The sequence below is a fragment of the Pezoporus flaviventris genome, unplaced genomic scaffold (assembly GCF_033815535.1).
Source record: "Pezoporus flaviventris isolate CSIRO_AGI_PZ_B2104156 unplaced genomic scaffold, CSIRO_AGI_Pfla_v1 ptg000023l, whole genome shotgun sequence".
Lineage (NCBI taxonomy): Eukaryota > Metazoa > Chordata > Aves > Psittaciformes > Psittacidae > Pezoporus > Pezoporus flaviventris.
The window spans coordinates 17,514,351-17,799,375 of NW_026892571.1; the positions used below are offsets into that span (position 1 = coordinate 17,514,351).

At 46.9% G+C, this 285,025-nt stretch overlaps 6 protein-coding genes and 6 long non-coding RNA genes across 23 annotated transcripts; 7 read left to right on the top strand and 5 right to left on the bottom strand.

Annotated features, from left to right (window-relative positions):
• Nucleotides 1-16,840: 16,840 nt before the first annotated feature.
• On the bottom strand, nucleotides 16,841-19,123 carry LOC133271175 (uncharacterized). The gene is made up of 2 exons (XR_009744024.1): nucleotides 18,752-19,123; nucleotides 16,841-17,377 (listed from the first exon to the last, which is right to left on the bottom strand). It is a non-coding gene; the product is annotated as an uncharacterized LOC133271175 (long non-coding RNA).
• A 10,914-nt stretch (nucleotides 19,124-30,037) lies between these two features.
• On the bottom strand, nucleotides 30,038-38,164 carry UBE2B (ubiquitin conjugating enzyme E2 B). Its single transcript, XM_061457063.1, has 6 exons — nucleotides 38,004-38,164; nucleotides 34,778-34,858; nucleotides 34,028-34,053; nucleotides 32,936-33,025; nucleotides 31,405-31,493; nucleotides 30,038-30,604 (listed from the first exon to the last, which is right to left on the bottom strand). The coding sequence occupies exons 1-6, from the start codon at nucleotides 38,045-38,047 to the stop codon at nucleotides 30,476-30,478; spliced, it is 459 nt and encodes a 152-aa protein (XP_061313047.1). The 5' UTR covers nucleotides 38,048-38,164; the 3' UTR covers nucleotides 30,038-30,475.
• Nucleotides 38,165-39,992: 1,828 nt separating this feature from the next.
• On the top strand, nucleotides 39,993-102,760 carry LOC133271191 (uncharacterized). The gene is made up of 2 exons (XR_009744034.1): nucleotides 39,993-40,160; nucleotides 100,438-102,760. It is a non-coding gene; the product is annotated as an uncharacterized LOC133271191 (long non-coding RNA).
• On the bottom strand, nucleotides 45,802-59,316 carry LOC133271177 (uncharacterized). Of its 4 annotated transcripts, none has more exons than XR_009744026.1 (4): nucleotides 52,227-59,316; nucleotides 50,712-50,872; nucleotides 49,271-49,398; nucleotides 45,802-47,179 (listed from the first exon to the last, which is right to left on the bottom strand). It is a non-coding gene; the product is annotated as an uncharacterized LOC133271177 (long non-coding RNA). The 4 variants fall into 4 exon arrangements; XR_009744027.1 differs by lacking the exon at nucleotides 45,802-47,179 and adding an exon at nucleotides 47,469-47,614; XR_009744028.1 differs by lacking the exon at nucleotides 45,802-47,179 and having other exon boundaries at nucleotides 48,940-49,398; nucleotides 52,227-52,314; nucleotides 52,524-59,316.
• Nucleotides 60,331-76,701, top strand: PPP2CA (protein phosphatase 2 catalytic subunit alpha). Its single transcript, XM_061457093.1, has 7 exons — nucleotides 60,331-60,663; nucleotides 72,356-72,565; nucleotides 73,051-73,224; nucleotides 73,415-73,504; nucleotides 73,878-74,039; nucleotides 74,612-74,730; nucleotides 75,938-76,701. The coding sequence occupies exons 1-7, from the start codon at nucleotides 60,562-60,564 to the stop codon at nucleotides 76,008-76,010; spliced, it is 930 nt and encodes a 309-aa protein (XP_061313077.1). The 5' UTR covers nucleotides 60,331-60,561; the 3' UTR covers nucleotides 76,011-76,701.
• On the bottom strand, nucleotides 72,428-76,006 carry LOC133271190 (uncharacterized). The gene is made up of 2 exons (XR_009744033.1): nucleotides 75,888-76,006; nucleotides 72,428-73,575 (listed from the first exon to the last, which is right to left on the bottom strand). It is a non-coding gene; the product is annotated as an uncharacterized LOC133271190 (long non-coding RNA).
• Nucleotides 85,648-94,629, top strand: SKP1 (S-phase kinase associated protein 1). Its single transcript, XM_061457094.1, has 6 exons — nucleotides 85,648-85,698; nucleotides 88,078-88,174; nucleotides 90,626-90,699; nucleotides 91,819-91,962; nucleotides 92,491-92,631; nucleotides 93,356-94,629. Exons 2-6 carry the CDS (start codon nucleotides 88,078-88,080, stop codon nucleotides 93,389-93,391), a joined length of 492 nt encoding a protein of 163 aa, XP_061313078.1. The 5' UTR covers nucleotides 85,648-85,698; the 3' UTR covers nucleotides 93,392-94,629.
• On the bottom strand, nucleotides 98,657-160,116 carry TCF7 (transcription factor 7). Of its 7 annotated transcripts, none has more exons than XM_061457085.1 (12): nucleotides 159,577-160,116; nucleotides 159,412-159,478; nucleotides 158,959-159,065; nucleotides 113,134-113,266; nucleotides 110,373-110,463; nucleotides 107,076-107,162; nucleotides 105,167-105,277; nucleotides 104,393-104,555; nucleotides 104,070-104,177; nucleotides 102,854-102,902; nucleotides 101,828-101,900; nucleotides 98,657-98,951 (listed from the first exon to the last, which is right to left on the bottom strand). In XM_061457085.1, the coding sequence occupies exons 1-12, from the start codon at nucleotides 159,775-159,777 to the stop codon at nucleotides 98,669-98,671; spliced, it is 1,473 nt and encodes a 490-aa protein (XP_061313069.1). In that variant the 5' UTR covers nucleotides 159,778-160,116; the 3' UTR covers nucleotides 98,657-98,668. The 7 variants fall into 7 exon arrangements, with proteins under 7 accessions (XP_061313069.1, XP_061313070.1, XP_061313073.1 ...); XM_061457090.1 differs by having other exon boundaries at nucleotides 98,809-98,974; XM_061457088.1 differs by lacking the exon at nucleotides 98,657-98,951 and adding an exon at nucleotides 101,246-101,270.
• Nucleotides 159,684-197,856, top strand: LOC133271188 (uncharacterized). Of its 3 annotated transcripts, none has more exons than XR_009744031.1 (6): nucleotides 159,684-159,821; nucleotides 162,684-162,826; nucleotides 167,731-167,853; nucleotides 170,158-170,235; nucleotides 176,718-176,843; nucleotides 178,458-178,880. It is a non-coding gene; the product is annotated as an uncharacterized LOC133271188 (long non-coding RNA). The 3 variants fall into 3 exon arrangements; XR_009744029.1 differs by having other exon boundaries at nucleotides 176,721-176,843; XR_009744030.1 differs by lacking the exons at nucleotides 176,718-176,843; nucleotides 178,458-178,880 and adding an exon at nucleotides 197,735-197,856 and having other exon boundaries at nucleotides 170,158-170,239.
• Nucleotides 197,857-223,535: 25,679 nt separating this feature from the next.
• VDAC1 (voltage dependent anion channel 1) lies at nucleotides 223,536-238,971 on the top strand. The gene is made up of 9 exons (XM_061457065.1): nucleotides 223,536-223,656; nucleotides 229,928-229,997; nucleotides 230,514-230,563; nucleotides 230,871-231,023; nucleotides 231,115-231,167; nucleotides 233,154-233,381; nucleotides 236,418-236,568; nucleotides 237,167-237,224; nucleotides 237,993-238,971. The coding sequence occupies exons 2-9, from the start codon at nucleotides 229,931-229,933 to the stop codon at nucleotides 238,082-238,084; spliced, it is 852 nt and encodes a 283-aa protein (XP_061313049.1). The 5' UTR covers nucleotides 223,536-223,656; nucleotides 229,928-229,930; the 3' UTR covers nucleotides 238,085-238,971.
• A 1,683-nt stretch (nucleotides 238,972-240,654) lies between these two features.
• On the top strand, nucleotides 240,655-247,104 carry CUNH5orf15 (chromosome unknown C5orf15 homolog). The gene is made up of 3 exons (XM_061457066.1): nucleotides 240,655-240,804; nucleotides 243,751-244,370; nucleotides 245,537-247,104. Exons 1-3 carry the CDS (start codon nucleotides 240,693-240,695, stop codon nucleotides 245,666-245,668), a joined length of 864 nt encoding a protein of 287 aa, XP_061313050.1. The 5' UTR covers nucleotides 240,655-240,692; the 3' UTR covers nucleotides 245,669-247,104.
• Nucleotides 247,105-273,389: 26,285 nt separating this feature from the next.
• Nucleotides 273,390-274,505, top strand: LOC133271323 (uncharacterized). Its single transcript, XR_009744086.1, has 4 exons — nucleotides 273,390-273,701; nucleotides 273,977-274,125; nucleotides 274,238-274,280; nucleotides 274,379-274,505. It is a non-coding gene; the product is annotated as an uncharacterized LOC133271323 (long non-coding RNA).
• Nucleotides 274,506-285,025: the final 10,520 nt, after the last annotated feature.

The window sequence follows — 285,025 nt, forward strand, 5'->3', positions numbered from 1 at the left end:
GGGGTTTGGTACCAGTTTGCCGCCCGAGATGTCAGTGATGCTTCTGCTCCCCACCCTGCTCTGTTTAGCAGCCACCACCGCAGCAGGACATTCATGGGATGGCTGCAAACATCCTCCCCAAGGACCCAAACCGCCACAGTGCCTCTGCAGCTGGCACAGGATGAGCTCTGCCCATTCCATTCACTGCATCTCATTATTACTTTGTTTATATCAGTACAACTTAATCCAACTAATTACCGTCATGAACTGCAGCGCATTAAGGCCCTGGCTATAAAGGGCTATTGTACCACACTAAATGTAATCCTTCTAAACCATCCCGTGTCCATACCTACCAATTTTCCCAGATTACAGCTGGGTAACACATCGGCACCGAAGGCTCTGCAGACCTTTGATGTCCATGTGCTGAAGGAAATGGATCCAAAGCAGGCACAGCTTTGCACTGCCAGCACTGTTGGGGCAGGAGCCGTTTGTTCCATGCATGTTCAGTACTGAGCAGTACCAGACACCGTGGCTGGAAGTAATAGGCATTCCCAGAGCACGATTAATGAAAACCTGATGAAGTGCTGTCGCCATATTGATCCTAATTTTATCAGGAGAAGCCATTTTCCTGGCATTTCCAACCCAATCTCAAGTGCAGCGGGGCTCAGCACAAAGCTGTCCTTGATGCAGCTCTGGATGTTATTCAGGGATGATGGGACCAGACACGCTGCTCAGCCCAGCGTCGTTCACATCAGCCAAAGCTGTTGCTGATGGCACAAAAAAGCAGGCACTTCAGTGATGCCCAAGCTTTGCAATGGGCTGAGGCATGGAAGAGAAGGGAGGGCAGATCTCTGGATGCATAAAAACATCCCCCAGCAGCAGCGTTGGCAGCTGAGAGAAGGATTCCTCTATCAACACCAGTCCTTTGCCCAACTGTCATCCTTTACTGCTTGCAAACACCACGCATCCCAAAGCTGTGCCATCATTAGGGAATAATAAGGAAGAAGTTAATCCACAGATCATAGCATTAACTTGTCACCTTGCAAAGCACTATGCAGCTCAAGCATCCAAACAATCCAGCCCCTGCAGCAAACACCACATCACACACATAGCCAAAGGCCTGAAGCTCAAACTGGTGTGGCCGGGGAGGTCACTAATAGCAAGCCAGGATAAAAAGGGTTACATTTGAAAGCAGGACTTGGTGATTCCAATAACACTGAGCTCTGTGGAGCCCTGCACCTATTTGTGCCCCAGGTTCACAGGAGCTTGGCTTATCCACAGCTCAGCTGCTGAATGAGACCAAGCGTCACGTAAGAATTAACCAAGCCCTCCGCCTCCTGTTAATCTCTGCTCTGCCACTCAGTACAACACCATTATTTAAACACCTAAAACCCCATTTTCAGAGGCCCCGGATGTCTGCATTGAGCCCAGAGACAACTGAGGAGCCTCAGGACTGCTGGAAATCCAGGCCCTATTCTTGAATCAATATTTATGTGCCTTAATAACGTACAAGCTTAAGCAAAGAGAATAGTACAAGTCCACAACACACCACCTGAGCTACAAGCTGGTACAAAGGTGGTGTTATAGTCAAGGCGTTGTATTGGGTTATAGGAAATCCTGCCAAAATCACTTAATTTCTGTGTGCCCTACTTTCATACATGTGAAAGGGATAACAAGGCATCATATTGCGAGGTGCTGAGCCACTAAGAGTTATTATAGGAGCTGCAGAAGTTGCTATAAATACCTGAAGAACGAGGGCATTCGGTGTTGCTCTAATAGAATACAAAGTCTATAAAAGCCTTTGCATTTCAGAGATAAAGGCTTGAGATAATGATAGGAAGCTAAAAAAGTCCTCCCAGCCCTTCACTCCCAGCCACTGAGGCTCCCCTGCGGACCAGGATGTGTTGATACAGGGGGAAGGCAGTATTTATTCTTCAGAGATGGGCATCTAAAAGCCTTCAAGCTGGGGACCGGTTGAACTTCACCTGCACAGGGAGGAGGTGATAGCTTCAGAAGGAAGCAGCAGGGCTTTTGAGCTCACTTTCAAGTCTAAATGAGGCCGGGTTTGGAGAGAGTGCAGACCATGTCACTGCTCCTGGCCTGGCCTTTTGGCTGTCTCCTGAAACCAGGCTGCTCCAAGCCCCCTTCACATCACCCAAATGGTTGTTATTGCATCGATGGTATTAAAAGGCTTTAGAAGAAATCCATCCCCAACTTCTCATGCCAGCTTCAGCCCTTTCTCTACCGCAAAAAGGTGCTCGTCTCCTGCAGGGCTGTGACCTCCCATTCCCTGGGCTTGGAGAGCGCAAGCTCCTGAGATGCAGACAAAACAAATGCATGCATTAAGGAGAGGGGAGGGTAAAGACCTGCCCTGCACGGGTGGTGCGGCACAGCTTGTCTGGAATCACGAACCTCCCTTAGGTTAGAGCCTGGTGCCTTGGGCAGCCAGTGCTGGCGAGGCTCCGCAGCACAGCCCCAAGCCAGCAAAGCAGGAAACAGCAGACTCTGACAGAGCAGAGCTGCTCCTGGTTGTGCCTCCCCAGCTCTGTGAGCCCCCAGTGCTTCCCCTAAGGGGCTGCAGGAGGTTTGCTGTCCTTAGCTGCTCCTCCCAGGCCTTTGGCAGGAGCCCATGGACACCTCTCCACTTACTGCAAGTGAAAGCTTCTCTGGAGGAGGCTCGAGAGTGCAGATCTCTGGGGATCAAAAGGCTTGTGAAGGGCTGATCCCCTTCTGTCCTCCAGGGAATCAGCACCCCTGCGCAGGTTCATTCAGCAAGAAGGCACAAGGGAACTGCACATCAAGGGGTTCTCCCCATGCTGTGCCAGTGGCTGTGATGAGAAGCAAGGAGGAAAGTGGGGATGCTGTCGGTAATCCCTTCTCACCGCTATTAGCATCATTTGTCCTGTGTATTCTGCTGGCAGCGAAAGGGAGATGCGTCAGGCAGGAAAACTACCATGAAAACTGTTCTGCTACCCCTGACCTTGTCAGGCAATATTGGTTCCTGCTGAGATGTTCCATTTCTCCCATTCAGCCATTCCCTCAAGGAATGGATCTATGCCTTCCGCTGGCTGCTTCTGCAGGTTAAGAAGTGACTGAACACTGATTTCATGAGCCCTCTGGAGCTCCAGCAGCTTTATCAAAGCTGCAACCGAATGTATTTATTGAGCCATATGTGAGAGATGAAGATGAATGGTAAGGCTCTACCCATTAATTGCAGAGTCTGCCCGAGCATCCAGCGTGGGCTTCTGTGCGTGCTGGTCAGTGGGGATGGAGACATTAATATACTCACATAGTATAAGTGGTTAACATAGTGGTTAAGATGTGCTGGGCAAGGTCAATGTGAAGCTGCTATCCATCTCCCATCCATTTGGGAAGCATTCAGTAGAAGGGAATGAGACCTCAGAGCAGTGGGAAGAGCTGCTTTAGGCTGGTAAAAATCAAATGCCTCAAAGAATGAAAACACCATATACCATAATGGACCTAAAACCCTGGGAAACCTCGAAATTACAGCTGTCACCACCCAACTTCCAGTGGAAAAGTGATTAATTTGGTTATCATCCTCAGTAATACATTCACTTATACACAACCAGGAAAACTTCTGGGCTTTAATGCATTAGAATCCGATTAAACCACATTCTCCAGCAACAAGCTCTGCACATGAGGCTCATAGGCTTGCTGGGACCATGTCCCCTTATTCAGTTATTGTTTAGATGTATTTGATTGATCTTCTGTATTTCTGCTCCTTACAGACAAGAGAAAGAACCCTGGTGTCAACTGCATAGCCTGGACTTACTGAAGAACATCTATTTTGTATTAGCTATTTATAATTGGGGGGGGTTTAAAGGTACATGGACACTTAAGACATCCTAACAGGGGTTTTGTGCTTGTTCCACCCTCTCCAGCCCAGTGATACACTCAGGTTCCCCACCTGTAATATTTTACCTGGACCCTCTCTGGCACAATACTCCGAGCATCTTATTTGGCCATGGCCTCGGTCCTTCTGGAAGGATATCCTGCCTTTTTCCACCTATTTCATCCAGATCATGACAACAGGGAAAGGGACATTCAGGCAGCACAGACCCATCTTGTGCACAGTAACTTGAGTTATGCCATCACACCTACACTGCATTTTCCCAAGGCATTGTGTGCTGGAGCCACTGGATACATTAAGGATTCCTGTGTCATTCCTCTGGGCTTAGTTCTTATTAATTTGAATATATTACTATATAAAGGATGATTTAACGGTACTATTGATAAGTGAATGGTCAAATGGTGTTCATTGAGGTGAAGTGGCAAACTCCAAACTGATTAAATGCGCTGTTAAATTTGATAGAAGAGGTCACAGATGCTCATAAATCGGCAACCCTCAAGGAGAGACCTAAGTCCTGTGTGGGTATCACACACACACAGTATGCTAGAGATTGGAAGGGACCTCGAAAGATCATCTAGTCCAATCCCCCTGCCGGAGCAGGAACACCTAGATAATGTTACATCCAGAGTCATTGCATGGGCAAAGATCAAGATTTAAGCCAAGTCCTAAGCATAACAACATCTTTGGGAGGGGAAATCAAGAGGAACAGCGGTTTGTGTGTGTGCCTGCCACCACACCTCATGCATCATCTTCTGCAGCATCTGGAGCTGGAGACAGGGTAGGGAGGCAGCTGGACCACAGTGCGGTGCAGTTTGAGACCTTATGCACATGACCAAAGCCCGTTTCAATCACAGGCCTAGAGCTGGGGAAGGACAAGGTTTTAGAGACCCTGACTGCACACCTCTTTAGTTACATCAGAACTCAGGACTGAGCTCAGCACAGAGCCTCGCTCCACTCCATCCTGCCCTTGGGAAGGAAGGGTGCAAGGGGCAGCCTCACGCTCTGCAACAGAGCCGATGAAGAGTCTGGATGTAAAAGCCTCCAGACAAGCTCAGGTCCAGGTGTGCACTTTCTTAACCTCACCCTTGTTTTGGAATCTCATCTCACTTGTCGCTCCTGTCATGTTTTACAGGAAGCAGACATGGAAACCTATTGGGTTTGGTGCTGACATTCTGGGAAGCAGTTCAGAAACCTGGAATTTGACCAAGATTCATGTCCAAGCTCCACCAAACCCTTCAGGCACCACTGTTAGCATTCTAATAGTGAAGTTCCATGAATTCTTAAAGCCATGGATCCAAACCTCACCCTTAACCAGGCCCTTATCACAACACATAGTGTCAGTCACTCTCTTTGAGGTGCCTCTTCCTTTACCGAAACATCAATTTCTGCCCATTAACAGAAACTCCAGTTTACTGTTATAAACCCAAAGCAGCATCAGCTTCGTTCAGCCACAGCTCCATTGCTGTGGTTAAAACACCTCCCAAAGCCTGCAGGGGCTTCAGGGTGCCTTTGAGACCGCCAAACTTCCCATTGCCAACCCAGCCCTTTCTCACACACCTTCAACGGGGCTCCAGCCATACTCAATCCAACCACATTCATTTAAGCCCGGTTTTTAGCTCCCAGCACCTGCACGTTTCCTCTCATTTCATCAAAGGCTTGAATTTTTGGTGACATAATTTGTCAACACAGGCAGTTCATAAGAGAAGAAAGGGGGATCAAAGAGCAGCAGGTAAGTCTTATTTACTGCGCGATAGCAAGCCAAATTGCTGCTATAGCTTCGGATTTTGTGCTTTTATCAGCATGTCAGCTGCAACGCATTCAACTTCAGATAGACAATTTAATAGCCAGAAAAGAGGAGTTTTCCCCCCTCTGACAGGCAAAGCTCAGTGCCAACGGTAGGATGTGGGAAGCTGTTACTTACAGCTAGTGATGAACACAAGCGAAATAGAGGGCTTGTACCCGCTGCAGGAAGATGGGGAGCAATGCAACCACAAGACAACGGTACGGGTCTGCAGGTGCTCAGGGTGAGCTCCTGTGCTTGGGAGGGGAGCAAAGGCAGCAGAAAGGGTTGAGAATATCCAAGCAAGTGGTGGATGGGAGCAGGTGTTGAAATTCAGATTCAGATGTCAGTTTGGGACAAGCCCTCTGCTGTTTGGATTCGCTTCCATTATACACCAGAATAAAGCCCTATCATTTCCATACCATGCAGCCTTATTCACAGAAATATCAGGCATTAAAAGGCTGTTTCACAGCCATTGCTAACTCCATCGCACTTCTTTGCGTTGTCAGCATCCCTGGGTCTCAGTGCTAGCTGGGCACCAGTGGGTCAGGCAGCATCTTCCACATTGATACCCTGGACATACAGCGCCCATGCTTTTAACCATTCACATCACCTATGATTATAATCCTTTGTTATCTGTAGGCATTCATAATGCCTCAGGAATACAGAGCTCCATGACCATGTGGTGGCTTGGTGCCAGCTGGAGTCTGTGGGCTCATCTGAACACCCCACAGCCCACTTTGAACACCCATTGCCCTCCCACAGCCCAAAAAGGACACGACACCCACACTGCAGCAGTAAACCTAATCTATCAACCCCCAAAAGTATTTCATTCACCAGCTAGAAGGCAGCTCTGGACAACCCCATCTCCCCAGCACAGCCCACATAGTCCCAGGGAAGAGTCCCGTTTAACCAAGTTCTTCATCCCCTGCTATGAACCTTCTTACCAAGCTTAATTTAAAACAGATTTAAGGTCTAGAAGCCTTCGCAGGGACAGGGGTGGAAGGAGCCCAGCCTGGTTACACAGCCAGGAGAGCCCTCTGTACCTGAGCAAGGTGAGCAGACCCACACGTCACAGCCAGGTTCAACCAAGAGGCCACCATCATCAGCAAGCTCATGGTGATGGGGCCCAGAAGTCAGCCCATGGGTCAGGGTGAGATCCAATGAGGGCAACCAGAGTCCCACACAGATCAAGGAAGGATGGAGGGACCCAGGCTGAGCTTAAATGGGCTCCTGAGCAGAGGGCAGGGTGAGTCCCAGCTGAGGCTGCTCAAGGTGTTAATGCCTGTTAGTGTCCTCTGGAGCCTATTGCAGTGGAAAGACTCCTTTACCTTAGCAGTAAAGTATATCTGACAGTACCTACACCTACACCTGCGCCTATAGCACGCCTCAAATGACACTAAATGCAGCCTGGTCAGGTTTAGCAATGCATTGTAAGACTCTGCTTCTAGTTTTTGCTATGAACTGTAAATAATGCCCAACTACGAGACGAGGCCACCTCCTTGCTTATGGCTACATCAAAGGCAAAGCTGCTTCCTTCAAAGGCAGGCAGAAGACTCTTGTTCTGGAGAGCTCCACGCCCCAACTCTGAAGCAGATGTGAAAGGGAGGGGATTGGGACTCAAGTGACTTGAAACGAATCAGATGTTGAACCAGATGGGGCCGGGGCTGTTTGAGCCTGGGAGCTCTTTTCATTACAGATAAAGCTCACGGTGATGCGGCTGTGTGCTGTGGAGCTGCAGGCCAGGAGCTCTGGAGATGGATGGGTGAAGGGCCATGGAGGGTGATGCTGTAAGAATATATAGGGTGATAAAGCAGGAAAAGGTGATTACATGGTGGTGGGTCTGGTGTGACAGCAGCTTCATGAGCATCAATCACAAAGGGGCTGCAGGGCAAAGCTGGCTCCATTCAGAGGCTGAACAGCAGATTGAGGGCCACACCTGGGCTCTACAGAGGGCAACAAACTGGTGTTGCTCTTGGCTTTAGCTCAGCCAAGCAGCCCAGGCAGGTTAGAGGTCCTGGACCACACATTGTACCTAGTATGAGTGCCCATCAGTCACTGTGTGCATGCTTTGACCTGTGTGCATTGGTCATTCATCTCTCTCCTTACCTCTGGTTTCTTTCTCCGGTGCCCATCTGTGCTTCTCCCATACTGTCACATCGAGCCTGTTTCAAACCCAAGGTGATTCTCCACAGTCCCACCCATTTCCCATTCTGTATTCCCAGTGATCTCCATTCAGTAAGTTTGTAACAGAGCAGCTGAGAGCTGCAGACTTTCAAAGAAGAAGGGAAAAGGAGATGGATTAGTTTAGCTCAGCTGGCAGCGTTCAATGGAGTGCTAACATAACCCAGGGGAAAGAGGGAAGGTTTACAAGGGGATGTTGCTTATCCCAAACCATTGATGCATCAGCAGAATAAAGCCATTGGCCCCAAGAAACTTCTGGAAGAGGCAGAGGGAGCTGGAATTTTGCAGCTTTCGTTGCATGTAGAATAAAGGCAAGGAATCTTCTGCACTGTGAAATAAGGTTCTTGGTTTGACCAGGAAGCAGATCCCTACAAACTATGAGGACATTTTATGATATCACATCACCACGAGGCAGAATAAAAAGGATTTTGCTGTAACTAAACATGAGCAACAGTCTGCTGCTCAGCACCAACCCACTGCCAACCAGACCATGGAGAGGTGAAGGCGAGGAGCAACAGAGACCTTTGGAGAGGCTGCTCTGTGGCTCTGCGAGGCTGAGCTGGATGGGATAAATGAGACCTTCTCATTGCTCTGCCCTTGTGAGTCTGCAACGGGGAGACATCTTAGTCCTCACATCTTTGCTCATATTCACTGGTGGTAAAGACACAGGCACCTCGTCACCTAAGAGGGGGTGGAAGTCCCCATCACCTAAGAGAGGATGTAAGCCCCCGTCACCTAAGAGGGGATGTAAGTCCCATCACCTAAGAGGGATGTAAGTCCCCATCACCTAAGAGAGGATCTAAGTCCCCATCACCTAAGAGAGGATGTAAGTCCCATCACCTAAGAGAGGATCTAAGTCCCCATCACCTAAGAGAGGATGTAAGTCCCATACCTAAGAGGGGATGTAAGTCCGCATCACCTAAGAGGGGATGTAAGTCCCATACCTAAGAGGGATGTAAGTCCCCATCACCTCAGAGGGGATGTAAGTCCCATCACCTAAGAGGGATGTAAGTGCCCATCGCCTAAGAGAGGATCTAAGTCCCCATCACCTAAGAGAGGATGTAAGTCCTCATCACCTACGAGGGGATGTAAGTCCCCATCACCTACGAGGGGATGTAAGTCCCATCACCTAAGAGAGGATGTAAGTCCCCATCACCTAAGAGAGGATGTAAGCCCCCGTTACCTAAGAGAGGATGTAAGTCCCCATCACCTAAGAAGGGATGTAAGCCTCCACATTAGTTCTCGAGAGGTATAAAGAAGCTTGCCCTGGCACCATTCACAATTCTAATGTTTATTCTCTGTTTTATATGTAATGTTGGCTCATTTAAGTTTAAAAGGATCTTTCTGATTGATTAACATTAGATTTTATATTCCTCTGGATTATTTTTAAAGGAAATCATCAAAGAAAGGGAAATGCCACAAGGGACAAGAAGCAGAATATCATCAGTGGCAAAACCCTCACTGAAATCAATAGGCCTTGCTGAAGTATATTGACATCTATTGTTTTCCTTCTATCCACATGGCCTGTTCCTCTTTACAAAGACACTGGAGTACTTTGACATGATCTGTTCCTGACTCATCTCTATTGGCTGTTGCTCATCTTAATGCTTTTCAGGTATGTGATTATTTGCATTTTCTGGACCTTGAGGGTAAACTGACTGTTGTTCAGTTCTGCTCTTTTTCCTCTCACCTCTCCCACCTCTTAAAGACAAGCAATACATCAGTCTTGTGGTATCACCCCAACCCATCCATGGATTCAGAGGTACCATTAATGGCTCTGAGATTACTAAAGCCAGTTCTTCAAGTAGTGCAGGATTCAGTCAGCCCCAATTTAAAACCCTCTAACTTATCTCAGTATTCTTTAACCTGGTTTTCCACTAATCTATGCTGAAGTATTTATTTCTGTTAATGTTAATTGTGGTAAAGGCTTATTCACCGTTTAATTTTATTGAAGACTGGTGGAAAAGGGCATTAATTCTTCTTATTTTCATTGATCAGGAGCTTTACCTCTCTACAAAGCAATGGACAAAGACTTCATTTGCTCTTCCTCCCATTATTAATGGGTTTAAGAGTTATTTTGTGCTACCCCTGATGTCTCTTGCTTGTGGGTTTGGTTTTCTACCTTTTCCATTTTGACTTTTCCCTTCTGTAGTTGAGCTTTTCCTTTATGATCACCTTTAGTAATCTTAGAAATTACAGCTCTTCCCTCTGATGTCGATAAAGAATTACTGACTTAGTGAATCGATTGCAATTCCTACAGTCTCTCTGCACTGGAATAGTGTATTTCTGCCTTGTCACTTCAAAAAACCTCTGTCAGTTCTCTGAGTTTACTGAAATAAGGCATTTTGAAGGCAGATCTCCCTTTCCAAGCACCATGAGTGCTATTGTCCCACTGGCAGCACCACCAGGCTGTCTTCTACACTCTTATTTCCAGCTCCTGAAAGGATACGATGTCCAAGAGCGCCCATTCGAATTGTTTTGCTCGTCTTCCCCATCCAAAAATTGACTAAATTGACTAAAAGTCTCTTAGAAGAGCTGGTGGCATCCTCCAACAGCCTCAACCTCCTCTGACAGTGCTTTGGTCTTTGGATGATTCCTCTGTCACTGACAAAAGGCATCAACCCCCTGAGCTTCCTGACTCAGATTCTGCTGTGTGTGATGGGTGAGGAGCCCGTTCTCCTTGGTACTTCATTATTAATAAACCTTTTCTCCCTGGTTTTTCAGCCCTGTTGCTGTGGGTCATCTACACTGCAGTGCCCTTCATTCATTCTTTCTTCTCGTGATGTTGGCAAGACCGAATGTGATTTTGTTGTTGATTGGTTGGTTCTGTAGGTTCATGTCATGTTTCAGTGCTCATGAAGCAGTCACCATCATCATCATCACTGAATGGTTTGTGTTGGAAGAGACCTTAAAGCTCCTCCAGCTCCAACCCCTGCCACGGGCAGGGACACCTTCCACTGGAGCAGCTTGCTCCAAGCCCCTGTGTCAAACCTGGCCTTGAGCACTGCCAGGGATGGGGCAGCCACAGCTTCTCTGGGCACCCTGTGCCAGTGCCTCAGCACCCTCACAGGGAAGAGCTTCTGCCTAAGAGCTCATCTCAGTCTCCCCTCGGGCAGGTTAAAGTCTTGGTCGTGGGACACAGAACTCTCTTGGCAGCATCACCCAGACAGTTCTGTGGGTTTACGGCCACACCGTGGGGGTTATGAAGCTGCTGAGAGAGGCAAAAGTGGCCACAGAGCACTTTGCAGCTGCTAGAATCGCCCGTGGTACAAGATAAGACTTTCCAGACTGAGCTATCTGCCTGACTGGCTAAGACTTGTCTGAAGAGCTCATCTTGCCAGGATCAGCCTGAATTTGCAGCTCCCTGGCTATGCATCATTTTTTCCAAGGGTCATGAAGAAGATATCATTGAGCTGCCAGCGCTGATCCTAGGATGCATCAGGGATTTTGCTGTACCAGGAACTCAGCTATAAGTCTGCTTTACACATCTGGAGCAGTGGAAATAGCCTTAATTGAGGCTATAAACTAGCTCATGATGACATTTGCTGCCAGTTCTGTCTCGCAGAGGGTACGCATGCACTGAAAAGCCTTAAATCATTTCTGAGCTGGAACATAAAATCCACCTATTTAAATACATTGCTTAAGAGTAAAAGGTTCATTGAAAACTGCCTTCTACTTTGAGAAGCAGAGACTCAATGGTGTGTATAGAGAGATCCTCCACAAAGTCTCTTCCCATAGGTTCAGTTTGAGACGTGCCTGTACCAAAGTTGAGAGTAGCCGGTTCCCCTCGCTGCATCCTTTCCTAGAGGCTTATGTCAGCAGCAGGGTTCAGTCAGGCTAAAGATCAAAGGCTTTGATCTCCATTCATCTCCACTTAACGAAAAGGAAGCCACATCTGGGGAATTTATCTCATTCTGCAAGCTATAAATATGTATGGGTTTGGTACTGTGTAATTAATCAAAAGCCTGAAACAGAATACATGTGCTAACCTGCAGTGACGCTGGATTGCAAACTATAGGAACTGCTGAAATACCTTTGGATGCATATTTCTGTGTTTAAGTAAACCGCTGGCTGTTTTAGCATCTTATCTTTGTTCAATGTGAACTCAGTCCCGAGGACACAACCCGCCCAGCGCCCTTAAGAATCAAGTCACTTATTGCCTTCCAGTATCTGAAGGGGGCCTATAGGGATGCTGGGGAGGGACTCTTCATTAGGGACTGCAGTGATAGAACAAGGGGTAACGGGTCAAAACTGAAACAGGGGAAGTTTAGATTGGATCTAAGGAGGAAATTCTTTCCTGTGAGGGTGGTGAGGCACTGGAATGGGTTGCCCAGGGAGGTTGTGAATGCTCCATCCCTGGCAGTGTTCAAGGTCAGGTTGGACGAGGCCTTGGGTGATATGATCTAGCGTAAGGTGTCTCTGCCCATGGCAGGGGGGTTGGAACTGGATGATCTTCAGGTCCTTTCCAACCCTAACTATTCTATGGTTCTATGATTCTAAGCAAACACAAGTTCCCCGTAGGGGAATAACCCAGAGCCTTTCCTTGCAGGCTTTTGGAGCAGCCCACTCTGCAGACAGAGGCCTCGGTCCAACGCTCAAATCTCAGGTGGGATTGACTCCTGAATGCTCAAAATCGGGATCCCACCCCGGATTTTTCCCCCTTTTCCCAGAATCAGCCATAAAAAGCACCGAGGTTAATCTAATCAGGCAGCCCCTCCGCAATCTGTAATCAGGCTCCAGTGGTGATGAAGCTGCCTCAGCTCCTAAATGCAACTGATTCGTGAGCGGGAATGCCGAGACAATTGGAACTCCTGATTAGCTGAAAGCGCCACTCGTGTGATTAGATGGGAGCTTGTGCACTTCTGCTGCAGGCTCTTTGAGAGCATAGAGTCATAGAATCACAGAACGGCTTGGGTTGGAAGGGACCTTAAAGCTCCTCCAGCCCCAACCCCTGCCACGGGCAGGGACACCTTCCACTGGAGCAGCTTGCTCCAAGCCCCATCCAACCTGGCCTTGAACACTGCCAGGGATGGGGCATTCAGAACTAACCTTGTCACAGTCATCACCTGCAGACCCGAAACCCAACTGCAAGAAGACAAAGCTCAATAAATTACTTTTCTTTGTATTCATCGCTGTCAATGGACTCATTTCCCTCCTTTAAAACTCCTGTTCCACAAGCAGGGGGACAATAACTGTAATGAAAGGCAAATATTGAGGAGCAGCCCAGGACAGCTCTCAGTTTCCAAGCAACACAGACAGTCTGATCATGACTATTCTGATTTCACCCTTTCCAGAATCTCCTGTCTATGGCTAATTCCACATAATGGGCTTTGTTAAAATGAATTGAATCTCGAAGCTCACGTGAGATGTGGCTGAGACCTCAGGTTTGAGGCAAACCCCAGAAAGGTTACAGGGTTGTGAAAGGCTTGAAGATTGTAATGAAGTCACAAGGCGGGCTCCCCCCTCATGATTCCCTCTTCTTCGGCTCCAAAGCTAAATCTGCCTCCCCCCAACAGCCAGGATGGCACCTGCTGCTTGGGTATTCCCAAGGAACTGATACAGCTCCATAGCATCCATCCCCCAGCACCAGCAACCACCTGAATCATGGAATCATCAGAGTCATAGAATGGTTTGTGTTGGAAGACACCTTAAAGCTCATCCAGTTCCAACCCCAATCTCCCCTCTGGCAGGTTAAAGCCATTCCCCTTGTCCAGTCCCTATAGGCCCTTGTCCAGGTTTCCTGTAGCCCCTTTAGGCACTGGAAGGCTGACTGGAGGCTGAGCAGTGCCTCCAAACCAGAAGACACACCGGAACCGGCACCATGCCATAGATCCAGCACCACATCTGCCAGATGCTCCCCAGCACACAGGTTTGTTTCACTGCTTTTCTCCCTGTCAGATACTTGCTCCAGGCAGATCCCCTTCCTTCAGTGTATCCCCTGGCACAACCAGAGCAGAGGTTGCTTCTTAGGAGGATAAAACAAAGACTCAGAGTCACTCTTACTCATTGGAAGAGCGGCCTCTTGGGAAAGCATCTCCTCACTTTGCCATGCTGAAAGCAGGATAGCTGCAGGTCTCCAAGCTGTTGACTCAGCACTTCCCTCGTCCATTCACCTCCATCTCTGGGTTATGGAAATGTGATTACTGATGGTTTGCACCACGAGAAAATAAACATAACACTTTTAAATGCTGTGCTTACCTGAGGCCTGTCCATACCACGTTCTTCCTGACCTGGCTCAGTGTAATTCACTATTATTAAGCCTTGTGTGTTGAGTCTGGGCAGCCTCTTTGAGCAGAAGAAAACTCTGGAGAGTGAAAGACACGCTGCAAATGTGGTCTCTGGGTTTATCTCACCAGGGTTTTGCATGCTTGGCTGGCCAAGTCCGCAGTACGAACACCCAGGGGCCATACAGAGTTTAGCTTTATGCTGGGTTTGAAAACTAACATCAATCTAATGCTCTAAAATGTGTCCCTAGGGTTGAAAAGAAGAAAGTAGTTTATTGTATTGGATGTTTAATAATTAGTAATGAACAGCAACAGTAGAATCATCCCAGCAGCGGTGGCTGAATATCCTGTACATGGCAAAGCAAACACGATGAAAAGGCTGCAGTGATATAGGTACCTCCCTATGTATACTTCCTTTGCAGGATGGAGTCACTAGACCGAAGACAAAAACACACGAGGCAGCCAGAAATAAAGCAAACTGGTCAATGTGTGAGGATGCACCAACGAACAGGGTCCCACAGCCATCCTTCCACTGGACATAACACAAACCTCAGCTTTTACAGGTACCTCTGCATTGGTACCCTGCTGATGTGTGATGCACCTGGCATAAAGCGCAATCACAGCTGTGCTTTGCTTCCCTGGCCCCTGAGCAAGGAAGAAAAGGTGAGCTCAGTGTTTAATTCATGGCTGCAGGAGATGCAGACGTGCTCTATGGAAGAGCTTTGTCTCCCATCCATGGTTTTATTCAAGGTCATTTTGTTGTTTCAAGGGAGACTCAGTGCTGCCGATAAAGTGTCTCCATAATGCTCACAAAAAGCCCTGTCTGGGACTAATCCCCAGGGAGAAGGCAGCAGCTCGTCCTTCACCACATGGAGGTAAGGAGTTAGTCACAAAGCTGCCCGAGAATCATGGAGCCACGGCCGTCTGCCTTCCTTGTGTAAGGAGTTTGTGTTAGACAGGGCAAGCTCCGAGGCTGGGGGATGGCCCTGGCTCCCAATGGATGCAAAGAGAGGTCAGTGTTCTGGCTCCTGCATCCCAGGAAGATCTCCCACCTGAGATTCCTGCAGTGCCTGATGGTTCTGGTCCCTGTACCTCACACCAGCAATGCCTGGCCAGTGCAAAACCCAAGGCAGAGGGATTCTGGTTGAATTTAGCAGCTCTGAGCTGGGGTCAGTGTTTTACTTGTGTCTGCTCATGCACGGGAAGAAGCACAAGAACTGCACATCACATCCTGGTTCATTCCTCGCACAGCTCTACAGTACATGGGGACTGAGATGCTCACAATCTGAATGGCTTTTTTATGTAGTTATTTAAAGCCCAGTTTTCCTTTCATGCAGGTTAATACCCAATCGATACTGGAGGGCTTACAACCTACATAAAACCAAGGAGCTGCTGTGAACGAGGCTCTGCAGACACCAACCATGGTTTCTGTGTGCGGGGTCTGATATTACTGCTCAGGAATGAGCCTCTGCATTCCAGCTGCTATAAGGCTGATGGGTACTTAAAGCCACCCTCACTTGAGCTCCCCACTTGAGGGTACTTCAGTTTATAGTTTAACCCTTGAGGAATAAAGGCTGAAGCAGCGCTGCGCACACAGGGCTCTCGGAGGAAGGGCTAAAGGATCACAAGGCATTTACTCACCCACAGCCCGAGCGTACGCACAGATTTAAGTGGTGCATTAAGCATCTCCAGGCAATTCTAAGCCCTTCAGAACCCACACCATTGCTCGGCTTCTGCTTTAACTTTGTCATAAGCCTCCTGGCTCCCTCGTCGCAAGCTGCTTTGTGATTCCTGCCCTCAATGTGTCTGTGCCCATCGCCAGGTACATCCCCTCCTCACTGCACTGAAATACACATTTGCCTTTATCCTCTCTGCTGGGGTGTCTCCACTGCTCAGCCCCTTCCAGAGACCAGAGCAAGGTCCTACACCTGGGTCGGAGCAATCCCAGGCACAGCTACAGGTTGGGCAGAGAAGAGATTCAGAGCAGCCCTGTGGAGAAGGACTTGGGGGTGTTGGTTGATGAGAAAATGAACATGAGCCGGCTTCAGTGTGCGCTTGCAGCCCAGAAAGCCAAGTGTATCCTGGGCTGCATTAAAAGGAGCGTGACCAGCAGGTCCAAGGAGGTGATCCTGCCCCTCTGCTCTGCTCTTGTGAGACCTCACCTGGAGCATTGTGTGCAGTTCTGGTGTCCTCAACATAAAAAGGACATGGAACTGTTGGAACAAGTCCAGAGGAGGCCACGAGGATGATCAGGGACTGGAGCACCTCCTGTATGAAGACAGGCTGAGAAAGTTGGGGCTGTTCAGCCTGGAGAAGAGAAGGCTGCGTGGAGACCTCATAGCAGCCTTCCAGTATCTGAAGGGGACCTATAGGGATGCTGGAGAGGGACTCTTCATTAGGGACTGGAGTGACAGGACAAGGGGTAACGGGTTAAAACTGAAACAGGGGAAGTTTAGATTGGATCTAAGGAGGAAATTCTTTCCTGTGAGGGTGCTGAGGCACTGGAATGGGTTGCCCAGGGAGGTTGTGAATGCTCCATCCCTGGCAGTGTTCAAGGCCAGGTTGGACGAGGCCTTGGGTGAGATGGTTTAGTGTGAGGTGTCCCTGCCCACGGCAGGGGGGTTGGAACTGGATGTTCTTAAGGTCCTTTCCAACCATAACGATTCTATGATTCTATGATTCCCACTGCCTTTCACCCAGGTCAGCATCCTCCTCGCCTCCCTCCGGCAGGTTATTAAAATACATGACACTGGGTTGCTCCTTTCACAACTCTTTAAGCTCAGGCCTGAAGCAGGCAACACGAACTTTGAAACAAACCTTTAGGCATCGAAGCATTAAATAACACAACAGCATCATGAATGCAGGCAGAATTCATAACTTTGATACAGCTGAGATGTCCTAAACCTTCACTTTAGATTTCCACGCCTTGATGCCATAGGAGGCTGATGACTCTCCAAGGGCTTTGCTGCAGAAAACACTTGTATTGCTGCAGAACTGAACATGAATCCATAAACCAATACAGTTCAGCAGGAGCAAGGGACTGCACGGACACTGATTTCCATATAAAGTAGCTTATTATGGGCTAGTCAAATGTGTTCCCAACCAAAGCAGGCAAAAATGATATTACTTGTATTGATTTAAATGTAGAGATCAGTTGTAGCGAGGCAGCTTCCTCCTGTAGATGTGCTGGTGAGGACATGGGGAGCTCTGTGTAATGCTCTGCTCTCCCCACAGCACCTCTTGTGCTCCTCTCCCTGGCACACAATGCGTGGTACAGTTGGCAGAGGGTTGGAACTGGATGAGCTTCATGGTCCCTTCAATCCAAACCAGGCTGTGATCCTATGAAGAAGAGGAGGTCTACATTTAACAACTCGAGGTATCATAAAAAGCAGGAGGCTTTTATAACATCACACAGCATATAAATGACTTTGCTTCGGTATAAAACACCAAGTTGGGATTCTGTATTATATCTTTTGCTACAGAAAAAACACCCAGGATGTAGGCAGTGGCTATCCCAATGGTGGATGAGGAGATCCCAACTGGAATGGGTTTTCCTGGTTATTATAACAACTTCGGGATGAACAGCATGAGATGAAGATGCTCCATTCCCTGTGCTTGTTTTGAGCCTCTGTGCTGTGGTTAACAATACTTCTGTGGGGTTTCAGACAGAATTATGTGCATTAACATAACTATGCATATGCAGGTGCATTTGTATTAATTCAGTAGCCAGCCAGGAAAATTCCAGTCCTAAGAGGAATTCCCATTTAGGCAATGTTTTAGCTACGAATGACTTGAGGATACATCTCAGAACGGTGCCATCACCCGGCTTTGGCACCCACAGAGAAGGTATTTGCATGAAGCAGAGGATGGATCCATCAAAGGGGGGGACACGAGGAAGCCCTTTCCAGGACCAGAGTGGGAACAAATGGGTGCAGTTATTCTGGGGAGCAATTAACTGGGGTTCCTGTTGCAGGGACTCTTTTAGCCGTGAACGAGTGAAGAGATGAAAAACTGCCATGAGAATGAAAAGTGCTGGAAGCAGCAGAAACGCATGCGACTGGAAGGCTTGCAACTGGGGAGGAAAAAGGAGGAGGGGAATAAAACCCCTCTGCAGAATCTTCCCTCTCAGCGAAAAATGGAAGGAAAAAACCCAACAGGCTCTGCTTAAAGAAACCGTTCCCAGCGATTTCCTTTCCTCCCAAGTTCTAGCGGGCACGTTTTCCATCCAGCTGAATGAGGGAGCCTTTTTGCTGATGCAGAACACATCTCACCGGTTCGTTTTCAGTACAATGCACAGAGAATTAGGTGCACAATTCCTGGTAACAAGAATGGAGCCGGAGCCCGTCTCCTTCCTCCCTGCGCATCATGGGATAAATCACCCGGAGCGGAGGGCAGCGAATGCCAGTTATCAGTTATCAGGAGTCAGAGGGCTACAGTTAAAATCTATCCTAAACCAGAGGAAATCTTTCTCTGTTACAGCAATCCCTCCTATCTCCCATTTACAAGAGCGATGACCAGCCTCAATATGCAGCAGTTGAATACAAATCAGGCTGACAGCTCTGTGTGGTGTGAAACCATCGCAAATACATGCCTGAATGTTACTTTCCCAGGCAATAATGTCAACATCAGCACAATCACATGCCTTGCTTCCAGTATCATCTCAATCAGGGCATAATTCAACCCTTCACAGGCTTTTGTCAATATGGCACTGACCTTTTTAAGCACAACATGGGCTTCAGCGAGGCTTCACTGCCTTCGGTATCTGCCTGATCCACAGAGGTGATGAGCTCCTTCCGCGCTCATTGAGCTCACTGGGATTTGAGAGCGGGCACACTCACAGAGCCGGGCCCTAAGCACTCAATTCAGCATCTCTGAAACAAGCATGACATTGATCCTTGACTTTGATGGACACATGGGGTAAGCCAGAGCAGCAGCAGAGCGAGAGCCAGTCACTTAGGGAGAGAAATGTGGGGTTTCTTGCAGTAGAAAGGCAGAAAATACCTCATTGAGACAACAAGAAACCTGGAGAGGGGCTTCGGACAAGGGCTGTAGGGCCAGAACAAGGGGAATGGCTTTAACCTACCCCAGGGGAGACTGAGCTGAGCTCTTAGGCAGAAGCTCTTCCCTGTGAGGGTGCTGAGGCGCTGGCACAGGGTGCCCAGAGAAGCTGTGGCTGCCCCATCCCTGGCAGTGCTCAAGGCCAGGTTGGACACAGGGGCTTGGAGCAAGCTGCTCTAGTGGAAGGGGTCCCTGCCCGTGGCAGGGGTTGGAGCTGGAGGAGCTTTAAGCTCCCTTCCAACCCAAATCCATCTGGGATTCTATGACCGCTTTTAATTCAAGCTGATGGTGCTGAGTTAGATGCAACTGGACTTTGTGATCATCATCTCTTATGAAGGCAAGGTTATGGTATTTAAGTTCTATAACTCCAGTTTCCAGATTTGAATGACAAGAGAGAGAATCATCCAGGAAATAACCATACCAAAGTAGCTCCTGAATTATACCCTACAATAACAAGAGGAGACTGCTCTTGCTGTGGAGGACACACAGCATCGGTCCATTCTTTCCCTATAAAACCAAAACACACTCACCAAGGAAGAGACAGATAAAATGCAGCAGTGTCTGTATTGCTAAACCAGCTGTATTTCGGGCTCTCACACCAAAAGCTGCTCCTGTGGCACGTCCACGTGTTCACACAACCAGGGCACCCTCAGACTGTGCCAGCTCCACACTGTGTTTCGCTTGCAGCTCTGACAGGGAATCATTTCCAGAGCAAGCCGAAGAGTGGCCCTGCCTGGCGATCCTGTCTCTGAGCTTCTTGGTGCATCTATAAATAGCAGATCATCAATTCACCTCCTCTGAGCTCCTCGCATGCTCCACTTCACCGCCTGCCTCTTGGCTGAGGCCGTCACCGTGACTCAGATCTCCCCTATCAGCTTCCCCGTGCAGGGAGATTCCCCCTGCATCCCATGGCAGCGTGAAGCCGTTTTGTTACTGAGGTTCCCACCACCACAAGTGATCCACTGCTGAAGAACCTGACAGTTGAAGCAATGTCACTAGAGTTTAAGGTCTCAGAGCTCACTTCCCAGACAGGGTCTGTGTCATTTTACACCACCACCGAGTGAAAGCCAAGTGTCAAAATCCCAGATGGACGTCACACACAAACCCAATGCCAAACACAAAGCTATCACCGTGTAAGACTGCAACGTTCCACTGATCCCCGTGCACAATTCCCTACAATCTAAGCTGCCGCACATCAGTCTCTTTCCATGGCATCCAACCCCCCTGCTCAACAATAAGACACTCTAAAGCAGAATGCTCTGCTATCCTTTGCTTAAGAAACACACTTAAGAAAGATGCTTCTCCTTGTAACAGACTATTAGTTTTCAGGCTGTATTATACTTGCTGCAGTGAGTGTATCTTCAGCACCAACCTCATCGAGTTTTCCAACGCCTGTAGTGGTATTACTCATGTATCCATCAAAGCCCTGGCTTGTTTGCACTAGGAATCTCCAGATAACCTGCTTACTCAGTGACACCAGAGGTAGCTGTCAGGCCCTAATATTTCATTTCCTGGATAAATGTTTCATAGGCTCCACACTCTGAATGTGAGAAGAGGAAAAGGTTCTTTTGATCATGGGTTTGAAATACCTCCTCCGTCCTTTAAAAGTGACTGTAGCCCAGCAGGAGGAAGACAGTTAAGTTGGATAAAGTGATGGAAAGAGATTTAATGACATTTTGTATTCTTTAAAGTGATTAAACCCACAGAGCCTCGCTCTTGTCCTGCATACACCTGACCTCTGCAGGCTTGGAGGTGACCCCAGACTGGTTTGGGTTGGAAGGGACCTTAAAGCTCCTCCAGCTCCAACCCCTGCCACGGGCAGGGACCCCTTCCACTAGAGCAGCTTGCTCCAAGCCCCTGTGTCCAACCTGGCCTTGAGCACTGCCAGGGATGGGGCAGCCACAGCTTCTCTGGGCACCCTGTGCCAGCGCCTCAGCACCCTCACAGGGAGGAACATGCATCAGCAGAACTATAGAGCTGCTGTGAGATAAAGGCAGGTTCCGTGTTGACCCTTGGTAAGCAAACATGGTTTGCAGGCAAGATCACCACCAAGCAGTGATTTAACTTGCAGTGCTTTAGAATGCCTTGAAGAATCCTATGAGAAACACAGAACTGCAGAAAAAGAGGTGGAGGTCTATGACCACTGCGTTGTGTGACCTGGCTTTGGAGCTGAAATGCACACACCGAGGACAATCTGGCTTCTCACTTCAGGTGTGCATAACTGCAGTGCTATTTGAAATGAAATGCACAAATTACCAAACTCATCGATTCATTTATTATGATGTTTGATAGTTAACCAGCAATAATGAGACCACTGGCTTCCTTGGCAGTAACTATCATCTTGTTATTCCCTTTCCCTCTGTGCCTCTGCTCCCTGTCACCAGGCTGAAAGCTCCTTGGAATAAAGACAACACATTGGTTTTGCTCATATACAGCCCATAGCATTTAGGCTCCAGGCCATGACCAGTGAGTCCAACAGTAATATACCAACAGAATCAGGCATTGAGAACTCGCTCCCACTCTGCTTTAAAACACCAATAAATACGAATGTTACTCGTGGTGCTGCTTATTTTGTTATGTATCAGGGGAGCCAGCTGCAACAAGCAGAACCCTGAGCTGGTTACAGCTTATTTCAAGTTAATTTGATACAATGCTCCCTCTCTCTCGACTCATGCATCCTCACAAAGAAAACGGCAAGCAATCCAGAACATTCAAAGCATAACGACATTCAGATGTGTCTAGACATAAATAGCAACTTCTAAACCAAGAATTTGCCTCTGGAGTCCTTTCAGTAGGCCTTCAAATAGAAAATACTTAAAGGGAGACCATGATAAGTATAATTTCTCTTTGTTTGAGGCAAGGATGGAGTGAATGTGTCATAAGGCACTGAGAAAGAACAAGAGAAATCTCAGTAAGCCAAAATGAAAGGACTTCATTATAGGCCAAATCCTCGCTCCATTTAAGTCAATCAGAAATCTGTTCGTTGACTTCAGTAGCCAAGGGTTTCATGGCACAGCTTCCACCAAAACCAACTTCCAGCACTGGATTGTACAGTAGGAGGCCTTGATTTTCTCTTGTTCTGGACATTACCAAGGATCTGCATACACAAAGCAGGGGGTTGGAACTGATAAGCTTTAACATCCCTTCCAACCCAAACCAGTCTGGGATTCCATGATCTCTTTGTGTAGTAGTAAACCATTGGGATTTCACTGGAAGTTGGTGTTTTCACAAGTTCACATTAAAGAGTGCCCTGAGAGGGAGGGAGGCACTAACACTGCCTCCCACCAGTACCCACTTGTACCATCACTGACCTGTCCAAGACCGAAACCCTCTCCCTGCATCCCGGTTTCCAAGGCAAGACACAGCAAGGAGTGAAAGAAGGAGAGCCGTGCCTTTGCCTCGTGGGTTATCACACTGTAACCGCACACCCCTTCCCTACAGACACACGAGACAAAGCAGACGAACTGCAATGCAAACACCTATAATTTCTCCTGGTTTATGTCCTTATACAGAAGAGCAAGCACACAAACAGGCCCGGGAACAACAAATTGAGTTCTCCAGGCTACTCCTTTCCCCACTTACTAAAGCGTATGCTTTGCTACCACTGAATTCAATGGCAACATTCCTTTAGGTCTCCATGGGAACAGCATCGGGTCTATAATACTTAACTATAAGTACCAAGTTCTATAAGCTTTGGCTGGAAGTTTTGAGTGTCCTTTTAAAGATCTCTGCGGATAAAGAACTGGAGGCTCCGGAGTCAATAAAGTCAATGAAGCAGCTTTCACAGGCAGCAGAAGTTCACTTTCAAACTTCCCTACAAAACAGTTACTGGAATTTGGGGGGAGCGAGCACAAAGACAACACTGTAATAACTAACACAATGACCCTTTCAACCAGGAAAGCGAGCAGCCCTTTTAATGAAATTGGGACTTAACGTACGGTTGGACCAGACAGTGAAAGGAAATCTCTCACCAGCACATCACAAGGCCAATAATGTGTAAACAGATAATAGCAAGAGCTGTGTGGTTCATAATTAATTCAGAAGGGATGGCATTGCTGCCTTCTCGCCGGGCTTGGGCAGTCATTGAAGACAATTCGCCTCTCAGTCTGTGTGAAGTGCCATATTTCAGCATGAAATCCTTCTATTCCCATCACGATAGCGGTAATGTAAAGTAATAAAAACACCAACACTTACATGTAGTGGACATTGCAGCTGAATTCTGGACTAAACCCGAACCCATAATTGTCTCTCCACACCCAAATAAACTTCAAGATGAACAGAAATAGAGATAATAAATGATGATGATGGGGATAAAATGATACAATAAATTATGGGGATGATGATGAACTAATAATCATTTTAATAATCATATTAAGAGTTACTAATAATCTGATGCTGAGATGGAGCAATTCCAAGTTCAACCCAGCTCTGAAAGGAACGCAGATGTGTTCACTGATTTGTAAGCAAAGGTTTATGTAGGGTCAGTATGTAGACAGGTTTACATTAGATAATAAGGAAGCTCTTCCCTGTGAGGGTGCTGAGGCACTGGCACAGGGTGCCCAGAGAAACTGTGGCAGTGTTCAAGGCCAGGTTGGACACAGGGGCTTGGAGCAACCTGCTCTAGTGGAAGGTGTCCCTGTCCGTGGCAGGGGGTTGGAATTGGATGTGCTTTATGGTCCCTTCAACCCAAACCAGTCTGGGATTCTATCATAAAAAGGATAAGGTGCTTGGGAGCACTTTACTTTGACCAGCCAGCCCCCAGTGAATGCCTGTTTTGGCTCCCTGTTGTGCCCAAGCTATAGGGCTGCAGAGGTGTTGCTGTGCCAGGTAGAGCCGTGCCCAGGCTGCAGCATCCTGCCCCGCTGGGCAGCTCCCCAGCTCAGCCTATGGTATGTGTACCGAATTGGCAGCTGTCAAAATGATTCAGCTTGGAAATGAATCAGACACGGCGGTTCATGGCCCCAACTGGGAAACAGGGAGAGAAACACAAGATCTTTTCAGTCATACGAGCCAGGGACCGAACATCCCGTGCCACAGGTGGAGGCTTGGGGACGTGAAGTCTGCCTACCTTCAGTGCTAACAGCCTCTGCAATGAGATCTCTATGCAATCACTCAGTGCTATACCATAATACTGCCTTTATAGTGGAGCTGGACCCGGCCCTGGCACATCTTGAAAGGCAGAACATAATTTCTCTTATGACAAGTCCCAGTGCAAACTTCCCCATTCCGGGTTTCCAAACCCCAGCACTTGCTTTTCCTAACATTTTCCCTCGCTCAGAAAATCCCACGCTCTGTGCTCCGACCACATCAGACGGAGAACAGCTCCCTTGTGGACACTGAACAGCATCCAGTGTTTCAGAGGAGCGCCGTTGCTCCCTGGGCAGGACACAGCTTTCACACGGAGCGGCTCCGAAACACGACTCTGACCCGAGCATTGAGAATGGATTCGCGCAGTCACGGCGGCTGGAACGTTACCATCCGTGGGACAGCAGCAGAGACAGAAGATGCCCTGTGCTAAAACCCCTCTATATGCCCTGCAGAAACATGGGAGAATGACAAGAAACCTTTAGGGAATATTGCAATTTCCATAGCTTGTGATGCTAATTACAGTCATTATTGGAGAGGCTACAAAGTTCTGCCTGTGTTTTGTTCTCTGCTCCTGGTAGCTGGGATGCGAGATGAACTGGAGGTGCAGTAACAACGCTAAGGGGAAAAAAATCAACCCCTAAACCCTGTTTACTTTCAATAGCACCACCTAATTATGTGAAGTTTCCATAATAAGCAAGTCCAAAAGCCCTCTCCTCTCCTGTGTGCATGCACACACAGCACCCCAGGTATATTCTTTTCTAAAATAGCAACTTCTACCCTTTGAATGCACTGCAAGAGCAGAGCAGCACAGGGGGGGTCCATGGCTCTATTCTTTGGTTCTACATATTTTTATGGGGTTTTCTTTAGATTTAGCTCCTTTTTCCTTTGCCTCTTACCTCATTCTTCTTCTAATATGAAGAGATTTCTAAAGAATCACAGAATCCCAGAGTGGTTTGTGTTGGAAGGGACCTTAAAGCTCCTCCAGCTCCAACCCCTGCCACAGGCAGGGACACCTTCCACTAGAGCAGCTTGCTCCAAGCCCCTGTGTCCAACCTGGCCTTGAACACTGCCAGGGATGGGGCAGCCACAGCTTCTCTGGGCACCCTGTGCCAGCGCCTCAGCACCCTCACAGGGAAGAGCTTCTGCCTAAGAGCTCATCTCAGTCTCCCCTCTGGCAGGTTAAAGCCATTCCAAGAAGGATCCCTGAGCCATGGCAGGCACAGCAGCAGGACATATTCCATAGAGGAGTATGCCATAAATCCTTCTTTTGGTCTTCATGGACCAAAGCCAGTGTGTTCAAAACACAGGAGGCGGTGGCACCCTCCTACTTTTCTACACTTACACAGCAGTCACAGGCTGAGTTTATTCCTTCCCTGAGGAATTCTGAACCCACAGCTCTTCCTTTCCAGGAGAATAATCCCATCCTGCAAGAGAGGCACAGCATTCCCTGCTCTGTCAAGGCTCTTCCATTAGAGAGATTAATGAGATCAGGCAATGTTTCATCCAGTGACATACATGACACAGAGCTCATGCACTCTGCCACTTCCCACCCACACTGCAGCCAAACTCCTTCTTCCTGGCACTGTGGAGCCCCATCAAGAGGAGAGGTGGAGGAGATGGTGCTGCCAACTCACACCTCACAGCAGATTGCCTGCTGGTTGCACCTTTCCTCTTCCAGCAGCACAGCTCTAAACATACAAGGGTTAGCGTTTGCCTGGGACAGCTTCCACAGGCAGTAAAACGCTCAAACAGAAGCATCAGGTGGGGAGGCTGGCCCGCTCTGCCTGTCCTCATGCATTTCTGTACACATCAACAGCTCTTCTCATGGAACCCTGACAAGCCAAACACAAAGGATCGATCGATCTATCTATCTATCTATCTATCTATCTATCTATCTATCTACCCATCTTCTATCTTCTATCTATCCATCTTCTATCTATATAGCTATCCATCTTCTATCTACTATCTATATATCCATCTATCTACTATTATCTATTATCTATCTTTCTATCCATCTTCTATCTATCTATATATCTATCTTCTAGCTATCCATCCATCTCCTATCTATCCATCTTCTATCTACTATCTATATATCCATCTATCTACTATTATCTATTATCTTTCTATCCATCTTCTATCTACTATCTATATATCTATCTTCTAGCTATCCATCCATCTTCTATCTAACCATCTTCTATCTTCTATCCACTATCTATCCATCTTCTATCTATATAGCTATCCATCTTCTATCTGCTATCTATATATCCATCTATCTACTATTATCTATTATCTTTCTATCCATCTTCTATCTTCTATCTACTATCTATACATCTATCTTCTATCTATCTATCCATCCATCTTCTATCTACCTATCTACCCAAGTCATCCTCCCTATTTGACATGAAACTGAATGCTGCTGTAGGGATGAGGGAATCTGCCTTCATTCCTATGAATTTTCTATGCGGGACCTCCTAATCTCTGGCTGTTTAAAGCTGTATGTTTGACACACTGAATTTGTCGACTGTTAACACAAAACCTCCCACGAAGAGCTACAGCCACACCACCTCAAGCTGTGATTTCCTCACTTCTCACAGCCTAAGGCCTCAGGTCTGCAGTCACACACATTTGTCTGCAGTGCCGTGAGGAACCCCGACGGGGAGGCTCGCACTAGTGAGGATAATCACATTTGTGAGGATCTGAGCCCTGTGCTTGTGGCTTGGGACTGGGCTGGGATGAGGTATCTTCAGGGAACAAAGATCTGAGGAGAGAAGCAGCAGCAGCGCAGTGTTTGATGCTTCTTAAGGAAGAATGGTAGCGTGATAAACTAAGGGGAAGGCATCCTTGTGCTTGGAATGTGGGCTTGGGAATCCCCAGGAAGGGCTCATGTCCATGACACTGGCTTCCTCTGGACCGCCACAAAACTGGATGCCTCTGTCTGCACACAAGCACAAAAGCACAGGGATGAGCAATCTCAAGATGTCTCCAAAGCGATTTCAGATCTTCAGAAGGGATCCCATTGAAAAGAAGCGATTAGGAACTGTTTATTATGAATGAATCAAACCCCCGTGAGAGGCTGCAAGCCCAAAATCTGCATGCCCATCAGTCCTCCCTTAATTACCCCCCATCCCCAGCGCACTGCAGCTCCTGATTAATGAACTAAACCATCAAGCATCCCAGCGCACTACTCCAGACATGAACTGCACCACCGCGCTTATCGGCGCTGCACCGTGAGCCTGGGAACTGCCGTAACTTGAACGTGCTCTTGCATTTAACAGACTCAAGGACTGGGTTGAAGGGACCTTAAAGCCCATCCAGTCCCAACCCCTGCCACGGGCAGGGACCCCTTCCACTAGAGCAGCTTGCTCCCAGCCCCTGTGTCCAACCTGGCCTTGAGCAGTGCCAGGGATGGGGCAGCCACAGCTTCTCTGGGCACCCTTCACTATGAGGGTTCCGGCTGTCGCCAGCACGACGAGGTCAGCAGCACCTCCGTCAGAGCTTGCCCTTCATCCGCGCTCCTTCCCCCTGGTTCCACCTACGGGCGGCTCCGGGACCCTCGCACCCGCGGCTGGCGCGAACCAGCGCGGCCGGGGCTGAGGCGCGAAGGGGCCGGGGCACAGGGTCCCAGCGCGCCTGCGCGGCCCCGCCCCGCTCCTCCGGACCGGGCCTTCCGCTGCCGGCGGCGGGGCCGCGCGGGGTAAGGGCCTCGGCCCGCAGCGAGCGCGGGTGGGGGAAGGCCCGGCCCCGTGGGCTCCGCCTGAGCGGACCCGAAGGGGAAGGAAGGAGCGCGGGGAAATGGCGCCAGCCCCGAGCATCAGCAGCCGGGGTGCTCCATAGCGGCATGGGCGGGCAGCGGAGCCACGGGTGGAGCCGGCACAGCCGGGCTGAGCCGTGAAGCGCCGTCCCGGGTAACACTCCCTGTGCCTCGCAAGCGCTCTGCTTCCACCAGCACGCTGTGACCGTTATCTGTATTGTCATTGCTTCTGATGTGTCCGCTGGGAGGGCTTGCAGAAGGCACCGCGCTTTTTCACCCCTTGCAGCTCTCTATGGGCCGCTGCAGGACTCCCACCTCAGGAGCCGCCAGTTCCTCCATGGGCATCGTCAAACCGTGCCGATGTTCACATCCATCACACAGCATTAACGTGGCCAAGCAAGGGCACGTCCCTCCTCAGTGTACACTGGGAATACAAATCCTTGCCTTCCTCCATGGTCAGAAGGACACTTTCCACCTTAACTCCTACCTGCAGGCTCCAACCCGTGCGTGCAACAGAGAAAGCTCTAACTCCTCCAAACACACTCGTGTGCCTGGATATGGTGGGGCCTGGTGCCCTGAGCTTGCAGCACTGATCGCTGATTACACCTCCTGCCCCAGTTCCAGTCCTCAGACATTCACTGCCTCCACCTCAGGTACACAGAAACATGTTCTGAGCCTCACGCATCTACAACCAGGCTACATCAGCTGGTAATCACATCAATGTAGACTAATGACTGGCAAACCTGGTCTCATGCACGTATCAAAGGAACAAACACACTGCAACAGGAGGCAAAATGTAAAAACACCCCCAAACTTCAAAGTTGAGCCCAATTCTGAAGGAGCTTTCCCCTGTTCTATTTCTAAATAAGCATCTGCACTGACACTGCTTTAAGACATGCAACAGCTTCGCTGGTGGTGCTGTAATTTCACCACAGTCAACAGGGCAAATTGGATCCTTCTGGGGTCGCTGTTAATAATTAGATGTAGATGAGAGAGTTTTCAAACACCAATTCACCAGCTCAAGGAACACAAACTGCCTTACCAAGGTGCACAGCCCTTTGCATTGATGCTTCTGAGCCTTTGCACACCAACAGTTCTCTGGTTACCTCCACAGGCTACTAAACAGAATGGTTTGATGAGCATTCTGGTTGCTGTATCTAAAGTTAACAGTGCTGTTCCTATGAATTATAACCAACTTCACAAGCAGGTGCAAGGTATAAATTGATATTCCTGTTCACTGCATTAACAGACACTGACCTTTAGTAATGACTTGCAAAAAAGCATCATTTCCTCTTCCAGCTGAAATAAACTCCCACTGCTTTTCAGGCAGCGCTGAGCTGTATTTTGGTGTGGGATCTGGGGGTTTTGATGCATGCGTAATGCTGGTTGGAATGACAGAGGGATTACAGTTTTGCTGCTGGGAGGAAAAAGAATAAGGCCTAATTCTTTACTATAGAATCCAGCCTGGATTACAGAACACAGTAAGGAATTACCACAGCGACACTTCCAAAACCCCAAGCCTTTTTAAACTGGCTGTTTAGAATATGTGGAAGCTCTGATACAGACACAAGACCTGGCTATATGGGTACACAGCCAAGTTCTGAAGAATCATTGCATTAAACCTGCAGGCCTGTTTTCTTCTGGTGGTGATTCATTTATCCCTGCCCCTAAGGGAAACTAATGGGGCACCTCTTTAATTATTAGAGGGCATTTAAAGCTATATTACAGTATCAGGACCTGAATACGGGACAGATTTAGATGACAACATTTTACAACTTAGTAAAATACAATCTCCCTGGAAAATAAAAGCTATTAGAACACATTAGCATCAAACCTGGCCATCAAGGTCCCTCTGGCACTGGTTTAATGTGCGACTTTGAGCAGAATAGTTACATCTATTTCCTTATCTGTAAGCTGGCAGCTACCAATTCCTCTTCCTCATACAACTGAGGATGCACAGAATCAAGTTAAGCTCTGGTGCAGAAGCAGAGACATCCAGTGGAGACAGCTACATCATGGATTAACCTTCTGTAAAGTGGTATCAGGCATGGAGTGGACTGAAAAGGAGCCCTTTGGAAGAGATAGAGAGCGAGAGCAGAAGGTCTTGCACTAAGGTTATGTATTTAACAGTTGTACATGAAATAGTTATATATAAAAACTTTGTTAAGTGCTTTTCTCCAATTTAAAAATCTAAAGAATGCAAAAATAAGGCATTCAATATTTGAAAAAGTACAGATTTACAAAATGTGTATATTCTGTCATGAAAACTCCACACCAACAGTATACACTTGGAAAAAAAATACAAACAGGATATATTACAAATTTATGCAGCAATAACTTAGTTCAGACCATGCAATAAAAAGGACGTTAATCAAGATACACAAGCTCGAAAGTTTCCTAAACTGGAGGGCTTAGATTTTGGTTGCAAAATGAGTTTTGATGCGAATTCTTAGAACTGTGGCACTTGAAATCTGTGGCGGCCTTTCTATTGAGAGTTAAATGGTACATGATTACGAGGAGGGAGAGGAACAAAGCGGCCGTTACGAATCATTCCAACTTTGTTCCACGATAGCTGAAACTCTTTTCTCATATTCACGTTTGTTCTCCTGGTAGAGTTGTGCTGCCTGGCTGTTTGCTGGGCTGTTGGGATTAGGCTCATCAAGCAGAGACTGTGAAAAGGGGAAAACAAAACATGAGACAAACCGAGACATTTCAAATAAAGATTCACAGCTCTCAAATGCAATGTGTTTCAGGGGGCAGACACGGCTCAGAAGAGCCCAAGTGAAAAAACACCCAAGGTGAACTCATGGTTAGGCACCTGTAATTACGTTACTGAACCTCAAATGAAACACTGCATAAGCATTAACACTGCCAGGTTCATAAACCTAACAGATACGTGGTCATTTGTGCCAGAGAGCAGTAGGATGCTAACTGGTTATTTGGTAATTATACTGCTATTGTCATTCAGGACTAAATAGGGGCTTAAGATGCCTCCTACAAAACCTCATTGTAGAAAAATAAAACCAAGCACCCAGGAGATAAGGAGATGCACGTTCCTGCTGTGCCAGGCCAGTCCAAGTAAATCAGGTTTCAGCACTGCCTCCTTGAGGACTTTATGGGACAGGGCTCTACGATAAAGCTCAGGGTTTCAAATACTAAGCAAGTCTGTACATGTGATGTCCTGTCTTGACTAAAAACAGTTAAAAGAAATCCAAATCACTTTTTCCTGCAAAAGCCTTATTCTGGCAAATCTGTAGCTCAAAATTAATAATTACATAGGTTGGCGCCTTAACCTGCCTAAAAAGTTAGGTCTAAAAACCTAGCCTGATCTAAAAAGCCACTGCTTAGCTCACAAGTATGTGAAGTCCCCCTTGAGGCAGATTCCTGGCTAGCCCCACCACTGAGCTGTGCATTCTGGAAGAGATGCTAACAACAACAGAATTATTTGCTCAAACAGATGCAAAGTTACCTGAATTGAAGTTAAAATAGATGAAACATCGTATGTTGGACTCCAGCGATTCTGAAGAATATCTAAACATATGCTACCATCTGCATACACTGTAAGTACAACAGAGGTGTCATTTAGAAACAGTTATGTTACAGGTTGTTCATTACACACTGTTCAAGGCAGAGTTACTGTTCCAATTCAGACTGTGCTTAAATTGATGCTTTAGCCAAGAGGAAAGCAATTGTTTCACAACCTTCTGTAGTTTGACACCCTGCGTGTTGAAGGAGATGTCTTACTGGAAGTAACAGAAGACTTCAGAGGAAAGGAAGGAAGGTCTAAAGATTGTGGCATTAGCATGGGAACTGGTAGACTTGGTTTCATGCTCCTCTTGTGTGACTGGTCTGTGCTGCAGAGAAGAGGCCTCCCAGAGAGCAGCAATGTGCTTACTGCCGCCATCACGCACCCCGAACAGTGGCGGTTCTCACCCTCTTATCACATACTCTAAGAGACACTCCAAGGCAGACAATACAGAAATGTGCCTGAAAACCTACTTCTGTGTTGGTCATTAAGCTCAATATGACCTGGCACAGTGCACTTCCAGCCTGGAAAACCAACTGTATCCTGGGCTGCACCCCCAGAGCGTGAGCAGCAGCTGAGGGAGGGGATCCTGCCCCTCTGCTGTGCTCTGGGGAGACCCCTCCTGCAGTCCTGATCCCGCTCTGGGGCAACAGCACAAGAGGGACGTGGAGCTGCTGGAGCGAGTCCAGAGGAGGCCACGGAGCTGCTGCGAGGGCTGGAGCAGCTCTGCTCTGGAGCCAGGCTGAGAGAGCTGGGCTGGGGCAGCCTGGAGAAGAGAAGGCTCCTGAAGGGGAGACCTGAGAGCAGCTCCAGTGCCTGAAGGGGCTGCAGGAAACCTGGAGAGGGGCTTTGGACAAGGGCCTGTAGGGACAGGGCAAGGGGAATGGCTTTAACCTGCCAGAGGGGAGACCGAGGTGAGCTCTTAGGCAGAAGCTCTTCCCTGTGAGGGTGCTGAGGCGCTGGCACAGGGTGCCCAGAGAAGCTGTGGCTGCCCCATCCCTGGCAGTGCTCAAGGCCAGGTTGGATGGGGCTCCCTATGGCTGCACATTCTCCCCTGTGCTAATACTGGCTGGCACAGTAAAGCAAGTGAAGGCATGGACTTGGTTGAAATCTCACCTGACAGAAATAAATGACATCTGGCTGCATCAGTTCCCTGCCCTGATTCATGATGTGGCTGCACATACATGATGGCTGCTTAATGGAAGGGGGCAGGAATCTGCAGCCAGAATTGCCTCTTTAAGCCAACCAAATGCACACACGCTTTGCTACCATGGCTAAATATTGATTAGAAAGAGACAGCTGCTGCTTAACAGCATTATAACTCTAAATTCTTCATCCTGTCCTAGCCACCCACTTGGGAGGTGGCAGTGAAGAGAAACGGAGAGCTGTTAAAGCATTCAGGAGCTCCATGGACTACACGACCACACCACAGTATTTAATGAGTCTTATGGCTAAATAAAAGGTATTTACTCACCGTTTGGATGGAACATTTTTGATAAAAACCTAACAGTTGGAGGCTTGTTGGGATATTCTTCTGAGAATTCTATTACTAGTTTAAAAGTACCTGAAATACAAACAGAAATACAATCAGGTAACTAGCAACAAAAGAACACTGCCAGGAACACACACAACGTAAGTTCTGTGCTCCATGATCAATATTTCTCCTCACCATTATAGAAACAAACAACAGAATCTGGTTTCTTTCCACGCGTTTCAAGGGATGATGGAACTATGGAACTACTCCTTAGTGATAGTCATAAACCCAGCAGCAGCTGGGGGACTCACTGCACACATGGCAAAGGCAGCTACATCCAATGGCAATTATCCCTCCCCTTCTTCCGTGACCCAGTATGCTGCTTCCATGGATTTTGGTGACTTTAAGGTGTTTCATTAAGAAGGCACCGTGGTGCCAGCAAAGAAACACTGGAATTTCATCAGCAGCAATCTCAGCCTTTGGAGCTCACGACTGATTCACTGAAAACCTTTACTATGGATCAGTGAATAATTTACTGTAACTCCTCCAACCCAACACAGAGACAACCCCATCTGCTGCCAATTACTGCAATAATACTATAATTATTAAACTCATTATTCCTCATCTGCCTAAGGGAGGTTCATTACACACCAACTTTCATGTTTATGTACCAGTTGAGTACTGCCTCCCCCTCACCGAGCTCTCTACTCAGAACAACTCAAGATTCTTCACCTGTTCTTCATTAGGAGAACAGAGATGAATCAAATGTGCCACCAAGATGAAGCCAGAGAAGCACATTGTCTTGTTGAGCTCAGCTATGGAAAACACATCTGGCAGCAGCAGACCAGCTTCCCCCACTAAAAGCTCTGCTGTATATGTACAAACAGGTCTCAATACAAGCATCGCTTTGCAGCTAACTAAACAGCAACCACTATGGCAAGACACTGCTTACATCAAAATACATATTTGTATAACCTGTGAGGCCTTACTCCTTCCCTTGCTTAGTTTGTTCCATATACAGATAGCATCTCTTACTTGTTAATACTGGCCATATTTATAAGAATGACAGGGCTATAGAAGTCAGCAGCTTACCATCTTCAAAAGGTGTCCCTTCTGGCCTGAAAGGTTTAAAACATAAACTCCAGTTACAAAATGATCATTACCAGCTTCTAAAGAACAACAGTCAATGTTCATCTTCCTCATCCTCCCAAGATATAGGTAGAGGCAGTGATTTAAACATTTAGAGAAGTATCCAGAGGCAACCTCTGAGCACTGTGTGGTGTCTATAAGACACTTTCCCATGGTCAGTCTGCAAGTTGGGATATCTGCCTCTGTCATCCCAAGCAATACATATGTCATTACATCATTAGATGGAATTGATGAGGAAATTACTAGAAAACATTCGGTTTCATGAAAGGATACTAAGGCCATTCCCATTTTGCAGGATGCAATGTAACTTCCCAGACAGAACCTGTGCCTCCTTCTCCTGGGAATCAATCCAATCCCTGCTAACACATCTGGATTTAATGGTGAGAACAGGCAGCTCTTATGTAGTTTAGAAAGGAATCCCGCTTTGTCATAACCCACCTCCTACTCAGCTTAACCTATTTATTAACCTGTGTGCAAGTTGTAGTCAACAGAACAAGATGAAAACATTCTACATTTGTCTTTCTTACATACCCTGTGTTACCCCCAAAGTCAGATTCTTACCACAACAGCACACTTGGTCAGTTTGCTGGCGTTACGTACATAAAAGAGATGAAGAACCATAAAAACAACCTCCAGGGTTTGGTACTTTCAGCCCTTTGAGATAGAATTTTAAGAGTCATCAAAAGCTCTTACCCAAATATAACTGCATTCCATTGCATTATGTTATTCTCAGACGGTGCACCACTGACACCCACAGGAGGGTCTTCTTGCAATCTAAGAATGACAAATACAGAATGACAAGCTCTATATAAACGAAATACTTCCACCTGCAAGTACAACTGAACAGTAATATGCAGATTTAATATGTACTTGCTCATTCCAAATCAGAAAATACACAAAGCATTACATGCAGGTGATGAATACTCCAAAAGACAAGCCTACAATGCACATACACCATTATGTTACAACAGCTCAACAGGTTAAGTGTGCAGGGAGCAAAGTAATATCAAAGCACCACATAGAGCTGGAATTTACAGTACTACATCATGAACCATGGAAGAGCAACCACTGCTGGCTGCCACAGTGAGGAAGAGAACCAACTGCAGCCACAAATAGGAGCCAAGAACCAGCCAGTGACACTTCTACACACCCTCACTGGGACTAAGTGCAAGGGACTGTCAATGGAGCTTTGCCTGCTCTCAGATCCATGTGTGCAATGTGGCTAAATTCAGTATAAGGCTGTTTGGACCAGCAAGCTGATTGCTTTTAAAGGGAGCAAAGGGAAAACTTGTGTCCAGATCCCTCTAACCAGCTCGATGATGTGTTTATCTCTAGAGTAACCATGGAAGCTTTTAAAGTTCTTCTTAGCTCCTTAATCCCTGGACTAGGGAGAAGCACATTATTTACTGCAAGCCACATCAACCCAGGTCACACCGAAATATGTATCGCAACAGGCATGGGATCCAGATCCTTCTGCACACCAAGGACCCTGAATGGTGTAAACCAGCAAGCCCCAGCCATGGTGCAATTTGACTTCAGTGACAGCTCCTCTTGAGTCAGATGAGAACACAGAAAACACAGTGGCTGCCCCTGCTCCAACAGCCACTGTGGAGCATTAACCTGAGGTTTGGCTGTAGGAAACCAGCACCACCAACAGCCCTGCAGGCCAAGGGACAAACTCTTAACTAAACATCAGTGCGTAAGTGCAAGTTTATCCAGGGCTGGTGCTGGTGTCCTGCACTTACACTGTGATAAAACTGGATGTGATGTGGACACTAAGCAATGGCATTGCCCTGTGGTGACACCCAGAAGCAGGGCTCGCTCTGTTTGTGCTCAGATGCCATCTAAGCACCGTGTTTACATCCTGGCTCCCCGAGCACACACAGTTCGGACAGCTCAGTCCCAACAGTATAAATCCCCTTCTATTTTGGTCCGGGAGAGCAGGAACGCGACTTCTTCCTCCCTGACAGCCAGGCTGCCTGCCAACAGCAATGCCTAAGCCTTCAGCCTGACAAACACATCTGAGGGATGGCTTTGGGTTTCAGCCCGACTGAAAAGCTCATGTGCACCCTGCTGTCAGAAGGGCTAACTGCAGAAAGGCTGTGGCCAGGGCTGGAAATTGGAAGTTAGATCCAAAAAGTGCTCGGAAACCTTTAACAGCTCGGGAAAATGCAGTTTTGCGGCCCCTTTTTAGCAGCAATAACAACGACGGTAAAAAAGGTAATGAATTTTGCTGTTGGTTTAAGTCAAATAAATTAGAGGGGATATAAAAATCTGTTGAACTCCTCCCTCCTCACTGCTCCTGACAAGCACAGCATGCAAAAGGAGTTTACATCTAACAAAGTGAAGCAGACTTCACACGGTTTGCTTTTCAGCATGAGGTACAAGTAACATTAGGATGACCCAATACACAGCTTATGGTACGGAAGAGAGGAGTCACAAAACCCTGACATGAAGAAGTTGCATAAGCTTTGAGGGATCAAAGTTGTCAGATATTTGCTAAATCAATTTGCTTTACTCTGGTTACTGGGCTGGGCTCTCCACAGCTGCAAAGTCTCCTCCACACCCTGAACTGCAAGATTAAACCAATCCTGCCAAAATCATAAACTCATCCCCCCACATCTGACTGCAATCTCGTGAAGCGACTTAGTCCCTCGCCCTGGCACAAAATCCCTGGTCACGTCATCGGGGCAACAGAACACATTAAACCAGATGAACATCCTGGTTTGGGCTGAACCGGAGTCAAGCAACACCTGCTCAGCAAACATCAACACCCAGAGCCAAGGTGAAGGCCCCACATCCCCAAAGCATCCAACTCCTTGTAGGTCCACAACTCAAAGCTCCATCACTGGGGCTCTGCGAGCAATCCCATGAAGCAACTACAACACATGTCAACTGCTTACCCATGTATTTTCAGGTGCTGGGATAACAGAGCTATGCTAAAAAAAGATGTGATATCAAAGCTGACTCACCTCCAACAACAACCTGGGCGGCCCCAGAGCAGTACACCATGCTGTACAGCTACAGGAGAACCCCCCCAACCTTTTCCCACATGCTCTACATGTGTTTACATGTCAGGCTGGAAATTAATTAGCCCAGAGTCTGTGGTTCGGTCATTAACACTAAAAAGAGCAAAGTAATAACTGCTTCTTCAGCAGTCTGTATATGTTATACTAGATTCCTCCCGACTTTAAAGCTTCAGACGATGCAGCATGCACATAAACACATTACAGGGCGTTTTGTTTTGCACCAAATGATGTGTTTACCACTTCTTCGTGCTTCGTTTCCAGCTGCCCGTCCCAAATACCTACTTTCGGGGAGGCCTGAACCCAACAAGCCCCCAGTACACCTCAGCTCGGGCTCCGCACAAACCCGGGCCCAGCACCGGGACTCCTGTGCGAGGAGGCGGGTGCAAGGAGCACGGCGCCCGGCTCCGCACCGCCGGGCCCTATGGGGGTACCCCGAGAGCCCCGCTCAGGGCCTGCCCTTGTTTTGAAGGCGCCGTTCAACTTCTATCCTCAGACGCCCCCAGCCGTCGGCGCCGCGGAGCCCAGCGCGAACAAAGCCGGCCCTGCCCGGCCGGACCCCCCTGCCCGTCCCCGGGGGTCGCTTCCCTGCGGGGAACGGGCGCAGCGGCCGGCCCGCACCGCACCCCTGCCCCGCCGCGGAGGGTGGGCCCGGGGGGGACGGGAGCTCGGTGCCAGGCCCCGGCCTCAGCACGAAGGAGCGAGACCGGACGGGCGGTCCGCGACCTGCGGATGCGGCTCCTCGCAGCGCCGCTGCCTGCGGGGACCACCGGGGAAGCCCCGGCGGTGCGGGGAAGGGCCTCGGGCCCGCAGCCGGGCGGTGCTGCCCTCAGTGCCAACACGGCCCTGGCCCTGGCCCTGGCCCCAGCCGGCGGTGCCGGGGTCCCGCTCACCTCTTGAAGTCGCGCATCAGCCTGCGCCGCGCCGGGGTAGACATGATGGCCGCGGGGAACGAGTCCGCGGCCGCGGCGCCGCCTCCCTCCGCCAGCCGCACAAACAACCCGCAATGGCGGCTCCCTCCGCGGAGGGCGGGCCGGGCCGTGCCGCTGGGCCGGCCCATGGCGCGGCGCGGCGGGGGGGGGAAGTGGAACCGGAGCCGGGCCGGCCCACCGCGGCGCGGGGGGAGGCGCTACCTCCGCGCATAGAGGCGGAGAGGCGGCGCTCGGCTCCAGGACCGGGTTCCTATGGGAGGCTGCCGGGCGCAGCGGGAAGCAATGCATCATTTTCACTGTTTTTAGCCCCATTATCGCCGCAGACGGGGCAGGTCTCTCTGAAGCCATGGCCTGATTCCTCGGTGGAGCTTTGGACGCGATTCCACGTGTCTCCTTGCTTCTCTCCGAGACGATTTTAAGGAGGTCAAAACCCCACGAGACTCGTAATGGAGGGACAGAAATAAACGTCGTCTTCATCCTCTTGCCGCCGGCAATCCGTGTGCTGGGGTTTAATATAGCACGAAGCTTGTCTCACTGCTGCCGGATGAAGTCTGTGCCAAGCACGGGCTGCAGCCGGGTTGCTGGGATAGCCCCTGACCAGAGAGCACTGCTTGGAATCGGTGCCTCAGGCAGTCGGGATCTGCTGTGAGGACTTGGGCTCTCAACGCTCTTAACCCTACGTCCCACCTCAGTGACAATATTCAGACGCTAAAAGTGAGATACGAGGGCAGGAACACATAATCCTGATCCTGCAGGGACCAAGCTATTCCACGAGGCTGGGCAATTAGAAACTCATTCCCCCACAAATAAACACCATTCCGCACACTAGTGAGAAACGGCTGCCACCAAATGATCCTCTCTTCTGGATCTTCCCCCTCCCATCACACACGTTTTCCTTTACATCCCACCGATGCTCCCATCACAGGTGCAGTCCCCAGGGATCAACGCTGGGCCCAACACTGTTCAAGGGATCTGGATGATGGGATCAAGTGCACCCTGGTAAGTTTGTAGATGACACCAAACTGAGTGGGGAAGTGAATACCTTGGAAGGGAGAGCCAAGATTCCAAAATCAGGGAAATGAATAGGCCAAGTCACCTGTTAGAAATGGGTTTTGTTCATTCATTGCAGCAGCCACCGAGGAGCATATGAGGGGAGTGGGAAGGGTAAACTCTGCTATGCTGCTCCTCAGGAGAGGATCCTTCTTCCCAAACCACGCGGGATCAAAGATAATCCACCAGGTCGTGTGGAAATAAATGACTGCGTCCTTAGGTTCTATATAGGCGCATGTAAGCAGAGCTACAGTAAGAGAATCCAGGAGCTGATTTAACCCACAGAGCTGGAAGCAGCCTCACAGCATACTCAGGGTGTAATTTCCATGTACCCCGACTCCAACCCCACCTTCCTGAGCCCCTGACCCCCCTGCTTCAGGAATCCACATTAATTCCCTCGCTTTATGTACGTGTTCATTCATTCCTGCAGACACCGGGGCAGGGACGCCGCGGCTCCGCCTCCGGAGGCACCAGCTCCCCTTTCACCGGCCCGGCGCTGTTGAACGCCCTCCGTTACCTGAGGCCTCGCTCCCTGGGCCCAAAGGCTCCGCTACCGAGGACAGAACCGACACAAACACGACCCGCGCCCGCCACCGGGGAGCGCCCTTTCGAGGCGAACCGGAGCCCCGCCCACCCGTGCGTCTGACGTCACCGCGGCACCGCCCCGCCCGTTGCCATGGCAGTAGGGCCTAGCGGCACAGGCGGAAGTGGGGCGCCCGGCGCGGGGCTGAGCGCGGCCGCGGTGCCCGGCCCGCTTTGTCCTCCGGAGCCGCGCCGGGCCCGCTGCGCAGCGCTGGCCGCACAGAGCACCGGATCTTGGGGGCTGCCCCTCCGCAGCCCCCGGTGAGGCCGCCCCCGAGCCCAGCGCGCCTCAGGCGGGGCTGTTTTCCTAAGCACCATTAACCGCTCGCGGCCCGGTGCGATAACGCAGACGCCCGGAGCCCGCCCGGCCGCGCCGGTCACGCGTTTATTTCAGGAAGGTGGGGCCGTGTTTGCTGTTTTCATTCTAAATGACACGGGTTTGAAGGTGGGCTTGGAGAAGGGAAGGCTCCTTAAGGGGAGACCTTAGTGCAGCTTTCAACGCCTAACAGGGCTACAAGTAAGCTGGAGAGAAGCTTCGGACAAGGGCCTGCAGGGACAGGCCAAGGGGAATGGCTTTAACCTGCCCGAGGGGAGACTGAGATGAGCTCTTAGGCAGAAGCTCTTCCCTGTGAGGGTGCTGAGGCGCTGGCACAGGGTGCCCAGAGAAGCTGTGGCTGCCCCATCCCTGGCAGTGCTCAAGGCCAGGTTGGACACAGGGGCTTGGAGCAAGCTGCTCTAGTGGAAGGGGTCCCTGCTTGTGGCAGGGGTTGGAGCTGGAGTAGCTTTAGGGTCCCTTCCAACACAAACTTTTCTTGTGCTGCTCCTTAGGGGCTCTTCAGCCAACCTTTGTCGCCAATCACCACAGGGGCCAAGTGCCAGCACCGCTGGCCAGTTTTGATGGGAACAGGATGGAAAATGCCTGCAGGGACGATGGGCACAGGTTACCTGGTGATAACACAGGCTGCCATAGAGATGAATATGAGTTGTCTGTTTGGTTTATACAATAACAGTGCTGTATTTAGAGATAAACCTTGCTCTGCTTTCCCTGAATCTGGAACCAGAGCCTAACGGTATCTTTGACCTTGTATTAGGCACATTATACGTCACCATTTTAATTTAGCTTTTCTAGGAGTATTCTCCTTTGCTAAGGTTGCACTGTGTGCAGAGATTCACATGCAGGAGACTGCTTCTCCTATATCAGCTGAATTACAGGTGCCACCCCCCACACACCAAACCAACCACATATATTTCCCCTGTGTGGGGTCTTCTAACTCCAGGAGCCCAGTACCATTGTGTAACCACGTAATCTGTATAAACCTCACCAGGGGTAGCTAATGTTTAAGCAAGACCAAAATCACAAAGTTCAGTAATTCCACTTTGTATTAACAAATTATTCTCAGGGAAAAGCATGGTGTGTAACAAAGGAAGGAATAAAAATAAACCTCACCAAAACCGCGCTCTGAAACAGTTTAATAAGAAGCAGGGTCTGTTTGCTTCCAAAGTTCTCAAGGCATGGAAGAAGCATGGACTGATAAAAACCTTCCAGCAACTCCAGACTTGCCTCTGTGAGGCACACAGTGCCCTCATTTCCCAAAGTCATCAATGTCCCGATACAATTAGCAACTGCTTAATGTGGGTGAGGAGTGGAAGAGGAACAGATTCCTGCACCATACCCTGCCTGTCAGTAGCAGGACAGGCCAAAAGTGATTCAAAGAGATGAGATGGCAGGAGAAGGACCAGACAACACAGCAACTTGGAAGCTTTTCCAAGCATGTAATTAAGTCCCACTAAAGATTTTATTCTGTATTTTATAAAATTCTCTTATTTCCACCTACCATTAGAGAATACTGCAGAGGAGGTTTGGGATTGCAGAGAGGAGTGATAATTCCTGCCTCTATGCTCTCATTCATGCTGTGAAGTATGTTTACCATTATTCTTACTAATCACAACAGCAGCACACTGCAGTAGTTATTCTGGCAGTGCTGAACTACAAGCTCACAGGTAAATAGCTTTTTAACAAGCCAGGCTAATGCCTTTATTCTCAAACCTCAACTCCAGTTTATAGAGCAGAATGAGTCAGCGGGAAGGACCTGCTTTTATCCATCCTCCTCTGAGAGGAAGCACAGGGAGGAATCCAGAAGTGGATTGGATTCATTTCAGTTTTGAAAACAGCACTCTTTTGGATGGAGGAGTTTGAATTCCTGAAGTCCAGCATCCTAAAAATGCAAGGAACAGGTTTCCCCAGCTCATTACCTTTAGAAACCCCATTCAGTTGCAATCTGTTGCCCTAACTCATGTGAGGAGCTCGGTGGGTTTAATTCCATGTATGAAGAATGAGGCACACCAGAAATGGCTAATTAAAGAAGTGGGGATTTCAGAAGGGAGGTTCAGGAGTGTCAGTGCCAGGCTGCAGTTTTGTAAGTATTTCAGTTAATTTAAATTCACTGATGCTACAATTACTGCATTCACTGAGAGGCAGTAGCAGACACTAATGGCTTTGAAAAAAAGAATTCTGTTCAGACATCAAACCTCCTTTCTCCTGATGTCAGGAGGAATGGGAATGGATTTAGGTTTTGCCATTTCCATTAAGCAAAATAAAAAATCCAATAGGCAATTTCCTGTCATCAAAAGATCCGAGAGAGCAGATGGAGGAAGAATAATCTAATTGAGATGCATTTTCATTTTTACTAGCTTGCTCTATTTCATTTTTAAGAGCATACCTAAAATGTCTCCCACAGAGAGAGCTTGTTCAGTAAGTCTTAAAATAAATGGCAAGCAAAAAGCTCTTTTACAAAGCCAGGATGGTAGTGGCGATACCAGGCACTTATAACAACTATTAACACCCCAAACACTCCAACACAAGTGGTGAAGCCTCTGTTGAGCAAAGGCCAGCGAAGCTGTCACCAGCAGCAGCTTTTCTGACTCATTCTTTCCCTGGCAATAGAGAATTCCCAGTTGCTGCAGGGAAATGAAGGATCTTGTTCAGCTGTGGGGGACAGGGAAGAGGAAAGACTAAGGGCCAAGCTTCCCTCCTGCAGCTGAATTACAGCATTGGAGAGAGTTTGCTCCTTCCCTTTCTGGTTCTCTTATATCCTTCCAGATCTCTGACACTTGCAGTGGGAGATGCATTTAAATCTCCAATGATTTTGCTGACAATGGGTTGACTCATTTACAGATGCATTTTCAGGTGCTAAGTTATGACAATTAAGTTTAATACTTGAAACCAGATGGAGCTTTGACATGTATAAGAGAAGAAAGGGAAAGCAGTTATCCATTTGGCTACTCTCATTCCTCAGAAGTCTTTGTAACCCTTCAAAATCCTGTCACAAACATGTTAAGAACCTCCAGGAGGATTTATTTTGTCTGAGTGTGTTTATTTGGGTTTCTTTTAGGTTTCCCTAAAGATGAATCACAGACAGACAGCATAAAGGGACATTATAAAGGTCCCACTGCAGAAGTGGCCACCATCACCCAGCTGTGGTAGCTGGAAGCAAAGTGGAAATGGAGGGACAGAGGATGTTCTTTCAGAACAAGGACATGACACAAGGAAGCCAGTGTCTTCCTATGTATTTAAAGGGGCATTACTCCATCTATTTCAGACATCTGATTGACTTGTTTAAGTTAGAAGCTCCTGGTTTTCATTGAACAGCCATTGAAGAGAAGCAGAAATTCTCAGGAAATACTTCACATCACCCCAACCACGCAATAATTAAACTCTAAAATCACATTTCTAACCTGCTTGTGGAAGAATGTCTCTGTTTTATTGGGATAGGGATCCTGCCTTTCACACCCGAGCCCTTTATTTTAACAAACTGCACAGACAGGCACTGTTTCCTATTCCATACTCAAAAACTGCATGACCGTAAGCACTTGAGGCTCTGTCTGTGTGTGAATGACATCCACAGAAGGGTAGGGCAGCTCACACAAACGCAAACTGGAAATAAAGATACAGGGATGGATTGTTGGCTGTAGAGAGAAGGGGACAGCAAGGGAGGTGAAAAAGGTCTGAGTTGCTATATAGCTACCACAGCTACCTTGATAGTCCATTCATAACCCCTAACAAATGAGAGGAGTATTTTGGGACAGTCCTCAGCCAGTGGAATGCTCCTAAAGGGAGTATGTTCTCCTGTATAATTTAGATAAGACTCTGGGGCCCTTACCTACCCTAGAACTGGGAGCTAAAATAACAACTCACCTTCCAGCCACCCGCTGCACCAATTCAGCAAGATGAGCCAAAACTCATGAACTAGGTTACAGAGCAACAGAACAAGATCCAGACATCCCAGATAGTACTGAAGGAGGTGCAATGACAGAAAACTATGAGAGCATGCGAGAACAGACACCACTAGATAAGATGCTTCTTAATAACCCAATGATATGAACAGCTATAAATTCATAACTATGCACACACTGGTAAACTGTCCTCAATTTGTGTGTGAAGCGAAGTTGAGATATTCAGAGGAGCCTGAATATGCCCCCAAAAGCCTGTACATCCCTACAGCTCTGTATGAGCTCTCACAAAACATTAGTTGTATGTTCTCCTACACAACAGTGGATTCAGAGCCACTGGCCAAGTGTTCACTGTGCTGAGCCTGCTCAAGAGGCATAAGTTATAATGGAAAAGCACTGGATTGTGGCCCTTTCCAGAGCAAGGAGAAATCACCCAGTGAACAGTGAAGAGAAAACTTCAAACAGAGGCTGAGTAAAGCAAATTCCCCCATGCAAACAGCAAGTAAAGGTTATCACCTTCTAATGTACGAAAAGAGGTCAATGGGTTATGGCAGCTTAGGAAATGCAATGCCTAGTTTTAACTTGCTGCACATTCAGCTTGGCCACATTTCTACAAGAACCTCCATCGAGCACTTTGTATAATACTTCTGAAAAACGTTTACCAGTTTTCTTTATGACACAAAGAGGGGCGTTACAGTGCGATGCTGCATTAAGCACTGTTTTGAAAGGCTTTCTCTCCATGCCCTCGGAGCTGTGGGGAGCACAGCAGCCAGCAGGTGAGGCTGTGGAGCCTTCTGAAACCAGGGGATTTCTCCCATCGCTCCGGACAGATCTCAGCACTGCACCCACTCCCAACAAGGATTATTCTACAAGCTCCGGGTTTGCCTTCACCCTCGGAAATCCCAGAGCAGGAACACGAGCGCTGTATCTATGGTGTGTTGTATACAGATATAGTGTTGGTATTTTCTGCTGCAAAGAACTTGAAACTATCTTTGTGATCTTTGCTGACAAGTTCCGTTTGTAATCTATACAACTGGCATTATCCTTGGAACTAATAAGGAGGTATTGGCTCTCTGAGTTGTTAAAGAACAGATTTACTTTGGATGCTGGCATATAATTTTAAGAGAACATATTCCTTAATATAACCTTTTGCTATCAGATTCTCACCAGAGATGAAAGCCAAATTCTTACAAGAAACAAGATTAAACTCTCCTTCCAAGTACAGTGGGAATAACAAAGATGTAGAATTACTGAAAGATGAAAAGGGCTTGGTTTAATGCCTGTGAGAATGGCCCAGGATTTGGGAAGGTGAGAACTTAAAGTATTAAGTATTTATTGCAGGATAAAATTGTTCTTACAACACACTCATTCTGGATGAGCTCATGGGCTTGTATCTAATCAGCATCACTGCAGTGGAAAAATGAATGTTGATTTTGAGGGAGAAGCATTTCCAACATAAGGGGAAAGGGGTGCAGGATGCATCCTGAGAGGTTTCTCATGTTGATAGTTTCCTACTTTTCCCATCTAATGGTGTTTGGATTTTACAGCTGGTTTTAGATACCAGCATCAAAAACTTACGAGCTTGCTAAAGGATCTTCCAGCTAGGGAATATGGGACGACTTCTGGGGTCTGTGCATTGCTATGGAATTATCTTCTCTCACAGATGATCATCTGCTGGTTTATTCCAGGCATGATAAGAAAACCCTGGGCTGAGTGTTCCAACTGATGTTTTGTCATTATTTCCAAAACCAAAAGACAGTAAATGAAGGTTGTATGAAACCAGCTCTGATTGTAGAGTCAGCACTTGCTGAGTTGAATACTGGGAATAACAGTCAGTAAAAAAACAACAGCAAAACTTGGCTGATAGAAATTTCCTGAACTGGAACAGCAAACAGGATTATTTTTAGTTCAGGTTTTAATGTTTTATCATTTACAGGGAAAACAGCTGCCAGATGAAAAACATTACGTATGGTTTGAACAAAAGGCATTATTCCTGTGTGCTGAACATTAAACAACAGATTTCTACAGGGTATGGTTCTCAACAACCTCTGCTTCCCAAGGTTCCCATCCCCAGCATCATCAATGGAAATAATGTGAAAAAGTGAGAAGGGACATTTTAGGCAAAAGCCATTTTTGGTGTGTGTTCACACTGGGTGAGGAGATGCTGGAGTTCATGGTCACCATCGCCCAGGAAACCCCTTTACTCCTGAACAGCGATTGTAGGCTGTAGCTTGGTGAGCAGCATGCCAGGCATGAGGATTTAAAACCATTTAATGCTTTTTATTGTTAAATATCCAGTAGTTAAATATTAACTGTGAAATTACCTATTTAGACTTCACAGAGCCTAATTTTGTATCTGTTTACTCTGTATAATTAGAAGCCAGACTTAACTTTGGCTGCAGCCTTTTATCCCACCAATTAAACACGTTTCATCTGCAAGTGTTCTGAAACTTCACTTTAAAACTGTTTCCAAACAAATATTCTGTACAGCTCCACTAATGTTTCCTTTGGCAGCAGCTCTGCCCTGTGCAGCCCAAAGTCATGTTGTTTGTTTCTAGTCCCACATCTTTCCCTGAGCTGTGCTGGCGTAATTGCATGCAGGGTTGTGCAGTGAACCCAGGCAAGGATTTGATTCAGACTAAAATAACCCACAAGATGGTTATTTTGAACTTGGATCATTTTCCTGCGCAACAGCCTCACTAAGATGCAGTGGCATCACTGAGACAGTAGCCTGGGAAGGGAAGAGTGAGGAGGGCACAAGGAAAAGGGTGGCTGCTTCATCCAGGATGTGAAACCACAAGCTTGGCCTTACAAACTGAACCCCGTATAGTGATTTTGGCCTGGTCAGTATCTGAAGGGAAAAAAAGGGTAGTAATTGCATAGCTGTCATATTGTAGTCATGTTTTAGTTACATTTCTGCAATATCCCTGTCTAAATTCACTGACTGTTGTGAATTAATACCATGCTACTGGGATTAGTATACATAGGTAACGTACAAAGAATCTGCACAATCATGTATGATTAGGGAAAAGATGCAAACATGCCTTTCTGGAAGAAGATCTGTTAGAGAAGAGAAATTCCAATTAAAAACCTAACAGGAAATTAACAGGTATTTGATGATTACCTTTGCTGTTTTCTGTTACCAGCCCGACTGAGGATGCTCTGCAGCACGATGACCAGTCACTCATTAGTAGTGAGTTACTACAGGGTGATTGAAGAGATCAGGCAGTACCTTGACTGCTGGTGTTCACAGGGGTGAACTGAGGATAAATCACCTGCAGAGGCAGTAAAAGAGACAGAATTAGACAAATACCTAGTGGAAGCGACCTGAACTGCTGCTCCACACGTCTAACTGGAACTGGTAGGAGTTTGGGTTACATGGAAGCTGTGTTATTGGGGCTAGTGGGAAGGCCTTTCTGGGGCTCTCTTGTCCAGCCTGTATTTTGGGGGAGAAGCAATTTCTGCTTGATCACTGCACCATCTGGTACTGCAAGGTGTCTGTAAAGTAGCTGAAGAATCCTGCTGAGCAGCAAAGCTAATAAAGAAGCTGGACGAGTTCATGAGTGGTGAGGTCTAGAAGCCTTTTTATCATAGGAATTAGGAAGCAAATTCCACTTATTATTGCAATAACTCGTCCTATTTATTGTCCCATATTTAGGATTTTCCATGAGCTTTCCTCTGTTGCATTTTCCAGGTGGTCACTGACATTGCTAGGAAAAACATACAGACACCCTAAGTGAGATAGTAGGACTATCAAAGGACTGGAAAGCTATGAAAAGCCTGGAATGTTAACAAAATAAATGGTAGAAAATAAAGAGCACTATTCTTGTGTGGAAGTTTAAAATATTTATTATGTGGCTTTATACCATGGTAACTACTTATTCAGCAATTAAAATACATAAAATATGAACAGAGGTTTGGATAACACCAAACAGAAAGTCATACCATCAAATTGGACATCTTGGGCACGACTTAATTTCTTCCTATTTAGTCTTGCATTGGTTATTAAACTGAAGCCTCAGGATAGTGCAGCCTTCCTGCTCTTGCTCTGCCTAGTGACTTGCTGCCAGGCTGGTAACGTGGGGGCTGTGCCCCTGCTGTGGCAGGATTAATGCAGCCTGACTGACAGCTACTGTCACAGCTGCCTAATGGGTTATCAGGTGTGGGTGTGAAAAAGCCCCACTGACCCTCTGAAGAAAGCAGATTTACTATAGATAAACCTTTAGTGACATCATCCGGGTGTAACAAACACTTTTCAATTCATTATTATTTGTGAAGTGTGCATCCTACACAGGGCTCCTCTTTACTGATACCAGCCCCCTGTCCGATGCTCAAATGCTGGAACAGTTGGAAGAGATTTAGATGCTAGGCTATTTTTAAAATCCCTTCCTCTCCTAATGCTTTTTCCCATATAATCCTATCTAAAAATGTACTTTGAGGGCTCTGGGTAAGTAGGGAAATGGGGACTTAAAGCCACCAAATCCAGGAAAAGCTCAGATTGGCTCAGGGCTAGAGCTCAGAAACACAGATTGCATTCTCTGCATCCCAGCTCAGGAGACGAAGGAGCATACCTTGAACATCCCAGAAAGAGAAACAGTACCTATAAGGCTCAAAAAACACCCCAAAAGGTGTGAAAGGCAGAGCAAATCCTCCAGGAATAAATAATAAAACATTTTCCATTTGAAATAGCCAACTGGATTTGACACAAGCCTCGAGCTCTCTAGATCATGTTCCTGCCTTGCTGTGCTGCTGGCTAAAATGGTCCGGGGTAAATAATCTCACTGCTGAACATCAGACTCCTCATCTGTGAGGTGACTGTGACTTTGCAAAGCCCACTGAGAGGTACTGATGGAAAATCCTATTCTGGAGTTATTACAATATGCTGCTTTCGCCATAAGAGAGTGTTCAGATACAAACAATTACCAGGATTTAGAAGGGTGGTCAGGAAATCAACTGATCTCTGCTGCTCTATGCTTTCCCCCTGGAAAATTAGGAATTATGTGTCTATATGCGCCATACTGTAGAGTTAGCAAATATAACACCACAGAAAGAGGAAATCCTGACAGGAACCTGCCTGCTGGAAGAACCCTGGAAAAAGAAGGTGCTTCCATGAGTAAAAAAGAAATAACTTCCCAATGCAGAAATGTCCAGATGCCACAGCTCTAAGGTCTGCTCCGTGACATCAGTTTCTATCTGGTTTTAATTATTTTCTGCAGAGGGATTACTATTAAAATGATTAAGTATTTTACTGCACATGTGGATAAATGCTTAAGAAACCTGAAACAGTTGCTTAACTGCAGAAGTGCATTTTCCAAGTGAAAAGACTGACTTTCAGAGATTGTGTTAGACAAAAGCACCTTACTTACATCAAGCATTACTCTGAAGTGCTTCAGATGGATTTCCTTTCTTGGTGGCTGTAGGGTGTTACTGACAGTGAAAGCTGGACCTCTAAAACCTCTGCTCTTTAGGCTCAATGGAGAAAAAGTCTCAGCAGCTGTTAAAACAAAATAGTTATTTTCCCAGTGTAAGTATTTTGGACTCATTGGTTAATTCTCCCCTTTGTTTCGTTGCACAGAAAGCTCAGGCAGACTGTGATGAGACAAAATTACATCAGATACACAAACAGCCTCTCAAAATGCAGAGCTCGAATCCTCCCCTGAGTCACTTGAATATAGCTGCTAATTATCTCCTAGGATGGGCTCCGCTGCAGTCGGAAGAGCATATGATGCCAAAGGAGAAACTGCTCAGTAGCACCATGGGCTTTACTTCAGCTGTGTGGCTGTTTCTCCAAACCAGAAGTCCCCACCTTCTGAAGGGGAGGAAGGACAAGCTAACAGTTAAAATAGAGAAGTGGGAAACAGCCAGTGCAGGAGCCATTACTTCTGCAAGAGATTATACAAGTAGAGGGAAGAAAACGGGAAACAGGGACAAGGGAGTGATAGGTTTTATTTCATGCAGTGGTAGGTGAAGACTTAAGTGCTATGTGTCAGGTTCCCTGGCTGCCGCTGGAGCAACGTTCAGCTTTGTTCTACTCTGACACTATTAACATCCTATTCTTCAATTCCACAGAAGCTTCAGCACTTCTGACACGATGTTTCAGTAGCTGAATGCTGAAATTTGAAAACCTGAGATCTCAGCGGGAGATAAATGTGCAGTTAATAAACTTGTTATTTCTGCATTCAGCCCTAGGAGCAAGTGCAGCATTACTGAAGATGGAAACAATTTGGTTGCTATCACTGGAGTTGAACACACTTAAGCCAGAATGAAACATAAATGCCCACATAATCCTCTGTGACCTCCCAATTATTCCCACACAGTGTAAGAGTGATTTCACAGATTACACTGCAGGGAAGAGCAGTTTAAACTTTTCTATGGTGTGTGTGCTCATCCCTTTAGTTTTCTCATTCTGTAGCCATTGAGGCAGGTTAATCTGTGGTGTAATTTAGATGGCAGAAGGCTTGCAGCAGAGACATTTGGGCCCACTGTGAGCCTTTGTGTTCTTTCTAGTACTATTTTCCATAATGATTTCATCCCTATCCCAGTGTCTGATTATTAGAGGAATAGCCTTTGTATGCAGGAGACAATGTGTGATTGCAGCCATGGTGGAGCTGCGTGGGAGACCAGTATTATGTATCTACAGCTGGAGCTAGCTGGGTACAGAATCACCAGCACAAAGCATTTGCTGTAACTTTCCACCGTTCAAAACCATTCCAGGAATAAAACACAGGATTCCCAAAATGCGGCTTCGGCAAGTTTCACTCAAATATTTATAGTTGAGTATATTTTCTGAGATGTAGGAAAACCTACCAGTGTCCACTGCTGCTGATAAAAGTCATGTCACTGCTGTTGGGTTTTCTTCTTCTGTTTTAACCTGTGTCACTAAAACTCTTGTCTCATGAAAAATAAGAAAGTTTGTTCTCTCCACTTATGGAATTGTCATCCAACGAGTAGCACCTTAACTCCTGGAACTGACAAAACACCGAGTTTTTAACAGTCTCAATGTTTGATCTGGATTGTCTCCCTTAAATACACCTCTGAAATCATGTCAAACCCAACCCGTGTTACACTGTTCTCAATACCAGCCCAGCCAGCTCCTGCTTGTTACTATCTACTCTTTTATAACACAGGCAGTCAGATTCCATTGTCCCCTTTGGTGTTACATAAATCTGGAGGTGTGTAGTTGAAAAAAGGTTCACTCTAGGGTGGCATGTGAAATATACTGGCATGAAGAAACACCCTTTTGGCAGCAAGTCACAGTGTGAGTCAGTGAAATCTTTTACCAGTGAAGCTTCTCTATAGTAAACATTCCCAAGTACTACACTGTAGTTTTACTTCACTGAAGGAAAATCCCATTATATTAAATTATAATGTAGAGACATTCTCAACATTAATTTAATGGATGCAGCTCTTCAAGTTCTCACCATCTGCTCACCCTTTAATTACAAAAACAAAAAAGCACAACTCACTATCCCATCATAAAAAAGAGGACCAGGAGTGATCTGGATGCACAGGTACCTATTGTACTCAGCTGCCAGCACACATGGTTTCACTTGACAGGCAGCTCTAGTCTGCTGGAAGCACCCCTGCTTGACAAATATGTATCGGCAGTTTCAAGAAGATACATGATTTGTCACTACCTCACCTAGAAATCTTATTGTCCAGTGCTGTGTTCCTGACTTCATCATAGACACAGCTTCAGGTTAAATGAAACTGCCTTTCTGTCTGCAATCACTGAACAGGTTATTTTTTGAGCAGAAGAGAGTACAGAAATGAAGTAACTGAAAAGCCACAGTATAGATACCCTCTGTCAGTAGTCAGCCTCTCTAAAATGAATATATATATATCTTTTTCCTGGATGATCTGGAGAAAGCATTTATATTTAAATCAGATGAACAAAATGCAAGTATTTGCATTCAGTGACACTGCCCAGAAGCTCTTTCATTCACAGGCATAATAATGAGTTTCTTTACCTAATTGTTCTGACTTTTCTGTTAAAGATCCCTTAGACTTTGAAGAATGCATATTTCAGCTTAATACCTGCTCATAGAACTAGTAAAATGAATAGCAGCTGAAACACTGCACTGAAGGGGAAGTGGGAGTTGAAATGGCCCTGAAGATCTTTAAACATATACAAGAGACACCTCCTGTCTCCCGATCTGCTCCCCAGCCCATGGTGCCTCCTGATATACTGGTTTCCTAGTACAGAGTAAGAGCAAGAATTCTTTTCTTGAACACAGAAGTATATTAAATAGTCACATAAAACCAGAAGAACTTGTTTTGGAAGAAGTCAGCCCTATCTCAAGGCTATTGTAATGTACACACCTTTATGGTGGAAATTCTTTCACTTGCTATATTATCTCTACATGAGTAAGTCTTGACATATTTTGGTACATTTGCCTCCAATTGGACACTGTCAAAAAAATAGAGCAGCAGTAGCTATACCAGTAAAGCTTTTTGGACTACTACAAGAATGAATAGCATTGATTTTCTGCTGTAATAGATACCTTTTAAGGGAAGTATAACTACAGTCAGGACAGAGAGGGCAATTTATGAAAACGTACATTGAGGGACTTCACCAGGGAACAGCTACAACACAAGAATGGGATGTTTAACACTTACTCTGTTGAGGCCAATTTGTATCAGAGCTTCAGTGCCTGGAAGGTGCCACTTCCCAAATAAACACTCTTTGAGGGAGGTGAGCCAGGGTTTTACATGTGATTTTTGATAGTAAAACATGAATCAGAATTAAACTTGCTGTGCAGTGTCCCAGAGCGTTCCATGCTGGAGAGGCTCCCTTGTGAAGCCAGCAAACTTCTGCCTCTCATTCTGTGCAGATAAGGTGCACCACTGTTGTAATAGACCCTCCATCGCCTCTCCACTCATGCAGTGCTGTAATAAATACACATCCATTATGGAACTGAACAATTCCAATTGCTCAAGTTAATGACAGTCTTCTGAAACTAGTTCTTCCCTCTGCTAATATACCTGGTATCATTAATTATGGAGTTCCCATTCATCTCACAAAAACAAGTCATCATTTCATTGATCTTTTCAGTTTGTAATCTGAGGAGGAAAACCAGTACTGGTGAAGTGTACAAATTAACGTCATGTTTGTGCTAGATACGTACACCTAGAGTAAATCTCTGTACCATGGCAGCAAGGTTAGAACTAGCTCATGCCTTGGAATACACAGAGACTGACACTTTTAGATGCAGTTACTGCCTGTGAGTGAAATTCAGTTAGTGATTCAGCTAACACAGCTGGAACTCAGCATTCACAACATGAGCCCAGCTTTAAGCCTACAAACTTGGAGAATCTGTTGGCTTGAGTCTCCAACAGCTGAGGGTCAGCATCTGTAGGATTCAGTGGCTGTGCACATTCTAGGTCTAACATGAGGAGAACATTACTGTGCCAGGGAACACACTCAGCAGCCATCACTAATGTTGTAGACATCAAAAAGGAAGTTAGACCCTGACAGTAAGATCCCAGCTCCAGGTAGAATGCCAAGAGTTCTGGCATCACCATCTAGCAGCGAAATTAACAGGTCCATTCATGGCCATTTCTCACACTTTTGCCAAATGTAAGATTTTTATTAGTCAAATTTATAACAGTGTGGTTTTTATTTTCATGCTATGCACAACCTCAGGAAGAAAAGCCTCTATATGCAATTGCCAGAGCTTATCAGCAGTTGTGGATCATTTGGCTAAATCTGATTCAATGAGGCTGAAAGGGGGGAGGAAAGGAAGTTATGCACAGGAAAAGGGATGGAAGAGAAGAATGGCAATCAGGAAGAATGATGCAGCTTTGATGCATCGATGAAGGAAGAAGGTCACAGCATGCAATGAAACAGGGGATGAAACAATAAAATATATTATGCAAATAGAAGAGATCAGGGTTTGTTGTTACTGTGATCACCACGAGAGCTGAGAGTTTGTTAGAGTTAAAAGAAGGTACCTGATGTTCTCAGGATTGACCACTGCCTCTTCCCAACTGTTTTTTGTCCTTCCAAAGTGACATGAGTATGATGGACATAAGGAACCCAGCTCACCGTTGGAAGGGTAAACAGTCTTAGCTAGTAAAAACAGACAGCACTTTGCCTATGAACACAGTGTTACTAATGAGGAAGTTCAGGTTTATCAAGGGTAGCTCCGTCCAGCTGGGGATAGTCTCTTTCCAAGTAATTTGCCACTGTTATTTCACTTTGCATGTTTATATATTTGCTGTTACTAAACTCACAAGTATTTGGACTGTCACTGAGTTGGCATGAATGGTAGTTTCTGCTTGGGCAACAGAGGATTGTCAAGAAGGCCTCTACTCAGGACTGAGGAGTGCTGACAACATAATGCCAAAGTTGAGGCATTCCACACATTATTATTTTCATTAATATTAGACTGGCTCTCAGTGCTTCCTCAGAAGAAACAGTTCTATCTGGGCTCTGTATAACCCTGCTACAGTAGAGCAAATAATTTCAGGTTGCCGCAGCATGTTCTTCCACTCCACCCTTAAAATCAGGCTTTTGGTGAGAACACTGTTATGTAAGGCTGCACATGAGATTTGGAGCGATAATAATTACTCAACTTGACACCTATTTTTAATGCTGAAGATGGAAGGCACTGAAATTCTGAAAGATAATACTCAAAGAGCAAAGCACAGCAGTGAACCCACCTATTGCAATGAAATCCAATGCAGTATTAGGTTAAAAATAAGGCCAGGTTATTATTTGTAACCAGCTATTACTAATAATACACTTGTTAACCACAGTGAAACAAAATCATGATCTAAGAATAAGTGTGCCTGTGCAGTGACTAGATCATGGATCTCCTTTGTCCTTTAGCACATACACAAATAGATTTCAAAAGGAAACTTCCCTCCCTGGTCTCTCTATTTGGAGGAAGCATTTAAGGAGCAGCCAGGACACAGCACTGCTTGGAATCCAGCTCAAGAGCTGGTGGTGGTTTGGCCAAGCCATCTTTAGCAGGCTTTGTGGACCTGTTTGTCACACAAGACAACTGACATCTCCAAACCAACACGGGTACGGTATTAACATGCTTCTAAAAGTCATGGGTACAGCCCCAGTGGGTTCATGCTTCCTTCTCTACAAGATACTGGCGGTGCTATGAAGGAAACAGACATTTACCTGGCAGCAAAGGGAGGAAGGACTACCTCATGTTTTCTTGCTGCAATCCTTTTTGCAGTCTTTCTGTAACTTTATTCTCTGGTTGCCTGGCCCAGATGAAGGTCATTATGACAGTAACTGTGATGTAGCATTAACTGAAGAGTATCTGGGGGAAAAAAAAAAGAGAAAGCAGTAACTATAACATAAAGAGAATCTCATCCATTCACTCAAATAAATAGGCTACAGAATGTCCGCATCATCAGTTAGGTGCTGCCTGGCATAAGTGTAACAGGATCTCCAGGACAAGACAAAAGAAGGAAGCACAGAATAAAGGTAGAAAGAGTCCTACTTATCAGATGAACTGTGCTGTGTGCTACTTTGCAAGGGCACAGTTAAAAAGCAGAAGTATTATGACAAGTATGGGCAAAACATCTCAGAGAGTTCAGGTTTAATACCCTTAAGTCTGCAGGTACAGCACCAGGTCCTCTTGGATTTATAGGCATTTAATACGATTGCAGTTTTGTTCCAGCGAAAACAACCATCATCACAGCCCTGCAGCCTCCCCAGCTACATCAGCCAACTGCCTGCTTTTGGATTAGTTACTGCATTTTGCTGTAAGTGTACGCACCAAGATGAGGAGAGAAAATATATCCCACAGTGGTTTCAGCCCTAATTCAGCTGTCACGTTGTGTTTGAGGGCTCACAGAAATGAGCTGTATGGCCCCTTGCTAAGATCTTATGACCTGAACTAAACCCAACACCTCTTACAGCTCCTACATTTTTCACATTCCTAAAGCCAGCCATCTGAAAGCCAGAAAGAGTGGTTTCTCCAGAGCATGCTGGCATGAAAAGCAAAGAAACGGATCTATCCCATGTGTAACGCAGGAAACATTCCGCAGGAATTGTCTGTACAAGGCATGTGGGATGTGCCAACTTTGTGCCGCTTATTAAGAAAACCCCACTTTGGATAATACTGTCTCCATGACAACTGCTTGTATGTATTAATAATTTGGGTGTTTAAATGTAGCTTATGGAAAGGACTGAACAACAGGAGAGCTTTTCTATAGAAAGTACTTGTAACAGGAGGTGATCAAAGCACCACCCCAGCAATCAGAAAGCCTAAAGCCTCCAAGAGCAAGCTTAGCAGGGGTATTTCACAGGTATTTACATTATTTGTTTAAAAGAAAGGAATTTAAACATCTATTTAAGTATCTGTTGAACTGGGGTCTCTAAATGCTCCTGTCATGTTTGTAAAGTTGATTAACTTCAGTATCTGTTTCCTCACATTTAGGTTATTTGGCCATGACAGTGATAGCATTTGTCCTGGCAGTGGGAGGACCTGTCAAGTGCTCTAAAGATTAAAACTGTGAGGTGATAACATAGCACTTTCAGACTGAGGAGGAACACAGCTCAGGTGCTCAGCGATGCACCCACTTCAGTGACCGGAGCCAGTGGCAATGCACAAGCTGAAAGCAGTGTTTAGTACTCGTGGGGAGAAAGTAGAACACAAATAGCTGCAAAATCTTAAAATCCTACTGTTTGTGAATGAGCCCCCTTTCCTTAGCTTTTTAAAGGGTCTTGACTAGGAAATATCTGTATCCATAGCGACTTGAAAATGTGATTTTCAGTCTGTAACCATTTCTTTCAGCAAGACTGCACACTTCTGCTTTCTCTACAGCACCAGAGCAAACTATGAACTAGCAAATTTCAAGTACCATGTTTTGTGGTATAGAAGATGATTAATAATGAGATTCCACCCATTGCAGAAGCCAGTTAATTGAACTGTTGAAGTGAGGAGGCTTCCCCTGATAGTGGTGTTACTGATGTCAGTGGCTTTGTCACACGCTATCTGGACTCTGGTATGAGTCAAAGATACAGAAATACTTGCTCATGCTGATACAACACTAATATCTGACGTAAATAGCTTCTAGCTCCCATCTTTTGCAGTTGTTCTGCTACAGATCACAGGATTTATCGGACTTAATGGGACTATTAAGACACAAAATGTATAATATTTTGTCTCAGTATCTGAATATGGGAGAGGGTACATGTTGTACGCTTCTGACCACGTCTGATCAGGAAGAGTCCCTTTTCCCCTGAAATATCAGTGCCTATACTCTTTGCTCACCAAAAAAATCTACTCATCAAAGAAGCCAGCCCTGCATCAAAAGGTGGCAACTCATTATTACAATATCATATAGACTTTTAAATCTGCCTTTACCCTTAAACCACCACAGCAATAGACATTGCAAACATGCATTGACAGGTAACTGAGAACCCGTAAAACATTCAAGGAGATAGATAAGTTTGAGAAAACTAGTTTATGTGTTCCTCACTCTCCAACGTGTAATCAACACTACATTCACGTAGCAATATGAATCTGGAGTTTAAACACTGACTGCTGTCTCTTACACTGCAATGGAAACGTTGCTGTTACTACAGTGCTGTTACTACAGTAACTGATAAGATTATTGCAATTGCTGACACACTCATCAATGAGCTCCAGACTCATTTCAGCCCGTTACACAATTAGTTGGCACTACAGGTGGCTTTGCAAAGAAGCTGAACAACCTTCCAACTCTGTGTTCCAGCACTTCAGGGCGGTGAGCTGGAATTGTTCACCTTTTTAAGGAATGCCATGCACACACTTATCACTGACTCAAGTGCTGGGACTGCGTGGAGCAGCATGGGCTGCCCTTGACTCATCACCGCACCCAGCCCATCTCCTTAGTTACAAGCCACACACAAAAACCTGGGGTATTTCACATACTAAATGTGAAGGGGTATCACTGCCATCTCACAACTCACCGTGCAATCTTACTGTGTATCTGAGACACTGACAATCCCCCAGCTTATGCAACACGATGGGTATTCTGTCATTATTTTGTTCTCCTTTGAAGGCCCAGATAACTATCTGAGAAAGAAGAGAAAAGCAGCCATGGTTCTCTAAGCTATTGATTATGGCTCTCAAGTAGGAGGGAGGAATGAGACCTAATTTCTGATCCACATAAAGACTATTCAAAACAACCTGATAAAATACAGAGCTAATGCTTGCCATGGAGATGGAAGCCAAAGCTTCCCCCTTCTCTGTGAGCATCCAAATAACTGAATCCTGAATTCTCCCCTAGTCAATGGCATGGCTTCAGCTGCAAGCAGCAAGCACTGAATCACCTACCCCTTCCAAAGCGCTGTTTGTCCTGCCAGTGAAGAGCTATAACTGAGTCTTTTCAAGCAAAAAAGGCTCCTTTCTTAGGAGCTTTTCTCATTGCTCCTGTGAGCCATTTGTGAGTTTGGGAACCATCACAAGTGCTCTGAAGACAGCAGTCATTACTACTGCCATCTACAAGGAGCCCTGTCTAACCCACTGTAGCTGTGCTCTCCCCACACCTAGCAGATATCACAGGACTCTGGCTGTAGTTTCACAAGTGAATAAACCACATGAATAGTTCCCTGATGCTGAGGAGGTTTTATTTTTCCTCTCTTATTCCATATTTCCTATTCCAGAAACACAGATGGGTGCAGGCAATAGAGTAGCAAAGAGTAGTGAAGTTGTAGGTCCAGATTTTTCTGAAAGTTGTGGTAAATAAGTAAAAACTAAGAGTAATGAGGATTTTTTCATAGAGAGAAGCATAATTAACTGTAATACCAACACCACGAGGACTTCAAAGGTGTAACCTACACAAGTTTCATCAAGAATTTTACTATCTGTGTGGGAAATACAGAGCTAAATGTGGTCTGAAAACATCTGACTATGCCAGGAGGTCAACAGCTATTGAAGATAATAAACTTTAGCTTGGCAAGTTACACAAGAGAGTATGTTATTGCTTCATATTCTTTGCATTTATCTGTTCAAGATTACTTTAGGTGTGCAATGCTTGAAGCCTGCCATTTTTCAGTGTGTAACAACTTCACCTTCTACTACTTTAAGTACAAAACTAAGCGCATCTGAAGAGGGAAACTTATGTAGAAAGAGCAAAAGCATCCTGGAAGAAAACCAAACCACGTGAATTAAGTCATTTGAACAAACTGGTGTCGACTGGGAGAGTATGACACCAAGAAACCGAGACTGACCTAGGAAAGCAAACATTCTTTTCTTCTTGCTCACTGTATAATTGGTGATTTGTTTTAACAGTACACAAAGAATTTAACAATCTAGAGCCTGTATTGGGCAAACCCTGAGACAACTGCCACCTATTATCCAGGAAAAGTCTTTGTGGATTGGGCAATACCAACAGGGTACGTTTTGTCCAAATTTTGAGCTGTTTAAGTGAAAGAATGTAGGGTTTTTAAATTACAAAATCATCTTTTGGAGGTTATTTAAAGGGAAATTTTGCTTTGACCAATACGTCTGTAACTTAAGATACCAAATGCTATAAAATACTTAATCTGCTACAAATCACAGATGCTTGTTTCTTTCATTCCTTCTTACTGCATCTTCTTTCTTTCTTTCTGACATCTTTTCTTTTAGGTAGAAAGCAATGTCTGAGTACACCAAAGGAGCTGAGCTCCACTCTTAGTTTCCTGTATTTTGCTAAAAGCTTACACTGCACCTCACTTTCTCTCCTAAAGGGTCATAATAAACCCAAATCTTCCAAGAACTCTTTCAGTATAAACGGCTCATAGACAAAAAACGCAACAGCCTTTTTAACCTCAGCACTACGTGGTGGCACAAACCAGGTATTATTTAACGCTCATGCTCGAGCTGAAAAGATTTATTTCTAAGCACCCACCACCACCAAGCGCCCTCCGCTCCCCTGTTCCCAGAGGAACACGGTGATGTTCCTCAGGATACCCAGAGAAGCACCAGCACCGCGAACCGACTGCAAACACAAGAGACACCCAACAAGCGCTCAGCAGCCAGGCGCTCTGCCCCGTCCCTGCTCCCTGTGCAACGGGGACCGACCGCCTCGCTGCCCTAACGGCTCTCCCGGGCAGGAGCGGGAACCACCGCAGCCAACCACCAACCCCTCACAGCAGCGCCCTTCCCTCCCGCCTCAGCGCTACGGGCTGGGCCGCTCCGCCTCCCTTGGCTGGACCCCCGCTGAGAAGACCACTGGGTCTCGGCCCAGCGCGGTGCTGGGGCGGGTGAAGCCGGCAGCCCCTCAGCGGACCCCGCACCTCAGAGGAAGACACAACCTCCTCCCTCCATCCCCTCACGGACACTGAGCCCCTCCGCTTTGTGCCTCCGCGCATGCGCAGCCGCGCTCCAGCCCCGTCCCGCCGCTGCTCCGGTCCTCCCCAACGCGCAAGCGCGGTCCAGCCCAGAGGCGACGCATGCGCCGTTAGCTCCCCCCTCCGGCGTCTCCCTCCTCCTCCCCGTAGTGGAAGCCGAGGCGGTGACGTCAGGAGCGGCGGCCATTACACGGTGTGGTGCGAGGCAGCGGGCGGCAGAGCTGCAGCAGCGGGGAGCGCCGTGCCGCGCCGCCCGCCCCACACCGCACCCGGCCCCGTCCGCCCCGTCCTGCCGCTGGGAGCGCGGATCGCAGGGAGCTCCCGGGTGGTGCGGTGGTAGCAGCGGCCCGTGAGGAGGGGGAGAGCGGGATGGAGGAGAAGGTCTTCACCAAGGAGCTCGACCAGTGGGTGGAGCAGCTCAACGAGTGCAAGCAGCTCTCCGAGGGACAGGTGAAGAGCCTCTGTGAGAAGGTGAGGAGCGGCCGGCGCTGGGGCCGCGGCACAGGGACTCAGGGGCTGGTCGCTGACGGGAGGCGGCGCTCCGTGCCGGGGCCGCCGCGGCCTCTCGGCGGGAAGGCGAGCGGCCGCGGAGCCGGGGAAGGCGCTGGGGGTGAGCGGGCCTGGCGGGCCGCGGCCTCTCGGGCGGCGGGGTGGTGGGGGGAGCGGGCCGGGGAGCCCGGCGAGCCGCGGTCCCTCCGCGGGCGGATCCGCGCCCCCTCCCGCTGTGCTGGGACCTGGCTCCGCCTCCCGCCTTTTCATCGCCTCCTAAAATGGCGCCGCTGCCGGGATTCTCGGGAGAGACCCCCGAGCGGGGCCGCCATTCCTCGGCGGGGGAGCCCGGCCCGGCTCGGCTCGGCTCGGTTCGGCTCGGCTCGGCTGCTCCGCACCGGGACCGGTTCTTCCCTTCGCCGCTGGTCCTGGCCTTCCGCAGGCCCCGCTTGGCGTGTGAGGGCTATCGCGGGTGAATCGGCGCGCTGTGCTGTCATGATACGGTTAGAGCGTCAAGGCAGCTCCGAAAGCGTCGCTTATTGCAATGAAAGTAAAAGCTTATGGTAACGAGCTGAATATTACACGGGGTAAAGAGCTGCTGCTGGAATGGAACAGCTTTGATTTTCTTCTTTTTCCTGCTATAAATAAGCCCAGCCGCGTTTATAACTAATTGAAGGGTGGATTAGCTTTGGGACTTCGGTTCCTCTGAATGAGGTTCTGGGTTCCTTGAAATTCTCCGAGCAGACAGTTGATGTCCCATATAGCCATTTATTTTTATGGCGATGGATTGAGGATGTTGAGACTCAGATGTTCGAGGACTGTGTTGATTGAGTCATAAAATCAGCCCAGGATAGCGCGCCTTTAGTAACATTTAGCTGTATTTTCCAATTGGATTCTAATTTTGGATGTAACTTAATAGCTGAGCAGTTCTTGAAGCTTTTACATATTCCTGCATTTCTAGGCTGAAGGTAGAAATATTTATTGACTGCTCGGGAACTGGGAGTTAAGGAATATGGGAAATTACTGCTGTATTGGGTTCTAAAGAAGCCAGTGTACCTGCCACGAGGAGCAATTAGAATAGTTTAAATTTGGCATCGTGCCTTCAAATACTACAGCATGTTGGTTTGGATTAAATTGCTTCCAGAGGACTGTCTATGAACTTACTAAACAGCTTGTGGCTTTGGCCAGACAGGTTCTTGCTTGAGTACAGATTTTAGTTCACTAGTATTCCAGCAACTCCAGATTGGTACCATCTGATACAGTTTGTGTGTTGCAAGCAAGTGGCAATGTCACTGTCTATTTTTCATGTGCCTCTCCAATGACAGCAGTCCAGCTTCCTTGTATTGCTTTGCTGGAGGGGCGAGTATTCCACTTGCCATTATTTATGAGCTAATGCTGGTGCCGAGTCCTGGGTACTGGATACTGTGTGAGAGGGTGTGTTTTGTAAGGTTCTGTGGTCACTTGAGGATGTACACAAAAAGCTTTCCATTGACTGGAGTTTTAGATGAGTGAGGAGTGTGCAGACCATCAGAAATGCCTTCCTGAGGATACCGTAGTCCCGGTCATCGTTATTGTGCATCGTTTTCCCCAGTGAAGTATGGAAGTGAACTGTATTTCTGGATAAATGCCTGATGCTCGTCACTAAAATAATGGGAGAGAAAAGGAAAGGTCACAGGAAGTCGTGTGCCTCAACTGCTGTGTTTTGAGAGACCACACGAATGTGAGAGAAGTCTACCTGAAAAATAGCATTCAGCAGCCTCATATTGCCTTGAGTTGGGTGGATGTGAGCTAGCTCCAGAGCCAAGGTAGCATTTCTCTGGGTAGCATGATACTGTGCTTGAGCTGAAATTCTGTTTCTGTGACTAGTTTGCGGTCAGCACTTTGCAGAGCAGAGCCACGTGGCTGTTTATGTTAAGGAAAGATGAGTTGTTGCTGATAACTATAGGTGGATTTACTGGGGCTTTCTGCTGAGAGTAAGTTCCTACATGGTTGCTGATGCAAGGAATTTGAAATAGACTCTTGAAGACTGTTCTCTCAGGTCACCTCTGCTGCCTTGAGTGGAAGCTGTTTGTGAAAGCAGGTCACTGGTTGAGTTCTGTGCCCTCCTGCTGAGGGACAGCATTTGCTTTAACATGTTTCATGCTTCCAGCGCTGATGCTCAGAAACTTTGCTGAGCTGTGCTTCGTGCTTTGATTGTCTGAAGTAGTTTCGTGGATGTAATCACACCCAAAGGTTATGTTTTTCCATAAGTAGCTTAATGTGTTAAGGACAGTGTCAAATATAGCTACTGTTCCAAAGGACAGATAAAGACCCTACTAGGTATAAACTGTCATTCTTCACCACTTTGATTTGTAGCTTGGGTTAGTTCAAATAAACAACTCAAAATACCTTTGCAAGGGCTTTTCCCCTGTAACACTGTTTGATCGGATGATCTTTCTGACTGGTATTTCTTGATCTGCTGGGACTTCGTGTGTGCAGACTGGTGCCTGATAGAAGTAAGCCTGAGGGCTCTCTCTTGTATTTCGCTATTGATATCTAAAGCACTTAACAGCTACATACAAACATGACTATTAAATGTGGCCATTCGTGTATCCCAGTTACTTACTTAATGCATCTTGCGTTGTGCCTGGTTACCTGCAGGGTGGTGGTAACTAGGAGAAATGTCTTCCAAGTCTAGGAATAATTTGCAACCATGAATAATACATAATGCTTCCACAGGTGACTTGAAAAAATAGGATCCTCCAAGTGGCAGTTAAGCTACTCCAGGCTTGCTATGTGTGGTGTATTTTATGTTGCATCAGTTGTGTGACCAGTTGTACATGCTTTGCTTAAGGATTTGATCAGTGCAAGGTTTGAAGTGTTTAAGGTGTCCACTGTATAGTCACTGTTATGTACCAGCAGTGTTTGTCCTGTGACCACTGAATTGTTTATTGACTGTTGTCCATGAACAGAGGAGAAGGAAGTCCTTTACTGCCAGGTGAGAGTTTTTCCACTGGCCATGTTGAATGAAAGGATGCTGGTTCGGAACACTGTTTTCCCATACTTTGTGGGGGTCTTGCCTCCTCACTGGTGTATTAAATGCTCTTTCTCACAGGTGGTGGGGGTGTACGTTGCTCAGGAAGGCGGGATGATAGTCTAAAAACGCCTAAAGGAATGAGTTGAATCCATGCATAGAGTCTCCACTGGTTATTTTGGGTGTCTAGTGCAGGTGGGGGCAGAGATGTCAGTCCCCTGGAAATACCAGTCTGTAATTCAGTGGGTTTGAATGTGGCATCTGGTCTGTAGAACAAGATGACAGGATAGTCATATGCTTTGTGGAGTGTCGGGGTTCTCTTCTCATGCGCTTGAATTACTAGTCTCTGAATAGACAGTGCTGCTATCCCAGAATCTTTTAAACTAAGTGAAGGGATGATACTGATAAAGCATTCCAGAAACCTTGATCCAAGCCTTGTCTCCTGCAGCTTTTGATCTGTGACAGTGATCTTGGTTACATTTGCTTTTTGATTTGTCACCAGTGCTAATTTTCATAGTATAAATAAGTTTCTGGGCCATCCTGTTCTCTGGTATGTTCCTTGTCAATGGTGTATTTTTTAATGTTTTTCCTTGTTGCAGAACTTCCACCTTTGTTTAACTCCAGATCTTTCAACCTAGAGACTGATCAGAGCTGAGAACTAACCAAACATGCATGGACCCACTGCAGTGTGTGAGCCGCTTAGGTTAAGTGCCTTAGGTCTGGGAGGGCAGTATGTAATGCTGCACCTTTCTTTTGGGTCAGAAAACCTTGCCTGGGCAACCCAAGTTCAGTTCCTCTAATGCATGGCACTGGCAAGTTTTGTGGATCTCACTCCTGTGTTTTAAACTATTACTGTCCTGAGATGTCTGCCCCATTTCTTTTTCAGACAGGCAAGCACATGATCCCTTCTGCCTCCTCTGCTGTTGAGAGTTGCCTTTCTTAGCTGATTATTTTTGGCCAAAAGTGAATGGTTTAAACTGTCCCCAGCTGCATTTGCTGGGGCTTTTCCATTAGCTAGCTTCTGCATTTCCACATCCTTACATGTAACCATCACATAGAACTATTCTTCAAACTGAGCTGATCGTAAAAATGAATGTTGCTGTCTGAACTGGCTGTAAATCAACTGAAAAACCCTCCCCAGCAGATCTTCCAACTAGTGTGAGTTTCCATGGGCTGTGTATTGGACATTTGTGTCCCTCCACCCCTACCCCAGCAGAAGAGCATGGATCTGGAAGGTGCAGTGTTTCAGTTCCTCCTTGCTACTGCACTGTCTTCTGGATTCAGTGACCAGGAAACCCTTGCACTGCTTCCAGTGCTGTGTGTGGAGGGGCTTCTTCAGTTGTTCCAGGGCTGTGGGAGACCAGAAGATGGGTTAGAACACATTTGCTGCTGCTTTGTTGAAGATACCTGGGGATCAAGCTGCTGATGGGTGCATATAATTAAACCTTCATTTCTCAAGAGTTGCAGGTGTATTGCAAAAAGCCTTTGGTGACATTTTAATAACTGTGTTTCAGATTATTCTGGAACACTCTACAAAAAAAGATCCTTTCATTCCCAGTGTTCTGTGGTTTTTCTTTTTTGTGATGGTTGGTAATATAAAATGGAAATTGTCTTTTTACACAAAAGGCATTTGAAGCATCGACCTTGCCAGGCTTCTCACCTAGTCCTGATTAAACTTACAGCACTTGTGTGTATGGGAATTTAGTCGTGTATGTGGCAGGTCTTGTAGCATCAGCAGCTTTCTAATTCTTCCAATTCTGGTAAATTCTGTAAAATGGAGTTCTGCTGACAGGTGGGGGGTTTTAATTACAACATTAGTTGTGATCAAATAGGAGTGAAGGGTATTTTTGTGTTGGTTTAGAAGTTATTTTAAGGTAACAGAAGGAAGCACTTGTAAGTCAGAACAAGTTCCTACTTGAGCTCTACTAGTTTAAGGCTCAGGACACAGATGAGGCTGCAGATGGATGTCCTTTCCAAAGGGTAGCTGTGGTGAGGCTGCTGCCTGGGCAGATCTGATGACACTCCTGCTCTGTGATTGCTCCCTTACCATTTTCAGGTTGTCATCTGAGTTGCCTTAAACAGTGTAATAACCACCATGGCTGCTGTGTCTGCAGGAGGTGCGGAGGCCTTGGACACAGGGCTGTGTGAGGGGAGTCAGTGGAGCAGTGACTGGATTTCCATACTTGCTTAGGAACCCTTAAACACTAAATCTGTGCTCAGGAACACAGCTGTTGCCCTTGGTTCCTTTTAAATAGTGTGTTTAGCTGGAAAACCAATTTATTCCTGGCTAAATAATAAAATATTGGAGCTCAATTGTTCAGTAGTCAGGTCTCCAACATTTCTGCTAGATATATTGACAATACCTTCCAACAGAGGTGTTACATGTGAGCTAGTTGGGTTTGAATCCATTTCTTGAGTTTTGACACACGTGCCCACCCTCTTCTCCAATGGTATCCTTTAACATGACCCTTTCTAGCTGTGCTTGGAGTTATTTGAGCAAAAGAGCTGAAAGCCATTTGAGTTTACTACATGAAGCCTGACTTGGGGATATGAGGTACAACTAGTTTGGGAATAGTTTTAGCCTATTTCTCTTTTCATTTTAATAACTGGAATGATACAAGATGAACACAGCTTGTTCTACGGATGGGATGAAGATCCTGTCTAAGTTCTCACCTTCATGTGTTGCTACTGCTGCTGTGTTCCTTGGAACTCCTATGTACAGAGGAAGGTGTCTGCTTTTCCTCAGCTATTTGGCCTCCTATATGTCTCGTAAAAGATTTTTCTAGTCTTTTTCTTTTAAGTCAAGGTTAAAGGCACTAAGGTCTGTGTGAGGTAAAATTATCCCATCCTCATTTTCCATCTGATCTCGTCAACTACTGCTACTTAAATAGCTGTTCCCCTTCTCCTAAATCTGCCTCCAAGGGACAGAAAACTCCTTCCAGTCATGCTGAGTGTGTAGGACTGCTGATGATGTCTCCAAATGGAAGTGTCGAGGGGACTGTCAGGGCTATGAATGGTGTCAATCGTTGCTTTGCAGTACAAAGGACTAGAGGGCTGTTTGGCAGAAGTTTACCACCTAGGTGCCTTTGTGTAGACCTTGCATTAACAGAAGGAAAGTTGTCCCATCTTACATGTAGCACTGGCATTAGGATTGATCTTCTTTGGCTGACATCTTGTGTTTAACTTTCTCTCTTCAAACAGAAATTGCTGAAGGAGTAAGGGAGTTGTTGCTGGGTAGTGGAGCAGTGAAGAAGGGTACTTGCTCTGTGTTGTGAGATATAAAGCTGATTGGATTTTGTGCTTTTTTGGTTAGCTAATTGCCTGTTCTTGTTCACTGACAGGCATTGATGCATAAGCTACAAACCTTTCATTTTGTGCACTTGGAATTAAAACGAAACTTGAGGCAATTTGTTAGTTCTGTGTGCCCTATCCCAGGAAAATGAAGGCTAGAAATGTAGTGACCACATCATGACACGTGTTCTTGGGAGCTGTGCTGTGACTGTTCGACCAAGCGTACCTTGTTTTGCTTCACTGAGTTCTAAACCTGCAGCATCGCTGGTAGCGAAAGAGTTTAGAAATGGAGATGTCACAAACCAGAGAGGAAGCAGATCCCTTTTCCTTCAGTCCTGGGAAAAGAGTATTTTGCTGCTGTGGCTTCTTCTATGTGGATGGAAATCCTGGTCGGTCCTGCTTTGGAATACTAAATAATTAAATGCCAGTGGGGAGCTTTGTATTTGAATTTTGTTCCTACTTCTCCATTCACAGTGAACTCCTCAGTGGATTCCCAGCAGTATGAATTGGTCTCCCATTTGTGTGATACACAATCTGCCTCATGCCTTCATCATAGAAGGCTGGAGGCCTCGTTTTTCAAGTTTTGTTTAAAATGTCAGACAGTGAATGAAAATCCCTTTTGCTCTAAAAATGGCTAGTCTTCTGTCTGAATGTGTCCCTTTCCTCTGCAAGTAAAGACTGGGGGGAAGCCCTTAAGTTGCAAGAAGTGAATGCTTTCACTCTGCAGAAGACTTGCTGACTGTAATGGATGACTTTGCTTGGAACTGGAATCTTTTCCAGGCCACAGTGTCAGGCCAGCTAAAGCCAGTGCTCATTCCAATTAGCTGATCATTGTGCCTTTAGTCACATCCTGTGCATCTTGACAACAGGAAATTATGGGTGTGATTTAAGTCTTAGATCTCACTGAAGCATCCTTATGGTAACTACAAATACCCATTATTTTCCTTGGTTACAGTGGATGCTTCTCCACACTCTCTTTACTAGACAGCATGGTGGGTTGCAGGTGTGAATTCTGGTCTGCCAAGAATGACATGGTACCATCTGCAAGCATGACTTTGGAGCTGTGTTGTCAGATTAAACTAATGGTTGTATTTCCTTCACTGAGTTAGTAGTAATCTTTTTCAGGGTAGATACTTCATTTGAGTTGGCAGAGCTCCTGCTAGAATGTATGGCTCTAAGAAGGGGTTAGAGTAATTGAGAACCTTCTGGTATGTTCTGGAAGTACAAAGGAATTTGGGTACAGATGGATTAATAGGGCTTTTTAGAAATGGACCACTTAAAATGAGTTCTGTTTGGCAGGGTTGGTGATGTACTCTGCTTATGAGGGAAACTCGCTTGTCCTCAGCGTAAGAGTAAGTTGGAAGAGAGACTGGATGGATTATAGCTTATATGGCCCTTGTTTTGGAACCTTAATCTGTGGTGTATAGGGGAAAGATACATACAGGGAACCAGGGAAATAGGAGATACCTCTGCAGACATACAGCCCCCTGCATCTCATTGTGAAGACCTGAAAATCATATGGTAGCTTTAATTGTACCACAGGGTTTTTAATTAATGTCCCTGACTGTTCATTATAAAATGCAGAATTTACACTTGGATCTTGCATTGTCCTAAAACAATGAAGCTAGTCTTTGTATTTTAAGAACAGTGTTCTGCATGAATGTGCTTTGTAAACAGAGGCAGTAGAACAGTGCTTTAGTGTTCATCTGGCAGTGGAGATGTGCAGCAGTCCAGAATGTTTTAATTCTTAAATACCAGCTACTTGCTTTACAATAAAGTGAAAATTTGTTGTTTTCTGTGAGTTTAACCCAGTAGTGGTTTTATTCTGGTTGTCTTTTGGGTGTTTTGGGATGGTACAGTTTGCTTCCTTTCAGCAAAACGGCTGAGTAAGCCAATGTTCAGATACCAAGTAGGAATGAATTCCAGTCACTCTGACTAAGCTTAAGTGTACTTGATACGTGCTTATTGTGTGAAATGTTGAGGTTGCACTAAGTAAAATATGTGACTTTCAACCTCAGCAGTTGTCTATGACAGCATTTTCTTAGTTCTTATGATCTTGTGCAACCATGTCTGATAGCTGCATGTTTTTTTCTGCATTGGAGTTTATTGGTGCTTGGCTGTAAAGTCTGCATTTATCAACTTAATGTAATGGGTTCTTTTCAGTCTTGTTCTCTATTCATTTGCACTTGATTTTGAAAGCTGGGAGTGTGTAGTGCTGAGTAAACAGTTCAGCTGATTTGGAGGTAGCATCTTAACCATAATGTAGTAGGCTGTGCTACTGAGTTTTTGCCTAAGTTAACCTATTTTAAATCACAGAATGCCCACCCTGTGTTAAACTTCCTGTGGTGTGCGGTTATCATCAGTCGCTAAAAGGATCGAAGACATGCTGTCTTAATGTTAAGAATTGTTAAGAACTGAGAGAAGACACAGAAATAAAAGCACTAGTAAGAGTTCAAGAGTTTCAGAATTGCATAATTGTTTATCTTGGTGACAGGGAATGAAACCTGGATGTTTCAAAACGTTGATGGCAAAATACTGCCAAGTGTTGCACTGTTAGCATCATGGCAATAGGTCAATGAGGTTTTGAAGTACAAGGAATTCAGTGTGTGTTTCTCCTCTAGTTCGGCTTCATCAGGTGGTTTGATCAAGAAGTACACTCTACTGAAGGCTGCTGAAAAATTCTCTACTCACTCCTCGCTGTGAGGAAGTGTAAGAGAGTGCTGGTGGGAAGCCCAGTTTGCTGGGGAAGAAGATGGAGTTGCATGATGTGGCTGAGCAAGTAGCATCATTGTGGATCTTGGGGCAAAGATCAGTAATGAGGGAGTGGAACGAGATGAGACTGCACAGGATGGTGGGGTCCAGTACAGGTTCAGGGTCACAGACACTTCAGTAGTGGCAGCTTACCTCCATGGAACTTGAATTGTGAAATTGTAGTGCTACATGTACTGTTACTGTACCAACTTGTGTTATGGTACAGTGTGTTAAAACATTTTTTGCTTTACCCTTTCATAGGAATTGATGTAACGTGGACGTGTGGGTATAGTTCATGAACCACTTGTTGGTGGCTTGTTTTCACGGTGTTACTTTTTTCTGCTTCCAGCTCTTCTGAAGCTCTTTAGTAGAGGTGAATATACTGCATAAGCATGTTAACATATGCCACTGTTAATGCTGTGGGACATAAGGCAGTAACTGGGCTGAGCAGTTTGTAACACAGTAGTCCATAAAACTTATTTCAGAACATGGAAATGCTGAAATCCCTGCACCAGCATTCCCCCACTGCAGGATTTAAATGGAGATCGCCGTTTTGCAGGTTGACCTGGAACAGTCTTTTTCCATGAGAGTAGCTGTCTGACTTATGTAGGTGTTTGGTCATATGCATATCTGAGTGATTTAATATTTCAGAAACTGAGGAAGCAACAGCTCCATTGCTGAGAACGGTGCCAGTTTAATCTCAGTCAGCAGAAACGTTGCATGCCTTTGATGAAAAATGAATGCTGCATTCCTTGTGCAGTGCTTCCACTGCGCTAAGAAAGCACAGCAGTAGAAGGCATCCTAATTACAGAGGAGGGTTTTCATGTAGAAGCACTATCAGCATCTGCAACATTCTCTGTCAAAAGGAGAATTAAGGTGGCTAAAGCTTCTGAATGTAATAGCGTATTAGAAGAGGCGAAAGCTGTTAAAACACCTTCAAAACATCCGGTGAGTGTCACTGCATAAAAATGAACTTAAGTCAGGCTATCTTAAAATAAATGTACACTTTTAGCACCCACCACAAGCCAGCAATGACCTATCTTTAGTACTAGGCAGAGCATGAGTGGAAACTGTCACATGAGATTGACTTTTGATGTAAATACGTCTACGGAGTGATTTAACTCCGTTGCTCATGCTGTAGTATCTAATGCTCAGTGTTGTGCAGGGTGCTAAACCACAATTGCATTTCTTCCTAGTATTGAATGAAACACTGAGTTTCACGACCTTCCATCACTAAACTGCGTGTGGCTGGTGCTCCTCTTGTTTGAAGTGGTGACTGTGGTGGTTAGCCTGGACCATGTGCAGCAACAGTGAGACCACTTCTGTGCAGCTGATGGCTTCGTGAAGAGGGTGGACAGCATGTCTCTGAATGGCTTGGCTCATGTCAATACCCAGTATTCAATATACTGCTTAGATTTTGACTTCAAATGCTTTTCCTAACCTTTTTAAACTCTAATGCTGTTTGGATTATGGTGAATTTTCTAATATTGTCTCAAAATACTTTGCTTAGCAGAACCCCCAAAAATGAGTACCCTGCTTTAGTTGTTAGGGTGGGTTTGAGGAAGTTAAGAATAAGTGACCCTAAAACAAATGTGGTGTTGCTCATCCATCTGATGTGTGCTTCAGAACATTTTGGATCCAGTGTGGCATACACATAGATGGATATTTGGTGCTGTCTCTGCAAATCTTGTAGATACCTTGGGTTATAAAATGGAAAATAGTTTTTGTACATTCTCTTGTCATTCTGGCAGTGAGGCAGAAAAGGAATCCTGTCTGAACAGGGGCACTGGCAGTCGAAAGGGATGGAAATCTCTGTAGATGTAAACTTGTTACTATTTATATTCCTAATACCCCCTTGATTTAGAAAATTATTGTGGCATGTGTTTGGTGGCTGTGCTGAGAACAAGCTGCAGCAACTGGCAGTGTGATGGTACGAGTAAGGAATTCAGGAGATTTCAAAGTTACCTTTCTGATGCTATATTTAGTTTGTTCTTCACACAAATTGCCTTTGTCTGCAACTGCTACATATAAAGTTTTGTGGGGAAAAAATGGTACAGGGAAGGCATTTCCTTCCTTTGGTTCCTGAAGACACAACTTGAGCACAAAACTTGTTCAGAGAGCTTTTCCTGCACTTACCTCCCCAAGGGAGAGCCTTGGTTTTGGTCATGTGCAGTTCAGACTTTGAATTGGAGACAAGACTGGCATAAGTTTTAGATTTCGTGTTTCCTATGGACTTCTGCAGTGGTGATCATTGATGTAGGCTTCATGGAATCATTTGTGTAGAAAGTCTGAAGTTTGTCTTATGCTGGAAATTAATCCTGAGATACCTTCCTCAAGGAGGGGAAGAAACCATCGAACCAAATTGCTGCTGGTAATACGGGGCTGCATAAAGCAAATGGCATTTTCAGTAAGCTATTATCTCAAGCACTTCAGCGAAGGAAGGGGCAAGAGTCCATGGCGGGGGGGGGGGGGGGTGGAACTAGATGATTTTTAAGGTCCTTCCAACCCTAACTATTCTATGATTCTATAAGGAGATCAACTGGTGGAGTGCATAGAGCATACTTGGAATGCAGTGACTGTTCATGGACAGGTTCACAATATATGTGTTTTGTTCTCCAGGCTAAGGAAATCCTGACAAAGGAGTCTAACGTACAGGAGGTGCGATGTCCAGTCACAGTCTGTGGAGATGTCCATGGACAATTTCACGACCTCATGGAACTTTTCAGAATTGGAGGCAAATCACCAGACACAAACTATTTGTTTATGGGGGACTATGTTGACAGAGGCTATTATTCAGTCGAAACAGTCACATTGCTTGTAGCTCTTAAGGTACCTTTTCTTCTCTGCTGTATGATTCTATATAATAATGTATGTATTTACTATCCTGACTGTGCTTAATATCTCTTATGATTTGTATTACATTGGCATTATGTATAGAAACTGAAATGTTGGCTGTCTTGGTTTTTTAAGATGCTTCTGAAAGGTTCAGTTAATGCTGTATTTCTTTTGACTTGCTTAAGTAGCAATCCTTAATAATTCTCTTGGGGAGAGCATCTTAATGCCCAGATGTAGTGAAGTCCACTAGTAACAATGAATAACATCTAGAATTCATCTCCAAAGTATTGGGCAGCTGAAGATTTGAATGAATTATCCCTACTTTCTCAAAGGTTATAACTCACTCTTCATCTTAAGAAGGGTTTGGTTTTCACTGCTTTATTGACACGTGATGGGAGGTGAGGGGGGGCAGATGGTTTTGTGAGGGTTTTGGGGAAGACATGTGTTTTATTGCTTCTAAACTAAGGTGTTATGTTTAGGTCCGATACCGTGAACGCATCACAATTCTCCGAGGGAACCACGAAAGCAGACAAATCACACAAGTATATGGTTTCTATGATGAATGTTTAAGAAAATACGGAAATGCAAACGTTTGGAAATACTTCACAGACCTTTTTGATTACCTGCCTCTAACTGCCTTGGTGGATGGCCAGGTACGTTGGTATTTGGTGGTGTTAAACGTTCCTAGTTGTAAAAGGAGCTGATAATACTGTATTGTATCAGCTCTCAGCTTTAAAGGAAGCTCTTGGTGATTTTTATCCTAATTATTTGTACTGATCAATTACAATTGTACTGATAGATGAAGTTTCTCTCATTTACATTGATTATATCTCACTGTTGCAGATTTTCTGCCTACACGGTGGCCTGTCTCCATCGATAGATACACTGGATCACATCAGAGCACTTGATCGCTTGCAGGAAGTTCCCCATGAGGTACTGACAACTAACCTTCTGAACTGGTGGGATCCATGATTCAGCACATACTGCGTGCTTGAGTACACAGGCTGAAAATGAAATTCACAACTTAGCAGGTTGAAAGTGCCTGGCTTCCTGTTGCAGTTTTGTGAAGGGGCAGGCTCTTGCCTAAAGAAAGAAACATTGTAGTGTGCCTGGAATCATAACAGGTACAACTGAATGATGTTGGAGGTGAGAACTGCTGCTATGAATATTCTTCATTCAGGTCACCTTCTTGGCAGTATTAATGCACTCGTTGTGCAGGGGTGGTGCACGTGGAGGTTTACTGGGGTTTTGTTTGGGTTTGGTTTTTTGCACTCTGTTCCTGAAACATCTTCTGTGTCTCTTGCAGGGTCCAATGTGTGACTTGTTATGGTCAGACCCGGATGATCGTGGTGGCTGGGGCATTTCTCCTCGAGGTGCAGGTTATACGTTTGGACAGGATATTTCAGAAACCTTTAACCATGCTAACGGCCTTACGTTGGTTTCGAGAGCTCATCAGTTGGTAATGGAGGTAAGCAGGACAACCTGGGTGTTTGAACTTCTGACTGCAGAGCTGCTCCGTTAATACCATACTCCGTGCGTTGGAGATGTGCATTTGCTGTTGTCAGCAATTGCTGATCCAGCTCAAAGGCTTCAGAAACTCCACTCTGACAGTGTTCATGTGCTACTAAAGGCGTTTCTCGATTTAACAGTGGAGTAACCTTTAATTTAGCCTCTGTTCTGAAAATTCACGGTAATGTCCCAAAAGAGATGCTCGCAGTAGATGTGGTATTGTATTTCTGTGTAGGTGAAAAGGCTCCTAAACATAAATGTCGAGTCCCTCAATAAAAAAATGCACATAAATGTGCATTATTTTTAATGTTTACTTCTTGCTTACTAGTAAGAAGCAACATATGAAGGCCAAAACTCCTTTTTCTTTCAAGAAGACAAAGATACAGCCTTCATCTTACTTCAGATGACCCTACAACTGCCACCTGGGGTTTTGCACATTGAAAATCCAGTTGCTAGTCAGGTGGTTATATGGGGTGGATACAAGTAGTGAACATGGCTGTCTGTCATCATTCCCTTTCTTTCCCTCTCCAGGGGTACAACTGGTGCCATGACCGAAATGTAGTAACAATTTTCAGCGCTCCAAATTACTGTTACCGCTGTGGCAACCAGGCTGCAATCATGGAACTCGATGATACTCTAAAATACTCCTTGTAAGTATGCTTGAAAATGAGAATTACACTGTCCCTGATACTAAGATAGCTGCCGCAATAAGATCCTACGTAATTATTGTGTTAAGGTTGGGCTTTTTCCCCCCCATGCTTTTGGGAGGTGAAGAGAATGTGGAATTGTTGGGTTAGTCACATCTAAAGACATCTTGTCTGTCAGATTAAAGGGAGACTCCCTGGTTTTGTTTTGTGTAAGTGGAGTTTAATGAAGGTGTGTGATTTGAGAGTAGGAGTGCTCTGTCACGCCTGAGGTGATGTCCTGACTTCTGGGATGTTTGAATTCCTCAGATATCAGGATGTCATCTTTTTCAATGAGTTTTCTAAATAACTCTCTCAGCAGCAGCTTCACTAGTAAATGAGGCAAAAGCACTGAGTAAACTGCCCCCTTTGACAGTCACTGGAGGCTTCAACTTTCTAAATATATAGTACTGTGTGACCAGTTTGAGTAAGTCCTTTGTAGCAATCCTGAGAGGAGTTTAAGATACGGGGGTTATAAATACATACTAATAGAAGGAGCAGAAGAAATTGAACACTTACTCTAGAGTAAAACTTTAACTGGTTCAAAAGACTTACCTGCATTAATTACTGCTGCCGTAATGAGACCTCACCTGGAGCATTGTGTGCAGTTCTGGTGTCCTCAACATAAAAAGGACATGGAACTGTTGGAACAAGTCCAGAGGAGGCCATGAGGATGGTTAGGGGACTGGAGCACCTCCCATATGAAGACAGGCTGAGAAAGTTGGGGCTGTTCAGCCTGGAGAAGAGAAGGCTGCGTGGAGACCTCATAGCAGCCTTCCAGTATCTGAAGGGGGCCTATAGGGATGCTGGGGAGGGACTCTTCATTAGGGACTGCAGTGACAGGACAAGGGGTAACGGGTTCAAACTTAAACAGGGGAAGTTTAGATTGGATCTAAGGAGGAAATTCTTTCCTGTGAGGGTGCTGAGGCACTGGAATGGGTTGCCCAGGGAGGTTGTGAATGCTCCATCCCTGGCAGTGTTCAAGACCAGGTTGGACAGAGCCTTGGGTGAGATGGTTTAGTGTGAGGTGTCCCTGCCCATGGCAGGGGGGTTGGAACTGGATGATCTTGAGGTCCTTTCCAACCCTAACTATTCTATGATTCTAATTCATGTGTGATACATACCTGAATGCAAAGGGAGCTCTGGCAGTGTCATTAATAGCTGTGCTTTTCAGCTTGCAGTTCGATCCGGCGCCGCGCAGAGGTGAGCCGCATGTGACTCGTCGCACCCCAGACTACTTCCTGTAAAGAGATTTTAGCCCTGTACAGTATGGCCATGAACCGTATGTTGACCTAAAGAAAACGGGAAGAGCAACAGTAACTCCAAAGTGTCAGAAAATATTTAACATTCAAACTTGTTTTCACATGGACCAAAAGACGTGCCATATTCAGATACAAAGCCTCTTGTCGTCAACAACTGTGACCACTTTAGAATGAACCAGTTCATTGCATGCTGAAGCAACATTGTTGGTCAAGAAACCAGTTTCTGGCATAGCGCTATTTGTAGTTACTTTTGCTTTCTCTGAGAGACTGCAAATAATAAGATGTAGACATTAACACCTCGTGAATACATTTAACTTTCCATTTAGCTCTAGCTTTATTCAGCATGACTGTAGATAAGGGTAGCAGCAAACAATCATTGAAGCTTAAAGAACATTTTTAAAGTAAGTACCAAGGCCTCATATTTGTTCTGAAACTGTTGGTTTTATTTTCAGGGAATACTGTTTAATTTAATTGTATTTGATTTTCTTTTTTTTTGTTTGTTTTTTTGTCTGCACTCAGTTCCCTTTTCCACTCTTGGCCCTTCCATATTGTCCCTTGTAATTGTCCAAGGATAGTGAATTACTTTGAACAGAACTGTTTTTTTCTGTAAAACAATGTGACTGCAGGACAGAGCTGCAGTGTTTTTCATAATAAACTTGTGAACTAAGTATGGAAACATGTCAAATCCTAATTGCATCTCAGGTTTAATAAGCTGACACGTAGCTGGATGGGGTTTAGAAACTTGCATAGGAATTTCCACCCGGAATAACTTAAGACTTGAGGTGGCTGGAGTGTGCTGGAGAGCTCCATCTCAGTTCTGTGCCAGGGAGGTGCCTGGTTGTGCAGCATCGTGCAGCTGAGAGCGGAGCTGCTTGTTCCTGCCATGCTGCTCTGCTGAAGTGCTCAAATGGAAGATAGAGGATCTCTGAATTCATTGAGCCTGGCTTTATTCAAGTGTAAATCTGAGCTTGAGTCATTTACAGTGGAGGTACTAAAATACTTCATTGCCTGAAACACTGAGAATAAAACCAGTTTTCTAAAGGAAGTAACTTGAAATGTAGTACTACGTGTATTGCCCAGGCTCCATCCTGAAAGCCAGCGCTGTGTGGGCAGTGGGCACTTCTGTTAAAATAGGTCCTTTCTACTGATTTGTTTCAGGATTTGAACCCTGATCTGATTGTTTTCTTCAAACAAGAAACTCACCTTTTATGCCTTGTTAAGGCTTGTGCTTGAAATTTATTGGCTGTATCTTAAGACGTATCTAGGTGTTGTTTTAATAGAGGACTTCATAATTAACAAAGAGGGTGCTGCATTTCACCAAGCATTACTTCACCCCTTTTCTGAAAGGCTTCAGTGGTGGCTGCTTTCCTTCAGCAAGAATGCAGCCTTGGCCTGGAGGTTGGGTTCCAAATGGTTTCTGGAGAGCACTTGCTCCTCTGCAGTTTGATCTCTTTCAGGAAGAAGGGGGTCCTAAAATAAGTGCATCTGAAGTGTCTGTTTTTAGCGTATCAGGAACTTCTGCTTTGATCACTGCTTGCTGTAGAGGGGAGTTCCCTTCAAGTTCCCTTCACTTGCCATTCTCTGGAAGTGGCTTTGTAGGCAGAACTCTGCCTTAACTGACACCTTTACTGCCAGAGTAGTGACTGTGCCCTATTTTCTGTGTTCCCTGTCACTCCAGTGGGCATTATTCCTCCTCCTCTGCTTGGGAGCAGTCTGTTTGCTCAGGTTCTATACGCAAGTGTGAGCAGTTGTTAGTAAAGTCAATGGAAAAGGCAGAAAGTCACCCTGGTTTTTGTGCTTCCCCCCCACTGGTGGCTGGGACTGGCCATCAGCAGATGTGAATGAGGATATCAGGTTGTCAACAATAAATGGTTGTTCTGATGGGGATTGGTCACCAGCAGCACTGAGCAGCTAAAAGCACATTTGGAAGATTCAAGAGGAGAAAGAAAACGTCAAACATAAATCATTACTGTCTGATTTAGTGGTTCACATGAGCCAAACCTCCTTCACTACAGCCTGTGATGATGCTGGCTGCAGGGGATGAGCGTAATGAGGGTTTGTACTTGTTCTGGAACTAGTGGTGATGTTCCTCCCTCACTCCAAGGACTGGTGAATCCCTGACGTGAAATAAGAGTAGCTGAATTCCCATTCTGTGGTAGTTCAGTGTTTTTTGAAGCAGGGTAGTTAAACCTGGTGAGCCCCTATTGGGGTTTAAGTTGTTGAAGGCATCCCATGAATGAATCTAAACCATACTCTTTCTCTTCTGTTCCTCAGAATTTGGATAGTCAGTCGAATTCTGTTGGACAGATGAAGGAGGGGTTTGAGCTTTCCATACCGTGTTTTACTGAAGCCACGCTTGATGTCCTGTCATTTAGCTGTTCACCTGAATTTGTGTCTCAGATTGAAGTGCCCTTCACCTGTAGAAGCCCATCCTTCTGAACTAAGGGGTGGTTGGGTCACAATCAAGACAAAATTGCACACCTACACAGGGAAACATTCAGGAACTCTGGGTTTGGAGGGAAAATGAGACTGAAGTGCACAGACTTGCCTTCATGTTCCCTCTACCCCTCTCTCCTGCCTGTTGTATGCACTGATGGACAGACAGTGCTGTGTGTGTAATGTCCCCTTCGTCCAAGGTAAAGCACCACACGTGTTTGCCACCTCGTCCTCGTGTCGCATTGTTTCCAGCTGCTGACATTTGCATCCCTGTCCCTGTCTCGGCTGCTTGGGCAGTGTTACCCGGTTTAGATCTCCTGATAACACCCCAGGAGGATACTTGATGCAGACAGACCTGGTTACCTCGCTCCTCCCTGTGTGTCTGGATGATAACAGACTAAATCCTGCCTTGGGGAGAAGGTGAGTGGATGGATTGCTGATGAGAGCTTGGACATTTCATCTGCCTGTCCTTCAGTCTGCTTAGTACCAAAGTCCATCTGGAAATGTGAGGAGAGAGATCTCTGAGGTTTACTGGTACCTGCCAGCCCCTGCTTCCGTGTGCTTACAGTTGTGAACTCAAACACTGACATCATGAAGTAATTGTGTCTTTGCTTTGGCAACTTAGAAATTCCACCTGAATCTTAAAGGATTTCCTTATGTACAATAGAAACCAAAAGCTGTTATGCAAGTGCTAGGCTTATTTGGGGCCTTTTTCCATAGTTCAGTAAACACATTCCTCTCTCTGTCCCCTTTCACCCCTTCATCTTTGTTCCCTTAGTAATAGTGGAGCACAGTTCCTGCTATGGAGGGAGCTGTGACCTAAGGAGCAGGAGGGAGCAGAAGGAGAAATGCTCTTCTTCATCAGGAAGAGTGGTCTGTGAGAAGAGGCAAGTGTGAACAACACAGGTTTTTAATCTCAAGTTAAATACTGCTCCAGGTTCAGTCCATGGCAGGTGAAGGTGAAAGTTCCATTGTCACCACTTCCTCTCAAGATATGTTTTAGGGGGGTTTGGGTTGGTGAAAGTGAAGTTTTACCCAAGAGAAATGGCTTTTTAGCATTCCATGGTTTATATGGGCTTAGGTTTTGGAGCAGTGGGTTCTGAAGTCCTGCAGAATATGTAGAGTGCCTTCTGCATGCTACACTGAGTATTAGTTCTCTGCAAGCTCCAGGAGGAGCTTGGAAATGGGTAAAGTGTTAAGTAAAAATGCCACTGGACTGTGCGGAAATCTTGCAGTCCCCAGGAATACACTGGAACAGCCCTGCAGAGCAAGCACCTCATGAGTCAGCTTCTGTGGTTTGCTAAGAAGTTATTTCAGTGCCCTAATTCATTTGGCTCTGCTGCTTTTGGATGAGAATAAAGGCAAGCTGCTCTCTTGAGCAAGGGATCAGAGTTCTTTGGCATTCATACAGGGAAAAAAGGGCTGAAACAACACTTTTGGGTTTAAATTAAGCAGTGCTGCATGTTTTAGCCTTTTAAAACCTGTGCTGTGGCTTAAAAGCTTTGTTCTTTAAGAGGGGTTGAACTACAGCTCCCAATCTCTTAATTACTTTATGGTGAACAGAACTGCTTTGGATGAAGATTAAACTGATGGCTGCTGGTGTGTAAATAACTAATAGAACCTAAATATTATATGTACATAATGAACTCGTGTATAGAGCCAGGTTGGACATACCAGCTTTCAGAACAGCAGGGTGGTGGGAAGGCTGCAGAATATCCAATCTTGGAAGTTTCCTGGACCAGGCAAGGAAAAGCCACATCTGGGCTGATGCTGGTGCTGCTTTGAGTGGGACCATGATCAAAAGTGCACTCCTCAAACTGGTAACTGCATATTCAATTGGGCTGGAGGGCTTCAGCCTGCCTCCCAAATGCCTTTATCAGGATGTGGAAAACCCACCCCCCGCCACCCTACCTCAGCATAAAACCTGCTGTGAAAACCCCTCTAGCACAGCAGATGATGCAGGAGTGGTCAGTAGCCACTGTTCTCTTCTGCCTCCTTATTTGATGAAGAAAAGTGGGGCCCTGGCAGTGTTTGTCTAAGAGGATCCTGCAGTGCTCGTTCCATGCTTGACCCACTTTGCAGGCAGCTTCCCTCCTTTTTCCTTACCACGTTTATCCTCAGGGAAGAGGAACATGGCTCGCTGCTGCTGCTGCAGGGACCTGTGCTGCAGCTCCCTGGAGCCTGTTCTTCCTTCCCCCTCTCAAAGAAAGGCTGCTGATGGGTGCTCTGTTGTGTCTGGCCATCAGTGTATCTTGCTTTAGTTCAGCCATCTCAAAACTGTTCCTTTTCCCCCGCAATCTCTTTTAGGAATGCTTTGAACTCGCCCGACTTCTGAAACACGTTGTATTTATTCCCATAGACTTTGAAACCTTAAAGCAACTCCTCTTTATCATCTGCAGCGTCAGAAACAGCACAGAATCTGGTTTTTGGACTTTGAACAGCTCCAAGGTCAACGACCCGGGGTCGTGCAACCCTTTCAGGCTGACCTAGTTCACTCAGCCAAGTGTGAGGCTATGCACAGTGTTATTCTCTGCTGCTTAAAGTCGTTCTTAAGCCCGTTTAAAACGAATCCAACCCTCGTCAGTCAGTTCGGGGAGCTCATTCGAGCGCTCCCCTCTCCCTGCCCCGGTGTCTCCCGTCCCGCGGAGGGAGCCCCGGCGCCACCGCGTGGCTGCATCCCGGCGTGTGGCCGGCGGAGCTGCTCCGCTGCCCGCGAAGTTCGGGTACCCACCGTCCAACTGGGCGGCCTCAGCAGGCGGCATCTTCACATCGACCGCTGGATTGAGTACGATTCCTCCCCACCAGCCGGGTTCGAAGGATCCCAGGGCACACCTGGAACGGAAACGAGCCTGTTTAGGAGCGTGGAGGTGGAGCGAGGTCAGGAAATAGATGCTGCAAATACACTTGAAGTAGGTGTGTTTCTATTTTTAATCTTTTTCTTTCTCCCCCTGTATTTTATCTTCTAAACTATCTTGAATCCCTGTAGTTATGTAAGGGGAATGAGTGGTGGTAGAGGAAGAAAGAAGTTGACGAAGGAAAGAAACCCAGCTGGTGCCTACTGGACAGGATTTGGTGGCTGAATGCTGTCAGTCTGTTGGTGTCAACTGGACTCTCACCCAAGTGATGGGCTCTGTCTCATGTGGCCAGGATACAACATGGATGAGAAGCAATGCCTGCTTGAGGATGCTGCTCAAGGCAAGGTTTGAGGAAGTGGAAATGCCAGAATTGGCTTTTCCCAGAGCAACAGAACAAGCATTTTCCTCTGCTGCTACTGCACCATTGCAAGGTTGCTTTGAGCAGCAGCAGCAGCCCAGGCTGGTGAGCTCAGCAGTGTCTTTGTACCCTCTCTCACATGAATAACTGTGATGTTTTCTGGGTTTACACTCACCCAGGCAGCTCAGTTTGGGTTTTAACTTGCCGTGGCTGCTTGATTTAAAGAATATCCCTCATCTTTTATATTCCTGAAATAAACAGGAGGAATTTTGCAGCCCTCATCCTCCCCTGTGTATAGCTGAGGTTTTTGCTCAGATCCGACGGTCGCACCTCACTGCAGGACCCTCTGGTCCAGCCATCACCAGTCCCTACCCCTGTGGCTCAGGGAATCCAGGCTCTGCTCTCAGAAGCTTCCCAATATGTCAGTGGAGCAGAGCTGAGCCCTTTCAAACCTGATGGCTCTCATTAGGCTTTGACAGTCCCATGTTGTGCTTGTGGTGGTGAAAAATACTCAGTGTTCTCTCCATGGTCTCTAAATCACCCCCAGCAGCTGAATCCCACCCCAGACCAGTTCCTGTGTGAAAGGGGAGACTGAGAGGTGTTCTGAGGGGTGGGGGCACAGTGATTTTTGCTCAAGAGCCAGCAAGAGAACTCAAGGCTGGGGAGCAGATGCAGTGCTGTGCCCTGGAGGCTACTCCTGCGTGTTCCATGTGCTAACATCCCCTTCCCCCTGCAGCTGTGGCACTGTAGTGCCTGGGGATGCTGCAGTATGTAGGTCAGAGCTCTTCTGGAGCTCATAAGCATTAAATCAAGCTTGCTCTGATCTTGGCTGCTCCAATCTTTCCAGTTATTTGCTTTAGTGTTAAGCTTCCCCCTTCCTCCTCTGGGTTTTTGGTGGTGAAAGGTCTTTCATTACAAGTTATCAGTGGCTGATACACGGTGTGATTCTGTTTATGGCTCAGGGGGGCAATGCTTACGTTTAGGATTATTTGTACTGTGTGTAACAATGGAAATTGGGCCACCCATGTTTTGCAAAACCCTGTTGCCTTTCAGCTCTAGTGAAGGACGGCTCTGTTGTGTTGCTAATACTGACTTATTCACAGGACCTTGGCTATCAGCACAGCAGCAGCTGCTTTCCCCAGCAGATAACAGAAAGCATCTGGGCCAGCTGGGGAGATTCAGTGTATGATATGTAGGGCACAGTGGGAGGTGGCTATCCTGTGATTACAGCGTATCTCTGACACCCGACTGCCACGGGTTTGGGGTGCGGGGTGGTTTGGCTTTAACTTTTCCAGGCTTTTCATTCAACACCTAAATTCCAAGTCCATTGTGGACTGATGTTTCTCCTTGTATAAAACCCATCAGTAGCATCGCTCGGAATCCCATAACTAAGCCTGGAACTTTGCTTTCTGCCTGCTCCTAGATTTGATTACATTTGTGGTCTAATAAAATCCGCCACCCCCTTTGCTGAGCCTGATTTGCAGACGGAGAGCTTGCGCTCACAGGTCATGAGCCACATCAGAAACCACAGGGAAAGGGGATTTAGGATTTGCAGATGGTTTCCACAGACCACCTTCTGTCACTGTCTGATCCTCCGGACCAAGGAGTTCCAATATAAATCACAATAAAAAAGAACATTTAAGGGAAATCAAGATAGTGTCGTTTCTCTTTTTAGTGCAGTGAGTGTGGGTCTCAGCGCTGGAGTACGAGACGGAGTGACTGAGAAAGAATGAGGTCAATGTGATGATGGTACAATCAAAGGGTTGCACTAGGCATAGTTTGGAGCCTTCATGCACTTATATGTGTAATACAAATTAAAACCATGATAATCAGGTCCTAAGCAGCTTATCTGGTTAGTGTATCAGGATCTTTGAGGAACCTCTGTTAGCATCAGTCTGCTGTATGAGCATCACCAGACATCCTCAGATGCTCACTCAGCTGAAGTGGGTGCTCCCAAAGCGCACAGTAAATCAGGCTGGAAGGGACCACACTGAACTGAAATCCACCTTCCAAGTCAGACCAGGTTGCTCAGTCACCCTCAAGCCTGTGGTACCTAATGAGCTGCTTGGCATCCCAAAGCCTGTCCAACAAGATTCCCAGGTCAGGGAGTCAGTGGAATTTATCCAGAGACCTGCTGAAGTGCTGTGGCCTGACCTGAAAGAGCCTTATTGTGCCCTGAGCTCTTAAGAGGTTCTTCCTGGCTGAGACTCTGTATTTGAGTCGTGCACCTCTCCAGAAAGTCACCCCTATTTAATTCGAATACTTGGGATATTTGTGGTCTCATTGGTTATGTCACTCAGGAGAAGACTAAGGAAAGAAGGAATACTTCTGTGAGGGGGCTGCTGTCCTGGGCTGTGGACTCTGGAATGAGCAAAATGAGCTCCTGACCTGAGAATTTCCAAATTTCAGGGAAATTCTTGATGCCGGCAGGTTAATTTCTGCTTCCAGGTATGACTGCCGTCTGCTCACTGAGGTGTGTGGTGCACTGCCTGGGACCCCAAGGGAAGGGAAAGCTGTGACTTACACTGCGCTGGGGCTCTGCGGTGCAACGCTGCTGCCGGTACCAGTCTGATTACAGGCAGTGCGGCTACACCTGCACTAAAGCGCTGTGAAAACACGCTTCAGTTCTGAACCCATTTTTAATCAGGATTTGAAGTCAATTGTCACAATCACGAGCTGCCCCTGTTTAAGTACCTTAATTACTTACAAACCACGGTGCTATGGACAGCTGATGGAAAAGAGGGCTCAACTGTAACATGGAGCAAGTGGGGTGTTGGGCAGCACAAGCAGCGCCCCAAGCAGCTCGCGGTCACTTTGGTGGCCTCACTGAGCAAATGCCTTCAGATCACAGACCCATGGAATGGCTTGGGTTGGAAGGGACCTTAAAGCTCATCCAGTTCCACCCGCTGCCACGGGCAGGGACCCCTTCCACTAGAGCAGCTTGCTCCAAGCCCCTGTGTCCAACCTGGCCTTGAGCACTGCCAGGGATGGGGCAGCCACAGCTTCTCTGGGCACCCTGTGCCAGCGCCTCAGCACCCTCACAGGGAAGAACTTCCTTATAGCTAACCCAGTGCCTGTCCCTATCCCTCACACACTCTTGATCTGTCAGATGTTACCTGCGCTGGGCTACACCGCTCGGGTGCGCCGGCTGTGCCCCGCAGCCCTGCCTTGGCTGCTAGCTGGCGGCTCCTCACACAGCTGGTGCCTGCAGAGTCATTAACGGGCTCCAGCCTAAAGCTCCTGCTGGGATCCGGGCCGGGTGTTCGGTGGTGGCTCCTCAGACCTAACTCCGCTCCTGTCACTACGAACTGTCCCGAGCTGTGGCTGCTGCTTTCCCACTCGCCGGGAGCGGGCCGTTGTTGTTGCAGCCATGTGGAAGGAGCCACTGTTCCAGTGCAGCTCCTGCCTCAGCCCCTGCTGCTTCCTAAGGGGGCTCGGGCCGGCCCACGGACACACCGTCGCCATCACGGGTGGTTTCCAGGGGGACGCCGCGCTCCCCATAGCGGGCAGCGGCACCGGGCGGCCCCCAGCGCCCTTCCCCGGGCCTGGGCTCCCCCCTGCGGCCCGGTCCCGGCCCGCTCCGCCTCACCCCCGGCCCGAGCCCTCTCCGTCCCTCAGGGGTCCGCGGGGGGGGAGGGGGGGGGGCTCCGCAGCCGTTGGTCCGCGCGCGTGGCCCCCGCCCGTTGTTTGGCTCCCGGGGCGGCTTCGCCGCTGCCTGCAAGCCTCGGCGGCTGTTACCGCGTCCCAGCCCTTCGCCCCGGCTCCGCTCCGCCGCTGCTCCCCCGGCGAAGGGCGGTGCGGCTCCGGTTTGTGCCGGCCAGCTCGCTTTGAGGGGCGCTGGGAGCCAGGGCCGCGGGGTTTCAGTCAGGCGTTCGCCGCGGGCAGCCCGGCCGTTGCGAGGCAGCGAGAGGCGGGTCCTTCTCCCTCCCCCCGCTCCGCTCCCGCCATATAAAGCCGCCGCCGCAGTTGGGCCCCGAGCGCCGCCAGGTCCCGTCCGCGCGGAGCCGAACGCCGCCGCCTCACGGTGAGGCCCTGGGCTTGGGGCGGTTGGGGGCCGGGCCGCGGGGAACCAGGCGCGGGAGGAGCTGCCGGTGGTGGTTGGGGGGGATGCGGGCCGAGGCCCTGGCTGGGTAACGCGGGGCCGGAGCGGCTGCGGGCCCCATAGGGGAGGTGCGGGGGTGGGGATGGGGGGCGCGGCTGCGGGGTCTGGTAAATAACGGCGAGGCCCTGCCCCCGGTCAGGCCGCGGAGCTCGCAGTGTGAGGGGTTAGGGGCAGCGGCACGGAGGGGAAGGGAAGGCAGCGGGTGTCGGTGAGGAGCTGTGGGAGGCACGGCCTTGCCTGTTTGAGAGGGCTGAGCGCTTGCGATTCAGGTTTCTATATGCAGATGACCGCTGTAATTCAGGTTTGCCTTTTGCCGGCCTCCCGACCTGTATGGCTCTGTGGGATGGAGCTTCAGGCCTGCGCTGCTTAGTCACCCGGTTGTGGTGCTGAGGCCTGCCTGTTTCCACAGCTGTAGTGCGGTCTGCTTGAAAATTACTTGTTGTATTTCTTCCTTCTAGGAGGCAGAGCTCTGTGGTATAAAACCAATGACATTTGGATGAAATCCTTGTCTGTTATGTGATAAGGCGTTAGATTAACTTCATGCTACCTGATCCAGACCCTTAACAGTAACCTAAAGGTCTGGATAGAAGTGGTTTGGGGTGATAGAAGGGTCTCGATGCAAATGTTCTTGCAGGGGTTGGATTCACTGAGGCAGCAGCATCACTGTCGTGCTGGCTCCATTGTGCAGCATTATGTAACCCTAGACACGAGCACCCGAAGGCTGGCATATGAGGCTGGGTTCGTTCTTGAGTGCTTGCAGGCGGTCGCCGCAAGAACGAGTGCGTTGCGTCTGGAATGTGTGCCTGGATCACCATCATTCCAGCTCCCGGCTCAGCGCTGTGTGTTTTAATCCAAATCGTACATTTGGGGCTATATTTGTATCTTTGGAACGTTCGTGTGTTCCTCCAGAGCACCCATCTCAATTAGAGGTAGTGCTATCATATAGGGTTACATTGCTGTGTAAACATTAACTAGCTGCTTGCTCTGCCAAATGGGAATGAAAGCAGTGAGGGCTTCGAGCTGGTGTGAGCTGCTTAATAACGCGCTTTGGCCGGGCTCCACGGCCTGGGTTTGTTGCAGTGCTGTCAGGCTTGGCTGTATTGATGACCTGCAGGAGGCATTCAAAAAGGGATAATGTCGATTTGCTGAAAGGGGTCCAGCTAATTCAATTTGGGTGGCTCAGGTGCTGCTGTGGGGAACTTGTGTGCATAGCTCTTAGGTTTGAAATGAACGTGTAATGCCTTGTCCCTCACGCCTTGCAGGACAAGTTACTTGCCTTAGAGCTCTTCAAGCAGGTAACTCAAGGAACGTGAACCTGTTGCAATGGTTTGCTGCTAACAGATGCTTTGGTGAGGAACTTGCAACACATCCTGCTCATTTGTTGAGAACCAGTTTATAAAGTGTGCCTGGTCAGGCAAGTTCCTTGGTTCAAGTGCAGTGATACAGACAAACTTCATGTGTAGCTTCAGGCAGAAGCTGTAGCCTCCCACCTGCTGTATCAAGTGTGTTGGTTCTGGATTGGAGTTAAATATCTGGGAAGATGCATTCTTGTAGAGCTTGCTTGTTTTTTGTTAGTGCTTCTGAAAGCTGCTTCTATTTATTGCAGGTCTTAATACAGTTTGTTTGAGAAACTTTAAAATGCACAGTCATCTTAGGCTTTGCTAGTGCTAACAAAGTGCTGAGCTAACTTCCTACTCTGTATGAGCAGTACCGAGTGCTGAAAGCCTTCCTTGTGGTGATGTATTGCTTTTTAATCTCTTCAGAAAGCCACATGCTTTTCTGCAGGGAAGCCTTTGATCCTGAGTAACCTGTTCTTTGTGTTCGGAGGAGGGAGGCTGGCCTGGGCTCTGAGGGGGCTCTTTCCAACCTCAGCTTTGTCATTCTGCTCCAGAGGCTATTGTTTGAAACCTGCTTTTGAGGTCTGGCTTTATTTGAGTACTCAAAGTGAGGAGCAGTTGTCTGGCTTTGAGGGCAGGTCGTGTTTTGGAAGCGTTGTTGAAAGTCAAGTCAGGAGAAAGATTGCTCTGGTGTTCCACTATAGAAATAAGCAGTAATAACTTAATCTGTGTATTCTGAAGTTCATGTTCAGCTTCCAACAGTCCTTATTTCTTAAGCATGAGGATTAGCGAATTTAGGCCTGTTGATTCGAGCAGTGAATAACTTGAGGGATTTAAGTGGCATTGGCCTATCTGCTGTGGGTAAGAAGCAATATAAATAGTAAAGGTAATGCCCATCTTTGGGTTGGCTAAACTTGTAACATCTGCTGGATATGGTGTGGAAGTAACTGTCCTTCTCTTGTAGATGCCTTCGATTAAACTGCAGAGTTCAGATGGAGAAATCTTTGAAGTTGATGTTGAAATTGCAAAGCAGTCTGTAACTATAAAGACTATGCTGGAAGGTAAGAGCATGAGCCCTTGAGGAGCACTGCCTTGTGCAGAGGTAGCAGTGCATGCAGGGAGGCCTCTTGGACAGGAGCTGTGACCAAAGGAGACCAACTGGTGCTGCCCTGAAAAAGGATTCCCAGGTCTATGAGGCAGCTTCTGCCTGACGTCAGAACAGCCCAGACAATTGCTGTCATAGCTGAAACTGTGTTTTTGGGTGGGTGTGCTCTCACATAAAGCTTAAACTTTCAGTCCTCTTGTTAAGAACCGCTTAGAAGGAGGCTTGTAAAAGTGAGCACCCCACTGCCTTGCTTACAGCCTGCTTTGCTATTGTAAGAGTTCAGCAAACAGAGCATCTAATAATATTAAACCCCAAGATTATTTAATCCCACAAACCAGTCTTGCAATGTAAATATCTCTTAAAATGGGGTGGGGGATCATAAAGCAATGCACTGCAGAGCTGAAATGAAACCTATATTGTGAGCTTACGGCTGCAGTTAAATTATTTGGGCTAAATGCTCAGTTCTGATCTCCTGCTGACATACATTTGAAACAAAGGAGCTTGTGGGGGGGAGGGGAGGTCTGCCAGATGGCTGGGATACAGAGCAAGCTGTGTCTGATCCCTCCATGCAAATCCTCATTGTCTCCTGGTGGCTTTCCCAGTTTTTGGGTGTATTCATGAATTAACTTGGGAGAAAAGAAACACTTTCTGTTGATGTAGTTAAAATTGTGTTCTTGGGTATGAATATTTGGCTGGCTGTGACACTTGCACATAAGAACAATAAGAGTGAGGCTGAAATACTCCCAAGTCTTGAACACTTTGATTCTGTTAATAAGATGCTGTAGAACATGACCAGCAACATGAGCAGGAAGCATTTCTCTCTGTGGAATACATTAGGGAGCACAATTCTCAGCTTTCTCATGCAGAAGCTGTGTCACTGCTGGTGTTTAGTGACACTTGGTGCTGACTAAAGGGAGGTTACACATGGTAGGTGGTGTTAGGCACCGTAAACTAGCTTCTTGCTGCTCTGAATGAGAACCAGTGTCCTTGTACAGGTGAAATGCATCTGCAGTACAGTTGGTTAAGCATCAGTTAATAGATGTTTTTGTTGGGTGCTGCAGCTTGAAGGGGAAGAGCTAAAGGGTGAGGTTGTGTTGAGCATCCTGGGATGGCCAGTCAGGTAGGAATTTTTGGATAACAGATAAAACTGCTGGTTTGGGGGTGATGGGGACAAGTTGAGCAGAGTTGACTAAATGTGAGCTGCTGCTTGAATTATTTCCCCATAGCAGCAATTTTGGACTGGTCACTTCTTACACTAGTACCTGCCACCCCATTCTGAGTGTGCCTGAAGTCTGTGTTAACTGGTGACATATGCAGTATTTTAGCTTCTGAATCTAGGAAGTTATTCCAGACAAGAAGTAGGACTAATTAATATCTCATTAATAACAGGAGTTGACTTGCCTGAATACAGAAGTAGATGCTATTGTAACTGCACAGATTTGATCAGTGAGGATGGTGTGACAGTTGTCTGTGCTTAAAAATTAAGCTCCTTGGTGATGTAGAATTGTCTCCTCTGCATATAATGAATGAAGATCTGCTGTTACTCAATTACACAAAGTAATAGCAATTAATATCCTACTAATTGCAAGATGCTAATCTTTGACAAGCTAGGGTGTCATCCAGCTGTTAGCATCTGTGTAATCAGAAAGGCATATTCTCTAATCAAGGCTGGTTAATGCGGTGTTTTGCTGTGTATCAAGGCCAAAGTTTAATTATGTTTTAATCTCATTTTTAACTTTGATTCCTTAATTATGTCAAGGGGACAAAGTGACAAACTTTATCCAGCTGTGTCTACAGCAGGCTGACAAGCTTTTAAACCAAGGAGTATCAGGAGCATGCTTTGGGAAGGCTTTTTTGGTTGAGTGGTTGTGCTGCTGTCCCAGCACGTGAACTTCTTCAGCTGGTAAGAAGCAGTGCAGGTGCTTCAGAGGCTGGGTAACTGGCTACTCTTGTAGAGGACAAAACACTGTCTCTTACCACAGTAGATCTGAATCCTTATTTAATAATGAAGGGAATGGGAGATCTCAGCTGGAACGCTCTGGTTTAACTTGTGGCTCGAGCTGTTGAAAGTGGTAGATGTACCCAAGTATTTGATTATTCCATGTATCCTGTTCCCACAACACTGACCTAGTAAGCTGGGTTTTAACAAGTAACTGATTGCTTAACTGATGGCTCGTTGATGCTCTCATTTGATGAGGCAGCCTTGTTGGCTACTTAGCCTCAACTGAGTGTAACTTAGTACATACAATGGCTCCACAGAGCCTCATCTAAAAACCTTCTGAGCTCACCAGTTAGAGCTCCATTGCTGCCAATCCATTCAGCCTCACTGGAGAACTGGTGAAGTGGCCCAGTTCAGAGAAGGGTGAATGGTTTTGCCTGCCAGTTGCTTAGTCATCTGTGTTTTCAGATTTGGGGATGGATGATGAAGGTGATGATGACCCAGTCCCTCTTCCAAACGTTAATGCAGCTATCTTGAAAAAGGTAAGATGTTGAAAGTGGTTGTGCTTATGGCAGAGATGAAATGTGGAATTCATGTTGGAGTTGGGTATTTTGAGCTGTTGTATTAAAGCTACTTTCCATGTGCTACAAGCTGAATTGATAAGAGGTGCATGAACACGGGCATCTGGGGGAGCTGAGGACTGGGCTGAGGTAAGAGACCTATGGGGTGACCACCTGGAACAGCAGCTGGAGGCCAGATAGGGTTCCAGCGGTGTGGAAGTGGTGCTGGCCATCTATGCACACCAGTATTGCATGGGATTAAAGCACGGATATTAATTGGATTCTGTGAACTGAGGTCGTTCTGCAGGATCCAAATGTTAGGAGAAACTGTGCAGCAGTCACAGTGCTTGAGACATCATGCACTTGATGGCATGAAATTCAGTAACAGACCATGATTATTGTTGGGTCAGGTAAGAAAAGAGAAGTACGTTGTTGTCTCTGAAGATGCTTTTTGCTCTGAAGTAGAAAGTAGTGTGTTAAAATAAGCACTGGACAGTTTGGGGGTAAATACTGGGTTAGGAGTTATTTCCTAGTGAACACACACGTAAGTAACTTCAAACTTGTCAAGTCTCTGGGGTGGGCAGAACGGAACAGGATTTTACTTGCACTAGATCCCTGCTCCTTTTCACTGTCTGGGTGATGAGACTGAGGTTGCATGTTCCCAAGTTACTAAAACAAAAAGGCAAACTTTTGCCATGTGAACCTGCCCTGCTGGTGGCTGCTACCAGCTCCACTCTTCCCCTCTGTAGTATTCTGCTTAATAAAAACTGTGCTTCTACAAACAGATTAAAGACTGAGGTTTAGGTTTTCTTTGCACAGTCGTCTGTGTGTTAGCGCAGGGTCGAGTAGCTTTGTAACACCAGCAGCTGGCTTTTAAGATGGTAAGTGATTTACTACTAGTATTTCAAAAGGCTGTTGCACTCCAGGGCTGGGGATCAGTTGTTCTGAAATGCAAATACTGGGTATTGGGGTGTGTTTACACAGGATTCTACTATTAATCTAGAGGAAAAGGTGTATTTCTTCTAAAACAAAGTTAAGTTCTAGCTGGGGCCTAATGGGAGAATGATTGTGCTGAAGCTTTCCTATCAAACCCATGATTAGGTGATTCAGTGGTGCACCCACCACAAGGATGATCCACCTCCTCCCGAGGATGATGAGAACAAAGAGAAGCGAACAGATGACATCCCTGTGTGGGATCAAGAGTTTCTGAAAGTAGACCAAGGAACGCTGTTTGAACTTATCCTGGTAAGTGCTCAGGGTGCGTGAGGCTGTGTCTGTGAGTGCTCCACTCACAACTAAAGTCCTTGTGCTCTGGAATGACTTCTTTGACCTTTCTGAATCTGGGGCCCTGGAGCTGTCTTGATTCTTGGGGCTCCTGAGTCGTAGTTGAGGGCTTACTACTAGAAGTGGAGTTCTGGAGGTGTGCATGCAGATTAAAATCTGGCTTTCACCTTGTGTGGTACCATGAGGCAGCATTGCTTATCTTGGCTAGTTCATAGCACTTCAGCACTAAAGATGTTGGGTGTTTGCAGGCTTTGGTGAGCTCTGTATAAGGAGGAGTATGGGGGTGTCTTTCATAGTGCAAATGACTTCCCTTTCTGTTTGGCAAGCAAGTTTTAGGTCCTGTTACTTCAAGGTAAAGCTCCTCAGAGTGGAGGTGATGTGTTTGCAGTTGAGTATTGCACAATTCCAGTGTCAGCGTAACTTGGGGAGCACATCTGCAGAGGGCACAGTATTGATAAGGAGGCTTTAAATGTGGAAACTCTTCTACAGGCTGCAAATTACCTGGACATCAAAGGCTTGCTTGATGTCACGTGCAAGACAGTTGCAAACATGATCAAGGGGAAAACTCCAGAAGAAATTCGCAAGACATTCAACATCAAGAATGACTTCACTGAGGAGGAGGAAGCACAGGTATTTGGCTTGGGTTTCGCTATAATTTAGCTGGTTTTCTATGCTGAGTTATTGTGTGGGGCTTTAAAATGCAATGTGTGATGCACCTGACCTGGTAACAACAAATGTAAATGCATCAGCCCCTCATAACTGGGTTGCTACTAGTGGTCAACCTTTTGGTGTCTACAGGGCTTGCAGGCCATCAGCTGAAACAGTCGAAGTGTGTTGATGTCCTAGCTCAAATGTGTGTGGTGAGGACGCATCAAGGTTGTTCATGGCAGGCTTGGTTTGCTGTTAGTAAGAATGTTGAAGCTGTATTATGTGGCTAGGAAGGCAAGATGTTTAGATGCTTAAGTAATGAAGTCATTGGTCTTGAACACCAAACTGACTGCAAAATGGCAGAGCTGGGAGAGAGCAGAATGAGATGACTCTTAAATACAAAGTCAGTGAATTCTGAGCTCAGGCTTGTCTTCAGAGCTGTTGTGAAACAAGCAGTTCAGTCTTAAGCTTTGCTTGGTGGAAAAACCAATTCAGCTTAGATCAAGGCATGAGGAATACATTTCTTGGTTTCTGTGGACACAGAGGTCAGTTTGGAAGACTGAATCTCGAAGTACAAACCTGCATGAAAAGTTAGAGCTGCTTCTGAGTTTATGCCTTCCTGCAGTGAGGAACCCTGAATCCTCACAGGGATGTACAACCCCCTTGAAGTTCACTGCAGATACTAACAGTTAAACTGCTCTTTCAGGTACGCAAAGAGAACCAGTGGTGTGAAGAGAAGTGAAGCGTTGTGCCTGACACTCGAACACTGTAAGGATTGTTCCAAATACTAGTTGCACTGCTCTGTTCATAATTGTTAATAGTAGACAAATGCAGCAGCAAATGAAGTTGTGTTAGCAGGATATTGTTCCCTCTGCATGTGTAGTGGTTTTTTTTTTTTGAGTACAAATTTAAATCTTCTCAGTTTTTACTAGTGTAATTGGATGTCTTTTTACTTTACTCTGCAATGAATAAAACTGAACTAAGTGTGGATTCTATATGGGAAGTAGCACTTCAGGTTATCATTTTCATTACACTTTGAAACTGTTCAAGTCCAGTTCCAATGCTAAGGATTGACTCCATTGTAAATAAACCCACCTGTGGCTTCTTCCTCAAGAGCAAGACACTTGCATTTACAGGGTATTGACAGCTTCAGCAAGAAAGGCTAATTAGCATGTGTTTTGGGGAAGCAGGTGAAGTACAAGCTACTGGATTCCTTGCAGAACCATTGTGGGCAGAATTAGTGTTTAAGCTTAAAGTGATGGGACTTCTGAGATGTTCTTGTCCTGCATATGAAAAAGAGAAACTATTTGACCACCTTCTTGTCCTGTTAGTCTGGCCTTAGAGACTAGTGAAAGATGTGATCTCGAACGAAGCAAGCTCCCGACAGTGAAATCTGAATCCTTCAACCATGTCTTGAAGACCTGCCTCTAGCTGGTAGCAGATGAGAAGTGTGTTGCTTTATGCACAGGATTGGTGTGTTTTTATATGTTCCTGTTGAAAGTGGAATCCTGATTTGACCAAAAATGACTGACATTACCAAAGTTACTATTATTGACCTGTGCATGTCAGTAGTGACTGGGTTTTAGGCAATTTTAAACAGCCCTTGTGATGTAGCTCTTTAAAACATGGTTTCATGTGTCCATATGAAATCTTATGCCTCTGACTGCGATACCTTTGGCTTGTAGAGACTTTAATTATTGCATACAGAGCTAATGCAATATCAGCTTAACTTGGACAAAGCCACTTGCAACTAGTTAAACAGTAACTGGTTTCCTGATTTGTATTTCTTTTGTTTTTTTTACAGTTCCCTTATAGGGAGTAGGGATGGTTGTGTGGTAGATCTTTGAGGTGTGCTCTTAGCTTGTATTGCATTCCATTCTCTGTATAAACCTTAGAGTAGAATGATCCGTAATAAACGTACTTATCTCACTTTAAATATCAGTGTTCCACTTCTGGATTAATAAAGGGCTTTTAAACTTTTGTTTGCAAATGGTGCTAGTTATTTGGAACTAGACAGCCTGCTGCTTGCTACTGGGTGTATGTACAAACAGGAGCACTGAGGCGGTGGTTAACTGAAGTGAAACAGATGTAAAGGTTTGGTTTAGTGACTGATGTAGGCCACCAGTCAGACACAGTGGGTGACTTCTCACATGAAGGTGGAAATTAAACAGTAAGCAATGCAGATGGAGGTATTGTGATGCTTTACCAGCTTGTAGGTGATCTTTGTAGCCATTAATGAAAGGATTTGTTAACTTGCTCCAAAGCAGCATTCACATCTGTGCTTTGGATGCATCTGCTTATTCAGCCTTTGTGCTTCTGTACCTATCAGGCAGATTAGATACTGTGTTGTCAGGGGGCATAAAGCACTCCAGTGCTGGGACATAGAGTCCCAGACTAGTCTGGGTTGAAGGGACCTTAAAGCTCACTCAGTCCCAACCCACTGCCAGGCACAGGGATGCCTTCCACTAGAGCAGCTTGCTCCAAGCCCTGTCCAGCCTGGCCTTGAACACTGCCAGGGATTGGGAAATGCTTGGCTCTTCCCATCTAGAGTTGACTGGAGAATCCGCCTGATTTCACTGGATATTTGATAGCAGTGAGAAGGGGAGATCAGACCATGGAGAGCAGGGACTGCTCAGGAAGCTGTATCTGTGACCCAAGGTCCCATTACATGAACCCATATATTTCTTCTTACTTTTGGTTTACTACTTCAGTCCTACCCATTGAAGCCTGTTAGCAATTATCCTAGAATCTAGTCATACAAATGATCAAGGGCGGGGGGGAGAAGCAGCAGAATCCTCTTAACTTCCAAGAAATCATTATTTGAGAGGTTCAGATCAGAACTCCCAGTGGCCCATCTCAAAGAGCCACTCTGGCAGTTACTTTATTTATAAAGCTATAAACATATTTTGAACATAAAAGCCAAAAACATACAAATTCAATGAAGTAAAAAACTTACAAGTGGTGGATGTCACTGGACAAATGAAAGTACAGCTGCAACACATTGATCCCTGCTACAGTGCTTGCACTCTGCTTTAATGAAGTGGTACTTCCAGGACTTGTACATTTAAACTGATTGCAGGAAGTCGAATGATGGATTTAAGCAAGAGTTGAAATTGCTGTGAAAAGAACTAAAAAAGGGCAAAGTTTTCCTTCTGTTTTTAAAAAAAAGAGCATTAACACAAACTAGGAACACTTCATGGGGTGTTTCTAAAGACACTTTCTGATATTAGTCAAGGTAACTTTGTTTTGGTGTTGGGGACAGCTCTTAGTCACTGTTTTGTCTTGGCAATGGGCAGCTTCATGGTCTCTTATCTCGTGTGTTTTGGAAGCTCTGAACTCTTGTTCTCAGTTACACCAGCCTAAACTGAATGTGCTGCAGGGCACCGAGAGGCAGTCTGAGCTTAGCCTGCAGCACTTAGGAGCAGAGGGCAGCTCTCACTGTGCCCATGTGGAGCAAGCATGAGCTCGGAAAAGCAGGTATAGCTGCTTCGGGTTGTGTGTGGAGGTGCTGCCAGGGGCAGTGGGATTCACTGTGAGGACTGGGTGGGAATTAGATGGGATAAAGAGGCTTAGAGGAGGCTGCTGTAGGGATGGGCCCTGAGCCCCTGTGGAGACTGACCAAAGCAGCCTTGGAATCGGCACGTGAAAGCCCTGGTGAGCTGACAGGGGTGAGGGCTGCTCCTTGGCTAGGGATGCAGGTTAATAGGTCTGGGGCTTGCCCCTCAGTTCCCACTGGTCTTATTTATGCCCATTTGCTTTCTCTCTTATTCCTGCCTCTGGTGCTAACTTGTTTTATAGAATCCCAGCCTGGTTTGTGTTGGAAGGGACCTTAAAGCTCCTCCAGTTCCATCCCCTGCCACTGGCAAGGACACCTTCCACTAGAGCAGCTTGCTCCAAGCCCCTGGCCTTGAACACTGCCAGGGAGGGGACAGCCACAGCTTCTCTGGACAACCCCATAATACCAACTGGGTAGTAACTTACAACAGTTTTACACCAGTGCTGGGTTAAGCTACGCCACTGAGGCTGCTTTGTCCTCTGTGGCGTTGGCAGGGGCTGATGCTCTGACAGCCCCATACACTGCAGGTCTCAGTGACAGGCATGAGCTGAGCCATCGCTGTTGTTCTGTAAAGCAAGTTTTGGGTGTGTTTTAAATACAAGTGATAAAAAGAGACTTCGGGGGGGGTCTGGGAAGAGCCTGAGCAGCAGCTCCTTGTTCAACACTGGTGCCTGCTTGTCTAAGCTGGCAAAGTAATGTAAACCAGAGCATGGAGCTCCAGACCTAACCACCCCTCCGAGCACCATCAGTGCATCGCCCAATGTACGGCAGGCATGGGGTCAGGTAATGCTGCTTCCCTAAGGGTTAAAATGTCTCTTTCAAGCTTTAAAACGATTCTTTCAACCGCTAAAACGACTTCATCCTGTTCAGGTTTGTGCAGGAGCTTTCATTCAGTGCTTCTGAAGTTACATTTACACAGGAGAGGAATAAAGCGACAGGTTCGGATCTAAACTAAGACTGGACTTAAACCCAACTCTATGCTACTCTAAAGCCAAACTACCTAAATAAAGGGAACAAACCCAAAGCTGTTCTACAGACTAATCCTTTTCAATCTTTGAGGCATAAACTGGTTCAAAAAGTTCTGTTTAGTCCAATGTAAATATTTGGGTTTGTGGCTTTTTTTTTTGCATTAAGAAAAACAATATAAAAATATTTTTGTACATTATAAAGGTCATAAATTTCTGCAGTTCTACAATAATATTACTACATAATTTGTGTTCAGGACTTTAAACCCCAGTAAGGACAAAAACCAGACCCCCCTCTCCCTCTGTGTGGTGTTATTTATCCCTTCACTGGTCTGGAATCTCTTTCAAGGAGGGGATGATTTGGGCTGGATTGGGTGGGGGGAGCCTGTACACCCAAAGGAAATCAAGAAGTAATTGGATTCATCTGGGCTTGAGATGGGGTCAGGTTGATCTCAGCCCGGCCAGAGCGGGGTTGTGTTGGTCAAGCTCAAACATAAATAGAACACCAGGAAGTGGTGAAGGTTTTCAAGCTGGAGAGGACACACTGAACCTTTGGCATCGTCCTGAGGGTGGAGGGAGGATCTTGTGCAGATCCAAAAGCAGAGGAAGGGGATTTTAGGAAGTTATCCACCAAAGCATCAACAGAAGGGCTCTGAGGGTGCCTGGAGCAGGAGCTGCTGGACTGTGCTGGGGAGGGAGCTCCAGGAGGACTTTTAGGCTTTACCCAGCATCCAGGGAGCCGTGACCATGATCTACAGAGGACAGCCTCTGTTAGCAGGGGAGCCCCTGCACAGCCCCTGCAGTGAGCGATGGGTCCTCAGCCCTGCCAGGGGCTGGTCCAGCTCCTGTGCTCGGTGCTCCCTTTCCCTCTGCCATGCTCATGGCACACGTCTGCATGAGACCTGTTACCTGTAACAGCACCTTGGAAACGTTCACTTCCTCGGCTGAAACCCTCCTTTTCTCTGTTATCTGGTCGGATCAAAGCCGGCATCACTACACTGAGTTTCAGCTTCTAAAACTGCTCCTATTCCAGCTTTTCCAGCTCCGTGGTGGAACGGCTACAAGGGATGTGTGAGTGAAGGACTACACTTGGAAGCAGGGAGCAAAGGCAGTGTTAGAGTGATAGCACCTACCATCTACTGCAGCAAGCTGGGGAGGTGGGCTCTGCTTCCCACCATACCTGGAGATAATGCAGTAAAAGAACCAAAAACCCCCAAACAAAGAAAAGCAGCACAGGGCAGGGACAAAGGCTTGTTTACTCATCAGCACTTTAAATCTTGGCAAGTTCTCATTACCTTGTGTTTTGGAGATCACTTTTCTATCTTTAACACCTCTCCCACCCCCCAAAAGAAATAAAAACTAAAGGAGTTTTCCAGCATCCTCAAGGCATCCCATGTCCTAACCCTGCACGTTCTACAGTGCGATGGGGAATGTGGCCTCTGGTCCTTGGCAATGGGCACTGAAAGGAGGTACCCGGTACCCCGAGGGGGGCGCAGGACTATGTCCCCGTGGAGGCCACGCAGCGTGGAGGGGACTCTGTGGGCGTCCGTCTGGAGGAGCCGGAGGGGGGCTGGAGGTGAGCGGAGCCGGGGAAGGGGTCGGGGTGATCTCTGTGTGCGGAGTCAGCGGGGGCTGCGAGCTTGTCTGAAGGGAAAGCAGAGGAGATGCATTGGAGTGCGTCCAGAGGAGAGGGAGGGGAGTCTATAGCACTTCCATCGGAAGAAACTGGGCTGGCACAGCGTCCTTCTCCTTGTAGGTACCGAATGCACTTCTTTTTCCTCCTAGGGACAGTGGAGAGAGTTATCTGTGAATAAAGGCCGAGTTCGGGGTCATACACCAGACACAGGACAGCGATGGGGACCCCTCAGTCCAGCAGCCCCCCCACCCCGCCCGGGGATCGCCCTTCAGTGCGGCGCCGGGGCTGTGCTGCGCTGCGACCACCAGGCGGCGCCATAATGGCGGCCCAGCGGCGCCACTGCGCGGGGATGGACGGGGGGAACGGAGTAAAAAGAACAGTAATAAAAGTCATATCATAAAGGATAAAGGAATAAAAATAAAACGACGAATAAGTGAATAAAATGAATAAAAATGAAAATAATAACATGAATAAAAATGAATAAAAAAGAAAGTTAATATAATAAAATTCAAAATAACAAGTCTAATGAAAAGCAAATAAACCCCCAAATAAGAAAAATAAAAGCAATAATAAACCCTAAACCAATAATACCAATAATAAAAATCAAAATAAGGAGGGTGCTGAGGCGCTGGCACAGAGTGCCCAGAGAAGCTGTGGCTGCCCCATCCCTGGCAGTGCTCAAGGCCAGGTTGGACACAGGGGCTTGGAGCAAGCTGCTCCAGTGGAAAGGGTCCCTGCCCGTGGCAAAGGTTGGAGCTGGAAGAGCTTTGAGGTCCCTTCCACCCCAAACCACTCCATTAAACCTTAACCCCTCCTGCCCATGCAGTCAGTCCCTCACACGGCCTCACTCTGCCTTCCATACTCTGTGCTGAGCTGGTGTTTCCCTCTCTTGGTGTGACAGGTCCTTCACCTGCTACAGGTCCTCCAGCATCTCAGGGTAGTTTTAAACAAAAGAGCTCTCAAGATGTCACTGTAACAGCAGTGAGGGAACAATTCCTCTGCTGGGGATGGTACTAATGACTTTACAGCTAAAGGCACATCCTCCTCCCGCCCTGCTCCCTGCCTCGGTGTCTCATTTGAGGGAAACAGCTCAAGTGGAGAAGTTGCTAATGCGGGCACACACCTTTCTTTGATCTTCCTAATGAAAACCCAGACCATATTAGAATATGTATTAACTGGCCCAGTATTAAACATGACTTTGCACTGGCTGTGAACAAGGGAAGTGCTGTTACTGCTGGCAGTATCATCGTTAGCCGTGGTGACCCAATTAATGTGATATGAAACATGACAGTGCTGCTGAACCGAGTATTGAACTCGGAGGTTACTCTGCATGGGCTGTAATTCCCCAGAGCAGATGAGCCCGAGGAGAAGCTGTTTCCCACAGACATCCCAGGAGAAGCTGCAGGATGGAGAGTTTCAGCGATGATACCAAACGATCTGATTTAAAAAGTAATAAGGGGAAAAGGCAGATCTGGTTGCTGATAATGAACCAGTCAGTGGGCTAAGGCTGATGTGGCTGTTACACAGCTAAAGGGGTTTAGCTGGGATGCTCTAAGGGCTGGAGCAGCTCTGCTCTGGAGCTAGGCTGGGTCAGCCTGGAGAAGAGAAGGCTCCTGAAGGGGAGACCTGAGAGCAGCTCCAGTGCCTAAAGGGGCTGCAGGAAACCTGGAGAGGGGCTTGGGACAAGGGCCTGTAGGGACAGGCCAAGGGAAATGGCTTTAACCTGCCAGAGGGGAGACTGAGATGAGCTCTTAGGCAGAAGCTCTTCCCTGTGAGGGTGCTGAGGCACTGGCACAGCGTGCCCCGAGAAGCTGTGGCTGCCCCATCCCTGGCAGTGCTCAAGGCCAGGTTGGACACAGGGGCTTGGGGCAAGCTGCTCTAGTGGAAGGTGTCCCTGCCCGGTGGAGTGGAAACCTCAGTAAATCCTGCACCTCTGCAGGTGACCAGAGCACACAGGACCGGAGCCCTTCAGCCAGCAGCAGCAGTTAGTACAGGTACAGGGGAATTGCAGAGCAGCTGTGACTGACCAGGGTTTGAGAGGCAAAGGTTAAAACACAGAAGCAAGCCGAGGTCTCGGAGCACTTCAGCAGCTGTGTTAATGGGGAAGCAGCGCGGAGGAGATGCTGGATTCAGAGCTGAAGTGAAGGCAGAGGCTGGAGAACTGCCGCAGAGCTGCAGCTGTGCTCTGCGCTGCAGGATGGGGCATTGCTGCGTGTGGGATGGGGTCCCAAAAACCCCTCTGTGGACACTCAGTGACTTGTTAAAGGACTTCATTAGTTAAAGAAATGCTGTTTGATGACATTACCCTGCGTATAAAGGGCAAGCAGGGAGGTTTGCTGCTGCATGGGATGCGGTGGCAGCTCAGACCTAAGCTCACCGTGCCAGCAAGGCCAGTAGCCAAGCACTGCTGGGACTCTGCAGATGGTCAGATTTGGGTGCACTCAATGATTTCAGTCACTTCAAGCTGCAGAAGCACATGAAGCAATTCTTTACTTCCAGCTTTTGCTATAGTTTTACTGTCCCCTGGCCATGTCCATTCCCTACAAGCCAGAGGCACAGGGCACTTGCAGACTGCCTTGCTTGAGGCTTTCCCATCCCACCCATGGTGGGTACTGCAAAAGTCCAGCATCAAGAAGAACTGGATCTTGAAATACATGGCTAGCCCCAGTATAAACAGGAAAAAGAAACCCATTAACTACTCACTGCTGGCCCTAGGATCCTATATATGTGATAAACTCTAATAGGGGATGAAGAACCCTGCATCAGAGGTCTCCACCCTGGAACTAAGCTTTTAAGAGCAGGGAAGCCCATCAACCGAGAAGCACATACAGCATCACACCAACATCACCCTGGGGAGCCTGGGTACAAACCCCATGGAGCAGCCTGACCCTGGCAGCTTGGAAAACAACTGATGGTGACCAGAGCAAACCCCATCCCGCCTGGCCGGAGCAGCAGGGGGACACACGGAGCCGAACCCGCTCGCCCAGGAGCACCCCAGCAGGAGGAGATGCTGATACACACCTGCACGGGCCGCACCAGTCCGTTTGTTGGTTGAGGCCAAAGCGAGCTCTGCATTTCTTAGGAGAGGCAGGATCTGAACACAGAAGCATGCGTGGCGGAGAATGGGCAAGGCAGAGGCACAAAGAGGAGGAGGAGCAGGAGGAAGAAAAGAGGCAACATCATTTTAGCCACTTGAACACACGAGTCACAGACTACAACCCATGTTCCTGTAACAGAATGGAGCCAGCACCAACCTCTCCTGGAAAAAAGGGATTGTTAGGCAGTATCAGTGATCAGTGCTGGCAGCTGGGGAAGGTTTGGGAAATGGCTTCAGCTGTGGGAATATGGGCAATTGCAGGCTCTTCACATTTCTTAAGGCTGGAAAAGCTTCCAGATCCCAGAGGTGTTCCCTGCCCCCTGCGTTTGCATCCTTACCTGCTCCCTGCCTTTCCAGCAGTGACTAAATGGGGCTGCCAGTGAGCTCAGACTGTGCATGGAAAAGAAGAGGAGGAAACATTGCAGAAGCAGGCTGAAAGCAGAGTTAGCGCCAAGGAGACCCAGACATGGGTTATTCTACTGCTCTGCCCCCCACCACTCCTCTTCCAGTTTTAATGGAAAAGCTATTTTCCATGGCCTTTCCTAAGGTGTGGCAGTTTTACTGTATAATTATAGGGCTCATCATGGTTTTCTCTAGTGCTGTAAATGGGATTTGATCAGCACGTCAGTGATCATTTGATCAGTGCTGGACTCACGCTCCCTCTTACAGCTACCACCAGTGTCCTGCTGTGTACAGCCAGCAGCTGGGTTTCAATCCACAACAGGTGAAATGATCATTTCACAGGCAAGACATAGAGATGGATACTACCCATGTTCTCATTCAAAGTTCTCTATGGAAAAGTCACAGAAATGTTCATTTGCTGCATCTTAAAAACTAAATACATGTGTATTTCTTTAGTTAACTTGGGAGAATAAAAGGAAACATGGTAAAACATGACAACTGCTTTGGATTATCCCCTGTGAAGGGGTACCGAAGCCACACACGTTTACCTGAGTTGGAATCTTGCTGCTTTTCCCGTGTTCGTCTCTTCTTTTTACCCTAGGGAATCAAAGGAAAGGCTGTCAGGCCATGCTCTGAACTGAGGGTGCTGCACATGGGTTTTGGGGCTGGACTGGGTTGCTGGGGAAAGCTGCTGCTGCCTTTAATGTGGTACCTTACACCCAAACAGGAATTGCTCCATAGCATAACCAGGAGGAGTGTTCCACATTTCCAATGGGAAAGAAAGCTTTGGGAAATCCCCAGAAATTAACATTCAAATACTGCTTCTCTATTTCAGTCTTTTTGCAGCTCTGGACTGATCTCTCATTCTTCTTGCTCCCCTCACTAACAAGAAACCCCAATTATTTCCCCAAACTGCCTCTGATTCACAACACACAATTCCCCTCATCTCCTCATGAGCTTATCATGAGGGCAGAGCAGCACAGGAGCAAATCTGGCCTGTGTGGAGCAGGCAGCTCGCAGGGCTGCCTTTGACCTCTGACTCTGTCTATGACTTCTTGTGGTTTGAGTGAAGGTGGAAAGCTCTGAGCTGCGGTGAGCTTTTTCTTCAGTGTGGGAGCAACTGTATTTCCTGCCTGATATCCGCATCATGTGCTGCACAAGTGACCTACATTCCTCCTCCTCCTTCCTGCTCGAGCTCCAGAGAGAAAAGCATCTCTTACGACAACCACAAGACTCGAAGCAGCTTCTTGCCAGTGCTGGGAGAGCCAATGGGCACCTCTGGAGCCCACCGTCCTCTGGATGCATCTTCTGGAGAGAGGAACCAGCCCTTGCCAAGAGGAAAGATGCTATGGGATGGAGATTTCCATGGAGGGTGTACTTCATCTTGGAGGATGATGGTGTCTTGCTGTCATGATGCTGCTGCCCTTCAGATGTTGCCACATTTGGTGCTTCTCTAAGGGCAGCTCTGGAGGGCAGCAGCATCCAGCACTGATCCTGCAAAGCTGCATATGGATGCTGAGCTCCTGCTCTGTGCTTGTAAGGAGGCAGGGACATTGTGCTGCTGCAGGGAAATGCAGGCTGGGGGTGCCCCATGACTTCTGCTCTTTCTGCATCATCTTTGCCCCCTTTTTGGGGTGGTTTTGGTCTGTTTTGGCATTACCAGGGACAGGTGGGTTGTTTGGCAAACCCCAGTTGTCAGCCCCCCACCCCGGGTCACTGCAGCCCATGCCATAGGGAGGGGACCCGACCAGAGCAGCCACTCACGTAGTTGTCCCTGGCAGACCAGCCGGGGTAGAGCTGCATGTGGAGCTGCCGTTCCTTGCGAGCCAATTCATAGTACTTGGCCTGCTCCTCCCGGGACAGCGCGTGCCACTGCAAGGACAAGTGACAGTGAGATATGGCCCCACTGTCCCCCCCACTGCCCATCCCACCATGGCCACCCCGCTCCTGAGCACATCCGACTCCATGTGTTCAAGGGATAAGAGCAGCCGGTTTTGAAAGCAAGATGATTGTTACGTGCTTAAGAGCAGGTGCAAGGGATGGGGATGCTGCACTGGGGTGATGGTGCTGAGCCCCCGTGTCCTTACCCTCCGCCCCAGGATCTGGTTGATGGCGGCGCTCTCTTTCAGGGTGCACTCGGCAATGACTTTCGCCCGCATTTCTTTCATATACAACATGAAAGCATTCAGGGGCTTCTTGATAGTGGGCTTCTTGGCTTCCTTCTCTCTCTTTGGTTCTGGTTGAGGTTTCCTTGGTAGGACCAAAGGAGGAGTTGTGAGCATCAGGTGCCTCCAGCCTGGCTGCCTGGTGACACCAAGCTCTAAAGACTCAATACCAAACCAACCCGATGGGGGGACCTGAAATCTGCACCCTGGACACGTGCTGCTGCCTGATGCAGGCAGAGCTCAGTGTTCATCCACCCGCAAGCATTAACAGTGATAAATTAAATGGGTATTAAAGCATTAATGCTGTTGAACCCTGCTGGCTCAACTTCCAGCTTCTCAGGGGGGGAGCTTCTAACAGTATTCCAATTACTAAAAAAGGCTGACAAGAAATCTGGAGAGGGGCTTTTTATAAGGGCCTGTAGGGACAGGCCAAGGGGAATGGCTTTAACCTGCCAGAGGGGAGACTGAGATGAGCTCTTAGGCAGAAGCTCTTCCCTGTGAGGGTGCTGAGGCGCTGGCACAGGGTGCCCAGAGAAGCTGTGGCTGCCCCATCCCTGGCAGTGTTCAAGGCCAGGTTGGACACAGGGGCTTGGAGCAAGCTGCTCTAGTGGAAGGTGTCCCTGCCCGTGGCAGGGGTTTGGAACTAGATGAGCTTTAAGATCCTTTCCAACCCAAACCATGACTCTATGAACTCACATGTTCCGGTCATAGTGCTCCATCTCTTGCTTGCCGGAATGGGGCACGATGGCGGGGTGCGGGATGCCGGTGGTGTGCATGCCAGAGCCCAGCATCAGCGGGTGAGTGAACCTGCAACAGAGAGCGGATGAGCTGGCCGGGAGGGCTGTGCTGGGAATGCTCGGGATGCTGGGGCAGCCGGAGCGGCGTCTCACGAGCTGGCACTCTGACGAGGCAGAAGCAGACGGGAAAGCAAAGGACATGGAAAGCAAACCCGTGAGTACTGCGATGCTGGTGCAGGGCAGGCAGCTGCCCACCAGCACTGGGTTGCCCCCACTGGTGGAATGAGGCTGGAAAGAGTCTGGGTGCTGCCATGAGGAAGCCTGATCAGGAGCCAGCCCCACTGAGATCAAGGGTGCTTTCAACCAGTGGTTTCAGCTACTCAGATCTCTGTTGTTGCAATATCTTATGAGCACTTCAGAAAGGAACAACAAACTCAACCCAGGTTTGGATGGGAGAGATTAGGACCACCCTGCACCTTTCTTTTAACAGAAGCAGCATGAGTCTGAACATGAACCGAACTGCAACTCTAGGAGGTGCACCTTCCCTAAGCAACGCTCTCCACCAACACGGCTCTGAGATCATGAGAGGTCTCGCTAGCTTTCAGGCTTCATTAGCTCTCTCGAGAGTTTCAGAGGGTAAAGCCAGCGCAGCCAGCTTTGCCAAGCTTGCCACGTTATGACTGCAGCTTGAGATGGCAGAATTGCCCATGGGAGATGAACTGTTCGTTAGATATGCTGGCACAGAAAGAAAAGCTGTTTAATTGACTCCACCAGCACAGTCTGATCCTTATCTGACCAGGTGTACTTTTAGGGCTGCAGCAGGGCTGCAAAACCCATCCCAAATCCTGCAAGCAGGAGCTCCTGTGCTGGGCTCAGGAGGCTGATGGCCTCCAAAGGGAACCGTTAGCTCCTTTCTAGCCTTCATCATCAAGGCTGGGCAAAGCGATGCCCCAGTGAGTAAGGAGGGCTGGCAGCGTCCCTCACCTCTGCTGCAGGGCTAAGGGGCTGCCTGGATCCAGGGATGCATGGATGGAGGTTTTTGCATGGCTAAGGGTTTGCATGGTTTTCCTGTGGGAAACCTCCGCTAATGGCTCTTCAGGACAACACAAAGCAGAAGCAAAAGCTGCTGTGTGAGCACATGTGGTGTGCACAGGCATCCCTAGTGCTGCTCACTGGGACATCGCTGGGCTCTGGGTGTATTTACAGAGGGCAGTATTTGGTCCTGGGTGACCACAAACTTGCAGTATGAATGGTGCTTTGCTACGTGGCTCAACCCACCCACTATTTAAGGCAGGTTGTGCTGCAGGGCCACGTCCTTGCAGGGAAAAGCAAGGCAGTGACATGGTCACCTCCTGCTGACCCCTTCCCATGTGCAGGGTCCAGCCCATGCTCTCTGCCTGATGATGGGATGGGGAAGGTGGAAGCTGCACTTCAGTCTCAGAGAGCTGACTTGTGCTGATGGGAGGACAGCAGATCACTGCCCGCTGCCTGTCCTGCTTCAAAGGCTGAGAGCAAGTAACACAGATCAGTCCCCGCAGAGCAAAACTCAGTGGTGTGGCAGCAGGGGTATATTCAGGCTTAGGATTGTGACAAGGAGCAAAATCCTGAGCAATGGATTTCACCCCATTTTCCCAATGGTGAGCTGAAGACAGGGGTTTCTGCTGATTAAACCTCAGTCACTGCATCCTCCTGGGATGCTCCATGTTCCCCTGCACACCCTTTGGACCAGACAATGCCTAAAACCTCCTTCTCTTCCCATGGCTGCCACGGGAAGCGCGTGGCCGTGGTCTGCTGCAAGCTCCATTGCACACACTGCAAGCTGCGAGCGGGGCCGAGCTGCTGCCCTGTCTCACACAGCTCATACTCACCTGGAGAAAGAAGCCCCAGCAGAAAGCGCTGACGAATACGGCTGCCTAAATCCACATGACGGGAGCGGATAGACAGACTGGCTCTGCCTGGGATCAGGAAGAAAGAGTCTATAAAGTACCCACAGCTACGTGGTGTCTCCTAAAGATTCTCTTTGCTAAGGGGACTTGGAGCACCGATGCCCCAGCTCTGACTGGTGGGATGCTCCTGGTGTCCCCTGGGCTTTAAGGCGCAGGATTTGGGCTTTATTTTGGGAGAAGCTGGGCCTCCCTGCAAAGCTTGGATCCAAATGACCCCCCCCTCCATCCCTGATGCAGTAACTGCAGCACTGAGCTTATCCTGTTAACACGCAAAATGCAGAGGTGTGCTGAAGGATTAGGACATGTGGCTACCATACAGAAGGAGTTGCTTAAAAGACCACAGTTAGACCAAAAAACCCTAAAGCGTGGTCAGAGCCTCTCTCTGTGTGGTGCACAAGAGACTGCATGGTCATGGGCTGCACTGGGAGGATGCCCAAGGACAGGAATGGAGAGTAAGCACCTTGCCCGTGCTTTATAAATGCTCTGATTTCCCCAGTGCATCATTTTAAGGATGCCCATCATTTTTAAACACACCAAAACCTCAGTCCTACCTTTCTTTTCAAAGCCATTTCATACTGGGGACCAGGCATGTACCAGACTGGAGCTGGGAATTATTCCTGAGGTAGTAAAATAACTATGCAGGAAGTTCCTTGTTGTTCCCAGTGAGGGAACCCCCCCTGTTTTCATACGGAGATAGCTCAAAAACACCCAGGCTTGTTCTGCAAACCTGACAGAAGATGCTCCCAGCCTAAAACTGTGCATAGAAACTGGGGTGACCAAGGAGGGCACGATGGGGTGCTTAAATCCATGCTCATGCTCATGCTCCCTCCAGCCAGCCTGCATAAAGCTGTGCTTAAGACCAGCATCGGCTATTTTCAGCTCTAACAAGCAATAAAAAAAGCCCATTATCATTAAGTGCAGTGCCTTGCAACGAGCTCCTGGATGCCAGGGATTTTTCAGGGCTAAAGATAGTTTCTGCCCTGAAGAGGAATAACGACAGGCCCTTGAGCTTTGCTGGGGAGGAGGGTTTCTGTTTGTGCTGCTCCGGGAGCTGCTGTGTCTTGGCTTGAGCGGATCTGTGTGCAGGAAAGGCTGTGTTTACACCCTGCCAGGCAGAAGCCCTCTCCCACCCCTTAGATGTCGGCGGGTATAAACACCCCAACAAACAGCCAAGTGCTACCCAGCATCGGGAAGCTGAAACACCCTTTGAAGTCAAAGGCGGCTGCCCCAGGGCTGAGAAAACACTCGGAACTCATCCAGAAGCGACACACGGTACTGCAGAGCTGGGATGCAGGGATAGAAAAGGGCACTGGCGGCTTCATCCAGCCTGAGTCTGACGTGCAAATGAATGCAAGGGCTAAACCAGTCCCTAATGGTTGGGAATGCGTGATTACGGCTGTGTCACCCGGTGATAGGAGGGGAAAAAGACATGGGATGGGCATGGAAGGGCTGCAGTGGCATTGGCACTGCTTGGAGCGGGTGAGGGACATGGTTCACAGGCTCCTGGGTGATGTTTGCTGCCAGGCTCCCGTGAGCAAAACTCACCTGACTGGACTTGGAGGCTTTTATCTGACTGTCATCCCAGTTAATTACAGAGGGTGACTGCAGCTCCTCCTCCTGAGTGCTCAGTGAGAACAAACCCCATTTCTGAGCAGATCCTGGAGGAAAAGCTGCTTCCTGCACATGGCACCGGCTAAAGCATCCCCAGCACAACCATCCTGCACTCAGCCCCTGCTGCCTGCTGCATGGGGGTCAGTGCTGCCACAACCCTTCTATGCTTTGGTGCTTCTGCACCCAACCACAGTGAGCCTCAGCTGAGCACTGGGCACATCAGGAGTGGTTTTGGGGCTCTCTCCATAAATCTGGGGCAGGCAAAGGGGTAAGCAAAGGCTCTGTTATAGACACGTGTGCTTTGAGGTGCTGCTCTCTGCTCCACCAGGCCGTTGGCTGCTTTACTGTATCTGCTCTATTAGTCACTCCTGAACGTGTCTGACGAGGTTGCTTGAGGATGCCAAACCCCTGCAATGCTAGAGTAGCTCTCAGCAATACAAAACCCCTCTCACACCAAGCAACCAACCTGTGCAAACCAGGCTTCCTTCCCAGGGCTGCCCCCAACAGCATCCCACCCCACGAGTGGACCCTGCATTTGGCAAACAGTCTCCTTCCTCACCCCAAACTCTTGCTTTCATGTTACAGCACAGTCACCCCAGTACTTGTTTTTCCTGAGGATGAATCACATCGTGTGAGGAGTTAAATCATCGCCCAAGAGTAGCAGATTTAGCACAGAAGGCAAAATGTAATCTCTTTGAAGCCAAGCTCCGTATCAAAGGCCTCAGCCTCTGTTTCCTTGTGGTTAAATATCTGGAACATGAGATTCACAAACAAAACAAACCAAAAAGCTAACATTTTACTTTGTGTTTTAATACGCTTCACCTCTCCCATTCTGCAATACCTGCTTGTACCTGGAGGTCTCTGCTGGGCTTTGCTGGGGATCTGCCTGCCCCACAGTCACCTTCTCCATATTCTCCCCCTGTCCTGGCCACCCCAAATCATTGCCTGCAGCCACCAAGCTCCCCACAAGCTTCTACAAGGCCCCTGTGTCACTGATGGGCATGAAAATTCACCTGAAGAGTAACCAGACCAGCTCTCTCCATGTCCTTACCATCAGGGTGACAAAAGCCAGGGGCAATGACCACAGAGCACAAACTGATGCATTTTTAACTCATGTCCCTGGGGCAGGTTTCTCAATGGGCTCCGCTGTGTGTCAGACCCTGAGAAGCACTGTGGCTGAGCGGATGCAGCATCCCACTGGATTACACTGTGCCAGTGGCATGCTCAGGGAAAGCACTGTTTGTGCTGAAAACCCCAGTGAGGAGAAAATTACCTCCTACTTAAAAAGAGAGGCTTTTGTGTGATTAAGAGAGGTGGGCAGAAAGCTCTCCCTGGGTTTCCTAATCCGCACAGGCAGATAGATATAAGGCAGCAGACAGTTCTGAATCAGGCAGGTTGTAACCCTGCTTCAAGCATACTCCAGCTGGGACAAAGCCTTCAGCCTCTCCAGAGATGTCTTTAAAACAACTCTAAATCCTGCTCCCCACCATGCAGCATACGGGAGGGATGGAGAAGGGTGAAAGCACCGTGGAGGTTACAGAGAATGGCTGCACGTTTGTTCCTTGCATGGAGCAGCCAGTAGGGCTGGGGCTGAGCCCCTACACTCACCATCCCATCGACGGCGTGATCTGTCCGACTCCACCGGGAGGGAGGGGGTAGAATCCGGGGATGTCTGAGGTCTGGGATGGACGGTGCACCCCTGGAAGAAGGGAGAAGGGAAAAGGAGGTGAGTTGGACCCAGCACCATGCACCCCAGCTGACCCAAACGGCTCCTGACCCCCTGACTGCTCCATCTACGGGCACTCGTGGGCAGCAGGGAATGCATGTGAAATAGGTGTCTGCAAGCAGCAGGATATTGTAATTGCCCTTTTTATTGCTGTGGTTCTCTCTGGGGGGATGTGCTGGGTCAGCCGTGTTGCTGCAGAATCACAAACACTCATAATGTGATGGAGAAGGCAGGTCTGCTCCTGCACAAGCAGCATCCCTGCTCCGGGCCACCCTGAAGCCAAGCAGCAGCTTGCTTTGGTAAGGATCTGATGGACTCCAGACATCCCCGTGCCCTTCCAGACTGCCTCTTCAGGGGCATAACTGATGGTCAAAGCCATTCCTACACCCCTTTCAGTCATCACCTTCCTTCCCATCAGTCATCCCTAGGACCCCCTAGGAGTGGCCAGTGGGGATGCTCCAGCAGCGCCTCTGCTATCTCGATTCTATACCATAAGTCCTTGCTCAAAGCAATCATTTCACGAGCTCTGTGGGTGCCAAGGAAGAGTGGAGGTGGGTACGGTGCCAACTGGGAATTCACCCTTCACACGGGGAATCCCTGTGTGATCTTCAAAGCTGCTGGCACGGGTGGCATGGCCAGAGGAGACAGCCACAGCTCCTATTTGGACTTGAAAACAGCCTGGGGGCTGCGGGTGGGACTCAGACAACCAGCAAAGGAGCCTCCAGATAAGCACCAGACTGGAAACTGGAGCTGAGCTCTTGTGCAGCATCCTGTAATGCTGGCAGCTACAGAGCCTCTGAGCAAATATCATGTACAGAGATTGTCCAGCAGCTGTCCTGAGCAATAAATGCACTGGATAAATGGGTGAGTAGCTGCAAGCAGTTTAAGCCTGGATTATTCTCCTGGGTGTATTAATGATAAATTATGATTTAGGAATGACACCAGCAGATTCCAAGCATCTTATTAGGAGGCAACTAAAATAAATACATAATCAAATTGAAAGGAAGATGAATAGCATGAGATTTATGTACAGCTGTGCTTAAGTGGGATGCAGCAGCCCACTGAAGGTCAGACAAATCCAGCCTCCACATTAGGCAGCTGCCAAGATTTCCTGGTATTTGCACCTCCAACAAGTTGTGTGAGCCAGAGCACCAGTTCTTCTCGCTAGCCCAGTGGCTGGGCACCAGCCACTGACTCAGAAGATCCTGCTTGTACTTCCTTGTCTGCGTGTCCTTGGGCTACTGTGAAGTACTTTAAAGGGATGCTGTGAGAATGAGTAGATGGTGACTCGCAAGTGCTTGCACTGGCTGATAATGGGGGGTATTTCAGGGATGGGACACATTCAGGATGAGTGGGGAAGGAAACCTTCAACCCAGCAGTGCAGGGATGGGGCATGCAAAGTTAGCAAGCTGCACCCCAGAGACAGGTCCCAGCTGAGGACAATTGTCTGAACCTCTTCACAAACAGGACTGGGGATGTCTCTGGGATGGACAGACTCCCCCCGCCCCTGTAAATGTACAGGGTAAACAGGAAAGGGGAGACTGGAAAGAAAACCAGGATGTACCTGGGTATCTCTTACACTGGACCTAAATCCTCCCCATCAGCATCCCTGACAAGTCCAGGACATGACCTCTGCATTCAGACCAGGGATAATTCAGCCTGTCCTCCAGCCAGGAGCATCCTCAATCCCCACTCTTTTATCAGTGATATTAACTCACTGAAGCTGATTATCTCTGGGATAGTTTGGATCCAAACCTTTGCCTTTGCCCAGATCACAGCTGTTCACTTTATGCCTCTGTTTTCACACTGATTTCTGGGCTGTGATGGACCCTGAATCCCTTCCTGAATGTAGTCTGACACAAACCCATGAATTCACTTGCTTTCACATGAAATCAAGACCGAGTTTGTGCAGAAACCTGGGTAATCTGAACAGATGTTGAAAGATCCTGTTGCACTAATGTAAGGTTGAGATGTTTGATTGTAATGTAAGGTTTGATTTTACACTCAGCTTGCCAGTAACCCACGAAGAACAATGGGCTGGGGTGGATTCCTGTGCACATACCTATAATTCACAGTGAATTAACCTCGACCTACTGTACTTTCCTTTGCAGCCTCACGAGCCAATTGACGTGTCCTGCACTCGCACAGGAACCCAAAGAGCCAAACTGTGTGACAACCACATAACGTGTGGCTACAGACACACACATGTAACAATCCAGGCAGCTATCAGACACCCATCCTATTTAGTCAAAATATTTCCTGTTTCAAGCATTTATTTTCTCAAAATGACAACCTGACAACAGTTTGGGTATGAGTCAAAGGAAAGATTACTTTCCATTTTCTGGTTGACTCTTACACATCACCTTGCAGGCTCTGGTCTGGTCCCAGGCTACAGGACAGCTTGCACAGAGAACTGAGCACATTTGATCAGCAGGGTTGGGGTTTCTGATGTCAAACTCCTCCTGACCACGATTACAAAGCATTACCAATGAGCTAAATAAACTATTGCTGAGCACTGCCCCAGCTCACCAAAGCTCTTCTCTTCTCCCATTGATTTGGGAGCAGGATGGTGACAGCCTTGGTCTCAGTGGTCCCCAGCACTGTCCCCCCTCCCATCATGCAGGTCCCCAGTGGTGCCATTACCTTGCTTCTGGTTGATGTCAGCGGGCAAGTGGGGCGAGTGGGAGCCGTGGCTGAAATGGTCGTTGCTGTAAGGGATGAGCGGGGTGAGCGGGTGGACGCCGTGCGATGGCTGCACAACAGGAACCTTGTTGGACTGCAAGACACAAGGAGGGAGAGGGCTCAGAAGCTGTCAGGCTCCGTGAGCAAGGAGGGACAGAACCCTTTGCAGTCCTGTTGTTACAAGTGAGGCTGGGAATTATCCTAAGTCCCCAGTGACTCTCCAGGACAAGGCAGAGAATGAATGCTCTTGCCCACCTAAATAAACACTATAGCTTCCTGCAAGAAAAACCCATAAATGAAGCAATGACAGCAGCTGAACACAACTGCTTGGGCAGGGGGAAACCAGCTCCAATCATAGAATCATAGAATTATGGAATGGCTTGGGTTGGAAGGGACCTTAAAGCTCATCCAGTTCCAACCCCTGCCACTGGCAGGGACACCTTCCATTAGAGCAGCTTGCTCCAAGCCCCTGTATCCAACTTGGCCTTGAACACTGCCAGGGATGGGGCAGCCACAGCTTCTCTGGACAACCCCATAATACCAATTGGGTAGTAACTTACAACAGCTTTACACCAGTGCTGTGCACTGCTCTTTTTTTTGTCCTTGTGCTACCATGGGGTCTAAATCTGGACTTTCACATCCTGCACATTCACTCTGAAAGCCATGCTTGGGCTTTCCTAAGCGGGACTGGGAGCGCCACGCTGAGGGCAATGCCTTTGAGAATGGGACATGGTCACCCTTGGGATGAAATCCCCATAGGTCCAAGCTCTGGGAGGAGGACTGGAGGGAGCTGAAGCAGTGTTGGGGATGCAACAAACCCCCTTGTAGCTACTCCTGATTACACACGGTGAGGCCATTGGAACCCAACATCATTGTAAAAGGTGCTTTTTGGTGAACACAATGGGGAGTATTCCTGTGTGTTGGAGCAGAGGGGGGAACTGTTCAACAGAGCTGTAAGGAAAACACACACACATGCACACACTCACACTGCTGCCTCTGCCAGCCTCCTCGCCTCCAGCGTCTCAAGCTGCTTCCTACATGCCCGGTTTCGCCCATGGTTGCCTTTAAACTCAAACTGGCTTTGCCTTGGTGGTGGAATGTTAGAATTTGTCCCAGATACATCCAGAAAGAGAAACAGGACCGACAGCACCCCAAAATGGGGAGAAAATGAGCACGGACCAGGCACGACAGCTCTGCAGGGCCTGCGGGTATTGCTGGCCTGACTTCTTGTGTCCCACCAGGACATCTACAGATGATGTGCTGTGTGACCTTTGGCAAGTCATTTATGATCTATAAAAGGACGACTGAGGAAAATGCAGGCCCTCTCTAGAAGGAAATGAGAGGCCTAGTTACCCCAGAGAAGGCTGAGTTACTCAGTGACCTTTCTGCCTCAGTCTTCCCCAGCAAGAGTTCCAGCCACACTGCTCAAGTTACAGAAGGCAAAGGCAGGGACTGGGAGAATGGAGAACAGCCCCTCTCTAAGAGAAGACCATGTTTGAGAACATCTAAAGAACCTGAGGTGCACAAGTCCATGGGACATGACAAGATGTATCCGTGGGTCCTGAGGGAACTGGTGGATGCATTTGCTAAGCTGCTGTCCATCGTATCTGAGAAGCTGTAGCACATGGAAACTAAGGATGTGATTGATTGGTGACATCCAACCCAAACCATTCTATGATCTACCTGAACTTGTGCAAAGTGTTTGACACTGTCCCGCATAACATCCTTGTCTCTAAACTGGAGAGACATGGATATGACGGATGGACCACTCAGTGGATATGGAATTGGCTGGATGACTGCACTCAGAGACCTGCAGTGAGCAGCTCCGTGTCCAAGTGGAGACCAGTGGCAAGTGGTTCTGTGATCTCTGGGCTTGATTCAGGGGTGCCTTTCACTTTGGTAATGATTCTGCTCAGGCACAGTGAGCACACAATGCCAGTTGGCTTTGGTGGAGGTGGAGCGGCCAGAGCTGATGGCTCTGGAGGACCTGTCCTGGACCTCTCCTTGCTGCTCTGAGTTGCTTGCACAGCAGCCCAAGAGCCCTGGGCAAGTCCTGTGTTTTGCATCCCTACTCCAAGGAGGAAACCCATGAAGCGGAAAGGAAAACAGACCAATGGAGATGCTGCTTTACATCTGTCTATCCCACAAAGGCTGCTCATGCAAATAAAAACCAAGAGGCATGAAGGTTTGCATTCAAGAATGAGTGAAAACCCTAATCCCTGATGCTTACCAGGTGTAGATTTACAGCATACAGCAGGATACTGGGAATGTGATTCCCCTCCCAGCACAAACTGGGGTGGTACAGTCCTGCAGCAGGGCCACAGCTATGTGGGTTTTCCATCAAGAGTGGCTCTGGGTTGGCTCCTGCTTAGTTAAATATACGTTTGTAGCTTTGAGCTTTTACTATTCTTGCCCAAGAAATGAGATGAAGAAGAGCTTTTCAGTGATATTCCTAAAAGTAGCCATGGTTTAGCCTATTTAAGAGCCAGAAAGCCTAGATTAGGGATATGCAGTTCTATGTGTACATTGTACCGTGGCACTGGAGCAGAATGAGCTCCATGCTAAGCTGCTTTGAAAACCTTGGCTTAAGCATTTCAAAGTGGGGCAGATCTTTCCTCCTCATTTGCACCATGCCTGATCCAATGCACAGCACCAGCCACCAGCCTCGCTGTCTGATGACTGGTAACAACTTCTGGAGCAATGACAGAAGACACAGACCACTACAAAGGCAGCTGAACAGTCCTGATACCGATCCACAGGATACCTCAACAGTGAAAAGCACAGAGCATGTGTGGTTACAGCAAAGGCATGGCCTGTCCTCCTTCTCCATCGAAGCAGAAGGTTGTTAACTTGGCAGTACAATAGACTGCAGCTCAGTTGCTTGGATTTCCCATCAGTTCAGGTGGGAAACAAGATGTTGCACCAGTAAGAAGAGCTGCCCTTTCCCATGTCCCTTTTACATTTACTCTTGCCTTGCTCATTTTCTCCTACTCTTTTAAAGGCATAAAAAGCTGTTGGGGAAGGATGCTTAGGAAGGAGGAAAGACAAAAACTTCTGCAGGCGGCTATTCATCCCCTTCCCAATTCCTCCATTAGGGAGTTTGTTACAGGAATCCATCTCCCACTTGAACCAACCAAGGAAAAAGGAAACGTTGCACAAAGATCTGGAGAAACAGAGGAAACTCCTTCAGTGTTGATCCCTGCTTTAAACACAACTGCTAATGGTTGTGGTCCACAGCCACGTCTGCATCTCCTGGCTGGCTCCAGATGTGCTGTTGCTGCCACACGTGTCTTTGCTGTTAAATCCTACCACATTAACAGAGATCTGCATGGCAGGGAAATGGACTCAATTCCTCTTCTTTCACAAGGTCTAGATTTAATTCCTGCAGCACATGAACTTTGAAGAGGCTTTTCAAAGCCAGAAGCTACCAGCTGACAATGTCTTCTGCCATCAAGATAACCTGATGTGTTTTCTGCTGAGTGGACTGATTTAACTTGAGGGCATTGGTTTAGTGTCCTCTCAGCAGGTCCCCTGGGAGGATGTGGGGTGGTGCTGCTGGGACACCATGGGGATATGCTGTGGTTTGGTAAAGCATCTTCTTGTACCTCTTCCCCAAAGCTGTGTTTTAATACAGCTCAGAGCAGCGGTGACAGAGCTGCTCACTACCCACATCCCCAGATTAACATGGTGCCCAGCATCATGGCTCCAACCTCAAGTCACCCCAAGTCATCTGCTGTCCTTCAGTAGCTGTGGAGGGACTGGAAAGGGCTCTGAGGACAGCTTTATCTCATCCCTCCCAGCACAGCCCTTTGAGGGCAGGATGGGGAATTAGCTGTGCCACCTCAGCCTTGCTACAGAAATGAAAAGGCACATTTACAGCAACACTGCAATTGTATTTCCAGAGAGGATGGAGCTGCAGAATGGGGTTTGAAAGCCTGGAGGGACTTCTCTCAGTTTCCTAACTGCAACTGCCCTGAGTGCCCACCTCCCCAGTGAGGTTTGTCCACCCGGGCTGGAGCAGGCACTGATGCTGCAGCGCATCACCTACCAGTGTCATCAGCCCCCATCAACCTTGCTGGGAAGAACAATAATAAGAAAGGCCCGGGAGGGATCAATCCCCCGTGGCACAGAGCACCCTGGCACACGTGCCGCTGGCCAAGGATCACGCTGCGGTTTGCAGCTGGTGGGGTGAGATGAGTCAGGGCACTTTCAGATTGTCCCACACTGCCAGCCCCAAACGCAGTGACTTGAAATAGCCGTGGGGCAAGGGGCCTGGCTGGGGCCAGGAGCTCAGGCTGGCGGTTGTGCCACGCTGGTGGCTGGCACTGACAAGGCAGAGGGAGGTTTTAGCAGCCACCAGTAACCAGCTGTGCCTTGTGTCCATCTGCAGGGTGCAGCCCCTGGAGCTGGTCCTGTCTCAAGAGCAGGGGGGTGGATGGGGTGAGCTCTGAGCACATAGAATCATGGAATGGTTTGGGTTGAAGGGACCTTAAAGCTCATTCAGTTCCAATCGGGCAGGGACACCTTCCACTAGAGCAGCTTGCTCCAAGCCTCTGTGTCCAACCTGGCCTTGAACACTGCCAGGGATGGGGCAGCCACAGCTTCTCTGGGCACCCTGTGCCAGCGCCTCAGCACCTTCACAGGGAAGAGCTTCTGCCTAAGAGCTCACCTCAGTCTCCACTCTGGCAGATTAAAGCCATTCCCTTTGGCCTGCCCTACAGGCCCTTGTCCAAAGCCCCTCTCCAAGGTTCTTGTAGCCCCTTTTAGTTACTGGAAGAGTGCTATAAGGTCTCCCCTCAGCCTTCTCATCTCCAGGCATCTCCATGCTCCCCTGCCTTGCTCGGGTGCCTCAGAGGTGGAAGCCCAGGGTATAGCACACATGCTGCAGGTCACATTCCAGCCCTAAGTTACCCCAAATGTGTGTGCTTTGACGTCACTTCTCAGACAAGGTGAGATGAGTCGACGTGCTGGCTATGAAAAACAAAACCTACAAAGTTTTGCTGCTGATGATTCAAGGAGGAATTCATTCCTTTTCACTGCAGAATGAGTCATTGTGCCACAGAAAGAATGGTGTGAGGTCAAGCTGCACTGAGCATGCACTGCTGCTGGGGAAGGTGCCTGTTACTGGGGGACTGGGCCTTTTGATCCAACAATCAATCCAAATTAGCCATTAGGGATATGTTATTAGGGACTTTATCAGGTGCGTCCCACAGCATCGGATCTGCTCCCGGGAGGGCTCACAGGGCAATGCCATGACCCAAACCCAGCTCTGCACAGTTTCAGGGTACCTCTGAGTTCTGACATCCCCCAGCTCAGGGCCCCAGCCCGTGTCAGCAACACCTTCACCCCTTGCATCCCCGTGGTGCTGCACCGGGAGACGCTGTGGTGAAAGATCACCCCGAGTACACCCTGCAGAGGGTTTGCAAGCGCCGGGGCCGGAGCGCGCGCTCAGCACCCGCCGGGCGCAGGCACCGTCGACTCATTTCTCATCTCAGCAGCTTTCTTCTCCTTTCTCACTTTTGCTGCAGGCCCATGGCCCCAGCCCGCTGCCACAGCACAGAGGAAGCAGGGAAAGTTAAAGCCACCCACACTCAGCCCTGCACCCCTCCAGCAAAGCACAACTGCAGCAGCAGCAGCAGCAGCATCTCCCTTGGTCACCCAGTGCGGCTGCAGGACGAGGGCTCAACCTGTCCCTACCCTTAGCACCACCAAAGTTCCTTCATAGACCAGAAGACCACGTCTGCCATGACCAGAAGACCTCCATGGCCCCATGCACCCCATTTCCGGTCAGCCCAGAGGTGCTTATGAGCAGTAGTCAAACAAAGGGCAAAGTAATAATCTGCAGCTATTAATTCTTGCAGTAGTTCTGCATATGAATTGCATCAAGAAGCCAACTGGTTTAAGATACACATTGCACACATAGGCAAACACTGGCCTTGCCCAGGTTTTTATCCCTGCGCTCCTTATTTTGTAGATGATGGAGTGTTTCATTCCTCGATTCTTCCTTTTCCCTCTGACTTTTAATAAGGGCCTGCAGGGACAGGACAAGGGGGAAAGGTTTTAAACTGAAAGAGGGTAGATTGAGATGAGATATAAGAAGTTTTTTACTATAAGGTGCTGAGGCGCTGGCACAGGGTGCCCAGAGAAGCTGTGGCTGCCCCATCCCTGGCAGTGCTCAAGGCCAGGTTGGACACAGGGGCTTGGAGCAAGCTGCTCCAGTGGAAGGTGTCCCTGCCCGTGGCAGGGGCTGGAGCTGGGTGAGCTTTAAGGTCTCTTCCATCCCAAACCATTCCATAATTCTATGATTCTACAATTTCTTTCAGCCTTTTTAAAATCCAGCTCTGCCCCTGAGCAGCCCTGCTCTTTTCTGCCATGAGGATGACTCTGCCCTGGGACTCAGATGGGCATCACAACCGCTTTAGGAGACCTGCCTTGGGTATCAGGGGACACATTCCCAGCCCTGAACACCTTCCATGCCCCAGCACTCAAGGAAGTGGCCAAGCTCCACTGATGGGGACAAACATAGGGAAAGAACTTCATAACCTTTCAAATGTTCTCAGTGACCTTCTGTGCTGCTGGTTTCTGTTTTTAAGCAATGATGGTGATGATTATTTTGCAGTTAAACTCTGCTGGGCTTTGAAAAGTTGAGCTTTTCACCATTTACGGGCACAGGAAGAGCCGTTTCACTTCTCAAGCAGTTATGTTCTAAGAGAAAGATGTAGGTGGTTCTTCATGAAAGAAATAAAAAAGCATGGAAAAATAGAAGATCAAAGTTACTCCCAGAGGCTGCTCTCTTTTGGTAACAGGGACAAGCACAGAGGCAGGTACACCCCATACCAGAGAGAAGAAACCCCCTGAAAATGAACTTTTGGCATCACCACTTGATGTGTATAGTCACATTCATCAGAAGAGCCACCTCACTCCAGAAGCCTCCTCAACCATGCAGAAAGTCCCCTTGTGCCACACTTGTCTTGCCCAGGAAACGCTGCTGCTGCGATGCTAAAAGCAGCCTCATGGTGCTCAGGAGGGGACAGGAAAACCCCTTAGTCCCAGTGTGCTGGATGCCACCAAGGCAATGGTGACATTTGGCTCCATGGAAAGGAATGATGGGGTGATATAACACAGGGGCTGCACCACAACACCAAACTCCAGGGCAATGTAACAGTGGGGCTGAAGCTATTTTCCCTCTTCTGCAACACCCATCCCTGGGTCTTGCCCCTTTATGTTCTGGGCTATGGAAAACAGAACTATCTCTGACCCTTTCATGCCAATGTAGTTCTGCGAATCTGAATGAACATTGCAAGCCCTGGAGTTACTGGTAACACTTGAGGCTTTGAATGAGAAGGCGCTTACTTGACCCACGGTGGCTGATAGTATCTGACCTCCTTTATTCCGCTCCGCTTCTCAAAGGCAAGCGGTCGGTCTCATACCCGGAATTCATCAGGAAAACAGCCAAGAGGGCGAGGGAGGAGAGCAAAGCTAAAGTGTGACACAGGGCCAAGGCTTGCCCTTTGGTAAGGCCAAAAAGTATCCAAAAGGACCAGCGATGCCACCCTCGGTGTGCCCAGCTCACGGGCAGCACCAGGATCCTCAGGGTGTGAGGGCTCTGCCAGGAGATGAGCCCAACAGGAGCCCTCCAGTCTTCTGGAGGCCAATGTCTGCTTACACATCCCCTGGGCATCCGGAGAGCTCCTGGCTGCTTGGCTGGGTTTCTGATTCCCATTTCAAACAAAACAAAACCAGCCCCTGTACTTGAGAGAGCGCAGGGGAGGTATCAAAACACAGAAGCAACAAAAACCCACCTCTGATGTGAGTTAAGGTGTTTCGATTCACTCAACATCAGAGGGGGTGAAACCTGCCCCTTCACACCGCAGCGGTGCCAGGGTGCATGGCCACAGGGGTGACACCATCCTGCTGGTGCCACCACTGTCACCCTGGGACCTGCACAGGAGACCCGTAACAGGACTTTTGTCCCTGTCTCTGGGCTTGGGATGGGAGAGCTGCTGGCTTCCTGGCAGGCATTGCACTTCCCAACTCTGCTCTGTTCTGATTATTTTCTTCCCTGTGAGGGTGCTGAGGCGCTGGCACAGGGAGCCCAGAGAAGCTGTGGCTGCCCCATCCCTGGCAGTGCTCAAGACCAGGTTGGACACAGGGGCTTGGAGCAAGCTGCTATAGTGGAAGGTTGCTAGAAGGGGGCTGGACCTGGAGGAGCTTTAAGATCCCTTCCAACCCAACCCATTCCATTCCATTCCACTCCTTTTTCATCTGCTAGTCCCAGAGCTCAGCTCCAGGGGGGATCTCACCGTGCGAGCATGTCCCTAGTTGAAATAAAAAGACAACAAATGGAAAGTGTCTCTCCCCATCCAAAGTAAACCCCCAAGTGGGCGAGTGCGCTGTGAAAAACACTACCAGTAACAGCAACCACAACAACAGCGATAGTGAACTGCTGCTGACTCGATCAGAGAGAGCTTTCTCCTGCAGCACACGACCGCCGGGGCCATGCACTCACACAGCATCAGACGGCACCAAGTCAAGAGCTTTGAACGTGTCAGAGGCAGCCGTGCTCAAGCACATGGCACCAGCTAAATAACAGATCAGACAAAGCAAGCGGGGGTGATAACCTGCCATGGTTATCGGCATTCCCGGGAATGCATTTCCTGATATGGTGAAATCCTTTGATATTTATATGGATGTTAAGTGTGTTTCCAACACGGATGGCAATGAATGAATGAACGGTGGCTCTGCTGAGCCTTTGCGGGGTCTCTCCCAGCCTTTCCCATAGCATTGCTGCCAGAATGGCATGGGAATGGCTGGCTGTGGCCTGGGAAGTCATTCCCAACCTAGTATTGATTTTACCAACCAGCCATGAAGCTCAAGGGGTTAAGGCATGTAGCGAGGGGTTTCCCTCTGCACAGGGAGCCCCAGATCCCACTGGGAGCCCCAGGGCAGGACAGGGGAGAGCTGCTCACTGCCCAGCCCTGAGCTGCCTCTGCATTATTCCAATTGGCACCGACTTTTATTTCCCGGTTTCCATGATAAATAGTCCTCTGGAGGATGCGGAGGGAAGCTAATCCCCTCTGGAGCCGAAGGGATGCTTTACTGACACCCTGCAGCTGTAAGGCGATAGCAGCTTTCCTTGTTGCTCACTTTCAAGGGTGACATGTTTACAAAGAATGCTACAGCCGCTAATCCTGGATGATACCCTGTGTCTGCCTGGGAGAAATCCTAATTTCCTTGATAGGAGGAATTAGTTCCTTTAATGCTTAATACCCCTTTTTTCCTCTGAAAGCAAGCAAGTTATTGTGCAGAGCAGAATAAACATTTGGATTCAAGTGTGGAATTGATCTGCCACTAGAATTCATACGAACCATCAAACTCTGCTTCCCCAGTCTGAATCTGCCTCTCATCTCTTAATGCCAATGGCTGAATTAAAACCTGGGCTTGGTGGATTTGCATATAATTAGAGAGCAAGGGAAATGCACAGGGAATTGGATGGGTTTCTCCTCTGCCCAGCTGATGTTTTCACCAGATTAAAAAAGAGCTGATTTTTTTTTTAATGAATATAAAAATGTATTAAATATTATTTAAGCTTTTTTCTGTTGGGGCGAGGGAAGCAGCCAGACACAAGAAACAAACTTATACATATGATAATGAGGGCCTCCTATCGTGGGAAGCAAATATCATCGTAATTAGGATTAGGAAGGAATCCTAATTAATCTTGTCCTGCCACTTGACTTCTAGAAGTTCCTTACGTGTTCCCTCCAATGAGATGTAAAACAAGGAGCAGTTTGAAGGCTCTCCAGCTAATCCCCGCGGATGGGGAGAGGGCTCCCCGAGCTTCCCAGTTGGGATTTAGGACAGAGTGGTCTGACCCTAGCACGTGAGCTGGATTCAGGCTGTAGGGGAACATGCAGCTCTGCTGCCTGAATTTCCCCACTCCCTGTGATGAACTAGGTAATGAGACAGCAAACCGAGAGAGAGGGGATGCACCAAGCACTGCAGCAATCCCTGGCTCCATAGAGGCTTCTTTTCACATCTTTTACCATGGGTTTTCTTCAGTCAATATTCCATTTAGCAATACTTATCAGGCTCATTTTCAGCATGGGATTCAAGGTAAGGGATGGGAATAAATGAGGTAACTCCAGTGCTGTGCCATCCCCACCCCATGCCTCGATTTCATCTGCTCTGCACTTGTGATGATAAAGATTACCTACCGTGCTGGTATGAAGTCATACATATTTGAACTCAGCTCTTGTCATGTGTCATCAAAGCCTGTTTTTCAGGTATTGAGATCCACAGATTTCATTGTGTAAGATTCTACTACGGGAGGGGATGGTCATGAGATTATTTTCATCTCTGGGTCTCACTATGGAAAGCAGCTTTGAGGGAGCTGCTTTCCAAACTTCACATCCTGGCTGAAAGTCCTGGTTTCTATATACAGCTAAACCAGTGCAAGGAGGTGCTGTAACGGGCAATTGTAACATGGACTGGTAATAAAATAGAGCAAACTTTATGCTTTTCTCTTAGTGATAAATAATAAATGACTCTAAGATGGCCAGGTTGGCTTCTCAGCATATTTTATCCAAGAGCTCCAGTAAGTTTTTGGCTATGGCTTCATGAGAGTGACTGTGAATAACAGCCGGGGAGTAACACGGTTAGTGCAGATATGAAGAATTCTCTCTTCGAAACCAGAGAGCACACAGAATGTGCCCAGTTTTGGATTTCATTTTAACCCAGGCTATCAAGAGTTCACAGGGCTGGACTGATCAAAGGTTTCACAGTGAAAAAACGAGAAAGTCACTATTTCATATGGTTTTGATGAGAAAAATAATTGATGAAAGTTTGCTCTTTCAGCCTGGTTTTGCTTTGAGCTGGGGTTCATCTGAATGCAAGAAGCAACGGGTGCAAACCCACACAGGCTGAAATCTTAGTATACTTTAAATGATCCTGTTCTTGCTAAGGGAGCTGTCACCTGCTCCAGGACAGCACAGGCACAGGAATTTTAAGGAACATCATTTGTTTTGTCAGAGAAATCAAGCCATGGAAACCACAACTCTTCATAGGCTGCATCTTCACCAAAGTTTTGTTGGGAGAAGTTTAGGTCCAGGACAAAGGTTAGAGCCACCTCCTGGTCAACGCACTCACCTCCCTGGGAGGCAGAAGACCCAGATACAAGTGATGCTCACCCTGAATCTGTGTATTTTCCTGCTCTGATGATAGTGCAATAGCAATCCCCTGCTGGACTGTGCTGCTTTATGTGAACCACACTGGGTGACCATGAAGAGGGTCCTGGTAGCCCAACCTCAACTGGGGGGAACAGCCTGAGCGTGGTGGCTGGAGGTGTGTGTCCATTCCCAGCACCACAAACGTCTATCCCCATCACCACAATTGGAGATAGCACGATTTCGTGCAGGTGGTGAAGGGGATAAATGCTAAAATACCAACTCCTCTGGCTGAGGTCAGGCTGTTTGCCCTGGGAGCTCGCCCTGCCCTGTGGTTAGCCATGACATGGGACTCCATGGAAAAGGTTTTCCCAGCAATGTTAAACAAAGCAGAACTGAGCAAACAGAAGGTGTGTATCCAGCCAGCCCCATGCTGGGCTCGGACCAGGACTGCTGGAGTGCGAGCAGGCAGCTGCATCCCAGCACATCCCTGGGCACTGCTGGTCCCTGCAGGGTCTGCCTCTGCCTGCACCTTGAGACCCCAGTGATGCCACCAGCACCAGAAGTGTCCCCAAAGCAGGAGGTGCCCATTTGCGTTTAGGCAACTCGATCTGGGGGACTGGATGGGAAATAGGGGGTGGTTTCTGAGCTCTCCTGGAGAGCATGGGGCCTTCAGCCCTCTTTGACACAAGGAAAACCTCAGGGTGTCCATGGAGGTGTTTGCTGACCTCTCTGATTTTCTTATTCTGTGCCAGTTGTGGCCATGAAACACAACCTGATTCACTACAACTACCCCAGCAACTACACCCATTTAGATGGACAGAAGACAAAGAATTGAAATGGAAGAACAGATGATAATCCAGGACACCACCAGTACATCAAGCTTCTGGCATAGAGTTGTTCCTAACCCGACAATGAATGTAACTCACTAGCAGGCATCAGCTATTTAACTGTAGGTCATTTTGTAACACAGATTTCTTTCCTAAAACTTATTTGCAATCCCTCTGATCTGTAACACTGACTGACAGCTCCATTTGTGAATGAGGAAACTGAAGTTACACAGGGCATTAATTATACTATATATATATACATACATATCTACCTCTCCAGTATGCGCATAACCTCCACATGCCTACAGTGCAACCTTTTAGCTTAGGTGTTATTTAGAGCCTGAGCTGGACATCTGTGCATCCCACATCTGCTCTCTGAAAACCTGGGAATGATAAACTTCTCTTGCTATCAGGACAATGATCCACAGGCAAACAAATCCTCACTTCAGGACATGGCTACAGGATCAAATCCTACACGAGTATCTCACTTTGTAAGAAGCGTTCTTCATAACCCCTGGGTTGTACATATGCTGAAAAAAAACAACTAAAACCCTCTTCCCAGTGGGTCAGGATTTGTGTTTCAACCTGCAAAGTTTGCAATTAAATAATAAACCCATCTATCTCATGGCCATCATCTAAGCAGGCCCTTGTCCAAAGCCCCTCTCCAGGCTTCTTGTACCCCCTTTAGGTGCTGGAAGGCAACACAAGGTGCTTTCAGCCTGTCAGACACAACAGCCCTGCAGCACTGTATGCAGCAGCACAGTACATAGAGAAGACAATCACTCTTACACTGTCAGTTTAACAGCAGCAGGACACTTTCTCCTGTTGAGCTCTGCGATGCTTTAGCACCTCGGATTTACTCATCTCAGGAACCCGCTTCCCTTCCTGCTCCCGTCCATGGCTCTGCCCACACCACTCTGCAGCTGCAGGCGCTCCCTGCACCATTCCCAAACCCAGCTCCCAGCCCCACCACATGAAAGGCACTGGGCTTTGGAGGGGCACAGGTACATCACCTCCGGTGCGAGAGCCTCACCAGTCACCTGGAGCTGCCCGCAAGATAAGCCCTTGTTTGTTGTGTTGTGAGGGCTTTACGGTGACAGCCCATAAAACGTTGCCTTGAGTCGATCTCTCTTATCTCCACATCCATCTGCCTCAGCTGGGCTGCTCCGTGCTCGCACAGGGCTATGTTCACACCAGGAGTTTAACAGCGATTGCATTTCTTAACTGTAAAGGGCTTTTTTTAGGGTGGAGACCTCTTATCTCCTGCATCTGAACAAGATCCAGCTCAGCAGAGACACTTCTGGTTGTGATCTCTGCCATGCTAACAGTAAATATTGCTGTAACAGGAGACCTTATGCAAATATGTCTATGCATTTTATACAATACTGCAATAACTACCAGTTACTGCCCAAGCTCTCATATGCAGCTTGGTGGCATTTAAAGATGCCTACAGGAAAGCTGGAGAGGGGCTTTGGACAAGGGCCAGTAGGGACAGGACAAGGGGGAATGGCTTTAACCTGCCAGAAGGGAGACTGAGATGAGCTCTTGGATATAGAGCACGGCACAGGAACACGGAATCACATCCCATCATCTCCCACCAGGGAGGGAGGAAAAGGTGCCCTGCATCCCCAGGCAGGATCAGCCCACTTATCCCATCCATCCTGAAGCACTGCACCCAACATTACTATGAGGCAGATGGGGAGCCCCACATTAGCCCCCCTCATTAATCCTCAAGCTCATGAGTTATCAGGCCCCAACCATCCCCCACAATCCACTTGAGTGCTGCTTTTTTTTTTTTAAAGTATTATTTAAAATTACTATAATTTGTGCTTGGGACTAATAAATCATAATTATTCAGCAGAAAACAAATTGTAGCGTGGAATTTAATCCCTCATATCTACTCTATCTACTATAAACTAGTTCCCAGTGAGCTAAGAATGAGCTACCTGGCAGAGATGACATGATTTATTCTTTCATTCTCCTGCTCCATCGGGCATTATCTGAACACCTGCAGTGCCTCTGCTCTCACCCAGCGTGTCCTGAGCTGCGCTGGCTGCAATGACATCTGCTGGCGGTTACAAACCTTCTCAGCTGGCCCAGGTATTATTATCCACTACAGTAAAAGCAGCAGCTCTGTGCTCCTGCACTCTTGGGTTTTTATTTGCCCAGCTCAGCGCAGAGCTATGGAACAGTATTTCTGTGGAAAGGAAGAATTCCGGTTCATCTGAACAAGCTCAGGAGGTAAAACTCACTGACCCAGCACGGGGCACAAGGCTGCTCTGAAACTTCTTGGTGGTTGCCCACAAAAGCCCTTGTGCCACGGTTTAAAAGGAAGGGATGGTTACACTGTAATGGAAGAGCCAGAGTAATTATAAGTTACAGGATCATGGTAAAATCCAGAGCAAGGAAAGGCATTTCCAGTGGCACGTCTCCAGCAGTTTCAAGGAAAGATAACCTCGGTTCTGTCTGGGTGGCAAAGATACGTACTGGACACAACAGCAAAGAACCACATGGACCTGAGTTCTGTGGGACTCCTGAGCCCACGGACTGGGAAGCATTTTCCATTTCCTCACTCTGGGGATCTGCTGACACATATCCCTTATTCCCCAGTGGGGCTGCAGCATCCCCAGTGCCCCTGTCCTGGGTATTGCTTGGGCTGACAAGAAACCTGGAGAGGGGCTTTGGACAAGGGCCTGTCGGGACAGGCCAAGGGGAATGGCTTTAACCTGCCAGAGGGGAGACTGAGATGAGCTCTTAGGCAGAAGCTCTTCCCTGTGAGGGTGCTGAGGCGCTGGCACAGGGTGCCCAGAGAAGCTGTGGCTGCCCCATCCCTGGCAGTGCTCAAGGCCAGGTTGGACACAGGGGCTTGGAGCAACCTGCTCCAGTGGAAGGTGTCCCTGTCCGTAGCAGGGGGATGGAACTGGATGAACTTTAAGGTCCCTTCTAACCCAAACCATTCCATGGTTCTATGATTCCTGCTACCAGACCCAAGATGCACAGAGAAGGAAACACACCACCAAATCCAATGCATTTCCAAAGCTAGAGGCACTCTGCAGATGCCAATATGTAAAGGAATTTGTCACAAACAATCCTTCAACTAGGCCAGCAGACACAGAAGGTGGTGTTCGATGGCATCTTTTTGCTGAGGCTGAATTCCTCCTGCTCTGCACCACAGACTTGAACACTGATTGCAACAGCCCTGCTCCGACCAGGGTAAGAGAGCTGCCACCCAGGCAGGACGCATAAGGAAGAGTTTCAGCCATTCCTCTTGCTTGGGACTCTGCTAAAAGGTACATTACTAGCAGAAAAATGCCGTAATAGAAGTTTTTAGACCCCAGAATAGAAAGCAGGGACCACAACTACACTACATAAGGGAAACATCACATCCTCACAACTTAACTACACGTGATGGGAGCTCTCTCTTCCATGATATGCAATCAGTTAAGAACAATTTGAATGTGGGAATAGTCACTTAATGATTTTAATGGGATGGGGCTGCAGGAAGATTTCTTGCAGGGAGAAGCTTCAAGTCCAGCAGCTATCCCACGGCACAACGGGACCAGGCACAGTGTGTGGACTTCAGACGACGCAAGAAGCAAGACCATGGGTGAGCTGAGAGCAGGATGGAGACAGAGGGATACAAAAGGGCTGTCACGTTTTGCATGGCACTGAAGACTCTCAGTCTGTGAGCCTGGCAGCTTTGAAGAGCCCCGTTTGTCAAATCGAAAGAAATGAAAAGAATTAACTGAGATGGCAGCCAACAGAGTGCTCACCCAGCACTTTCCCACCTCGGGCAGGAGCTCTGATTAATGCTCATTAGCTTATCTCCACATTAGATCCTGATGATTCATCACTTACTACCCCAGGAATTATGACACACTGGGGAGAGATATATTTGTAGATTCCATGGGTGTATGCCATGTCTGGAACACTTAAATGATTTTGGCATGAAAAGGGACCAACCACAAGCCCAGCTAATCAAACCAGCATTTCTCAACCTACACCTTCCAGTAGTTCTAAAGAAGATTCAGAGCAAAGACAAGACGATGGCACTGAAGACAAATTTATCTGCCTCATCAGTGGTGTAGGATCTGTGCAGAACAAAGGGCTGTGCAGGGCAGCCTGCCAGGAGCCTGTGGCTGCTCCTCCTTTGCATATAAATTTAAAAAGAATTTTAATAAGTGTTAAATGCACATGATTATTTCTTATTTATAGCTGAAAGTAGGTGTATGCTTTAGAAAACAGAGAAAAAAAGTACCTTTGGAAGTCTGAATGGAAATCAATGGAAAAACCTGTGACTGCTGCTCTCAACTAACTTCTGGGTACGAGGCTTTATCCTCCCCACAGGCACAGTGGGGACAAGTTTGAATCCCAGCCTCCTCCCTTCATATGTGATGCATCAAATGGGAAGGGATGTGCTCACAGCTGTGTGCAGCTCCCAGGGAGCTGTGCAGATGGCCAATTCCCCCGTGCTCCCGGGAACTGTCACTCAGCACAGGTTTGGAAGTGGAGCAGCATATCCTCACACAGCTTTGATGGGGTGGCCTGCGACATGGGGGCATCCAGTTTGGGGTGGACTTTAGCCTCAAGTTGCTTTGTATTTAGTTGCAAGCAAGCATGCAAACAGCCTGGAGTTTCTCTTCTCATGGTTTATGAAGTGCTGATGATACGAATCCCAAACCCTCTTTTTATGTGTAAACAGGAGTAGCTGTCATACCCCTTCCAACGGAAATATCTTTCTTACCCTATCCTATCCTATCCTATCCTATCCTATCCTATCCTATCCTATCCTATCCTATCCTATCCTATCCTATCCTATCCTATTCCATTCCATTCTATTCTACTCTACTCCTATTGCCCATTTGTCACCAAGCTGCCAGGAAGGGAAGTTCATCCCTCGCACTCATGGTGCCACCAGGCCCTGCCACCTGCGTTTGTTGTGAGCAGGAGAAGCACAAAGAAAAGCTGATTTTCTCTGGTGGGGGGGTGAAGATCCAGCTCTCTTTCAGAAGCAATGTGGAGTCATGAAACAGAGGAGATCAAAGACTTGTATGCGAACTTTGGAGCTATTATTGGATACGGCAGCTTCTCAGCCAAAGCATCTTCACCTCGCCTGCATTGAGAAGAATTTCCTCAGGAACAGATCCGTGTGCAGGGCAGAGCTGCAGGCCTCAGAGCACCTTACTGACAGGAGGTTACTTAAGGAGACTGTTCCAGCCCAGTCACCTCACGGTGACTACACCAGATACTCTTCCTTGAAGCCTGTTTTTTCCAAGCACGACTGTTGTCAGACCGTGACGGTGCCCATATTTATTTTATCCATGTGACAGCAGGCAGGGAAATCTGGGACACGGCACTCCCAACCCACTCGCTTGGGAAGGCAGCACTGGTTACCTCCCGTTTTTTCCTAGCCCATGGCTCCTGTGAACCATAAGCCTACACTAAACCCTAACCTGAATGTGGAGAACAATATTAACCCCAACTCACGGGACTCTTAGTGTAGTTCCTAAGGAATCATTCTAGCAGCTCCACCTGGATCCCATTTTAAGGTAGGCTGAGGACAGCTTGTGCATTGATGGCTTGGGTGAGAGTTCTGGTTAGGGTTAATACCTGACAAGGGGAAAGCGATGGTGCTGAGGTTGGAGTAGGTGTTAGGATTATAATCCAGGCCAGGATGAACAGATGAAGTCGGGTCATGAGGAGGTTCAGTGGAGCTGGGTGAGCAAAGGAGAAAGTACATGGAGCTCTTTGCGAGCTGCTTCTTCTTCTGGGACTGGTGATGGCTGCATCAGTTTGGGAAGGTGCAGAATTACAGTTCTAGCAGAAGAAACTGATGGGTTAGGATAATAAAGGGATTTGGGGGAGACAGCACCAAAACTGAAAGCTCTTGTTGAGTGAAGCTGTGACTCCTTTGAAATCTGGGATCACCAGAAGTCACTGCAGCAGTGAAAGGGCTGAGGTTGAGTTCAGGATTAGTGTTCAAATCCAGCAGATTATATGGTGGACTCTGGATGTGCTGCCACATCGAGAACCATTGTATTTGGGAACTGGGAGATGTTCCTTGACCTGGGCTGATGTTGAGTGTAGGATTAGGGCTTAAAGCAGGAGCACCACTGAGACTGTACTATAGAGAAGGTCACTAAAGCAACCTGAGAACTGCTGAGTTAAGGCACTTCCAACCACAGCCAGCGAGACACTGATGACCAAGGCTCAAGGGAGTCAGTAAAGGTCAGGGGGAAAGTACGAAGTAAATAGCGTATCATGGGAATTCAGAAGCAGTTACAATGCCTTATGGCTTTTCACAGGCAAATCTTAATCCTAAAATTATCCCCTACTATCCAGTGTCTCCTAGCAGCCCTAACCTCCATGCAGGCCCACGCTCTGTCTTGCTCACAAGCTGTAGCTTGAGCTCATTGAGTTCATCCATCAGCCCAAATGTTCACCCTACCACATGCCTTATTCCTAACTCAAAACCAGATTTTGTTGCTTTTTTTTTTGCTAAACTGTGCATTCAAACCCTCACAAAACCGCTGCCATGTGAAAAATCATCATGTCTTGGTCCTCCCAAGCATAGCTGATGTTCTGTATTCAGCTCACTGTGCATCTTTGTGCCAATGAAGAATACAAGCAGTCAATGAGAATGAGAAACTACCCATGGAATCTATTTGCTCCAGGGCAGGTGGACTGACCTGTGGAACCCACACATGTTGTGTTACAGACTGAGAACCTTCAACCCTGCAGGTGGAATCAAATGTAAAAGCAATTCTGAATGTGGATGGCAATTCTCTCACCCACCCCATTAACACATGATGAGAAATACTTCCAAGTGTCTGCTGCATAGAGTCTGTACTGGGACATGTCTTTTTTTCCCAGTCCCAAAGTGGAAACTTTTTATTAGATGTGGTCAACCACACTGTTCCCCTGACTTTTTGAGTAACAGACAAATAATACTATCACTGAGACTCATATCCTGCCCTTCCTTTCATGGCACAAGTCCCTCCAACACAGGCAGCAGCTGTAACTGTGCTGCTAAGGGACAAGACACAGAAAGACTCCTGACCTTACTTGTATTTTGGGGCTTTACTCCCTGGATCATGGTCTTCTTTATGTTTGGAAGCAGATCAGAGGCAGCCTAGATGAGTCCCGGGCACAGGGAACACTTCCCAGCTCTCCCATCTCCTGCAGAAGAGCCATTCCCTGTGCCTTCCAAGCTGGAAAGATACTGTCATCCATTCAGGATGCTGACACGTATAGGTCTTGTATGAACAAAGGCAAGGAAGATTTTTATGCCATATTTCTGGGAAAGCACTTATAAATTAAAGACTTACCAAGAGTTGAACTTGCCTACAAAGACTCACAGAGGCCCAATGTCTGTCCAGGTTTGTACAGAACATGGCTATGGCTGTAAGTCCATAAGAGTTGACTCACTCCCACCACTGCAGCGAACTCCTGCCCTGCAAAACCTTTCTTCCACGGCTGGGGGGATCAGAGCTCTGCTCACCCACTGCTCCAAAGTGGTGCTGTTCACCACTTTGCAACAGCAATGGTAGGAGGAAATCACCCTCCAGCATCAAGTACATGCGTGTGTTTATCTGTATTTGTCTGTGCACACCCCAAGGAAGTCAATTTTAGTTGCACCTCTCAAAGTCTTCTCTGCTCGAGCTATGGGGTCCCCTCTGCTTCAGCCTGTGTGTAGCGACGTTCAGGTGAAAAACACCATGTCTCTGTTTTCCATAGTAAACCACAAGGGGTTGAAACTCACACCACTCTATTTGCAAACAAGCAACTCCTGCATGCACAGAGCCCTGTTTCATTGGAAACCCTCACCCCAACGTGTCTTACGTTCAGAAAAAGAAAGTTAAACTCTCGACCACAAGCAGCAAACCTCATGCTGGCCCCACTGTATCCTGTGCACCATTAGCCAAATAGGAGCCTGGGGTTTGATTTCCATGCTGTGTTGTCTTTCTGGTCTGGCCAGGCTTGGTCTAGACTGTATTCTGAACAGAAGGAGAAGCTATTCCTTCACCTCCCTCCCCCTGTGCATCCCTGTGATTCGGGATGAGCGCAGGAGCAGGAATATTCACCCTCCAGGACCACGCGTTAATTTGTTCTGCTCTGTTCCTAAATTCCATCTCTCTCCTTCAATTATCGCTCTTGTTTTCCACCCAACCCACAGCATGAGATTTTGCAGGCTGGGTATTTCAGGCTCTAGGGCCCAGATCCTAATTCCCCATCTCTGCTCCTGCTTTCCCATGCTATGGGAACCTTTTCTTCACTGAAGAATAGGAAGCAAAACCAGGGCTATAAAACCACATTTTACCACCCAGACACTTCGTTATATTGCTCCCTTTTTAGCAGGTGCTTGAAGCAGAAACCTTTGGCTGAGGGAGAAGATTAATCCATGTGTGAATGACCAGATATTAGCACTAGGCTTTTCTTCAGTAAGTTGCACCACTGAGTCTGGCTTGCCTACATTCTTTGGAGGCAATGTAAGCCTCATTTAGAAGAGAGTTTGTGGCCATCCAACGTCATTTATTTCCTCCCTTCCACAGGTAGAAGTGGAAGGCAGAAAATGCACACATCAGACTTTATCACTGCCTTGCACTCTATGGCATGGTAGAGGCTTAGTTCACCTTGACAAAAATGAACTTAAAAATGGGCTAAAAAAGAGCTGGATTCCTCATCCCAGCTTCTGCAGCATCAGCAGTGCAGCAGCTCCAGGCAGTGATGCCCAGGGTTCGGGGACAGGATGAGTCTGGGATACACCCGGCCCTCACCACGGCTCCCAGTTCCTCCCAGCGCGCTCCCTGTGAGTAATGAGCATTATCCCTGCCGACTCAGGCATTACTCACGAGCAAATCCATGCGTGCTGGCTTGGAAATGGAACATGAAATGAGATTTTTATATAAATATCTACCTAAATGTGTTGCTGAGGCTATGAGATTGAAAAGGAAAGTCCTGTGCAAGGCCATGCTAGCACACATTCACCAGGAGGGTGCAGGAGTTATTCCCAGCTTTTCCAAGGGGTGACCCGCTGCTCGCTGATGGATCATTTCCAGGCATTCCCACTCCTACCTGTGATTACAGCAGCTCAAGCTTCTCCCCTCCCTCTCTCTGGGCATGTTTTGGAACTCCATAGCTGGTGGTGGGCCCAGTGCTTGAGGAGAACACCTTGCCTGTGCTCTCTCTATCTGACAGCAGAGCTGACTCCCCCTCCTTGCCAGCTGATTTACCCATCCCCTTTGCAAGGGAAAATCCACATCTCTGAACCTGTTGCTTTATGGAGCAGGAGAGCAGAGACCAAGAGCCAGCAGCTCTCAGCATGCTCTGCTCAGCATTTAGGCAGTTAAAAAGATAAGCCAGAGTAGCAACATTTTGCTCCTTTTCTGTTCCCTCCTGACCCAGCACTCATGGAACATGGGATGTCTTAACCAAAAGCACCACCAGGCAGAACAATGCAGCCCTGTGAATCACCCTAAATAACATACTGTGATGTCCTACAACTGAAGTGACAACTCCAGCAGCCATTTCTGCTGTGTACGGAAGTCAAGATATGCCATACAAGGACCACAGAGACTGAAACTTGATATAAAGCACTCCTTTCCACAAAGCTGATGAAGAATATGCCATGCTACAACACAGGGCAATGGGTGGTGCTGAGGAAACAGAAGAACCCCAGCACAGTACCTGAGGATGCTGCTGTCCTTGGGACTGACCTCATGTGCTCCCTTGGGAGTTTGGTACCTGGGACACACTGGTGTCACTGGATTAATTCCCTGTTTTGTAAGCATCACTGTGCTGCTGCATCTCCTCCCTTCATGTATGATCTACCTGCTCTCACTGCACCAGGAATAGGAAATGGAGAGGACAGAGTGGTCCAGGAATGCACCCGGGTAGTGAGAGCTCAGCACCAGGCGGCACAGGGATGCAGGAGAAGGATGTGCTGGCGACACAGTCCTCTGATGCAGGAAGATGCAAATAAATGCCCCCACTGCCACCCTGACCTCTATGTTCCCCCAAGGTGGGAATTCCTTCAAGGACTGGGGAAACCCCACAGCATCACTAGCTTTTCTGGGAAGGCTGGAGGACAAAAGAGGCACCTGCCTCCATCTGAGCCTCTATAACCTTAGAGGCCTCTCTCTCCACCAGCGGAACATCAATGAAATAATGAGGAGTGGTTTGTGGGATTGGGATAATTTCATGTAGAGGTATTTTGGAAAAGCAGGATCACCACCACCTGGCAACAGTGCGAGTCAAAGGTGCATCTGAAATGCTCTTCAGCTGCAGAAGAGGTGCTCTTAACTAAGTGAAGAGGTTAAAAGGAGACACATGTACAGTCGCTTTCCAAAAGAAAGTGGTTAACTCTTCTTTCCCAATTCAAGTGGATGAGCATCAATAAATGGCTCCAAAAAATGCCCATGTTGGGTTCCATGGTTGTCAGCTTGTGATTTCATGATGCAATCCCAAGACTGAAATTAAATGGCTGGTTTTTGAATGTTAGTCATACAACCTTCCTCTGGGATCTGAATGTCAAGCTGGGTCAAGCTCTCTCCTTCCTCCACATGGTCACCAATTCCAAGGAATATATAGGTCAAATTCTACGCAGACACTCCTGTAAAGCCATTATTCCAAATTGTATGTCAATTACGTATGCTGAATTTAGCAACTCTTCCTTTTAAATGCAAGCTTGCTTGAGGACTTTAAAACTCTTGGTATCTGCAGTAAAATACTCTGCCTTGCAGTTGTTGTCCTGAATCCAGACAGGAGCAGCAGTGAATGAAAGCTGTCTTCAAGCAGCTGTGTGATGCCCTTTGAAATCTGTTTCTGATCATCACAAGAACCCAGAAATCTCAGCACCACAATGGCTCCTAACACCAAAAGGGAGGCAGAGAACTGAATGGACAGGGAAAGTAATGATGTTTCGAGCCTGAAAGAAGAGATGTTGATCTAGAGCTTTCTGCCTCTTTAGCAAGAACCTTTACCTTCAACTGCAGAGAAATTGTACAGCGACTAAAGCGACGTTCACATGGAACTCAGGTGGAGCTGGAAGGCTGGATTAGAGTCAGGATCTAAAGAAAACATTAAAGAATCATCTGCCTTGTTTTGCATAAGGCAGCGCACATGAAAAAACCACCTAAAGCACAGAAATAAGCATAATTCATTTTCTTTCACCTAATCTGGTCATCTGCAAAGAGACCTGAGAGCATTACACATACAGCAAACGAAAACTGTAAGAACCCAAGCGCAGCCAAGGATTTGAACAATTAAATGAAGAAACTGAAGCAGAAGGAGATGATGATTCTAAGATGAAAGAGGATTTCTGAATGACGCCGTTTGGAGCTGTCTGCGGGCCTTCCCAGCATCACGTACTGCTTGGCTCCAACAGCAGGACATGAGATTTTACCACTTCTCTGTTTTTCCTTCATAAACTGGAGGTTACAGGTTTGGGGGTTAATTCACTGGAACTAGTTTTCTTTTCTTGTTGAAGCACAATACTGACAAAATGACAGAAATCCATGATTGATCAAGAAAACCCTCATTTGGATGGACTTGGAGCAAGCTGCCCTAGTGGAAGGTGTCCCTGCCCATTGCAGGCAGTTCAAACTGGATGAGCTTTAAGGTCCTTCCAACACAAACCAGTCTATGATTCTAGCATATGAAATGTGGACAAACAGGGGGCAAAGACTCTCCTGACTTTGCAAAGCAGGAGTTCATTTAGTCTGACGATCCAAGTGCCTACACTTAAGAGTACAGAGGTTGCAGGCTCCTGGTGTATCTGAAGGATGCACCATCAGCCCTCCCAGCTCCCAGACCATACAAAACCTGCTTTAGGACTTTCCAATTCGGAACACACAAGAATAAAGATCCCTTTTTCTACCATGCAGCTCCTAAAATGTCCTAATTGAGTTTTGGGGCAGTTTTTCCCAAGCCTGTCAGAGATGGAGGTGTTGGGCATGTGAGCAAGAGGAAAAATCATGAGCTAATTTAGCAAAGAAAAGGAAGTTTGATGGGCTTTGAGGTAAAGTCAGTTAAAGTAATGGTACAGCACTGAGGTAAAATAACTGAAGATACAAACCCCACATCATCCTAATCTCTGTTTCATCAACTGCACTGAAAGAGGCTGAGGCAAAAGTGTGCATTTCATTCTGTCCAAAACAGAACTGTTGTCCTGTCTGGGGGGCTGATGGGGGACCATTACCCAGTGATGGTGAAGCTGCCCCAGTTCAAACCTCTCTTGTAGGCAGGCTGGGCAGTGTAAGCCAAAACTTGTATCCCAAGCTTATCCCAGAGAGCCTGTATTCATTATTTAAGAGAATTAGAGAACTGAAGAGGGATTAAACCAATAAAATACACAGACATTAAACTGCTGCCTTCAGAAATTTATCTCAAAACCTACACTATTTTTAGAGAGCAGACCCTTTGTGATGAGCTTGTACCTTGGTATGGAAAGGAACGAAGAACTCTGTCTCTGAATTGTATTAGAGAATTACACTCCCTGCCACACAAATCTGTAGCTAGAAAAAGATACCCTAAAAAGATGATCTTAGATCCTCTGGGAGTCTTGCACATGGGCACATCCTCCGTGGAAGTAAGTTTCTTAGGAATCTGAGGACATGGCTCTTTTTGGGAGCAATTCATAAGCAACCAGAATAGCCAAGAAGTAGGAAGAGCTGCTGCTGGAGAGAAGGATCACACAAACCAAGGGAAAATGCAGAGCCCCCAGATAACGGAAGCTTTGGAGCTTTCCCAACTGCTGACAGGATGCAGGCCATGCCCATGCTCATTCACAACTGCACTAGCTACCAAGGTAGGCATCCAAGGATGTGATGTTCCACCTTTGAAGCCAAAGAAAACAGATCACCCACCAGCAAAGAGATCATTTTTGCCACTAACACGTTTTGCAAGTGTAGGATACAGCACTCCCAGCTTCTGCCTTTACTTGTCACTTTGTGTGCAGAGCAGCGGCAGGTCCAGTTCTTTCCTGATGAGATAAAGCACTTCTGTGCAGCGCCTGTACTAAAGGCACATTGTAAATGCAGGCTTATAATTTATTTATGCACATTAGAAACTAGCTAATTTGCACTAGTGACTAGATACACTATTGGAGGTTTTCATATTTTATGAATCAGCAAGCAAGCTAATGAACAAACAATTACGGAGTGAACAAAGAAATGTACTTTGTTTGTTACTTTTAGTGAGCTCTAATAATACATTATATTAGTGCATACATTTGGTTCAAGAGATGCAGTCTAGACAGTAACCCACACCGTGCACTGAGATATTACAGAAAAGAAGTGAAACGTCTGTGCAGGGCGCGATAATGAGAAGCGAGGCAGAGCCCTTGTGTGTGAACCAAACGCCGGTGGGTAGGAGCAGCAGGCAGGGAATGTCTGTGATGGGATGAGCAGATGACTGAAGATGAACACTGCCTCGAGAAGCCTGCGTTTCTATCCTTAAATACAGCTGTGGGTCAACAAACAGCTGCTATTTGCATAGAGAAAATCAATATATTTAGAGGAGGTAGAAATTAAAGCAATTTGGGCAGGGTGTTGTTGCGGATGCTGATGCTGTGCAGGTGGTGGGAGGGCTGTGGTGCTCAGCTCCCGAAAGAGAGGTGAAGGGAAGTGCATCCCCCTGCTTTCAGAGCAGCCTGGTCCTCTCCACCCGCGGCAGGAAGCGTGGCACATCTGCACCCCACCGTGCAGCCCGTGGTGAAGGCACCTTGCCTTCCGGTACATGCCACGGGTGTGCAGGCTTCACACGAGATGTGCCCGGCAGCTCCGGCGATGGGGCACCCCAAAGCTGCTGCCAAAACTGGGGCCATGGCTCTGTGCTAGCTCCTGCATCCAAAATACCCTTCTGGCAAAGGAACAGCTCCACTAGCAACCAGCAGCTCCAGCTCGCTGGCTCTTTTGAGGCCAGCTATAAAGCTGGTAAACACTTGGACTCGTCTGACAAAACATACGAGCAGGAGGAAATGGGGTGTGTGCAGAAATACTCCATTACATATTGTAATGGCAGACATTAATTCAATGTTAATAACACTTTGCACTTTTCAATCACATATTCTAAAACCCTTTAGATAGGTGGGGAAGCATTTGGCTGATAATTACTGGGCAGAGCCCAAAGGTGTATTCTTCCCTTAGGCACGAGGAGATGAAGTGACTTGTCAGAGTGGCAGAGCTGGGAAGAGAATCTACATCTACCCATTTCCAGACCTACATTCCCATCTAGTTGCCAGAAAGCGGAGTTAATTTAAATATTACCGTTTGCTGACCTACTTACAACGCTACCATCAAAACTTGGAAGCTGTGATCAAGTATATTCCCCTCAATACTTGGGCTTTTTTAGGATAACGCTATCTTTGAAGTACGCCTTTCAGCTGCATTTAAACAGATGGATCATTATTATTTGCTCCACTTTCTTAACAAGTCCCTGTTTGCTGCAGACTTTGGATAGACACTAGCTCAGCCTCCCAACCCTGAAAAGCACCTTCTCAGTGCAGTGATTGCTCGCTGTGATTATCACCCCATGGCCATCGTCACACCTTGCCCCAGGAGCTGGCAGGACCTAAAGACACAGCGCCTGCGCAGGCAGAGCCAGAAGCTTGTGGCCATGCCTGTACCTGCCCCTGTTGCTCCTCTTCCCCTCAGTTTTCTTCCTAAACAACCTCCTCCTTCCTCAGCCAGCCCATTTTCAGTGCTTAGTGGGTCACTCTGTCGCCTTTCATCATCAGCCTTCCTCCCCTTCATCAAAACTCCAAACCCCTTCCTGCTTGCAGACAGAACTACAGCACCATCAAATATCAACAACCACAGTATGCAACGTGAAAGACGAGTTCAAAACAGAGTCTCCAGCATCACCCACCACCCATCCTCCTGTGGTTTCTCAGGTTCCTGCAGCCTGCTGAGCATCCCAATGCTGGGCAGAGTAAAACCCTGCTGGAGGTTTAAGCTGCTGTACTAGATTAAAAAGCTGATAGTGAACCCTTGAAGTAAGACTGAGGAAATGGTCAGCGCTGTGCCCAGTTCTGAGGGCTGACCAGTGCTTCCTAAGTAGGTCACATCATGTGGAGGGGAAATCACTGTTGTCTGACCCACTATGGCTGAGCAGCCCAAAGTGCCTCCTCGGGTACCATCACCCCAACCACGCTCCACTCATCCCACACACTGCCTGCAAAGCCACGGAGCCACCTACACCTACAGAAGGGTGAAATCCCAATTTTAATCCCCTGGGTGATTCCACCCTGATGGAAACTCCATCCCTTGAGCTCTATGTTTCCCTCCCGGGTCACCAGGAGCCGTTAGACATCCTCAGGCTCACCATAACCTCCCACCATACAAACTGTTTACAGCCATTTATCGAGGTGCACCAGGTGTGGATGCGGTTACTGGCTCGGAGACTGTTTACCTCATCCTCCTTTCAGCATCACATTGTCACAGACTGTATATGAAAATCAGATAACAATGGTACTTCAGTCACAGCCAGCTCAGCTCTGCACACTCCACTCACACATGCAGCGGAGGACGCGGTGCATGTACAGTCCTCCCAGCAAACCACATATGAGCTGCTGCAATGAAGTCTCTGCCTTATCTTTGCTGAAGTAAATTACACTGAATTCTTATTTTTTTTTTACCCCTTTTCAAAGCTAATACACGAATGACAGGATGTTGTCGAAGGAAAATATGAGCTTTCATGAGATATTATTATTAGCACATGGGCACCTCTCTGCTGCTTTGATCTTACTGTAGGTTTGTGTTTATTCCTCCTGACTCTGGACCGGCTGAACTCAAACCCGATGTCTGCTCCGATAGAGACCCTGAACAATTAAAGCTGGGTTCGTTAGCCACAACATCGCGGAGCCAGGGCTATGGGATAACTGTAAGGGTGACACTGGGCTGAATACACTCTCTATGTGTAGTTTTCCCAAAGTCTCTGGGCCGTGACGAGGTGTTTGCTGTGAGCGGAAGGGTGGCAATGTGTGTACTGAACAGCGCCCTTTGATATTTCACATGTAAGGCAGAGCATGGTCAGGTTTTGTTTGCAGCGGAACTGTGCTTCTTCCATTGTTTTCTGAGCTGAAAAAAACCACCACGATTGTTCAAAAAGGCTGCCTGAAAAACAGTGTCAAGGATTCACGGCCATCTCGGATGATCTGTGACCAAAATGCATTTGTGTATGTTATTATATATGGGTTTATTAACACTTCTGCTGGCAGCGCAGAGTCAGTGCTGCTGCAGAAGAGTAATTCCCAGGGTGTTTCTGCTTCGGTCATCTGGGGAATCATTTGCGGAGCTCCAATCAATTACAGGTCCACAACCTCCCTGTAGGCAGGGCAGTTGTACAGACAATACTCAGGGCATGTTTTGGTGGTGATGCACAGGAAGAGAAACCTAACTATTGGCACTTAGTCCCTGGACTAAAGGTGCAAAGCCAGCAGTGAGAAACAAGCAAGCTGCTTTCCAGTGAGCAAATCTGACTCTTATAAATAAAGTCTTGGAGACTCCAGTAATTGGCAGGGTTCATTCATACTTGGTGCTAGAGGAACAGAGCCCTTCAGCTGTAGAACTAGCTATAAACAGCCCTTTTACCAAGGTAAACGGAGGGAATGAGTTAAAAGAGAACAAAGTTAGCAGGAATGGGATAGGTGATTCTATCAACTGGCTTCATGCACAATTAGACAGTAATTTCAGACAGCCTGTGTTCAGAGCTCAGCCACGCTCTGACACCTCAACAGGCCACAAAAGGCAGACCTCAGGGATGAAATGCTTTACCTGTAAGAGACTCACGTTTGGAGGGTGGAATCTGTCTGTCTGTCCTTCACTGCATCTGCTGCTGCCCCAGCTCCCTTCCTTTGTCCCCATAGGACAAAAAGAAATACATTAAACATATCCCTGGAAAACAGGGACACATGGTACTTTTAAACTCCTGCTCAGCTTATTGACCTGAGAATCACTGAATCATGACTGGCTTGTGTTGAAGGCACCTTAAAGCTCCTCCAGCTCCAACCCCTGCCACGGGCAGGGACACCTTCCACTAGAGCAGCTTGCTCCAAGCCCCTGTGTCCAACCTGGCCTTGAGCACTGCCAGGGATGGGGCAGCCACAGCTTCTCTGGGCACCCTGTGCCAGCGCCTCAGCACCTTCACAGGGAAGAGCTTCTGCCTAAGAGCTCATCTCAGTCTTCCCTCAGGCAGGTTAAAGCCATTCCCCTTGCCCTGCTCCTACAGGCCCTTGTCAAAAGACCCTCTCCAGATTTCCTGTAGTCCCTTCAGGCACTGGGAGCTGCTCTAAGGTCTCCCTGGAGCCTTCTCTTCCCCAGGCTGAACAAGAAGTGCCCCACCAGCCATGCTGGTGGCACGTGACAGCTCATGCTTATGCAGAGTGATGCCACTGAAGTCTAAGTGAATGCCACCAGGTTTGGAGGTGACACACAGGGCATTGGCATAGGCCCACTGCAACCAGATGCTATTTGTGTTGACGGGTGATGGGAGGCTGTGTGACAGCAGCATCAGGAGGCTGGGAAAAGCCACGTGAAAAATACATCAGCAAACAAGGTACATCAGGAAGGAAAAGATATTCTTAATGTTTTTGTGAAAATTCTGACCTGGGGAAAAATATTACAAACAGGGTGAAAAAAATCAGCTGAGCCCGGGCAGGTTTTTAGAAACACCCAAGACAAGAAGTTTGCAGAACACTGACAATTCCCCATCAGCCCTAATGAGTGTGGAAAGGGAATTGGGAACGGCAGCAAACCCAGGAGACAGCGGCTGCCAGTGCTGCTGAGTGATATTTACATCAGTGTCCTGCCAACAATACCATTACTGGATTATCAGGGTGGATTAAGCCTTTAGCCAATTACCCCGACTGGTAAATTGTAGATTGTCTAGACTCCTTCTTGTTCAACAACATGCATGAAGTTTCTCTTTATCACTACAGCATCACACGATGCTCTTGTGGGATGTAATCCTGCGCTTCCCCAGGAGGCTCAGGTGAGCCCTGCCTGCAGCTCTGGGTTGACTTAGCGTGGCCCTGTGCACAGACAGAGTTATTTCAGACAGGATTCTCATAAATTCAGAACGACTTCCAAATTTCTTGACTAGGAGATCAAAGAGGTGAGCATTTGCTCCGTGCCATCTGGGGAGCTGCTCAACAGGGCAACGCAGTCTGGGGAAGGGGGAGGAGAAGGGAAAAAAGAAAGTCTTGGAGATTATGCCCTCAAAAACAAGCTCAAATGCCACCCTCACATTAAAAAGCACTGGTTGGCAGTAACAATTAATTTCTTAACTGAAACCCGCCCAACTGTGTCCAAGTGTTTTAATTTGCCTATTGCTACAATATGCAAGGGAGCTGGCAGTAATGGATTTGCAATTAAAACTAAAACTGGCAAAGAAATCGCAAAGCTGGCAAAAGAGCTAATCTGCAAGCCATGATCACAAGATTACACAGTGTTTATGCACATGCTAATTACACCAGTGCATTGCTGAGAATCACTTGTAGCAGAGAACACTGGGTTTACGTGATCTAAAGCCCTGGATCTGCACCGCCAGCCCAGCCAGCATCCTACCTACTTCCCACAGCTCCTGCGAGCCAGGAACACAGGGGGAATCGCCATGGTCCCTGCGTGGAAGCAGGGAGTAGGGCAAGGGACAGGCATGGTCCCCACGGTGCCACTGCACACTGCAGCAGGGGAAGGATGGCAAGCAGGTAAATGCCAGTGGTCACCAAGGGCCATGTCCTCAACTGGAACACAGAGCCCATCGGGGTGTAATTAAAGCCACCCTGAAGAAACTAGCACCCAGTTATTCACCCTATTTACTTTCATCCTGCCGTCTCCTGCCTCTAAAAATAGTTATTCCAGCAGGTCCCTGGAGATCAGTGGGTTGCAGAGCACATGCACATCAGAGCACACCCTGCGCTGCAGCCACCGAGGGCACCCACTGCCACGAGCATGAAACCTTGACAAATTACCTGCAAAGGGCAGGATGGGGAGAGAAAATGACTTAAAAGTGATCAAACATCCATACAAATCATTTGTAACAGAAAGTGACAGTGGTCAGGGGCACCGTGAAGAGCAATTCTGAACCACAGGAGAGAATTTCAAGGAGAAAACAGAATGGAAGAGTAGTCCCAGAATAAAGGGCTGCTGGGAAAAACTGAGATTCTTTAATATATAGAATTAAGGATTGCCAGTATCCTCAGGGAGGAAATGCAAATGGGGTTCAGACCATTTTTTTCCATAAAAATTAGGAAGGAGAAAGAATAGACTTTGAAGTTCAACATGTTAGTAAATGAAAGCAACAGCAAAGGAGACACAAAGAGAAAGCAAGCCCTGGACGCCTAGAATTATGTCTTAAACACTTGGTACTGAAAGACAGAACCTGAGGTGATGAGACTTCCCTTCATACCACGCACAGATCCCAGAAAATCTCTAGATTAGAAACTGCCTGAGAAAAAAAGTATTGCACAACAAAGGTAGGATGGAGTACAGCACTCAAATGGGATTCTTCGGGCCTTATTCAGCCAGGCCAGGATGATGGGGCTCGAGGAGCACATCAATGAAGACCTGGAGCACATCCCAGGCTGCTCTCAGATGCACAGAGCAGAGAAAGGATTTTGGGAGTGATCTTTGACTCTATGGAATGGTGGCTAGAGTCAGTGCAGAAGGAGGCGACAGCTTATAGATGTCTATGGAGATGTCAGAAATCCAATAGGCAGCACTATGGAGATTCGCAGGTTCGGCTGCACTGACAGGGCTGATCATTCCCAACACCCTCATGAAAGCCGGATGGTTAGTCCAGGCTGCATGGAGGCGGTGAAGGACCAGAAGGACACTGTAAGGATGCACAGCAATAGTCACTGCTAGGTCTGGCAGAGAGATGGATGGTCTCGGTGGTGACTTCTCAGAGGTATCATAGCCTTGCTTGGCGCTGGTAGCTGGCTGATGGGCAATTTGTATTTGGCTGATGGTCATTCCATCCTGTGTACTTGGGTAAGGCAATTACAGAACAAGTTCAACCCATCATTACTGGTGGCCGTGGAATGCCATGTGTCAGGAAATGGCATCCGACCATCACCGATGCAGATAAGTGCTATGGAGTTAATGAGTGCTACAGAAAGGGTGGTTCAAGGAAGAAGTGCTCCAAAACCTGCACTGGAGATTGATTTATCCATCCCACCTGTAATGCACTGCCAAGTAGTTAATAGTACATCCAGCTGCTGAGGTAACTGAGTGAATTCAGGAGGCCATGGGATAGTGGAGACAAAACACCACGATAAAGAGGAGATGATAGAACATTGTGTTCTTCAGACCATAAACTCTATGGCTCTTCCTTGCTCTGAGTGAGATGTACGGACTCTATGAGTTTAAAGAATATAACACAATCATGTCATTTTTTCTTGGGTATTTTGTTTTTTTTTGTGTGTTTGGACTTTTTTCCTTAAATCTGGGAGAAATTTCTCCTCGTATCCAGAGGTTCATCTGACTTCCCTGTACTTGTTAGCCAGCACCTAAGCCAGGCTCTGCTGGTGGGGTCTGCCCTTCTGCCTCGCACAAGGGAAGCCCCAGATACAAACTGTTGCCTATTTAAAGTCATCTACAAACCAGTTTAATAAAAGCTGACTGCATCTGCTTCCATGTTATTAGTTCTGCCCCAAAACTCTGTTCCTGGCAACACAATGTTCCACGCTAATGAGCCAAATCTTCCCCTCCCATGGCAGTACTCCTAAACCTCCACACCATTCAGTTCACAAAGTTACCACCCTGTTTTCCCCTCGGGGGAGGGAAGGATTGCAGCTGCAGAGGGGGTTCTTCAAATAATATGAAGGCCAAAGATCTGTGGGAAAATCTGCTCTCAGACAAATAGCACTTGGGGGCATCTGCAGAGAGAACCAGCCCCTCTTTACTTCTGTCTGGGTCCCACGTCCTTCTGGCAGCAGAGTTTTTATGAACCAAGCTGCCATTAATCCCCTGCCAGTTCCTACACCCTACCATCCTCTGTGGGTAGACAGCACAGAGTGGGAGATAATGCTGCAGGGAAGTGGTATTTACTTCAGCTGGATTTTGTGGCTTCATGGGAGAGTTTCTACTTGGGGCAGTTATTTCTCACCCGCTCCTGCTGCAGGAAGGAGGGATTTGGTGTAGAATAGGACAACTTTTCTCAGCTCCTTTTCCAGTGTATTTTCACCCATTCTTGCCACTTTCCTCCCTGCAGCACTGAGCACAAGATCAACGGTGATGTGAGGTTATCATGCTGCAGTGATGCTGCTCAGATTAAAGAGACATCAGATAACTCTCATTACCTAACTGAAACTCGCTGTTAGACCTTTATAGAGACATGGTAATGACTAAGAAGCTGGAGGACTCTGCTGCCTGGCAGACACCCCAAGGCACCCCAGCTGTCCCTCCCCACTGCCCCTGTGACTGGGATGCAGAAAAGGCTGGGATGCAGAGAGAGATGCACAGGATGCCTGGGATGCAGAGATTCAGAGAGGGATGGGATGCAGAGAATTGCACAGGATGCCTGGGATGCAGAGCTGCACAGGGCATGAGGCTGAGCCCCAGCCACCATGAACACATGTGGTTTTGGCCTCTGCACGCTCACACCTGGAGCCTCCAGTAAGGAAAACTTTAGGCTTAGAAGTTGACACGGGCACAATTGATGGCTTTAATATCTCACAAAAGGATGCACTCCCAAAACAGCCTTCCCTACCCCATTGTGCCGAGTTTCCTCATGCTTCTGAAAGTTGGACTGAACTCATCTGACCGCCTCCTCTAATGCTTTCTGGTATAAACCTTTCTGCACCACATGCGACAACAGCATCTCCCTGGAAAAGATTCAGTTTGCTTCAGACTTTGCCTCAAGCCATTAACTGACAAACTGGCAGCTAACTACTGTTAACAAATGATTTCCTAGAGATTACTGTTCAAGTAAAAAAGGTTCCAAGATAAATAGACTCATTCTTCATGACAAGGAATTTGAATTATGCATCCAGGGGTTTGGTACATGTGTCCAAAAACTCTGCCGTGCAGTCCTGGAGGTTGTTCTCATCAGCATGTTACAAGTGGGTAAATAAGAAATGACATTTTGTCCTCGGATTAATAGCACTGATTTGTGCGGCATGTGTATTTGGACCATCCAAGGCTCATTCCCACCGAGCTAATGCCACTCTATGAAAATACCATTCAGACTGAGAAGGCAACTTGCTTTTAAAGAGAGAAAAGATGCCAATTACCTTGAAGGCACTGTGGTCTTGGGACCACCTGCAACTTGCTAAAACATGATGAAACTGCAATTTGTTTAATATCTTAGAGTAAATGGTCTACAGGCAGCACAGCTTACTTTTTTTGGCTAGTCCTTCTCTGATCACCTCTGAAACATCCCCTCTCGCAGCAGCCTGGGTTGGATTTGATGGGCTTTTATCCAGTATCAACGTGGCTTTCATAGAATCTCAGACTGGTTTGGGTTGGAAGGGACCTTAAAGCTCATCCAGTTCCAATCCCCTGCCATGGGCCTGGACACCTTCCACCAGACCAGGTTTCCCTGCAATGCTCTCCATACAGCGCTTACACATGAAATGATAAAGCTCCAAAATGCTCCTAAGGGAAACTGAGTCATGGCAAAACAAGCTCCTGCAGGATTGGGAGCAGGAGCTGGGATCAAACCGTGCTTCCTCCGCTGCAGCCCCACATGGCAGTTACAAGACTATCCGGTTCCTCTGCCGTAAAATCTGGTACCCTGCCTCACTTCTTACCTGATTTTGAGAACATCCTGTGTTAACACATAAACAAGTGGTGCTACTCATGTTTGTGTATTTGGCTGTTGACATGTGTCTGACAGGGCACCTGGAATTGCTCGGCTCCATATCAAACCAACTCCCTGGGGAGCAGACAGGAGAGAGGCAGCTCCCACCCACAGCAAACACCAACGCTCCCGCCCGGAGCCAGCCATGGCACTGCTTTTAGAAGAGAATTTGGATGAAGAGTGATGCTTTTGGATACAGGAGCTGATCTTTCAGGCATTTATATGCAGATCCATGTACTAGATCAGTAGAAATACTGTAATTTTAAAACATTCTCTTTGGCCAAGTTTAAATCTATGCATGCAGTTATATGCTATTTCCAGTAAATGCCAATAACCAAGCAACTGGCACTGATACATGAGGTAATTTTCTGTCCTCAAGGGTAGAAATGAGGTTTTTTTCTACAATAACCCGTGTGCTCAAGTGCTGTCAGAAGTCCCAGCCAGCACACATTTGGTGTTTGTACCTGAATTCTGCTCCCAACAGGAAAATCAGAGTTCACCAGAACAGTAAAAAACTCACATTGCCAGATATATCCCTGGTTTCAGCTATCAAATCAACTACAAAAAACACAAAAGGGCTTAGGCACGATGTTAACTACAAGCCAGAAACATCAAAAGCTTTTTAGCTATTTCTAAACACCAGTATCTGTTATATTGTACAGAGCATGAATTCCAACATGAGCCAAAATGTCTAAGCACTTGGTTGGAAATCTATCCTTACATCACTGCTGACTGTGTGTAGAAATGAATGCACTTACTCTATGAGGTTTAGATAAAATCACTGCCCTGTCAAAGTGTTCCCATGTTCCCTGGTCCAGCTGTTTTTGAGAGTGCTATACTAGCCAACAGCAAACACACAGCTGTCAGGTCACTTTACAGCATTTGATCCTTCAGTCAGTAACATCCTGCAAGAATTCAACTGATCCATCTAAAAACTTGAAGCCTGTTTCCACTGGAAAAGGGACAGACCTGGACAAGGGACAAGAGCTGCCCCTAAGTTAAAACAATGCAGAGAACAACTCTTAAGTCTTGCAGTAAATCACTCCGAGTTGCACTGCTTGAAGAGCTTGTGTCCTGCCCCGTTACAACCACAGCTCCATCTGATTTGAATGAAACTTCAGACTTCAGGATGTTCATGCCAGCTATTTAAGCAGCAATGTCATTTCTTCAGCACCCGATTACTGCATTCGCTACCGCCACAGATTTTGTTCCAATTCCAAAAGCAAACTTATTTTGAGGAAATAGACTGTTTCCAACTGGCTTTTGAGGGACCACACACTTAAAACCCTGGCCAGGCTTAAACCTTCAGCCATCCTTGTGTTTGAGGCTGTACAACTCCAGCATCCCCACTTCTACTTACAAAAGAAACATGCAAATGATATCAGCACTGAAGATTCTAACATTCTTTACAGAAAACTATCCCTATAGTGATGATTTCAAACAAGTAACCAGCTAAACCCGAAACAACAGCAAGAAAATCAAACCTGAGGAGCTCTTCAAAAAGATCTCGAGCGATATCAGCTGGCAGGACTCTGTTGCCTATCCCAGAGCTACAGCGGTTTATCCCAGCCAAAGCCCAAAGCCAGGAGGCTGCATCCTTTCATACTGCCAAACAAAAGCCAAGTTCTGATCCCTGGGATGAGGAAGAACTTTTTTTGTTGGGGATACACTGCTGCATAATTACCGCAGATTTCATTTACTTTCTTTTGAATAGTACAGCAGCTCAAAGGCTAGGTAGATGTGGCAGCTCCTCACACTACCTAAAGCTCTAGGTTTACATTTTGACAGTTATCCCTCCAAAATACAGGGATGTGTGTGTCTATTGAAGGAAAAGAAAGTATTTCCATCGATAGAAGACAGGGAAATACAACTGATGCTGTCAAACTGACAGCAAAGAAAAGAGTTTCATGTAAAATAAAACAAAATAAAACTGATTTACTCATTTTCTCAATAAAATCCAAGTTAGAAACATAGGGATAAGAGCACACGGGAACACCCCTGAGCAAGGGACTATTCCTGGGACTAGAATGTGGAAAATTCCATAAAGCATGAATGTTGCTAAGAATATTCGAAAGTCAAAGCTTTCTGTGGGTGTGCATGCACAGGGATGTCAACACAACTATTTCATGATCACCGAAATTGCTACTAGCCTGCATCCTCTCCGAGTGGCTATTTTTAGGACCCGGCCTTTCATGTGGTATAATGATGTGGATTTTACAAGAGCATTTATAATGTGTTTCATATGGTGCAGAGTCCTGGAGAAATCACTTTATATCAGGGAAAGTAAAACAAAAAGGTTTGGGTGGCTTTGTTCCTTTAGTTTTTATCTTCTATTATTCTGCTTCGGATTTGGGGTTCATGCGCATATCTGAATTGTGACAGCACTTGGTATCCCAAAGGAAAGCTCAGCACAGAGAGATGCAATCCCCCAAAACCTCACCTGGATTTCTGACTCCACATATTCCTTTGGACAGTTGGATTTCAAAGCTGGCAATGCCCCACTCTAAGTTATAGCAGGAAGCCAGAGCTCAAAGGCCAAACCTCGACCTTGGCTATGCTGGTGTCAGGGGTTGTGCACTGCCTCCCACATTAGTTGCCCTTTCTTTTTTAGGGCAGAGTCACACAAAGCAAGGTCTGTGGATGATGGTGACTCCTCCTCGCTATCTCTGCTTCCACACCAGTAACTCCAGGCAGCAGCATGTAATGAGACCCAACTCATCAGCCTCTCCACACTAAGAACAACACTTTTGCCATGTGGTAGATCTTAGGATGGTTTATTTCCTAAACATGAAAGCAGTCTCCACAGTGCCATCTCCTCAGTGTCGGAATAAAAATTCCACATTCCCGAGCCTTCCTGAGCATCTTGCTGGGAATAGCATCCTCCCAGCCCTCTTTCCACAGTGTGTTTATCACTGCAATCCCCTCATGCTGAGTCAAGCAGACTTCTGTGATCTGTGGCTTTCACATTTTACTTTTGTGTTAAGTCCCATCAGAGGAGAGCCTCTGTTTACACTCGTGTCTGCTGTTCCTTGGAGCAAACCACAGCAGAACACAAATTCAATATAGAGCAGACGAGCTGAATCACTTAAAAAAGGAGCTTTTTTGGTCAGTCCATGATTACTGCGTAGCTCTTCAAGGCAGACGTGTACTTTGTATATTATAGTTCCAGATTCTCAATGGAACAAAGGAGACACTGTTGAGACGTTTTTTTGCCTATCATTTAATCAAATGTAAAGTTGTTATAACCGGAGGGGAAAAGTGCTCCAGATTCTAGGATCCAGCTTTACTTTGGTTTCAAAAACTTACCACAGCATTGTTGAGTTTATTGTTTTCTTTAACAAAATACTAATTTTGGGACCCCATGAAACACAATGAACCAGATTCTTCTCCTTGCAGCTGAGCTGTCTTTAGCACAGAAGCGGTGGCCAGGAGAGGAGCAGTGGTTTAAAGCCACTTTGGTGACCTCTTGCCCAGCACCTCCAGCCAGCAGGATCCTTTGGGCGGGTACCATTAACTCTGCCATCTTTTGCCAACCCTCCTCATCCTCAGTGTTGTCCAACTGTCTCACTTTTTCCATGAAACCACTTCACAGAGGCACTGGTGGTGAAATAGTCCTTCATAACTTTGGGAATGGTCATAAAATAAAAAGACCTAAAGGCAAAAAATCAGAGAGATCCCAAGGGACAGAGCAGGGATAACTCACTCCATAAGGAGGTGAAGATGAGAGCTCTTTGTCCAAGATCACTGGGAGGTGACCAAGAAAAGGATCCTGCTGTAATCAAGAGACAGAAGCATAGGATGTTGCAATCACTTCCTTAAAGACATGAAGTAGGTGGGTTTGTGAGCCAGCAGCATGTGCTGAATGGGCTGTCCTGAGGTGAGAACGAAGACTTGATACTCACAGAGGGTTTGGCACACTTCGCAGGCTCCCAGAACAAATCCTCATCCACAGCATGGAACACTCACCCTGCCTGGGGGCTGGAGGGAGCTGTGCCCTCCTGGCCATACCACTGGACAAGCCAGCAGACAGAGCAGCCATTTGGGCTTTACTGATTCAGCTGGATTAAAACTGGAAACTCGGAAACGAACAGCTCTGCATCCTGTTACCAATCCTCTGAGTCACCCACCCTCCTACCAAACCTTTGTTTCATCCTCCAGACACACAGACTAATAAGCAAGTATCACGTTATAGAGAGATTTGGAAGAATAGCACATGAAAAGAGTCTGTGGGGAGGGGGGACTGACAGGTCCCAGCTTGGCACTACCTGGGATTTGATCAGGCTGAAGAGTTTCCCTGCTGCAATATCTCTGCAAAGAGCTCAGGAAGCAACTTGCACATCCTCTCCTATTTCTGTGCCCTCCACCCACCACTGGTAAATGATGAGGTAAGAGCATATATACATCAGGCTGGCAGAGATGCTGATGTAAGCCATCTCCCGGCACCCAGAGCAGTGAGCTGGAGCAGCAAAGGCATGGGAAACCAAGCAAGTGCACAGCAAAGGAGAGGTGTTACGTGACGGTGTGGACAGCCCAAAGCCTCAGAGAGGTGGGATGGAGATAAGGTCCTGCAGCGGCAATGACCTCTGCAAGAGGATGTCTGGCATCTAGTCCCTCTTCAAATCAATACAACAGCCAGGAGGAGACAATCCTTAAGGATTTCTTTAATTCACACATGGTGGAGGAGATTTTAGTAACTTAACGGTAGCACGTGCAAACCTGCCCTGTCTAGCACAGCCTCCTGTGAGCATACAAGAGGTCTTTACTTCACCTTCCCATGGTGAACTAGTGAGGGGCTCAAAGGCCAACTTGTATGAAACCACTCTGTGATTCTATGAACTGTGGATGTGACACTAATAGCAATCTGTAGATGTTTCCCCCAAACTGCTGAATTTTCTCAGCACTTCACTGTGCCCTACCAATAACCGTCATGCCTTGTACATGCAGACACACACAGTCTGGACCAGACTGCAATCTCAGGCGTGCAGTTTACACCACCCGTATCCTGAAAACCTGCTTTACTTGCAGATCATGCTACAGATAGAGAGGGATTCAGCCTGCGATTAGGATCTGGCCTTTCACAGATGATCTGCGAGAGCAGTCAAGAGAGTCATCTCCACAGAGTCTACCATGGCTGTTTAGTCACAGGAACACGTGTGGTTGCTTGAACGGGTACATTGGAACAGCAAACGCCCGCAAACTCCCTTCTCCTGGTTAAAGCACATGCCATGTGCTGCTCAACCCCATATCACTTTGTATTTCACAGTTACAACTTCAAACTTATTAACCATTAACATCGAGGAGCCTTGGGAGCTTGGGCTGATGTGAGGGTTTTGCTATTCTCTCCAAATTCTCAACCAGTTGAGCTAATAGCACCTCACAAACAGCAACAGCTGGAAGCTTGCAGGAACGGTGTTTGTACCATACACATCTCATAGCAACTCCCCACTGACAAAGCATCCCATGCCTGGGTAGCCACTTCCAGGGTAGACTGTGAAGGAATCCCAGTGGGAGAGCAGACATTGTTGAACTGTCCAAATCACATGCACACTCATTCACATGCGCAGATGTACATAAAACTTGGTTTTTTGCTTCCCTGTGACATTTCTCCTCCTCTTTTTTGCCTTCCCAACCATTTTAAAAATAAGGTTCTATTAGACCACACACAGGCAGTGCTGTATCATGTCACTGCTTCTTAAGCAGAACTCTCTAATTTATTTCAAAGGGAAGTTCTGCTTCAAAATTGAGGGTGTGATATGAACTCAGAAATTAACACAAGAATTTTCCTTGGGGGGGAACCAAGGCTGAATCAGACATGCAATAAATGACCTCGGAAGCCCTGTGCCTTGGTACATCCACCTATCCCCCATCATGCTTTAATAGAAAAAAGTTATTTTCACCATTACCCTATTTCAAGTTAGGTAGAAGAGCTGGAATTAGTGGATTCACTCTGGTCGGGAGGGAACAAGTTACTAATCTGTGTGTCTGCCAGGACATCCATCAGCAGGCACCGCACTCCAAATGCTTTCTGCTGGGAATATAACAATCTATGGGGAAAGAGCACTGTCCCAGTGAGGTCCCATAGCACAAGCCCCATGCCAGCGAACCTGGCTAGGATGCTGCAGACACTGCTGGGAACGCGCAGACCTACCGGTGGCTTGCAGCTGCCCTCCCTCCATGCACCACATCTGGAGAGGGATGCAGCAGCCCTCTCACGCACAGCAACAAATCCCTATCACATGGCGGCTCCAGGGAGTTTTCCCACTGGTTTCAACAGGATCCGAACTCAACACAAGAAAAAGCACCACTAAACCATTGCCCTGACAGTGCAAGCTGGGACAGAAAGAAAGACCTCCGCACAGAAGCAGCTGAGCTGCAGATTTCCTTCCACCAACTGCTGCGGGGGCAACAGCCTCCTCCTGCAAAGGGATGGAGCAGCACCACGTCCCAGAGCTCAGCTGCTTCTGTCCAGCGAAGGGCAGCAGAAGGATTTCAGCTCCATGCTTTCTGACTTCACTTTAGACATGTGGGACCTGTGGCCACAGGCCAGCAGTAACTGCACTTTCATCTTGCCCTGCCCAAGGGGACATTTCAAACCCTCTGAGCAGGAACCAAGCTCAAGGAGCTTGCTGGACCACAGGGACCAGGCTCTGAACACTGGAACCTGCAGCCTCATTTGAGGACTTGAGATGTGCAGAGCTTGGGAAGGTACCACCACCCTTCTGCTCCTGCATCAGCTCTGGTTAGACAACTTCATAATTAAGAAAATGAGGTAGTGTCTGTTTTCCAAAGAAACTGAGGCTCTTGGATCTCTTTGCTCACACAGACAGTAAGTCCAATGCCTCAACTTTAAATACAGAACCTCTGAATTCTGCCTGCACACACCTCACACAACAGAGGTGCACAGAAGGTGTGAAGAGCTCCCTGGGGAGCTCTGCCATCGACTGGAGCGGGGAGAGCTTGTGCCCTACATACGGGGCAGCATGGCTCATTCCCCTCTTTTATAAACCTATTTACAAAAGGATCTTAAAGGAACTTATAAGTACTCCTTCTACCATTTAACTACCACATGGTACAAGATATAACAATGTTCAGAAAACCCCCTCGGGTCTAAACTCAATTATATAACTGTAGCAAGAAAAATATTTTAATCTGATCAAAGTGTTAACATGTTTGACCATGTCTGACCTCTAATGTTTGTAACCACCTAAAAGGCTGATGTTCTCACTAAGGATGTACCTTAATTTGATTTAAAGTCATTTGTACTATTTAAAAAAAGGATATAGTTTTATGATTTTTTATTTCAGTTAGAAAAACAGTTCCTCAGCTTGTCAGTATTCTTTGGAAGTTTCTTGCAGATTTTTAACTGGTAAATCCTATATATTTCACTCAAGGAAAAGCTGGACTTTGCAAGTCAGGAGAGCCAAAGCAGAGCCGCAACCAACCACATATGCAAGACCAGAGCGACGGGTGAGAAACGGTTCTCCTGGTTCTGAGGTTTCAGATGCATGCACAGGCTCCTTCCTCACTCCTAGCCCTCCCTTCCCTCTTTGATAGCTTCACTGCCAGGCCGGGCTACTTGTGCATGCTCAAACAGCATCCTTACAGCTGAATTACCCTAAATTCATGTTTGCCACCTGGAGCAAAGGTGGCCACTGAGCCCAATGCCTAGGATCTGCCCACTACAGGGTGGCTCCTGCCACATCCTGCTGGTCGCTGGAGACATCAACTGGGCTTGCCATTGCTGCTGCTGTTAGGTACCCAGACATGTCCAGTGCATCACTTCAGAGCAAGATCATAGAATCACAGGCTGGGACCTTAAAACTCATCTGACTCCAGCCCCCTGCCATGGGCAGGACACCTTCCACTAGAGCAGCTTGCTCCAAGTCCCTGTGTCCAGCCTGGCCTTGAGCACTGCCAGGGATGGGGCAGCCACAGCTTCTCTGGGCACCCTGTGCCAGCGCCTCAGCACCCTCACAGGGAAGAGCTTCTGCCTAAGAGCTCATCTCAGTCTTCCCTCGGGCAGATTAAAGCCATTCCCCTTGGCCTGTCCCTACAGGCCCTTGTCCAAAGCCCCTCTCCAGGTTTCCTGTAGCCCCTTTAGGCACTGGAGCTGCTCTAAGGTCTCCCCTTAAGGAGCCTTCTCTTCTCCAGCTGAACCACCCTAACTCTTTCAGCCTGGCTCCAGACCAGAGCTGCTCCAGCCCTCGCAGCATCTCCATGGCCTCCTCTGGACTCGCTCCAACAGCTCCATGTCCCTCTTGTATTGAGGGCCCCAGAGCTGGACACAGGACTGCAGGGGGGTGTCTCACAGCATGTAAATAACACAAGTGTGTTTTGGTAAAAAGAGGCAATTTTGGCTGGGGAGATGTGGGGAGCTCAGCAGGGTGCTGGAGAGAGCCGAGGAACAGTTAGCAGGCCATAGCCACCTCAGGGAAACAAAACAAAAGTGATGCTGCTGAGAAAATAAGAAAGAAAAAGAGGAAAGCAGCACACTGGTACCACTGGCAGCAACACACCCACACGGGCTGGCTCCAGCACCACTCACAGCGCCCAGCTGGGGTCTGGAGGGAGCCCACGGAACAGAACTGTGGTTTTACAGTGAGTCACAGAGTGGGGTTCAGCCCACAGGATCGGCGCTGGCTGCCCTTCATCTACAGCCATGTATTCTGTTTTTCAATCAGGTAAATGTAAAGCCCTGACAGTTTGCCAAAGTACTCCTGGGTTAATTCATTTAATTTTTAGTTTTGGAAGGTTCTGAACTTCATCCTGGCTGCAAACACCCGTTTCCAGGAAGCATCATTAACCAACATACAATCTCCACTATCGAGCGCACCCACAAGTGTGGTACATAATGCCATTCACTCACACAACCCTCCTCTCCGACTCTACTTTTGCTAAAGTGTTAATTAAACACACTTCTATGGATGGTGAAGTATCTGCAATCTTCGGTCACAGATCTGACCTCCTCAATTACTGGAAACAGCCACCAGATTATAGCCCACAATTCATCCAATATACACAGTAGCAATAAATCTATATGAAAACAATACACAATTTACTATGATAACCTTTGCATAGTCAATATAAATACAAGACAAAATTGCCCAGCTATTCCAATACTGGAATAGCTATTATCCAATACTGGAATAGCTATTATACCAAGTCAAAAACCACAAGACCAGCCTTTATCTGAGGAAGAATCTTCCCATGTCTGCTAGGTTGTGAGTTAAAAGTCTGTTAAATCAAATCAGTTTCTTAAGGCACGCAACAAACCACCACAGGATCAGAACGGGCCTCAGTGAAGCTGGCTGGGACAGGAGATGATTCCCATGGCTCCCAAGGGGATGGAATCATTCCCTCTCTGCTACTTCATTTACCCCCTTTGAGCTCTGCACCATCTATTTACTCCTGCTCCGACAGGAACTACTTGGGTTTTTATTACATTATCAAGAGGAAAAGCAATTCACAAGCTACAATCTCCTTTTAACCCTAATTGCTAATAAATAGACTATTGCACTTCGTGGCCCATCTAGTAAGGGTTTAAGATTAAAAGAAATGTTCCATTACAAGAAAGAGTTGCTGTGCTAATGTAACTCTGAACTTACCCAGATTCTATACTAGGGAGCAAACTAAATACGTTTAAATAAGACAAATTCAATAGACTTAAACATTTACCAGGAAGAGAGCAGCTTAACATTTTAGGAGGGTGAGGGGGATAGCTGGTACCTGGATGAAGGGACACAAAGGTGGGAAGCAACAGGAGAAATGCTCATTTGGATTACAACAATGTACACTGGCCCTGTCTTGCAAACGCATCTTTCCTGGCTGCAAACCCAAGGAAGACTCCAAAATTAAGGGACAGATCCTCAAAACTGACTTCAGCAAAGTTCCAGCAGTCTGCAGGCAGGGGAATCTGTGCCCCCAAGAAAGGCTGTGCTGGGGCTGGGGCAGGCTCATGGAAGGACCCATCTCCTGTGACCCAGGCCAGCAGTGTCAGCCCGCAGGGCACAGCAGCGATTCCCACAAATAATATTTCATCTCACTCTTGAGTTTCACACATCACAATCCATCACTTTTTCATAGCGCCAGTTTAACGCTCTACCCCTCCAACCAACAAATGACTGAAGTTAAGCACAATGTTATGTATTCTTTTCCAACCTTATCCCTTTAAAAGTGAAAAACTAAACCCGAAATAAACCAGCTGATATTCTGTTCTCATTTACTGACTACAAACAGAATCATGTCTGAAATGAATGCAGCAATGCTGGCTCCTCAGGAGCAACACAAGCACCAACTGACTGCGGCAACGTCATGACATGATTTTCTGGAGTTCTGCTAGAGATGGCGATGGGAAAAGACAGCTTTTGCAGAGAAGCCTTTAGTTCAATTATTCAGACAGCAAAACTTGTAAGCATGAGAATACAGAGTTACTAAAGCTGATTTGACCCAAGAGGGAAAAAACTTCATAGAAAGAAGACAGTCCTCCAGCAGCATGAAGCCTTTTCCTAAATACCTCTATTGCCATTTTAGAAGCACAAGATCCACTCTCTGGACCATCATCCACAACAGAGCCCGAACTAAAGCAGGCCAAACCCTGGCAATCTCACAAGCAGATACATCAAACTGAAGTCGAGCTGCGGGACATATCCCTGAACACAAACACCAGAAGCTGTTCTCCTCCAAAGTCAGTGACCCAGAAAAAGGAAGGGGCATTCTTACATCATTTTTTGGTTTGATTGTAAAGGCAAACCTAGAGGATGGGGAGACTGGAAAAGAAGCGCCTCCAGCAAGTTCGGAGTGAGGCAGGCGCTTGCTGCCAAGCATCTCTCCCCCCTTCCCATTCTTTCTCCCATTTAGACAGAGCAGTGCTCAGGCATTTTAGGAGGCAGGCTGCAATATGTCAGGCAAAAAAGCCTGCACGATACCTGCAACACACTGCAGCAGGGCGAGAGAGGCCACGGAACTTCTCCATAAGGAGAGGATGAACTCACCAGTGGCGACATGGATCCATTTGGCAGATACGGATCTGAGAGCATGAGGAAGGGGTAGCCAGAGTACGCAGATCCTTTATACATCCCTGGGTCCTGATGCTTCATACCTGTTAAAATTAAAGTTCCCCATCAAAACTCACTTTATGACAGGTGATTCCTCTGCATGTCGGGGCCCATCATAAAGGTTACAGTGCGGTTTTGGGGAGTCTTTTTGCTCTGTATCCTTTAGAAAGGGTGTTTGGAGGTGTGCTGGGTCCCACAGGGGGGCATTGGGAGGCCTCACTGCTGACAGGAGCAGCATTCCCATGAGGCCATGGCGGCCAGGCCGGCATCTCTCACTCCGGGGTGGTGAGGTCGGGGACCCGGGGGAGTTCACCCACCGTGGGGACAGCGAGCACTCGGACGTGGGACACACACACACACACATAGAGAAGGGGGATCGCTGCGACTAACCATCATCCATGTGGTCGGGCAGCTTCTCCTGGTAAGCCCTCTGCGGATCCTGCACCCTCCGGACGGCCTGCACAGGGAGAGACACGGACGGGCATTGCGGGGTGGCGGGCAAAGGGGCGCGGGGCGGGAAGGGCGGGAGCGTGAGGCGGGGGGGGTGCAGTTTACCTCAGGGTCCGCGGCTGCGGCGGCGGCCGGGCTGCCGGTCCCCTCGGACTCGTTCACCAGCGAGGACTTGAGGTCGGCCAAGTCGCGCTCCGTGAAGGCGTTCTCGGGGATCTTCTCCTCCTGCTCGCCCTCGTCCTTGAAGGCCAACATCTCGTCCGTGGCCCCCAGGTCGTCCCCGCCGCCGCTGCCCAGCTGCGGCATTTTCCTCCCGCCGCTCCCTCACGGGCCGCGCAGTAACTTTCCCGGTGAGTATTGTTCTCCGGCGCCCGATCGAGCCCTTCGCAATTACGAGGTGTTTTTTTTTCCCCCTGCACCCTCAATCTCTTTTTTTTTTTCAATCTTCAAATAATAAAAAAATCGCTCTTTTCAATTTTTTTCTTTATAAAGTTTTTTTTTTCCTCCTTTCCAACTTTTAAACTTTTTTTTTCCCTTTAATTCCCCCCTTCCAAATTCCCTTTCAAAGCCTTTCTTTAAAAAAATAAGATAATATTATGATTGCTTTTCCTTCTTAAAGCTTCCCCCCCTCCTTCCTTTCCCTCCCTTCCCCGGCGGCCCGCGGGGGCTCGGCAGGCTGCGGGCGGGCGTCGTGGGATGCCGGGCTGGGCTGGACCGGACCGCCCCCCCCCCTTCTCCGTGCCGCCGCCGGCCCCCCCCGCCGCCGGCCCGGCCCCTCCGAGCCCCGGAAAGTTGCCCTGTGAGCAGCGGGCGCCGGCGGCACCGGAGGCACGGAGCGGCCGGTGGCTGTGTGCGAGCGCGGCGGCGCGGCGGGCGAGGGCTGCCGGCATCAAAGCGGCCGCCGGGTGATTGGCAGCGGCGGGGAGGGGCCGGGGGCGGGCACACACACACAGACACACAGAGACAGACACACACACACACAGAGACAGACACACAGACACACACATGAACACACACATGAACACACACGTGCACACACGGTCCTGGAGTGCTCGTCTTAAAGGGACCGACAGCCCTGCCCAACGGGGTGAGCCCCCTCCGGCAGTGATCCGAGGGGGGATGTGTGTGATCGGGCCCCATGGTGGCCTGAAATGGGGGCTCTCTGCAGCCCCCCCCGGGTGTGGGCACATACCTGTATGCACAATCAGCTCACACACCTGTGCTCACATGTGTACACGCACATACCTGCACGCACATGTGTGCGTACACATCTGTGCGAACACATCTGCGCACACACCTGTGGCCACACGTGCCTGCTTCCACATCTGTGCACACACTCATGAGCACCCCTCCTCCCCCATCTGCACCTATGTATGTATTTGCACACACACAACTGCATGCATGTGCGCATCTTCAGCGTGTCCGTGCACATGGTCTGTAATATGCATCAGCATACATCTGCATTGGTGTGGCCCCACATAGTCTCTACAGGTGTCTGTGTGTCCATCTGCACACGCATCTGTACACACAGATCAGTGCACATCTGGCACATACAAGCAGTGAGCTACACACACCAGTGGGATCCAAACATAGCCCTGAATGCATCATCGTTCTGATGAGCACACACCTGCACACAGCAGCATGCAGCAGCACATCTGCACACACAAACACATCTGCATGCTCACATTTGCCCATGAATCTATAACCAGATGGGCAGCACTAAAACAACTAAACACAGAGGACAGAGATCTGTACATGGAGCTGCAGATACATGTCAGTACATGTATGCGTGCACACACAGACACACATCAACACACGTGTGTGCACACACTGAGACACATCAGGATATGTGTGTTTGCACGCATCACCATGTATATGCATGCACACACACAGACACACATCAACTCATAATATGTGTGCACACAGACACGTAACAGCATATATGCATGTACACAGACACATCAGGACGTGTATGAGTGCAAAGACACACATTAACACGCATGCACAAACAGGCATACATCAGGACGCTTGTGTGTGCACACAGACACACATCAACACGTATCACACTGGAACACTTTGGGATGTTAAAGAGTGCACACATGGGCACACATCAACCCACACGTGCACACATAGATATACATCAACACATACATGTGTGCACACATCGAGACACATCAGGTCATGTAAGTGTGCACACAGGTCAACACGTGTGTGCACAGAGGCAGACATCAGGACATGCATGTGTGCACAGACAGACACATCACATACATGTGTACACACACACGTGTGCACACAAGGGCGGTATGTTGCTGGCCGTGGGTGCTCACAGCACATGTGGGTGCCTATGTCCACAGAGAGTGGCCACAGCTCACACCAGGCCCGGGGTGATGCCACCATCCCTCATTCTGGCCCCTTCCCAGCACAGACATGATGTTGAACTGCCAAAAATGATGAGTTTTCCTGAGTGGCCCCGCGGGTCAGGAAACACAAATTACCCTCCTCACAGCCCGCTCCGAGGACACGAGACACTTCTGTGTCGGCGTCGGAGGGATTTTCAAGCAGTTCCCATGGAAAAGGAAACTCCCCATCTCTTGTGATCACATACGACAGGTCCTGTGCATGTCTCCGGTAGCTTAAAACAACACCCCGATATTTATTTTCCTTAATTAAGATTGCATAAGATAGCCCTGGGTCCTGGAGACTGCTGCACAGACTGTAATGACGCCATGTAAATTGGGTTTTATGACCCAATATACTCCATATTGTCACATTCAGCCCTTGAATAGGAAGCTAAGAATCTTGGTCCCTATTTTTCTTGTTAATTAGGGTATTATTACTGGGGATATAATCTCATTACTTTTTGGGGAGGAGAAGAACGAGTTGGAGCCACTTTGAAAAGTCCTGAATGTATTTAAATGAAGCAAAATCCGTCTTTCTGCTAATTGCTGATTTTGCATCACACAGAATTCTCGGTCTGATTCGGGGGCCGGGTTTACGCTGTGCGAAGAGAGAGGGAAAAGATGCTCTTTGCTTTTTTCCTGCTCGGCTCTCCCATCCAGATGAGTGAGGGCTGCCCCATAGGAAACTCCGTCTGCAAATTTCCATTCTTTTAAACATCACAAAAATCAAATAAGCTGCAGCCACTTTGAGTAATAATCATTTGAATGAAATATTTGCTACTTTAAGATTTTTTTCCCTCTCTCTTCTTTCAGATGATCCTCTTGTTTTGCATGTGAAAAAAATCGTCTGAGATTTACAGCCCTCCCAAATGGAGATAAAGCCTTGGCAATGAGTTGGAAACCTGTTGTAATCTGTGATCCAGGAAACAAAGAGCCTCATTAATGCAGAGACTTTGGTGAGCCTTTGATGTTAGCTAGCATAGCATTCACTCTCAGTTCCATTTGCATTTAAACATTCATAAAAACATCATCTCTGCTTCCTTTGCCTTAAGCAATTTAGGAGTAAAGTATAGCTTCTATTTAAAGAAACCCACTGTGGTGAGGCTTAGAATACAAATATCACATAATCTTCAAGCAGAGCAAATATTTTATCTTACATTTCTGGTGGGCACATTTAATAATACTAGATTTAAGACCCAAAATAAAAGATCCATCTTATTTTCATTAACCTTACACCACATATTCGAGTGAAAAGGGAAAAAGGGGCCCTGTTAATTCTAAATATACTACATACCAATTTGTGCAAGTAAGAGAATCCAGAGGATTTTACATTATTCACAAGAGCTGAGTTGTGGCGATGTGGATGCCTGTAGCAAGGTGCCTAAATCTGTCTTGAGGCACACAACAGTGGGAATCTTGAACAAGGTTCAGGGTTTATATATACGTGTGTGTATATATATATATATATATATATATATATAGTTTTCTGAACTGCAGAATCTTCATCCTGGCTTTAGAATGGAGTAAAAATAGATTTCTAAAGTATTTTTAACAAATAAGTATAAAAGTAAAATACTAAAAAACCTGGAGTAAGCCTAATGTGGAGGTTTTCTAACAAGAGAAGACACTGTTACAGACACATACTGAGGGAATGGCAGCATGGGGAGAATTGGGGGCATCACTCAGAAAACAAAGGCCTATTTATCTTACTACATTCAGAAGTGTTATTCACCGGCCCACCTATGAGCAGTGACACAGTGCTGAAGCTTCTGGAATCAGCTTGACTTGATGTATGGAAGTACGCCACTTGGGTTGTCCACATTCACTGTACCATTAAAACGAGAGGGATCAGAAACTGAACCCCTGTTGCATCGGGAGCTCTTTATGTTATCCCTCTTAGGAGCAAAAGAGAAGGAAATCTTGCTGCGTGGCGTGGCGAGTCGGTGCAGCCAGGCTGATGTTTTAAGCATTATAAGCAAGTTTCCTATATGATGAATATCCAAAATTAAAAACTGAAATGGAAAACACTTAAAACCAACTTTACCTTGGATAAAATATTTCTGGAGCTGGATCAAAGTAAAAGCAAGAGCCTGGCTTACTTGTCAGATCATATCTGCACTGAACTTCAAGGTTTGATTTGTATTATTTACATGGAAAAGGTCCCAAGAAACCAATTTGGCACCGAGTATCTTCATTACGTTTTTTCGCTTGTATGGGTGATTAAATCAATCCCGGGTTCCTGGTTTAATTTTTTTGGAGAGGTGCAGCCATGTGTGAATTGAGGCACTTTTCTGATGTCATCTTTGTGCTTCAGACATATTTTTTTCCCCCTCCTTTTTTTTTTGGAAAGGAGACTTTCAAAGCAGCCTGTTTGTTCCACTGTTGGAGTTTCTAACTGGCCTTCCAGTAACTGCTCAGAATTAAAGGTGTGCAATGACTTTTTAGAACATTTTAACTGTAGCACCTGCAGATAACAGTAAAACAGATTAAATTATAACCAAGTCTGCCTGTCAATCCCTCTGTTCCTCATCCTGCATTTATCAGCCTGTTCTCTGAGGGCTGTGTGTGAAACTCAGCACATGCATTTCTGTACCGCGCTACGCACAGCGGTGTTATGTGGCCTCATGGTACACGTATTGAGTGAAGCCTCTCCTTTAAAGTCAATGTAAATGTTGCCACTGACTTCTAGGTTAAAGTTTCCTCTTCTGTTCTTTAAAAGGCGCTTCAGAGTGAGCACTTGGATTTAGTTAATTCATGTTTTTTCTTCCTCATTTTTTAATCAATTTAATAGAATCTCTTTGGAATAGCTCCCATTTTACTCTCTTTGGACACATTTTATCCTCTCATACAAGTTCATTTAACGTAAGGGACACATCTGCCCCTGGAAGGTTGAACATCCTACATCTGCCTTCCTATTTCACTGTGTTTGCAGCAAATATGTTTCCTTGATGTGCATACACAAACCAAAGTATGCTTTAGTTTAAAACCAGAGTTATTTTTGTAGCCAATTAATCAATTCTCTACTAACAGAGGCACCTTCTAAATATTTACCCTTCTTTTGGAGAAGAACATTTGCAGATCATCCCAGAGGATGGTTTGATTGATAGATAGGCAGTACAAATGTTTCAGATGAGATGGAAGAAAACTCCTGTGTGGGGTTCCAGCTGGGAGCAGGAGCTCCTGAAGGATAGGCTGGTACCAGCTGAACTAAACCTGGCAAGTGACCAGAGTAAATCAGGCCACTGAAAGCTCTGTTTTGCCCAAAGGGGTTTACACTGGTGTAATTACCTCAGCATAGTCATAGAAGGAACATTTCCTTAGTCTAGACAAGCTCTAATAGGTAAAATAGATCTATCGTTTGCAACTGAAACATCTCGACCCAGCTAAGGCAAGGGCAAAACCTTGCATTCTTCTTCCCACTCTGCCTTTCCTTCCCTCACCTGGGCCTGGGCACAAGCAGGATTTTGTGTTGGTTTGGAGCATCCTCCAGCTTTGTTGGTCTGTGACAGCAAAAAGGCTCCAGCAGCTGCTCAGCCGTTTCCCTACTTGATTCACTCTGCCCGTCTTAATCTCACATGATTTTCAGTGTTTCTTTGGCTCTCTTCATTGATTTAAACGTACTTAAAGGATTCACTAGCAGCTGCCAAAAGATAGCTTTTAGAATATGAACAGAAAATCGACTCCCTGACATTGCAATATTTAGCTAGTTTTCTACTGTCTACATGCTTTTCTGGAAATGTTTCCAGCTGTTGGGACTTTTTTCCCCTTGGGAGGCAAGTAGTGAAGGCACAGCAGCCTGCTGATGGGAGCCAGCATCCTGCTTTCTCCAGGAAAAGAGGATAATCTCTCTCCAAAGACTTCATCAGATGTCAAAAGCCATAGTGTGAAATCCATTTTGGAGACGTGATCTTTGGATAACTCCCTGCACATACAGCACAACATAGCACAAGCTGTTGTCAAATACCCCAGTGCAGATTTTAGGTCTTGCTTTGTCTAGAAGATCCCCTCTGTTTCCGTTTTGCCAGGCTGTAAGACTGTCTCTGCAGGCAATTTCCACTTAACATGTCTTTTCTTTGTTCCTGATGCAAACAACACTTCAGATTATTAAAGGACTTTAAAAGACTCATCTATTTTTCACTCGATGTGTTTCATTCACCTCTTGCTATTGGATCTGGACCAAGCAACTGGCATTGTGTTTAATATTTCTTACTCCTTTCCCTGTCAGGTTCTCAGGCGCTTGCCCAGTGCTGAAAGATCTGAGTTTCCAACAGGAAGGAGCATGTTTATTTGTTTACAAAAACACTTTTCCAGGGCTGCATCCTGTGGTCATACAACCATCCAAGTAGTCCTAGTCCCTGCTCCGATGAGTCATGCCTCTAAATTAAAAGGACCCATGAAGATGGATTTGCAGAATCACTCATTGCTTCCACAACTGTTTTTCCATCAATCATAGGAAAAGTACGTTGATTTTTGTGTCCATAAAAGCTTATTTTTACCAAACCAAACGACTAGGTTCCTTTTTTCTCTGGCAGTGTCCTCTGCATTTTAACCAGATCCTTATAAGCCAACAGAAGCAGCCCCTTGCAGTGCATTTGGTACAATTCACATGGAGTACACTTTGTCCTGGGATTCCTGTTTGTACACTGCATGGAACAAAGTACAGGAGAAATCCAAATATTGTTCTTTTAGCCCAGGCTCTGCTCAGACATGTTCTCCAGGCCACGCTGAGCCTGGTTAAGAGGTTATTATCTAGACCCAGCCTCCAACTGCATCTTCCCTTCTTGCACATCTCCCACCAAAGCTGACTGTACTCCATCAGATGGGGCAGTGTAATTTCACACATAGTCAGTCCCCAGCCTACTTCTGTCCAAATGAGCGCCTGTCTAAAAGACAGTTAAAAAGGGCACTAAAAGAATTATTTCAAGAAACCTGAGTTAGACAGAACTGAATGAGGATCACTGCTGGAAACAGGGCTGGATGGCAGCAGTGCACTGCTGAACTGACAGCAGACGTTGAAACTGGGTGTAGTTGTGACTGGGGACATCTGACTGGAGAACTGCTCTCTGGATGCTCAAGAGGGCAATGAAAGGAAAGAGACCCACACAAGAGGCTACTTCATCGAGAGGTACCTGTGGGGACTGGTGCTGCTGGTGAAGAGTGAAAAGGGCTTACAATTATTATGACAGCCTTGGCTGCAGCTCTTTCTGTGATCCCCACATTAGCACATCAAACTTGTGCAGAACAGAGCTGGAGGCTTTGGCAGTCTCCTGCCTTACATGAACATGCCTCTGAGTCCCACGGCAGGAAGCCCTCCCTGAGTCTCTGCAGGCTGATCACCTTCCCAGTGCTAAAGCTATGCAGAAAGAAAGGGGGAAAGAAATGCAAGCAGCTGGTAGGAAGTGAGACTCAAAGGAAATTGTCAGGGTAGTGGTGGGATGGGGTGGCCAGATCAGAAGCCAAAGGAAAATGATTCCAATGTCTAAAAGCCATCCATATCATGTGGGGCGTATTGATCGCTTCTGATACACTCAGCACCGCTCCAGACCCACACCAAAATGTGTCTTTCTCTGTGTTTATTAGGGCTTTTTGTCTGCATGATTTTTAGTTTATGAGTGTTGTCTGCTGTGAGAAAGAAGAAAAATAATTGAAGAGCTGAGAGGGGGAATGAAGCAGAGAAAAGAACATGGGACTGGAGGGGCCAGAACACTGAATTTATAAGTGTTCACACCAAAATTATTGACAGGAAAAGGAGGAAGGAACTGAACATATTTACAAATCTGAATTCAGTGTGCAGAGCTGTCTGCTAATGAATGCAGAACACTTCAGCTACCACTCATATACATTTTTATTTATTTTGCAGATGTTACTTCTTTCCCATCCTAACTGATGGCTTTCTGGAGACACTGACAACAAGCCAGGGTGAGCCTGTCAGCATCGTACTTCTCTGTGCTTCAGACTGGAAATAAAAGGAAAGTGAGGAAAGGTAAAGGCTGAAGGGAGGCTTGTATTCCTGCATCGGGTATGCCACCCCCTTTTCCTTGACATTTCCCTCTTGTCAGCAGTTTCATCACCTCCCCTGTTTCACGTGGATGTGGGGGACCTTGTGCAAAGTACAGCACAGTCGTTCCTTCCTACTTCTCTGCACTTCAAAAGTGTCTATAAAGAAACCAGATTAAAGCAGCATTAAGAGCTGTGCTACAAATCCTACCATATTAAGCAAGACAATCCAGATAGTTGTTTTGGGCTAGCTGAACAGAAGGGGTGCCTTTGAGTTGAACTACATGTTTCAACAGTATGTTGTTCTGAAAAGTGTTGTATATGTGCCGACATCCGCTGTTGGCATGTGTACAGACTGAAGCTTGCCAGCTCCTCCTAATCTGGAAAGAGGAGACATGCAGTGTTAAATACATGTGTCATCACTAACCATTCCCCCGCCCCCCCCCCCCCCCCCCCCCCTTCCCAATTTTATCATTTGGTTGTGCAATATATTTGAACCAAGTCAGCCCATTTAGTTTAGATGAACTTAGGCCAAATAACTGTACTGGAGCTGACTTCAGAGGCTTGAGAGGAGTTGTTGGAGTAGCTCTTCCATAAAGTAAATGCGAACACTCTGCTATGCTCCTTATTCTGCCCCTTAGACAAAGGCCTTTTGGTAGGGCTGCAGTTGGAGGGAGGGAGGGAGGGAGGGAGAGCCCCTAAGAAAACAAACAAACTCTGGAGCTCATTGCATCATATGACTCTTGACTTCCACCGTGTTAAATCTTATAGGCAAAACAGGGCCAGGCCTAAGTAGAGCTTACAAAGGGGACTCCAAGGAAACCCATGCTGCAAGGGATGGTTTTGGTGACTCAGTAGGTGACATGGATTCTTCTGAGTCAGAACTGAACCAGTGTTCCCTCATGACGTTAGCGCACCCAAACTTGAGATGTTTCTTAGACTGACAGCCTGACTGCTCATGCCAATAAGAGTCCTGGGATACTTTTGCACTTGTACAGATGGTGATTCCAATCTCCTGGTCAAAGTCCAGCTGTATTAATTGTGTTTTCCCTCAGTAACTGCTTTGTATGGTGTCAATTATTGGGCCCTTTAAGGCTGTGACCATGGTCTGTAGCACAGCCCTGGAAAAGGACTGCAGCTGGGTGTGCTGCACCTTTGACTGGTTAATTGGAAGCTGACACCTGGGTATTTAAGCAGGGGGCAGAGGGGTGCTTCTTTCTTTCCTGATGATAGCTACAGCACTAGTGGTATGTGAGCTTGCTCATTTAAAGCAAGCTTGTGGATGACCATGGGGCCGTAGGCTCACCTCTGGGGTGCTGGGTTGACTTGTGTGGCTCTGCACTCTACCACCAGCGCTCTGCTCATCATAAAGGTATACTCAGGGGTTGCCCACAGCTTGCTTCTGTTTTTCTGAAGTGGCTTTGGTGTTCCTTATCCTGCCCAACCAGTGGGCTATAACAGAAGCCTTGAATACAATCTGCAGTTGGTGGATTCTGGTCCAGACTTCAGCTCTTGAGACCCTTAGTTTTGGACTGATGCATATGGGAATTTGTGTCTTTAATTCTGTGGCCAGTCTGTTAGTTGTCCGCTTGTGATGTGTATGGGTCCAGGAATGATGCAGTAGTAGCAGATGAGGTGTTTCTAAAGGCTGTAGAGATGTGGAAGGTGTGTGGTTGCAAGAGGCAGCTTGGTAACAGACAGAAGTTGCTAAAAGTCTTGGTGACTAGAGAAGAAAGCACAGAAGCAGAGACTTGAGAAGGGCAAGAAGAAAAAGTACATAAAAATATGATCAACCATTTTAATGGCTAAACATGAATTATATTATGAGATGCTTTCATCTCAGTATAGGTTGGCATTCCCTGGCTTTTTATATTTGTATATAAATATTTTTCTTGAAGTAAAGTCAGCCTAATTGGAAGTAAGAGCTAGTCTATGTCATTTATTTTAATACTCTAATATATTTCCCCTAGTTAATCATTGCTATTTCTAAATATAAATTTCCTTTCCTTTTCTTTCAAGTCACTTAAAATGAAAGGGCCTGCTTTACTCTTTGACCTTCTCTAACAAGCAGACCCTTGAAATGCAGCATTTCCAGAAAGCAGGCTGCAGGAACAACAGATGGATTTAGTAAATTACAGCCTGCAGATGAATTGTATGAGGAGTCAGTTTGGGATGGAGGCTTAAAATACATAGAAATTTTCTATGCTGTAGCTTGTTTCTTGCTGTCAAACAGTGCCTGGTAAATGCAGAGCTTGTGTGATGCTTGCTTTCTGTACTGATTGATTTGTAGAAGCCGTTCCATCCCAAATTACGGGCTCTTTGGGTGCCAGCCTGCAATCCTGCTCAGCCAGGAGACTCTGTCCTCTAGGTATGTTTCAGTACTTTGCATTTCTTTTATTTGCTGAAGCTGTTCTGACAGACTGCTTACACTAATCAGCAGATCCTGGAACCTGTTTGTGGCTTCCCAGGGGTTTCATAGACAAATTAGTGCATGTGTATTTGCAGGACAGGTGACTTGTAAATGATAAAAAACTAGTTTATAATCAAAGTGCCTTTCTTGTAACAATGGTCTCAAGCATTTTCTTATCATCCAGTGTGCTAATCCTTTTCAGGATTAACAGATTGTTTTTCAACAGCATGGTCTTGGTTTTGCAGTCCTTGCTGACATAACTGAATTTTACTGTGGTCATGAGGTGTAACTGTGTGTGCAGGGACTGCAGGAATGGATCGTCTCCTCAATGTGATTTAGCTGTTGCTCTGAGGTTTGAAGCTCCATAATGTATTTGATACAGAGTGGCTGCACTAAGTTGTCATTGTGATCAAACACAAAGTGTCTGTGGGGAAGAATAAATTATTTGCATGGGTGTGATGAATGCTTGAAGGGAATTTGATAAGTTGCATGTGGAGCACTGGGAAAATTCCTGCAAATGATCCACGTTGTTCTTTGCGGTGTCAGAAACTTAACATTGAAAGGAGATCATCACTGTCTCTGGTTACTGCATAGTGTTATTAAAGCTCTTCTGAAATCTAAGATAGCATAGTAATCAATACAAGATCAGGTAGGCTCAGGAGTTTTTACATAAATAAGGATTTATTTCTAATCTTATATTCATAACATGGTCAACATATTTTAGAGCAATCTCCTGTGCTGTGTGTGAATTCACACTCCTTGAAGTCTCTTGCATTTAAATCAGTTGTGTTACAACCTCAGTGAATCTCTGCATTGGGGTTTTGCATGGAGCCAGTGTTGTTCAGTATGGAACTTCTAGGAATTGTCTGCTTCAGCTAAAGTAGGATTCTGTTTTATGAGGAAAAGATAGTCCTAATGAGGATGGTAATAACTACAGTCTTGTTAACACTTGGGAAACTTGTGCAAATATTCTTAGTGCTTCTTTCTGCCTGCCCTCTGAGGTCAGGCTGCAGTTTGTTACTGTTCACTGCCCCAGCCCCTGGACCAGCTATGGACCTCTCGGCATGCAGCTCTGCTCCCATCCCCAGGCATGCCCTGGCTTCCTCACAAAGAAAACTAGTGCACGTGGGGGATGGCTGTGCATACAGATCTGCTGGAACAGACAGTGTGGGGCGAGGGTGTGTACCTTGGGACAAGGATTGCAGGGAGCATCTGCCCAGCAATGTAGATACTGCCTCTGGGGAGCCTTCCTTGAGAAGTGTCTGGCATTGTAAATGCTCTACTTGCTGAGCAGGTCTCAGTGATGCAGTGCTCAATGTGCTGGTAGCATCCAGTGGCCAGGCTACACATGCCATATTTGCACTTGATAATGGTGTTAGAAGACTGCAAAATTTCCCCATAACTCTCGGATCCAAGCAGGACTGCTTCTATGAGAAACAGTGACACAGTGCAAACAGCTAATGCCAGTAAACAGCAACCCTAGCCTGTGAGTTTCTTCCAAGGCAGGCACTGTGAGTGAAAATACAATCTTTCCTTTTCAAAAGGTCCAACCCACAGCGGTTATCTGCAGTAGGTTTCTCTGCATTCCTAGAGCTACTCATGTGTAAAAGGGCTGCAGCAGTGCTCAGTAACTGGAGTAGTTTTTGCATGGCATGATTTGTTACTGCTCTAAGGTTTGCAACTCGTAATACGAGCTGTTGATGCACAGTATCAGTGAGTTGTCACAGTGATCAAAAAGTCCTTCTCTTAAGCCACTCACAGCAGGGCTACATAACGGTTTAAGATCTGAAATGTCCAGCTGAAACTCTACAGAGAACTGCTTAGGGAGGCAGAATGTAATTATCCATGCTGGAGTCCGGCCAGATTTCCAAGGTTAACACCTTTCATCTTGACATCAAATCTTTAATGACCACATGTGGTAAAGACATTTGTTCAGCATCTCGTATGGGAATATGCCGTATCCAGAGTTACTGTGCCTCTGTCATGGTGGAGTATTGGTTCAACATTGCTCTAAAGCAAAACTGCTCCCAAAGATGCCAGCAATATTTCATGGGCAACCACACATTTCCTTTGGAGACTCATGTTTGACTGTGAGCAGGACCTAATGGCCTGAGTTTTTTTTGTCCTCCAAATGATCTGGTCCTCTGTCCTTACAGGCTAATAGTGAGCACTGTAATTACACTTTATTTTTGGGTTGCCAAATAAAGTAATTAGAGAAGTAGCATTATGATTTTGGAACGATACATTAGAGAATGAAGAGGGGTGATGACAGCATGTCCTCGCAGTGCCAATTAAAACACTGCTGAGGAGATTCAATGCTACTTCCTGGAGATCCAAGCAGACAAGAGGTTCACGGGGATTCACTCAACCAGCGGGACTGCAGAAAGGCTCCTTTCTGCTTCTAAGCATATGGCATATGGAAATTCAGCCAGGGGAATAAGCTATAGAGCGACTTCCTTGAGCAGCACATGTTTAGAAAGCAGATAGAAAAATCTGAAGCGTCTTTACGGCAGGTATTGTTTGTGATGGCAAAGACAGTATAGCTGAAGCAAAGAAACATTAGTTGCCTTTACCTATTAGTCTTGTTCAGACTCTGTCAAAGACTTGTTTATGACCATTAAATGTGTTAAACTTTCCACTCTATTAGTCTGTGCCTAACTAACTATTGCTTAAAAGAATAAATGAAAATAAAGCTGGGTTATGAGGGCATGTACATCCCATTTAGCCAAAGAGAAGCTACTAGCAGGAGCTGTAACCACTGTGTATCTTCCCTGTTGGTGTGCTGAGTCCTTGGTGAAGAGGAGTGAGAAGACCACTGTGTTCTGTGCGGGTCTTGCTGGGGATCCAGTAACTGTTCAGTCTTGGTGTATTTTGCAGCAAGATACTATATTCTTTAGGAAAATGAGCACTGTGACTTGCAAATACTAAATACAGAGGTGAAAAGAATGGAGATTGGAGCATCCAGGGAAATATAGCGGATAGATCACATACAGAGTTGACCATCTAGAGACTACATCAAGATTATCTTGCCTTTGTATACTTTGATAGAACTTTTCCTTCCTTGTGGTTAAACAAATGTGTGCTTGTATCCAGACATTTGGTTTGTGGTCCCTTTCACAGAATCTTTAACTAATAGCATCACAGAACTCAACCTCCACTATAACCTGGTTGATTTCTGGTGCATTCTGGTAAAATGCACTTTGTTTCCCATCTTTCCATCCGTGGCAATTCAGCATTTCACAATGTCTGGGTTGGTGCATTTATGGCTTCTTTTGGAAGTTATAATAAAAAGAAACACGTGCTCCTCTTCAGCTGTATTGCCGTAGCTTGGTACGATCTCATGAGCATGCTTTTGATGCTGTGAATAGCTGCGAGGCAAAGCTGGAGCCACTACTTCAAGTCCCCAGGAAAGGGGAAAAGTCTTACAAGCTGCCTTTTGTTTTAAAGTATTGGAAAGCACAAAGTTTCCACCTGATTCTCATTGCTGATGCTGAAAGCCTCTCGGCAATGGGGAGTCGGTGGGTATGCCAAGACCCATGCTGGCTCTGAGGCAGAGCTCTGTTCCCATGCACTCCTGCTCTGCTGACCCACTGTCTCGCATCTCCTCATGCACTGAGTTTGGGCATAAAATGACTGTTTGCTCTTGGCAGCCAGTGTTTGTGTCCTAATGGATTAGGAGACTCTTGACAGGGCTGGACAGCCTGGTTCTCCAAACCTTCAAACCTGACAAGGTTAAATGCAGAGAGGCGAGGTGTTTCTTGCTGGTCTTGATGCAGTGGGGTTGGCTGACATGTGGGACTGGCAGGACTCTGGGTGGACTTGCTGAGGAGCCACCTGTCCCTACAGGGCAGTCAGAGGAGGAGGCTCAGGGACAGCCGTGCCCCTCCATCCTGCCCCGTGGTGCTTGTGTTGGCCTCCTTCCATGGCCAACCTGCTGTTGAATTTCAGTGCAGCCCACAGGAGGGAGGCCATGCCTCAGCAGGCACAGTGCCTCACTCCTTGATGGCCTGTGCCCAGTCCTGCACTGCTCCTATGCTCCAAATCTTATCCCAAGTCTTGTGACAACCTATAAGGTCCTCTCTCTTACAGTCCCAAGGCTTGGTTTGCTTGCTGTCTTCTTAAAAAAAACATGCTAAACCCTCTAGTTTTCATCACTTGGTAAAAGCTTGGAAAAAAAGGGACCCACCAGACAGCAAGAGAAAGCCTGAGCATCTGTATCAGTTTGGGGGCTTTTTTTCAATCTAATGATTTTTAGAACTGAAATTTCTTAACTTCTTCCTCCTTTCCGTGTGCAGTCTGACTAATGACTTCTGTAAACTTGTGTTGGCAGAACGAACAGCAGCTTAAATAAAATGACTAATTGTTTTCATTCATCAGCTATTCATTGCAAGAGCAATTATAGTTTCAGCATTCTGCCCCCAAATGAGGGCCAGATCCTGCAGTCATGTGTTATTTATATTACCTGTCCCTATTTACATTCTGTAGCACATAGATGGCTCTATTCAGTGTCCAGGCCCCTTCTTGTTACAATATGGTTGATTCAGATTCAGGTCAGAATTTGGGCAATCCGGCATACTTGATGCTTCTCTTGATTTCAAGCAAGAAATAAATCATAATCTGTTCTTGTAGCTTGATTTGTTCCTATAATAGTAGGTGGCTACTAAAATGTTAAGATGCCTTCGCTTGCCTTTTTTCTGTTCAGCTGAAATTTAGCACCAAAGTCAAGTTGCCATACTATCACCAAGACATCAGGTTCATTTTATGGAGCATACTAAGCATTTCCAGCTTGACAGTAACTTCTTTATTTTCCCATGTTGAAGCGCAGCCATCTGTGTAAGAACCAGAAAGAATTCCATTTGAATTGGTTAAGTAAAAGGCTAATCTTTCACCTGCCTGTTTAACATGAGTTGTAGGACAGAGTGAGTAAGCTGCTCTGGGAATGGAGCTTATGCTGGTGCCCTGGCTAGGGGTGAAGGATAAGTCTCCAAAGGTCTCATCGTCTGGGATTTTGTCATAGTTGTGTGGTTAGAAACCCTACCAGGATGGAACAACTCAGCAGGGATTCAAGTCCTCTCTCCTCCGAAGATCCACTTGTGGTTGTGTACAGGGTCTGCCTGGAGCACAGGGAGTGTTCAACCCGCAGGAGCAGTGGGAGAAATGTGTAGGAATGGAGTCATCTTGCTATAGGCACCTCCATGAATCTTATTGCTTTTTGTGCCACTTCACTCCTCTGTGGAGGAGGCACAGAAATTATCCAATTTGGCTCTTAGAGGTGAAATTAGGCCAAAAGCCCAATTAAAAGACATCTTCACTGGGTTCTGTTGAGTTCTGGATTGAAAGTTGGTGGTGTTCCCTTGTCTTCCTGGTGGGCAGGAGGAAAACTGAGGCTTACATTAAAGTGTAAATAGGGAATTTCTTATCTAATCCAAACTTCGCAGCTTGTGATCTTCACAAAGTGAAGGTGCCTCATTTTAAATCCTTCAGCCACCCAATGTGCTGGTTAAGAAGATGGAGGAGAAGCATTTGTTTAACTGAGCTATTAAACGTAGGATGTGTGTCTTATAAAGTGGCAGTGTTGCTTTGCAAGGCTGATTAGGAATGGTGAATAGATTTGGGCCCTACAGCCCTTGAAATGCTTGCAAAGCTCACTCCTCTTCACTGGGAGATGAAGAGAAAGTTGTTCCTATGCCAGCATCTTCCCCTGTAAGTGTGATGAGTAGCGTTGTCTTTAATTGCACAAATATTGTACCTAGGTTTTGAATATTCTGGAAGAAATCCTTAATGCTAATGGGCAGCAAAGTGATACAAGAAATATGAATCTCTTAAGAGTTTAATTTTGAACACTGCATCTGAAAGCAATGCAACTCTATTACAACATCACAACTACTTTGCATATATATGTATTTCTCTTTTTCAAGGCTCTCAATATGATTTATGAGCAGCAATTAACTCAACCTTTCAAGCCCATGTGACAGGTGTTGCTGGGCCCATTTATGAACCAGGCAAGCTGAGGCACAGAGGTGTCAAAGGTAGCTTGGCAGCGATCGGATTGCAAAACGAAGACCAGAACCCAAGAATCCTGAATCATAGCCCCTGTTCTAAGAGCTGTCCATTTCTTGCTGGAAGAGAAAATCATTAAAATCCACTGGGTTTTGTCTGGCAGACTTTAGAAAGTTCTGCATGCTTTTAGATGCAGAGGGGTTATCTTTATTACATGATGAATGCAGGAGGGTTTTACACTAATGCTGAAGAAGCACATCTAAACCATGATGGAATGAGGATCAATAGATGTCTTTAAAAACAAATCCTGCTGAAACAGATTCTTTTCTGTCATTCTGCTCTACCTATGTAACATAAACCCCTTTTTAAAAATGTAAATAGCAGGTGGCTTGTAGAACACGTGCAGAAGTGATTGCAGACTATGGGCTTCCTTCAGTCAGCAGGACTGGGACTCTATATTACACCCTGTTGGAAGCCTGACCTCAGTGCTCTCATTGGAAACCTCACAGGATGCTACAGTGCTCCTGACTGAGGAAAAGTGCTTGGATAAAGATGCTCCAGTCAATGTAAAATTTACTTGGTGAAGACCACAGCAGTGCAGAGACCAAGCAGTGTCCCTCAGACACCATGTTAACCCTCAAAATCACCGCTACTGATGCTCCTGTAATGCTGCTGAGCTGGAGTTAAATATGACTATTTACTTGTACTCATGGTCCCAAGAGGGTCTACAAGGTGTTCTAGATCAATGGGAGAGGTGAGATAAGTATGAGTTAATGCGGAAATCTGGATACAGCTGGATGTTTTGGGAAGAAAATGGGTGTCTAAACTTCTATGTTACAGCACTATGGGCAAAACAAGATATTTATAACCTATCTTGTAGTTTCTTACCTGCAAGTACATTCACATTAGTAATACAGTAAGAATTCCAGAAGATCTACCTTGCTAATTGTGGAGGGATAGAAACATGTGAAAACTTGATAAATACAGCATGGGGACTTGCCATGTGTTTAAAGCTTGGAAAAGGAAATGCTTTACTCACATCTGAAGCTAACAGCTACGTACTAGTAGAAATAGTACTTGTTGCACAGAGATTTCTGCTGCATGGCAGATGATTTTATCAGGGGATTTTTTTCCTTTAATACAAAAGGAAAAGTAGGACCCCGATGTGGGTAGTGAAATACAGGAGATTCTATTTCTGATTTTGGTGTAAATACATTTATTATTTATAAACATGACTCATCTGTAAAGGGGCACACACAGCAATGGGCACACACATTCAGGGTTATCCAAGTCCTGGTACTTGTGCGAGCTGTACTTCATGAGCTGGTGGCAAACGTTCTCAGTAATGGTCTGGGCTACCAGTACAGTTATTGCTGTCACTGATACACATCTTTTGTATGTTTATTTTCACATGCTACTATATTAAGATCTGGGCAGTATTTTACTCTTTGCAGATAAGCACTTAAAAGAGAATCAGGTAAGCAGATAGTATTGCTGGAAATAACCCCCAAGATATAAAATCAATTCTCAAAATCAAAACTAAAGCCTTTTAGGACCCTGTAATCCATTGCAGCCCATAAGACTGGATGGTTTGATGATGGTCATGTTGCTCTGGGCACCTGATTCAACTCAAAATCCTGCAGAACTCCGAGGCAATCCCTGCCTGTTGTTTGTTTGGTGTGGTGCTGCCTTTTTTTTCTCCTCTGGCTGAAGGTGCAAAGCAAAATAGGTCTGTGGTCCTGCTCCCATTACAGCCTGTGAGAGTTTGCTTACACTGAAGTCACTGACAAAACCCTCAATAGCTTTAATGGGGGCAAGAACAGCCTCCCCATGATTTAGTCTAAAGTGTTGAGCTCAAGGCAGAAAGACGGGGGCTCTTTGAAAATGACAACTTGTGGGTTTTGGAGAAGGCATTAACATATTTGTCATGGGGGAAAGAGGGTAAATAAGGAACTTGAAAAGAAAGACAGATATTAATTACGCTTCAGACAGCATTGCTGTGTGCTGATGACATACTGCAGCTTTCCAGACGACTATAATTTGCAAGTAAACCCAAGGAGTATGAGACTTTACAACAAGCTGAGCAATTAGTTCTTCCTGAGTTGCAAGAGTGACATCATGTGTGCAAAACATGCCTTCGCCTTCAGCAAACAACACACACTCATTTATTCTTCCTGTAGGGTCACTGGTTGCTGTGAAGGCCATTAAATCATACCTCTGATGGATGCACTTTCAGTGCCTATAGAATAAGGGTCCCTAAACAGCAGATAAACATGTGTCCAAAGCACCAGCTAGCAACAGAAGCAGCTCCAATATCTGATTTCATGCCCTGTAGCTGGCCTTCAACATCCTTTCATTCTTTCAAATACCTGAAGTTACTTTCCAGGGTCTTAAATTTGTTCCTGTTGAAGGGATCTGCCCTGGTAAATGTCTGGTTTTGTGGGTTTGGGTTCTTTTTTTTGCTCTGGAATATGTCAAGATGTTGGAAAAGGTGTGGGGTTGCTTTTGTAAGCTCTCTATATAGAGTTCTGAAAAAAACCCTACTTTATTTAACTAGAAAATGCAATAGAAATTAAATACTTGAACAGGGATGTTAATACCTAGCTAGGTATAGATTTCCATTAGCATGTGTGTGGTTTCATAGTTTGAATGACTTAGTGTGTTGCACTGCACAAGTTTATCAGAGGCTATAAGGATCCATCTGATACTCCAGGAGGAATAAATTAAGGCATTGATCTATAGAGACAATTACATTTATTCTTTAATCAGCTATGTAGTCCCACTGGAGCCACATCTACTTACCCGCAGTAAATTAAGCTCCTGCTTAAGTGCTTTGGAGGATCAAGAGCCAAAAAACTCTCATGAAGATTTTTCAGCTCTTTTGTCTGTTATGAGAGTGGTGCCATTCATTATGGAGCTTTTGATATTTTTGCTGGATTAATGAAAAAGGAAGATGGGATGTGAGCAAGCTTGACTTTAGAGAGATATTTCAGTGTGTAAAAGTTATCTTTTGAGGAAAACTGTTACTACAAACACAAAATGAGCATTCAACCACTATGGTTTTTACTAAACATAGCAAAGGGCACAAAGACTTGGCAGAGCAGATGTAGAATGGGGCCACAAGGCACAGCACAGAGCTGAGGTGTCTTGCACTGAATGGAAGTGAATTTCTCATAGTGTGGTGAGGTTGTGTACACATCCTTTCCCCAGCCTGGATAGTGTTTGCTCAGTGTTGCTTGCTCTTGGTACATCTCTATTTGTGCCAAGCTTGCTATCTCCCAGTGTTGTTGATGGGAAAGCTCCTCTTTCTAGCAGCAGCCCAGCCAGACCCGTCATATTCCCTGCTCTGATCACCCACCCAAGCTCTCAGCAAATGATCTCTATGGTTCTTTTGTTTCTAGCTGACATGTTTACATAGTCCCCAGGAGCTTCTAAAATAAGAACCTGAGGAAAACAGGAACCTGTTCTCCGAAGCCAGCAGGATGTCTTAATAGGAGCTGTTATTGCTGCTATTAAGAATATTATGTTAACCAAAGGCAGGAACAAATCTCTTGCTGGCCTGTGCCTGGGATGCATGACATGTCCTCATGTCCTTACAAAGCTGTGGCAAAAACCATCCAAGAACAGGGGTAAAGCCTATGAGGGCTGTTATGTAGAAAGCCAACCAACAGTCCCTGCTGACACTGAAGTTACTTGGTATTTGTATTTGGGATGGAAACTCATCCCAGCATAGAGACAGATCATATAGAGCATCCTACTTAGTTTTGTGCAGCAAAGTTCCTGTTTTGCTCACAGCAGTGAAGGAAGGCAGACATCTGAAAGTGTGATGGTCAAAGTGCCAAGTGGAGACCGAAGGAAGGGAAAAAATTCTGACTTCTGTGAAAAAGCTTGAACCCTGCTGCTCAGCTTCAGCTGCAGGGACTTTCCTCTTAACTGAATCCCTTCGCTGGAGTCTGTTCAGTTAACTGCTTTATCTGTAGCTGCCAGCATGGCCACAGATGCGATAGGGGAAGCCATTGGTTTTGGCAGTGTGGTCAAAAGAAGAGTGAGGTGTGTTTGCAGGAACTGTGTTTTTGGCTGACAAACAGCCTGGAGAGGTGAACCTCGCATAGAGCCAGGATCTGCCAGCTCCAGGGCCCACTCTGCTTGAATTACTGCCCTGGGAATGCACCCTCTGAGCTGGTGTTTGATGATGGGAAGGTGGTGACAGGCTGGTTTGGGTTTGAAGTGAATGGGCTTGATTAATTCACTACATTTCATGTACAAAAATGTGTAAACTTGGTCTTTGCCAAATACTGCTCCACTTCCCATGTGTTGACCTACTAAAACTTTGCCTACCTGGTATGCTTCTCCATGTACTGGAGAAACAGAACTGGGACACCCCACATTTAAATCAATACTTGACAATCTACTTGAAGATGCACAAGAAAGCTGAGGCTGTACAAGAAGCCTTCAAACTTAAAAATAAGTGTGCAAGCAGAAAGTGCAACTATGAAGACCATATGTTCTCTTCTGTTCACCTTCTCATATTGCCATGCAGGATACAGAACAGGTCAAAGTCCTCTCTGCTCTTCTATATACACAAATTACCTGTGTGCCCGTGGCAGGGGTTTGGAACTGGCTGAGCTTTAAGGTCCCTTCCAACCCAAACCAGTCTGGGATTCCAATATCCACTGACCCCCACACAGCACATAAGAGAGAATCTCCTCTGTGGTTTTGATGAAGATGCAGTTTCATGGCTATAATGATGAACAGCTGGGAAAAGCAGGAATTTCCTCCTTCATCTCTAGGCTTATTTGAAAGATTTTGGGTTTGTGGCTTTACTGGGTGACTTTCCTGATGATCTGATTTAGAAAGATCATTGAATTTCTTCGAAGACCATAGTGGTTACCATAGAAATATGTTAGCTGCAAAGGAAGGAATAATTAGTTTATGTTTGTTCCTTTGTGCCTCCTAATTTCTTCCATTCAGGATTTTTAAGCATATAATTAAAGGGATTATTCAGCTTTGTGATTTTTTTTTTTTTTTCCCCCTCTATAAATTCATTTAAAGACAAAACTCTGATGTCTGTAGAGCATAAATAATAATGATTATATGTAATTAGTCCAACCTGTTTGTCCACATAGCAGAAAACAATGTGTTTTCTGTCGAAAGGCTGCAATGCTGACTAGTGGTCACTCGCAGCTCGGGCTGTGGCATTCCCAGTTATCTCTCTCATCCCTTCTGGCTACTCAGCTAATTACCCTTAACAAAACATAGCTTGGAAGTGGGCCTCTTGAGAGCACTGCAGGACACCTTCTCATGGCATTCAAGTTCTGGGGCTGGCTAAAGGTGTCAAGAAAGGCATGAGCAGGCTCCAGGAGTCTCTAAGGTCAGGTGGCAATTGAGCAAGGACCGGGAGTATTGCGACACTGAGGTTTAAGGTAGTTATTTAACACCTCTGCCCTGGCAGGATTTGCTGAGTAGACAGTTTGGCCTCTGTGTGGAAGGGCTGAAACTCGTAGGACTTCTCCAGCAATGCTTGTGGTGGATTGGGATTTTGGCAAAATGGTGGCTTTCCCCCAATGAAAGGGTGTTGGAGCCCTTCAGTTCAGAGGTTAAATCTCTTCGCAGCTATTCTCCACTGGGAGAAGAGCTCTTTCTTTAAAGCTCCAAGCTGCACCATCCTGTTCCCTTTCTCCAGTCTAATCCATCTGGAAATGTTCCACACTAAGGCAAACCATCAAGAGCAGGATTTATGTACAGGCTTCTGCTGCCCATCAGAGCAGCCCATAATTTGGTAGCTGGGATGGAGGAAAGAGCTATGGCCCTGTGCTCCCAGCATCCCAAACCAGTGTCTTAACTCCTGAACTAATCTATGGAAAAGGGATGAATACTGTATGTGCCTGATCTGGAATGGATATTCCCATGGCTCTCTGGGATCCAGTCTTTCAGGACAAATAGTAATGATCAGTGTCATGTGCCTTTCAAAGGCTTGGGCCTGTGCTAGCTTCTAAGATGCTTTGGCCAAGCCCAGGGGGCTTTGGGTGTGTGTTAATGTCACCAGCAAATGGATGGGAATTTTGAGCATTACTGGTTTGAGTGTTGGGCTTTAATCACCGAATCAGAACAGTTTCTGGTGGAAGGGACCTTAAAGCTCCTCCAGCTCCAACCCCTGCCACGGGCAGGGACACCTTCCGCTAGAGCAGCTTGCTCCAAGCCCCTGTGTCCTACCTGGCCTTGAGCACTGCCAGGGATGGGGCAGCCACAGCTTCTCGGGGCACCCTGTGCCAGCGCCTCAGCACCCTCACAGGGAAGACTTTTCATATCTCATCTAAATCTCCCTTCTTTTATCTTAAGCCCATTCCCTTTGTTAACATCTGTTAGTCCTGCTTTATGCATCTTGCTCCTTATTTGACCCTAATTTTCAAACTCTCTTTCTATGAAGCATTTTAAACCCCTGCAGCACCTGGGAACAAGAGCACTCAATTTCATCTGAACATCCTGAAGTGCATTTTCCACTCTGCTCACCCTAAACCCACCCCTGCCTTCGTGTCAAAATGCAGCTGTTGTGCTTTACGAGCATGAATACGGTTCCACTGAACGACAGAAACCAAAGTCACGGTTTCAGCAGGCTGCAAAGAGCGAGCTGGGACTGCGCCGCGGCCCCCACAGCGGGGCACAGCCCGGTTTGTGTGGGCTTGAGAATCGCTGTTCCGAGGTGCCTCCGCCGCTTGCTGCGCCGTGCGCGGGGCAGAGCAGCGGCCGCGGCGGGGACGCGGAGGTTGCGCGGCTGCGGGGCACTGCGGCGCCCTCTGGCGGCCGCCGGAGGAGGCTGACTCTGCCGCGCCGCTGGGCTCCGGCTTACTCGGGAGCTTCGGGCGGGTTGCAAAGGGATAATCGGGGGTGTCGCTTCCCTTCGAGGCCTGTCACGACTTGCTGCCCACAGCTGGCACTCGAAGCAGGCATGTGGGGGCTTGCCGGCGGGGTGAGGGCTCAAACTGTGTCAGGGATGGTGCTGGCAGCATAGTGCTCTGCTCCCCAGGTTGCAGGAGCTGTGGCTGCTTCCAACCATACAGTCACAGAATTAACTGGGTTGGAAAAGACCTCTAAGTCTAACTGTTCCCCTGGGACTGCCAGGGCCACCACTAACCCATGTCACTGGGGGCCTCTTCTGCGTGGTTTGTGAATGCTTCCAGGGACAGTGACTCCAGCACTGCCTTGGGCAGCCTGTTCCAATGCCCGAGCACCGTTTGGGGAAGGAATTGTTCCTCTTCTCCATCTAAGCCTCCCCTGGTGCAGCTTGAGGCTGTTTCCTCTTGTCCCATCCCTTGTTCCTTGGGAACATGCAGTTGTAGGGAGCGATAAGGTCCCCCCTGAGACTTCTCCAGACTGAACCCCCCAAGGTCCCTCAGCCATTCCCCATCACACTTGTGCTCCAGGCCCTGCACCAGCTACGTTGCCCTTCTCTGCCCCCCCTCCAGCACCTCAATGTCTTTCTTGTAGTGAGGGGCCCAGAGCTGAACATGGGGCAAAGCACAGATCCCTGGCTCTGGGATGCCTTCCCTGAGTTCTGACCTTGTGTAAACCTAATTCTCACTTTGACATTGCCTCTGGTATTCAGGGCTTAATTTCCTTTTTATTTTAATCTTTTACATGCGCACAGAGTCTGCTTTAGTTTCTAGAAACAGAAAATTAACTTCCTAAATGCAAGGGTGACTTTTGGTCATAGAACATAATATCCAGGAATGGGCACTCAGGATAGAGCATTCCACTTTACTGCAGTTCTTGCACAATTATGGGTTGTTTACCTTAAACATCATTCTGAGGACTAATAATAATAAAGAAAAAAAAGCAAAGAAAATTCTGGTTATTAACCTGGGCAAAACAATTATCCTGCTCAGGCTCTTTATTGAATCATGTATGCAAAACACTGAGGCTTTTCATAACACATGTATTTAATCTTGATGCAATGCTTGGGTTTAACCCCACAGTGTCTTGCAGTTCAGTCAGAGCTGCACTAGTTCTGCTGTGCTTGAATAGAAGAGGCTGAGCCAGAAGCCTCTGGGATCACACATGAGACTGTGCTATTGTGGAAGCCCCTCGAAGTCTTGTTATTGTCCCTGGAATAGGCCTGGAAGATCATTTATATAGTAATTCAATGGCTTGGTTAGTCTTCCTAACTGTCTGCAACGGGCTTTTGGAAGCTCTCCCCGTGTGTATTGGAATAAATGTCAGGGCAAGACTATTGTGTATGTGTTAGAGATGTGAACTCTGGCAAAAACGGTGTGCATTGCTCCAGAGTTTCACCCTGCTAGGGACAGGGCAGCATCTGGCAGCTCTTGGGTTGCTATTCCTGGTAACACTGCTTACCACTAGTAGTAGTGGTCAAGTGTCCTGGAGCACAGTGAAAGCTTGAGGCTGTAGAGCTGCAGCAAAGTCTGGCCCTGGGGGAGCAGAGCTATCAAGAAAAGACTCCCCTCATTGCTGCCTTGTATCCCATGGTGTGGTCAGGTGTACATGCAGCACTAACTCTCAGAGCTGGCAAAGCACTGGTGGGTCACTCAGACAGTCTGAGTTCACAGAGCACGATTCTCCTTGCTGTATGTTTTATTAGGGCTCCACTGAATGAGTTGCTGCAAATGACCCTTTTGCCCCCAAACTATTTCGCATTCTAATTTTCTTCTTTAATTTTCTTCCATCATATTGAGCCTAAATTTCTTCTTATTCAGTTTCCTATAATTGCTCCCAGTTATCCATCCTATCCCACACCGAACGCTTCCCTCCCCTCTGTGAAGTGGATACCTGTCAGATATTCCCAGACTCTTTCCCTTGGTCGAAGGTATACATGTGCATTTCCTCTAATGTTCCCTCTGCAGTTCGTTCCCTCAGGCTCTTCATTACTTTGCTAGCCCTGCTCTGAGCTGCTTCCCATCTATCAGGAGTATTTGGTGATGATTTCTGCCCTGCTCATGCCTTGTTGGCATCATTCTCTCCCTGCCCACATACACACAACCCACAGAGGTTGTTTTGTGTTCAGACCTGGCTGGTGCTGCTCTCTTGGCTAAGGGAGCTTTCACAACCAGAGAATGCCCTGTCCCGCCAGGTAACTGTATACTCTGCAAACAGGAGCATGGCAAGTCAAATACTACTTGCAGTTAAACATCTACCCAGGTAAAATAAAAGTGGCAAGCATGACTGATGAGGAAAGAGGTCAGTTCTTCCTGATCCCTTCAAAATCCTTTTCTGAGGACTCTTGTAGTGTTTGAGCTCTTTGCTTGCCTGGCTCTTTTTCAGGCAAGAACACTCATTAAGACACAGCTATAAGTCGTGTAACTTGCTTTTTAAATCACTATTTATTCCCCATCAGTATCGTCTGCTGAGCACAGAAGACTGGAGCTTTTGCTGTCAGTGTGTCTCCTGCGTCCTGGGATTCTTGCAATCGTGGTATTTCTTATGACAACAACAGAACATGCTGTGTTTCTGATGGGCTGTGGTGATCGTGCCTGTCTTGTTGTTTTAAGGGCTTTTAAGCTTATCTGGAAAATAAGCAGTTAGAGTCTGAAAGTGAAGCTGGTTTTGGGTAGGAGCATTTTGAGACTTGACTTAGCCTCTTTGATGTAACATTCAGGTTTCATCCTGTAATGGACAAGGAAGATGGGAGAAATACATGTTTAGGAGTCTTTTTATAGTAAACAAATTATGTTAATATGTAGAACAGAAAAGAACTTTTAAAACCACTAAGTGCTGGTAGTGAAATCTGGTGACCACCAAGTATTTCAGTTCTGAAAATAGACCACCAGAGAGTTCTATTTCCAGATGTTTTGCCAGCTGAGCATCTTTCTGCAAAGTTAATCTTTACAAGAACAAAAGAAAAGGCTTGAACAATAAGTCTGCATGGAATAATTGTGTGAGTAAATACCAAGCTGGTTCAGGGAGCAAAACGTGAGTGAACCTGGTGCGCACAATGTGTGTGAGCAAGAAAGCAGACTGAGATGGGTGGCCAGACCCTCCTGCGGGATAAATCACTGGCCTCGGGTTTATTATCCGGTGTCTTGCTCCTGCTTGAAGTGCATGATGTTCTGTTGGCTGTGTACCTTTGCCTTGACCAATGCTGAGATGGGTGAAGGAAGGATACAGGTGGAAGGCAGGAGCTCATGGGACAGCGGTTGCTGTACACAGGGAATGTCCAAATCCGCTGCCTGTTTGGCAATTATTGACTCATCTTTTGCTGCTTAATTTCTTCTTTTCTCTTAGTGCATGGAAAGGCTGATCTCAGGAATGCCCCATCCCTGGCAGTGTTCAAGGCCAGGTTGGACAGGGCTTGGAGCAACCTTCTCTAGTGCAAGGTGTCCCTGTCCGTGGCAGGGGGTTGGAACTGCATGAGCTTTAAGGTCCCTTCCAACACAAACTAGTTTGGGATTCTGTGGAGAAGTGCTGGACCTCCATCCTCTCACTGAAACCAAGCCACTTCCAGAAGATCTCTGCGGGTCTGGAAGTGAGAAGCAATCAAGGTGGACTCTTCCCTGTTCCCACCATAGACCTCTGTCAGCAGAGTTGAATTGCATCAGCTCTATGGACCTTCTGGGCAAGGCTGGCCACTAACTGTTGTTGAGGGTTTAAAAATCCAGAAAATTGGATCATTACAACATCCCTGAACCTGCAGTTGCGTGGTGCTGGGTGAAGTGTTCACTTTGATCTGCCTGGAGAACCTAACCATAAGTAGCTGTTTAATAAGCACAGAAAGGACTTTTCAGTCTTCTGACCCAGCCCCTGAACCGCTACAGGAAAAAACACCTTTGTCATTCTAGTGCAAAGGCTTCCCATGATGGGAGCTCTGCAGCTTCTCCAGTCAGCCTGTTCCAGCGCTTTCCTCTCACTAGAGGGTTTCCTTGAGGTCTAACCTGAATCTTTCTTGCCAAAGTTGAAGTCTCTCCTCCTCACTGAACCATTTGTTCCATTTTCTTGCTTGGATGCCTTTTAGGGACTGTGGTTGTCATTTCCTTGCTGGTAGCCCATTCATTAGGCTCAGCAAACTCAATCATCTCAGTGGGCTGGTTTTCAGACAGTCTGCTCATTCTTCTCTTTGGCTTTTGCACTCTCTCCAAGTGCTCCATATCTTTCTTGAAGGTGAAGCCCCCAAAGTGCTTGGTGGTAGAGCCTGAGACTTCACTGATACTGAGCACAGCAGATGCATTTTGTCATTTATCCCAGAGGAAAAGCTGCATATTCATTGTTTGGGAAGCAACCTCCAATTGTTGACTTCTATTTGCTGCAACCCTTTCACATGGTGCATCTGTATTAGTGCTTACTCCTTTCGTTTATAATACTTACTTATGTTGAACTTCATTATTATTTCTATTTTAAAGATTAACTCCAGTCATGTTCCCTTATGTTTGCAATGGCTTCCGCATTCCCATCCTCTGCCAATCTAAATGTGCCCCTTCTGGTTTATCCCCCCTGATTTTAGGGAAAACATGGAATAGAATGGGATCTGAGAGCTTCCTGCAGATTGTTAATAAATCAACTTCATAAGGAGCTGCTGCGGATCACCTTCCGGGTATGGCTGGATCCCCAGGGGCCACTTTGGCTGAAGAATCACTCCAACTTTATGAGTCTGATAAGGCTAAAAGCGGCCAAGTGCCCCCATCTGTTTTTCTAAATAGGACCAAATCTGAGGCTTTTTTATGCCTGAAAAACTATGTTTGTAGCCAGTTCAGAATGGGAGTTACTGAAACCCCCTGAAGGCAAAAACATTGCCTTCTTTGGGAACTGGAAACAACCTGAGAGCCACAGGCTCATGAGATTTCCAGCTCGCACAGACTAGCTCTGTGTGGGTAGGAACCATTGTGGTGAAGGGATATAAAGATGAGAAGGGGCAGAAAACTTCTGAATATAAAGCGTGAACCAAAGCTCAGTAAAGTTAATGGAAACTCTCTAGCTGGTAGCTCTGGCCATGGGGAGGGAAGGGTGCTAGAAAAGAGAACAAATACACGGTTGAAGCAAAAAGATTGTTAAGATAGGAGAGAAAAACACAGTTCTGTAGAAGCTTTGAGGGCTGTGGAAAGATGCCCTCCCAAAGGCTGCTTGGAAATGTTTAGAGAAAGCCTGTTCCAGTTAAGTTAATTATGATAATACAGGGCTCGAGAAAGGAGGTGAAACAGACTAAAACCAAACCAGAAATACATCAAATTCAACTATCAAGCTGTGAGCTTTCTGAAAGCCCAGCTGGGGTGTGCCAGCCTGCTTCACATTGTAGGGTTTCTGTCTGGAAAGTTTACTTTCTCCTGTGTGGTGCTGGACACATCATCGGTGCCACAGGGAGCTGTGTCAGTGCAGGAACAGCAGGGAGGATAGAGCTGTGGGCTCTGTGTGTCTTGGGGACACAGTGCCATGCAGCTTCTTTCCCAGACGTGGAGCTGTTGGAGCAAGTCCTGAGGAGGCCACGGAGATGCTGCGAGGGCTGGAGCAGCTCTGCTCTGGAGCCAGGCTGAGAGAGCTGGGCTGGGTCAGCCTGGAGAAGAGAAGGCTCCTGAAGGGGAGACCTGAGAGCAGTTCCAGTGCCTGAAGGGGCTGCAGGAAACCTGGAGAGGAGCTTTGGACAAGGGCCTGCAGGGACAGGGCAAGGGGAATGGCTTTAACCTGCCAGAGGGGAGACCGAGGTGAGCTCTTAGGCAGAAGCTCTTCCCTGTGAGGGTGCTGAGGCGCTGGCACAGGGTGCCCAGAGAAGCTGTGGCTGCCCCATCCCTGGCAGTGTTCAAGGCCAGGTTGGACACAGGGGCTTGGAGCAAGCTGCTCTAGTGGAAGGGGTCCCTGCCCGTGGCAGGGAGTTGGAACTGGATGAGCTTTAAGGTCCCTTCAACACAAACCATTCTTTCCTGTTCTCTTGTGCATTTTGCTTCCATTCAGATTAAGGTGCTGTTATGTTGCTGGTTTGGTGCAGCGTTTTCCTCAGATAAATACTCTGCCTCTTGTTTTGTCCTGCTAATTGCAATTAAAAGCAGTGCTCTCGGTGCTTTTGTGGGCCTGCATGTGCAAGCCTGTTTTATATAAAAGTCTGAGGGAGGAATTTGTCTCTGCTATAACTTTTTATCAGCAGCAGGGTAGCAACTGGGGAGAATTAGTCCCTGGCTGCTCTTTGGTTTCTGGAGCCTGGAGACTGCCTGCTTGTTAGAATAATGAGAAATGCAAGTAAGCAGCATCACATCAGCACTTGCAGTCCCACTTTCTATTGCTGCCATCAAAGGGTTTAGGAAAGTTTGCATTCAGAGTAGTTATTTTGTGTCTCACTTTTACAGTGCCCATATGCATTTGCACAGTAGTGTCTGGGAAATCCTGTACCGTAGATTGCACCTTATGGGTAAGGCACTTTTGGGTTTGGGCACTTGATTCAGTGCTTGTGGCCAGGGGAGAATCAGGATTGGAAGCAGGAATTCAAGGTGAGTCCAGGTGACCTGAGAAAGAATTGTGTCTGGGAGCTGGATCATAGCCTGAAAGCTAAAAGTGAAGCTGTACCACGCTGGTGTATGAGGCTGATGTGGATTTTAACCAGAAAACTGGGACTATCCTGCCCCTCAAAAAGCACTTGGAGCAAACTCACTTGGAGGGCTGTAGATGCCCACAATTTGCAGATGATTCGCATTCATTTCTGCCTGCTTTTGGTTTGGGAAAGCGGAAGCTTTTACTGTCTAAAAATAGCCACGCTTACAACCACGTACACACTTACATTGTGTTGCAGGAACAGAGTTATTGCTCTTAGCCTGGATTTCCAGCTACTGAAGAGGTAGTGTTGCAATCCTGAAGTAAAATGCCTTGGTGATTTCCTGGTGCTGGATTTCCTGCAATGCTTTCAAGTCCAGCAGCCACACAATAGGCTGGGTACAACCGATGCTGATAAAAATAGCAAGGATTGTGTTGCTGTAGAGATTCCTGAAATGGCATCAATAGGAGCCCCTGGAACACATCAAGGGCTTGTGAGCAGCCTGTGTTGTGGCCAAAAATAAAGTATTTACACAACACAGACCCTGAAAGTGAAAAGTCACAGAAACATTTACTAGGAATGAGAAATGTATCAACTGAAAAGTGATGTTTGTAACCTAAGAGTAACCTTTTGCTATTAGGAGCAAGGATTTCTTTATCAATCCTTTTTGCTTTATTTTTCTCCTTTTTGCTTTATATTGTCCCTCCAGCCTGGAATAAAGTGAGGGATTTTCACAGGAACTGTGCAGCTTTTACAGCTCATGTGAGGTTTGAAGGCAGACATAAACGGAGATACTGAGCTGGCCCCATCCGGGAGCCAGCTTCCACTTCTAGTGAACACTCAGCATTTGTATAGTGCATAAGGTGAAACACAACTATCTGATACATTAAAGGACCTGACCTTGTTAGTTGTGTACCTACCAGTATGTTAGGTTTTGTCCTACACTCAGAAGCTATTGTAGATGTCCAAGAACTGAGATTTTGGAGTACTGCTTAAGGAAGGCTTTGTTAAACAGATTATGAACTCTGGTTACCAGAGTACTGATCCCATTTTACCAGAGTACTGATTCCATTGTACCAGAGTATGGATGGCGTTTTAGCATTGGCATTGCACTTTGCTCATCACTAGAGTTTTACTTTAGTCTTTTTACCCACTGGCAGGTTGCTGATTTCACAGTGGTTTAGATCATATGCCTCTTTTTTTTTGGTGTTCTCCAGGAGTATCTCTTTTTTTCACCTCCTTTCCCAAACCCACTGCCATACCTCCCTTCCTGTACCTGGGCACCGGGGGAGGTTTACTGGGGAATGGACTGATAAATGTGGAAAAGCCTTCAGCCTGTTCAGTGATGTCTGGTTCCTGGTCTGGTTTTACAGACAAGTTTGATTATCAAAATTGTTCTTTTTCATCCTTCCTTGCAAAGACCAAGAACCCATCAGCTATAGTTAAAACTGAGCTCTGTTGACCATGAGGGAAGGAGAAGGCTCTTGAAGCCATCAGATTTCTTTAAGCAAGTAAAGTTAGTCAGTGATCATCTGGATTTTATTGGATTTATTTATTTCACTTCATCAACTTTTAAAGTTTGTCTCCAAAGAAATATATATCTGTATCTCCTCTTTGGAACTGCAAGGTATCAGGATGCATATTTAACTCATGGTTCCCAGAGAGATGGGGTTTTGAAACACAGAGTTGTAGCTATTACAAATTAATGAACGTTCTTTTAAATATTTCTGGTTTATATCTTTGCTTCCTCAAAGCCTTGCCAGTGTAGGGAAAGAGACAGCTTAATAAAAACTGCGATTCAGTTTGCTAGAAGTGAGTGATTCCTGTGGGCACTTAAATGGCTCTTCCAGTGCTGGGAAACCAGTGCATGGATTTCGTGGGCTTCTGAGTTGGGTCCTGTGGTCTGTATTGAATCTTTGTGAGTTGTCACAGTCCTGCTGAGCTCACCAGAGCTTTACTGATTCCCACTCATTGATCATAGAGTCAGAAACTGGTTTGTGTTAAAAGGGACCATAAAGCTCATCCATTTCCAACTCCCTGCCATGGGCAGGGAGAGCTTCCACTAGAGCAGATTGCCCCAAGCCCCATCCAACCTGGCCTTGACCATGCTAGTGATTTCTCTGGTTTGGGAAATGCTTGACTCTTCCCAGCTAGAATTACTTGGAGAATCATCCTGACTTCAGTGAATATTTGATGGCAGTCAGAAGGGGAGATCAGACCATGGAGAGCCGGGACTGCTGAGGGAGCTCCATCCTTCACCCAAGGTCCTGTTACACCAACTATAAACTGATATTTCTCCAGTTTTAGCTTTCTGCTTTAGCTCTGCTCAAGTTCTTCCATGTTGTGATTGCCTCACTCAGTAGTTCAGAAATTATGTTTCTGCTAAACTAAAGAAGCAGTTGAATCAAAGATAACGATTTCCCTTTTATATGTTTGGTTGTGCTTCAACGCAGGTCAAAGCCAGGTCCAGAAGCTCACACTAATGTGCCACACACCAGCAGCGCTGGATGTGTTGTCCTCAGCTGTAGCTCATGGAAAGCGTAGCAAAAATGATGGCTTAAATAAAAAAGCCTGAAGAATTTATTACTAAAATGTAAAAGGGAGAACTGCAGAGTTCAGTACACTCAAACCCTGAATGTGAAAGTTTCCATTGTTTTCTTATCTCATTAAGAATCTCTCTCCATGCAGGCACATGAGCGGCAGGTACAAATGTATCTAGATGCGTATCTTTGTTCCACTGTACGTTTGTCTGCAGGTCTCTATAGATAGCAACATAAACTGGTGTGTATATCCTGCTGCCTTCTGAAACCTACAGAGAATCACCAACAGTTTCTTTTCTCTAGTTTGCTCAAATGCTTGTGGTTAGATATTCTGAGAGTATAGAATTCAAAAAAGACAAAGACAAAAAGATTCAGACACTTTGAAAATCAGTTGCTTTGTTAAAAATGCTTTTTATTTAATAAGCCAACACTATTTTGACTCTCAACATCTGCATGTCCTACTGGATCACATAAAATCAGGTAATATTGCTGCTAAATACGAATTAAATGCTGGAGGCACAGTGTGTGGCACCTGATGGCTGGAATCTGGGTGATCTGGGAGGATTTACAGAGCAGGGCTAGATCGCGTGTTTGCTACCAGGGAAGTCTGGATGTAATAAATGAAGCTTTTGCTCAGAGCACACACACAGTCCCATTGCATCTTATTAACTCGCTCAAAATCCAAACTAAAGGGAGAAGTTGAAAAGAAATCATTTAAATAAGATTAAGGGGACTATTCCTTGTAATTACTTTATTTGAATAAGAGTCAAAACATTTGGTAGTAGCACTTAAGCATGAGGAGTTAAATGAAAAGGGAAAATTCCTTAATGAAATTGTACAGAGCGAACATAAATCATAGTTAATAATTGAATTAATCTGCCTGTCTTATCTCTTGGTTAAACTCAGTTGTCTTTTGTTCATTAACATTCAAAATTCACAAAGAGTATGAGCACACCTGGCCTTAGTCTTTGCTAAAACAAGATAGAATCAATGGGGACAGCACTTTGAAAGTAATAATTCACACCAGTACTTGAAAACTCAAAGGAACAAAGGTCTGTAATGCCTTATTTTAAGCAGTTTCACTTTGAAAGCTATTCAGAAATTTGCCGTGGATTAGTATTCTGTTAAACCAAACCCTTCAGTGCTGTAAATTTATGATGTTGCAGTGCTGTATATAAACAACCTGTGCTCCCATTTTCAATATATATTTACTGCTGTATCATGTAGTACTGAATGAATTTGTTGTTATTTCTAGTTATGAGTCCTCTGGGTTTTCTCATTCCTGATCCTGTTGGGTTTTATCTTATGCACTTTGTAATTCTCTAAGTCCATTTCTAATGACGCTGCTATGAATTACTACAAAGAAGTTAATGGCTTAATCTCACTACCCTCAAATAAGTACTGACTAGGCAATGACTTCAGTGACAGGAGCATCCCTCCAGCTTTCTCTTGTGATTTATAGCCCTGATTCAGCAAAGCTCTTGATCACAGGTATGAAGTTAACCACTTACTTAGGTCCCAGTGATTTCAGAGGAAATCCAGTGTCAGATCATTGGGAACATACTGTTAATACTGCATTTGTGCCAGCTGTGCCAGAACAACCAGTGGGAAAACACCCACTTCAGTAAATTTACAAAAGTTAATGTAGAAAATCATGGATTTAACTGAAAGGTTCTAGCTCAGCACTGAAGCCAAAGGCAGTACCCAGTGTTTTAAGAGGATAATTGTTTGCTAAGTTTCTGTCCCTCCAGCCATGTGCTCCAAGGGGTTGAGCTCCATCAGGTGTCTGAGGAACTTGCAGCTTTTTATCTGCTTCAAATTTACTACACAAGCAGCTCAAGAAAGGCCCTTACAAGATAAGTGAAGTTATGAGCGGCCCAGATCTGAAATCCCAACTTCCAGCTTCTCTGCGCAACCTGTTCCACCATCTCACCACCCTCATGGGGAAGAATTTATTCCTAATGTCTAACCTAAATCTACCCTCAAGAAGTTCAAATAACCTGTGGTGTCTTGGCGTGGTGGTATCATAGTAATGGATCAAGAGAGACTGTTCTTCCTGAAGGGCAGTGTCCCGTTTATCAGGCATGCACGCAGAGCTGCCTCCAGTTTTGATGGAAGCTCCTCGTGTGGACTCAGTTTGGGCTGTGAGAGGTGATGGCATGAATTTGGGATACACAGATTTGAGGACAGTTTTGCGTTAACGAATGATCTGAAGCAGCTCTAAGCTATCCACTTACTAAATCATACCACAGAGCTGTGAACTAGCTGTATCCCCTGATACAAGTTGGGCTTAGCAGAGCTCTGGGAGGGCCTTTTAACAGCATTTTTGAGCAAGATGTTTTGCATTAGAGAGTAAGGAAAATTGAGGCTTAGTTTTGTGTAAACAGAGGCGCTGTAATGCGACATTAGGGGTGGTCGGGAGGAAAAGGCATCGCAAGAGTGCGAGAGCAGATGTGGCTGCTGGAGTTGGAGACCGGCTTGTCGTGAGGAAGGAGACGAGCAGGGCCCTTTGAGCTCTTCACTGCACACCTGCAGACCTGGGCTGGAGGGTGGCCACTGGTCCACAGATAGCTGAGCTCCTTGCATGGTGTTTGGTCAAGGGTAGACTCGTCTGAAGGGATGAGTGAAGTTTGAGGCCCGAGGAAGCAGCATGCCGTGGCTGGCAGGCTGGGTTGTGAGGGAGACAGGCTTTCAGCTGCTGTTCTGGTTGAGCACTTTGGAAGGCTCTTAGAATTGGTATAGTTCTCACCAGCACCTCTCGGAGCTGGGCTGGGCATCATGGTCCTGTTCTCTGCTCACCTGCAGCGTTCACATCCATGTCTATTTGCTTTCCTTTCTGCTGCAGAACAGTCTGTACTGCTGACACAGAATCCCTCCTTCCTGCAGGTTTCCCCACTGGACTTTTCAACCCAGAAGAACTGGTGAGGAGTCACACTGGTGGTGTCACCCATGGGGGAGAGCATGGCACCCAACCAGGGCAAACCCAGGGTGCCTTAAGCCTTTTTCTCCCAGCATCTAGTTTCCTTTGCAATTGTTTGGGTGGTTCTGTTAGTGAAAATTATAACGAAGGAAAGTTTTAATTTGAGCAGACAAACAGACACACACAAATAAAGAATGAACTGGAAAAACATCCCCCAAACTCCTTTCCCCTGCCACACAGTGAGAAATGGAAATAAAGGTGGCCACTGCCTGTACTCGACAACGCTGCCACATGTGATATTTTCGGAGGTATCTCGGGAGCATCTACCACACTTTACAGCATGTGAGGCATGTCATCTGGAGCGGTTTGATCTCCTGTAACCTGTTCACAAATGCATCTATTTCATAACAGGCCCTGCGCCCCGATAAGGATCTCTGAGTTTCTTCTGCGCGGTATCTGCAAACAATTCAAAGCTGTTCCACACAAACAAATGTGAGAACCCCCTGACCACAGACTGCCTTTAGAGCAGACCAAGATTTGATGTTACTCATATCTTCCAGTACCTGTCAGAGTTCAAACAGGAAACCTGGTTTTTCCTCTCATGTCAACAACTTTTTTTCTCTCTTCGTTTCTTTCTTTTCTGAGCTGGCATTCGGCAGCAGCTCGCTCTTGAGCGGTGGAAGTCCTGTATTTCTTCAGGACAAACAAGTACTTGCTCTGGTACGTCATTGCTGACATTAACAAGAGCTGAATATGTGGTTTTTTTGGTGATCCTGTGGGTGCTTCTATAGAAACGGACCTGTTGGCTTTGAACAATCACACAAGAAAGGGATTCATTCATACAGGATATAGGTAACACGCAGCTGAGGGCTTACCGCAGATGGTGCTTTGCTTGGGAAATGTCACAAAAAACCTGGGTGCTCTTTTCTCCTGGGCACTGCTGTATTTTGTGCTTACACAGTAACACCTCTGTCATTTGTGATATCCTGCTTGCCAGTGCCCCAGCGATGCCATGTGGAAAGTTTAAACACACTAAATATTCGTCTTTACTGATAATGGAGGTTCATCTCAGCATCTTGACTATTAACTAAGTGCCATGTCCCCCAAAAGCATTTGAAGAGCCTCATGCCCTGGTCTGAGATCTGGTTATAGCCACTCATGTATGTTTTGGCACTGCTGGGAATAGAAATTAGGAGTCCTAGCTGACATATGCCCCCCTTAAGCGGTCTCCATTACTTACCTTTCATAATCCCATCAATAAATGTAGTCAAACCTGAAGCTCTCAGCACTTGCCAGTCCAGGGTTGGAAATGCTTTAGAAACATTTTAACTTAACCTCCTCATGAATGTGGGAAGTGAAAGTTTATAGCAGAGAATAATTCTTGACATAGATTAATGTTTGTGAGGGAAAATGCCTACTCTCTCAAGGAACAGGCTAGTTCTGAGGATCATTTTCCTCCATTTGATTTATGGTTGACAGATGCAAAAAGCATCTCAAATACAGCTGTGTTAAGAAAAGAGCACACAGGCATTTCCATGACTTTCATCTTGCTTTGCATTTATGTCATTATAAAACATGCTCTTGTGGCATGCATAATCAAGGGACAGAACATCTGGTGAAGTCTTGTTGCGGCAAAATGTCTGTAAAGTTAAATATGATAGTTGTCTTTTTTTTGTCTCTAAAAAAAACCAATCAACAAACAGCTGGATAATATTATGACTGGTAATAATACTGGGAGTGATACATGCAATGATGGTTACAGACTCACAAGATGGAGAGGTCACAGAAGCTCTTGTTTGTGAGCTGCGGCAGATGAGCATGAAACGGTGGCTACCTCTGAGCTGCCTGCAGAGCCACAGGTAAAACAGCCTTCGTGAACCAGCAGCCACCCTTGAAATCACACAGGCCAGTCCACTAATACGCTTTGCTCTTTATTTCCACATTTCCAGTAGGGTTTCAGCCCAAATGATGAAGTTACTTTGATTCCATTGCATTTTTCCAGTAGCCATTTCAGTAGTCAAGCACTTTAGATAAAAGTTGACGTCTAAAGGGTCCTGAAAAATCATAGAATACCATAGAACACCAAAAGGGATCATCTGGGCCAACCTTAGTGACCCTGTTGTGCTGTTTGTGTAGCTTAGTGCTGTTGTTCAGCATGGTCCTGTTGAGAAAAGATCTTCACCTCTTGCTCCCTCAACTCATCTCTGCCATAAATGCGTGTAGACCAGGGGTAAGAAGAAAGAAATTATTTGCATTCACTAAAATAAATCTTTCCTCTCTCATTTTCTAACTCTTTATATTCCATGAAACTTCAGCAAATAAATTCCAGGCTTATAAGCCTGATTCAGAAAAGAAACATGTACATAGTAGGGTACAAGCGAAAGTCAAGTACCAGCTGTAACATCCTGCTGAATAAATAAGTACTTGTATTTCAAACCAGAAGCTCATATCAGAAATTAATATTAAAGCATTGACAAGCTCTTAAGTATTTGCCCTCCTTTAGAAAACATCTGGATGGGTCCAGTTGGTTATCCATAGGTTATTTACTGACCATGATTCCTGAGAGTTGAGCCTGACTCTGAGGATGCTGGTGCATGAACATGGGTTCTGCAGGTGCGCCTGGCTGGGCTTCCCTTCCTGAGGTGACATTACACAGGGTGGTGAGTGACACCCTGGGAGCTGGGTGCTGATTTAAATGAGTTAGTTCATTGTGCTTCCATCCCCTAAAGGCAACTAAATGCACCACCACTTTCAGAGATATCTCCATGAGAGTGCTGCTGATCCCCGCTTAGGCAGGGGCATGATGAGCTGCAATTAGGTAAATTCAAGTAATTACAGTCAACTACTGTTTTAGGGCAAACTGGGCTTTACCCAGTAATTGCAGGTATTACTGTTAGCAGTATGCACACAGTGGTATGTGGTTTTATGGTTGTGAAGCCTTGCTAGTAAGAGAATTATTATTGCTACTAGTCTGTATATCTGTGAGAAAATGGATAATCCTGTTGCTTTTCCATGGGTCCTGTTACAAATAGGAGACCTGATCACTCCAGTGTTTAGAAAACAAATAGGGAGACTAGCATGGGCGTTAGGAGCACATAGTCATGTAACCTAGCATCTACAGCAATTGTGATGAACACAAGCTTTGGGATTTATGGAGGGTTTTAAACTGATTGAATAGGCCTATGGAGGATGTAACATCATGTCTAAGATGATGGCCCTGCCTTCCTCTTCAGGTCCAGCCATGCCTGGACAGGCTGTCCGTGCAAGGATCTCACTGGGGAAACACAAGCATCCCTGGCTGCTGTTGGAATCCTATTTTAGCTGGTACCAAGCACAGCAGTCACATGCTGCAAGATCATCACTCTGGCCAGTGGCAGTCTGCTCAAAAACAAAGGGTTCCTGAGGAGTCAAGACAGGAAGATAAAGCCCTGCCGTGCTATTTAAAGCAGGGCATTTATGCCTGAATGAAGTTCCTCCAATTTTGGAGCAGGGTGTTTGCCTGGAAAGCTGGTGTTTACATTCCACCCCAGGGACTGAAGCACCCTTGCACACTTTCATGTAGCTCCTTTCTTCCAAGTTTCTGCTTTACCTCCAGCTTCATTACTCCCACAATTACAACGTTCAGCTCCCATTGAGCCATTTGTAGCTTTATTTTTGATGAGCACTGCACAGAGGCGCAGACAAGAGCAGTCTGTAGCTCATTACCCCGCTCAGATAAAATGCTGTGTGCTTTGGGGCAGCCCCGTGCCTTAGGAGAATGGTGGTTTACAGATGGGGAGTACAGACAAAGAGCGGGTGAGCGCCTGGCCTGCGATCCCACGGGATGCTGGAGTGGTATTTCTGTCTAGTGCCCTAACCACTGAACCATCCTGTCTCCTGCTTTCGGGCAAAAGAGTCTGAAAATGCCATTGATTAGAAAGTGCTGGTGAAGAAAAGGTGGAACTGACTAGACTGCACCAGGAGACATGCAAAACCAAGCAGAAGACACTACACAGCGTGGTGGAAATTAGCTTCATAAAACTTCTTTCTGCTTTAATAATCTAAGATGCTATTTAGAACACAGGAGCAAGGAGATGTCTGGGGTTTGAAAAAGCAAGATATTATTTTAAGCAGCTAAATTCCCTTTAATTAGTCTGAAATTTGGGCTTTCTAACAATGTATTTCCATGTGTGTGCCAGAAAGTCAGGGAAACATGGAAATCATCGGCAGTTCACTGCTGGGATACAGCAGATCATTTCAATGAGACCTAGAGACATTTTCTGCTGGTAGAAAACATTTGTTTGGTGGTCCCTTTCCTTTGCTTTGTCATCTCCTACCGCACATCTGGTTTGGGATGGAATGAATGAGCCCATGCTTGAGAATCAGGTTGTTTATATGAAGGAATATTTAAATGATTTTTGGGCTTTGTAAGTCTGGAAAAGTAATTATCATCTTGGTGGTTATGATTTGAAGCCCTTTTGCTACCACGGGTGAGCTTGGGTCACTGTGCAAAGCAGCTCTCTCCAAAACAGAGATGTGTTTGCCCTCAGTTGGACAGATGTGGGGACAAAGCTTCTCCTGTGGCCGCTCAGCACCAAGGTGGTCCTGAAGGGGATTTTGGAACCTATCACAATGGGGTGTTATCGGTTGGAATATAAGTTGTGAAACCTCTTTGTGCACAGCCCTTAATGGGTAATGGAGGTGCTGGGTCCTCTCCTGCCCTGCTGAAGATACAGGGTACAGGAGCAGCTTGGCCCCTGCTGCGGAGTGGGGCTCAGGGTGAGTGTGTGCAGGGGAAGGGAACGATCTCACACATTTTCCATTTAACTAACCACAGGCAGTTTGTTTTCAAGCACTTCAGTTATTGCTGCGGTGGGAATGGGCCACATCGCACAAACCTCCCATTGCCGTCTCTGAGTGACACCCCAACACACTGCAGGGCTCTGGGGCTGGGAACCATCCTGTGCCTGCCTCAGTGCAGGGCTGCTGAGAATGAATCCCTGCTTGCTCCTACTGAAACCCTTGAAAGACTGAAGGTATTTTCCCCAAAACCTCTGGTTGACTCCATGAGGTGTCTGCTTGGCCCCAGCTTGGCTCCTACCACCAGCTCCTCTAAGAAAGGCAATGCAGCCTTGACACTGAGCATTAATCCATAGAGTCATGGAATGGTTTGGGTTGGAAAGGGCCTTAAAGGTCATCCAGTTCTGCTGGCACCAAGTGGGGAGCGCAAAAGAAATTTTATAGGAAAGAAGCCCCCATCTCCTCCTGCCAGGGCGCTGTGATGGGAACACAAAGCAGTGTTCTTTTCTGTCTGGATTTCTTTGCTGCCCTTGTTTCCAAGGTGCGAGCGGGTGGCTGTGTTCACAAGTGGACTTTTGGTCTTCAGTTTTCACACAAATGCCTGTGCAGCTGGGAAGGAAACATCACTTTGAAAGGGAGTATTTTGTATTTGCACCTTCTAACACAGCTGTGTTGTCCATGGTTCCACCAGAGGAATTCTGGGCAGCTTAAGACACCCCTGTGGGCTCCCCATCCATCCCTGTGTGGGGATCACACCATGTCAGGTGCCCCTTGGTTGTTCCTCCCCTGGGAGAGCTCAGGGCCTTCCAGCTAATGCCAGGGAACCCCAGTGCTCAAGAGGGGTGTTGGCAGCTTCTCTCAGGGGTTCTGTGGCCTTAAAGGAGGTGAAACCTTCACTTTGGAGAACTTACTGACCTGGGAAAGAGAAGAGCTGTTGAAATAAATGCAGTGTAGAATAAAAGTGAAAACTGTCCCAATCGGGTATTTCACACTCGCTGTAAAATCGAAACCTGATTTCTTTTTCTGTGTTAAAAAATTCACTGCTTTTTCCCCCTTCCATTGAGACATGAGTTATTTTCAAATAAAAAGGCGAGACTTTGTTTAGAATTGAGTAAAATGTGTCCTGTCTCTAAGCAAAGGGGATGTGCAATGCGAATACCTCGGTTTGTGCAGTGACATGCGTGTGCATGTTCCTATGTGAGAACTCTGCTTGGCAAAACTGAGGCTGGGCGAGGGTGTCTGCAGCATCACCCAAAAGGGGATGGAGAAGGTGCTGCACAGCCACACTCACAATCTATTTGCCAAGCCAGAGAAGATACCCTTTTCCTTCTATGTGTTTTATAATGGTTTTTCTTTGGGCAATTGGGCATCATCACAACAGGAATGCCAGCCATACTTCCTTAGCATCCTATGGTGCTATTATTAAATGAGTGTGGTTTATGTTAGTGAGCTCAATGACCTGATTTTCCCATGATTTGCACCAATGTCAGGCTTGACAACCTATATCTGCTCTTGTCTATGTGATTGCTGCACAGTCTCATCCATGGGCCTGAGATGTCTCTGATGTCCCCTTAAGGAGGAGCTAAACAGAGCCCAAAGTCAGATATTCATTTCAAGTTCATAATCATCTTATTTTTCAGAATTACCTAAGGGGTTTTCATCATTCCATCTTTGAAATGATATTATTTTCTTGTACTTTTGCAAATCTCATCCCTGTTTCTGCGAGCTCCCCATCCTTCCCAGCCATTCCCCTCTTCCCATCAGCTTTATTTAACAGAAAGTGGATTTGGTGTGTGCTCTGTGGTGAGTACAGTGATCACTTCAGCTCTGCTCAGGGTTGCACTGCAGTGAGCTGAGAGCACGAGTCTAATACCAGCAACTCACAATGTGCACGTGGAGCTTTTAAGGCTCTGGGTATTGTAGGGTTTTCTCAAGTTGGGCTTCCTCTCCTGTTGTAGCTGGTGTTTGGGACGAGAGGTACAGGAACAAGATAACCAGCCAAATGTAAAGGATCCCTTAGATTTATTTGATCAGAGATAACAAAGATTATGAAGGGGCAGAAAAAATTTCTCCTCAACCATTTATTGAAAACCTCACTTTTTTTGCATGTATCATTTGGGTGAGGAATCCAGAATGAAAGACAGATCCAGTAGCTTACAATATGTCACAACTGTAGATGAAATAGGTCAGTGAACCCGATTGTTCTCACACAAGAACACCGAGGAGCCTTTCACAGGCATAAACCATCCTTTAACCCAAATGTTCACACAGAAAGCAAACCACTTACAATCCAATTCCTGCTTATCCCTGCTGATGCTCATAGATTCTGTGTGCTGTAAACCAGTAGCTTGAAACAGAAATGTGTTGCACAAGCAGCACAAGAGCAGTGTCCGGGCAGGACACAGCAGGAGCTCTTACACTTGGGCTCCTCCTCTGCTGGGAATGAGCAGTTGAAGTTGCTCCATGGAAGATTATCAACTCCAATTGGGAATGGCAGGTGAATCCCACAGCCCAGATTATGCCTGATCTCAGCCTGAGGGCACCAGAGGTGCCGGGGAAATGAAGATAAATGGAGTTATCTCCTTCTAATGTGGGGCAGGCAGAACTAACTCGTTTCACACTTAAACCAAGCAGGGGAATTCACTCACTTTTCTATTTATCACTAAACCACTGCCTTGACCATAACACGATTAAATGAATCCCCATTCTTTACGATCAAGAAGTGCCAACCATTGATTTCCAAACACTGTTTTCAGTCCACAGTGACCTTGTCCTGGAGACGGGGCTCTTTATCCCCTACGTGGTTTAATTTCTGTGGGCGCTGTCACCATCTAGTGGCATCTCACGGGTGGTTTGCAGGGGCAAACACGGGTGTGTTACTCTCCCAAGGGATTTGCCCCCTGGACACTCATTTCTCCCACTTATCAGTACTGGCTTTACCAATTTGCAAGTTAAAAGCCTGCAGGTGTGATGGCAGCTTTATCAGGCAGAGTCTTCCCTCTGCTCCTGCTGGGGAGCAGCTCAATCTGGTTGAACAAGGAGGATTTCCATGGTAAGACATCTCCATGAGACTGAAGGGTTGTGTTTAAAGGTGTTGGGGCACAGGAGGAAAAGCCTGTGGGAGAGTTTTGTGCTCTTCAACACTCAGGCTATGGCAGAGTGGAAATGCTGGGAGTTGTGACCAGTCAAAATACTCTCTGGCAATAGCAGAGCAGGGATGGGTGTGTGTGTGTGTGTGTTAATCATACAGCTGTGATTATGTTATTTAGTGGTTTGCTTCAGTTCACAAAGGAAATACAGAGCGAAGACACCCCCTGCTTACAGCTCCGGTCTCTGTGCCATCCCCTCCGGTGTGAAACATTCACTCCTCATGATCAAAGCCCAGCTCTCACTTTTCTGTCTAATGCTGAAAAATTGGAGATGAGCAATGCTGTGTGTTTTACCCTCAGTTGCTGCCCCTTTGCTGTATCCTTGACAGCCTTTAGTGGGTTTCTGTGATGTCCCATGGCTGGGTGATGTGTTCATGGCTGCTCCTCTGCAGAGCACAGAGGTGATACTGGAGAGTGATACTGCTTGTTCAGTGGTGGTGCCTTGATTTTCCTGCAGTCATTTCTACACAGGTAAGGAAACATGGGCCATAAATCAAAGCAGTGATTTTCCCCTTGCCCAGGCTGGGATGGGACAATAAGCACTTGTGATGTGGCCCTCTGCCTGGTATCGTGGGTTCCTCAGAAATGGTTTTCAGTACCATAAATCCCCATCACTTTACATAATAATGTTCCTTTTAGGTGTTTCTCGTCTATATTCAGCTTTGGTTTGAGTTTTCTCGAGGGGCCTGTCCTGGTTGCACTCAAACAGTCTCGGACCCTCAGATAGCGCCCTTGCTTGTGCCTCATCCATAGCACTGCAAACTTCATGTGGCTTTTCAGTTTCCTATTTGTAAGTTTAAATGATCCTTTCTCCTCTCCATCTGCCTCTCCAGTTACAAGAGCCCTGTGAGCAGGGCAAAGAGAGCAAAGAGAGAGCTCTTCTAAGAACAAGGAAGGTAACCACATCTGACACAACACGAGCATAACCCTCCCAAAGAACAGAAAATGAAAATTGCTGCTTTTAGGCTAATTAAACAACCGTGGGGGGTTTTGCTTTTTATTTCCTTAATTTTTCTTAACTTAGTAATACTCCTGGCTGGAGCTTGGAGTTAATGCAGCAGAGTGACACAGCAAAAGGATGGATAGCTTCCTTGAGCTACCTACTAGCTTCTTCTATGATGATTTAATACAAGCTACTAAAGAAGTGTATGATTTCTGCTAAAAATCTGAGTTAGGTTGTCAGAGCTGAGCTATTGTGAGTTTTATGCTCTATTGTATATACAACTTTGAGAACAGAGAGCTGGAGCCTGTGATTGATTTCTATGTTTTATCGGATGTGATTGTAGGAACATCCATCTCTCTCTGGAGCAGCCAGACATTTCTGGCATTAAAATGGGTTTAATGGTGGGGGGAAATGAAAGACATTAATGAAACAGAGGAAGGTAAATGCTCTGTAAAGATCTTTCATATGGAGGGTTACTGGTGTGTCCCTGGAGCCAGGTTGGATAGCAGTTAGGAGTTTGCCTTAAGAATGGCCTAAAATACTAAATGCCAGTTCTTTTGACCAGGGTGCATATGGAGTTTCTCTTTGTTCAGAGGGGGATGCAAGCAAATATAGGAGAAGTTTTGGCTTCAACTAACTTGACATTGCACTGTCAGTTGTACTGTTCCTCACTGAGAGCCAAGTGCAGACAAGGGTTAGTGGTGCTCTCTGGCCCCAGCAGGAGAGGTTGCCCTGGTCTGCTCACACAGCAGAGGATGCTTGAAGCCAAAATGTAATTAACTTATTGGTATTTGACCAGGATGCTGTGGTCAACTCTTGTGAGAGGTCATGAGGTTTCCACTGACCACAGGAACTTGGTTTTGCATCTCATGGCAGGTTATGGTAAGCCTTCGGTTAATGTCTCTGTATAATGTGTCAGGCTTTGATGTCTCTCTGTAGCAATCCTTTACGCCCAGTGTAATAAACCTTGTCTAGCACATGGGGAAAAATCCACTTACTTTTTCTGCTGACTTTGTCCAAAAAGATGCATTGGACACCTACTCTGATACTTGCTTCCAAGTCTCTAATTCTTCTCACCAGTGTGTTTTGAATTCATCAATAGAGAAACAATGACTTCAATGTCTCCTTCCCTCCCCATGAGAAAAGCCAAGTAAAGGGGTTATAATATTTCACACAGGTGTCTGTAGAATCTGTTTTTATATCTCCTTTGTGAAAGGAAGTTTGGGGCTTTGGCTTGGTTTCAGTTGACATCTTAATACCACAGAGCTGTGGTACATCTCCTGCAGAGCGGCAGCACAAAGGGCTCGGTCAGGACTTGCACAAGGGGGTAATGGACCTAAACCGATTAAGTGCAAGTTCTGACAGTGCAGGTCGAATACCTAGATGTCAGGTTTGGGGTTCCTCCTCTCTCATTCTCCTAAATTGGGCTCGTTTTCTGATTAAAAATAATTGGCAGAATTTTATGGTGTGAAAACAAAAAAAAAAGCCAACTCCTGCTGAGATCTGTGAAGGCAAACCGTTTTCATGTACTTTGGGGTTCATGGAATAAACCTTTCTGTCAAAAGACATGTATGTATTGCTATGACCTGGTGGTTGGGAGGACAAGGGGCTGCTTTCTGTGTCTGGCTGACAGAAATAGACTTTTAAGTTTGGAGGATGTGAAACAAGGTGTGTAGTGATGTAGTGATGCTCTGTGGATTAGTCAGGACTGGAGAATAAACCACTAAGGGGGAAAACCTTGATCTGTTCCCCCCTTGATCTCTGAAAACTGAAAATATAAGGAAAACCAGTCAAAACTTCTTCCTTGTCATGTTTTTAGAGAGCTTTCTGGCTGCAGTGCTTGTGAAAGGGAAAAAACCCCTAGACTCCATCATCCCAGTGCTTGGAGATAGGATTTTCATACCAACCAAATCCCTGCTCATCAATTAAACTGCAGCCCATCCTTTTGCCAAATGCTTATTTAAGAGTAATCTGCACAGACTTGATCTCCTTTAAAGACTTCCCAGCAATTTACTGGGAAATTAAAAAGAGGGGAGGGAGGAAAGTGGGATGTTGGAGTGCAGTGATCCCGCATGGGATCACCCCCTGGGCTGCTGCAAGACCAAGCATGGATCTGGGTGCTTGGTCCTGCACTAGGGCAGGGCTTGGGCATGTCTGTGCTGGACATCCCAGAGTGTCTGAATTGGGCAGCTGTCTCCTGGTTATTCCTGCTCCAAGGAAGGAGCAAGCTGTGCCACAGCCGTGCGTGGTCCAGTGGTCCGGTGTCTTGGCCAGGTGATGCGTGTCTTGGTTGGCAGATCCGCTGTGTGCTCTCCTCCGCATCCCTTGGAGGATGCGCATGCAGGAGCCTCATTCACACCCCATCACTTTCCTGCACGGAATTCCTTATTCTCTACCAAATCACTTCTGTGAATGATGTATTTCTGTGTTCTTCTGAGCAGTTTATGGGCGTCTCTAGATTGTAAATGCATGTTGTTTCCCGCTGGATGAATACATTGCACGATGCACTCCTGCTCCCTCTTTAGGAGTAGGTATTCCCAATTTTCAGTGTCTGCTATAAAGATACAAACCTCTGAGAGTCCCTCTGACCACCAAGTATTGGAGGGTATTGCAGCATTTAATCTGCCTGCAGGGTTTCTGCTGGCTTTATAACCATCCCATGAATAAGGATCATCCAGTCCTATAGAATTCCACAGGAGGAGCTGGGAGAGAATAGGAACAAAACTCCATGGTTTTGCAGCCCTTTATATAAAGCCTTGTAATGTTTTTCTAGCTCTGCACTGCTTTCATCCCCACCAGTGTTCTGGCAGTGAGGAACTCAATAGCTGATGCATGAGCTCATGGAGTTATTGCCCCTGTGTCTGCATCCCACTGGAGCTGCCCTTGAGTTTTCCCTCCTGGATTGCAGATGCTGAAGGTTCTGCAGTGGCTGTTGTACAGGGTAATGAGTTCTTAGCTAAGAAATACTTTGGAATACTTTGTCAGGTCTCGATCCAACCTCAAGCTGCAGTAGCTTTGCCGATGGCTTGGCACTGCTCTTGCTCTGCACACTTATGTCAACTGCCAGAGTTGGTTTTATCATATGAGGAAACAAAGTGTTTAATGAATGAAGCCAGATGCATGAGATTGTGCTGAGAGACCAACAGTTACTTTGGAAAGAACTTGAGCCAGAAACTTTGGAAAAGGAACATAAAAACATTCATGGAATTTATTCTTGGCAGTTACAGGTAAATACACATTATGCAGCTATTCTCTTTTAACTGCGCTATACCCATTCCTTGCTTTTCCACACAATCCATGGGGTGTAAGACTCCAGCACAATCTGTGTGTTCCCCATCATCCTGTCTAACTCCCTGTAGGACACTGGGGGGGGGGGTGGGGGGGTGGTGGTGGTGGTGTGTGTGTTCCCTGGATGTTTTCTTCAGGGATCAGAAAGATCCAGCAGCAGAAGTAGCTGTGAGAAGAGCAGATCTGACAGGTGGTAAAGCAAATGGGAGCTAATTCTTGACATGAACCAGGCCAATATACAAGCTTGCACAAACAGCTGGGTTCAGTTTGGACAATTCCCATTGACCGGAGTGGTTTCTCCAACAGGACCCATATGGATTAGTCAGTATAGACAGCCTGGTATCCACCATGCAAGCAGCATCTGTTGCAACATGTAATTCTATGAAGCAAGCTAGTTAAAGCTTCCTGAGAGCTACTGAAATGCTCCTAAACTGAGAAGTAAAATGCCTTGTTAAACATGGATTGGATCAGGAGATACCTTGGAACTCTTCTGTGCAGCCCAGATCAATTAAGACTTCTCTCAGACTCATTTTATTCATGCCAAGCAGATGAAAACCCCATTATAACTTGGGTGAGAGACTGGTCTGGTTTTAAGACCTGAAGTTAATGATTAACCTTTCCCCAATAGTCTTATTTTCACTTTACTATAGCTAGTAACTGCTATGAGAATACACTGTAGTGATAGGCTTGACTGTGAGCCAAGGAGTGGTGCCACCAGCCCAGGTCAGCAGAGGTGACCTCTGGGATGGAGGTAGGATGGAGGAACACGGCTGATGCCATTCCCATGACACGTGGGGACCAGCACAATAAATGGGAGAGCCAGAACTTTCCAGGTGAAATGAAATTAAATCATTTGTGTTTGCTTTAATATAGGGATGTCTGATATTATCTGTCTACAGCATTAGTCTGTGCTGCTGCCTTTGAAGCTAATAATTGGCATTAGGGTGGTGTGTTAGTTTCCATGTTAGGCATGATTTTGGAATGAAGCTCAGTTATCCAGACAAATGGGCATTTTCATGATATTACCCACTACCACATGATGGTACGAATTCCTCATCAGTGGCTGTGTTCAGGTTTGGGCATCACTGGGGTTTGGAGCTCTTCCTTGGCTAATTAAGAGTTGTGAGAAGGGCAAAACTATTTGGGGTGTTGGAGAAGAAAGGTTAAACCAGCAAAATAGGGCAAAGCTTAGCCAAGAGGTGCTTCAGGTGGTCGTGGCTTGTGATGCTGAAGGGGTTCAGCCTTTTCAAAAGGCCACCATTTGTTAGCACAATGCGGGGAGAAGCAAAATGGGGATGCAATATCAGGATGTGCCCTTGGAAATGAGATCTTTAAAGCCCAGGTTAATCCCCTTGAAAACTACAATGGAATTAAGTCTTGGGGAAGATTGGTAAAGAGTGATCCCAGTGGGAGAAAGGCAGGCTGGAGGAGCCCAGGAGCTCTTCACAGGCTTTGGTGCTTTGGTTTTGGGTGTAACCGTTGACTCCATTGCAATGGGCTTACAGGAGGTATGAGTTGGAGCTGGTTTGTGCAATGGCTGGAGTTCTTTGGATGACGAGTTCTTAGATGATGGCCGCAAAGGAATTTTAATTGAAGTGAGGAAGGTTCTGCTGGGAGCCGGGCAAACCGCGCTGGTGTTGGCAGGGAGGAAGCCAGCAAGGAGCGAGCGGTCAGGGATTCATAGAGGTCTGCTCACAGTTACCCTGGTGTGACTCTGAAGGATACTCTTGCATAAGGAAAATGGCTTAAAAGGACAGCGATGTCCATCCATGGGCTTCATCCCGTGTTCAGCTGTACTTAGGAGCTTTAGTGGAGGCATGGATGAGGATCAAACAAGCTGTGTGGCCACTGAACATGACCAGAAATGTCTGTATCTGTGGGATAACCCAGCAGGGGATGCTGATTTTGTGCTGGTGTCCATAGAAGCTCCCAGGCTGTGGCAATCTGACGGAGATGCACAAGGAAGCTCATCTGGTTAACACCCAAAATCCTTTCATGAATGGGTCAAACTGCACTGTGTGAAAATGGTGCTGTTGGAGTCTGTGTTTTCAAATGCTTCTGTCTTAAAACCAAATATTGAAGCATCAAAATAAAACGACCCTTTACATTTTGCTTTAGGAAACAATGGGTAGCTTTGTCCTCCAAGTGCTTGCTTGGCTAAATCCAGCTTTCTACTTCTGCCTGCAAAACCAGAGCTGCAGGAATCCTCCTCTGCCATTTCTACATATAAGAGTAGGGTCCAAAAGTGTTCCCCTGTGCTGTTGATAAAGCTTTCATTCCATAGGTGGTCAGTGGATGGGACAGGCAGAATTCCCATGTACACAACTGAAGGCTGGTGTGAGCACAGGATGCCTTTACTGGACAGGGAATGACACCCTCTGCTTGACCTAGAAGGCATGCCTGGGCTGAGCAATAAGCACACCTACGGTCTTCTCATGGGAATAGCTCTTCCATCATACACAAGAGCACTTGATGGCTTTTGTGGTATCGTGTGTTTCCATCTTGTGCAAGTATCTTGGTAGAAACATCTAGAGCCATCATGCTCCTGTTACAAATACCTTCCTCTGGCCCTGCCTGAGCTTTGAGTAAGGCTGAGTGGTAGAAATGCACTTCTTGGGTGTATTCACAAGATCAAATCGGATTTTCTTGGACTCCATGACCTTGTTCTGCTCCCTCCTGGGGTTACCTCTCTCTGTACTGCAAATGGGGTTGCTACCAAAGGCATGGGAGGCTTGTGTCTACAAGAACAACCCCAGTGTTTGCAATAGATGTCTCTTGAGAGGCTCCTGGCTCTGACACAGGCGCTGCTCAGCCTCACGGTAATTGCTCAGCATTGCCAAGGTATTTAAGTGCTGGTCACCTTTGAAAAGCTGGTCTGTAACCTCTTGATCTTGTATTCATAATGAAACGGGAGGGATAGCAGCAAAATCCACATCAGAAAGTGCAAGTTCCTAATTAGTCTAAATGCTTCTATAACATATATGGGTAGTTAAAGCTGTGCACACCATTAACGCAAACTGCTTACTTGTAACGGAGTAACCAGCCTGGGACAGACCACAGTGCAAACACCAGCAGAGTCCTCACCTGGGAGACTGCAAAAGGTCACTCACTGTGCCCAGGGTGTATGGGAAGCAGGTTTTGCAATGGTGCAAGTGCCTGTTTGACTGATGTCCAGTGCCTGACTAAAGCAGCAGTGGGAGGAGATGACAGCAGACAGCATCTTGTGCTGCTGCTGCTTGGAGGAGTATTGGGTACCAATGTCTGTTACCCAGAGCTGCAAAGCATTGCTCCTCCCTGGCTGTCATGTGCATGTTCGGGATCAAGGGGCGAAGGGGCAGCTCAGGAGGTATTGCTGGTGTTGGTACTTGGTGCCATCCTTAAACATGAGCCATGGAGCCCTGGCTTCGTCCTGATGAAACAGGGCTCTTCTCCCACTGATGAGTGCTGCAAAGATCAAACCAAAGCAAGTCCCTTCCTAGCAGTGGCTCTGTGCCTCTTCTGTCTGAGACTGACACACACTGGGGAACTGAACCCCTTGGCCCTTCTAAGGGCCCTGCTGGGAGGTGCTAGTGCTATGCTAGAAATAAGGTAGATGGCTTACCAGAAGTCATACTATGAGCTGGCAGCTCTTGATGTTTATCATGAAGTGTGGGACACATCAGAAAAGGGCAATGGGATCAGTGCAGAAGGCAGGTGATGCAGTGGCAATGTCCTGAGTCCCCCTAGCAGACCCTGGCAGTGCCAGCCTCAGCAGGAAACCCAGTGGAAGCCCTTCTCATGATAGCAGCTATTTGCAATGGATCTGGGAGGCTGGCTTTGGCTCAAGCCCACATACCCACAGCCAGGAGTACTCTGATGGGAAGGTGTAGGTTCAGGCTGGCAAGAGATGAGGGGGATGAAAGGTGGTAAAAAAGGAGCTCTTTGTTGTCTTCCTGTTAGCACATGTGTTGTGAGTGGGGTGAAGCCTGATGCACAACCACATGTCTGTAAGGACTGTGGTTGTGTCCAGCTCTGCTTAAGTATTTCTTGATCAAATCAGATGGAAACTGCTTGTGAGCTCCTCCAGCCTACACAGACCGTGTACCATTTCAGTTCCAATTAAGATCTCCAATATGAATGAGGCAGTACAAAAGAGCCTCAGCAATTCCAGAACTTCTTTAAAGGGATTTGCTTTATATATAAGAGATGTGGTAGTCGTCACAGACCGAAAACATGATTGATCTGTGAGGCATTGTTACAGATAGTATTACTGTTAAGCACAGAAGAGCAGATAACTCCTTTAAGCAGTTAATTTGAATATACAGAAGCACAAGGAAGAGTAGGAAGAACATGTAGGTCAAGTGCTTCAGGAAGATGCCAGGCAAATGGTCAGAGAACAACAAGACAGTGTTTTGCTGGTGTCGGAGGGAGCTGTGTGCACTGTGTGCATGAGTGAGGCTTTGAGCCGGGTGGAAATGACGGTGGGATAGGAGGAATGGGGCACCCTCTGAATCACTGAGCTGCTCCAGTGAGCTCCTTTAGTTCAAAGGAACTGAGAGAAAGAGAAAGGAAGACCTAAACTGGGTCAGACTTGGATTCAAAGCAGCAGCAAAGGGTGATGCTCTGTGTGTGTTCTGTGCTGGGGAAGTTCACAACCCGTTTCCACTTCAGGGTTCAAACGGTACTGTGTGTGCACTGCACATGTTCATGGCCACAGGTGGCCTGTGAGAGCCTGTGAACAGGCTGCAGAGAGCTGGGCCATGGTGGCTGGTGTTGGTGCCCAGCTCCACACCCAGCCTCAGGAGTGGAGCTTGCCTTTTCCAAGTACAAATAAGAAAAGTAACTTCAGTCTTTCTTCTCCTGCGTGCTGCAGACTCAAGGAAGAGTTTGCAACCTGGGGAATGCCATCCATGGCTTTGAAAGTGATGAATGAGGTTAAAGTCAGCAGCTACAGGTATACCAGTAACTGCTGGCAGTGCAAAACACACTGAATGAATGGATTTCTTCATCTCATGCTTTCATCTCCTAAGAGCTCATTGATGCAGAGCTGTGACAACCCATCTCCCCAGGAGACGGAGGAGAGCTGAAGCCAAGTAATGTCTTCTCCCTGGAGCTTAAGAAGCTGTTAACTGGCAGGATATATGGCACCAGCCATCAGTTTTGAGGGTTTTGCTTATATTTTATGGCTAATTTTAATCATATTTCATAGTTCAGATCTTCTTGCTGAAGTCCCAGAGTTGATTTACAAGGGAACAAGACCTAATAAAATCTGCTAACCTAAAACTATCAGTTGGTGATCACGGGTTCTGGGAGTCATTCTCACTTCATCCCATTTCTCACTCCAGTGGGGGTCTGGTTTTGCCCTCTATAAAAGATTTCCTGTAGCTCAGCAATAAAGGCAGACAAAGATTTCAGTCTCTACTGTGATGAGTGCTGGAAACCAGGGAGGGGATTGCAGGATCTCTGGACTCAGCTGAGTTGGGAACAGGCAACAGCTCTGCTGGAGCTGAACCTGTGTAGGTGCAGCTGAAGGTGTTCAAGTGCTGCTTCACTCTGGTGGTGGGTGTTTGTGGATGTGGAGCTGTGCCAGGCTGTAATTCATCCCACTGACTCCAAACCTGGCTGTTAACTCAGGGTGCTACTAAAGGTACCCTGCAGTCCCGATGGAGGAACCCCAGCCACTGCTGGAGATGAGCAGCATGGTTTCATGGGAGCACATAAGATGAAAGAGAAACTATCTCTGTGAGCAGCCTGAGAGAGCCTCCCTGGACTGCTGTGTTGTGGGCACTCCAAGCTCTAGACCAGGAGAACAGATTGCTGTAAGACACCCAAGAAGAGAGCAAAGCTCCTGGAGCCCAAGCCAAGCGATGTCCCTTGCTGCTGCACTGACTGTCATGGCTGGAATAACCTCAGATGGAAAGAGGAAAGGTTTGATCCCAGCCTGTGCCAAGAGGATGGAGACAGCCAGGCGTTCTGGGGAGGGAGAGATGCCATCCCGGCAGCAATGGAGGGACTAGCAAACTCTGAATGCAAATGGTGTATTTATGGCTTTCAGGCTGGCAACTGATGAACACCTTCATGTCTTGCCAGAAACAATGCTCTGGATGTTAAAAGCAAAGCTGCAGGCCATGAAAAGGGAGCAAGAGAATTCAGGGAGAAAGAGGAGAAATGTGTGAGTAGGTGGATAGGGAAATGAGAGATAAAATCTGGAGCTGTCTCAGGGAAAAGGGCAACCATTTGGGGGTTGAAAGTGAGTGGAACTGTTCATGTTACTGCTGAAGGAGCAGGGGATTAAATGGTTTAGGAAGGATCTGGGGGTGTCTTCCACATCCCAATCCAGCAAACAGCAGGATTGGAGACAGCCAAGGGAAAAGTCGGGTCACATCCTGAGAGCCCCCCCCCTTGAGGTGGCTGAAGACAAGGGAGAGCAGCTTCCTCCTTAGGGGCAAGAATGGAGCGAGTGATGCTGCAGGGAAGGAAAATGCTCATCCATTCTTCCCAGTGTCTTGTGCTTGCTTTCCTGGAGCAGTAGGTGGGCTACAGCAGTCCTGTAACTGCCTCAGTGAAGGAGGGTAAATGGGTGCATGAAAGACAGAGCAGTTGTGGGTAAACATGGAAGCCTGTTTGGACACATTGGATACAGACAAAGTGCCTGTATCACAGCTTTAAATGAGTTTTGGGGATGAGAGGAGCCCTGGGCTGCAGCCTGGTCCCTGTACCCTCAGTGCAGCACCCTGCCCCATCCAGTGGTGGATTGAGGTCTGAACAAACACCTCAGGTGGTGGCTGGATTTGTACCCCTCCAATATCCACTCCAAACACACTGGAACCAGCTCTCCTGTGCACTCACTCCTCATCCTGACCTTCTTGGCTCATGTTTTCTCCTGTTGCTGCTCTGGAGTGTGCTGCTTCCCTATTGATTTCTAATGAGCTCTTGAGGAAGCTTCTTCACCAGCACTTAGCAACGAGTGCTGTGGTTCTCCATCCTCACCACTGCGACATAAACTGGCCTCGAGCCCGTCAGCTCAGGAGAGGCTGTTGGCTCCACGCTGTCTCCCTGCTGATGGGAAACTGCAGGGCTCATCCTGCATCCCAGTGACAAATGCCACAGGAAGCGAATGGGCACAAGCCATTTCCAGTTTTGCTTTAATGGTTATTCCCACATCCTCCTCCAGCCTGGGCCCTTCCAGCCCACTGCCAGGAATTAAAAGGGTAATCCCAGTGTCTGCCACCTTTGTTCCTTTGCCTTTATGAATCCCACAGAATGCCAAGGCTTTGATCTGGATGTGGGCTCTGCCCCGGGTAATGGTCTCAGGACATCTTTGATCAATGTCTTTTTAACTTGGGCTTTCTTCACAGTTAAGCATTGGTGTTTTCTGTGCTATTTAGTTCCTACCTATTAGATATTCTACTTATACATTAGGTTGTTATTTAGTTCTTAGCTATTTAGTTGGTCTAATTTTGCCAGCTGTGGTTTTTTACCCCTTGCATGAAACGGTGAATGAATTTGAACACAAACTTTGCTACAATATTTAGGACATCTGGTTTGGGGTATTTTTGGAGGGACTGTGTTCAGATCACTCCTAACACCTATATGGGGGATGCTGTCAGACAGGGCTGCCTGTGCAGCATCACCCGTGCCCATCCTCGTGGCTTCAGGCGCTCAAACCCTTCTGAATGCTTTTGGTACTGCTGGAAGAGGTGCTGTATATAAGACCTCAGCATCACTAGATGGCACGTGTGAGCTGTGCAAGTAGAAGCCGGGCAGTGAGGGCTCTTCCCTCACTTTCAGGCTTCTGTGGCTGCCTCTGCCAGCATTGTACCACACAACACACCCAGCCTGCCCTACAGCCCCACTGAAGACCATCCTGTTCTCAGTGTGGCTCTGCCACATTCCTGTCCCTGCACTCTCCAGCCCAGGGGTGGACCAGGATAGAGCTGTCACTCTGCCATCCTTCACCAGCACTAAATACAAACCCAAGAAATACCATATAATAAACAACCTAAATTGACATCTTTATAAAGGTTGTCTTTTAGCATCTTTTATGTATTCTGTTTGTGTATAAACTTATTTTTGTCATGTTTTATGAATTCTTTGTATAAATAACTGGCTGCAACTATAATGGCAGTCTAAGTCTAAGCAATGCAGAATGACAGTGGTCAGACAGTCTGTGCTGGCAGAGGGCAGGGTGGTGACTGTCCCATTGCATGGCCCTGAGCAACTGGTTCACCTTCTCTGTGACATCTGTCCCCCTAGTGTCACTACACGGTGACATGCATCAAAGTTATAGCCCAAAGTGGCTTAAACCATGTGTCAAATGTGCATGGAGTCAGTGTTTGGTGTCACCTTCTGCCTTATTCCTTCACAACCCAACTGTATTTCCACGCTGGGCCTGCCATTTCTCAGGGCTGAGAGGAAAATTGCCTTTTCCCTCTCTAAGGTGGAGTAGATCAAAGAGCAGAATCTCTTCCAAGAGAGGAAACCTACATCCATGCGGGATGCTCCAAACGCTGCTATCGCTGTCCTGCTGCCTGGACCCAATCCAGGCTGGCTGCAGAAAGGAAGGCAGATCAGTGCTGAGTGCTCGAGGCCAACATCCCAGAGGCAGGCTGCTCCGGCCCCACAGAGGTGCCAGACACCGGGAATGCTTTGGCTTGAGCTCAGGAAGTGCAGTCTGCTCCAAACCCACTGGGATCCATGAGGAGCCTGCCCTGAGCTCAGCTTGGTGCAGTGAAGCATCTGAACTGTTTTCCCTCCTGTGTCTGAGCGAATAGGTGGAGGTTTTGTCAGACTTCCTCAGCGCTGTGGCACAGCCTCTGCCCCTGCAGCAGGATCTGTGTCCTCTCAGGAATACCCTTCCCAGGTGAGCCAGCTTCCAGGGAAACCTCCACCCTCCTCCCCAGAGAGCCCCCAGCTTCGATGGCAAACAGCAGTTTGCCCTGTGCTAACTCAGTGCTGTTCCTGCAGGGGTGGGAGTACAAGTGCACTCGATACCCAGCTTTAATCTGATGCCAGGACTTGCTCAGAGGGCTGTGAAAGGTCTTTCCTCTTGCAGGCTCCTGACCATGTAATCCTTCCTCTCAAGTTTCTGATGTTACATCCTTGCTCTTCCCACCAGGCAGGTGTTGGTCACTCCTAATTCTCCTTGAAGAGGAGAAGCTGTGTGTTCTGGAACTGAAGTGAGAACTCTGGCTATTCCTGCATAACACCATGGTTTAAACCCATATGAGGTGGGCTGGACCCACTGGTCCTCTCTGTGGAAACTTTGCTTCTCTGCAGTACTGGGTGGGAAAGGAACAAACATGCAACTCGTTGGCATGGGCTGTTCTTCCCTGAACCAGAGATGCCCTTTCTGCCATGGGGAGAAGTAGGTTGAATGGAAAAGCTGTGTATAAGATAACACTCCAATGAATGCCCTGTGTGCATCCTTGTGAAGGGGTGTACCTAGCTTGTTTGGGACATCAAATAATGTAATGAATGCTATTTATTGCACTAAATAGCATCATTCTACTGTCTGAGTCTGATGGTAGTTTCCACCATCTCCTTCAGTGCTATCACAGTAGATCCATTCAAGCAGCAGCAGAACCAATTCATCACAACACTTGGACATCTCATTGAAATACTCAGGTTTATCCAAAGGGATTTAAAGACCTGTAGCCTAAACCTGTGTGTCCTATTTAACTGGGTACCAAAACTCCAGCTGCAGTTAAGGCTGGGGATGTGCTCACATAGCCCAGCCACACTGAGATTAGATCTCATGCGTTTGGTTTAACTGCACAGAGCAAACACTGCAGCTGAGGTGCAGATGTTCTTAGTTCTGTTTTTAAACCCAGTGTTACGTTTTGCCTGTATCTGCAGGATTATTCAGCCTAAATAGGACCTGATTAAACAATCACTTAAATTGCTGAACCGCTCACGTTTTTATGCTGGCAAGTATCAATCCAGTGTGGATATTCTGCTGCCAAACCCCTGTTTGCTTCCAGCAGTGTTCTAGTGCTTAAACTTCATCTGGAAGATGGCAAGCCCGAGCATCCTCTTAGCTCCAGCAATTCTTGTCTGCCAAGAGGAACTTTCATTGAGGATTTTACATGGCATGAATCCTGCTGCCATGCCACTAATGGTCAGCAATGAGCCCTGGCAGCTTCTCCCTTCCCTTAATCTCTCACCCATCGCTGCATCTCCTTGCCAAACACACTAAGGATGACCCAGGACTGCACCTCTGATACCAACTAGTCCATTGTGTGAGGGCTCGTTTCTCTCCAAGCCTTTTTCAATGGGAAATGCTGGATGTCTTCATCTTCTGACCACATTCCTGCCCAGGAACACACAGCAGAGAAGCACAACCTGTGTTTGGTGCCTGTGGCCATCAGCATCATGCTTTGGGGTTGCATTTTGGGATGGTGCCCACAGAGTGATCCACTGCACACCTGAACCTCTCTGTGATCCAGCCCCACAGCGTCATTCCAAGGTGCTTTGTGTCCCTTTTCATTGCAAATAGTTCTCCTGGCGAGGCTGGAAGGGTTATTTGTGCGCTGCTTTGCATCCGGATTTAGCAGCCAGTGGCCAGAAACATCTCTCACCTGGAGGCACCCTTCTGCCACCCCACTGCTTGTATCATATTTGATGAATAGCTTTTCTCCAATGATATTCAGCAGTTGGTTCCTGGACAAGTAAAGGAAGTGTCAGATTGTCTTGCTAACCATCATGTTTGCAGCTCTGTAACCACAGTGTGGAAGACTTCTCTGCCAAATTAAATACCAATGCTTCCTGAATTTAAACAGCCTGCAAATACTGTTCTGCTTGGCACGTTTGTATCACCTGTTTGTCTTACATATAATATCTTTGCTGCTTCTCTAAAGTTGCTTTCAGGACAAGATAAGGGTGTATATCCAACCCGGCCTTGAACACTGCCAGGGATGGGGCAGCCACAGGTTCTCTGGGCACCCTGTGCCAGCGCCTCAGCACCCTCCCAGGGAAGAGCTTCTGCCTAAGAGCTCAGCTCAGTCTCCCCTCTGGCAGGTTAAAGCCATTCCCCTTGGCCTGTCCCTACAGGCCCTTGTCCCAAGCCCCTCTCCAGCTTTCCTGCAGCCCCTTTAGGCACTGGAGCTGCTCTCAGGTTTCCCCTTCAGGAGCCTTCTCTTCTCCAGGCTGACCCAGCCCAGCTCTCTCAGCCTGGCTCCAGAGCAGAGCTGCTGCAGCCCTCGCAGCATCTCTGTACCCCTCCATCCTCAGAGGCAATGACTCTAGCCAGCCCCACCTGACACATCAGATTTCCAACTCTCCCCAAGCAATTCCAGCTGTAGAAGCTCTGACATCTGCTTTGACAGCCCGTGCCCAATGCTAAGGGTGCAGATCCCCTTCCCTTCACCCCTGCTTGGGGAGATGCACATTGCCTCAGCATGTGGAGATGAGGTTACAGAGACCACAGAGCTCCTTCACCAGCTCTGTTTGAAGCAGACTGCTGGTCCAGGACAGGGTGAGGGAAAGCATAGCAGCCTTTGCAACTGTTGTTTGAAGTGAAAAGGAAAACATACAGTGACAGAGCAGCTCTTGGCTTCCATCATTGCTGGTTATGGGGAATAGAAACATAGAATCATAGAATAGTTCGGGTTGGAAAGGACCTTAAGATCATCCAGTTCCAACCCCCCTGCCATGGGCAGGGACACCTCACACTAAACCATGGCACCCAAGGCTCTGTCCAACCTGGTCTTGAACACTGCCAGGGATGGAGCATTCACAACCTCCCTGGGCAACCCATTCCAGTGCCTCACCACCCTAACAGGAAAGATTTTCCTTCTTATATCCAATCTAAACTTCCCCTGTTTCAGTTTTAACTCGTGGCCTCTTCTGGACTTGTTCCAACAGTTCCATGTCCTTTTTATGTTGAGGAGACCAGAACTGCACACAATGCTCCAGGTGAGGTCTCACAAGAGCAAAGGGGCAGGATCACCTCCTTTGACCTGCTGGTCATGCTCCTTTTGATGCAGCCCAGGATACGGGAACATAACCCAAAGGGAGTGAGCGAGGGTGTGATAATGTCAGGTCAACTCCTTGTTACTCTCCGAGATCAAAAGCAGTGCAGGGTGTTTGGCTTTCATTGCCTTCCCCTTTTGTTTTCTGCTTTTGGGCTTTCTTCCGTAAAAATCAATGCATCTTGTAACCCCCCAGAGCCCCCAAGCCCACCACAGGCTATGTGGCACAGCGCTGGTGTAGGAACCGAGTAGGGACACCACCACTGCCCAGCCTGCTGGGTGCTGCATGGCTGTGCTGATGGTGGCAATAGCTCCTTGTACTCAGTGACCAGAAGCAGCCCGTTCACACTGTTGAAGGTAAAAACTGTTGGTGATGAGATAGAGATGCCCCATGGAGCAGCAAAGCTATGGAAGCATCCCCATGCAGTGTGCTCTGCAGTGGAAACAACCCTTTCTCTGGCCCAGGAACAGCAGCAGTCAGGGCTTGTCCCCGAGACCAAAACCTGGTTTGAGTTGCTAAGTGTAAGAGGCATGAAGAGGTGTTTCTGTAGCGTGGTACCAAGCAGCGAGGCGGCCTCTCTTGTTTCATCACTCCATCAGCATGTCCTCGCCTGATCGGGAATGAATTCCCTGCAAGTTAACAAGCCAACACCATTCATATGATTAAAAACCATATCAAGCTCTGCTGAGCAAACACATCCCTGGTCTGTGGCTAATGAGCTTTCGGCTGTTCAAACACGCTGTGTGACATGAAGGAAGCTGCAGCTCAGTTAGATCTTGGCCGTCACGTACAATCCCCAAGCTGTGAATAAGCACAAGGGCAGTTTTATGGCAGCTTCGTTTTAGGCAGGTGGATTTCTGGGAGGAGATGGCAGTTTTGCACAGTTGTGGTGTTCATGCAGATAGGATTTACTGATCCTGTTTTCCAAAGGAGGGAGTGAAGGGACTGAATCAGGAGCATACTCTGAAGGGATGGAGAGATGGAGGATCCTCCCATGCTCCCACCTTGTCACCACTACCTGCTGTACAATGCAGGTGTAAGGCTGTGCCTATCAGGATCTCAGCCCAGGACTGTAACCTGGTCTTGTACCTGCAGTGAAACCCCACTGACTTGGACTTATTCCCAGTTCCTTTGGCATGAAACAGTGTCAGAGCCAGGGTCATGGCTGTATCCATCAATGACACAGGACAGGGCTTAAATATAATCCTTTGGCTGACACACAGATTTATGTAACAAGGGGTGAGGCAGCTCCAGGTTTTCCAGCAAACTGGAGTTAAGCAGGCCAGGTTGGAGCAAGCTGCTCTAGTGGAAGGTGTCCTTGCCCGTGGCAGGGGTTGGAGCTGGATGAGCTTTAAGCTCCCTTCCAACACAAACCAGGCTGGGGTTCTGTGATTCTATGAAACAAGCCTCTCGGAGAGCTCCAGACCCAAAGCTTGTCATGGCAAAGATGGACCTTGTATATGAGCTATTTGTGCATTATTTGTCAAATCTATTATTATGGATTCCCTCTTATTCCATTTTCACCTGTAAAATTAAGATGTAGCATTAACCAAAAGCCCTGGGCTGCCAAAATACGAGGGCTCTGACCCATTTTGGTGATTCCTTACACCATTGAAGGAGTCTCGAAACTTGAACCTGCAGTCCCAAGCCCAGACTTCCTCCCTAGAGAACATCTGGGGTTATCTTTGAGTTCAGCTGGCGCTCGCCGGGATCATCCAGAGCTCTGTATGAAAGAGCCCAGCAGAGCATGACACTGATGCCCACATCAATGTGAGGAGATTTGCTGCCATCTCTTGGTAGATGCATGTCCCAGCCACTCATGAAAAACTGCACAGATACTGACATCTCCCTCTGCCCGTTCTTACCCCACCTGCAGCATAGAATCATAGAATAGTTAGGGTTGGAAAGGACCTTAAAATCATCCAGTTCCAACCCCCCTGCCATGGGCAGGGATGCCACACACTGAGCTGTGTCCTCTCAGCCTCCACCGCAGAGGCAGCCCATGAAATCAATCGCAACCAGTGACACCTCCGAAGGTGCCTTTGGGGCTGGAAGGGCCAAGTGCAGGGCCATGGGCCTGGCTGGTTTCTTCTTGGTCTTGCTGAAGGGAAAAGGCTCAGGCAGAGACTGAGGGGGTGGAAGCCTGGAAGGAGGAAAACCAGCGAAGTGAAAATCAGGGTAAATAGTGGGTGTGCAAGGTGGATTCCAACATAACGCGGTGAGGGCTCAGCCACCGCGTCTGGAGGGTGGGTGGTGGTACAAAAACCTTCCAAGACAGAGAAAAGCCATAGGGAACAGGCTGCAGGTAAGGAACCTGCATGCCTGCGGGCAGGAATGAGGCGTTTATGCCTGAAGATAATAGAAGGATGTATCTGAGAAGATGGGGCAGCAGCAGGGACGATGCTGGGGAGGGAGCGTGCTGTGAAGCACATTCACTGTGTGATTGGCCTTTGCAGAGGTGAAGAGCTGGGGCTGCACTCTGGCATGGGGCACATTGAGGAACTGCCCCTTGGGATTCCTGGGGCTGAGCCAAAGGGATGGTGAGGGATGTCCCGTGCCCCTGCTCCCTGCTGGGACCCTGTCCCTGTGCACCCTTGCACAATGCCACCAGGCTGCTTCTGCTGGGCTGGGGCTTTCCATGGGGCAGTGAGTGAAGTCAGCCCTGGGCATGCTCCGACAAGCCCCATGCAGGGCAGGAGGGAGGGCACATGGAGCTGAGAGGCTGCCCAAAGCCAGCACTTCCCCCCCATGTCAGACCCCGTGCTCCGGTTATGAAACCCACGCTCTCAGGGTTGCCAAAATGACTGTGGTTGGAAGGGACTCTCCAGATCCAAAAAAGGCCTCTTGTTTCCCGTCCTGGTGGAAGGCTGCATTTCAGTGCTTTATTTCAGTGTGGAGTCAGGATCAGGCTCAATTACTTCAGCCTTTGCTGCTATGGCTGCATTTCCAAGGTCTGCACGTGGGTACATGGAACCCTTTCTCCTCTACCATCCCACCAGGAATGCCTTGAAATCCCTGCGGTCTCGCTGCATCCCACACACCATTTATCTGTATCTGTTCAACAGGAAATCCATCCCTCACAAGGCTCATTTAGCTTGAACCCTGGTTCGAAGTTAAGCGCTGTGTGTGCGTGTGGAGTGGGATCTCTCTGGAGGGATGCTGCTGGGGCAGCAAAGACATTGAGACAAGATTGAGACAAGAGCACACGCAGGAAACTGCCTCCTGCCACCTGCTGCTACTGCGTGAGGGAGAGAGTAGGAAAGGATTCATTGTATAAGAAAGAGAAAGCAGTAAATCAGAGCTAACGGTGGATGGGGGCTCTCAGCAGTGATGTCTGTGCCTAACACACATCACCCCTGGATGCTGGGCCAGAAGGTGATGGTCAAGAGCAGCAGCAGTTCCCTGGGTGGGCTGATTCTCCTGCAGGCCTTGTGGGTGATGCTCTGAGCTCTGCAGAAGCCTCCAGCAGCGAAGGGTGGGTTTATCTCATCCTGAACGAGCACAGTTCAGCCTCTGCTCCTCTCTGATAGTGGAGCTCTCCACGTGGGACCTGTTGTCACCGGGAGCTTTGCTCTGGGCTCAGCCTTGGCTTCCCTGTGAGCCGTGGGGGCTGATCCATGTGGCTGAGTGGGAGCTGTGGAAGGTGGGAAGCTCCATAACTAACGGGAGCATCCCTGTAGGGGGCCCTGGGCAGGGAGGTTTGCTGCTCGCTGCCCTCCAGCAGCCCCTTCAGACACCATTGCACACGGCATCACCAGCCTCAAAACTCTCTCCTAATTGCTCCCTTTGGGGCTCAGGAATACTGGGAATGGGAATTTCAACTGGATGGGAAGTTAGGATTGAATTATTTCTGGGTAATTCTAATTTAATTACAATCATGGAATCCCAGCCTGGTTTGGGTCGGAAAAAACCTTAAAACTCATCTGGTCCCAATCCCTGCCACGGGCAGGGACCCCTTCCACTAGAGCAGCTTGCTCCAAGCCCCTGTGTCCAACCTGGCCTTGAACACTGCCAGGGATGGGGCAGCCACAGCTTCTCTGGGCACCCTGTGCCAGCGCCTCAGCACCCTCCCAGGGAAGAGCTTCTGCCTAAGAGCTCATCTCAGTCTCCCCTCGGACACGTTGAAGCCATTCCCCTTGCCCAAACCCCCTCTCCAGCTCCCTCCGCGGGTCCCGGTCCCGGTGCAGCCGCAGGTCCCGCCCCGCCGCCCGCCCCGTCCCCTCCCTCCGGTGCCGTCCCCGCCCGCCGTCACGCAGCCGCCGCCGCAGACCCGGGAGGCGCCGGGCAGGGGCAGCCGCCGCCGAGGAGGCCGAGGCGGGAGCGGGTACGGGGGAGCCGGGGGGGCCTCGGTGGCAGCGGGGGAGCCGCGGGGTGGTGTTGTTGGCGGTGGCGCGGGGTGACCGTGTCCTTACGTAACGCGGGGCGCCCGGGCCTGCGGGGTCGGCACCGGCGCTGCCCGGAGCCCGGCCGCGGTGCGGTGCCAGCGGGGAGGCCGGGCGCTGGCCATGGGTCACGGGGCGGGCGGCGCCGCGGGCTGCATGGGGAGCGCGGCCGCAGGTGTGGATCCATTGCGCGCTCCCGAGGAGCAAAGGTCGCGGTGGCCCGGTTTGGCGCCGAGGTGCTCCCACGGGCGCCGTTGTGCAGTGCCAGGTGCAGTGATCCTGGCACGCACCGTAAGCCCAAAGCCCGCTCTGAGCGGCCAGGCTGATTTCTGTTTCGGTTTATGCTGCTTATCCTCAACATGTAGCTCTTTACTTGGCCTGGGGGGGATAACGTCAGTTTTAAATGGTTGGAAAGGGCTTGGAGCAAGCTGCCCTAGTGGAAGGTGTCCCTGCCCGGCTGGGCTTTAAGGTCCCTTCCAACACAAACCATTCCATGATAAATGTTGAGGACTGGGTTTTCCTGTGCAGGGTGCAGCGGTGCCATCGCCTCCATTCTGCCTCGTCACAGCTCTCACTGGCAGCAGCTCCTGCTGGAGGGTGAAAGACTCATTTGGTCTTTGGGCATTTGAAAGAAAGAGAGGAACAAATCTTCCCTGAAACAAGCGGAGCTGACTCATCCCCACGGCTCTGTCCCTGGGGAATACTTATGGCGATCCCACTGACATGGAGCCGATTTCATTTCTCCGATGGCATAGGGAGGCTCAGGAGCACGTTGCAGTTTGTGGGGTTCACAGCAGCGTGTGGTTGAATCATCATCTGCCTCATGGCATTTCATCCATGAAATCCTGTCAGAATTCCTTCAGAAAAGGGCTTTTGCTCTGTTGGGAAAGCATCCCAGAATAGTCCCTCCCCATCACTCTCCATTGAAGGTTTACGCTGCTCCATGCTAGCTGCTTTTCCTCCTGCCCACGTTTTGGGTAATGCAGGGAGAGGTGTGATGGGATGCGGGGCATCCTGTCGGTTGCCATAGCAGCTGGAGTGATGTCCCCAGCCCTGGTGCTCTACAGGATGCAGTTGGGAAGCACAGCACAGGCCTTCCTGCGTTTGGCATCTGCTGCAGGTCGAGATCACCCCATCTGCAGCTCTGGGATGCAGCCTGAGCTCTGCTGTGTGGATGCTTCTCTTGTGCGTGAGGGCAGTGAGCTGACAAATGGTGCTGGAAGCCAAAATGCCATATCAATTAGTCATCCCCATTGATCTGGTGCTGGTGTTCTGCAGGGACATGTCCCTTCTGGAGCGCTGTGCCAGGGCCCCTGCGACTCCTGCTCTGCAGATAGTTAACCTGGAGGTTTAATTGAACATCAGGCATGTGGTTCTTTGTTCTTCCCTTGCAGCTTCAGTAACTACAACAGCTACAGCTGCACGATCCCTAGCTTTGTCTAATTGACACTTGTAAGTGATAGTTTAATAAGGGGTTGCTGTGGAGCATTGTCAGTCTTCATTTACACCCATGCAATTAAGAGCCGGCTCTTTCTTTCATTCCATAAATATTAGTATAGACTAAATAATATTTAGTGCTTTAAAGGGGTTTAACTCCTCTCTGCTCCTGTGGTTATTGGGCTGCAGAGATCCTGCATAAACCAGTCTTTACAGCCCAGCTCTGCTCCATCACGCCTGCAGTTCAGAAGCGGAGCTGCGGCAGGCTGCTGTGATCCTGCGGGTGTTGGAGGGGTTCCTAATACCTGCATGAAAGCAGCTGTGAGCTCCAGAGGCTTCAGTGTTGACTCGTGGCGGTGCATGGATGATGTGATGTTGGAGCAGTAGCAGGTTGGGGCAGAAGTGGTGTTAAGTTTGTGTCCCATAATGCAGAGTATTTCCAAATCACGTGCTTGCACTGGCTGCTCCTTGTGAGTGTACCTGACTTGATGTTTGACCTCAGTGGACTACTCATGCGTTTATGGTTAAGTGTGGCTTTAAATCCCTGCACAGTCGGGCTTCTGAACCTGATTCAAGGCACGCTGGAGTCGTGACTCGAATGGGTTCAGGATCTGGATCATAAACCCAAACTGTGGAGCCAGCACCATGCTGCTACATCTGGGATGGAGAGCTGGTGACTCAGCCAGCCTGGAGAGAACTGGGCCCTGTTCATGGTCTGTTTATTGCTGTCTTGGTTGGGAAATGACTGCGCAGGCTGGGGCTTAAAAGTTCCTTCATATCAAGGAATAATTTCTCCTTTAATGAAGGAGATAAATGAGAAATCCCAGCCTGGTTTGGCTTGATGGGACCTTAAAGCTCCTCCAGCTCCAACCCCTGCCACAGGCAGGGACACCTTCCACTAGAGCAGCTTGCTCCAAGTCCCTGTGTCCAACCTGGCCTTGAGCACTGCCAGGGATGGGGCAGCCACAGCTTCTCTGGGCACCCTGTGCCAGCGCCTCAGCACCCCTCACAGGGAAGAATTTGCTTATCCTGAGGCAGGAGACCCTCGTGTGCTTTCTCCCTCCTGCAGACAGGCAGTACCTGGTCCATACCCCAATGCTGTCTGTCCCTCCCAGCTCAGTACCGGTGGGACATGTCCCTGGCACCCTCTACGTGCCAGCTCTGCAGTTGCCATCTCTTCAGGGGTGCCGCTTGTGGAGACGGGGAGCTGATATGTTCAGAACTGCTGTCACCATCAAGAAATGGTGCACGAGTTTGAATGTATCAGCAAAAAATGTGGCCACAGTAAGGTTGAATCCAGCCTTTTTATTTTCTTTGCCTTGGATCTGACAGGTTCTCACTGTCTGCATGGAGATTTTATTCTTATCATGGATTTTATTCTCATCTTAGATTTGTAGATTGCTCCTTCCCCTCTCCTGTAATTATTACGAGGTTGATCAGTCTGTGGAGGAAAACTTAAACTGAGGCACTCAGGAGAGTTACCAAGCAGAGATTTCCTTTGGTTGCAGTCAATCCTTACCAGGGGCACCCTGGGCTTTGCTGCCTGATTCTGATTTAATTGCCCAGAACTGAATTGCAGGGTGAGAACTTTGCCATCTGTGACACTGGAAAATGCTCAGGTTTGGCTTGCTGGAACTGCTGCTTTGTTTTTCATGAACTCTTCACTAGGGCTGGCTCTTGGATCCTGCAGCTCCAAAGGAAGATTCCTCTTTTCTCCCTATGGCAGTTACAAATCAGGCACTCATGGAGGTGGTGCTTGCAGCAGCACTTGGACCCAGCTCCTCACTTTACATTCCCTTCAGTTGTGACTTGTGCTGCAGCATTTCCTACTCAAGAAGATCAAACTGTTTTCCTACTTAGAACATGCTGTATATATTCTACTCGTCCTGCTCTGCGCAGGGGTTCAGGTACACGGTCACTGAGCTATTTGCCCAGTTGGACAAGGATAAAAGCAGTGAATTCATTTCAGTCCTAACCTAATTGGAGTTAACGTGCTGGGATCCCACTGGTGACAAGCAAGGGCGCTTGGCCACGGCCATTCCTTGATCCTTTAAGAGTCTGAATCCCTGCTAAGCACACTTGTCTTCCAACCTGCACTCGACAGGATGTAATCAGTTTTTGTTTCCATCTGTTAAACAAGAGGCTCCTGATTAGCCAGGACAAACAGAAACAATTCTTCCTGTTCTTGCTGACAACAGCAAGGTTAACCGCCAGGTACAGGGCTCCTCGTGGCTTCCACGCTCAGCAGATCTGAATACCTTGCTCTGTGTGCATTGCATGATTTGCCTTTACAGCCCGCAGGGATTTGCCTTTCAGTATTGCCCCCTAATTATAGTAATTGCCTAAGTGGAGATCTCGCCGTCTCCCACTGTTCATGGCCGCAGCCTGGGCTGCAGCAGCAGAGCAGCTCAGCCACCCGCAGAGCCTGGCGGTGTTCAGTACAGACACCGGTGGCTTCATGGGCTTGGGGAAGAGAAGGCATTTCTAACATCTTAATTTTTGATGATGCTAAATGGAAATAAGAACCCATCAGAGAGTTCTCAGGGGACCGAGCTGCTCTGGCAGGGAAGAAACATCTCCTGCACACACAGAGCCCAAACTGCATCCCTCCATCCCCCTCCTAAGTGCTGCCTTAGCTCTGACTCTAGGCTACAGTCTCCAAGCGGGGCATTGCACCCAGCTTCTAGTGACTTTACCAAGGAGCAGAGGAATGACTTAAACAGATCTGTGACTACTTGGTTTGGGAGTTCTGGGAGCATGGGGTTTTATTTAAAGGCTGGGTTTGTGTATAAACAATGAATCCCCACGTTTGTGTTTGCACAACAACTAAAGATAGATATTTAGGTCTAATATAGGCAGTTAAAACTGCTTTGGAATATAGGATACCTTTTTTCCCCCTCTTTTTATTTAACTTTAGCTCTTATGTATTTGAGGCTGCATCTTACTACTGACCTGCAACAGGAAAGAGATGACATGCATCCAGGTAGTCTCTGCAACTGAAGCTACATCATGGTGTTCACCCTTGTATCTTACTTGATTTACATTCTGGGAAGACTTGGCTTTCATTTAGCCACCAGATCTGTTTTGTTCCCTCTAGGACAGGGATTCTTCATTTAGGCAGCAGCAATATCCTGCTTCAACAGGCTGCAACTTGTTGGATGGAGTGCTCGAGGCGGTGAGTGACTGCTGAAGCTCCGGATCTGATACTCGTGGGGTGCTGTGCCTGCCCAGAGAGCTGTGTCCAAGTGCAGCCAGGAAGTTTTTGGAACATCCCTTCAGTTCAGAGCCAGCTGTTTTCCTTGTGGTTTAAAGGAATAGTTTGCTGTTCCTCTGAAGAGTTAGGAGTAAGGATTGACAGGGAATTATTTTTAAGCATTTCCATGCATATGTAATAAACTACTTGCTGCTTTTGCATAACCAGAAAGTTTGGGAATGTGGAATTTTAGTGCAGCATCCAGTATCGAGAGGACCGGTTTATGATTCATCTCCTTTGCTTTCTTAAAATGATGAAATCTTGTCTATAAAGGCAGAAGGTGTGCACCATTTGATGCTGCTGCAAGGGCTGGAGCAGCTCTGCTCTGGAGCCAGGCTGAGAGAGCTGGGCTGGGTCAGCCTGGAGAAGAGAAGGCTCCTGAAGGGGAGACCTTAGAGCAGCTCCAGTGCCTAAAGGGGCTGCAGGAAAGCTGGAGAGGGGCCTGGGACAAGGGCCTGCAGGGGCAGGCCAAGGGGAATGGCTTTAACCTGCCAGAGGGGAGACTGAGATGAGCTCTTAGGCAGAAGCTCTTCCCTGTGAGGGTGCTGAGGTGCTGGCACAGGGTGCCCAGAGAAGCTGTGGCTGCCCCATCCCTGGCAGTGTTCAAGGGCAGGTTGGACACAGGGGCTTGGAGCAAGCTGCTCTAGTGGAAGGTGTCCCTGCCCGTGGCAGGGGTTGGAGCTAGATGAGATTTAAGGTCCTTCCCAACCCAAACCAGTCTGGGATTCCAGGATTTCAGATTGACTTTGCTTCCCTCAAGCAAATTACTGTACTTGGATAAGTAGATCTGGTTGCTTTGTTCTCTTGGGATCCTATTTCCTCCTCCATACATGAGCCAGTTTTCTCAGTGGCTGAGAAAATGGGATATGTTCCTATCTCTGGCAGGAGACCACTGAACTAAGAATGGTCAGGGCCTGCTGAAGATGGGCAGGTGAGGACTGACATGGCACTGTGGGCATCCCACCAAACAAAACACGATGGAGAAAGCTGCCCCTGTGGTGTCTCACTGTTGGGAATGACTCTTTGTTTATTTTCCTACATAAATGTTGTCTATTTGCTGCTCTGAATTAGGGGGGAAGTAATGCTCCTGATGCTGGACGCTCGTCCTGGTTAGACTTCCTGAGTGGATGACTTGAGGCCCTCCTGCTTTGCATCAGAACACATAAATCTGCTGCAAGGAAGAGGAGAAATGTTTCAGAGGGGTGGTTTTAAAGAACAAAGTCATTCATTCATGCAGTTACACTGATTGGAGAACAACTGTTGGCTCTTTGCAAAGGCAGAGTTCTTTTTTCCTTTAAATACATATTTGTTCTGCAACATGATCCTCATCCTCATGGCAAATGAATGGCAATGGCTTCTCCTGGCTCATGAGCAGAATCGAATTGCTCTGTTTGCTACAGCTACATTCTTCAGGCTGTATTGAATTGATGGGGGGGGGGGGGGGGGGGCTGTAGCAAATAAAACTGGCTGAAATGACCTCAGGTTTCATGTTGCACAAATGAATTGGATGTTTCTGAGCGGTGCAATTTCTCTTTCTATCCCCTGCAGAAGATGGCTGTTCCACCTGCTTACGCTGACCTGGGCAAATCCGCCAGGGATGTTTTCACCAAGGGATATGGTAAATAAAGGCAAAAGAAGTTGGGTCTTTCTCAGTCTCCCCCACTCTATGTTATGATTTTATCACTGTTTTCTGATAAGTATTCCAGGAATTTCCATTAGAAGCCAGAGAATTTTCTCTCATTGCTTCCATTGCCCTTGCTGGAAAGGGAGGGGAGCTTGTTTAAGCAGAATTCTGCCTGTTCCCTATAGGCCTGAAAGAAAATGTACTTTAACTGTCTCCTTGTCTCATGAACAGGATGACAGATGTCAGTAGTTTGCTCAGTATGAGTGAGGACTTTATTACCCAGTTTGGTCCCAGTTACATTGCTGAGGTCAGCAGGATTAATCGGGTGCTATCTGAAGTGAGCACAGCTGTATTATCTGCTTCATAAAAACACAGTTTGATAACTGTGCCCTTGGTGTATTGTTTTAATAATCCACAGGCAATTTAGAAGGGAGTTGTAAGAAACAGCACAATCAGAAGTGCTTTTCCAATTATCATATGTATAATTCATGTTTTTCACTCGTTTTCTAGGTTTTGGGCTCATAAAACTTGATTTGAAAACAAAGTCTGAAAATGGACTGGTGAGTTTGGAGACGCATTGAAATCAAAGCACTGCAGTGTTCTTGTGGTTACTGTGTGTTTCATTGTAAAGGGAAATGCACGTTCCTCACTCCCCCTGACACTGAAGCTTGTTGTGGGGCAGGGGTGTGTTGATGCTAATACCTAGCAACTGTTCTTAAATCCTCTGAGAACTCTGCAGTATTGAATAATACCCCAAATTAATGTGATGAATGTTCTACAAGCATTTGCCTGTGTGCAAGCATCTTCTATCTTTGCAAATATATATGTATATATTATATATACGTAAGTATTTCTTTTCCCTTTTAGGAATTCACAAGCTCAGGTTCAGCAAACTCAGAAACAAGCAAAGTTAGTGGCAGTTTGGAAACAAAATACAGATGGGTGGAATACGGCCTGATGTTCACAGAGAAGTGGAACACGGACAACACACTTGGCACCGAGATTACCCTTGAAGACCAGGTAACTTTTGGCTCGGAAGCTGCAGTTTGCATGTTCACTTACGTCAGTCTCTTCGTTATAAATCCAACCAGTGAATTTCTTTTCTGTTCAGCTTGCACGAGGCCTGAAGCTGACCTTTGACTCCTCCTTCTCTCCTAACACTGGGTAAGAAGCCAGTAAGCTTAAGTGACCCCAAAAGGCATTTTTTACTTTAGTTTTCCAGAATAGTCTTGCTTCTTTACTGCTTCTGTCCTAAGACCCGGAGACAGTTAACAGTCAGCCTGTGTATGATGAAATCATGTGCATCTGATTTAAATCTCTGCATTAACAATCCCTTTTTAATCCGAAGCTGCAGCAAGCAAACTTTTACAGCCAGTACCTTGAAAATGACAGCCTGAGTCAGGGTGTGAAGGAAAGGGTTTATTTGTGCTCCTGGTGCCTGTTTCTGGCTGTGTCAGAGGCTGAGCTGCTGTCTGAATGAAACAAGTCAGTTCAAGGCTGAACAGGCTCCAGGAGCCAGTTGGCCGTGGCTCTAATAGGTCAGCACAGGAACTGGGCTCTTCTCCCGAGCTGCATTATCATGTGAGCTCCCGCTGGCCGCGGCGTGGTGGTGGATGAGTATTCCTCATTGGATGCCATGTTTTATTTGGGCCAGAGGGATTAAGCAGCAGCTGGAATCTGGATGCTGGTTTATTTCATTCCCCTGATTATCTTTTTGCAAGCAGTGCTGCCAGCGAGTCAAAACACTCTGCACAGGAGCTTCCCAGAGCAGCACGCTGCACTGAGGCTGTGGGATACAGGCACAGGGAGGTTGCACCCTGTCTTGTAGTGTCCTGCATTGCCAGCTGCTTCCAGTCCACTCCTAGTTGTACATTAAGCAGATATTTTTTTGTTAACCAGAATAATCTCTAGCGTTGGGTGATAATTATTTCTTTACTGGTAGGGGTTTTAAAGAAATAGAAAAACCTGGTCTGAGAATGGCAAGGTACAGCTCTACAGCTATTTCCTAGCACTTCAGACACTACTGCAGTAGTAGTAGTAGTATCTGATTTATAACAATTACCTTGTGGGAGGCCTATTGTAATTTGAATAAATGGAGTGAGATTCAACCCTGGTGTGACCTGGATTAGGTTGACAGGGATGCATCATGTCTGAGTATGAGACACCTTCTCCCCCTTCCTTCCTGCTGCGAGGAGTCTTTCAGCAGTGAGAGTCATTTTTGGGGGTGCTCTGTGTTAGCTTGCCTCTGTCCCTGCTGACACTGGTAGAAGTGACTTAGAGCAGTTGCAGAGGAGCTAATGCCGAGTGCTTCTGGCACTGCTGCTCTTGTGTCTGATCTTGCAAAACACGAATTCCTCAGTCTGGAATATTCATAATGAAATGGAGAGCGATCTCTGTGTGGGTCAGATACAGGAGGGGAACAGTTCTTGAGGACTGGTTTTGCTACCCGGAGGGAAAGGTTGCTTTGAAATCTCAATTTAGGCTGACATTTCCAGGAAGATTTCAGGAGAAGATTTGGTCAAGGACAGAAGATACCTGTCAGGTAAAAGGAGAAGGGGGAAAAGATCTTTATTAAGAGTAGCTGAATATCTTAGACATAACTCTCTTGTGAGGGCCTGCATCCGTGGTGTAAACCAACCTAAGGACACCTGAGAAAACACTGTTCTGTTCCCTCAAGAAGCTGGAGACAAAGCAGTGATTTCTTGATGTTTGTCTCAGTAAATGCAATTACCCAGCTCACTGGGGTTGTCTGTAAATTGTATTTGTATGTGGAGTTTCTGTGGCAAACCTGCAAACTGCTGCAGCTCCCATTCCTTCCCTGCATCTACCGAACTTCCCGAGCCATTAGATGAGCTGGAGATGAGGATCTGGTTTTGTCATCTCCCATCTGGCTTTTTGTGCTGTCTCATTTCAGAGCACAGCCCAGCAGTGCTCAGTGGGGCACCACACAGCATTTAATTGCTTGACTGCAATTAATCCGCTGTATCTTGAACTAGGGTTCTGCAGAGGTAGGAAGGTGGCGTATCCTGTGGCTCTACAGGAGTTCATGCTTTGTCTTCAGGAGCTATTACACTGCGTTAAAGGAACTGATCTGATGGAATTGCTCCCTGTGAGTGTACCTGTTCAAAGATACGTTCTTTTTCTCTTCAGGAAGAAGAGTGCTAAAGTTAAGACAGGGTACAAAAGGGAACACATCAACCTTGGCTGCGACATGGATTTCGACATTGCTGGTCCTTCAATACGTGGAGCCCTGGTGGTTGGCTACGAGGGGTGGCTGGCAGGTTACCAGATGACCTTTGAGACAACGAAGTCTAGAGTAACCCAGAGCAACTTTGCTGTTGGCTATAAGACTGATGAGTTCCAGCTTCATACTAATGTGTAAGTATCGGCAGAGAGGCATGAAAGAGGAGTTTGAAAGGATTTTGCTGACTGTTAGGACAGTGAAAGGGATGGAGTTTGAGCCGTGGTGAAAGAGGGAATGGTTGGTTTGAAATGATTTCTGTATTTAAGGTGGCAAGCTGCATTTTTTTGGCTGCATTACCTTTCGTTTTAATTACATGGGGGAGGGAGTGCATGATGGAAGGAACTGGAACTCACTCAGCACCCAAGTACCCAGCATCTCTTTCTAACAGATAAGGGCTATTGGACTCTATTAGCAGAATAATAAAGCAAGTGGGTTATGAAAATATTCTTTGTGAAATGTGAAATAAAAGCAATGTCAAAATGAAACAAAATGGTGGTTTGATCTGTAGAGGAAAGAGTTAATCAGAGAACAAGCAAGAGCAGGCCAAAGGGTGCATGGAAGAGGTAGGGCCTGGGTTTGTTTTAGTACTGGAAGGGATATGTTGCAAACGTTTGGTTTAGTATCATAACTCCTAATAATCTATTTACACAGGTATTTGGCCTTTCTGAACGCAGGAACAGTGAGGAACCAGGACCCAAATTCCATGAAAACCTTAATTTCTCTGTCTCCTGTTCCTGTTAAAAAAGCAATTTATGCCTCTGCAGAAGATGTTTTCTTTAAGATTAGGCAATCCCTAATCCATTCCCCAGCCCCTCCTTTCCCATTCCTGTAATTGGATAGTTTGCATGTGGCAGAACTACTGCAGGCTCTTCCTGTTCAGGGGCTGAGCAACTGTTCTGTCTTCCTGGAGCTCTGCTTCAAAGGCTTTCTGTTCTGTTTCATGCTGTTTTGCAGGGGTCTGGTTTAGGAAGCTCTCACTGCCTTACAGAACAATTGAACCTTCATAGCCCAGACTGTGTTTGAAGGATTGCCAAAGCACAAAGATGTGGGCAGAAAACTTGCAGCAGAACAATATGTGGGTTCCCCCCCCCAACTCAGTAATTCAGTTATTCCTTCGAGCACAATGACTTTCAACTTTGTTGTACTGTAGTGGTTCAAAACGTTGTATTATAGACCTCTAATATAAAATGCTCTGAGTTAAAACAACAGCAGAAAATAACTTTATAAGAGCAGCAGCAGCTGTACTGTTCTTGGATTCCTGAGCATCTTTCCCTTGGGTTGCTGTTACTGTACATGGATGATAAATCCTCTTCAGGGGGACACCGAGTTTGTTTATTTAATATTCATACTCTATCAATTGATGGGCAAGCCCATAAATATGTGATATGAATAGATATTTATTGATATGAATACATCAGTTGGGTATTTGATGTGTTTCAGCTCTGAAATACCAGAGCTTTTCTATAATCCTGGAAAAAGTTACTTGTGTATGGATCTTCCATCACTCTCTGTTGTATCTGGAGGGCTCAGTGTTTCACAGGGATGCTGTGGCAGAGCTGATAACTTAACTAGGAGGGTCTGGAAGCATTGTCTTTTGTTCCTGGTGTTCCATAGACCAGCTGGGGACTTCAGGAACTTACTGTCCTTAATGGTGATTTAATACGTTAATTTTCACAGGGGGATAATGGTTTGTTTGTTATTTTTTTATCTACAAAGTGCTGTTATTACTATTGGAATTAAAGGGAGGTTTGTTTGCTTAGTTATTACCATTTCTAATAATAAATAATAACTAAAGGGAGGTAGGGCTGGCTAATTTCTAGTTTTACATATGACTTTCCTCGTTTTGTAAGCATAGCTCAGACCGCCCCCCCCTAATGTTGCAGGTCAAGACAGAGCTGAGTGGGAACCTTGCACAAAAATCTGCCTGTGTAACCAGCTCTCCTCAGTCCTTTTTAATCCCTCCTTTTCTTGAGAGCCAAGCACAAGCAGTTATATGTGAGCTTCAGTCTTATCTGAAGTAAGTATTGTAGTGTTCTTCTGGAAGAATTGCTCTAACAATTTACAAGGCCTGTTGCTACTGCTTGAACTTTTCAATAGGTGTTATCGTTACTGTTTAGTCAGTGGTTATCACAGAATGGTTTGGGTTGGAAGGGACCGTAAAGCTCATCCTGCTCCAACCCCTGCTACGGGCAGGGACACCTTCCACTAGAGCAGCTTGCTCCAAGCCCCTTTGTCCAGCCTGGCCTTGAACACTGCCAGGGATGGGGCATGATCTGCAGAACTAAGGAACATCAGGCCAAAGGGGTAAAAGTGGAGAGGTTCTAAATCTACCCCTTTTTTTAATCACTAAAGGTTTGGTATGCTTTAATAATTGGAACCAGGTTATTTAATTGTTCAGAAATAACTGTATTTTACTTGCAGAGTTCTTCATGTGGTTTAAAGCCTGTTTTGTGCAGTATGTTTGTATCCTCTTTTAAGAAAATGAGTGAAAATGGAAATTGCTGCCTGGTTTACAAGGAGTGCAAGGCTTTTAGAAGCCTTTTGCTGTTGTTTTTATGATCTGCATGCTCCAACGATTTGCATTTTACTTACCACACTTTATTCCCTGGGTGACATTGGTGGCAGTAGCAACTGGAAGTTTTGCTACTCCACAGCAGTGCTGAAAGCTATTGTGTTCCCTGCAAAGTAATAATAGTTTCATTTCTAGGGATATCTATAGTACAGATGTACCATAAGTACTATTGCAAGTGGTATTAATTTGCCTTGGACATTAAATGGGCATCTTCTGCTACAGTCCCTCTGTGTCTGGTGGCAGAGGCAGTTGCAGGAGGATTGCTCAGGCTCTGGGACTGGGGCATGGCCTTTCTTTACTACAGAGACTTCCACTTAGAGAAGGGAAAACTGGAAGCTGGCATCACTTGTCTGTTTTTGATAGTTTGCCATGGCTTTTCTTCAGTACTGTAAGTTGTTTGTTGAAGGGGAGTAGCCATCAATGAATTTAAGCCTCTAAAAAAAACTTCAGAACCAATCTGGCCTAATGTCACTATCTTAGTTGTTCCAGGGATATTAAATGAGATGTGAGTGTTCTGCAAATATAGATCTTACTGGGAAAAGAAAAAGAGAATTGTTTTGGGATGCAGTTTAAAACTGGGCTAATGCATTCCTTCCAGGAATGATGGAACAGAATTTGGTGGCTCCATTTACCAGAAGGTGAATGATAAACTGGAAACTGCTGTGAATCTTGCTTGGACAGCCGGGAATAGCAACACTCGCTTTGGAATTGCAGCCAAGTACCAGATCGACCCAGATGCCTCTTTTTCTGTGAGTGCTGTGCATGTACATTTATAAGCATTTGAAAATAGGCTCTCAAAATGGAAACGCAAACAGCCTTTACGTCGGGGAATCCCAGAATCCCAGACTGGTTTGGATTGGAAGGGAACTTAAAGCTCATCCAGTTCCAACCCTCTTCCTTCTACCTTCCACTAGAGCAGGTTGCTCCAAGCCTGGTCCAGCCTGGTCCTTGAACACTGCCAGGCATGGAAGTAGGGGTTTGATGGAAGTCTGTGATGTACAACTGACACATAAATGTATTTGTCTTGCTTTTGGGAGCATGAGAGCACAAGTACAGGATTTGCCTTGAAAGTGACACAGAATGTTTAATCATATTTGAGGGGGTTTTGTGTCACTCTTGAAAAAAGTCAAAACCTATGTTAGTAAAACATTGTTTTCCCATAGTGACTGTAGACTTGTTGAAATTTTGGCTTTAAGTTATGCCAGAAATAACTGTAGATATATTTACTTTTGTGATTTAACACATGAAATCCTGCGCCTGCCTTAAAGGTGTTTCTTAATCTTTGAGCAGGAAGGACTCTGAAGCAAGACACCAAATCATTTACATATGGTATTTTTTCCTTTTAAGGCTAAAGTGAACAACTCCAGCCTGATTGGATTAGGATACACTCAGACTTTAAAGCCAGGTGAGTCTATGCAGGAGAAATGGAGAATATTCAAGTGATATTTTAATCTTGAAATATCAGAGGGGTTTTGTCACAAAATGTTACTGACTCCTCTGTTAATGTTGAATGTCTGTTGCCAGCAGAATTATTAGAGACCACTTACCAGTCACACACTCCTTGATGTTGATGCAAAACGTATTTACAATTAGGTATTTCACAGATAAGTAAATGCATTTTTAATACTTTCAGAGGCTTCCTATTACAGAGTTTATTTTGCTTGAAAATGTGACTTTCTCAAGGTCCCCTGGTGCAGGAAGAGGACAATCTTACTGCTGTGAAATTGGTTTAATGTAGTCTAATAAATCTGCTGCCACAATACCGAGCAGATGGACATGAGATATTACAGTAGACAGAGCTTGGGCCTTTTCCTCCCTAGATTTTAAAGTGGTTCAGAAAGGTGGGTATGTATCAAGGTCTCAATTTTTCATAGTCCTGGACTCTAAAATTAGATTAATCAGACCAGCAGCAAACTGCCTTCGAGCTTTAATTACCTGGAGTGATAAAAAGCAGAATCTATCACCGTGGTTTATTATAACTTTCATAATTCATAAAGATTTCTTATCTGCAAATTGCTTCAAAATGCTGGTCCTTACAAGGCTAGCTGCCAAATTACCTTAACCCAGCTGCCCAGTAAGTTAAAGCAGTAATGCAGACCCTGCACTTATGGAACATAAAGCTCATTCTAAGTTGTAAAACTTGTCTTTTTCACTCTTTTTCTCTATTTTGCAGGTATCAAACTGACATTGTCAGCTTTGTTGGATGGCAAGAACGTCAACGCTGGTGGACACAAACTTGGTCTAGGATTGGAATTTGAAGCGTAAGGAGTGATTCTACAATCAAAACTACAGCATAGCTACCTTCAGAATATAGTGTACCTTTCAATGTTTGTCTGGGATGCAAGTATTGCTCAGTATCAGTCCTGCTAGTCCTGGTTAAAGACAGCTAAGCTTTAAAAATGATGTTGTTAAAGACATGGAGACAAAAGCATAAAAAAACAATCCTAATTCCAGGCTTTTTCTTTCGAATATTCCTGCCCATCATGTCTGTCAGCTGCCACATGATAGGAAGTAGGAACAGATTGATTACCTTTACTAACGTATTGACTGCACAAAGGATATGTTAATAGTATAAAAGGATATAAAACCTGAGATGTGAAGAATCTCAGACCACTATATTGTACTGTTCATTCTGTAAGCAAAATGTCCCATCACTTGAGGTTTCAATTCACGATGGAATGTGCAAACGTGTCTGAAAAAGGGATTTTTTTTGGTTGTAATTATTACTTTTTTAGCTGGGTGTTTCAGGAATTGTTTGTCTTATTTGGCCATCTCACACCTGCAGCTGTCTCCAGAGTGCTTTAGGTTGTCCACCTTGTGTAAGTCCGTCACGGAGGAGGTTTGATGTGACTCAGCCAGTACTCCCTGTCCTGTGTTGTGGTTCCTTTCCCTTGCACAGACTAGCAAGCTTGTAAGACAGGGACGTAATCAGGGAAGAGTCTTTGTAACTGCAATCACGTCGCTGTTGCATCACGGAATTTCAAATGGAGCTTTGTTTTATTACCACTTTTTTTTAGCAACTAAATGGGTACATTTTTAGAGAGTCTTCCATTTTGTGTGGAACTAGACCCCAAAATGCTGTACTTGACACTACTAAAAATGGATATCAAACCCAAACCCAACTTGAATAAATATTGAAATGTCACCTTTTACTTTGTCTTTGTATTAATGGTGAAAACACTTTTAATTCTTGGCTCCAGAAGCAGACTGGCACCATCTTAGTGTGTATTTTGCACCACACACACACAAAATAGTTAGTAGGTTTAAGTTCTAGATAGAGCCACGTTCTTAGTGCTTGCTGAGTGCTGGCAACTGCATACATGCGTTTAGCTCATGAGGAAAACAAGATAACGCGACTTATCTTTCACTGCAGAATGCACCAAGTTGCATTACTCATCTATGTAGAAATAGGTGTGAGCAACGAACAGCTGTCAGTTGGGGTAAAGTTCAGTGGCTTTTCATTAAGGCTTTATTTCATGGGCTTTATTTCATGGGCTGCACCAAAAGGAGCGTGACCAGCAGGTCCAAGGAGGTGATCCTGCCCCTCTACTCTGCTTTCGTGAGACCTCACCTGGAGCATTGTGTGCAGTTCTGGTGTCCTCAACACTGTTGGAACAAGTCCAGAGAAGGGCCATGAGGATGATCAGGGGACTGGAGCACCTCCCGTATGAAGATAGGCTGAGAAAGTTGGGGCTGTTCAGCCTGGAGAAGAGAAGGCTGCGTGGAGACCTCATAGCAGCCTTCCAGTATCTGAAGGGGGCCTATAGGGATGCTGGGGAGGGACTCTTCATTAGGGACTGCAGTGACAGGACAAGGGGTAACGGGTTAAAACTGAAACAGGGGAAGTTTAGATTGGATCTAAGGAGGAAATTCTTTCCTGTGAGGGTGGTGAGGCACTGGAATGGGTTGCCCAGGGAGGTTGTGAATGCTCCATCCCTGGCAGTGTTCAAGGCCAGGCTGGATGAAGCCTTGGGTGCCATGGTTTAGTGTGAGGTGTCCCTGCCCATGGCAGGGGGGTTGGAACTGGATGATCTTAAGGTCCTTTCCAATCCTATTCTACGTGTAAGCAGTCTCAGATGGCGAGGGGCTGTGGCACAGGAGGATGTGCCTCCTGAGGCAATGGCATTAGGGCACAGTGAGGCTGGATCTGCCAGTAACAGCCACGCATTGCACAATGCTGTTTCCCCCCTTACCACAAGTACTGCCGAGCACATCCTATGGGCCTCACCTCAGATACGGAACCTAACGCTGCAGGGGGAAGTCTTCCTCTTCAGACTTCACCCATTTAAACAACCCCCTTGCAACCAGCTCACAGAATGTGGCAACTGCTCAAGATCAGCTTATGAACCTGCATGCTCTGTGTCTGGTGTGCTCTTGGGGGTCCCTGTAAGCCCTTGGGCTCCTTGCTCTTGGCTCTCTCACCTCTGAATCGGCTGTTGTGGACTTCTCCCTGCTGTGATCAGCCCCAAGGCTCCCCTCAGGGCTTGGGCCGCCTCACCTGGGGTGAAATCAGGAAAACTTGGACAGAAACCTACATAACTCCGCCAAAAGCATTGCACGGGCACTACAGCGTGAAGCCCAGCCGTGCGTGTGGGGCAATGGCTTTGTGGGGACGGCCCAACCCCGAACATCAACCTCTGCCTGAAGGACGCAGGAGACAACAGACAGAGGAGGAAACAATGGGAAACACAAGCAAAATGAACCGCTTTCTGTCACGGCTTCCCGTCCCCTCAGCCCCCTCACGCCGCCTTCCCGCTCAGCCATCGGCGCATGCGCAACAGTTCCTGCTCAGGGCTCCGCCCCTTCCCCTCCGCCCCTCCCGCTCCGGGGGGGGGCGGTGCCATCGCCACGTCGGTGCAGGCTCCCCGGCAAGATGGCGGCGACCGCCGGCGGTCGGCGCGTCCCGGCGGGCTGCGCCCTCTGCCTCCTCCTCCTGCTGCCGCTGTGCGGATGGACCCTGGCGGTGCAAGGCCAGGCCTCCACCGGTGAGCGCGGGCCGGGGCCCGGGGGGTGGCTGGGGCCGGGGCTGTGGGTGTGCGCGGCCGGTCTTTCACCGGAGTCCTTTTCAGCGCTCTTAGGCCCGTGCGGCCGCCGATGGGCCTGCCCCGCCGGTGCGCCGCCCTCCTCAGCCACGGGGCGCCGGTGCGGCCGGCTCCGGCTGGGTTGGTTCTCGGTTGTCGCGGGCAGGGAGCCGTTTAGGGCTCGTTCGCTCGGCCGAAGCGTGGTTAGTGTACGGGTGGGCGAGAGGCGGCTGGGCTGGTGGTCACCGTGTGGTGTTGCTGTGAAGGTCGGCGTAGTTAATATCTCGTTCCGGTTATTCTAGTGGGATGCCTGTGTTTAGGCCTCTTCACCCTATATAAGCTTGTTACTGTGCAAGATGACTCCGAGTTAAGCCGTAGAATCACAGAGTGGTTTGGGTTGGAAGGGACCTTAAAACTTGACCCAGTTCCAACCCGCTATCGTGGGGCAGGGACACTTTCCATTGGAGCAGGTTGCTCCAAGCCCCGTCCAACTTGGCCGTTTTCTTTCTCCCACTTCCCTTCAACCATGCTAATAAGAAATGTGTATTTCAGGTGCAGTGATTTTGTTGTTTTTAGTTGGGGCATCATTTGGGCAGTGAAGAGGAAGGGAATGACTGAAGGAAAGGAAGGGCAACAGTTCTGAGCTGTTCCTTTCTTCCCTGGCAGTCAGTGTATCCAAACCGTTCTCTTTGTTGCCCCTCAACTGGTGTGATGGGTAGGCAGTAAGGACGGAAGAGATTCAGATGTGGGACACAAACCTATAGGAAACCAAGGCTTTTTAATGTAAAAAAACCCATGGAACAACTTGATTTCTAATAACCAAGTTCTGGAAGTGAAATTTGACCCTGTCCGGTGTTGTTCTGCTCATTGTTTGCTAAGAGGGCTGTGGTGTTAGTTTTGTCATTGTGATTGAACATTAGTATCTCATTTGTGAAGCTGAAGCATCTCTGGAGCCCGGGCACTACGTGTAACATCATCTGACCCTGTTGTGTAACTGCACACAGTGCAGCCACCCTTTCGAACGCCAAACAGCTTTGGGTAGATAGCATAAGTCAATTGTGGTGTGGTTGCTAAACTTGCTATTCTTAGTAAAACAAAAAATAACCTCTTTTAGGAATAACAGGAAGCTGCAGCATTACCTGGTGGGAGTCCAGTGCATTTAGGTGTATATCCTCCTAAAGCCTTCACACTAAAATGAGTTTAAGAATAATGTGAAGTGTAAGGATACACACAGTGTAGTTCTGTAGGCAGAACATGCGTGTTGGTATTTCAGACAATTTAGCTGTTACTTTCTAATACTTTTGGTGAGGGTAGCAGTAAGCCTTACCCATCTTACCCACATGCCAACTAGCTATAAATATGAAACTCTCTTGCATAAATTGCCCTCCTGTTTATTTCCATGTATGCAATTAGCCAGCTTGGTTGCTGAGGGAGGGGGAGAATTCCCTAAACTGTGCAAGAACTGAACAAGTTAATGTCGGTGTGATAATTCAGGATAGTAGTTCCTTCAACAGCAGTCATGTTAAATGTCAGGTAGTTGACTTAAACTTCAGTAGAGAGGCTCCATAATGCCTCGTTCATATGGGATTAGTTGAGTCTCCCCTGTTTTCTTTGGTTGCAGAGTAGTTCCCAGTGGAAGAGTGTACCATGTGAACAAGAAGTCTGTTGTAACTGACCCTGTGTAAATACCCCATTCATGAATAACACGATTCAGTGTCCCCAGTATAATATTTTACTTATGGGTTATTCGACACAAGCAGTTGGTTGAATGCTGCTTTTCTAGAACCTGTAACCTTCCAGAGAACTCCTTGGGAATGCTTAATGGAAGTGGTGTTACTTTCTTAAATAAAGGAGTAAGAATGAGTTTGGCTTGCCAAAACGCAAGGCAAGGATGGCTCCGCTATTTAAATGATGATGTATGTCTGAAATGATGATGATGTCTCAAATGTGCTCTTCATTTTTAAGGGGCCTCCTGATTTGAGTCTGGAAGTGATGTGCTACAAATGGGAATAGTTTGCTATTTTGTCTTAGGGTTAAAGCCCATTGGCTATTTAGAAACTCCCTCTGCATCCTTTTTTACCTTCCTTTGGGTGCAGAAGCAGGATGAAGGGTCCTGCATGGGGTTTAATGCTCACCTTGGTTTTTATGTGGTTATGCAAAGGTGTCCTGGCTTTGCAGTGATTATGAATGTGCCTGAGGGTGCATTGCTGTGTAGCACTGTCACTGACTTACTTGGTTATAATAATTTGCTGCTGACGAAAGGCTTTCCTACAGGAGCCTATGCAGTCACATTGTCCTTTCTTCAGCTTGTTTTATAAGCTGTGCTTCGGTACTTCCATCTGAGTTAACATAAGGTTGGAAATCGTTCTGTGTTTTACCAATTCAATACAAATAAGTGCCTGCGAAGAGCTGCCAGGACCTTGTGTCCTGCCTGAGGGAGACATCGCAATGGGGTCTCTCTTTTTGTTGGTAAAATAGGCAGTGGTGAAAGAGTAAAAACTCTGGAAGAGCTTTACTGAGAGCTTCTTCTGCAGACCTCAGCAAATTCTGTGGGAGAAAGAGTTTGACGATGGAGAAAATGCAATTCTACAGGACACCCTAAATCCACAGAGGGAGGGGAGGACACGTCTCTGAAGTTCTGAGGGTGGAAAACGTGCATGCTCAGGGACGCTTTGGCATACTGGTGCTTCCAAGCTTTAATTCCTGCCCCACTCAAGACTTCTCTTTTGAAGCTGCCAACGTACAGGACTGTGCATTTCTGCATGGGATTCCTCCAAGGTTTGCAGTGTGAAATATGCCCTGTTCATAATATGATTTCTTGTCTATAAAGTGAATGCCTTGCAATAAGTTTTGAGTGTCACAAGTTAGTGCCTTATGCTTAATACTGACTGTTTCTCATCCTTTTCTCAGAGTCTCTGGGAGCAGAGGTGCTCCAGGAGAACATTTCCTCTAGAAGTGAGAATGAAACAGTGAGTAGATCCCAGAATGTGACAGACAGCTTGCAGGGTATAACCCCAACCGAAAAAGAAGCAAGCCCAACAAAGAACGAGGAGCTCCCAACAACAGCTAGAATCAATTCGGTGACTGCAGTAAAACCATCTACAGTGAAAGGGGGTTCTCCACCCCTGTCTCGTGCGGTGACTGCTAGCTCAGTATCTCAGATTGACGTTGATGCTTCTGAAGATACTAAAATTGAGGAAGAAGATCTTCTAACAGATTTGAAAGACACACTAAATAGTTCACCACCCATCATAAAAGAAACTATGGAGTCAGATGGAGATGATTATGATCCTTATGAAGTGACCTCGAATTCTAGGTACAACCCAGACCTTCTAGAGATGCCAGAAGATGATGACTCTGACACCATTAGTAACTACAATGAGGAAATCAAGAGCCTTGATGAGAAGATAAAAGATGTTTCTGTCACGGGGTTGGAAGAAGAAGAAGAAGATGGGCATTTCTTTTTTCATCTGGTTGTAGTTGCCTTCCTAGTAGCTGTTGTTTATGTCACCTATCACAATAAGAGGAAGGTAGGTATGCTGTGAAAGGCTGAGAGAAATAGCTATAGTGATTGAAATAGAGTTGCATTGCCTTGTACACTCTTAGTAAAAGGAACTTGGCTGTTGGGAGAATGATATCTTTGACTGCTTATTCTTGGGATACTAATACGCAGATCAGTACTGACAGTTTATCTGCACAATGAAAATGAACTGGAGTAAAACATTCTAGATTAGAAAATCAGTTGATTGATACCATCAGTAATCAGTCAGTTCAGTAATGGACTCTGGCAGTGTACAACATATAAATGAGACCAGAGCCAAGTTAAGTGAGCATGATTGATTAATTCTGTTTCTGCACAGGATTATAAACAGCAAATTAAGGGAGGTTTAATCCCAAATAGCGTGGGAATGTTCCTGTTACAACTGTGATAATCCTTATAATAAGTATTCACTTCAAGGTGGTCTTTCTATCGTACATACTCCAAGGGCTTAACTACAGACTTTAAGGAAATATTTAACACTCCAGTTTCACACAGAGAAGCTCAAAGTTAAGTGTTTTCAGGTAGCCATTTCTTTAGAGCAAAGCAGTTCTCTGATGCATGCACAGATTTGCAATTAAATCATAAGTTAATCTTTAGAAATGAGGCAAACTGAGGTTTTATTCGTATAGAGAACACTGATTTGGTCAAGGACTTGGGGGAGCCTGAAAAGAACGCAGCTGTAAGAAACCCCAGGCTTCTGCTTTACAGTGCAGTGGTGTATCCGGAATGTGCATTGCCAAGTCTTTATGGGGAAAATGTTGAACAAGGTGTTACATTTGGAAATTTAACTTTGAGGGAAGGTTACGTAAGTGATAAAAACGCCTTGTCTTTGCTGTGTAATAAGCTAACAAGTGTCACCATGTGGGGATAGTTTAATAGTCTGAAGATGCAGTACTTGTGAAGCTGCACACGTTACTGGAAGAGTTCTGGGTTGAATGACATGTTTTTGCCAAGCTCCAGCTGAGGTTGCTGGTAGGTGAATTGATGGCAAGGACAGTGTGGAAGTGACTATCAGCGCCGTGTTCTATAGCAACAGTAACACCACTGCCAGGATCGAGGGGTTAGAACTGTGATGTCAATGGAACCATTAATGTGTTTCTCAAACCCAGAATGTTTCTCCATAGCATTCTGTAAGTTGTCTGCTTTTTCTTGCAGATCTTCCTACTGGTCCAGAGCCGAAGATGGAGGGATGGGCTGTGCTCTAGGACAGTGGAATACCATCGGCTAGATCAGAATGTTAATGAAGCAATGCCTTCCCTCAAGATAACTAATGACTATGTCTTTTGAAAGCACTGTGATTTGAGTTTGCTGAACTTACCACTCTTTGCCTGCCTAGTCATGTAATGATATTCAGGTATTCTAAATATGCTGCTTGTACTGAAATGAGATGCACCCTTTTTGACCTGGATGTTTTTGAGATTAAATCTCATGGAAGATCAAGGGCATGATACATTTGTTTGCTACTTTGGTCAGGTTTTATATCAACTATAAAGATACAGACTTTAGTACTTAGTGCTCTTTCCATTCACTAAGCATCATCCCTTCTGTCTGGAGCAGTCTTAATAGTGGTAATACAAGAAAATAAGCATAAAATATCTTAGGTCTAATAAATTAATGACTTTGGCATCACTAAATCAAACTAATGGTCTCTCTGCTAATCACTTATATGGCTCATAAATCCCCCTACATTGCAAACTTAAAATATAATTACATTTTTCTATGCTTAAATCCTGATGCTGCAAATCGTCTTTTTTTTTTTTTTTCTGGTTTCTGTTTTCTTGTTGCATAATTTGAGCCTATTTTAGGCAGAATTGCTGGCATGGCAATTTCATAACTTCTGTATGTGGTCATGCAGTAAATAATTTCATGGTACATAACCCAGTTTAGTTCAGAAGTTACATATTTCCTGAAAACATTCAAGACCTTTGTGAAGGTATGCAGCTTCTTGACTGTCCAGTTCTTTCCTCTCATGGTATTTATGGCTATTTCATTGTCTTTGTAATTAATGAATGGAAAAGAAGCCTTGTGGAATAATCTAACCAAAATATAGTCAACGGGCTTTTGATACATCAGAGCTTCCTGTTGAATTTTAAGACAGTTGGGGAACAGTTCCATGGTTTACTGTATTATAAAAGGGAGAGGCCTGAAAAATGGAAGAGTGATTGATGTTGTTATTCTGACCCAGGTAACAGGCAGATGAAAGTGCTGGTGCGTGGGGCTGCGACAGCACACTGATTTTGGACAGACATTTATGCATTAGTGTCAGTTGCATTAGTGGTACAGTAGTTTTGGGTTTGGCTTTTTTTTTTTTACTTTGTCTTTTGTACTTCCATTATTTATGTTTTCCTGAGTTGTAAAATATAAAATCTTGTTTTTTCTGTACATTCTGTTTGTGATTGAGTTTTCAAACGGAGAAATGTGTAAATAGTGGTGGAGCGGGAGCCCATAATTAAGAACTTGGTATTCAAGTCACTCTGTAACATTATGAGGAAATCACCTTTCCAGCGGTTGGCATGAGGATGCTGAAGGCATGATACTATACAAATGAAGTGCTAAAAGTTCTAAATCCTACTGTTAAATGCGTTCTTTCCGTAACCACACGAAGTAAAGCACAACCAAAATAGCCCTCAACTCTTTTCTTGCAGTAATTTTTATCCTATTTGGACTTGTATCACTTAATATTTTGAATAAGGTTTTTAAAATAAAGGACAAGAGTAAGTTTGTGGTGTTTTATCTGAACTGCTTCACTGCTTCTGTACAGCACCTGGTGAGAAAGAGCTTGTATAAAAGATGGTTCTAAACCATCTTTTCCATTACTGATTAAATTCACTCTGTGTAGGGGTGCATGGAGTTTTGTGTCTCTCAGGTGGTATATAGGGCAGATAGCAAGGCTGAAATGAAATCTTTTAAGCTGTAGGAATCAGTAAGTTCTGTCACTTCTAAGTAACTTTTAACCTGATTTCTGTAATTACTAATGCTTATGGAAGACATTTGAAACTCTTGCCTGAACATACCTGCATTAAAGCTGAACACTGCTATGGTTGGGATCCAAAGGGAAAGGTTACTTTGCAGAGCTCCTTTAGCATGTTTAAGTGTTGGAATTGGAGGAAGTGGCTCATGTTTTCACACCCAGGAAATTCAGTGGCTTTCTCCTTAAATAACATTCATAAAGTGTGGTCATTTTGACAGTAGAGACTGGTATGGTCACACTTGGCACGTTTCCTTTCAGCTTGGTATCACAGGCCTTACAGAGAGCCCTGAATCGAGGCACTGGAGTGCTCCAGTGAACACAACTACAGTGATGCCCATGTTAAAGGTTTCATCTCAGATGTCATTTTCTCTTCTCCCCCATCCAGTGAATTAGACCATCAAGGCACGGGTTGCGTTTTCAGCCTGAAAATGCTGATCTGACTGTAACACCTAGAATACTGCTAAAAAAAGTAGAGACAATTGGCATGGACCTGAATTAGTAGAAAATCACAGAATAGTTAGGGTTGGAAAGGACCTTAAGATCATCTAGTTCCAACCCCCCTGCCATGGGCAGGGACACCAGTATAGGCATAGTTGGTTGGTTTCTGGAGTTCATAGCCATGTTACCTTATTCCATCTTGGAGGTCTTCCAGAGCTCTTGAGGCACAGTTCAACTGGCTGAATGAAACCAACATAAACGTTTTTTCTTCCAGGCTTTCTGAATGAGTAACAATGCCCTCTTTAAGACTCTGTGTTAATATGGTGATGGAAGAATGTTGCATTTCCTTGCCCTCCCGCTGTCCAGTTGTTTCTCCTTGTGGGAAGACTGTGTGTAAGGAAAGAAATCTATTGGCTTCCCAGTTTTTGAGCTGTTCCTTCCAACAATCCCACTCTTTTAAAGTCCCATAACTGTTGCTGGAGGAGGAGAGCACACAGCTAATGGCAAGATAGGTTTTTGTGAGCTTTTTAGGGAAAACTGTCCAAGGCCTGATGTAAACTCAGTTACTAAACAGTTTGGTTTGCAGTCATCACGTTTTAAAATGCTCTTATGCTCTGGCAGTACTTGTCCCACAGATTTAATACTCATTAGGTGCACCTAACAGGGTTTAGGCCTAATGGACTGCAGCTCACTTTGGTTCTAATGCAGAAGTTAATACATTCTCTTCTGCTATGTCCTCTTAGCTGTCTGCTTGGAGGGTGCATGAGGTTACCTTAGAGGAGGAAACCAAATCTTGAGTGTTAAATAGCTGATATTTGAGGTCATGAAACCATGGCTTGCATGTGTGTTGTCTTTAGCAGGGTGCAGCTTTTGTCTCACTCCAGGTACTTCAAGCACTTAAGGTGAGCGGTTACCTGTTGTGCACAGCATCTTTAGCTCACAAATAACACAAATCTGTTAAATATTCATACAAACAGGTTTTTAATGAGGCTCTTTACTAATGGTGCTAAGGGCGGCTTATCCAGATGGTTTTGAGTTCCCAGGGAATTCACGTGAATTTGAAATCCTTGGAGTTCTTTGAGTTTCATTTAGGGAATTGCCTGAACAGATTCACTCCTAAGATGCTGATGTATTTAAGAACTTCAAGCAAGATTCACCCCATCAGGTTGATAGTTGCCCCAGGAGGTAGGTTTGGTTGTGCCAAAGCAGGAAGTCTGGGGATACATCTATGCTGTAATGCCAGCACAACCTAGAGGCTGCAGTGCTGGTTAACACTGGTCATTTGTGTCCTCAAAAGATGAAGGCTAAATAATCAGCCTGTTGTCAATGACATCCCACCATCCAGTCTCTGCATTTATACTTTATACTTGCTCACCTTCACTTGTAGCAAGGTAATACTGGAAACAAAGGTAAGAAATGGTGAAGTATCACTCCACTCTGGCTAACGGTTGTGCTGGGTTGTATCATCCCAATCATCTTGGTACTGCAGAGGAGGGACTGCACCCTTGTAAACCAGAAGGTGTTAAATGCACACAGTGACTTCAGCAGTTTAATTCAAGGGTACCTTTTCATTCCCAATAGCCCTTGGGTTGGTGCCTGGGCAGGGGAAGCACCCTGCTGAACGGACACATGGTTTCCTAATGGTACCAATAGAGAGGGAAAGGTTTCTCATGCTCCAGTTCTCCGCAGGCTCCAGGAGAGCGGGGCGCGTGTCATTCCGTGTGCAATGGAAGAGCCATTTGCTGCTGAGGTAACGGGGATTGAGCTACTGGGTTCTCATTTCTTTAACTGAATTTGCTCGTGGAGAATTAAAAGCAAGCAATCAGAAATTCATCAAGCGCTGGGATCAAATAGAGGCAAAAGCAAGCTGCTTGATACCGCGTCTTACCAACGGGGAACGTCTGCACGCCTTCCTTTACTGAAGAAAGGCAACTTTCTCCCATGAAGGTGAGTCACGACTTCCATCAATATTCTGATAAAAGGAATAAACCATTCCTGACGAGCTTCCGATTAAACTTCCCAGGATGAAAGCTGAAGCTTTATTTAGGGAGGTCCTCGCCGGTGCTTGGGCTTTCTGCAATGGGCGCAGACAGAACGAAGAGGATGGTTTAACCAAATGAAACGTTTCACTTTACTAGCTAGGACATCAGGTGGTTTACACTATTTATAGTTTCACTCTCATTTAGCACCAGTGCATAGTACTCAGTGGAGCAGAGGAAGGTTTATCTGAGCGGGCTGGGATGAGGAACGGGAAATTAACCTGCAATGAGGAGAGGAAGGATGCGACCTCTCTTAAACACATTTAAATGCTACAAAGATCACACAAAGGGATGGTTCTGTGGCTCTAACACAGATGACTTAATATTAGCAGGAGGGGGATGTTTGTACAGCTTTAACTCAACGTTTGGGCAATCTTTGCTCAGTTTCCAAGCAGGGAGCAGCTGCAGGCCAAGATGGACCCAACATCGGTGTGGGTATTCGGGGGTGTGGGCGGTTTAGGAGCGTGGTGATGATCCAGGTGGGTGAGATGCTGTTTGCTTTTGTTGGCCATGGAAAGCTGCTCTGCTGGGCAATGAGATCTGCCCCAGCTGGTGCTTGTTTGGGCCTCAAGTTTCTGCCTTAATTGGACACAGCTGAGAGGGAAGGAGCCACTGCCTCAGTGAGGAAGGAAGGAGAGGGGTGGTTGGAAGCCCTGTGGGTGTCACCAGCCATGGGGTTGTGTTGCTGGGAGTCCCTAACATGGGGAGAGCAGGCTCTGGACTTCTCCTTGTTGCACCATGCTCCTCTCCTCTCCAGGTGAGTTCTGAACCAGTAAACCAATTCCTCTTTCTTTTCAATGTTCCTTGCTTGATTTTTCAGTCATTCTGGGGCACTGAGCCCATTTACCATGCTGCCAAGCCAGTGCCTTAAGAGGTGGCTTAAGGCAAATGCTTGGATTGCATAGGACAGAGATGGGGATGTCCCCATTCAGTAGCAGTAAGCTACTGTTAGTTAAGTTAAATCTGGGTCTTTGTAAAGCCTTTCTAAGCTCGCTCATAAACCCAAGCCCAAACAAGAGTGGTTTACACTGCAGAGCCCAGGTGAGCGGTCGCTGCAGTATCAACGTGCTGGTTGTTGTTGCTGAGTGGCTGGGCCAGCCTCAGGATTTGAGGTTTCTTTGGTTTGCATTGGTTTTTCATGGTACATGGAGGGTGAATCTCTGGGTGGGCTCACTGGGGAGGCGAAGGCGATGGTGTCTGCATGGTCCCCTAACCCCACGGCACCTGCTCAGCCGTGCAGCTTCCCTCTCCTGCCCTAAATCCAACCCGAAGCTGCATTTTGTGCTCCTGCAAGGCTGAGTAGCTTTTTGGGAGTGCTAAATCCTCATGTAGGGCTGATGGAGCAGTGATCTTCAAGGCCATATATCCCAGCCACCACAAAGCAGCAGAGCTAATAACATCCTTCTCACACCTCTTCTTTTACAATCAAGTGGCATTTAATGAAGAGTTCCTATAATGGTTTCTGTTAAAGTTTTCTGATATGGGGCATCTGAGTGTAATGAATGGTTAATATTGGAGCTCTCAGCTTCGCTGTTTCCAGTATATCTAACTAGAAAGAGATGAATGCCATATTTTCTGTAATTGGTCCTTAAATCACCATCAGAATCACTTAGCAGCCTCCTTAAGCTTATTTTTAATTACAAGGTCTCTTGCCTTGTTATTAACACTGAAAAGCACCAATCCTGGCAATTTCCTCTTTGTTAAAACACACACCCGAAGGTCAGGCTCTCCTTATGGAGGTGCATTCACTGTATTAAAGGTGAAGTGAAACCGGATTTCATCGCTCTGTACCAGTCTGTAAGCACCGTTGAAAGGGATGTGATCGAGCTTTAAGGAAGCTGCTGGGGTTAAGGACTGAAATTCAGGTTCGCAGATGTACCAAGGATGCTGAAGTAGCTCAGGATCGGATTGGATGGGCTGGGATACTGTTGCATTGTTGATTGCAGCGCTGATGCTCCCTGTCAGGTACCTCTGCAAGGCAATGGAATTACGTTGTGTTAGCATCTTCCTGCCTTTCATCGCCACTGGCTTATGAGTGATGGTGACTTGTGATGATTGATGGAAGTCCTTGTCCCTGTCTTTATTTACTGTCTGTCAGAGAGGAAGAGCATTGTGCTCGATGTGTAACTGCTCCTCCCATGCCAGTTGGGGGCAGTGAATAACCCTTTCAGAAGCACCTATACGCATAAGTTTTGCATTACAAGCGATGACGACTCACTTTAGGATACATCTTTTAAGGTGAACTCGTGCTTATTGTTAATAGTTCTGTTAAGCTTCCAAAGGAAATTGTAGCTGGTGGCTGGTGCTGAGCTGCAGTCACTGGGGTGAGGAGCTGCCGATCGTTCTTTCTAAAGGTGCAAAGGGTTTTCATGGTCTAAACCTTGTTCCTTCAGTATCATCTACCAAGGGGACGTGCTGTGCTGCTGGGAGAACAAGAGGGTCCTGTTGCCATCCATGGCACTTGCCTGCTCCCAGGAGAGCAGATAAAGCCCTAAAGGAAAGCTGTGTTGCAGAAGGGATTGAGTGGGGAGGCACAGAAGGTGTTTGAACAAGCAGGCAAGTTTACCTTGCTGGTGCTGCAACCACCATTGCTGAGGAACGGGGCTCTCCCAGCTTCCCTAAGTAATACCCAGGGGAAAAGCGACCAGTTTAGGTACGGAGCCGATTTCTTGTCCCTGCTTTTCCTTTCGGAGAAGCAGCCAGCAGGTGGGAGTGTGGCTGCACCGTGGAACGCGGCATTCCAGCCAGCAAAGAGCTGCGAGTGCAAAGCGAGTCCGCTGGGATCCCTCCGGACCAGTGGGGACGGTCACATTGATCCCGCTTCCAGCTGCTCGTGTGGGGAATGAGGAGGGATGGGGCTGCGCTGCGGCGTGTGCCGGATGTGCCCCGATGCCACGGTGATGGGATGAGGATGGAAGGGCTCCAAAGCCCCTCTCTCTCTCTGCTCAGGGAGGTGAGCGCTGGTATTGAGGACAAGCTGAACTGGGGCGCTGACCCAGAGCGTGTCTTCCACTGGGGCAATAGAGATTTGAACTCTTTTAACCAAAACCCCTCAAAACATGGAGTTTTTCTTCCTTTGAGTGTGTTTACTCAATGATCTTCTGGGTCTTTCCCAGCCTAAATGTTCCTGTGTTCTAACACTGCATCCCCAGGCCTTTACTTCTTCTTGTCCTGTAAAATGCGGGTCTCTTACATCTCAATCCATCTGAGCTGCAAGAATATGTTTATATGCTTAAAAACAACCTTCACCCTTGTAGGGCTCAGCAAAGCCACCTCCAACTTTAAAGTCACATTGATCTCCAGCCCTGGGGAAAACAAATCTGTTTCCTCCACCCAGCATCCATTCCTGTTATTGTACAATAGGAAAACACTGGTAAACAAGGACACCCATCTCCTAAATGTTACTGCATGGCAACAGAAATAAATACAAAGAAACAAATGTTGCTAATTATGGGACTATAATATGATGAATTTTGCCTGACAGCATCTAACCTTTTCCAGAGCAATATACAAATGAGCACTACGTGCTCGAGTAAATGCAGATAGAGAAATACATCACCAGAGCACCAGTTAACAGGTTAATGGCACACAGGCTGCTAATACCTGTCTCTCTGTTGAACCTGGTGGCTGGAAAGTGGTTATTTTATACCTGTAAATAGTTTCTTTGCCTAATTACTTGGTTTAGCCACTTCTCCTTCCAATTACACATGTATGCAGCCAGTGTATGGGGATTGCTAACGCCTGCGGAGCTGTAATGATGGGTAAGAAAGGGTCTTGGAAGAGGTGGGAGAAAGGGAAGAAGATTGCTCATGCTTCTTTTCCCAACATGAGGGTGATGGATTTCCTAACAGAGGTTGGTCAGAACTACTAAAGGAAAAGGAAAATCACAATCATAGCACCCAGCACTCCCCCCGGTTGAATTCCCACTTGATTTCTCTGTAGCATGGCAGTCCTAGGACATAAAGCAGGATCCAGAGGTAGGAATAGCAGCAGCAGATAGGTTCGCATTAAAAACATGCCAGTGGCACTTTGGGATGGTTGGAGATGGTGCTGTTTAAGTGGTGCTTCAGCAGCATCACAAGGGTGGCACCGGATGGCGACTTGTGATTATCCTGGTGCTCGTCTTAAACATTTGAATCTGTGTAAGCTGACAAGTTTTGGACTGAACTTAATGAATTTAATTAATTTCTATCACTCATTTAATGGAAGTGCTGTAGCTCTGTCCAGCTTCCCTGGTTTCCACCCAGCGGTGGATGCAGGAGTGATGGGGTGCTCCTTCCTTGCGGTAAAGTTGGTAGTGGTTTAGGTAGTCCTGTGAGGAGCAGGGAGTTGGACTTTGATCCTTGTGGGTCCCTTCCTGCTTGAGACACTCCGTGATTCTAAGGTTGTGTAAAACTTCCCAGGGCCTGGTATTAACAGTGGTAATGAGGAAGAGTCCTTCTAAGGTGACGGTCTGGGTGTGGGGCTAACCACTAACCTGAGACAGACTAATGCAGGGCAAGAGTGTAAGTGGCTATTGCAGGAAGGGTTCAGCTCTGTGAACCCAGCAAGACTGAATGAGTCTACCCATTCCTGTCCAGTTCCTTGTTGCTTTGAGGGTTAAATTCTCTCTCTACACTGAATTGCAGACAGATGCTTGGGTAATTGAGAGCTGAGGCTTTAGAGATGATGGTGCAGGCTCTGCTGCTGTTACTCAAGCTGGATTATACCTTACTTTGTAAGCAATCTCACCAGCTTTGGTACAATAAACCAAATGATATTGAAGGAGGGGGGGGAGCCTCAATTAAACTGAGCACTGTAAATGCAACCTGTTCTGATTGAGATGCCTCTGACAGCTTGTGCTGGAGTTGCAGGAAGGACAAAGTGAGCTTTGAACAGGCTTTGGTGCTTCTCACCAGATGGACTCATTCTTGTGTGGGTTTACAGAGCTCTCCCCCCGCCCCCTCATTGCTTTTGGATTAATGGCAGTGGTTTCTGCAGGAGGCTCCACTGAGAGTGAGGAGCAAAGGGGAGATGTGGTCTGTGTGAGAAAGGACAAGAAAATGCAGTAACAGGGGGTGTTTGGGTGCTTGGCCCTGCTTTGAGAGCAGGGGGACGTGGTTTCCTCCTGTCTCTCCGGGGCTCATGGCTGCATCACCTCACCAAGAGCTGGGGTGCTCTGTTAGGGGTAGGGGTGGGAGAGGCTCGCTGTGAAAGGGGGAAGATTCCATTACTCTGAAAGGAAACAACTCTTGTGCCCATGGCTCAAAGTGGCCTTTTGGCTTAGGGAAGGGGTTGCCTCCCTTCCCCTTCCCATTAGGGAAGGTGGAGCCAGCTCAGTGTTGAGGGTAGGAGCTGGGCACGTAGCTCATGCGTAAGCATTCAACAGGCACCTGGGTTTGGGAGTGCTTATGTAGTACCAGCAAACCTCCCAGGCTGACATCACCCTCCTAAGCCTGGCCCCACTCTCCCCCAGCCCCAGGGTTACACAGCTCAACCCACTTTATCATGCTCACCCTTAGTTTGCTGTTAGGAACCCAGCAGCGATGGAGGCATCAAAACAAAGCAGTTTTCCTACCCCAGGATAAGATTATCTTGAACTATTTCCTATGGAGGTGATGCTGGAACCAGCACGTTCAGGACAAACCGCCTGGCTGAATGGTGGCTTTCAAACCACCCTTTGCTCTTGAGGTACTTAAAAGCTTTTCCAAACACATGCTCCCATTCCTAGGGCTGTAATTTGCTTGTTCATTTCTGGGCTGCTAAAGGCTGCCTTCTTCCTGTGGGATGAGAGTATTGGAATGTCACAGTTTCTTCCATTTGGCCAGTAGGACGTTTACAGGTCTTCATACAAGCATTTACCATTTATTGTAAGAGAGGTCCTCGGTACAAAACTGATGTATGGAATATCCACCTATTGCCATCAAACCTCTTAAACAAAGCAAAAGGCAAACCCTCAGCTATTTTCCTTTCTTGAGGATACATAAAAGCCTGTTGCTTCCAGCAGAGTTTTAACCCTAAAAGTGCAGGAGCCAGCAGTTTTCCAAGTTACGGTAGTTGCTATAATCACTGTTGCATGTGGAATAGCAGGAAATGAGAACCTTTGCCCCACTGAATTGAGGTTTTGGGGGCTTTTAATGCTGCAAAGTGACCCAAAGAGTGGGGATCGTAGAGCTTGGCTTTAGGCAATCCCAGCTGAAGTGTGTTTAAGTTGCAGTCGAAAGCCAGGTCCTCCTCTTCTGCAGTGCTGCAGCTCAGAGATGATTTTAGGCTCCATGTGCTGGGTGCTATTGCCACAGAACTTGGGATTTCGGGAGCATGTGGCATTTAAAAGTCGCTGCATCATTGAGTTGATTCCCTTTTCCTCTCCGGTTACAGCTTCCTTCATTTTGCCACATTTTAGGGTTTACATTTGCCCTTTTGTCTTTCCCTTTTCCAGGCAGATTAAGACTTAATACATGAAGATAGGAGAATTGTGGGAATCCTAGAGAAAGATGGGATTTGTGGTGATACATTGTGCAGCTTCACTAGTGGTGATGTGTGTGCTCATTAACAGCCTGGTGCCACACGGATTTCACTTGATGGCAATCCTTGTCTGTGCAGCTCCTCATGGAGCAGGGGGATGTTAACCCTGCGCATCGCATAGCGCAGCGTGGTTTGGGATCACAGCTTGATCCTGGCAGCGCCGTTGCCTTCAGGGGTTATTCCCGACTTCTGTGCCTGATTTCTGGCCATCTGGGCCGGGGTGTGCCGTCATGTACTTAGATCTGCTTACAGCAACACCGCGAGGAGGCTGCAAGATGCCTGCAGTCTGTCTGTAACCTTCTCCAGTATATCCCCACCTGCATCCTGCGACTAAAACATGTCAATACTTCTATGTGGAACAGCTAAAACACCCCCAAGGCTCAACAATGGGTTTAGTTTTGCAGATGTAAAGCCTTTTTTTCTTTAATTTCTTCCAAAAATGCAGCTTTTTTTACCCTTTTTTCCACCTTTTCCCATGATTCTCTTTCCAAGGAGCCTGTTGTTCAAAGCTCAGCCCAAGGACTCACAAAGCCTTGGGAGATGCTGGAGGCTTCAGAGCAGATGAAATGCTCTGCAGCAGAATTGGGCCCAACACCTGACTTATTCTGTATCACAGTCTGTTAGGTGAGGCCTGTGTGTTCCAGTCCACACAGGGGTCTGCTTTGGCTGTAACAGTGCCTGAATTGGAGGTAGGGAACTGGCACAAGCGGTGAATACATTTACAGCAGTGGGATGTATAGAATGTGCAGGCAATAAAAACATGGACAGCTTCCAACTGCTGTTGGCAAAACGGTTGGTTTGGTTGAGATTTATCAGAACAAATCATCTCTGCTAGAGGTGGGCTCTCAAATACAAACACCAAAGTATTCTTGGGGGTATAGAGGCATTCGCTCCTCAAGAGCAGCACTCACAGTAGTGGGGCTGAACTTGTGACAGAGTGCAGAAGAGCTTGTCCTCTATGACAACTGCAACATGCCAATGTGGCTTCCCTTGCGGTACTGTGATTTCCTGCCATCCAAAAGCCTAACCCCAGAGCTTTCACACCATAACCCCCCCTGAAAGTTATGCTGATGCATCGCAGTGCACCGATGTGATGCATCTCAAGGGGTTACAAGTGCATGCAGAGCAGTGCAGCACTTCGCCCTCCCTGCCTTCGGTTATGATCTTTGCGTGGCAGTTTGTATTTTGAGGTGGGTTGCAGCATCTGATTCATACCCAGGCAGCTTGATCTTAACACTTCCGTGGCAGTGGTGTTTACAAGGAATAGCAGATCAGCCTTGCTGTAGCTAATTAACACAGCATGCTTAATTGCCTTGTGCAGTGGAGGGTGGAGTTCCATTTACCCCCAGTTAGAGGCAGGGGGGAGGCTGTGAGCCCCCTCTGTGCAGAGGGAGAGCAGCTCCATGGCTCGGCAGCATCACCCTGGGGCTGCGCTGGACCCTTTGGTGGAGGCAGATGTGCAGCAGGGAGTCTGGCACCTGTAATTATCTCCATTAAGAGCACTCCCAGGGCTCAGCTTAATTAGCTGAAAGCCTGATACCTGTCAATCACGTGTTGCATGGGATGTGGGGTCTAAAGGGCAGAGTTACTCCTGAAGCCTTATTATTAAAGGAAATTACTGGTATGGTCGGCTGGGATCTCGGAAGAAACAAGATTATAGATGGGTGATGTTACTATGGAAAGCCAAATGCTTTAATCACACCCCAGCACGTCGTAACAGAGCTTCAAAAGCAATGCTACCAGCAAGCTTAACAAAACCCAGGGGTTAGATGGATACTTGGATATTGGTGAGAACTAAAGGGAATGTTTGATGGCTGAATTCATCACAGGGCTTCGCAGCAGCAGCATCACAGCCTCACATCTGGTTTGCATGTGTTTGACATGTATGCCAACGGTTGCACAGGTTCACAGGGCAATAAAGAATTAAATCCTACAGGGAAAAACCCAACCAAGTGATCAGATTTCCGTAAGTTAGGAAGCCTGGGGCCGTGCAGAAGCTGCTGTGTTGGCTGCTGGTTCCAGTATTTTACTGGCTTGGTGCTGTTCCTTGAAGAGCAGGACTCCAGTGTGTTCTCACACTGACCTAAATCCAGGCTAGACAAGATTTGCAGTGTGATGGAAACCCTGGGCACATCTTCTACTCACTTGCTCATGGTTGGGGATTAGGAGATGCAGGTGCCAATGCTCAGCCATGGACATGTCAGAAGTTCTGGCTCTGCTTTGCAGCAAGAAGCCAGCCCAGTGAGGTACCAGCCAAAAGGATGGGCTCGAAATCTCTCTTATTCTAGTGAAAAATGTCCAATACCCATGATCTGAATAGCCACAACACAACAATAACCTGCAGTCCCCAATCTGTTTAGAACAAACCAGTCTCAAGTGCCCAAGTATCTGATGTAGCCAGAAGTTGGCTTTTACTTGTCCTCTGTAGCTCAAGGCTGAGTGAAGAAGAAATCACATCATTTGGGGCTTCCTCATGTTGTGGCGAGACAATGGGAATGACTCACTTGGATGTTTTCCTGTAGCCACTGGGAACCAAAAGTAAATGCTAGCCTTAAAAAGTGAAGCCAATGAAAAGCAGGGAGCTTTAAATGAGGAAATGGCCATGGCAGTCGGGTTGAAAGCCAGTGGAATGGCAGTGAGATTAGGAAAGCCAAAGTGAAAGCCCTGGGTCATAACAGAGCTGATCTGTTTGGGGTACGTAGATGAAATAATAATGATGATGATGATGATAAATTCTATTATGCTATGCTCTTCCCTTCATCTCATAACATTAATAAGATCATAATGAAATGCTGGCAAGTTTTGGTCTCAATCATAAAACTTGAAGGGCATGCTGTGGTCTTCTCCTCCTGAATGTCATAGGACAATGCCTCTCAATGCTGCAGGCTGATAATAGTTTCTTCTCATGCAATCAAGTTATGAATATTTTGATGCATGTTCTCTTAGGCAGGATTTAGTGCCTGAACTGTGATCAGTGTCAGTAATGAGATAATACCTTTCTTTCCCCTTCTCCTGCCTGTGCATAAAGAACAGGTATTATCAAACACAGCAAAGGGCTGAGTTTGATGTGAGCCAGGAGGGCTTTCTGATTGTATTCCTCTGAGGAAGCCCTGATGCTCAGACCTGTCTGTGGATGCGTGCTGATAACTTATGGATATGTGCTGGTAATTTCCATAATGGAAAAAGATAATCTGTTACCTGGGAAAGCCTTTCTTGGTCCATGTGCATTGGGTTTGCGTGTTTCCTGAGCTCCAGTTTCTGATCCTCAGGACCACAGACTGGTTTGCTTTGGAAAGCTGTGCTGCTGCAGGCAGGGGTGATGGTTGCTGGTTACCTCCACCTGCTTCAGGAGAGGCTTTGTTAGGCACCAGGATCTAACAGGAGTTCCTCCCTTGCTGGTACCAACAATGTTTTCATCAGATGCTCTTGCAGCCTCGCACTGTCACACCGCCCATATTGAGCGGTGCTGTAGAAACTCCAGCTGTGGAAGCTGATGCTCTTACACCTGCTAAAGGTTCCTATGTTCATAACATGTTGGCTTCAGAAGCAGCTTAAACACTTCTCCTGCTGCTTTTCCCTTCATTTTCTTTGTAACTTTCTGCACCTTTTTTATCCCTTTTCCCCTCCTTTTCCCCACTTCTCAGCCCTCTCTGTCTCAGTTACTGAAGTGTGGATTTACTGTTAGGCAAAGCATGGGGTCTTCCCAGGTAAAGGCCTCCGTCCCCTCTCCTCCTTTCCTTTACAGCCAGTTTGCACACAGTGAGTTTGTTGGTTTAACCAAAAGGTCCAGAAATTGCATCTTACTGTGCTGTGTGAGCACTTAGCAGCTAATCAGTGTTACTGAGTCCTTAGTAGGTAAATGAAGGGGGTAAGTTTTCCTTTTGACCCCTGAAGATAAGAGTAAATATTATCTTGTTACTCAATTAGACACATGTACAGTTCTAATGATGTGTTGTGCCTGGGGCATGGCAAAGAAAACCTGTGGCTGGGGAATAACGAAGCCAAAAGCTGGAGCTTGGCTAACGCAGAGCTTGTCCTTCTTGGACCCAGCTTTTTGGTTTTAATTATCTCCGCAGCGCTATCTCCAGAAGATCTTATTCTTGGCTAATTAGTTAATCCCTGTCTGGTGCTAATGGACCGCTGTGTTTCAGGGAGGTTTGTTGTTGCGCAGCTGAGGAGGAAGGCAATTAGTAGTAACACAGCTAAAGCTGAGCCTCCAAACTTACACAAAACGTTTAACGAGACAACTGGGATACATCCGGTTGGGAGCCAAATGTGTTGCAAGCTGCTGACTGTTATCAAAGTGCAAGCATGTGGTTTGGAAACTCTCCCCCTGATCTGCCCACTTCCTCCCCGTGCCTGCTGGCTGGGCAGCGGATGCTGGAAGCGGGGTGCTGTGAGCAGCGCTCCCCATCCAGATGTTCCATGGAGCCACTGAGCGTGTTCTCTCGCTGCCAGGTCTCCAGCAAGGGGCACAGCTTTGTTGTAAGCACTGGATTGCAACATCAATAATTGATTTTTTCCAATTCCTGCCGAGATCTTGGCAATCAGATCCCTGCAGCCTGGGGAACCCCAGCAGTGGGGCAGAACTTTAGTCTTGGCAGCTTGTGTTTTCTGAAGATGTATGTTTAGCTGACATGGCTGCTACTGCAGTTGGAAGAAGCGTTAGCAAATAAACCCCCTATCTGCTGCTTTAGTCAGGAGCCTCACGAACCCCTGTAATTCCAGTCTTGCATGAATCAACAGAAACACGACCCATGTGGGTGTTTCTACAGCCATTTAGGTGAGCCCCAACCACGCATTTGGAGGGGTGTTTCTCTGCGGACCAGCTACCTACATGTACGCAGGCTTTGGGCTGGGAAGAGCCAGGTTAGGCAGTGCTGTTGGACACCACTAGCTTTGGGTGCAGCTTCTTCAAACAGGAGCTTCTGGTGCTGGAGGGAAGCTATTGCCCAAAGAGTCCATGATGGAGGGGCGAACTGCGTCTCCTTCTGCTCATGGTGGTGATGTCCATTAACTCCTGTTCGTCAGTATCATAGCGGATAGGAACCTGGACTGTTATGGGCTATCAGATGGTGTCTTGGAGGGAGCCCACCTCTTCTTCCCCTTGATGGTAGGAGGAGGCTGAGGTGGCTGCTTGAGTGGAGGCTTATGGGGTTTTTACTTCACTTTGGGGAAGCTGAGCAGGACTTGGAGGCACAGCAGGCTCCACATGTGTGTCCAGTTCAGCTCATGAGTGTTACGGGTTCTCAGCAGAAAGAAAACACCCTTATTTTGGATGTCTCCATCACACACATCTGTGAGGTCAGAATTAGCCCCTCATTTCTGACTGCTTGTGTGTAACGGTCTCAAACAACTTAAAACTATTGATTTCTTCCTCATATGCAACTTCCACAGTGGAATAGTTGGTGATAGAGCTGGGGTTAAGAAAGAGGCCAGTCCTTACAGTCACTATGATCCTTCTGCTGCAGTTCCCCCAGCAGCACCATTGGGAAACTCAAATAACTCATTTCCTTGAAAGAAATGACATGCCAGAATGAGCTCCCAGTGTGTCTGGAAGAGGAACTGGCTCCCAAGCAGGAAATCACACCGGTGAACTCACGAGCAGTTCATAACTTCAAAATTGATCCTTTTTTGAACACGTTAACGTATCCAAAGGGAATTCCGTGATCCAAGTGTGCCCATGCAAGCACTGAGGCAAAGAGTCAGTCAAGACATGGTTTTGTAATCATGTCATTCAGAAAGGCTGGGTGTTCTTTCAGACGCACTGATTTCTTATTGCTGCTCTATGATGGATAGATGTAGAACGCTGTCCATGCCCATTCATTGGGCCTCTTGATCCTTATTGAAGATATAGGGTTTTTGCAATACATTTGAAGCTGACAATGTGTCACACTCTGTAGGTAATAACAGTGCTCATAGGAGAACCCCGGAGCTGCAGGTGCTCTCGGCGCATTCCGCATCAGCTGCTAATCGGACTTGGAGAAATTGCTGTAATATCTTATGGACATTGGGTCTGATCCACCACAGCGTTCCTCTGGATCTGTGTCAGTGCTATCACTTGCCCAACATCTGGTCCTTTTCCCATCCCTTAAGCCCAGAATAGCCTCCATAGAGCTGGGATTTGCAGAGCCTGCAATTAAAAACTGGCCAAAAGTTGACAGCAGTGATACAGGTCACAGTGTGGACCAAGTTAATCTTTCAGCTTGGCAATGACACTTGTGTTATCAGGCTTGCATGAGGGGGTAGCCTTTCTTCTCACAGCTTCTGGATGTGTTAACACACTTTAACCCTGTTTTCCAATGGTACAGGCTTTGAAGCATTGATATTCCTACAAATTCAGTGCAACCAGATGGTGAAGAAAAGCCTTTTCAGAGCTTTAGACAATGGGAGAGGCTGAAATGCTGCCTCAAGTCCTTGCTAAGCACTGGGGCATCAGCAGAGGAAAGGGATCCCCTCGCAGGGATGCTTGCCTAAGGCTTGGGCTTCTGAAGGCGAGCAGGAGCTGCACTGGCTCATGCAGAGCTGCCTGTTTGGATGAAAAGCGGGAGAAGAACTGGATATTTTGACCAAGTCACAAGCCCTGTTGTTTTACTTGATTGCTCTAAGACATCTTTCACACTGTATTGCATCTTTGGATCCTTTGCCTTGGAGTAAAACCAGAGATAAAGCAGTCTGAAAGCTCTGTGTGTGTGCGTGTTTGTAATATCACTGGTCTGATGTGCAAGGTTCTATTCCCAGCTGCAGTAATGTATTTGATGTGTGTATATGTGTATATACATATACATATGCGTTTTTCAACAATCCATCTCTGCAGCACCCTTGCAAGGGCAGTGCCTGGCAGTAGCTTGTGTTCCTGTTCATCTGTTGGGTTCCTTGTTACTGATAACGCCCTCGGAAGGCTGCTGGTTGCTTTCATCTTGCCTTTTTACTGCCTTGCTTGTTTTTATCTCCATCCTGTTGCGTCTAAAGAGGTCTTTATAAAGCGTTGTCTCTCTGCTGTGCTCGTCTCTCGTTTATTAATAATTCATTAATCAATTTAGAGGGAAAAAAAAGGCACCAAACCCAACAGCGAGAAGTGATCACAGCTCTGGAGCTGTGCTGCGCATACTTTGCACCTCAGGCTGCATCAGTCGTGAGCGCTCCCTGCAATACCCCTGCCAGAGATATGAGACATCTGGAGCTCTTTCTTTTGTAGATCTGCTTTAAAAAGAGAGAAAATGTTCTTTTTTTCTGTTACATGGAAAAAAAAGGTCCCTGGGAAATCGCTTGATATTGAGGAAAACGGTGGTTTCTGAAGCTGAGGTTTGATTTTTGCAGGAAGCAGACGTCTGCGTGTGCTTGTACCAGAGCCCAGTGGGCAAAGCCATTACAGGTTCATCAAGAATTAAAATTCACCAGTGACTGCACAGTCATTGCACTGAAGTTCCTGGTAATAAAGCCAAAATTGTCCCAGTGATGTGGAGGAATTGATGCCTGGTTCTGAGCAGGCAGCTGGGTTTTACAGCCAGTATCATTTGCAGGTTATTTGTAATACATCATAGAAAGGGAGATCTTTGTCTGTGTGTGGGTCTGAGGACTTCCTTGGTCTGGCTCACTCTGAAGAAGCCCTATCCTGTGCCAGGGCAGGACCTGGACACAAATCCCTGTTGCTGCCTTCTAGGTTCCATGGCTGGTGGTGGGAGCAGCCGATGGATGGCAGCTGGAGAAGAGAGCGTGAACACTGCTCTGTGCTAACTGCTCCCATATAAGTGCTGGCTAAGGCCTGATGCTGCCTCTGGTGCTCCTTGAGCAGCTCATATGGGGCAATTGGATGATGCTGCTTCCTTCAGCTGTGCACAAAATCCTCCTCCCTGGTGTTGGCCACTGAATTGTTTCCAACCCTGGTATTTACAGTAACCAGGCTTGCTTTACCTGCATCAAAGCATCATGTTAAATTCACCTTTACTTCTGCCCTCCAGGCGATGAGTATAAAGATTTCCTCATTTTGCCTATAATCTTCAGTGGGTTCAGTGCTAATCCTGCAGCATTAAGGCAGTTTAATGCTCCATTTGTTATTTTGGAGGTGGTCTGGGCTCTGTGCATGGTAACAACTGCACTGCTTGTTCAATGGGAAGTAACTTCTCAGCACAATGCTAACCCCTGTTAATAAACGCTGTCGGTCACCAAGGAGAGACTTTTCCCCCTAAGGAAAGTTAAACCCTTTTGTTAGCCTGCTTCTGACCCACAGTTTACCTCCTATAATCCTCCTTTCAGTAGGCACAAAGCAGCACGCTGTGAATTAACAGAGCTTGAGCAACCCTCCAGAGGCAGATGAATCCCCACGCGTGTAAGATGTTAAACAAGTTCTCATACTTCATGCGAGCGCCTGTCACCGTGACACAGGAAGGGATAACATTAGGAGTTTGTAATTTATTTCCATATTCTTTAATCATATTTCAGTGGCTGTTTGGTTTATGACCTTTAAAACCACCTGAGACTTAGATTGATAAATGGATAGCAAATAAATTTAGCAAAATAAGCAATTTCAGCCTATGGAAGGTCAGCAGAGGGCTGTGCAGTCACGGCTCCCATTAATACGTTATATTTCAGTCAAAAGCTTTTAAATGCTGAAGGTTTTCAGAGGGAAAACCTATAGCTTTGATGAATGGGTTTCTTCTAATAGCTGAATGGGAAATGGAAATCAAAGTAAGGGAAAATCCACCTGTTTCTGAAGCAGTGATGAAATTTTCCTTGGCTATAAGGGCAGGACAGTTGGATAGGCTTGGGAATGAGCAAATTACATTACAGCACAGAATGGCATTTGAATAGTCTTGTAAATCAGTTAATTGGCAGAGATTACTCATAATAACTATTACTATTACTGACATGGGGCTGGAGCAGAGGAGAGCCACACAGGACAGGTAAAGTAAACAGGCATCTTTATTAGCAGATCTTAACAGGGAGAGAGGAGAGACCTCAATGATGTTATCTCTCCATGTGCCATTGGCAGCTCTTCTGGCAGCATCAGCCAGGGTCTGAGCTGGCCAGGCAGGGATCAGGCCTCTTTGAAGTTAATTACTTGCTGCATGTAAGTTCAGCTATGTTCAGAATCATGTGCAGGGCTCCGTTTTGTGCTGGGCTAGAAGAAGCCAAATTAATGGAGATAGTGATGCAAAAACTTTGGGTTGGGTTGGAAGGGACCTTAAAGCTCCTCCAGCCCCAACCCCTGCCACGGGCAGGACACCTTCCACTAGAGCAGCTTGCTCCAAGCCCCTGTGTCCAACCTGGCCTTGAGCACTGCCAGGGATGGGGCAGCCACAGCTTCTCTGGGCACCCTGTGCCAGCGCCTCAGCACCCTCCCAGGGAAGAGCTTCTGCCTAAGAGCTCATCTCAGTCTCCCCTTGGGCAGGCTAAACCCTTTAGCATGAAATGCATGTGACAACTGAAGCAAAGACTTGTCTGTGGGACTGATGCAGCAGTGATGTGGGACAAGATGGCAGGAGCCGGGCTGGGGCTGGCTTCACGGGAAGCTGTGAGGTTTATGCTGGCAGAGGACCTATTGTCTCCTGGAGCAGGGAACTGGTTATTAATGCTTACATTGCCAGTGGTGTTTGTGCCTGATTTAGTATCACTTAAGTAAGTGATGTATGTTTTCAATTAGGAAGCAAAGATGCTTACTGCATCTCCGGGATATGTTTGGATGGAGAAAAGTGCTTTGCACAGTCTTTCTGTTTCGGGGGAGGTAACTGGAGCACGGGCTGTCTGTGTGTTTGCTTGCTGCAAAGTTATTTCAATGTCAGCTGGGGAAGGAAACTGCATCAAGTTCATCCTGCATGTGCCAGAGTCGATGCGAAGTCACTATGGTGGACTCGAGGGCTCTGTCTGGCTCTGGAGCAGGATGGTGAGTGCCATAGGGGGATGCTTTCCTTGGGGCTGGTGCTCTCTGCCAGCTGGAAGAGCAGCTCCTCCATGTGCTGTTGGCCCTGTGCTGCTGACATGCAGTAGATGTGCTGGGTCATAAGAACTTGTGGTCTTGGAGGAAAAGGAGAGTTTTCCTTGTTGCTAATGTCAAGTTTCATCCTTGTTGCTAACGTGAAGTTCACGGACGCCTGTACGTCACAGATTGCAGTCGGGCCAAGCAGCCCCTGGATTTCTTAAAATGCTAAAGCTTTGCCCTGCAATGTGGAGCTGGAATTAGTGCCCAAACAAACCCAAGGCTGAGCTGGAGCAGGCAGTGAACTGAGGGAGGGCAACATCAAAAGTCTTTTAACCAAGACCAGCCCTGTGATGCTCGAGTTGCTAGCACCTGAAAGGGCTTTGTGATACACACCTATTTCTGGCTGGCAGTGCAACAGTCACAAAGAGAGATGGATTGAATGCTGGTGAGGAGGGAACACCTCCTCCTCCACCTGCACTTTGTGCTCGGCTCCCCTCTGAGCCCAAACCGAGATGTCAGTGCCACAAACCCACCCCAGGCTCTCAGCCTGTGCTGCTGGTGTTTGCCTTCATCTCCTGCTGTGTGCTTTAGTAGGAAGCAGCAGGAGATGAACTGTGGTTTGGGCAGCCCTGCAGCTGCAGGGGCACGGGTTTGGGAGTGGCAGGTATGTGGTACATTGGAGATCCCTGGACCCACTTCCATTTATTAGGCCTCCACTAACTCTTCTTCCAGGTCTTGCACTTTGCTGCTCTTCAGGCAAGTCAAGCCATTGCTTTTATTGCCTTCTTGCTGGTTGGAGTCACATTGGACATTGGAGTCCCTGGCACTGTCTGAGCCTCAGGGACCATCAGCCTGACATTGCAGACAGTTTTGCTTCCACAGTAGCACTCTAGAGCCACGGCATGAGCTAGTTAGGTTAAGTGCATCAAGAGGCTGCGATAAGGGATGCCCAAGAATTACAGGCTCCATCCCTGGAACCTGCTGGCATTTTCATGATGGTTTCTAAGGTCTTGCCTGTCTTCACAGATCACTGACTGAGAACAGAAGGGGGCAGGAATCAGGCTGTATTTAGGTATAGGTAGCAAAGCATCTCTAACACAATGAAATACACAATTACAGGTGAGAAAATGCCCAGTGCCAAGAGCAGCCAAAGCAAAAACCTGTGACTGGGTTCTTTCCACACACTGCCCAGCATCCCAGCATCCTTGCTTGGGTCAGCTGCATCCTCCAGCTAGTTGGGCTTTAGATGTAAAAGACACCAGGTACTGAGTGTGGGTAGGTGTGAGTTTGGGTCCTAGAGCTATGCTGGAGCTGGTGGGAAAGGTGAGGTTAAATGACTGACCTATGGGTCTCCTCACCCTCTCCATGCAAACGTTGCAATAACAAAGTGTTTCTTAGCAAATTAGCTGATATCAGTACTATTATCCTTATAAATTAAATACCAATGGTGATTCACATTTATAAATCTCTCTATATTGTATAAGTATCTCTCTATATTGCTACTATCTCTCCTGGTGAGAGATGTTCCCACGTTTCAGCTGTATGAACTTTCACGCTGCTGAGCTAAACAAAGAGATATGGTTTTCCTTTAGAATACCATAATGAAGTGCTTACAACCAAGTGAGTTACCTTGCACTGATTAGAGGAGCGGTTGGAAAGCCCTGTAAAGCAGTAACCCTTCATTGCTCAGTGATGCACCACCAATTGCAGCAGCAGTTGCCATCAGATCCCATCCGATCCTAGTTTCCTAGGAGAGGAAAACCCCAACCTCGGTGCTTTCCTCTGGTACCTGGGAGCCTTTCTTTCTTACTTGGAAGGTAAATGACATCCTTTATGGGTGCTGGGGTGATTGGAGATGTTGGATGCGGCTGCCTTGCTATTTACCGAAGTACCCTCTAGAAAGAAGCATCCTTTCTCTCCCACAACCTTGTGTGTGACCATCCCTGCTTTACCTGCGCAGTCCATCTTCTGCACTACATTACGTTGACCTTAACTTCAGGAAGGGTTTCCCTCTTAGTTAAATGCGATTTATCTGCATTGCCCTAAACTCCAGAGGGATGTGAGAGCCCAGCTCCCTCCCAGTGGATGGAGTCCATTCCCAGGCGTGTAGTCCATCCTCAGCCAAGGGATCCTGCAGGTCTGCGTTCCTATGAGCCACGTTTTCAAGCTGAAGGTGAGGATGACAGCAAGCTCTTCAGATTCATGCACTATTCATGCAGTCCAGTGAAGCCCTTATAAGATAATAAGAAGTCAGTGAGACGTGGCAGCCTCCAGCTCCACTGCAGTTTTCATCCAGGGATCTCTGCCTTTCACTAATATTTATTAACTGAGTCTTGCAATAGCCTGGCAGGGTCTGAGGTTCAGTTTAGATCCGAGAGGCTCTCTCTGTGCAGGGAGTGAAAGGAAAGATTTGGATCCAGTACCAAAGCTGAATGAAGACAAGAGGGCTCAGCAATATTAAACACAGCTGTGAGTAGGGATGGGTACGGTGGAAGAGTAAACTGGGTGCTGAAATGGAGGACAAGGTCAACAACGATGTCCGACTTCTCAGCTCTCCTGGGGCAGATGAAGGGAGCTAAAGTATCTTGAGACAGAAGTTTATGGATGAGAAAGGGGTGGGAGAACAAGCAGGAGAATTTAGGGAAGGACAGACCCGAGTGAGGAGAGAATGACAAAGGCAGGAGCTGGAAGGTAGCGAGGAACAGGGGCAGGAAAATGGCATTCAAAGGACAAAAATGATGGGCTGGGGAAATGAGAGCTACCAAGAAGGATTGGAAAGTGTGCGTATGCCCCTCTGTCTGCAGGATGGCTGCGGCTGAGTCAATCCCTTGCACATCTCCTGTTATTACAGAGGTATATGTGTTTTTCCCAGCTAGGTTAGGTGTGCTGTTGGCTTTTATTTCCATTGATGGGGATCTCCTAGCACCGGGGGGGTCCCCCACTGCCCTGATTCCGCACTTGGAGCTGCAGCACATTGCCCCCAGCAATGCCCCTCGCTGGGAAAGCAGACCTGGTACTGCCCACTTGGGAAGAGCTGCTGAAGAAAATCACTGCTGTGATTGATGCCAGTGCCCCGGTGCCACGTGCTGTGTGCAGCAATGGACGTGAAGGGAAAAGCCCATCATTTTCCAGGTTATCGAATCTGTCTGTGTAGCCAACGGATACGAGGCAGTTGACATCCGGTGTTTGCTTCAGAAATCAGAATAATCCCAGCCCACGGGCTGTCTCCCTTTCACAGGGGTTTCGTATCCTTTGTTGCTTTAAAAGAACAAGAAATTGGACAACTAGACTGAAAAATGCCTTTTTATTCCCTATGCTTCCTAAGCAGTATTTGAAAGTCAGCTCCTTCTGTACTTGCACCAGTCTAATTTAAAGCTGCTTCTTTAGATCTGTGATATTGAGGAGCTGCACATCTTTCACCCACGGGTAGTGGCATCCATGCAGAGGCAAGGCTGTTAAGAATTGCCTGCGTGACTCCACTCCAGCCCTTGCTGAGTCTCATGCCTGTGTTTCACATGGTGATGGACACCAGATGCTGTAAGAGCCCCAGCATAGGCAGATGTGAGATAATCTGATTCTGCCTCTCACTGTCTGATCCTAATCCCTCACAGTGTTTCAGTCCCAGAAACTCCAAGGTTTCATATTCCTCACAATGTTACTGGTAAACCCTCAGTCTATTTGTTAATACTCAGTTAAATATTTGCACCTCCAGTTACAATCCTTGGGGAAAAAAAACCTCTTACCAGCAATTTAAACCAGAACTATTATTGCCATTTCTCTGCCTTCTAAAATTAGATTCCCTATATATTATTTACCACTGTTTACTGCCATCCTGCTGTGGTGAAGACAGCAGCCTCGTGGCTTGTCAGCAAAGCTCTGTGTGTCAGCACATGGGTGGGTCTGTCACAGTGGGTTGAGAGCCAGACGTGATTTGCATGTGTGGACTGCTGCACTGGGGTTACCTTTGTGAGAACCAGTGCTTACAACAGCTCCTTCACATGGGCTGTTTGTGCTCTGGGGTGGGTTTTTGCAGTATTGCATCCTCTTCTGTTGGTTGTCTGATGAGGGGAGGCTGAGCCTCATAGGAATGTGGGGTCACACCGAGCTGCTCATCTTACCTAGAGCAAGGCAAGTCCCTGTGGTCAAAGCAAGTGGTGACAGTGGTAAAAGACTGCCTGGCCCTACCTTTCCTTTCGCAGCCCCAGGGCACACCTGCTGCTGAGCAAGGATGCAGAAGGGAGAATCTTGAAGCATCGAATGGGATCTTGCAGTGAGGAGCCTCAGGGCTCCATACACCTGAGTTACTGTAGAATTGCTCTTTCAAAGGAGTGGAGCAAGTGAGAGAAGAAGGTGTTTGGCTTCTGTAAAGGAAATCGGGTGTCTGGGCAAGAACCGATGGCTCCTGAGGGACAGGACCAAGCCAAGCCTCTCCGTCTTTGGGGTCTCAAACTCAAATCTGCTCATCATTCACCTTGGGACATTTGTGACACTGAAATCTCATGGCTGCACATGTCTGAGATGCACCCTGGCATGGCAGCAGGGCTGGTGGCTGGGATTGGCTCCCCTTTTTCCTGCTGCCGATCAGAGAAGGGCTCTTTAGGGCACGCTTCCATGCAGGTTTGAGTTGCTAGGTACCATTTGTGTTACCTAAGATGCAGGGATGTGTATCTCACCTGACAGAGTGCTCTGCCTTTGCACCTCCATGGGTGAGAAAAGGGTAATTTATTTAAATTTATGATGGCTAACAGGCTTATCTAACCACAGTTAAAATAACTTGCTAAATTATTCGTGTGATATTTGGAATCATGATTGTGGGAACAAATTAGCCGCCTGAAAACGGGAGACTGATTTAGCTCATTAATAATGGATTAAGGGAGGCCGGGTGCTGGGCGAGCGGCCAGGCTGGCTCTGAGCATACAAATGGGGTGTTTCCATGTGAGAAATGTGCTTTCTGAGCAGTGCTTGTGTGGAAAAGCATCACAGGATGTGGCCACAGAAGCAGGAGTCTGCATTATAGAATCCCAGCCTGGTTTGTGTTGGAAGGGACCTTAAAGCTCCTCCAGCTCCAACCCCTGCCACGGGCAGGGATACCTTCCACTAGAGCAGCTTGCTCCAAGGCCCGTCCAACCTGGCTTTGAGCACTGCCAGGGATGTATTCTGTGCCTGGTGCTCAGGGTACTTCTGAGCTGCAGGACCATGTCCCAGGCAAATGCATGGCCACCCAATGGAGGGTTTATACTTGCTTTAAAATGTCTCCAACATCAGTCCAAATGTTGCCAGCTTCACTTGTGTAAGTGATCCCAGCAAAGACCTGACTCTAGAGAGTTTTCTTTTAGAGGTGAAGTGGTACCCAAGGTCACCCAGTATTTAGCAGAGTGATGCTTTCCTTCTGTTCTCACTTCCAAAGTCAGATAATGTGGTGGACATGTAAAGAAAGCCACCTCATCGCCTGGAGATCCCTTAATGGGCATTGCTCTGCATAGAAATCCATTCTTGCAGTGCCAAAGGACTGGAAGACATTTAAGGAACTTTGAGGATTTGCCAGATGATTTGGTGCGCCATCAGATAAGGATGATATAATACAAACAGGGCACGACTTGGGTAATGAGGGACTATATGTGAAGTGACGCGATTGCTTGATTAAGATAATAGTTGAAGCATGTGGAGAAGGAAATTATAATTTATATATTGCTGATTGTGAGGTTTATTTTAAGGACATAATTTAAGGATTGTCAAAAGCAGAAAGATCTTGAGCAAAAGTCAGTCACCTCGGGGAAAAAAGAGAAATTGCTACTGAACAATTAATGTCTGAGGCAAAGCAGGAGGCAGGCAGCAAAGGGTGGAGGTGCTGGAGAAGACAAAGGCAAGAGCTCATGTTCCTAGCAAAGAACTGAACCAGGAGCCAAACACCCACCAGGGCCAGGAAGGGCAATGGGTCCATCTATCTGTACCTTATCCTTCCAGGATAGATGCTGCTTGAGTTGAGCAGGATGCATGGAAGCGCCTCCCACCGGCTTTCTGCATCCCTGCTGCTGGGGATGCTGGTGTGTGAGCTTGAGCTAACCAGTCCTGCTGCATGTCTTAAACCACCTGCACCATGCCACCCGTCTTTAGCTGTTGACAGATACCTGGAAACATCAATTGCTGCATGATCTAGGGGAAATAATGGTGTTTTAAATCAGGCAAGCGTGTGGGAGGAACTGTGAGCAGCCTTTAGCAACTGAGTGCTGCTTTGGTGATGATGTTATTGGTGATGGTGGGTGTGAGACTGGGGAAAGGGGATGGGGATAGTGGGCGAGGTGCTAGCATGGCCAGAGCCATCTGCAGCAGCAGATAGACATCTCTGCATCTCCAGTGTTAGAGCATGTGAGGACTTTCCCCAGGGCAGCCAGCTTTCTGCCTGCCTTGCTGAGTTGTTCATCTGCAGTGTCTTTTATTTGATTAACGTGGAGGGTTTTGCAAACTGATCAAGACAGAGCCGGCCTGCCTGTAATTTCAGCTAAATTACAGTGATGCTCAATTTCAAACATACCTTTGATATGGTAATAGAAAAAAGCTAATTTAGCATATTGCACAGACCCCGGGTAAAGTGGAGGCGATACTGAATATTGATGGAACACATACACGGGTACCAGCAGTGGGGGGTAGTGATAAATACTCCTGTAGACGCTGAGTAGATTTATATTGTTATCCCTCTGCAAGCTTGTACCTGAACTCCTAATACCTTTAATTAGAGCTGTTCAGAGCAGATTTTCAGCTTGCTTCCAGTGTGTTCCTATTATGAATCAAAAGTTTATTTGCTTCTCTGATGGGTGGGAAATAATGGCATGGCATGGAAGCTCCCAACTGGCACAGCCTCCATCGAGATGCCACGGTGAATGAAGCTGCCTGTGTGTGTTATGACCTTGATGCATGATTTAAATGGGTGATTTTTCAAGCCAGATAAAACCTTTCACGTTAGCCACTGGTTTGTGCTACGGATGCAGCTCCCCCCTTCTCCTAATTAATAATAAACAGTAGTGCTGGAATAGATTTATGGTTGTCAGCAGAGCAGTTAACTGTCATGCCACTGATGAGTCAATGGCTTGTTGTATCCTAAGTGCTGATAACACCCAGCTCTGGGCTGGGCACTAAGCTGTGAGATGGCAATTTAGTTTTCACACACCATTTAGTTGTGCTTTTATTTCAGATTAGTCTCTGGGTTTTTTTCCCCTCTTTTTATTTCAGTTCTAATGCATGAGGCTCAACAGTGACCCAGGTCACAGTGGGAGAACTCACTGTCACAGCCTGAACTCCAGCTGCGACTGTCACTGTGGGTTTCAGAGAGGAGCATGCCTGGCAGAGACAGGGGAGCAAGCAGCTCATTGGCACACCAGTGCCTGGTGATAACTATGGACCAAAGTCCATGCTCACAGGGATCTGACAAGCAATAGGGAAACACCACCACAGGTAACAGACTGCATGTGCCTTTCCATAGCAGAGTCAAATTCAAAGCTTATTATGAATTCCAAAAGGAGGAGATATCCTGTTCCCAATAATGTGTTTTTTAGAGGAAAGTTAATGCAAGGACTCTTGGGCTGATACTGCATCAGCAGACGGTGATGTGATTCAAGGTGCGATTTAAGATGAGTTTAGGTAGCACAGAAAAGGCATGGGTCAAAGCGTGGTGGGGATGATGCTGTATTTGATTGCAAAGGGCTGCAAGTCTCTTTGTTAACCCACAGGCTGTCTCCAAAACGGGGCCTTGCAACAGGGGCTTGGTGATCTGTGTTGTTTTGAGGCTCCTCAGCAGATACACTCCTTTAGCACAATATATGACCGTAAATGATCCAAGATCATCTTTGGGCACCCCCAGCTGTAGTTGGGATTCCAGGTACTTGGTTCTGGGCTTTGTGGTTTCTCTGTGGTACTTTGCCTTCCCTTGAGGGTTGGCACGCTGGGAATTCCTTTTTGGTTGATAACATCATCACCTCTGTGTTTCTCAGCAAGGTTCACCTGGATTCCCAATGAACCCAGGTTGTTTTACAGGTGAGCACAGTGTTGGGGTTCAGAGAGCAAGATGGGTTTAGGTGATGATGGGGTCTGCTTCTTCACAAAGCTCTTACCCCACCTTCCTGCACCTGCAGACACCCCTTGGTGAAATGGTCCTTGCAAAGTGAATTTCAAAGCCTTTTGTGGAGCAAAAGACTTTTCCCTGCAGACACGGAGATGCTCAGTACTATGGAGACCAGGTCTGAACCTGTTTAGAGCAAAACTGTACTGAATGAATTCATCTGGGGAAGGAAGCCTTGTAACCCTGCATGCATCCTCACATACGGGCTTCTCAGTATTAACAGGAAAATGCCATTTGTGTGTATGTAGCTAAGAAAGTAAAATGTTATTTTATTCAGGAAGTGAAATGGCCAGCAGAAAAAAAGGAAAATCAGCCTATAAATAATAATGCATCTTTTATATTCAACTTTTTCCCAGTGAAACGACATCTGCTATATTCAATTCCTGTGTATTTTCTCACATCGACTGAACAGCTCTCTTGGTGCTAGCTTGAAGCTCTGTCAGACTGCCTCCAAAAGGTAGAGGAAGACCCCATGTGAAATGGAGATGCCTGCAGCAGAACAGTGGAGGGCTCTCTGTCCAACAGCTCTTCTCTGTGTTTTAGCACTCATTGTGATATTATACAGAATTCACAGGGGGGCTTTATTTCTGCTGCCCCAAATCTCAAAGCCGTTTTCCATCTGGCTGCTCTTTGTGAACAAACTTCCCTATGGAAAGGTTTGAGTCCATCTGGAGCAGGGCCTGGAAGTTCATTAAAACATAAGACTTAGTAAAATTAAAATGCATAAGGATCATCACTCCAGCTTGGTGATGGGAAATCAAAGGTAGTGCCTGCTTTCTGAAAAGAGAAGGATGTATCTGACACCCAGTGTTTGATGGGGGTCCCACACTGTTCCTCTCATTTCCTAGTTGGTCACTGTGATGCTCGCAGTGTTTTCGAAGCAGCATTTCCACACATTTGACTTTTAAATTGCAGTGGGATTATAGCGACAGCACAGGCTTACATGCTTCAATGTGTGAAATACATTGTATTTGATATTCTTTAACCCGATAATAATGGGCTGTGGGTGAAAACTGCCATCAGCAATCACAGCTCCTGATTTTGCACTTGGATTTGCACTGCTCATCCTACCCACCCGGCTGCTGCCGGTGGCTTCAACATGACTTGATGTGGCTGTAGGGATGCATCACTGGCAGCAGAGCCTGTGCGTCCGGGGTTAGTGGCCTCTATGATCAGCTCAGTGAATATCTCCCCACAAACACTTGGTTTTTGTCAAATATCTCAATTCTGAGTCCCTGTTTTCAGTGCAGTGTAAATCAGGCTGCATGTTCCCCAGTGCTGGGAAGTCTGCGCTTCTGAAAGCAGGCTTTAACACCACCATGATTACAGCCTAATGCAAGTTTCTCTTAGGGCATGGCCTCAATATAAGGATTTAATTTTGAGGAGGAAACTAAGTGGGTGGAACTGAAAGCGATCCAAGTGCTCAAATATCGATGTGCTGCGGCATTTTAATCGCAAGGAGCCAGTCAGTAGCTTTTGAGCTACGTTACTTGGGCAGAGGAAGTCAAAGGCTCCTCGTAGTTGTTTCGGTGCTTTTCCATATTGAAAGTTTTGGACATCTGTCTGCATGATTCCTGTTGAATTTCATGAGTTATGGCCCTGGTGAATTTGGGAGCATGCCACCAAATGGACAGACAACCCCAAATACATAGAATCATAGAATAGTTAGGGTTGGAAAGGACCTGAAGATCATCCAGTTCCAACCCTCCTGCCATGGGCAGGGACACCTCACACTAAACCATCTCACCCAAGGCTCTGTCCAACCTGGCCTTGAACACTGTCAGGGATGGAGCATTCACGACCTCCTTGGGCAACCCATTCCAGTGCCTCACCACCCTAACAGGAAAGAATTTCCTCCTTAGATCCAATCTAAACTTCCCCTGTTTCAGTTTTAACCCATTACCCCTTGTCCTGTTACTACAGTCCCTAATGAAGAGTCCCTCCCCAGCATCCCTATAGGCCCCTTTCAGATACTGGAAGGCTGCTATGAGGTCTCCATGCAGCCTTCTCTTCTCCAGGCTGAGCAGCCCCAACTTTCTCAGCCTATCTTCATACAGGAGGTGCTCCAATCCCTGATCATCCTCGTGGCCTCCTCTGGACTTGTTCCAACAGTTCCATGTCCTTTCACTGGCTGTCCTGCTGAATTTGGAATATTTAAAGTTTCCGTTCATGTGTCTAAAAGCAACAGAAATGACATATAAATTCTGAAATCGAAGGGACAGCAAAGCATCTAGAGCTAACTGCAGAGTGGATGGATGGAGGTGATGCAGGAAAAGCAAATACTGGAAGAGGGAATCGTGTGTATGCGCAGGGGGCTGCACTGCGAGACTTTGCTCCTCTGAAATATTGATGATTTATTCTATGTACAGAGCTGGCAGGTGTCACTGGTGATGGTTCTGACCATTTCTTTACCTTGGTGCTGGAGCAGACAGCCTGTTCAGGGCAGACATCCTGCACCCTGCTGTTTCCTCTGCTGTGCACAGCTCTCGGCAGAGGGCCCTGCAATCTCTGCAGCAATAAGGAACTGGGTGCGTTCTCACCTCCCACTCCTGTTGGGCAGCATCAGCTCTGGAGTATGGAGCCCCCAGGAAAGGGGAGAGGTGCGGTGTTTGTGTTCAGGTGTGCTCCAGAACCAGGATGTGAAAACATGGACGCTTTGCCTCAATGACATCAGTAATGTCCACTTGAGCAAAAAAAGCAGCTCCCAGAGGCCCTGAGCTTGGTCTCGGCAGCACAGCACCAATATTGTCCTTGTTTCATGGCTGGAGAGCTGAGGTGCTGGAAACAGCATGTAGGTATCTGAAGGAGCCAGCACAGAGGTCCTGCTTTGTTTTAAGCATCAGGTTGTCCTTCCCTTGGGCACTGCACTAAAACTGTGCCATATCCTCAATACGCATCATGCGGAGCCTGCTCCATTTGAGCTGAGCTTGCCTTGTCTGTGGCCAGTTAGGGCTGGTTTATATTTCCACTACCTGTCACCCTTTTATATTCTTTGTTCATATACAGAAGATAATAAGTCTGAAAGCTGAAAATGGGTATAGTGATAGAGAATATCTAAAGAGAGCACATGATGTTAAGTAATGACCGTTAAGCTCCATAATAAATCCTTGGTGATGGTACAAAACCTTTGCATCTGCTCGCAAGGTAGAATTATTTCATGGCTTCCGGGCCCCGTACGTGGATATATGTCAGTGCATCAGCATCTTCAGGGACACATCCATAATAAAGATAATACTAATTTTCATAGCAATGTGTTTTCCTGTCAGCCAAAGGTAATCAAGTGGTTAAAGGAGAACTCAGTTTGCTACCTAATGTGAAAAATAACTCATGCGTTTTATGTCTCCTCTTCTTCTAACTTCCACCAGTGTCAGGCCACATTGGTTTTGCATTTACTGTAACAACCTTCCCATAGATATGAGGCAGAGTGTGCTAAGTGCGGGGTTTCTAATCGCTTTCCTTGTGTGTCCAGCATCCCAGCTACCCACGGACCTTGGGCAGGATCAGATCATGGCTCCCAGCTAAACAGATTTAATGTGGAAATAAAAGAATGGATCCAAAATGAGGTGGAACTAACAGATGAAAATAATAAGGAGATTAAATGACAGTAATTGAAAGGGTTTCTAATGTCTTAGATGCAGTACAATAACACTCCTTTAGTATTTATCCAGCCTTGAAACCAGCTATTTCCTTGAGGAAGGCATAGACATTGATATAAGTGCTGTATTTTCTGTATCTGTTCTACCCAGGCTAATTGAAAAGCTACCATGGAGAGGAAATCGGGTTGGTGCTGGGAGCTTGTGCTTGTGCTCTCATCTTCAGGAAGGTATAGGAAATCTCCAGAAAATTAATTGTTTGGACTTGAAAGTGCTCCACTAGCTGAGGTGATGGGTGAATTCGGCATTCCTCAGCACCGATCCCGGGATCCAGATCTCACTACTCATCAGTTCTGCACCATTCAGTCCCATATTTTCTAAGCCTGCATAAAATACAGTGGTGAATTACCACTGTAGCCCATGAGGCATCATGGCAGAGGCAAGCACGCTCACAGCACCTGGTTTAAGAGATAAGATCATCCCAGGGCAGCAGAATTACCACTCCCAAGCACTAATAAGGTTGTTAAACGTCCCTATAAAGACAAACACTCCTGTTGAACACACACACACACATTGTCTATCTGTGTGTATAAAAGCGAAATATAAACCCTGTTTTCTGGCCAGGTCCCCATCAAGTCCATTGCTCTGAGGACCACAACCCTTCCATGCTGCAGGAGCGGTCCCATTGCCATCAGGGACTCGCAGCTCCCCATCACTGGGGACATGTCCCATGGTTTCATATCCCTTCCAACCTGCAGTGCCTTCCGAGTGCAGGAAATGCTTTATTTTCTTCTCTTCGTTTGCTTTTCATGTTCCTCCTTTTAATGGTGTGTTAGTGGCAGGGAAACCCGTAGAAATAAAAGCGCACTGCAAAAAGGCTACAAGAAAACACTTGATACCAGGGAGGGATGAATGAGACCTTGAAATTACAGCCTGCAATATATGAGCCAGTGCTGCTCGCAGGTACTCGAGGCATTAATTCCTGAATACTGTCTGCTTTAGTAGGTAATTTTTGTGACATGCCTGGAGAGGCTGGTGCCTTTCCCCATCTACTGTAATGAAGTATGGCAGGTTTGAGAGAGATGAAGGACTTTGCAAAGGTGCAGCAGCCTGACGCCGGGATTCATTTTGAGCATGAGCTGGTTCCTATTTTATCTAAGCCTGATTCCGTCATCCTTGGAAAGGACGGTGCTTGCTTTTGATGGTGAATCTTGTTATAAGTACTTCTTTGGCATGCCAGTGAAGAAGAAAAGCTATCACGATTTGACACGTGAAACGTGAAGTCTCAATTACTTTTATGTTGTTTTTCCTTCTGTGGATCGGGAGTGAAAAATACATTTTAATTAAAAAGCGAAAGATGATATCCAGATCTCGGCATGCCTCGTGCAGAACAGCCTGGATCTGGGAGTGCTTCCCAAGGCTCGGAGCACAGCTTGTGCTGCGCTTCGCAGGCATGGGCAGCAGCCGTGGCTGATAATGCCGACTGATTGATTTGGCCATTATCTGACACTTTCTTTACTTAAGGGAAAAGGAGGCTGTGGATGATGTCCTGCACATTCAGATAGCTGCTATTGTGATGTTCTTGATGCATTTTATGCTCTAATCCTTTTTTTTTCTTTGCAGGCCTGTTCCTTTTAAGGAAATGAGGGTTATGAGAGTGTGCTTTTGCCTTCCATCATCACCTCCTGCCCCAGCCACTTCTGAATCCCTTGAGCAGCCTGTATTTGCTCGTGAGAAGAAGGCTCAGAGATAATGAATCTCTGCAAGTGTTGCTCCAGTCAACGGTGAAGCAAAGGTACTACTCAGGTAATAATTACAAGTAAAAACGCATACAAAATACGCTCCCAGGTAAAAACCAGGTAGATTATTATGCTCTTTTGTTGATACTGTATGGATTATTAGCTGGCATCTAAGCTGGACTGGCTGCAGCACGTGCTCTTGACCATGCAGCAAGCCAGAACAAAGCCAAAAGCCATTGAAAATGCAAGGGCACTTCTGAACATGCTGTGGAGCTAAGGTGTTGGGAGAATGGTGGCCTCCATGTTAAGGAGCTGAGCCTCTGATCCCCATGTTACTACAATCTCGCATTGGATTTTCCACTGACCAGAAAGAAGGTCAAATTAGCTCTTTTGCTCAAATGAATGCCTACTTTGAAATAAAAAGGGTAATTGTTGGTGTATTGGGTCAAATTGTCTCCTAATGCATTTTGGAGAGCCACGTCTGAAAATGGAGAGGGTGTTTTCCTTGCCTGTGTTCCCTGATGGTCCTTAAAGGCATCTCAATAGTAATAAGTAACAGCACATGCCTTCAATCAGTCTATTTAGGATAAAGGCCTTGGCTCTTCCTAAATTACAGTAAGTGGACTAAGAGGAAAGCTTTCTCTGGAGCATCCTCTAATTCCCAGCTGCACTGCACCACTTCACTAATAAAGCACTAGTTTTTTCATCACAGACAATTCTGTTTACCCATCACTGTGCTTAGCAAAGTGCGTTGAAAGCCAACCAACTTCAACATCTAGCCCATAATGATGCTTTGCACTTCCCTTTGAATGCTCCAGCTGCTGGGAGCTGAGATCACTGAACCCGATGGGTACTTCAGCTGGTCTTTCCTCAAGGCAACCTCACTAAACAAGCTTAAATTTAGTCCATGCCTTCCTGAATGACACTGGAATCATAACGTGCTGTGCTATGAGACTGGCAATCCCTCTGCTTGGTGGTGTGTGGCTGCAGCAGTGCTCTGTGTATCTGAGATCGTCAACAACTTAAAAGGGATCAAACGCAGCCATGACAAGCATGTAGCTGGGTAATTATGCAGTATTTGAATGGAATCATCAAAAATTCATTACATCGTCTGCATGTCTTGTGCTCATAAAGAAAAAAAAGGCATAAAATGGAAAAAAATTGAAATCCCACTTTTGTTAAATGAGTAAGTGCTGCTGAATTGGTCGTGCTTTGCTCCAGAAATGACCCAATGGAAGTTCATGGCATAATGACCTCAAATCCCAGTGGCTTTAGGACTGTGGCAGGTGGGAAGCTGAGGAGGGGGGCAATGGGATCTCCTTACAGCCCCTCTGGTATGCCCCAGCAGAAGCTCACATTGGGGTATCAGCACCCTTCCCATGGAGGTGGATGGGTTTGTCCCACCCCTGTCAATGCTGGAACTGGTGGAAGATGTGGTGGAAGACTCGTGCTCCCACCCCATGTCCCACTGTGATAGGTACGGCCACCCCATCCTCTTCTCCAGGCACATGGGAATGGGCAGGGCTCGCAGAGATCAGGGGTTGCTGCTTGCAAGCTCTCTGCTGAACGTAGTTACACGGATTTGGTGCATGTAGCACACGCCTTTAATTGGGTTAAAGGGTCCATGAATAAACAGGGTCTTTCTACATGAGCCCTTTTGGCACCCTAAGTCAGGCTAGAGCTCATAATAACTGTTTGTTTAATACTTGGTGTATGTCACTAATCATCTTTACTTCAAAGGAACTGATTACATTTAAACCCCAGGAAGTCAATGAGTATTTTATTACCAATTTCATTAAGGCCAGCATTTTAATTCTTGCCACCTAAATCTCTGCGTTCGAGTAAAAATTTCTCTACAGCTCGTTACTTTAAATGTGAAAGCAATGGGTGAACCCTACCAATCACATCATCTATTACTATATTTACTACCGGGGTAGCTGCAACGCTAGAAGGACTCTTCAAATAAACAGTCATTAAGGATGACAGTGATAATGGAATGTGTGCTGTGAAATCATCTAATTACTGACACTTCGATTCTGGATCAACAGTTTGCTTGGAAATAGAATACAATTAAATCCTTTTGTTCTGAGTACAACCCAAAGAGCAATAAACTCTCAGAATTCATACAGTAAAACGTGAATAAAAGGTGCCTTGTAAAGAAGATTTGGCACATTTGGAGGATAATATTCTTGTAGAAAATACAAGTCATGACTACCATTCCTGGACCCGTTTGCTGGGGTTATGGAAGCGAAAAGGAGGTTCCCACAGGAAAGCGAGAAGATAAGAATAGTAACAGATGCTACAGCACCCCAGAATGCTTTCCGGTTGGCTGTAGAGGATATCTAGAACCTGATAGGAACAGTAATTGCTTTAGTGGGTCAAGGCTTTGAAAAGGAATGTAGCAAAACGAACAGATGCATCTAATCTGTTATTCAGAATTAGAATGATCAGAGATGCTTCTGAGTGTGGAAGGTCACCATCGCAGTTTGTTGATGCGGGCTGTGAAACAGAAATGCGAGTCAGTGTACTAAGTAGTTATTAGAGTTAACTGGACACCTGGAAAGGTGTCTGCAAACATGTTTGATCTGAATGCGTTCATTTTCCGTAAGTCGGAGTGCGTGAGGATTGCAGGGAGCAGCCTGTCTTTCGCAGCTGTGGAAGTGTGGTAGGAGCGTGCCTGAGCTGCTGGCAATGAATAGCAATGCAGGGACAGAAAATCTGTCCTACAGGAAACCTGGAGAGGGGCTTTGGACAAGGGCCTGTAGGGACAGCCCAAGGGGAATGGCTTTAACCTGCCAGAGGGGAGACTGAGATGAGCTCTTAGGCAGAAGCTCTTCCCTGTGAGGGTGCTGAGGCGCTGGCACAGGGTGCCCAGAGAAGCTGTGGCTGCCCCATCCCTGGCAGTGTTCAAGCCCAGGTTGGACACAGGGGCTTGGAGCAAGCTGCTCTAGTGGAAGGGGTCCCTGCCCGTGGCAGGAGTTGGAGCTGGAGGAGCTTTGAGGTCCCTTCCAACCCAAACCACTCTGTGATTCCATGATATGACAGAAGGGGACCCAAGAGGAGCTCTGGAGCTGTGAACCCATCCCTTGCTTGGTGTCCCTCATGGATGCTGCACTTACTGGGACTCTGTGCCAGGCAAGAGGCATCTCACTGTCTGCACAGGCTGTGGCAGATACAAGGTGCTGTGATCTCTTCTGTCTCTTGATGCATGGGAAAGCATTACAGCACCTTTGCCAGACATCTCCAGTGGGGTAGGAGACTCCAGAAACATTCTGAGTGGCCCTTTCTAGCACTAACCCATGTACCCCTTGTCAAGAGCAAACTTCAGGCATGAAAAGATTGTGAAGGAAAGATGAATGTTTTCCAGGTTACATTGCTCGTAGCTGGCCAGAGCTCCTTCCTCTTTGTGTCTCTAACAAGAAATCTGGGTTGCATGTATTTAAAAAGAAAGGTTTTTCAGCTATTAGTGAGAAAACTCAGGAGCAGCTTTCTCTTCTCATCAGTTTTTGCTATTAATTAAAACCTGTATAACCCAGCAGCATGAAAGAGCCAAGAATGTCATTGCTCAAGGATCACAGCCTTTAATAGAAGTCAGGGTGGCACCATTTGTGACCATCTGATGTTTACAGCTGCCGCCTTTAAAGCACATCCACCTTGGCTCATCTCCATTCTTGCTTTAACCTCAATGACTTTGGCATAAGTGATTTCAGTGCTCAACTTTGCCCGTTTTGTCTTCCATGGAATATGAAATCTGCTGCTTGCTTATCAAATATGAAACTGTGTACAACTGGGCAGCCTCGTGCTAATGGAATCGATACAGCAAAAGAGATCTCACAACCTCCCTGTACTTTTTACCATTTACTTTGTTCGTCACCCATTAATTCTTATATTGATTTAGCTATAAAACACAAACTGCATTCCTATCACAGCCCGAGGAAAAAAAGCACATTGATTATATTGGAACCAGGTATGTTGTAAAAATGAAATGCCTGAAACATTTAAATGTTGTAAGCTCTGCTAAAGTACATAAATCACATTGTTTAATGTTGTAAATGAGTGGTGCTGCCTTAAGCAAGGGAAAAATATGGTGCCATAAACCAACTCTGACACAACAGAACGGTCTCTGTTTCTCTGTACCTGCCGTTTCAGAAATGCTATCAATAATGGTTACGGTTGTTTGCAAGAGGGAGGGGGGAAACGTTCTCAGTATCCCCTTTAAAAAGTTCCCTCAAAGTCACTTTGCAAAACTGACACCAGCCCTGGTTTACCTGGCTATAAATAAAGCCTGATTATTTCTCTGTCCTGTTTACTTATATCACCCACTCATCAAAAGCTTTTTGATGCATCATTACTAATGATTGGTTCAGGAGCCAAAGTTGAGCCTTGCTCTTTGACCGTTATTGATGGGGAGGAAGCTGCAGCTGCTTCCTACCACCTTGGTGACCACATTGTCCGCTGGACACTGGTCTACCAGCTCAAAGGGAAGGGAATTCATCTTTCTGCACCACTTAAGAGTTTAACCCTGAGGAGAGAAGACAACTGATGGGGTACAGTTCTGCACTGGGAGAGTGCCATGGCAGGGAAAAAGAGTGAAAAAGAATTCCATCATGAGTATAAACTAGTTGATTTTGTCAGCCAAGTTATGACTGCAGAAATCAGTTCTGGCTGAGATTCCCAAAGTGCTTTGGAGTCCTGGTCATGATCCAGGACTCTGCTAAGCAGAGTACAAGCCAGGCAAGTGATTTTGGAGAGCCTGCAGTGAGCAAGACGACAAGTGGCAACAGCCAGGCAGGGATGGATTTTGGTCCAGCAGGAAAGAAAGGGAGGATGAGGGTAAGAAGGACTGGGTGGGAGTGGTCTCAAGAGCTTAAAACCCTAAAATGTTTGCAAGGCTTTCAGGGTCCAGGGAAAGCGATTTGATGGGGGAGTTAAAACGGGAGGATGGCAGGAAGAAAGGAAAAATGAGGGTGATTAAGGTGGGTATTGTGCATTTGCCTAAGATTTAAGCCGGTCAGAATGGGGTCTTAGCTTCCTGCTCAACGCTGTGTCTGTGCATGATGCTACCCAATCATCCCTTGTGCCAGATTTTCCTGAATGAGCCTGGGAAAAGGAATTAACTCATCTTGGATTAAAGATCATAAAGCAGGATGGGGGAGCTGTCTGCAGCCTAAGCCTTGGGTGGTGTTTCAGTTCTTGCTCCATCTTTTCAATTCAAGGTTTCTTTGTGTGTTTTTCTCACCTACGAGTCAGAGCAGATGCTGCAGAATCTGGGACGGCTCTGCCAAACTTTGCTTACCTGACAGCTAAAGCCTCCCTGCTTCAATCTAA

What these genes read in the sequence shown, in the direction of transcription:
- UBE2B (XM_061457063.1), bottom strand. Translation starts at nt 38,047, where the DNA reads ATGTCTACCCCGGCGCGGCGCAGGCTGATGCGCGACTTCAAGAG. An exon ending in AGGGACACCTTTTGAAGATG is followed by an intron (nt 33,026 to 34,027) that starts GTAAGCTGCTGA and finishes TTTGTATTTCAG; the next exon opens with GTACTTTTAAACTAGTAATA. An exon ending in CTATTTTAACTTCAATTCAG is followed by an intron (nt 30,605 to 31,404) that starts GTAACTTTGCAT and finishes CCCTTTTCACAG; the next exon opens with TCTCTGCTTGATGAGCCTAA.
- PPP2CA (XM_061457093.1), top strand. Translation starts at nt 60,562, where the DNA reads ATGGAGGAGAAGGTCTTCACCAAGGAGCTCGACCAGTGGGTGGAGCAG. An exon ending in TGAAGAGCCTCTGTGAGAAG is followed by an intron (nt 60,664 to 72,355) that starts GTGAGGAGCGGC and finishes TTTGTTCTCCAG; the next exon opens with GCTAAGGAAATCCTGACAAA. An exon ending in CATTGCTTGTAGCTCTTAAG is followed by an intron (nt 72,566 to 73,050) that starts GTACCTTTTCTT and finishes TGTTATGTTTAG; the next exon opens with GTCCGATACCGTGAACGCAT.
- SKP1 (XM_061457094.1), top strand. Translation starts at nt 88,078, where the DNA reads ATGCCTTCGATTAAACTGCAGAGTTCAGATGGAGAAATCTTTGAAGTT. An exon ending in CGCTGTTTGAACTTATCCTG is followed by an intron (nt 91,963 to 92,490) that starts GTAAGTGCTCAG and finishes ACTCTTCTACAG; the next exon opens with GCTGCAAATTACCTGGACAT. An exon ending in CTGAGGAGGAGGAAGCACAG is followed by an intron (nt 92,632 to 93,355) that starts GTATTTGGCTTG and finishes CTGCTCTTTCAG; the next exon opens with GTACGCAAAGAGAACCAGTG.
- TCF7 (XM_061457085.1), bottom strand. Translation starts at nt 159,777, where the DNA reads ATGCCGCAGCTGGGCAGCGGCGGCGGGGACGACCTGGGGGCCACGGAC. An exon ending in GCCCGACCACATGGATGATG is followed by an intron (nt 159,066 to 159,411) that starts GTTAGTCGCAGC and finishes TAATTTTAACAG; the next exon opens with GTATGAAGCATCAGGACCCA. An exon ending in ATGGATCCATGTCGCCACTG is followed by an intron (nt 113,267 to 158,958) that starts GTGAGTTCATCC and finishes TGTGTCTTGCAG; the next exon opens with TCCAACAAGGTTCCTGTTGT.
- VDAC1 (XM_061457065.1), top strand. Translation starts at nt 229,931, where the DNA reads ATGGCTGTTCCACCTGCTTACGCTGACCTGGGCAAATCCGCCAGGGAT. An exon ending in TGTTTTCACCAAGGGATATG is followed by an intron (nt 229,998 to 230,513) that starts GTAAATAAAGGC and finishes CTCGTTTTCTAG; the next exon opens with GTTTTGGGCTCATAAAACTT. An exon ending in TTCCAGCTTCATACTAATGT is followed by an intron (nt 233,382 to 236,417) that starts GTAAGTATCGGC and finishes CATTCCTTCCAG; the next exon opens with GAATGATGGAACAGAATTTG.
- CUNH5orf15 (XM_061457066.1), top strand. Translation starts at nt 240,693, where the DNA reads ATGGCGGCGACCGCCGGCGGTCGGCGCGTCCCGGCGGGCTGCGCCCTC. An exon ending in GCAAGGCCAGGCCTCCACCG is followed by an intron (nt 240,805 to 243,750) that starts GTGAGCGCGGGC and finishes TCCTTTTCTCAG; the next exon opens with AGTCTCTGGGAGCAGAGGTG. An exon ending in CCTATCACAATAAGAGGAAG is followed by an intron (nt 244,371 to 245,536) that starts GTAGGTATGCTG and finishes TTTTTCTTGCAG; the next exon opens with ATCTTCCTACTGGTCCAGAG.